The sequence below is a fragment of the Haliotis asinina genome, chromosome 6 (genome assembly GCF_037392515.1).
Source record: "Haliotis asinina isolate JCU_RB_2024 chromosome 6, JCU_Hal_asi_v2, whole genome shotgun sequence".
NCBI lineage: Eukaryota > Metazoa > Mollusca > Gastropoda > Lepetellida > Haliotidae > Haliotis > Haliotis asinina.
The window spans coordinates 27,387,199-27,665,503 of record NC_090285.1 but is presented as its reverse complement, the minus strand read 5'-3'; the positions used below and the strand labels follow the sequence as shown (position 1 = coordinate 27,665,503).

General features: G+C 42.2%; 4 protein-coding genes and 1 non-coding gene across 5 annotated transcripts; 3 read left to right on the top strand and 2 right to left on the bottom strand.

Moving 5' to 3' along the window:
- Nucleotides 1-106,305: 106,305 nt before the first annotated feature.
- Nucleotides 106,306-190,586, bottom strand: LOC137287023 (splicing factor 3A subunit 3-like). The gene is made up of 17 exons (XM_067819119.1): nt 190,383-190,586; nt 187,100-187,147; nt 186,469-186,521; nt 184,613-184,718; nt 183,261-183,333; nt 177,801-177,892; nt 169,632-169,714; nt 158,687-158,759; nt 150,246-150,311; nt 148,723-148,791; nt 147,180-147,247; nt 144,295-144,405; nt 126,211-126,442; nt 120,286-120,396; nt 114,703-114,793; nt 107,259-107,314; nt 106,306-106,786 (listed from the first exon to the last, which is right to left on the bottom strand). Exons 1-17 carry the CDS (start codon nt 190,476-190,478, stop codon nt 106,709-106,711), a joined length of 1,506 nt encoding a protein of 501 aa, XP_067675220.1. The 5' UTR covers nt 190,479-190,586; the 3' UTR covers nt 106,306-106,708.
- A 212-nt stretch (nt 190,587-190,798) lies between these two features.
- Trnaw-cca (transfer RNA tryptophan (anticodon CCA)) lies at nt 190,799-190,870 on the top strand. The gene has a single exon. It is a non-coding gene; the product is annotated as a tRNA-Trp (tRNA).
- Nucleotides 190,871-198,067: 7,197 nt separating this feature from the next.
- LOC137287029 (adrenodoxin-like) lies at nt 198,068-224,398 on the bottom strand. The gene is made up of 4 exons (XM_067819131.1): nt 224,126-224,398; nt 214,098-214,210; nt 213,641-213,773; nt 198,068-198,650 (listed from the first exon to the last, which is right to left on the bottom strand). The coding sequence occupies exons 1-4, from the start codon at nt 224,287-224,289 to the stop codon at nt 198,554-198,556; spliced, it is 507 nt and encodes a 168-aa protein (XP_067675232.1). The 5' UTR covers nt 224,290-224,398; the 3' UTR covers nt 198,068-198,553.
- A 15,854-nt stretch (nt 224,399-240,252) lies between these two features.
- On the top strand, nt 240,253-260,580 carry LOC137286969 (radial spoke head protein 3 homolog B-like). Its single transcript, XM_067819028.1, has 7 exons — nt 240,253-240,488; nt 243,301-243,388; nt 249,674-249,961; nt 252,820-253,023; nt 254,023-254,185; nt 254,721-254,959; nt 259,724-260,580. The coding sequence occupies exons 1-7, from the start codon at nt 240,382-240,384 to the stop codon at nt 259,853-259,855; spliced, it is 1,221 nt and encodes a 406-aa protein (XP_067675129.1). The 5' UTR covers nt 240,253-240,381; the 3' UTR covers nt 259,856-260,580.
- An 11,618-nt stretch (nt 260,581-272,198) lies between these two features.
- LOC137287782 (PR domain zinc finger protein 13-like) lies at nt 272,199-278,069 on the top strand. Its single transcript, XM_067820169.1, has 3 exons — nt 272,199-272,381; nt 276,492-276,732; nt 276,850-278,069. Exons 1-3 carry the CDS (start codon nt 272,199-272,201, stop codon nt 278,067-278,069), a joined length of 1,644 nt encoding a protein of 547 aa, XP_067676270.1.
- The last annotated feature ends 236 nt before the right edge of the window (nt 278,070-278,305 follow it).

The window sequence follows — 278,305 nt, the reverse complement described above, 5'->3', positions numbered from 1 at the left end:
TGACCATTTGCAATTTCAAATTAACACCTAACGGGCTTGCAAGTCATAAACAAAGAGCCGGCTAAGTGTATCAGCAAGTGAACTAGTGGCCAAAGAAAAAGCCCCGTTACACTTGACTGCACACCCAGGAGCACTGACTGGGTTCAGTATTGCTGCTGCTTCGTTTCGAGGCAGGTAAACCCAAGCACAAAATATTGCACTTTTGATTTGCAATTATATGCTTATAATTCTGCTTACTTGTTTTTTCACAATCATTAATGCAGGTAAACCCAAGCACAAAATATTGCACTTTTGATTTGCAATTATATGCTTATAATTCTGTTTACTTGTTTTTTCACAATCATTAATGCATTTTATATATCATGAACAAGCAATAACTGTGATTTAATTATGTTTGATTTTTTGACTGCTATCACCTCAAGTGACAGCACTAATCTGAGAAGCATCTACTGCCGAACAAGATATGCCAAATCATTCATGCCGGACACAGCCAATCTCTGGAATTCACTGCCTCTCGAGGTTAGAAATAGCATGTCTCTACCTGATTTCAATACCTTTATCAAACAGCAAGATAAATGTAATGTTAACTTTCATGTATATTACGGCAGTAGAAACTGTCGGATAATTCACAGTCAACTGAGAGTAGGATGCAGAGATCTTAATCCTCTCAATGCTCCCGTCGAACACATTCGACAGGAGTTCAGGATAATGACATCTCCAAATAAAACTTGCAATAATTATTCAACGAGTCGGATTTACGTGTCATGTGAATTATGTATGGAATGCTCTAATTCTCAGCTTAAACGAAATGCCTGCGAATTAAAAATGTGATCGCAAAATTTCTCGGCAGGCAGTCGAAAATAACGGCCATTGTTGACTTTCAAGCACACTACGTCGAGTGGTACCCACTCAAATATTTTCTTCAAAATGAAATATTTTTTGATAGTTTAATCAATATTTTTGTTCTTTGACGAGGAGAAAGCTCACAGGTTTCCTATTTTCTAAAAATTGGTAATTTTCGGCTTAAATAATTACAAACAAAACCAATCTCAATGTTACATCATCGATTGGACGAACAGGAACGATCATGGCAACGGCGGTAAACAAACAAGTCCACATGCATCGTGATGCCGAAGAAAATGTGCCATCCTGTTGATATATCCAACTATTTTATCTGGAATTAATTACATGGTGTGAATAGGTAAATGTCATTGTCTCTGCACAGAAATTACCATATTTAGCGAGTTTTATTTCATTTTGTTTGATAAACCTTCCAACATTCACAATGATGACAGCCGTAGGTGACCCGAAAGGGCGTGGCCAACCTTGCGGTTTTTCTAAGTGACAAGACACGAAGGATGTTTGAAAATACGCGTTCTTATATAAGCTGAATCTGAACTCATATACATTGACAGTAAAAGACTCAATACCTATATAATGCAGATCATGAAACAATATCACAATATTTGTAATCGTACAGTGGGTAAGGGTATTCCGGATCACTGCCACGTACATTAACCCCTGGAAACTGTAAATCTCGATGGATTTCTTCACTCAATCTCTCATTTTAAAGCCGAGACATTGCTCTTCAAGGTGATATATTTTGTTTTACTTGATTTGAACTAGAAGTTTATTTGCGCGCCCTGTAACGAGGATACCTATCATCGCGTAATTTGTCGTTGGCACGTCAAAAAAGGTAACTCATTCGAAATGGCCCGTCTCAAATACGACTAGAATCAAGCTGCTTCAGGTTAACACTCCATTGCATGCATATACTTTTCACCTGTGAAAAGCTACAAAAATCTTCTCTACATCTGCCATATTTTTTTAGAAATGAGCAATTTATCGAACCACATGTTTAAGTCGGTTCCGGTTCACCAGAAAATAGAGATCACCTCAAGACTGCCAACCGTCGAAAAATGGTAATTGCTGTTGAAATAAAGTAATTAGTTTCACGATCTTACTTTGGTTGCCTTTATTTAAAATATATACTCACTCAAGGGTCTGTCTTAGATGTTCTTTGCACAGAGTAGATACATAAAACGTTTTGGTCTTCATTTCGCCAAATCGTAATATGCGGTACAGAACTGTCTGTCAGGTAAAAGGTTATGAATATTGGAAATAACCAACTTGACAATGTTTTTGGGTTGAAATTGTTTTGTTTTGTTTTGTTTTCAAGTCATGTCATTCTTTATTTTTAAATAACTTGATGCATTTTAGTAAGGTACGACTCACTACAAGTGTCAAGCAGTCTTGCAGGGTCATCCAGGCAAATTCTTTATGTAGGTTGCAATGTGTTTGCTGAGCCAGCTGGAGAACCTGTTCCACGTTTTCTCCATTGGCCTGCTGCACCGGCAGAGAAAGGAGGAGGCATGGTCATACTATGTCATTACGTTATTAACCACAGCAACAGAAAGTGAACTTTTATGACAACCAAAAATATCCTGTTACTTATGCCAGAGGCGGAAGCAATGAGGTTGGAGTAGACTAGAGCTATAGTTAAAATTTGTTTCATTTTTAAACACAAGAAGATACACGTACACCCATAAAGAGTTCTAATAGGCTGGTATTAATAGTGAGTGAGTTTAGTTTTACGCCGCACTCAGCAATATTACAGCTATATGGCGGCCGTCTGTAAATAATCGAGTCTGGACCAGACAATCCAGTGATCAACAACATGAGCATCGATCTGCGCAATTGGGAACCGATGACACGCGTCAACCAAGTCAGCGAGCCTGACCACCCGATCCCGTTAGTCGCCTCTTACGACAAGCTGAGTCGCCTTTTACGGCAAGCATGGGTTGCTGAAGGCCAATTCTACCCCGAGGCCTTCACGGTTAAAGTCGCATGTAAAAGTCACGACAAAATACTGTATATCAATACTGAAGAGATCAGTACCATAAACCACTTAAGTATTAACCCCAAGAAAATATTTTCAGCCCACACTGGTACCTGGAATCATCTGGCGTGTGTTGTTATGAGCAGCAAGAGCTAAAACTATCTACCGAGTGTATGTTGTTATTAACTGCAATGTTTGTTAATTATTCGTTTATCAAACATAAATATTGTTAACGCATCTATTTAATTAAACGCGTGTTACTGTTTGACACAGACCCCTGTTGCCCCAAACGAGCACCAATAACCGAACACTGCCTCGTTATGTCACGTGATCCGGAATACCCTGAAATGATTCGGAACTGCCGTAACGGCGGAGCGTTTCTTATGCGATATTTCTAAAGTCAATCAGGACCGAATTAATTTCATATTTTGGTGTAAGCAACATGAAACATTGCTCAGTCAGAAATTGCCCTTAGGTGCTTCAGATATATTTTTGCGGAGGCGCATGCAGTTGGTTTTTCGTTAGTGATCCGGAGCTGCCCTACGCACTGTACCCACCCTTGATGAAACCGGAAGCGCGTACACGGCATGTCACTCGTGGAGGTAAAATATAAACGAGTTGGAAAACGACCATTGATACATTTTCTAAATTGATTCAAATTCCCGTAAGATCCATACTATACACCAAAATTACCTTTCAGTCATCCTCAATTATTTACTGTTAGTTGTGTTCAATAGCAGTTGTCATTTGTTGCTAGTGTTGCAGTATTTCTCCTCAAGTTAGCCGTCGATGTGTTGATGTTCAGTTTAGCAAATCCGAAGTCGATGATTTTCGCGGTCTATTTTTTACAAAGAATGTTCTGACACGTGGAGGCTTATACATTGCCAGTGTGTTGTAACAATGACATTATATTGTTCTGTGTATATCGTCACAAGAAGTACAATTTTGATGATTGAAGGTGTCAGGAATAAAATCATTTTTCCTTTCACAGAAACGAACGAAACCAGAGCAAGTGTGAGAATGTAACGTAAATGGAATTCATAAAAAATAATGACTGCTTAGAAAACAACTGTCATCGTCTTTGTGAATCAGTATTTATTTCAGACATTAAAACAGCTAAACATCACATCTTTTGTTCACGAAATTGGAGCAAAATTGAAATTATTTTGTTACTCCAAACAACAGAACTTTCGGAGTTAATTTTACCTAGTATAATGCAGGTAATGTTTCAGATCAAAGTGTTTGACATGTGTGCATATTTGTATAAAAAAGAGTCATGTCATGTGCCTCAGTCCGTGGCTCCATACAGCTTTTTGATACTGCACTAGTGCAATCTGAACTGCAAAATCTACCTCATGCTTATGACCATACTTTTTACCTACTTGCATACTGTCTATGTTCATATTTTACTGTTAAAACAGACTTCATCTGGGAAACAGACTTATGATCAAAACTCTTCCTCTTACTCTTACCCCAGAGGCAGTGACGACTGCCAAAAAGTCGTTTTCTGCCCCCAGGATGATGATGTCCATGGTGCTGAGAGTAAAGACAATGAGAAGTTTAATGTTTGAAATAAGTGATGTTAATTGATGTCTACTTGCCTTTATTGTCTTCTGTCAGCTTCGTGGCAGTCGTCCTTCGTCCCTCCCTCCTGGGTCCACTTCTTTCCATTGAGTGTGTTCTTGGCAGTCGTCACTGCCTCTGGGGGACTTCACAGTCCTTTTCTGCCCCCAGGACGATGATGTCCATGGTGCTGAGAGTAAAGATAATGAGAAGTTTAATGTTTGAAATAAGTGATGTTAATTGATGTCTACTTGCCTTTATGGTCCTCTGTCAGCTTCGTGGCAGTCGTGCTTCGTCCCTCCCTCCTGGATCCACTTCTGTCCATTGAGTGTGTTCTTGGCAGTCGTCACTGCCTCTGGGGGACTTCACGTTCCTTTTCTGCCCCCAGGATGATGATGTCCATGGTGCTGAGAGTAAAGATAATGAGAAGTTTAATGTTTGAAACAAGTGATGTTAATTGATGTCTACTTGCCTTTATGGTCCTCTGTCAGCTTCGTGGCAGTCGTCCTTCGTCCCTCCCTCCTGGGTCCACTTCTGTCCATTGAGTGTGTTCTTGGCAGTCGTCACTGCCTCTGGGGGACTTCACGGTCCTTTTCTTCCCCCAGGATGATGATGTCCATGGTGCTGAGAGTAAAGACAATGAGAAGTTTAATGTTTGAAATAAGTGATGTTTATTGATGTCTACTTGCCTTTATGGTCCTCTGTCAGCTTTGTGGCAGTCGTCCTTCGTTCTTACCTCCTGGGTCCACTTCTGTCCATTGAGTGTGTTCTTGGCAGTCGTCACTGCCTCTGGGGGACTTCACGGTCCTTTTCTTCCCCCAGGAAGATGATGTCCATGGTGCTGAGAGTAAAGATAATGAGAAGTTTAATGTTTGAAATAAGTGATGTTAATTGATGTCTACTTGCCTTTATGGTCCTCTGTCAGCTTGTGGCAGTCGTCCTTCGTCCCTCCCTCCTGGGTCCACTTCTGTCCATTGGGTGTCCTCTTTGCTGTCGTCACTGCCTCTGGGGGACTTCACGGTCCTTTTCTGCCCCCAGGATGATGATGTCCATGGTGCTGAGAGTAAAGATAATGAGAAGTTTAATGTTTGAAATAAGTGGTGTTAATTGATGTCTACTTGCCTATATGGTCCTGTGTCAGCTTCGTGGCAGTCGTCCTTCGTCTTCCTCCTGGGTCCACTTCTGTCCATTGAGTGTGTTCTTGGCAGTCGTCACTGCCTCTGGGGCACTTCACGGTCCTTTTCTTCCCCCAGGATGATGATGTCCATGGTGCTGAGAGTAAAGATAATGAGAAGTTTAATGTTTGAAATAAGTGATGTTAATTGATGTCTACTTGCCTATATGGTCCTCTGTCAGCTTCGTGGAAGTCGTCCTTCGTCCCTCCCTCCTGGGTCCACTTCTATCCATTGGGTGTCCTCTTTGCTATCGTCACTGCCTCTGGGGGACTTCACGGTCCTTTTCTGCCCCCAGGATGATGATGTCCATGGTGCTGAGAGTAAAGATAATGAGAAGTTTAATGTTTGAAATAAGTGATGTTAATTGATGTCTACTTGCCTTTATGGTCCTCTGTCAGCTTGTGGCAGTCGTCCTTCGTCCCTCCCTCCTGGGTCCACTTCTGTCCATTGGGTGTCCTCTTTGCTGTCGTCACTGCCTCTGGGGGACTTCACGGTCCTTTTCTTCCCCCAGGATGATGATGTCCATGGTGCTGAGAGTAAAGATAATGAGAAGTTTAATGTTTGAAATAAGTGGTGTTAATTGATGTCTACTTGCCGTTATGGTCCTCTGTCAGCTTCGTGGCAGTCGTCCTTCGTCTTCCTCCTGGGTCCACTTCTGTCCATTGAGTGTGTTCTTGTCAGTCGTCACTGCCTCTGGGGGACTTCACGGTCCTTTTCTTCCCCCAGGAAGATGATGTCCATGGTGCTGAGAGTAAAGACAATGAGAAGTTTAATGTTTGAAATAAGTGATGTTGATTGATGTCTACTTGCCTTTATGGTCCTGTGTCAGCTTCGTGGCAGTCGTCCTTCGTCCCTCCCTCCTGGGTCCACTTCTATCCATTGGGTGTCCTCTTTGCTGTCGTCACTGCCTCTGGGGGACTTCACGGTCCTTTTCTTCCCCCAGGATGATGATGTCCATGGTGCTGAGAGTAAAGATAATGAGAAGTTTAATGTTTGAAATAAGTGATGTTAATTGATGTCTACTTGCCTTTATGGTCCTCTGTTAGCCTGTGGCAGTCGTCCTTCGTCCCTCCCTCCTGGGTCCACTTCTGTCCATTGAGTGTGTTCTTGGCCATCGTCACTGCCTCTGGGGCACTTCACGGTCCTTTTCTGCCCCCAGGAAGATGATGTCCATGGTGCTGAGAGTAAAGATAATGAGAAGTTTAATGTTTGAAATAAGTGATGTTAATTGATGTCTACTTGCCTTTATGGTCCTGTGTCAGCTTCGTGGCAGTCGTCCTTCGTCCCTCCCTCCTGGGTCCACTTCTGTCCATTGTGTGTCCTCTTTGCTGTCGTCACTGCTTCTGGGGGACTTCATGGTCCTTTTCTGCCCCCAGGATGATGATGTCCATGGTGCTGAGAGTAAAGATAATGAGAAGTTTAATGTTTGAAATAAGTGATGTTAATAGCGTGTCTACTTCCCTTTATGGTCCTATGTCAGCTTCGTGGCAGTCGTTCTTCGTCCCTCCCTCCTGGGTCCACTTCTGTCCATTGAGTGTGTTCTTGGCAGTCGTCACTGCCTCTGGGGGACTTCACGGTCCTTTTCTTCCCCCAGGATGATGATGTATATGGTGCTGAGAGTAAAGACAATGAGAAGTTTAATGTTTGAAATAAGTGATGTTTATTGATGTCTACTTGCCTTTATGGTCCTCTGTCAGCTTTGTGGCAGTCGTCCTTCGTTCTTACCTCCTGGGTCCACTTCTGTCCATTGAGTGTGTTCTTGGCAGTCGTCACTGCCTCTGGGGGACTTCACGGTCCTTTTCTTCCCCCAGGAAGATGATGTCCATGGTGCTGAGAGTAAAGATAATGAGAAGTTTAATGTTTGAAATAAGTGATGTTAATTGATGTCTACTTGCCTTTATGGTCCTCTGTCAGCTTGTGGCAGTCGTCCTTCGTCCCTCCCTCATGGGTCCACTTCTGTCCATTGACTGTGTTCTTGGCAGTCGTCACTGCCTCTGGGGGACTTCACGGTCCTTTTCTTCCCCCAGGATGATGATGTCCATGGTGCTGAGAGTAAAGATAATGAGAAGTTTAATGTTTGAAATAAGTGATGTTAATTGATGTCTACTTGCCTTTATGGTCCTCTGTAAGCTTCGTGGCAGTCGTCCTTCGTCCCTCCCTCCTGGGTCCACTTCTGTCCATTGAGTGTGTTCTTGTCAGTCGTCACTGCCTCTGGGGCACTTCACGGTCCTTTTCTGCCCCCAGGATGATGATGTATATGGTGCTGAGAGTAAAGATAATGAGAAGTTTAATGTTTGAAATAAGTGATGTTAATTGATGTCTACTTGCCTTTATGGTCCTGTGTCAGCTTCGTGGCAGTCGTCCTTCGTCCCTCCCTCCTGGGTCCACTTCTGTCCATTGGGTGTCCTCTTTGCTGTCGTCACTGCCTCTGGGGGACTTCACGGTCCTTTTCTGCCCCCAGGATGATGATGTCCATGGTGCTGAGAGTAAAGATAATGAGAAGTTTAATGTTTGAAATAAGTGGTGTTAATTGATGTCTACTTGCCTATATGGTCCTGTGTCAGCTTCGTGGCAGTCGTCCTTCGTCTTCCTCCTGGGTCCACTTCTGTCCATTGAGTGTGTTCTTGGCAGTCGTCACTGCCTCTGGGGCACTTCACGGTCCTTTTCTTCCCCCAGGATGATGATGTCCATGGTGCTGAGAGTAAAGATAATGAGAAGTTTAATGTTTGAAATAAGTGATGTTAATTGATGTCTACTTGCCTATATGGTCCTCTGTCAGCTTCGTGGAAGTCGTCCTTCGTCCCTCCCTCCTGGGTCCACTTCTATCCATTGGGTGTCCTCTTTGCTATCGTCACTGCCTCTGGGGGACTTCACGGTCCTTTTCTGCCCCCAGGATGATGATGTCCATGGTGCTGAGAGTAAAGATAATGAGAAGTTTAATGTTTGAAATAAGTGATGTTAATTGATGTCTACTTGCCTTTATGGTCCTCTGTCAGCTTGTGGCAGTCGTCCTTCGTCCCTCCCTCCTGGGTCCACTTCTGTCCATTGGGTGTCCTCTTTGCTGTCGTCACTGCCTCTGGGGGACTTCACGGTCCTTTTCTTCCCCCAGGATGATGATGTCCATGGTGCTGAGAGTAAAGATAATGAGAAGTTTAATGTTTGAAATAAGTGGTGTTAATTGATGTCTACTTGCCTTTATGGTCCTCTGTCAGCTTCGTGGCAGTCGTCCTTCGTCTTCCTCCTGGGTCCACTTCTGTCCATTGAGTGTGTTCTTGTCAGTCGTCACTGCCTATGGGGGACTTCACGGTCCTTTTCTTCCCCCAGGAAGATGATGTCCATGGTGCTGAGAGTAAAGACAATGAGAAGTTTAATGTTTGAAATAAGTGATGTTGATTGATGTCTACTTGCCTTTATGGTCCTGTGTCAGCTTCGTGGCAGTCGTCCTTCGTCCCTCCCTCCTGGGTCCACTTCTATCCATTGGGTGTCCTCTTTGCTGTCGTCACTGCCTCTGGGGGACTTCACGGTCCTTTTCTTCCCCCAGGATGATGATGTCCATGGTGCTGAGAGTAAAGATAATGAGAAGTTTAATGTTTGAAATAAGTGATGTTAATTGATGTCTACTTGCCTTTATGGTCCTCTGTTAGCCTGTGGCAGTCGTCCTTCGTCCCTCCCTCCTGGGTCCACTTCTGTCCATTGAGTGTGTTCTTGGCCATCGTCACTGCCTCTGGGGCACTTCACGGTCCTTTTCTGCCCCCAGGATGATGATGTCCATGGTGCTGAGAGTAAAGATAATGAGAAGTTTAATGTTTGAAATAAGTGATGTTAATTGATGTCTACTTGCCTTTATGGTCCTGTGTCAGCTTCGTGGCAGTCGTCCTTCGTCCCTCCCTCCTGGGTCCACTTCTGTCCATTGTGTGTCCTCTTTGCTGTCGTCACTGCTTCTGGGGGACTTCATGGTCCTTTTCTGCCCCCAGGATGATGATGTCCATGGTGCTGAGAGTAAAGATAATGAGAAGTTTAATGTTTGAAATAAGTGATGTTAATAGCGTGTCTACTTCCCTTTATGGTCCTATGTCAGCTTCGTGGCAGTCGTTCTTCGTCCCTCCCTCCTGGGTCCACTTCTGTCCATTGAGTGTGTTCTTGGCAGTCGTCACTGCCTCTGGGGGACTTCACGGTCCTTTTCTTCCCCCAGGATGATGATGTATATGGTGCTGAGAGTAAAGACAATGAGAAGTTTAATGTTTGAAATAAGTGATGTTTATTGATGTCTACTTGCCTTTATGGTCCTCTGTCAGCTTTGTGGCAGTCGTCCTTCGTTCTTACCTCCTGGGTCCACTTCTGTCCATTGAGTGTGTTCTTGGCAGTCGTCACTGCCTCTGGGGGACTTCACGGTCCTTTTCTTCCCCCAGGAAGATGATGTCCATGGTGCTGAGAGTAAAGATAATGAGAAGTTTAATGTTTGAAATAAGTGATGTTAATTGATGTCTACTTGCCTTTATGGTCCTCTGTCAGCTTGTGGCAGTCGTCCTTCGTCCCTCCCTCATGGGTCCACTTCTGTCCATTGACTGTGTTCTTGGCAGTCGTCACTGCCTCTGGGGGACTTCACGGTCCTTTTCTTCCCCCAGGATGATGATGTCCATGGTGCTGAGAGTAAAGATAATGAGAAGTTTAATGTTTGAAATAAGTGATGTTAATTGATGTCTACTTGCCTTTATGGTCCTCTGTCAGCTTCGTGGCAGTCGTCCTTCGTCCCTCCCTCCTGGGTCCACTTCTGTCCATTGAGTGTGTTCTTGTCAGTCGTCACTGCCTCTGGGGCACTTCACGGTCCTTTTCTGCCCCCAGGAAGATGATGTATATGGTGCTGAGAGTAAAGATAATGAGAAGTTTAATGTTTGAAATAAGTGATGTTAATTGATGTCTACTTGCCTTTATGGTCCTGTGTCAGCTTCGTGGCAGTCGTCCTTCGTCCCTCCCTCCTGGGTCCACTTCTGTCCATTGGGTGTCCTCTTTGCTGTCGTCACTGCCTCTGGGGGACTTCACGGTCCTTTTCTTCCCCCAGGATGATGATGTCCATGGTGCTGAGAGTAAAGATAATGAGAAGTTTAATGTTTGAAATAAGTGGTGTTAATTGATGTCTACTTGCCTTTATGGTCCTGTGTCAGCTTCGTGGCAGTCGTCCTTCGTCTTCCTCCTGGATCCACTTCTGTCCATTGAGTGTGTTCTTGGCAGTCGTCACTGCCTATGGGGGACTTCACGGTCCTTTTCTTCCCCCAGGAAGATGGTGTCCATGGTGCTGAGAGTAAAGATAATGAGAAGTTTAATGTTTGAAATAAGTGATGTTAATTGATGTCTACTTGCCTTTATGGTCCTGTGTCAGCTTCGTGGCAGTCGTCCTTCGTCCCTCCCTCCTGGGTCCACTTCTGTCCATTGGGTGTCCTCTTTGCTGTCGTCACTGCCTCTGGGGGACTTCACGGTCCTTTTCTGCCCCCAGGATGATGATGTCCATGGTGCTGAGAGTAAAGATAATGAGAAGTTTAATGTTTGAAATAAGTGATGTTAATTGATGTCTACTTGCCTTTATGGTCCTCTGTCAGCTTGTGGCAGTCGTCCTTCGTCCCTCCCTCCTGGGTCCACTTCTGTCCATTGACTGTGTTCTTGGCAGTTGTCACTGCCTCTGGGGGACTTCACGGTCCTTTTCTGCCCCCAGGATGATGATGTCCATGGTGCTGAGAGTAAAGATAATGAGAAGTTTAATGTTTGAAATAAGTGATGTTAATTGATGTCTACTTGCCTTTATGGTCCTCTGTCAGCTTGTGGCAGTCGTCCTTCGTCCCTCCCTCCTGGGTCCACTTCTGTCCATTGACTGTGTTCTTGGCAGTCGTCACTGCCTCTGGGGGACTTCACGGTCCTTTTCTGCCCCCAGGATGATGATGTCCATGGTGCTGAGAGTAAAGATAATGAGAAGTTTAATGTTTGAAATGAGTGATGTTAATTGATGTCTACTTGCCTATATGGTCCTGTGTCAGCTTCGTGGCAGTCGTCCTTTGTCCCTCCCTCCTGGGTCCACTTCTGTCCATTGGGTGTCCTCTTTGCTGTCGTCACTGCCTCTGGGGGACTTCACGGTCCTTTTCTTCCCCCAGGATGATGATGTCCATGGTGCTGAGAGTAAAGATAATGAGAAGTTTAATGTTTGAAATAAGTGGTGTTAATTGATGTCTACTTGCCTTTATGGTCCTGTGTCAGCTTCGTGGCAGTCGTCCTTCGTCTTCCTCCTGGGTCCACTTCTGTCCATTGAGTGTGTTCTTGGCAGTCGTCACTGCCTCTGGGGCACTTCACGGTCCTTTTCTGCCCCCAGGATGATGATGTCCATGGTGCTGAGAGTAAAGATAATGAGAAGTTTAATGTTTGAAATAAGTGATGTTAATTGATGTCTACTTGCCTTTATGGTCCTCTGTCAGCTTGTGGCAGTCGTCCTTCGTCCCTCCCTCCTGGGTCCACTTCTGTCCATTGGGTGTCCTCTTTGCTGTCGTCACTGCCTCTGGGGGACTTCACGGTCCTTTTCTGCCCCCAGGATGATGATGTCCATGGTGCTGAGAGTAAAGATAATGAGAAGTTTAATGTTTGAAATAAGTGATGTTAATTGATGTCTACTTGCCTTTATGGTCCTGTGTCAGCTTGTGGCAGTCGTCCTTCGTCCCTCCCTCCTGGGTCCACTTCTGTCCATTGACTGTGTTCTTGGCAGTCGTCACTGCCTCTGGGGGACTTCACGGTCCTTTTCTTCCCCCAGGATGATGATGTCCATGATGCTGAGAGTAAAGATAATGAGAAGTTTAATGTTTGAAATAAGTGATGTTAATTGTGTGTGTACTTGCCTTTATGGTCCTCTGTCAGCTTGTGGCAGCCGTCCTTCGTCCCTCCCTCCTGGGTCCACTTCTGTCCATTGAGTGTGTTCTTGGCAGTCGTCACTGCCTCTGGGGGACTTCACGGTCCTTTTCTGCCCCCAGGATGATGATGTCCATGGTGCTGAGAGTAAAGATAATGAGAAGTTTAATGTTTGAAATAAGTGATGTTAATTGATGTCTACTTGCCTTTATGGTCCTCTGTCAGCTTCGTGGCAGTCGTCCTTCGTCCCTCCCTCCTGGGTCCACTTCTGTCCATTGAGTGTGTTCTTGGCAGTCGTCACTGCCTCTGGGGCACTTCACGGTCCTTTTCTGCCCCCAGGAAGATGATGTATATGGTGCTGAGAGTAAAAATAATGAGAAGTTTAATGTTTGAAATAAGTGATGTTAATTGATGTCTACTTGCCTATATGGTCCTGTGTCAGCTTCGTGGCAGTCGTCCTTCGTCCCTCCCTCCTGGGTCCACTTCTGTCCATTGGGTGTCCTCTTTGCTGTCGTCACTGCCTCTGGGGGACTTCACGGTCCTTTTCTTCCCCCAGGATGATGATGTCCATGGTGCTGAGAGTAAAGATAATGAGAAGTTTAATGTTTGAAATAAGTGGTGTTAATTGATGTCTACTTGCCTTTATGGTCCTCTGTCAGCTTCGTGGCAGTTGTCCTTCGTCTTCCTCCTGGGTCCACTTCTGTCCATTGAGTGTGTTCTTTGCAGTCGTCACTGCCTATGGGGGACTTCACGGTCCTTTTCTTCCCCCAGGAAGATGATGTCCATGGTGCTGAGAGTAAAGATAATGAGAAGTTTAATGTTTGAAATAAGTGATGTTAATTGATGTCTACTTGCCTTTATGGTCCTGTGTCAGCTTCGTGGCAGTCGTCCTTCGTCCCTCCCTCCTGGGTCCAATTCTATCCATTGGGTGTCCTCTTTGCTGTCGTCACTGCCTCTGGGGGACTTCACGGTCTTTTTCTGCCCCCAGGATGATGATGTCCTTGGTGCTGAGGGTAAAGATAATGAGAAGTTTAATGTTTGAAATAAGTGATGTTTATTGATGTCTACTTGCCTTTATGGTCCTCTGTCAGCTTGTGGCAGTCGTCCTTCGTCCCTCCCTCCTGGGTCCACTTCTGTCCATTGGGTGTCCTCTTTGCTGTCTTCACTGCCTCTGGGGCACTTCACGGTCCTTTTCTTCCCCCAGGATGATGATGTCCATGGTGCTGAGAGTAAAGATAATGAGAAGTTTAATGTTTGAAATAAGTGATGTTAATTGATGTCTACTTGCCTTTATGGTCCTGTGTCAGCTTCGTGGCAGTCGTCCTTCGTCCCTCCCTCCTGGGTCCACTTCTGTCCATTGAGTGTGTTCTTGGCAGTCGTCACTGCCTCTGGGGGACTTCACGGTCCTTTTCTGCCCCCAGGATGATGATGTCCATGGTGCTGAGAGTAAAGATAATGAGAAGTTTAATGTTTGAAATAAGTGATGTTAATTGATGTCTACTTGCCTTTATGGTCCTCTGTCAGCTTGTGGCAGTCGTCCTTCGTCCCTCCCTCCTGGGTCCACTTCTGTCCATTGAGTGTGTTCTTGGCAGTCGTCACTGCCTCTGGGGGACTTCACAGTCCTTTTCTGCCCCCAGGATGATGATGTGTATGGTGCTGAGAGTAAAGATAATGAGAAGTTTAATGTTTGAAATAAGTGATGTTAATTGATGTCTACATGCCTATATGGTCCTCTGTCAGCTTTGTGGTAGTCGTCCTTCGTCCCTCCCTCCTGGGTCCACTTCTGTCCATTGAGTGTGTTCTTGGCAGTCGTCACTGCCTCTGGGGGACTTCACGGTCCTTTTCTGCCCCCAGGATGATGATGTATATGGTGCTGAGAGTAAAGATAATGAGAAGTTTAATGTTTGAAATAAGTGATGTTAATTGATGTCTACATGCCTTTATGGTCCTCTGTCATCTTCGTGGCAGTCGTGCTTCGTCCTTCACTGCTGGCTCCAATTCTGTCCATTGAGTGTCCTGTTGGCCGTTGTCACTGCCTCTGGGGGACTTTACGGTCCTTTTTCTGCTCCCAGGATGATGATGTCCATGGTGCTGAGAGTAAAGATAATGAGAAGTTTAATGTTTGAAATAAGTGATGATAACTGATGTCTACTTGCCTTTATGGTCCTCTGTCAGGTTCGTGGCAGTTGTCCTTCGTCCCTCCCTCCTGGGTCCACTTCTCTTCACTGGGTGTCCTCTTGGCCATCATCACTGCCTCTGGGGGACTTCACGGTCCTCTTCTGCTCCCAGGATGATGATGTCCATGGTGCTGAGGGTAAAGATAATGAGAAGTTTAATGTTTGAAATAAGTGATGTTAATTGATGTCTACTTGCCTTTATGGTCCTGTGTCAGCTTCGTGGCAGTCGTCCTTCGTCCCTCCCTCCTGGGTCCACTTCTGTCCATTGAGTGTGTTCTTGGCAGTCGTCACTGCCTCTGGGGGACTTCACGGTCCTTTTCTGCCCCCAGGATGATGATGTCCATGGTGCTGAGAGTAAAGATAATGAGAAGTTTAATGTTTGAAATAAGTGATGTTAATTGATGTCTACTTGCCTATATGGTCCTGTGTCAGCTTCGTGGCAGTCGTCCTTCGTCCCTCCCTCCTGGGTCCACTTCTGTCCATTGGGTGTCCTCTTTGCTGTCGTCACTGCCTCTGGGGGACTTCACGGTCCTTTTCTTCCCCCAGGATGATGATGTCCATGGTGCTGAGAGTAAAGATAATGAGAAGTTTAATGTTTGAAATAAGTGGTGTTAATTGATGTCTACTTGCCTTTATGGTCCTCTGTCAGCTTCGTGGCAGTCGTCCTTCGTCCCTCCCTCCTGGGTCCACTTCTGTCCATTGACTGTGTTCTTGGCAGTCGTCACTGCCTCTGGGGGACTTCACGGTCCTTTTCTTCCCCCAGGATGATGATGTCCATGATGCTGAGAGTAAAGATAATGAGAAGTTTAATGTTTGAAATAAGTGATGTTAATTGTGTGTGTACTTGCCTTTATGGTCCTCTGTCAGCTTGTGGCAGCCGTCCTTCGTCCCTCCCTCCTGGGTCCACTTCTGTCCATTGAGTGTGTTCTTGGCAGTCGTCACTGCCTCTGGGGGACTTCACGGTCCTTTTCTGCCCCCAGGATGATGATGTCCATGGTGCTGAGAGTAAAGATAATGAGAAGTTTAATGTTTGAAATAAGTGATGTTAATTGATGTCTACTTGCCTTTATGGTCCTCTGTCAGCTTCGTGGCAGTCGTCCTTCGTCCCTCCCTCCTGGGTCCACTTCTGTCCATTGAGTGTGTTCTTGGCAGTCGTCACTGCCTCTGGGGCACTTCACGGTCCTTTTCTGCCCCCAGGAAGATGATGTATATGGTGCTGAGAGTAAAAATAATGAGAAGTTTAATGTTTGAAATAAGTGATGTTAATTGATGTCTACTTGCCTATATGGTCCTGTGTCAGCTTCGTGGCAGTCGTCCTTCGTCCCTCCCTCCTGGGTCCACTTCTGTCCATTGGGTGTCCTCTTTGCTGTCGTCACTGCCTCTGGGGGACTTCACGGTCCTTTTCTTCCCCCAGGATGATGATGTCCATGGTGCTGAGAGTAAAGATAATGAGAAGTTTAATGTTTGAAATAAGTGGTGTTAATTGATGTCTACTTGCCTTTATGGTCCTCTGTCAGCTTCGTGGCAGTTGTCCTTCGTCTTCCTCCTGGGTCCACTTCTGTCCATTGAGTGTGTTCTTTGCAGTCGTCACTGCCTATGGGGGACTTCACGGTCCTTTTCTTCCCCCAGGAAGATGATGTCCATGGTGCTGAGAGTAAAGATAATGAGAAGTTTAATGTTTGAAATAAGTGATGTTAATTGATGTCTACTTGCCTTTATGGTCCTGTGTCAGCTTCGTGGCAGTCGTCCTTCGTCCCTCCCTCCTGGGTCCAATTCTATCCATTGGGTGTCCTCTTTGCTGTCGTCACTGCCTCTGGGGGACTTCACGGTCTTTTTCTGCCCCCAGGATGATGATGTCCTTGGTGCTGAGGGTAAAGATAATGAGAAGTTTAATGTTTGAAATAAGTGATGTTTATTGATGTCTACTTGCCTTTATGGTCCTCTGTCAGCTTGTGGCAGTCGTCCTTCGTCCCTCCCTCCTGGGTCCACTTCTGTCCATTGGGTGTCCTCTTTGCTGTCTTCACTGCCTCTGGGGCACTTCACGGTCCTTTTCTTCCCCCAGGATGATGATGTCCATGGTGCTGAGAGTAAAGATAATGAGAAGTTTAATGTTTGAAATAAGTGATGTTAATTGATGTCTACTTGCCTTTATGGTCCTGTGTCAGCTTCGTGGCAGTCGTCCTTCGTCCCTCCCTCCTGGGTCCACTTCTGTCCATTGAGTGTGTTCTTGGCAGTCGTCACTGCCTCTGGGGGACTTCACGGTCCTTTTCTGCCCCCAGGATGATGATGTCCATGGTGCTGAGAGTAAAGATAATGAGAAGTTTAATGTTTGAAATAAGTGATGTTAATTGATGTCTACTTGCCTTTATGGTCCTCTGTCAGCTTGTGGCAGTCGTCCTTCGTCCCTCCCTCCTGGGTCCACTTCTGTCCATTGAGTGTGTTCTTGGCAGTCGTCACTGCCTCTGGGGGACTTCACAGTCCTTTTCTGCCCCCAGGATGATGATGTGTATGGTGCTGAGAGTAAAGATAATGAGAAGTTTAATGTTTGAAATAAGTGATGTTAATTGATGTCTACATGCCTATATGGTCCTCTGTCAGCTTTGTGGTAGTCGTCCTTCGTCCCTCCCTCCTGGGTCCACTTCTGTCCATTGAGTGTGTTCTTGGCAGTCGTCACTGCCTCTGGGGGACTTCACGGTCCTTTTCTGCCCCCAGGATGATGATGTATATGGTGCTGAGAGTAAAGATAATGAGAAGTTTAATGTTTGAAATAAGTGATGTTAATTGATGTCTACATGCCTTTATGGTCCTCTGTCAGCTTCGTGGCAGTCGTGCTTCGTCCTTCACTGCTGGCTCCAATTCTGTCCATTGAGTGTCCTGTTGGCCGTTGTCACTGCCTCTGGGGGACTTTACGGTCCTTTTTCTGCTCCCAGGATGATGATGTCCATGGTGCTGAGAGTAAAGATAATGAGAAGTTTAATGTTTGAAATAAGTGATGATAACTGATGTCTACTTGCCTTTATGGTCCTCTGTCAGGTTCGTGGCAGTTGTCCTTCGTCCCTCCCTCCTGGGTCCACTTCTCTTCACTGGGTGTCCTCTTGGCCATCATCACTGCCTCTGGGGGACTTGACGGTCCTCTTCTGCTCCCAGGATGATGATGTCCATGGTGCTGAGGGTAAAGATAATGAGAAGTTTAATGTTTGAAATAAGTGATGTTAATTGATGTCTACTTGCCTTTATGGTCCTGTGTCAGCTTCGTGGCAGTCGTCCTTCGTCCCTCCCTCCTGGGTCCACTTCTGTCCATTGAGTGTGTTCTTGGCAGTCGTCACTGCCTCTGGGGGACTTCACGGTCCTTTTCTGCCCCCAGGATGATGATGTCCATGGTGCTGAGAGTAAAGATAATGAGAAGTTTAATGTTTGAAATAAGTGATGTTAATTGATGTCTACTTGCCTTTATGGTCCTCTGTCAGCTTCGTGGCAGTCGTCCTTCGTCCCTCCCTCCTGGGTCCACTTCTGTCCATTGAGTGTGTTCTTGGCAGTCGTCACTGCCTCTGGGGCACTTCACGGTCCTTTTCTGCCCCCAGGAAGATGATGTATATGGTGCTGAGAGTAAAAATAATGAGAAGTTTAATGTTTGAAATAAGTGATGTTAATTGATGTCTACTTGCCTATATGGTCCTGTGTCAGCTTCGTGGCAGTCGTCCTTCGTCCCTCCCTCCTGGGTCCACTTCTGTCCATTGGGTGTCCTCTTTGCTGTCGTCACTGCCTCTGGGGGACTTCACGGTCCTTTTCTGCCCCCAGGATGATGATGTCCATGGTGCTGAGAGTAAAGATAATGAGAAGTTTAATGTTTGAAATAAGTGGTGTTAATTGATGTCTACTTGCCTTTATGGTCCTCTGTCAGCTTCGTGGCAGTTGTCCTTCGTCTTCCTCCTGGGTCCACTTCTGTCCATTGAGTGTGTTCTTGGCAGTCGTCACTGCCTATGGGGGACTTCACGGTCCTTTTCTTCCCCCAGGAAGATGATGTCCATGGTGCTGAGAGTAAAGATAATGAGAAGTTTAATGTTTGAAATAAGTGATGTTAATTGATGTCTACTTGCCTTTATGGTCCTGTGTCAGCTTCGTGGCAGTCGTCCTTCGTCCCTCCCTCCTGGGTCCAATTCTATCCATTGGGTGTCCTCTTTGCTGTCATCACTGCCTCTGGGGGACTTCACGGTCTTTTTCTGCCCCCAGGATGATGATGTCCATGGTGCTGAGAGTAAAGATAATGAGAAGTTTAATGTTTGAAATAAGTGATGTTTATTGATGTCTACTTGCCTTTATGGTCCTCTGTCAGCTTGTGGCAGTCGTCCTTCGTCCCTCCCTCCTGGGTCCACTTCTGTCCATTGAGTGTGTTCTTGGCAGTCGTCACTGCCTCTGGGGCACTTCACGGTCCTTTTCTGCCCCCAGGAAGATGATGTCCATGGTGCTGAGAGTAAAGATAATGAGAAGTTTAATGTTTGAAATAAGTGATGTTAATTGATGTCTACTTGCCTTTATGGTCCTGTGTCAGCTTCGTGGCAGTCGTCCTTCGTCCCTCCCTCCTGGGTCCACTTCTGTCCATTGAGTGTGTTCTTGGCAGTCGTCACTGCCTCTGGGGGACTTCACGGTCCTTTTCTGCCCCCAGGATGATGATGTCCATGGTGCTGAGAGTAAAGATAATGAGAAGTTTAATGTTTGAAATAAGTGATGTTAATTGATGTCTACTTGCCTTTATGGTCCTCTGTCAGCTTGTGGCAGTCGTCCTTCGTCCCTCCCTCCTGGGTCCACTTCTGTCCATTGAGTGTGTTCTTGGCAGTCGTCACTGCCTCTGGGGGACTTCACAGTCCTTTTCTGCCCCCAGGATGATGATGTGTATGGTGCTGAGAGTAAAGATAATGAGAAGTTTAATGTTTGAAATAAGTGATGTTAATTGATGTCTACATGCCTATATGGTCCTCTGTCAGCTTTGTGGTAGTCGTCCTTCGTCCCTCCCTCCTGGGTCCACTTCTGTCCATTGAGTGTGTTCTTGGCAGTCGTCACTGCCTCTGGGGGACTTCACGGTCCTTTTCTGCCCCCAGGATGATGATGTATATGGTGCTGAGAGTAAAGATAATGAGAAGTTTAATGTTTGAAACAAGTGATGTTAATTGATGTCCACATGCCTTTATGGTCCTCTGTCAGCTTCGTGGCAGTCGTGCTTCGTCCTTCACTACTGGCTCCAATTCTGTCCATTGAGTGTCCTGTTGGCCGTTGTCACTGCCTCTGGGGGACTTTACGGTCCTTTTTCTGCTCCCAGGATGATGATGTCCATGGTGCTGAGAGTAAAGATAATGAGAAGTTTAATGTTTGAAATAAGTGATGATAACTGATGTCTACTTGCCTTTATGGTCCTCTGTCAGGTTCGTGGCAGTTGTCCTTCGTCCCTCCCTCCTGGGTCCACTTCTCTTCACTGGGTGTCCTCTTGGCCATCATCACTGCCTCTGGGTAACTTCACGGTCCTCTTCTGCTCCCAGGATGATGATGTCCATGGTGCTGAGGGTAAAGATAATGAGAAGTTTAATGTTTGAAATAAGTGATGTTAATTGATGTCTACTTGCCTTTATGGTCCTCTGTCAGCTTCGTGGCAGTCGTCCTTCGTCCCTCCCTCCTGGGTCCACTTCTGTCCATTGAGTGTGTTCTTGGCAGTCGTCACTGCCTCTGGGGGACTTCACGGTCCTTTTCTGCCCCCAGGATGATGATGTCCATGGTGCTGAGAGTAAAGATAATGAGAAGTTTAATGTTTGAAATAAGTGATGTTAATTGATGTCTACTTGCCTTTATGGTCCTGTGTCAGCTTGTGGCAGTCGTCCTTCGTCCCTCCCTCCTGGGTCCACTTCTGTCCATTGAGTATGTTCTTGGCAGTCGTCACTGCCTCTGGGTAACTTCACAGTCCTTCTCTGCCCCCAGGATGATGATGTGTATGGTGCTGAGAGTAAAGATAATGAGAAGTTTAATGTTTGAAATAAGTGATGTTAATTGATGTCTACATGCCTATATGGTCCTCTGTCAGCTTTGTGGTAGTCGTCCTTCGTCCCTCCCTCCTGGGTCCACTTCTGTCCATTGAGTGTGTTCTTGGCAGTCGTCACTGCCTCTGGGGGACTTCACGGTCCTTTTCTGCCCCCAGGATGATGATGTATATGGTGCTGAGAGTGAAGATAATGAGAAGTTTAATGTTTGAAATAAGTGATGTTAATTGATGTCTACTTGCCTTTATGGTCCTCTGTCAGCTTCGTGGCAGTTGTGCTTCGTCCTTCACTGCTGGCTCCAATTCTGTCCATTGAGTGTCCTGTTGGCCGTTGTCACTGCCTCTGGGGGACTTTACGGTCCTTTTTCTGCTCCCAGGATGATGATGTCCATGGTGCTGAGAGTTAAGATAATGAGAAGTTTAATGTTTGAAATAAGTGATGATAACTGATGTCTACTTGCCTTTATGGTCCTCTGTCAGCTTCGTGGCAGTTGTCCTTCGTCCCTCCCTCCTGGGTCCACTTCTCTTCACTGGGTGTCCTCTTGGCCATCATCACTGCCTCTGGGGGACTTCACGGTCCTCTTCTGCTCCCAGGATGATGATGTCCATGGTGCTGAGGGTAAAGATAATGAGAAGTTTAATGTTTGAAATAAGTGATGTTAATTGATGTCTACTTGCCTATATGGTCCTGTGTCAGCTTCGTGGCAGTCGTCCTTCGTCCCTCCCTCCTGGGTCCACTTCTGTCCATTGGGTGTCCTCTTTGCTGTCGTCACTGCCTCTGGGGGACTTCACGGTCCTTTTCTTCAACCAGGATGATGATGTCCATGGTGCTGAGAGTAAAGATAATGAGAAGTTTAATGTTTGAAATAAGTGGTGTTAATTGATGTCTACTTGCCTTTATGGTCCTCTGTCAGCTTCGTGGCAGTTGTCCTTCGTCTTCCTCCTGGGTCCACTTCTGTCCATTGAGTGTGTTCTTGGCAGTCGTCACTGCCTATGGGGGACTTCACGGTCCTTTTCTTCCCCCAGGAAGATGATGTCCATGGTGCTGAGAGTAAAGATAATGAGAAGTTTGATGTTTGAAATAAGTGATGTTAATTGATGTCTACTTGCCTTTATGGTCCTGTGTCAGCTTCGTGGCAGTCGTCCTTCGTCCCTCCCTCCTGGGTCCAATTCTATCCATTGGGTGTCCTCTTTGCTGTCGTCACTGCCTCTGGGGGACTTCACGGTCTTTTTCTGCCCCCAGGATGATGATGTCCATGGTGCTGAGAGTAAAGATAATGAGAAGTTTAATGTTTGAAATAAGTGATGTTTATTGATGTCTACTTGCCTTTATGGTCCTCTGTCAGCTTGTGGCAGTCGTCCTTCGTCCCTCCCTCCTGGGTCCACTTCTCTTCACTGGGTGTCCTCTTGGCCATCATCACTGCCTCTGGGGGACTTCACGGTCCTCTTCTGCTCCCAGGATGATGATGTCCATGGTGCTGAGGGTAAAGATAATGAGAAGTTTAATGTTTGAAATAAGTGATGTTAATTGATGTCTACTTGCCTTTATGGTCCTCTGTCAGCTTCGTGGCAGTCGTCCTTCGTCCCTCCCTCCTGGGTCCACTTCTGTCCATTGAGTGTGTTCTTGGCAGTCGTCACTGCCTCTGGGGGACTTCACGGTCCTTTTCTGCCCCCAGGATGATGATGTCCATGGTGCTGAGAGTAAAGATAATGAGAAGTTTAATGTTTGAAATAAGTGATGTTAATTGATGTCTACTTGCCTTTATGGTCCTCTGTCAGCTTGTGGCAGTCGTCCTTCGTCCCTCCCTCCTGGGTCCACTTCTGTCCATTGAGTGTGTTCTTGGCAGTCGTCACTGCCTCTGGGTAACTTCACAGTCCTTCTCTGCCCCCAGGATGATGATGTGTATGGTGCTGAGAGTAAAGATAATGAGAAGTTTAATGTTTGAAATAAGTGATGTTAATTGATGTCTACATGCCTATATGGTCCTCTGTCAGCTTTGTGGTAGTCGTCCTTCGTCCCTCCCTCCTGGGTCCACTTCTGTCCATTGAGTGTGTTCTTGGCAGTCGTCACTGCCTCTGGGGGACTTCACGGTCCTTTTCTGCCCCCAGGATGATGATGTATATGGTGCTGAGAGTGAAGATAATGAGAAGTTTAATGTTTGAAATAAGTGATGTTAATTGATGTCTACTTGCCTTTATGGTCCTCTGTCAGCTTCGTGGCAGTTGTGCTTCGTCCTTCACTGCTGGCTCCAATTCTGTCCATTGAGTGTCCTGTTGGCCGTTGTCACTGCCTCTGGGGGACTTTACGGTCCTTTTTCTGCTCCCAGGATGATGATGTCCATGGTGCTGAGAGTTAAGATAATGAGAAGTTTAATGTTTGAAATAAGTGATGATAACTGATGTCTACTTGCCTTTATGGTCCTCTGTCAGCTTCGTGGCAGTTGTCCTTCGTCCCTCCCTCCTGGGTCCACTTCTCTTCACTGGGTGTCCTCTTGGCCATCATCACTGCCTCTGGGGGACTTCACGGTCCTCTTCTGCTCCCAGGATGATGATGTCCATGGTGCTGAGGGTAAAGATAATGAGAAGTTTAATGTTTGAAATAAGTGATGTTAATTGATGTCTACTTGCCTTTATGGTCCTCTGTCAGCTTCGTGGCAGTCGTCCTTCGTCCCTCCCTCCTGGGTCCACTTCTGTCCATTGAGTGTGTTCTTGGCAGTCGTCACTGCCTCTGGGGCACTTCACAGTCCTTTTCTGCCCCCAGGAAGATGATGTATATGGTGCTGAGAGTAAAGATAATGAGAAGTTTAATGTTTGAAATAAGTGATGTTAATTGATGTCTACTTGCCTATATGGTCCTGTGTCAGCTTCGTGGCAGTCGTCCTTCGTCCCTCCCTCCTGGATCCACTTCTGTCCATTGAGTGTGTTCTTGGCAGTCGTCACTGCCTATGGGGGACTTCACGGTCCTTTTCTTCCCCCAGGATGATGATGTCCATGGTGCTGAGAGTAAAGATAATGAGAAGTTTAATGTTTGAAATAAGTGATGTTAATTGATGTCTACATGCCTATATGGTCCTCTGTCAGCTTTGTGGTAGTCGTCCTTCGTCCCTCCCTCCTGGGTCCACTTCTGTCCATTGAGTGTGTTCTTGGCAGTCGTCACTGCCTCTGGGGGACTTCACGGTCCTTTTCTGCCCCCAGGATGATGATGTATATGGTGCTGAGAGTAAAGATAATGAGAAGTTTAATGTTTGAAATAAGTGATGTTAATTGATGTCTACTTGCCTTTATGGTCCTCTGTCAGCTTCGTGGCAGTCGTGCTTCGTCCTTCACTGCTGGCTCCAATTCTGTCCATTGAGTGTCCTGTTGGCCGTTGTCACTGCCTCTGGGGGACTTTACGGTCCTTTTTCTGCTCCCAGGATGATGATGTCCATGGTGCTGAGAGTAAAGATAATGAGAAGTTTAATGTTTGAAATAAGTGATGTTAATTGATGTCTACTTGCCTTTATGGTCCTCTGTCAGCTTCGTGGCAGTCGTCCTTCGTCCCTCCCTCCTGGGTCCACTTCTGTCCATTGAGTGTGTTCTTGGCAGTCGTCACTGCCTCTGGGGCACTTCACAGTCCTTTTCTGCCCCCAGGAAGATGATGTATATGGTGCTGAGAGTAAAGATAATGAGAAGTTTAATGTTTGAAATAAGTGATGTTAATTGATGTCTACTTGCCTATATGGTCCTGTGTCAGCTTCGTGGCAGTCGTCCTTCGTCCCTCCCTCCTGGATCCACTTCTGTCCATTGAGTGTGTTCTTGGCAGTCGTCACTGCCTATGGGGGACTTCACGGTCCTTTTCTTCCCCCAGGATGATGATGTCCATGGTGCTGAGAGTAAAGATAATGAGAAGTTTAATGTTTGAAATAAGTGATGTTAATTGATGTCTACATGCCTATATGGTCCTCTGTCAGCTTTGTGGTAGTCGTCCTTCGTCCCTCCCTCCTGGGTCCACTTCTGTCCATTGAGTGTGTTCTTGGCAGTCGTCACTGCCTCTGGGGGACTTCACGGTCCTTTTCTGCCCCCAGGATGATGATGTATATGGTGCTGAGAGTAAAGATAATGAGAAGTTTAATGTTTGAAATAAGTGATGTTAATTGATGTCTACTTGCCTTTATGGTCCTCTGTCAGCTTCGTGGCAGTCGTGCTTCGTCCTTCACTGCTGGCTCCAATTCTGTCCATTGAGTGTCCTGTTGGCCGTTGTCACTGCCTCTGGGGGACTTTACGGTCCTTTTTCTGCTCCCAGGATGATGATGTCCATGGTGCTGAGAGTAAAGATAATGAGAAGTTTAATGTTTGAAATAAGTGATGATAACTGATGTCTACTTGCCTTTATGGTCCTCTGTCAGCTTCGTGGCAGTTGTCCTTCGTCCCTCCCTCCTGGGTCCACTTCTCTTCACTGGGTGTCCTCTTGGCCATCATCACTGCCTCTGGGGGACTTCACGGTCCTCTTCTGCTCCCAGGATGATGATGTCCATGGTGCTGAGGGTAAAGATAATGAGAAGTTTAATGTTTGAAATAAGTGATGTTAATTGATGTCTACTTGCCTTTATGGTCCTGTGTCAGCTTCGTGGCAGTCGTCCTTCGTCCCTCCCTCCTGGGTCCACTTCTGTCCATTGAGTGTGTTCTTGGCAGTCGTCACTGCCTCTGGGGGACTTCACGGTCCTTTTCTGACCCCAGGATGATGATGTCCATGGTGCTGAGAGTAAAGATAATGAGAAGTTTAATGTTTGAAATAAGTGATGTTAATTGATGTCTACTTGCCTTTATGGTCCTGTGTCAGCTTGTGGCAGTCGTCCTTCGTCCCTCCCTCCTGGGTCCACTTCTGTCCATTGAGTGTGTTCTTGGCAGTCGTCACTGCCTCTGGGTAACTTCACAGTCCTTTTCTGCCCCCAGGATGATGATGTGTATGGTGCTGAGAGTAAAGATAATGAGAAGTTTAATGTTTGAAATAAGTGATGATAACTGATGTCTACTTGCCTTTATGGTCCTCTGTCAGCTTCGTGGCAGTTGTCCTTCGTCCCTCCCTCCTGGGTCCACTTCTCTTCACTGGGTGTCCTCTTGGCCATCATCACTGCCTCTGGGGGACTTCACGGTCCTCTTCTGCTCCCAGGATGATGATGTCCATGGTGCTGAGGGTAAAGATAATGAGAAGTTTAATGTTTGAAATAAGTGATGTTAATTGATGTCTACTTGCCTTTATGGTCCTGTGTCAGCTTCGTGGCAGTCGTCCTTCGTCCCTCCCTCCTGGGTCCACTTCTGTCCATTGAGTGTGTTCTTGGCAGTCGTCACTGCCTCTGGGGGACTTCACGGTCCTTTTCTGACCCCAGGATGATGATGTCCATGGTGCTGAGAGTAAAGATAATGAGAAGTTTAATGTTTGAAATAAGTGATGTTAATTGATGTCTACTTGCCTTTATGGTCCTGTGTCAGCTTGTGGCAGTCGTCCTTCGTCCCTCCCTCCTGGGTCCACTTCTGTCCATTGAGTGTGTTCTTGGCAGTCGTCACTGCCTCTGGGTAACTTCACAGTCCTTTTCTGCCCCCAGGATGATGATGTGTATGGTGCTGAGAGTAAAGATAATGAGAAGTTTAATGTTTGAAATAAGTGATGTTAATTGATGTCTACATGCCTATATGGTCCTCTGTCAGCTTTGGGGTAGTCGTCCTTCGTCCCTCCCTCCTGGGTCCACTTCTGTCCATTGAGTGTGTTCTTGGCAGTCGTCACTGCCTCTGGGGGACTTCACGGTCCTTTTCTGCCCCCAGGATGATGATGTATATGGTGCTGAGAGTGAAGATAATGAGAAGTTTAATGTTTGAAATAAGTGATGTTAATTGATGTCTACTTGCCTTTATGGTCCTCTGTCAGCTTCGTGGCAGTTGTGCTTCGTCCTTCACTGCTGGCTCCAATTCTGTCCATTGAGTGTCCTGTTGGCCGTTGTCACTGCCTCTGGGGGACTTTACGGTCCTTTTTCTGCTCCCAGGATGATGATGTCCATGGTGCTGAGAGTAAAGATAATGAGAAGTTTAATGTTTGAAATAAGTGATGATAACTGATGTCTACTTGCCTTTATGGTCCTCTGTCAGCTTCGTGGCAGTTGTCCTTCGTCCCTCCCTCCTGGGTCCACTTCTCTTCACTGGGTGTCCTCTTGGCCATCATCACTGCCTCTGGGGGACTTCACGGTCCTTTTCTGCCCCCAGGAAGATGATGTATATGGTGCTGAGAGTAAAGATAATGAGAAGTTTAATGTTTGAAATAAGTGATGTTAATTGATGTCTACTTGCCTATATGGTCCTGTGTCAGCTTCGTGGCAGTCGTCCTTCGTCCCTCCCTCCTGGATCCACTTCTGTCCATTGAGTGTGTTCTTGGCAGTCGTCACTGCCTATGGGGGACTTCACGGTCCTTTTCTTCCCCCAGGATGATGATGTCCATGGTGCTGAGAGTAAAGATAATGAGAAGTTTAATGTTTGAAATGAGTGGTGTTAATTGATGTCTACTTGCCTTTATGGTCCTCTGTCAGCTTCGTGGCAGTCGTCCTTCGTCCCTCCCTCCTGGGTCCAATTCTGTCCATTGGGTGTCCTCTTTACTGTCGTCACTGCCTCTGGGGGACTTCACGGTCTTTTTCTGGCCCCAGGATGATGATGTCCATGGTGCTGAGAGTAAAGATAATGAGAAGTTTAATGTTTGAAATAAGTGATGTTAATTGATGTCTACTTGCCTTTATGGTCCTCTGTCAGCTTGTGGCAGTCGTCCTTCGTCCCTCCCTCCTGGGTCCACTTCTGTCCATTGAGTGTGTTCTTGTCAGTCGTCACTGCCTCTGGGGCACTTCACGGTCCTTTTCTGCCCCCAGGAAGATGATGTATATGGTGCTGAGAGTAAAGATAATGAGAAGTTTAATGTTTGAAATAAGTGATGTTAATTGATGTCTACATGCCTTTATGGTCCTCTGTCAGCTTGTGGCAGTCGTCCTTCGTCCCTCCCTCCTGGGTCCACTTCTGTCCATTGAGTGTGTTCTTGTCAGTCGTCACTGCCTCTGGGGCACTTCACGGTCCTTTTCTGCCCCCAGGAAGATGATGTATATGGTGCTGAGAGTAAAGATAATGAGAAGTTTAATGTTTGAAATAAGTGATGTTAATTGATGTCTACTTGCCTTTATGGTCCTGTGTCAGCTTCGTGGCAGTCGTCCTTCGTCCCTCCCTCCTGGGTCCACTTCTGTCCATTGGGTGTCCTCTTTGCTGTCGTCACTGCCTCTGGGGGACTTCACGGTCCTTTTCTTCCCCCAGGATGATGATGTCCATGGTGCTGAGAGTAAAGATAATGAGAAGTTTAATGTTTGAAATAAGTGATGATAACTGATGTCTACTTGCCTTTATGGTCCTCTGTCAGCTTCGTGGCAGTCGTGCTTCGTTCTTCACTGCTGGCTCCAATTCTGTCCATTGAGTGTCCTGTTGGCCGTTGTCACTGCCTCTGGGGGACTTTACGGTCCTTTTTCTGCTCCCAGGATGATGATGTCCATGGTGCTGAGAGTAAAGATAATGAGAAGTTTAATGTTTGAAATAAGTGATGATAACTGATGTCTACTTGCCTTTATGGTCCTCTGTCAGCTTCGTGGCAGTTGTCCTTCGTCCCTCCCTCCTGGGTCCACTTCTCTTCACTGGGTGTCCTCTTGGCCATCATCACTGCCTCTGGGGGACTTCACGGTCCTCTTCTGCTCCCAGGATGATGATGTCCATGGTGCTGAGGGTAAAGATAATGAGAAGTTTAATGTTTGAAATAAGTGATGTTAATTGATGTCTACTTGCCTTTATGGTCCTCTGTCAGCTTCGTGGCAGTCGTCCTTCGTCCCTCCCTCCTGGGTCCACTTCTGTCCATTGAGTGTGTTCTTGGCAGTCGTCACTGCCTCTGGGGCACTTCACAGTCCTTTTCTGCCCCCAGGAAGATGATGTATATGGTGCTGAGAGTAAAGATAATGAGAAGTTTAATGTTTGAAATAAGTGATGTTAATTGATGTCTACTTGCCTATATGGTCCTGTGTCAGCTTCGTGGCAGTCGTCCTTCGTCCCTCCCTCCTGGATCCACTTCTGTCCATTGAGTGTGTTCTTGGCAGTCGTCACTGCCTATGGGGGACTTCACGGTCCTTTTCTTCCCCCAGGATGATGATGTCCATGGTGCTGAGAGTAAAGATAATGAGAAGTTTAATGTTTGAAATAAGTGATGTTAATTGATGTCTACATGCCTATATGGTCCTCTGTCAGCTTTGTGGTAGTCGTCCTTCGTCCCTCCCTCCTGGGTCCACTTCTGTCCATTGAGTGTGTTCTTGGCAGTCGTCACTGCCTCTGGGGGACTTCACGGTCCTTTTCTGCCCCCAGGATGATGATGTATATGGTGCTGAGAGTGAAGATAATGAGAAGTTTAATGTTTGAAATAAGTGATGTTAATTGATGTCTACTTGCCTTTATGGTCCTCTGTCAGCTTCGTGGCAGTTGTGCTTCGTCCTTCACTGCTGGCTCCAATTCTGTCCATTGAGTGTCCTGTTGGCCGTTGTCACTGCCTCTGGGGGACTTTACGGTCCTTTTTCTGCTCCCAGGATGATGATGTCCATGGTGCTGAGAGTAAAGATAATGAGAAGTTTAATGTTTGAAATAAGTGATGTTAATTGATGTCTACTTGCCTTTATGGTCCTCTGTCAGCTTCGTGGCAGTCGTCCTTCGTCCCTCCCTCCTGGGTCCACTTCTGTCCATTGAGTGTGTTCTTGGGAGTCGTCACTGCCTCTGGGGCACTTCACAGTCCTTTTCTGCCCCCAGGAAGATGATGTATATGGTGCTGAGAGTAAAGATAATGAGAAGTTTAATGTTTGAAATAAGTGATGTTAATTGATGTCTACTTGCCTATATGGTCCTGTGTCAGCTTCGTAGCAGTCGTCCTTCGTCCCTCCCTCCTGGATCCACTTCTGTCCATTGAGTGTGTTCTTGGCAGTCGTCACTGCCTATGGGGGACTTCACGGTCCTTTTCTTCCCCCAGGATGATGATGTCCATGGTGCTGAGAGTAAAGATAATGAGAAGTTTAATGTTTGAAATAAGTGGTGTTAATTGATGTCTACTTGCCTTTATGGTCCTCTGTCAGCTTCGTGGCAGTCGTCCTTCGTCCCTCCCTCCTGGGTCCACTTCTGTCCATTGGGTGTCCTCTTTGCTGTCGTCACTGCCTCTGGGGGACTTCACGGTCCTTTTCTTCCCCCAGGATGATGATGTCCATGGTGCTGAGAGTAAAGATAATGAGAAGTTTAATGTTTGAAATAAGTGATGTTAATTGATGTCTACATGCCTATATGGTCCTCTGTCAGCTTTGTGGTAGTCGTCCTTCGTCCCTCCCTCCTGGGTCCACTTCTGTCCATTGAGTGTGTTCTTGGCAGTCGTCACTGCCTCTGGGGGACTTCACGGTCCTTTTCTGCCCCCAGGATGATGATGTATATGGTGCTGAGAGTGAAGATAATGAGAAGTTTAATGTTTGAAATAAGTGATGTTAATTGATGTCTACTTGCCTTTATGGTCCTCTGTCAGCTTCGTGGCAGTTGTGCTTCGTCCTTCACTGCTGGCTCCAATTCTGTCCATTGAGTGTCCTGTTGGCCGTTGTCACTGCCTCTGGGGGACTTTACGGTCCTTTTTCTGCTCCCAGGATGATGATGTCCATGGTGCTGAGAGTAAAGATAATGAGAAGTTTAATGTTTGAAATAAGTGATGATAACTGATGTCTACTTGCCTTTATGGTCCTCTGTCAGCTTCGTGGCAGTTGTCCTTCGTCCCTCCCTCCTGGGTCCACTTCTCTTCACTGGGTGTCCTCTTGGCCATCATCACTGCCTCTGGGGGACTTCACGGTCCTCTTCTGCTCCCAGGATGATGATGTCCATGGTGCTGAGGGTAAAGATAATGAGAAGTTTAATGTTTGAAATAAGTGATGTTAATTGATGTCTACTTGCCTTTATGGTCCTCTGTCAGCTTCGTGGCAGTCGTCCTTCGTCCCTCCCTCCTGGGTCCACTTCTGTCCATTGAGTGTGTTCTTGGGAGTCGTCACTGCCTCTGGGGCACTTCACAGTCCTTTTCTGCCCCCAGGAAGATGATGTATATGGTGCTGAGAGTAAAGATAATGAGAAGTTTAATGTTTGAAATAAGTGGTGTTAATTGATGTCTACTTGCCTATATGGTCCTCTGTCAGCTTCGTGGCAGTCGTCCTTCGTCCCTCCCTCCTGGGTCCAATTCTGTCCATTGGGTGTCCTCTTTACTGTCGTCACTGCCTCTGGGGGACTTCACGGTCTTTTTCTGCCCCCAGGATGATGATGTCCATGGTGCTGAGAGTAAAGATAATGAGAAGTTTAATGTTTGAAATAAGTGATGTTAATTGATGTCTACTTGCCTTTATGGTCCTCTGTCAGCTTCGTGGCAGTCGTCCTTCGTCCCTCCCTCCTGGGTCCACTTCTGTCCATTGAGTGTGTTCTTGGCAGTCGTCACTGCCTCTGGGGCACTTCACGGTCCTTTTCTGCCCCCAGGAAGATGATGTATATGGTGCTGAGAGTAAAGATAATGAGAAGTTTAATGTTTGAAATAAGTGATGTTAATTGATGTCTACTTGCCTTTATGGTCCTGTGTCAGCTTCGTGGCAGTCGTCCTTCGTCCCTCCCTCCTGGGTCCACTTCTGTCCATTGGGTGTCCTCTTTGCTGTCGTCACTGCCTCTGGGGGACTTCACGGTCCTTTTCTTCCCCCAGGATGATGATGTCCATGGTGCTGAGAGTAAAGATAATGAGAAGTTTAATGTTTGAAATAAGTGATGTTAATTGATGTCTACTTGCCTTTATGGTCCTCTGTCAGCTTCGTGGCAGTCGTGCTTCGTCCTTCACTGCTGGCTCCAATTCTGTCCATTGAGTGTCCTGTTGGCCGTTGTCACTGCCTCTGGGGGACTTTACGGTCCTTTTTCTGCTCCCAGGATGATGATGTCCATGGTGCTGAGAGTAAAGATAATGAGAAGTTTAATGTTTGAAATAAGTGATGATAACTGATGTCTACTTGCCTTTATGGTCCTCTGTCAGCTTCGTGGCAGTTGTCCTTCGTCCCTCCCTCCTGGGTCCACTTCTGTCCATTGAGTGTGTTCTTGGCAGTCGTCACTGCCTCTGGGGCACTTCACAGTCCTTTTCTGCCCCCAGGAAGATGATGTATATGGTGCTGAGAGTAAAGATAATGAGAAGTTTAATGTTTGAAATAAGTGATGTTAATTGATGTCTACTTGCCTTTATGGTCCTGTGTCAGCTTCGTGGCAGTCGTCCTTCGTCCCTCCCTCCTGGATCCACTTCTGTCCATTGAGTGTGTTCTTGGCAGTCGTCACTGCCTCTGGGGCACTTCACGGTCCTTTTCTGCCCCCAGGAAGATGATGTATATGGTGCTGAGAGTAAAGATAATGAGAAGTTTAATGTTTGAAATAAGTGATGTTAATTGATGTCTACTTGCCTTTATGGTCCTGTGTCAGCTTCGTGGCAGTCGTCCTTCGTCCCTCCCTCCTGGGTCCACTTCTGTCCATTGGGTGTCCTCTTTGCTGTCGTCACTGCCTCTGGGGGACTTCACGGTCCTTTTCTTCCCCCAGGATGATGATGTCCATGGTGCTGAGAGTAAAGATAATGAGAAGTTTAATGTTTGAAATAAGTGATGTTAATTGATGTCTACTTGCCTTTATGGTCCTCTGTCAGCTTCGTGGCAGTCGTGCTTCGTCCTTCACTGCTGGCTCCAATTCTGTCCATTGAGTGTCCTGTTGGCCGTTGTCACTGCCTCTGGGGGACTTTACGGTCCTTTTTCTGCTCCCAGGATGATGATGTCCATGGTGCTGAGAGTAAAGATAATGAGAAGTTTAATGTTTGAAATAAGTGATGATAACTGATGTCTACTTGCCTTTATGGTCCTCTGTCAGCTTCGTGGCAGTTGTCCTTCGTCCCTCCCTCCTGGGTCCACTTCTGTCCATTGAGTGTGTTCTTGGCAGTCGTCACTGCCTCTGGGGCACTTCACAGTCCTTTTCTGCCCCCAGGAAGATGATGTATATGGTGCTCAGAGTAAAGATAATGAGAAGTTTAATGTTTGAAATAAGTGATGTTAATTGATGTCTACTTGCCTTTATGGTCCTGTGTCAGCTTCGTGGCAGTCGTCCTTCGTCCCTCCCTCCTGGATCCACTTCTGTCCATTGAGTGTGTTCTTGGCAGTCGTCACTGCCTATGGGGGACTTCACGGTCCTTTTCTTCCCCCAGGATGATGATGTCCATGGTGCTGAGAGTAAAGATAATGAGAAGTTTAATGTTTGAAATAAGTGATGTTAATTGATGTCTACTTGCCTTTATGGTCCTCTGTCAGCTTGTGGCAGTCGTCCTTCGTCCCTCCCTCCTGGGTCCACTTCTGTCCATTGAGTGTGTTCTTGTCAGTCGTCACTGCCTCTGGGGCACTTCACGGTCCTTTTCTGCCCCCAGGAAGATGATGTATATGGTGCTGAGAGTAAAGATAATGAGAAGTTTAATGTTTGAAATAAGTGATGTTAATTGATGTCTACTTGCCTTTATGGTCCTGTGTCAGCTTCGTGGCAGTCGTCCTTCGTCCCTCCCTCCTGGGTCCACTTCTGTCCATTGGGTGTCCTCTTTGCTGTCGTCACTGCCTCTGGGGGACTTCACGGTCCTTTTCTTCCCCCAGGATGATGATGTCCATGGTGCTGAGAGTAAAGATAATGAGAAGTTTAATGTTTGAAATAAGTGATGATAACTGATGTCTACTTGCCTTTATGGTCCTCTGTCAGCTTCGTGGCAGTCGTGCTTCGTTCTTCACTGCTGGCTCCAATTCTGTCCATTGAGTGTCCTGTTGGCCGTTGTCACTGCCTCTGGGGGACTTTACGGTCCTTTTTCTGCTCCCAGGATGATGATGTCCATGGTGCTGAGAGTAAAGATAATGAGAAGTTTAATGTTTGAAATAAGTGATGATAACTGATATCTACTTGCCTTTATGGTCCTCTGTCAGCTTCGTGGCAGTTGTCCTTCGTCCCTCCCTCCTGGGTCCACTTCTCTTCACTGGGTGTCCTCTTGGCCATCATCACTGCCTCTGGGGGACTTCACGGTCCTCTTCTGCTCCCAGGATGATGATGTCCATGGTGCTGAGGGTAAAGATAATGAGAAGTTTAATGTTTGAAATAAGTGATGTTAATTGATGTCTACTTGCCTTTATGGTCCTCTGTCAGCTTCGTGGCAGTCGTCCTTCGTCCCTCCCTCCTGGGTCCACTTCTGTCCATTGAGTGTGTTCTTGGCAGTCGTCACTGCCTCTGGGGCACTTCACAGTCCTTTTCTGCCCCCAGGAAGATGATGTATATGGTGCTGAGAGTAAAGATAATGAGAAGTTTAATGTTTGAAATAAGTGATGTTAATTGATGTCTACTTGCCTATATGGTCCTGTGTCAGCTTCGTGGCAGTCGTCCTTCGTCCCTCCCTCCTGGATCCACTTCTGTCCATTGAGTGTGTTCTTGGCAGTCGTCACTGCCTATGGGGGACTTCACGGTCCTTTTCTTCCCCCAGGATGATGATGTCCATGGTGCTGAGAGTAAAGATAATGAGAAGTTTAATGTTTGAAATAAGTGATGTTAATTGATGTCTACTTGCCTTTATGGTCCTCTGTCAGCTTGTGGCAGTCGTCCTTCGTCCCTCCCTCCTGGGTCCACTTCTGTCCATTGAGTGTGTTCTTGTCAGTCGTCACTGCCTCTGGGGCACTTCACGGTCCTTTTCTGCCCCCAGGAAGATGATGTATATGGTGCTGAGAGTAAAGATAATGAGAAGTTTAATGTTTGAAATAAGTGATGTTAATTGATGTCTACTTGCCTTTATGGTCCTGTGTCAGCTTCGTGGCAGTCGTCCTTCGTCCCTCCCTCCTGGGTCCACTTCTGTCTATTGGGTGTCCTCTTTGCTGTCGTCACTGCCTCTGGGGGACTTCACGGTCCTTTTCTTCCCCCAGGATGATGATGTCCATGGTGCTGAGAGTAAAGATAATGAGAAGTTTAATGTTTGAAATAAGTGATGATAACTGATGTCTACTTGCCTTTATGGTCCTCTGTCAGCTTCGTGGCAGTCGTGCTTCGTTCTTCACTGCTGGCTCCAATTCTGTCCATTGAGTGTCCTGTTGGCCGTTGTCACTGCCTCTGGGGGACTTTACGGTCCTTTTTCTGCTCCCAGGATGATGATGTCCATGGTGCTGAGAGTAAAGATAATGAGAAGTTTAATGTTTGAAATAAGTGATGATAACTGATGTCTACTTGCCTTTATGGTCCTCTGTCAGCTTCGTGGCAGTTGTCCTTCGTCCCTCCCTCCTGGGTCCACTTCTCTTCACTGGGTGTCCTCTTGGCCATCATCACTGCCTCTGGGGGACTTCACGGTCCTCTTCTGCTCCCAGGATGATGATGTCCATGGTGCTGAGGGTAAAGATAATGAGAAGTTTAATGTTTGAAATAAGTGATGTTAATTGATGTCTACTTGCCTTTATGGTCCTCTGTCAGCTTCGTGGCAGTCGTCCTTCGTCCCTCCCTCCTGGGTCCACTTCTGTCCATTGAGTGTGTTCTTGGCAGTCGTCACTGCCTCTGGGGCACTTCACGGTCCTTTTCTTCCCCCAGGATGATGATGTCCATGGTGCTGAGAGTAAAGATAATGAGAAGTTTAATGTTTGAAATAAGTGATGTTAATTGATGTCTACTTGCCTTTATGGTCCTCTGTCAGCTTCGTGGCAGTTGTGCTTCGTCCTTCACTGCTGGCTCCAATTCTGTCCATTGAGTGTCCTGTTGGCCGTTGTCACTGCCTCTGGGGGACTTTACGGTCCTTTTTCTGCTCCCAGGATGATGATGTCCATGGTGCTGAGAGTAAAGATAATGAGAAGTTTAATGTTTGAAATAAGTGATGATAACTGATGTCTACTTGCCTTTATGGTCCTCTGTCAGCTTCGTGGCAGTTGTCCTTCGTCCCTCCCTCCTGGGTCCACTTCTCTTCACTGGGTGTCCTCTTGGCCATCATCACTGCCTCTGGGGGACTTCACGGTCCTCTTCTGCTCCCAGGATGATGATGTCCATGGTGCTGAGGGTAAAGATAATGAGAAGTTTAATGTTTGAAATAAGTGATGTTAATTGATGTCTACTTGCCTTTATGGTCCTCTGTCAGCTTCGTGGCAGTCGTCCTTCGTCCCTCCCTCCTGGGTCCACTTCTGTCCATTGAGTGTGTTCTTGGCAGTCGTCACTGCCTCTGGGGCACTTCACAGTCCTTTTCTGCCCCCAGGAAGATGATGTATATGGTGCTGAGAGTAAAGATAATGAGAAGTTTAATGTTTGAAATAAGTGGTGTTAATTGATGTCTACTTGCCTATATGGTCCTCTGTCAGCTTCGTGGCAGTCGTCCTTCGTCCCTCCCTCCTGGGTCCAATTCTGTCCATTGGGTGTCCTCTTTACTGTCGTCACTGCCTCTGGGGGACTTCACGGTCTTTTTCTGCCCCCAGGATGATGATGTCCATGGTGCTGAGAGTAAAGATAATGAGAAGTTTAATGTTTGAAATAAGTGATGTTAATTGATGTCTACTTGCCTTTATGGTCCTCTGTCAGCTTGTGGCAGTCGTCCTTCGTCCCTCCCTCCTGGGTCCACTTCTGTCCATTGAGTGTGTTCTTGTCAGTCGTCACTGCCTCTGGGGCACTTCACGGTCCTTTTCTGCCCCCAGGAAGATGATGTATATGGTGCTGAGAGTAAAGATAATGAGAAGTTTAATGTTTGAAATAAGTGATGTTAATTGATGTCTACTTGCCTTTATGGTCCTGTGTCAGCTTCGTGGCAGTCGTCCTTCGTCCCTCCCTCCTGGGTCCACTTCTGTCCATTGGGTGTCCTCTTTGCTGTCGTCACTGCCTCTGGGGGACTTCACGGTCCTTTTCTTCCCCCAGGATGATGATGTCCATGGTGCTGAGAGTAAAGATAATGAGAAGTTTAATGTTTGAAATAAGTGATGTTAATTGATGTCTACTTGCCTTTATGGTCCTCTGTCAGCTTCGTGGCAGTCGTGCTTCGTCCTTCACTGCTGGCTCCAATTCTGTCCATTGAGTGTCCTGTTGGCCGTTGTCACTGCCTCTGGGGGACTTTACGGTCCTTTTTCTGCTCCCAGGATGATGATGTCCATGGTGCTGAGAGTAAAGATAATGAGAAGTTTAATGTTTGAAATAAGTGATGATAACTGATGTCTACTTGCCTTTATGGTCCTCTGTCAGCTTCGTGGCAGTTGTCCTTCGTCCCTCCCTCCTGGGTCCACTTCTGTCCATTGAGTGTGTTCTTGGCAGTCGTCACTGCCTCTGGGGCACTTCACAGTCCTTTTCTGCCCCCAGGAAGATGATGTATATGGTGCTGAGAGTAAAGATAATGAGAAGTTTAATGTTTGAAATAAGTGATGTTAATTGATGTCTACTTGCCTATATGGTCCTGTGTCAGCTTCGTGGCAGTCGTCCTTCGTCCCTCCCTCCTGGATCCACTTCTGTCCATTGAGTGTGTTCTTGGCAGTCGTCACTGCCTATGGGGGACTTCACGGTCCTTTTCTTCCCCCAGGATGATGATGTCCATGGTGCTGAGAGTAAAGATAATGAGAAGTTTAATGTTTGAAATAAGTGATGTTAATTGATGTCTACTTGCCTTTATGGTCCTCTGTCAGCTTGTGGCAGTCGTCCTTCGTCCCTCCCTCCTGGGTCCACTTCTGTCCATTGAGTGTGTTCTTGTCAGTCGTCACTGCCTCTGGGGCACTTCACGGTCCTTTTCTGCCCCCAGGAAGATGATGTATATGGTGCTGAGAGTAAAGATAATGAGAAGTTTAATGTTTGAAATAAGTGATGTTAATTGATGTCTACTTGCCTTTATGGTCCTGTGTCAGCTTCGTGGCAGTCGTCCTTCGTCCCTCCCTCCTGGGTCCACTTCTGTCCATTGGGTGTCCTCTTTGCTGTCGTCACTGCCTCTGGGGGACTTCACGGTCCTTTTCTTCCCCCAGGATGATGATGTCCATGGTGCTGAGAGTAAAGATAATGAGAAGTTTAATGTTTGAAATAAGTGATGATAACTGATGTCTACTTGCCTTTATGGTCCTCTGTCAGCTTCGTGGCAGTCGTGCTTCGTTCTTCACTGCTGGCTCCAATTCTGTCCATTGAGTGTCCTGTTGGCCGTTGTCACTGCCTCTGGGGGACTTCACGGTCCTTTTTCTGCTCCCAGGATGATGATGTCCATGGTGCTGAGAGTAAAGATAATGAGAAGTTTAATGTTTGAAATAAGTGATGATAACTGATGTCTACTTGCCTTTATGGTCCTCTGTCAGCTTCGTGGCAGTTGTCCTTCGTCCCTCCCTCCTGGGTCCACTTCTCTTCACTGGGTGTCCTCTTGGCCATCATCACTGCCTCTGGGGGACTTCACGGTCCTCTTCTGCTCCCAGGATGATGATGTCCATGGTGCTGAGGGTAAAGATAATGAGAAGTTTAATGTTTGAAATAAGTGATGTTAATTGATGTCTACTTGCCTTTATGGTCCTCTGTCAGCTTCGTGGCAGTCGTCCTTCGTCCCTCCCTCCTGGGTCCACTTCTGTCCATTGAGTGTGTTCTTGGCAGTCGTCACTGCCTCTGGGGCACTTCACAGTCCTTTTCTGCCCCCAGGAAGATGATGTATATGGTGCTGAGAGTAAAGATAATGAGAAGTTTAATGTTTGAAATAAGTGATGTTAATTGATGTCTACTTGCCTATATGGTCCTGTGTCAGCTTCGTGGCAGTCGTCCTTCGTCCCTCCCTCCTGGATCCACTTCTGTCCATTGAGTGTGTTCTTGGCAGTCGTCACTGCCTATGGGGGACTTCACGGTCCTTTTCTTCCCCCAGGATGATGATGTCCATGGTGCTGAGAGTAAAGATAATGAGAAGTTTAATGTTTGAAATAAGTGATGTTAATTGATGTCTACTTGCCTTTATGGTCCTCTGTCAGCTTGTGGCAGTCGTCCTTCGTCCCTCCCTCCTGGGTCCACTTCTGTCCATTGAGTGTGTTCTTGTCAGTCGCCACTGCCTCTGGGGCACTTCACGGTCCTTTTCTGCCCCCAGGAAGATGATGTATATGGTGCTGAGAGTAAAGATAATGAGAAGTTTAATGTTTGAAATAAGTGATGTTAATTGATGTCTACTTGCCTTTATGGTCCTGTGTCAGCTTCGTGGCAGTCGTCCTTCGTCCCTCCCTCCTGGGTCCACTTCTGTCTATTGGGTGTCCTCTTTGCTGTCGTCACTGCCTCTGGGGGACTTCACGGTCCTTTTCTTCCCCCAGGATGATGATGTCCATGGTGCTGAGAGTAAAGATAATGAGAAGTTTAATGTTTGAAATAAGTGATGATAACTGATGTCTACTTGCCTTTATGGTCCTCTGTCAGCTTCGTGGCAGTCGTGCTTCGTTCTTCACTGCTGGCTCCAATTCTGTCCATTGAGTGTCCTGTTGGCCGTTGTCACTGCCTCTGGGGGACTTTACGGTCCTTTTTCTGCTCCCAGGATGATGATGTCCATGGTGCTGAGAGTAAAGATAATGAGAAGTTTAATGTTTGAAATAAGTGATGATAACTGATGTCTACTTGCCTTTATGGTCCTCTGTCAGCTTCGTGGCAGTTGTCCTTCGTCCCTCCCTCCTGGGTCCACTTCTCTTCACTGGGTGTCCTCTTGGCCATCATCACTGCCTCTGGGGGACTTCACGGTCCTCTTCTGCTCCCAGGATGATGATGTCCATGGTGCTGAGGGTAAAGATAATGAGAAGTTTAATGTTTGAAATAAGTGATGTTAATTGATGTCTACTTGCCTTTATGGTCCTCTGTCAGCTTCGTGGCAGTCGTCCTTCGTCCCTCCCTCCTGGGTCCACTTCTGTCCATTGAGTGTGTTCTTGGCAGTCGTCACTGCCTCTGGGGGACTTCACGGTCCTTTTCTTCCCCCAGGATGATGATGTCCATGGTGCTGAGAGTAAAGATAATGAGAAGTTTAATGTTTGAAATAAGTGATGTTAATTGATGTCTACTTGCCTTTATGGTCCTCTGTCAGCTTGTGGCAGTCGTCCTTCGTCCCTCCCTCCTGGGTCCACTTCTGTCCATTGAGTGTGTTCTTGTCAGTCGTCACTGCCTCTGGGGCACTTCACGGTCCTTTTCTGCCCCCAGGAAGATGATGTATATGGTGCTGAGAGTAAAGATAATGAGAAGTTTAATGTTTGAAATAAGTGATGTTAATTGATGTCTACTTGCCTTTATGGTCCTGTGTCAGCTTCGTGGCAGTCGTCCTTCGTCCCTCCCTCCTGGGTCCACTTCTGTCTATTGGGTGTCCTCTTTGCTGTCGTCACTGCCTCTGGGGGACTTCACGGTCCTTTTCTTCCCCCAGGATGATGATGTCCATGGTGCTGAGAGTAAAGATAATGAGAAGTTTAATGTTTGAAATAAGTGATGATAACTGATGTCTACTTGCCTTTATGGTCCTCTGTCAGCTTCGTGGCAGTCGTGCTTCGTTCTTCACTGCTGGCTCCAATTCTGTCCATTGAGTGTCCTGTTGGCCGTTGTCACTGCCTCTGGGGGACTTTACGGTCCTTTTTCTGCTCCCAGGATGATGATGTCCATGGTGCTGAGAGTAAAGATAATGAGAAGTTTAATGTTTGAAATAAGTGATGATAACTGATGTCTACTTGCCTTTATGGTCCTCTGTCAGCTTCGTGGCAGTTGTCCTTCGTCCCTCCCTCCTGGGTCCACTTCTCTTCACTGGGTGTCCTCTTGGCCATCATCACTGCCTCTGGGGGACTTCACGGTCCTCTTCTGCTCCCAGGATGATGATGTCCATGGTGCTGAGGGTAAAGATAATGAGAAGTTTAATGTTTGAAATAAGTGATGTTAATTGATGTCTACTTGCCTTTATGGTCCTCTGTCAGCTTCGTGGCAGTCGTCCTTCGTCCCTCCCTCCTGGGTCCACTTCTGTCCATTGAGTGTGTTCTTGGCAGTCGTCACTGCCTCTGGGGCACTTCACGGTCCTTTTCTTCCCCCAGGATGATGATGTCCATGGTGCTGAGAGTAAAGATAATGAGAAGTTTAATGTTTGAAACAAGTGGTGTTAATTGATGTCTACTTGCCTTTATGGTCCTCTGTCAGCTTCGTGGCAGTCGTCCTTCGTCCCTCCCTCCTGGGTCCACTTCTGTCCATTGGGTGTCCTCTTTGCTGTCGTCACTGCCTCTGGGGGACTTCACGGTCCTTTTCTGCCCCCAGGATGATGATGTCCATGGTGCTGAGAGTAAAGATAATGAGAAGTTTAATGTTTGAAATAAGTGATGTTAATTGATGTCTACTTGCCTTTATGGTCCTCTGTCAGCTTGTGGCAGTCGTCCTTCGTCCCTCCCTCCTGGGTCCACTTCTGTCCATTGACTGTGTTCTTGGCAGTCGTCACTGCCTCTGGGGGACTTCACGGTCCTTTTCTTCCCCCAGGATGATGATGTCCATGGTGCTGAGAGTAAAGATAATGAGAAGTTTAATGTTTGAAATAAGTGATGTTAATTGATGTCTACTTGCCTTTATGGTCCTCTGTCAGCTTGTGGCAGTCGTCCTTCGTCCCTCCCTCCTGGGTCCACTTCTGTCCATTGACTGTGTTCTTGGCAGTCGTCACTGCCTCTGGGGGACTTCACGGTCCTTTTCTGCCCCCAGGATGATGATGTCCATGGTGCTGAGAGTAAAGATAATGAGAAGTTTAATGTTTGAAATAAGTGATGTTAATTGATGTCTACTTGCCTTTATGGTCCTCTGTAAGCTTCGTGGCAGTCGTCCTTCGTCCCTCCCTCCTGGGTCCACTTCTGTCCATTGAGTGTGTTCTTGGCAGTCGTCACTGCCTCTGGGGCACTTCACGGTCCTTTTCTGCCCCCAGGAAGATGATGTATATGGTGCTGAGAGTAAAGATAATGAGAAGTTTAATGTTTGAAATAAGTGATGTTAATTGATGTCTACTTGCCTATATGGTCCTGTGTCAGCTTCGTGGCAGTCGTCCTTCGTCCCTCCCTCCTGGGTCCACTTCTGTCCATTGGGTGTCCTCTTTGCTGTCGTCACTGCCTCTGGGGGACTTCACGGTCCTTTTCTTCCCCCAGGATGATGATGTCCATGGTGCTGAGAGTAAAGATAATGAGAAGTTTAATGTTTGAAATAAGTGGTGTTAATTGATGTCTACTTGCCTTTATGGTCCTGTGTCAGCTTCGTGGCAGTCGTCCTTCGTCTTCCTCCTGGATCCACTTCTGTCCATTGAGTGTGTTCTTGTCAGTCGTCACTGCCTATGGGGGACTTCACGGTCCTTTTCTTCCCCCAGGAAGATGATGTCCATGGTGCTGAGAGTAAAGACAATGAGAAGTTTAATGTTTGAAATAAGTGGTGTTAATTGATGTCTACTTGCCTTTATGGTCCTGTGTCAGCTTCGTGGCAGTCGTCCTTCGTCTTCCTCCTGGATCCACTTCTGTCCATTGAGTGTGTTCTTGTCAGTCGTCACTGCCTATGGGGGACTTCACGGTCCTTTTCTTCCCCCAGGAAGATGATGTCCATGGTGCTGAGAGTAAAGACAATGAGAAGTTTAATGTTTGAAATAAGTGATGTTAATTGATGTCTACTTGCCTTTATGGTCCTGTGTCAGCTTCGTGGCAGTCGTCCTTCGTCCCTCCCTCCTGGGTCCACTTCTATCCATTGGGTGTCCTCTTTTCTGTCGTCACTGCCTCTGGGGGACTTCACGGTCCTTTTCTGCCCCCAGGATGATGATGTCCATGGTGCTGAGAGTAAAGATAATGAGAAGTTTAATGTTTGAAATAAGTGATGTTAATTGATGTCTACTTGCCTTTATGGTCCTCTGTCAGCTTGTGGCAGTCGTCCTTCGTCCCTCCCTCCTGGGTCCACTTCTGTCCATTGACTGTGTTCTTGGCAGTCGTCACTGCCTCTGGGGGACTTCACGGTCCTTTTCTTCCCCCAGGATGATGATGTCCATGGTGCTGAGAGTAAAGATAATGAGAAGTTTAATGTTTGAAATAAGTGATGTTAATTGATGTCTACTTGCCTTTATGGTCCTCTGTCAGCTTCTGGCAGTCGTCCTTCGTCCCTCCCTCCTGGGTCCACTTCTGTCCATTGACTGTGTTCTTGGCAGTCGTCACTGCCTCTGGGGGACTTCACGGTCCTTTTCTGACCCCAGGATGATGATGTCCATGGTGCTGAGAGTAAAGATAATGAGAAGTTTAATGTTTGAAATAAGTGGTGTTAATTGATGTCTACTTGCCTTTATGGTCCTGTGTCAGCTTCGTGGCAGTCGTCCTTCGTCTTCCTCCTGGATCCACTTCTGTCCATTGAGTGTGTTCTTGGCAGTCGTCACTGCCTATGGGGGACTTCACGGTCCTTTTCTTCCCCCAGGAAGATGATGTCCATGGTGCTGAGAGTAAAGATAATGAGAAGTTTAATGTTTGAAATAAGTGATGTTAATTGATGTCTACTTGCCTTTATGGTCCTGTGTCAGCTTCGTGGCAGTCGTCCTTCGTCCCTCCCTCCTGGGTCCACTTCTGTCCATTGGGTGTCCTCTTTGCTGTCGTCACTGCCTCTGGGGGACTTCACGGTCCTTTTCTGCCCCCAGGATGATGATGTCCATGGTGCTGAGAGTAAAGATAATGAGAAGTTTAATGTTTGAAATAAGTGATGTTAATTGATGTCTACTTGCCTTTATGGTCCTCTGTCAGCTTGTGGCAGTCGTCCTTCGTCCCTCCCTCCTGGGTCCACTTCTGTCCATTGACTGTGTTCTTGGCAGTCGTCACTGCCTCTGGGGGACTTCACGGTCCTTTTCTGCCCCCAGGATGATGATGTCCATGGTGCTGAGAGTAAAGATAATGAGAAGTTTAATGTTTGAAATAAGTGATGTTAATTGATGTCTACTTGCCTTTGTGGTCCTCTGTCAGCTTGTGGCAGTCGTCCTTCGTCCCTCCCTCCTGGGTCCACTTCTGTCCATTGGGTGTCCTCTTTGCTGTCGTCACTGCCTCTGGGGGACTTCACGGTCCTTTTCTTCCCCCAGGATGATGATGTCCATGGTGCTGAGAGTAAACATAATGAGAAGTTTAATGTTTGAAATAAGTGATGTTAATTGATGTCTACTTGCCTTTATGGTCCTGTGTCAGCTTCGTGGCAGTCGTCCTTCGTCCCTCCCTCCTGGGTCCACTTCTATCCATTGGGTGTCCTCTTTGCTGTCGTCACTGCCTCTGGGGGACTTCACGGTCCTTTTCTGCCCCCCGGACGATGATGTCCATGGTGCTGAGAGTAAAGATAATGAGAAGTTTAATGTTTGAAATAAGTGATGTTAATTGATGTCTACTTGCCTTTATGGTCCTCTGTCAGCTTGTGGCAGCCGTCCTTCGTCCCTCCCTCCTGGGTCCACTTCTGTCCATTGAGTGTGTTCTTGGCAGTCGTCACTGCCTCTGGGGGACTTCACGGTCCTTTTCTGCCCCCAGGATGATGATGTATATGGTGCTGAGAGTAAAAATAATGAGAAGTTTAATGTTTGAAATAAGTGATGTTAATTGATGTCTACTTGCCTTTATGGTCCTCTGTCAGCTTGTGGCAGTCGTCCTTCGTCCCTCCCTCCTGGGTCCACTTCTGTCCATTGGGTGTCCTCTTTGCTGTCGTCACTGCCTCTGGGGGACTTCACGGTCCTTTTCTTCCCCCAGGATGATGATGTCCATGGTGCTGAGAGTAAACATAATGAGAAGTTTAATGTTTGAAATAAGTGATGTTAATTGATGTCTACTTGCCTTTATGGTCCTGTGTCAGCTTCGTGGCAGTCGTCCTTCGTCCCTCCCTCCTGGGTCCACTTCTATCCATTGGGTGTCCTCTTTGCTGTCGTCACTGCCTCTGGGGGACTTCACGGTCCTTTTCTGCCCCCCGGACGATGATGTCCATGGTGCTGAGAGTAAAGATAATGAGAAGTTTAATGTTTGAAATAAGTGATGTTAATTGATGTCTACTTGCCTTTATGGTCCTCTGTCAGCTTGTGGCAGCCGTCCTTCGTCCCTCCCTCCTGGGTCCACTTCTGTCCATTGAGTGTGTTCTTGGCAGTCGTCACTGCCTCTGGGGGACTTCACGGTCCTTTTCTGCCCCCAGGATGATGATGTCCATGGTGCTGAGAGTAAAGATAATGAGAAGTTTAATGTTTGAAATAAGTGATGTTAATTGATGTCTACTTGCCTTTGTGGTCCTCTGTCAGCTTCGTGGCAGTCGTCCTTCGTCCCTCCCTCCTGGGTCCACTTCTGTCCATTGAGTGTGTTCTTGGCAGTCGTCACTGCCTCTGGGGCACTTCACGGTCCTTTTCTGCCCCCAGGAAGATGATGTATATGGTGCTGAGAGTAAAAATAATGAGAAGTTTAATGTTTGAAATAAGTGATGTTAATTGATGTCTACTTGCCTATATGGTCCTGTGTCAGCTTCGTGGCAGTCGTCCTTCGTCCCTCCCTCCTGGGTCCACTTCTGTCCATTGGGTGTCCTCTTTGCTGTCGTCACTGCCTCTGGGGGACTTCACGGTCCTTTTCTTCCCCCAGGATGATGATGTCCATGGTGCTGAGAGTAAAGATAATGAGAAGTTTAATGTTTGAAATAAGTGGTGTTAATTGATGTCTACTTGCCTTTATGGTCCTCTGTCAGCTTCGTGGCAGTCGTCCTTCGTCTTCCTCCTGGGTCCACTTCTGTCCATTGAGTGTGTTCTTTGCAGTCGTCACTGCCTATAGGGGACTTCACGGTCCTTTTCTTCCCCCAGGAAGATGATGTCCATGGTGCTGAGATTAAAGATAATGAGAAGTTTAATGTTTGAAATAAGTGATGTTAATTGATGTCTACTTGCCTTTATGGTCCTGTGTCAGCTTCGTGGCAGTCGTCCTTCGTCCCTCCCTCCTGGGTCCAATTCTATCCATTGGGTGTCCTCTTTGCTGTCGTCACTGCCTCTGGGGGACTTCACGGTCTTTTTCTGCCCCCAGGATGATGATGTCCATGGTGCTGAGAGTAAAGATAATGAGAAGTTTAATGTTTGAAATAAGTGATGTTTATTGATGTCTACTTGCCTTTATGGTCCTCTGTCAGCTTGTGGCAGTCGTCCTTCGTCCCTCCCTCCTGGGTCCACTTCTGTCCATTGAGTGTGTTCTTTGCAGTCGTCACTGCCTCTGGGGGACTTCACGGTCCTTTTTCTGCCCCCAGGAAGATGATGTATGTGGTGCTGAGAGTAAAGATAATGAGAAGTTTAATGTTTGAAATAAGTGATGTTAATTGATGTCTACTTGCCTTTATGGTCCTGTGTCAGCTTCGTGGCAGTCGTCCTTCGTCCCTCCCTCCTGGGTCCACTTCTGTCCATTGGGTGTCCTCTTTGCTGTCGTCACTGCCTCTGGGGCACTTCACGGTCCTTTTCTTCCCCCAGGATGATGATGTCCATGGTGCTGAGAGTGAAGATAATGAGAAGTTTAATGTTTGAAATAAGTGGTGTTAATTGATGTCTACTTGCCTTTATGGTCCTCTGTCAGCTTCGTGGCAGTCGTCCTTCGTCTTCCTCCTGGGTCCACTTCTGTCCATTGAGTGTGTTCTTGGCAGTCGTCACTGCCTCTGGGGCACTTCACGGTCCTTTTCTGCCCCCAGGATGATGATGTCCATGGTGCTGAGAGTAAAGATAATGAGAAGTTTAATGTTTGAAATAAGTGATGTTAATTGATGTCTACTTGCCTTTATGGTCCTGTGTCAGCTTCGTGGCAGTCGTCCTTCGTCCCTCCCTCCTGGGTCCACTTCTGTCCATTGAGTGTGTTCTTGGCAGTCGTCACTGCCTCTGGGGGACTTCACGGTCCTTTTCTGCCCCCAGGATGATGATGTCCATGGTGCTGAGAGTAAAGATAATGAGAAGTTTAATGTTTGAAATAAGTGATGTTAATTGATGTCTACTTGCCTTTATGGTCCTGTGTCAGCTTCGTGGCAGTCGTCCTTCGTCCCTCCCTCCTGGGTCCACTTCTGTCCATTGGGTGTCCTCTTTGCTGTCGTCACTGCCTCTGGGGGACTTCACGGTCCTTTTCTTCCCCCAGGATGATGATGTCCATGGTGCTGAGAGTAAACATAATGAGAAGTTTAATGTTTGAAATAAGTGATGTTAATTGATGTCTACTTGCCTTTATGGTCCTGTGTCAGCTTCGTGGCAGTCGTCCTTCGTCCCTCCCTCCTGGGTCCACTTCTATCCATTGGGTGTCCTCTTTGCTGTCGTCACTGCCTCTGGGGGACTTCACGGTCCTTTTCTGCCCCCAGGAAGATGATGTATATGGTGCTGAGAGTAAAAATAATGAGAAGTTTAATGTTTGAAATAAGTGATGTTAATTGATGTCTACTTGCCTTTATGGTCCTGTGTCAGCTTCGTGGCAGTCGTCCTTCGTCCCTCCCTCCTGGGTCCACTTCTGTCCATTGGGTGTCCTCTTTGCTGTCGTCACTGCCTCTGGGGGACTTCACGGTCCTTTTCTTCCCCCAGGATGATGATGTCCATGGTGCTGAGAGTAAAGATAATGAGAAGTTTAATGTTTGAAATAAGTGGTGTTAATTGATGTCTACTTGCCTTTATGGTCCTCTGTCAGCTTGTGGCAGCCGTCCTTCGTCCCTCCCGCCTGGGTCCACTTCTGTCCATTGAGTGTGTTCTTGGCAGTCGTCACTGCCTCTGGGGGACTTCACGGTCCTTTTCTGCCCCCAGGATGATGATGTCCATGGTGCTGAGAGTAAAGATAATGAGAAGTTTAATGTTTGAAATAAGTGATGTTAATTGATGTCTACTTGCCTTTGTGGTCCTCTGTCAGCTTCGTGGCAGTCGTCCTTCGTCCCTCCCTCCTGGGTCCACTTCTGTCCATTGAGTGTGTTCTTGGCAGTCGTCACTGCCTCTGGGGCACTTCACGGTCCTTTTCTGCCCCCAGGAAGATGATGTATATGGTGCTGAGAGTAAAAATAATGAGAAGTTTAATGTTTGAAATAAGTGATGTTAATTGATGTCTACTTGCCTTTATGGTCCTGTGTCAGCTTCGTGGCAGTCGTCCTTCGTCCCTCCCTCCTGGGTCCACTTCTGTCCATTGGGTGTCCTCTTTGCTGTCGTCACTGCCTCTGGGGGACTTCACGGTCCTTTTCTTCCCCCAGGATGATGATGTCCATGGTGCTGAGAGTAAAGATAATGAGAAGTTTAATGTTTGAAATAAGTGGTGTTAATTGATGTCTACTTGCCTTTATGGTCCTCTGTCAGCTTCGTGGCAGTCGTCCTTCGTCTTCCTCCTGGGTCCACTTCTGTCCATTGAGTGTGTTCTTTGCAGTCGTCACTGCCTATAGGGGACTTCACGGTCCTTTTCTTCCCCCAGGAAGATGATGTCCATGGTGCTGAGATTAAAGATAATGAGAAGTTTAATGTTTGAAATAAGTGATGTTAATTGATGTCTACTTGCCTTTATGGTCCTGTGTCAGCTTCGTGGCAGTCGTCCTTCGTCCCTCCCTCCTGGGTCCAATTCTATCCATTGGGTGTCCTCTTTGCTGTCGTCACTGCCTCTGGGGGACTTCACGGTCTTTTTCTGCCCCCAGGATGATGATGTCCATGGTGCTGAGAGTAAAGATAATGAGAAGTTTAATGTTTGAAATAAGTGATGTTTATTGATGTCTACTTGCCTTTATGGTCCTCTGTCAGCTTGTGGCAGTCGTCCTTCGTCCCTCCCTCCTGGGTCCACTTCTGTCCATTGAGTGTGTTCTTTGCAGTCGTCACTGCCTCTGGGGGACTTCACGGTCCTTTTTCTGCCCCCAGGAAGATGATGTATGTGGTGCTGAGAGTAAAGATAATGAGAAGTTTAATGTTTGAAATAAGTGGTGTTAATTGATGTCTACTTGCCTTTATGGTCCTGTGTCAGCTTCGTGGCAGTCGTCCTTCGTCCCTCCCTCCTGGGTCCACTTCTGTCCATTGGGTGTCCTCTTTGCTGTCGTCACTGCCTCTGGGGCACTTCACGGTCCTTTTCTTCCCCCAGGATGATGATGTCCATGGTGCTGAGAGTGAAGATAATGAGAAGTTTAATGTTTGAAATAAGTGGTGTTAATTGATGTCTACTTGCCTTTATGGTCCTCTGTCAGCTTCGTGGCAGTCGTCCTTCGTCTTCCTCCTGGGTCCACTTCTGTCCATTGAGTGTGTTCTTGGCAGTCGTCACTGCCTCTGGGGCACTTCACGGTCCTTTTCTGCCCCCAGGATGATGATGTCCATGGTGCTGAGAGTAAAGATAATGAGAAGTTTAATGTTTGAAATAAGTGATGTTAATTGATGTCTACTTGCCTTTATGGTCCTCTGTCAGCTTCGTGGCAGTCGTCCTTCGTCCCTCCCTCCTGGGTCCACTTCTGTCCATTGAGTGTGTTCTTGGCAGTCGTCACTGCCTCTGGGGGACTTCACGGTCCTTTTCTGCTCCCAGGATGATGATGTCCATGGTGCTGAGAGTAAAGATAATGAGAAGTTTAATGTTTGAAATAAGTGATGTTAATTGATGTCTACTTGCCTTTATGGTCCTGTTTCAGCTTGTGGCAGTCGTCCTTCGTCCCTCCCTCCTGGGTCCACTTCTGTCCATTGAGTGTGTTCTTGGCAGTCGTCACTGCCTCTGGGGGACTTCACAGTCCTTTTCTACCCCCAGGATGATGATGTGTATGGTGCTGAGAGTAAAGATAATGAGAAGTTTAATGTTTGAAATAAGTGATGTTAATTGATGTCTACATGCCTATATGGTCCTCTGTCAGCTTTGTGGTAGTCGTCCTTCGTCCCTCCCTCCTGGGTCCACTTCTGTCCATTGAGTGTGTTCTTGGCAGTCGTCACTGCCTCTGGGGGACTTCACGGTCCTTTTCTGCCCCCAGGATGATGATGTATATGGTGCTGAGAGTAAAGATAATGAGAAGTTTAATGTTTGAAATAAGTGATGTTAATTGATGTCTACTTGCCTTTATGGTCCTCTGTCAGCTTCGTGGCAGTCGTCCTTCGTCCTTCACTGCTGGCTCCAATTCTGTCCATTGAGTGTCCTGTTGGCCGTTGTCACTGCCTCTGGGGGACTTTACGGTCCTTTTTCTGCTCCCAGGATGATGATGTCCATGGTGCTGAGAGTAAAGATAATGAGAAGTTTAATGTTTGAAATAAGTGATGATAACTGATGTCTACTTGCCTTTATGGTCCTCTGTCAGCTTCGTGGCAGTTGTCCTTCGTCCCTCCCTCCTGGGTCCACTTCTCTTCACTGGGTGTCCTCTTGGCCATCATCACTGCCTCTGGGGGACTTCACGGTCCTCTTCTGCTCCCAGGATGATGATGTCCATGGTGCTGAGGGTAAAGATAATGAGAAGTTTAATGTTTGAAATAAGTGATGTTAATTGATGTCTACTTGCCTTTATGGTCCTCTGTCAGCTTCGTGGCAGTCGTCCTTCGTCCCTCCCTCCTGGGTCCACTTCTGTCCATTGAGTGTGTTCTTGGCAGTCGTCACTGCCTCTGGGGCACTTCACAGTCCTTTTCTGCCCCCAGGATGATGATGTCCATGGTGCTGAGAGTAAAGATAATGAGAAGTTTAATGTTTGAAATAAGTGATGTTAATTGATGTCTACTTGCCTTTATGGTCCTCTGTCAGCTTCGTGGCAGTCGTCCTTCGTCCCTCCCTCCTGGGTCCAATTCTGTCCATTGGGTGTCCTCTTTACTGTCGTCACTGCCTCTGGGGGACTTCACGGTCTTTTTCTTCCCCCAGGATGATGATGTCCATGGTGCTGAGAGTAAAGATAATGAGAAGTTTAATGTTTGAAATAAGTGATGTTAATTGATGTCTACTTGCCTTTATGGTCCTCTGTCAGCTTGTGGCAGTCGTCCTTCGTCCCTCCCTCCTGGGTCCACTTCTGTCCATTGAGTGTGTTCTTTGCAGTCGTCACTGCCTCTGGGGGACTTCACGGTCCTTTTTCTGCCCCCAGGAAGATGATGTATGTGGTGCTGAGAGTAAAGATAATGAGAAGTTTAATGTTTGAAATAAGTGATGTTAATTGATGTCTACTTGCCTTTATGGTCCTGTGTCAGCTTCGTGGCAGTCGTCCTTCGTCCCTCCCTCCTGGGTCCACTTCTGTCCATTGGGTGTCCTCTTTGCTGTCGTCACTGCCTCTGGGGCACTTCACGGTCCTTTTCTTCCCCCAGGATGATGATGTCCATGGTGCTGAGAGTAAAGATAATGAGAAGTTTAATGTTTGAAATAAGTGGTGTTAATTGATGTCTACTTGCCTTTATGGTCCTCTGTCAGCTTCGTGGCAGTCGTCCTTCGTCTTCCTCATGGGTCCACTTCTGTCCATTGAGTGTGTTCTTGGCAGTCGTCACTGCCTCTGGGGCACTTCACGGTCCTTTTCTGCCCCCAGGATGATGATGTCCATGGTGCTGAGAGTAAAGATAATGAGAAGTTTAATGTTTGAAATAAGTGATGTTAATTGATGTCTACTTGCCTTTATGGTCCTGTGTCAGCTTCGTGGCAGTCGTCCTTCGTCCCTCCCTCCTGGGTCCACTTCTGTCCATTGAGTGTGTTCTTGGCAGTCGTCACTGGCTATGGGGGACTTCACGGTGCTTTTCTGCCCCCAGGATGATGATGTCCATGGTGCTGAGAGTAAAGATAATGAGAAGTTTAATGTTTGAAATAAGTGGTGTTAATTGATGTCTACTTGCCTTTATGGTCCTCTGTCAGCTTCGTGGCAGTCGTCCTTCGTCTTCCTCCTGGGTCCACTTCTGTCCATTGAGTGTGTTCTTGGCAGTCGTCACTGCCTATGGGGGACTTCACGGTCCTTTTCTTCCCCCAGGAAGATGATGTCCATGGTGCTGAGAGTAAAGATAATGAGAAGTTTAATGTTTGAAATAAGTGATGTTAATTGATGTCTACTTGCCTTTATGGTCCTGTGTCAGCTTCGTGGCAGTCGTCCTTCGTCCCTCCCTCCTGGGTCCAATTCTATCCATTGGGTGTCCTCTTTGCTGTCGTCACTGCCTCTGGGGGACTTCACGGTCTTTTTCTGCCCCCAGGATGATGATGTCCATGGTGCTGAGAGTAAAGATAATGAGAAGTTTAATGCTTGAAATAAGTGATGTTAATTGATGTCTACTTGCCTTTATGGTCCTGTGTCAGCTTCGTGGCAGTCGTCCTTCGTCCCTCCCTCCTGGGTCCACTTCTGTCCATTGGGTGTCCTCTTTGCTGTCGTCACTGCCTCTGGGGCACTTCACGGTCCTTTTCTTCCCCCAGGATGATGATGTCCATGGTGCTGAGAGTAAAGATAATGAGAAGTTTAATGTTTGAAATAAGTGGTGTTAATTGATGTCTACTTGCCTTTATGGTCCTCTGTCAGCTTCGTGGCAGTCGTCCTTCGTCTTCCTCCTGGATCCACTTCTGTCCATTGAGTGTGTTCTTGGCAGTCGTCACTGCCTATGGGGGACTTCACGGTCCTTTTCTTCCCCCAGGAAGATGATGTCCATGGTGCTGAGAGTAAAGATAATGAGAAGTTTAATGTTTGAAATAAGTGATGTTAATTGATGTCTACTTGCCTTTATGGTCCTTTGTCAGCTTCGTGGCAGTCGTCCTTCGTCCCTCCCTCCTGGGTCCACTTCTATCCATTGGGTGTCCTCTTTGCTGTCGTCACTGCCTCTGGGGGACTTCACGGTCCTTTTCTGCCCCCAGGATGATGATGTCCATGGTGCTGAGAGTAAAGATAATGAGAAGTTTAATGTTTGAAATAAGTGATGTTAATTGATGTCTACTTGCCTTTATGGTCCTCTGTCAGCTTGTGGCAGTCGTCCTTCGTCCCTCCCTCCTGGGTCCACTTCTGTCCATTGAGTGTGTTCTTGGCAGTCGTCACTGCCTCTGGGGGACTTCACGGTCCTTTTCTTCCCCCAGGATGATGATGTCCATGGTGCTGAGAGTAAAGATAATGAGAAGTTTAATGTTTGAAATAAGTGGTGTTAATTGATGTCTACTTGCCTTTATGGTCCTGTGTCAGCTTCGTGGCAGTCGTCCTTCGTCTTCCTCCTGGATCCACTTCTGTCCATTGAGTGTGTTCTTGGCAGTCGTCACTGCCTATGGGGGACTTCACGGTCCTTTTCTTCCCCCAGGAAGATGATGTCCATGGTGCTGAGAGTAAAGATAATGAGAAGTTTCATGTTTGAAATAAGTGATGTTAATTGATGTCTACTTGCCTTTATGGTCCTGTGTCAGCTTCGTGGCAGTCGTCCTTCGTCCCTCCCTCCTGGGTCCACTTCTATCCATTGGGTGTCCTCTTTGCTGTCGTCACTGCCTCTGGGGGACTTCACGGTCCTTTTCTGCCCCCAGGAAGATGATGTCCATGGTGCTGAGAGTAAAGATAATGAGAAGTTTAATGTTTGAAATAAGTGGTGTTAATTGATGTCTACTTGCCTTTATGGTCCTCTGTCAGCTTCGTGGCAGTCGTCCTTCGTCCCTCCCTCCTGGGTCCACTTTTGTCCATTGAGTGTGTTCTTGGCAGTCGTCACTGCCTCTGGGGGACTTCACGGTCCTTTTCTGCCCCCAGGATGATGATGTCCATGGTGCAGTCGTCCTTCGTCCCTCCCTCCTGGGTCCACTTCTGTCCATTGAGTGTGTTCTTGGCAGTCGTCACTGCCTCTGGGGGACTTCACGGTCCTTTTCTTCCCCCAGGATGATGATGTCCATGGTGCTGAGAGTAAAGATAATGAGAAGTTTAATGTTTGAAATAAGTGGTGTTAATTGATGTCTACTTGCCTTTATGGTCCTGTGTCAGCTTCGTGGCAGTCGTCCTTCGTCTTCCTCCTGGATCCACTTCTGTCCATTGAGTGTGTTCTTGGCAGTCGTCACTGCCTATGGGGGACTTCACGGTCCTTTTCTTCCCCCAGGAAGATGATGTCCATGGTGCTGAGAGTAAAGATAATGAGAAGTTTAATGTTTGAAATAAGTGATGTTAATTGATGTCTACTTGCCTTTATGGTCCTGTGTCAGCTTCGTGGCAGTCGTCCTTCGTCCCTCCCTCCTGGGTCCAATTCTATCCATTGGGTGTCCTCTTTGCTGTCGTCACTGCCTCTGGGGGACTTCACGGTCTTTTTCTGCCCCCAGGATGATGATGTCCATGGTTAAGTTTAATGCTTGAAATAAGTGATGTTAATTGATGTCTACTTGCGTTTATGGTCCTCTGTCAGCTTGTGGCAGTCGTCCTTCGTCCCTCCCTCCTGGGTCCACTTCTGTCCATTGAGTGTGTTCTTTGCAGTCGTCACTGCCTCTGGGGGACTTCACGGTCCTTTTCTGCCCCCAGGATGATGATGTCCATGGTGCTGAGAGTAAAGATAATGAGAAGTTTAATGTTTGAAATAAGTGATGTTAATTGATGTCTACTTGCCTTTATGGTCCTCTGTCAGCTTGTGGCAGTCGTCCTTCGTCCCTCCCTCCTGGGTCCACTTCTGTCCATTGAGTGTGTTCTTGGCAGTCGTCACTGCCTCTGGGGGACTTCACGGTCCTTTTCTGCCCCCAGGATGATGATGTCCATGGTGCTGAGAGTAAAGATAATGAGAAGTTTAATGTTTGAAATAAGTTATGTTAATTGATGTCTACTTGCCTTTATGGTCCTCTGTCAGCTTCGTGGCAGTCGTCCTTCGTCCCTCCCTCCTGGGTCCACTTCTGTCCATTGAGTGTGTTCTTGGCAGTCGTCACTGCCTCTGGGGCACTTCACGGTCCTTTTCTGCCCCCAGGAAGATGATGTATATGGTGCTGAGAGTAAAGATAATGAGAAGTTTAATGTTTGAAATAAGTGATGTTAATTGATGTGTACTTGCCTATATGGTCCTGTGTCAGCTTCGTGGCAGTCGTCCTTCGTCCCTCCCTCCTGGGTCCACTTCTGTCCATTGGGTGTCCTCTTTGCTGTCGTCACTGCCTCTGGGGGAGTTCACGGTCCTTTTCTTCCCCCAGGATGATGATGTCCATGGTGCTGAGAGTAAAGATAATGAGAAGTTTAATGTTTGAAATAAGTGGTGTTAATTGATGTCTACTTGCCTTTATGGTCCTGTGTCAGCTTCGTGGCAGTCGTCCTTCGTCTTCCTCCTGGGTCCACTTCTGTCCATTGAGTGTGTTCTTGGCAGTCGTCACTGCCTATGGGGGACTTCACGGTCCTTTTCTTCCCCCAGGAAGATGATGTCCATGGTGCTGAGAGTAAAGATAATGAGAAGTTTAATGTTTGAAATAAGTGATGTTAATTGATGTCTACTTGCCTTTATGGTCCTGTGTCAGCTTCGTGGCAGTCGTCCTTCGTCCCTCCCTCCTGGGTCCAATTCTAACCATTGGGTGTCCTCTTTGCTGTCGTCACTGCCTCTGGGGGACTTCACGGTCTTTTTCTGCCCCCAGGATGATGATGTCCATGGTTAAGTTTAATGCTTGAAATAAGTGATGTTAATTGATGTCTACTTGCCTTTATGGTCCTCTGTCAGCTTGTGGCAGTCGTCCTTCGTCCCTCCCTCCTGGGTCCACTTCTGTCCATTGAGTGTGTTCTTTGCAGTCGTCACTGCCTCTGGGGGACTTCACGGTCCTTTTTCTGCCCCCAGGAAGATGATGTATGTGGTGCTGAGAGTAAAGATAATGAGAAGTTTAATGTTTGAAATAAGTGATGTTAATTGATGTGTACTTGCCTATATGGTCCTGTGTCAGCTTCGTGGCAGTCGTCCTTCGTCCCTCCCTCCTGGGTCCACTTCTGTCCATTGGGTGTCCTCTTTGCTGTCGTCACTGCCTCTGGGGCACTTCACGGTCCTTTTCTTCCCCCAGGATGATGATGTCCATGGTGCTGAGAGTAAAGATAATGAGAAGTTTAATGTTTGAAATAAGTGGTGTTAATTGATGTCTACTTGCCTTTATGGTCCTCTGTCAGCTTCGTGGCAGTCGTCCTTCGTCTTCCTCCTGGATCCACTTCTGTCCATTGAGTGTGTTCTTGGCAGTCGTCACTGCCTATGGGGGACTTCACGGTCCTTTTCTTCCCCCAGGATGATGATGTCCATGGTGCTGAGAGTAAAGATAATGAGAAGTTTAATGTTTGAAATAAGTGATGTTAATTGATGTCTACTTGCCTTTATGGTCCTGTGTCAGCTTCGTGGCAGTCGTCCTTCGTCCCTCCCTCCTGGGTCCACTTCTGTCCATTGAGTGTGTTCTTGGCAGTCGTCACTGCCTATGGGGGACTTCACGGTGCTTTTCTGCCCCCAGGATGATGATGTCCATGGTGCTGAGAGTAAAGATAATGAGAAGTTTAATGTTTGAAATAAGTGATGTTAATTGATGTCTACTTGCCTTTATGGTCCTCTGTCAGCTTGTGGCAGTCGTCCTTCGTCCCTCCCTCCTGGGTCCACTTCTGTCCATTGAGTGTGTTCTTGGCAGTCGTCACTGCCTCTGGGGGACTTCACAGTCCTTTTCTGCCCCCAGGATGATGATGTGTATGGTGCTGAGAGTAAAGATAATGAGAAGTTTAATGTTTGAAATAAGTGATGTTAATTGATGTCTACATGCCTATATGGTCCTCTGTCAGCTTCGTGGCAGTCGTCCTTCGTCTTCCTCCTGGATCCACTTCTGTCCATTGAGTGTGTTCTTGGCAGTCGTCACTGCCTCTGGGGGACTTCACAGTCCTTTTCTGCCCCCAGGATGATGATGTGTATGGTGCTGAGAGTAAAGATAATGAGAAGTTTAATGTTTGAAATAAGTGATGTTAATTGATGTCTACTTGCCTTTATGGTCCTCTGTCAGCTTCGTGGCAGTCGTCCTTCGTCCTTCACTGCTGGCTCCATTTCTGTCCATTGAGTGTCCTGTTGGCCGTTGTCACTGCCTCTGGGGGACTTCACGGTCCTTTTTCTGTTCCCAGGATGATGATGTCCATGGTGCTGAGAGTAAAGATAATGAGAAGTTTAATGTTTGAAATAAGTGATGTTAACTGATGTCTACTTGCCTTTATGGTCCTCTGTCAGCTTCGTGGCAGTTGTCCTTCGTCCCTCCCTCCTGGGTCCACTTCTCTTCACTGGGTGTCCTCTTGGCCATCATCACTGCCTCTGGGGGACTTCACGGTCCTCTTCTGCTCCCAGGATGATGATGTCCATGGTGCTGAGGGTAAAGATAATGAGAAGTTTAATGTTTGAAATAACTGATGTTAATTGATGTCTACTTGCCTTTATGGTCCTCTGTCAGCTTCGTGGCAGTCGTTCTTCGTCCCTCCCTCCTGGGTCCACTTCTTGCCATTGAGTGTGTTCTTGGCAGTCGTCACTGCCTCTGGGGGACTTCATGGTCCTTTTCTGCCCAAAGGATGATGATGTCCATGGTGCTGAGAGTAAAGATAATGAGAAGTTTAATGTTTGAAATAAGTGATGTTAATTGATGTCTACTTGCCTTTATGGTCCTCTGTCAGCTTGTGGAAGTCGTCCTTCGTCTTCCTCCTGGGTCCACTTCTGTCCATTGAGTGTGTTCTTGGCAGTCGTCACTGCCTCTGGGGCACTTCACGGTCCTTTTCTTCCCCCAGGATGATGATGTCCATGGTGCTGAGAGTAAAGATAATGAGAAGTTTAATGTTTGAAATAAGTGATGTTAATTGATGTCTACTTGCCTTTATGGTCCTGTGTCAGCTTTGTGACAGTCGTCCTTCGTCTTCCTCCTGGGTCCACTTTTGTCCATTGAGTGTGTTGTTGGCAGTCGTCACTGCCTCTGGGGCACTTCACGGTCCTTTTCTTCCCCCAGGAAGATGATGTCCATGGTGCTGAGAGTAAAGATAATGAGAAGTTTAATGTTTGAAATAAGTGATGTTAATTGATGTCTACTTGCCTTTATGGTCCTCTGTCAGCTTCGTGGCAGTTGTCCTTCGTCCCTCCCTCCTGGGTCCACTTCTCTTCACTGGGTGTCCTCTTGGCCATCGTCACTGCCTCTGGGGGACTTCACGGTCCTCTTCTGCTCCCAGGATGATGATGTCCATGGTGCTGAGGGTAAAGATAATGAGAAGTTTAATGTTTGAAATAACTGATGTTAATTGATGTCTACTTGCCTTTGTGGTCCTCTGTCAGCTTCGTGGCAGTCGTCCTTCGTCCCTCCCTCCTGGGTCCAATTCTGTCCAGTCATCACTGCCTCTGGGGGACTTCACGGTCCTTTTCTGCCCCCAGGATGATGATGTCCATGGTGCTGAGAGTAAAGATAATGAGAAGTTTAATGTTTGAAATAAGTGATGTTAATTGATGTCTACTTGCCTTTATGGTCCTGTGTCAGCTTCGTGGCAGTCGTCCTTCGTCCCTCCCTCCTGGGTCCACTTCTATCCATTGGGTGTCCTCTTTGCTGTCGTCACTGCCTCTGGGGGACTTCACGGTCTTTTTCTGCCCCCAGGATGATGATGTCCATGGTTAAGTTTAATGCTTCAAATAAGTGATGTTAATTGATGTCTACTTGCCTTTATGGTCCTCTGTCAGCTTGTGGCAGTCGTCCTTCGTCCCTCCCTCCTGGGTCCACTTCCGTCCATTGAGTGTGTTCCTTGCAGTCGTCACTGCCTCTGGGGGACTTCACGGTCCTTTTTCTGCCCCCAGGAAGATGATGTATGTGGTGCTGAGAGTAAAGATAATGAGAAGTTTAATGTTTGAAATAAGTGATGTTAATTGATGTGTACTTGCCTATATGGTCCTGTGTCAGCTTCGTGGCAGTCGTCCTTCGTCTTCCTCCTGGATCCACTTCTGTCCATTGAGTGTGTTCTTGGCAGTCGTCACTGCCTCTGGGGGACTTCACGGTCCTTTTCTTCCCCCAGGATGATGATGTCCATGGTGCTGAGAGTAAAGATAATGAGAAGTTTAATGTTTGAAATAAGTGATGTTAATTGATGTCTACTTGCCTTTATGGTCCTGTGTCAGCTTCGTGGCAGTCGTCCTTCGTCCCTCCCTCCTGGGTCCACTTCTGTCCATTGAGTGTGTTCTTGGCAGTCGTCACTGCCTATGGGGGACTTCACGGTGCTTTTCTGCCCCCAGGATGATGATGTCCATGGTGCTGAGAGTAAAGATAATGAGAAGTTTAATGTTTGAAATAAGTGATGTTAATTGATGTCTACTTGCCTTTATGGTCCTCTGTCAGCTTGTGGCAGTCGTCCTTCGTCCCTCCCTCCTGGGTCCACTTCTGTCCATTGAGTGTGTTCTTGGCAGTCGTCACTGCCTCTGGGGGACTTCACAGTCCTTTTCTGCCCCCAGGATGATGATGTGTATGGTGCTGAGAGTAAAGATAATGAGAAGTTTAATGTTTGAAATAAGTGATGTTAATTGATGTCTACTTGCCTTTATGGTCCTCTGTCAGCTTCGTGGCAGTCGTCCTTCGTCCTTCACTGCTGGCTCCATTTCTGTCCATTGAGTGTCCTGTTGGCCGTTGTCACTGCCTCTGGGGGACTTCACGGTCCTTTTTCTGTTCCCAGGATGATGATGTCCATGGTGCTGAGAGTAAAGATAATGAGAAGTTTAATGTTTGAAATAAGTGATGTTAACTGATGTCTACTTGCCTTTATGGTCCTCTGTCAGCTTCGTGGCAGTTGTCCTTCGTCCCTCCCTCCTGGGTCCACTTCTCTTCACTGGGTGTCCTCTTGGCCATCATCACTGCCTCTGGGGGACTTCACGGTCCTCTTCTGCTCCCAGGATGATGATGTCCATGGTGCTGAGGGTAAAGATAATGAGAAGTTTAATGTTTGAAATAACTGATGTTAATTGATGTCTACTTGCCTTTATGGTCCTCTGTCAGCTTCGTGGCAGTCGTTCTTCGTCCCTCCCTCCTGGGTCCACTTCTGTCCATTGAGTGTGTTCTTGGCAGTCGTCACTGCCTCTGGGGGACTTCACGGTCCTTTTCTGCCCCCAGGATGATGATGTCCATGGTGCTGAGAGTAAAGATAATGAGAAGTTTAATGTTTGAAATAAGTGATGTTAATTGATGTCTACTTGCCTTTATGGTCCTCTGTCAGCTTGTGGAAGTCGTCCTTCGTCTTCCTCCTGGGTCCACTTCTGTCCATTGAGTGTGTTCTTGGCAGTCGTCACTGCCTCTGGGGCACTTCACGGTCCTTTTCTTCCCCCAGGATGATGATGTCCATGGTGCTGAGAGTAAAGATAATGAGAAGTTTAATGTTTGAAATAAGTGATGTTAATTGATGTCTACTTGCCTTTATGGTCCTGTGTCAGCTTTGTGACAGTCGTCCTTCGTCTTCCTCCTGGGTCCACTTTTGTCCATTGAGTGTGTTGTTGGCAGTCGTCACTGCCTCTGGGGCACTTCACGGTCCTTTTCTTCCCCCAGGAAGATGATGTCCATGGTGCTGAGAGTAAAGATAATGAGAAGTTTAATGTTTGAAATAAGTGATGTTAATTGATGTCTACTTGCCTTTATGGTCCTCTGTCAGCTTCGTGGCAGTTGTCCTTCGTCCCTCCCTCCTGGGTCCACTTCTCTTCACTGGGTGTCCTCTTGGCCATCGTCACTGCCTCTGGGGGACTTCACGGTCCTCTTCTGCTCCCAGGATGATGATGTCCATGGTGCTGAGGGTAAAGATAATGAGAAGTTTAATGTTTGAAATAACTGATGTTAATTGATGTCTACTTGCCTTTATGGTCCTCTGTCAGCTTCGTGGCAGTCGTCCTTCGTCCCTCCCTCCTGGGTCCAATTCTGTCCAGTCATCACTGCCTCTGGGGGACTTCACGGTCCTTTTCTGCCCCCAGGATGATGATGTCCATGGTGCTGAGAGTAAAGATAATGAGAAGTTTAATGTTTGAAATAAGTGATGTTAATTGATGTCTACTTGCCTTTATGGTCCTGTGTCAGCTTCGTGGCAGTCGTCCTTCGTCCCTCCCTCCTGGGTCCAATCCTAACCATTGGGTGTCCTCTTTGCTGTCGTCACTGCCTCTGGGGGACTTCACGGTCTTTTTCTGCCCCCAGGATGATGATGTCCATGGTTAAGTTTAATGCTTGAAATAAGTGATGTTAATTGATGTCTACTTGCCTTTATGGTCCTCTGTCAGCTTGTGGCAGTCGTCCTTCGTCCCTCCCTCCTGGGTCCACTTCTGTCCATTGAGTGTGTTCCTTGCAGTCGTCACTGCCTCTGGGGGACTTCACGGTCCTTTTTCTTCCCCCAGGAAGATGATGTATGTGGTGCTGAGAGTAAAGATAATGAGAAGTTTAATGTTTGAAATAAGTGATGTTAATTGATGTGTACTTGCCTATATGGTCCTGTGTCAGCTTCGTGGCAGTCGTCCTTCGTCCCTCCCTCCTGGGTCCACTTCTGTCCATTGGGTGTCCTCTTTGCTGTCGTCATTGCCTCTGGGGCACTTGACGGTCCTTCTCTTCCCCCAGGATGATGATGTCCATGGTGCTGAGAGTAAAGATAATGAGAAGTTTAATGTTTGAAATAAGTGGTGTTAATTGATGTCTACTTGCCTTTATGGTCCTCTGTCAGCTTCGTGGCAGTCGTCCTTCGTCTTCCTCCTGGATCCACTTCTGTCCATTGAGTGTGTTCTTGGCAGTCGTCACTGCCTCTGGGGGACTTCACGGTCCTTTTCTTCCCCCAGGATGATGATGTCCATGGTGCTGAGAGTAAAGATAATGAGAAGTTTAATGTTTGAAATAAGTGATGTTAATTGATGTCTACTTGCCTTTATGGTCCTGTGTCAGCTTCGTGGCAGTCGTCCTTCGTCCCTCCCTCCTGGGTCCACTTCTGTCCATTGAGTGTGTTCTTGGCAGTCGTCACTGCCTATGGGGGACTTCACGGTGCTTTTCTGCCCCCAGGATGATGATGTCCATGGTGCTGAGAGTAAAGATAATGAGAAGTTTAATGTTTGAAATAAGTGATGTTAATTGATGTCTACTTGCCTTTATGGTCCTCTGTCAGCTTGTGGCAGTCGTCCTTCGTCCCTCCCTCCTGGGTCCACTTCTGTCCATTGAGTGTGTTCTTGGCAGTCGTCACTGCCTCTGGGGGACTTCACAGTCCTTTTCTGCCCCCAGGATGATGATGTGTATGGTGCTGAGAGTAAAGATAATGAGAAGTTTAATGTTTGAAATAAGTGATGTTAATTGATGTCTACATGCCTATATGGTCCTCTGTCAGCTTCGTGGCAGTCGTCCTTCGTCTTCCTCCTGGATCCACTTCTGTCCATTGAGTGTGTTCTTGGCAGTCGTCACTGCCTCTGGGGGACTTCACAGTCCTTTTCTGCCCCCAGGATGATGATGTGTATGGTGCTGAGAGTAAAGATAATGAGAAGTTTAATGTTTGAAATAAGTGATGTTAATTGATGTCTACTTGCCTTTATGGTCCTCTGTCAGCTTCGTGGCAGTCGTCCTTCGTCCTTCACTGCTGGCTCCATTTCTGTCCATTGAGTGTCCTGTTGGCCGTTGTCACTGCCTCTGGGGGACTTCACGGTCCTTTTTCTGTTCCCAGGATGATGATGTCCATGGTGCTGAGAGTAAAGATAATGAGAAGTTTAATGTTTGAAATAAGTGATGTTAACTGATGTCTACTTGCCTTTATGGTCCTCTGTCAGCTTCGTGGCAGTTGTCCTTCGTCCCTCCCTCCTGGGTCCACTTCTCTTCACTGGGTGTCCTCTTGGCCATCATCACTGCCTCTGGGGGACTTCACGGTCCTTTTTCTGTTAACAGGATGATGATGTCCATGGTGCTGAGGGTAAAGATAATGAGAAGTTTAATGTTTGAAATAACTGATGTTAATTGATGTCTACTTGCCTTTATGGTCCTCTGTCAGCTTCGTGGCAGTCGTTCTTCGTCCCTCCCTCCTGGGTCCACTTCTTGCCATTGAGTGTGTTCTTGGCAGTCGTCACTGCCTCTGGGGGACTTCATGGTCCTTTTCTGCCCCCAGGATGATGATGTCCATGGTGCTGAGAGTAAAGATAATGAGAAGTTTAATGTTTGAAATAAGTGATGTTAATTGATGTCTACTTGCCTTTATGGTCCTCTGTCAGCTTGTGGAAGTCGTCCTTCGTCTTCCTCCTGGGTCCACTTCTGTCCATTGAGTGTGTTCTTGGCAGTCGTCACTGCCTCTGGGGCACTTCACGGTCCTTTTCTTCCCCCAGGATGATGATGTCCATGGTGCTGAGAGTAAAGATAATGAGAAGTTTAATGTTTGAAATAAGTGATGTTAATTGATGTCTACTTGCCTTTATGGTCCTGTGTCAGCTTTGTGACAGTCGTCCTTCGTCTTCCTCCTGGGTCCACTTTTGTCCACTGAGTGTGTTGTTGGCAGTCGTCACTGCCTCTGGGGCACTTCACGGTCCTTTTCTTCCCCCAGGAAGATGATGTCCATGGTGCTGAGAGTAAAGATAATGAGAAGTTTAATGTTTGAAATAAGTGATGTTAATTGATGTCTACTTGCCTTTATGGTCCTCTGTCAGCTTCGTGGCAGTCGTCCTTCGTCCCTCCCTCCTGGGTCCAATTCTGTCCAGTCATCACTGCCTCTGGGGGACTTCACGGTCCTTTTCTGCCCCCAGGATGATGATGTCCATGGTGCTGAGAGTAAAGATAATGAGAAGTTTAATGTTTGAAATAAGTGATGTTAATTGATGTCTACTTGCCTTTATGGTCCTGTGTCAGCTTCGTGGCAGTCGTCCTTCGTCCCTCCCTCCTGGGTCCAATCCTAACCATTGGGTGTCCTCTTTGCTGTCGTCACTGCCTCTGGGGGACTTCACGGTCTTTTTCTGCCCCCAGGATGATGATGTCCATGGTTAAGTTTAATGCTTGAAATAAGTGATGTTAATTGATGTCTACTTGCCTTTATGGTCCTCTGTCAGCTTGTGGCAGTCGTCCTTCGTCCCTCCCTCCTGGGTCCACTTCTGTCCATTGAGTGTGTTCCTTGCAGTCGTCACTGCCTCTGGGGGACTTCACGGTCCTTTTTCTGCCCCCAGGAAGATGATGTATGTGGTGCTGAGAGTAAAGATAATGAGAAGTTTAATGTTTGAAATAAGTGATGTTAATTGATGTGTACTTGCCTATATGGTCCTGTGTCAGCTTCGTGGCAGTCGTCCTTCGTCCCTCCCTCCTGGGTCCACTTTTGTCCATTGGGTGTCCTCTTTGCTGTCGTCACTGCCTCTGGGGCACTTCACGGTCCTTTTCTTCCCCCAGGATGATGATGTCCATGGTGCTGAGAGTAAAGATAATGAGAAGTTTAATGTTTGAAATAAGTGGTGTTAATTGATGTCTACTTGCCTTTATGGTCCTCTGTCAGCTTCGTGGCAGTCGTCCTTCGTCTTCCTCCTGGATCCACTTCTGTCCATTGAGTGTGTTCTTGGCAGTCGTCACTGCCTCTGGGGGACTTCACGGTCCTTTTCTTCCCCCAGGATGATGATGTCCATGGTGCTGAGAGTAAAGATAATGAGAAGTTTAATGTTTGAAATAAGTGATGTTAATTGATGTCTACTTGCCTTTATGGTCCTGTGTCAGCTTCGTGGCAGTCGTCCTTCGTCCCTCCCTCCTGGGTCCACTTCTGTCCATTGAGTGTGTTCTTGGCAGTCGTCACTGCCTATGGGGGACTTCACGGTGCTTTTCTGCCCCCAGGATGATGATGTCCATGGTGCTGAGAGTAAAGATAATGAGAAGTTTAATGTTTGAAATAAGTGATGTTAATTGATGTCTACTTGCCTTTATGGTCCTCTGTCAGCTTGTGGCAGTCGTCCTTCGTCCCTCCCTCCTGGGTCCACTTCTGTCCATTGAGTGTGTTCTTGGCAGTCGTCACTGCCTCTGGGGGACTTCAGAGTCCTTTTCTGCCCCCAGGATGATGATGTGTATGGTGCTGAGAGTAAAGATAATGAGAAGTTTAATGTTTGAAATAAGTGATGTTAATTGATGTCTACATGCCTATATGGTCCTCTGTCAGCTTCGTGGCAGTCGTCCTTCGTCTTCCTCCTGGATCCACTTCTGTCCATTGAGTGTGTTCTTGGCAGTCGTCACTGCCTCTGGGGGACTTCACGGTCCTTTTTCTGTTCCCAGGATGATGATGTCCATGGTGCTGAGAGTAAAGATAATGAGAAGTTTAATGTTTGAAATAAGTGATGTTAACTGATGTCTACTTGCCTTTATGGTCCTCTGTCAGCTTCGTGGCAGTTGTCCTTCGTCCCTCCCTCCTGGGTCCACTTCTCTTCACTGGGTGTCCTCTTGGCCATCATCACTGCCTCTGGGGGACTTCACGGTCCTCTTCTGCTCCCAGGATGATGATGTCCATGGTGCTGAGGGTAAAGATAATGAGAAGTTTAATGTTTGAAATAACTGATGTTAATTGATGTCTACTTGCCTTTATGGTCCTCTGTCAGCTTCGTGGCAGTCGTTCTTCGTCCCTCCCTCCTGGGTCCACTTCTTGCCATTGAGTGTGTTCTTGGCAGTCGTCACTGCCTCTGGGGGACTTCATGGTCCTTTTCTGCCCCCAGGATGATGATGTCCATGGTGCTGAGAGTAAAGATAATGAGAAGTTTAATGTTTGAAATAAGTGATGTTAATTGATGTCTACTTGCCTTTATGGTCCTCTGTCAGCTTGTGGAAGTCGTCCTTCGTCTTCCTCCTGGGTCCACTTCTGTCCATTGAGTGTGTTCTTGGCAGTCGTCACTGCCTCTGGGGCACTTCACGGTCCTTTTCTTCCCCCAGGATGATGATGTCCATGGTGCTGAGAGTAAAGATAATGAGAAGTTTAATGTTTGAAATAAGTGATGTTAATTGATGTCTACTTGCCTTTATGGTCCTCTGTCAGCTTTGTGACAGTCGTCCTTCGTCTTCCTCCTGGGTCCACTTTTGTCCATTGAGTGTGTTGTTGGCAGTCGTCACTGCCTCTGGGGCACTTCACGGTCCTTTTCTTCCCCCAGGAAGATGATGTCCATGGTGCTGAGAGTAAAGATAATGAGAAGTTTAATGTTTGAAATAAGTGATGTTAATTGATGTCTACTTGCCTTTATGGTCCTCTGTCAGCTTCGTGGCAGTTGTCCTTCGTCCCTCCCTCCTGGGTCCACTTCTCTTCACTGGGTGTCCTCTTGGCCATCGTCACTGCCTCTGGGGGACTTCACGGTCCTCTTCTGCTCCCAGGATGATGATGTCCATGGTGCTGAGGGTAAAGATAATGAGAAGTTTAATGTTTGAAATAAGTGATGTTAATTGATGTCTACTTGCCTTTATGGTCCTCTGTCAGCTTCGTGGCAGTCGTCCTTCGTCCCTCCCTCCTGGGTCCAATTCTGTCCAGTCATCACTGCCTCTGGGGGACTTCACGGTCCTTTTCTGCCCCCAGGATGATGATGTCCATGGTGCTGAGAGTAAAGATAATGAGAAGTTTAATGTTTGAAATAAGTGATGTTAATTGATGTCTACTTGCCTTTATGGTCCTCTGTCAGCTTTGTGGTAGTCGTCCTTCGTCCCTCCCTCCTGGGTCCACTTCTGTCCATTGAGTGTGTTCTTGGCAGTCGTCACTGCATCTGGGGCACTTCACGGTCCTTTTCTGCCCCCAGGATGATGATGTCCATGGTGCTGAGAGTAAAGATAATGAGAAGTTTAATGTTTGAAATAAGTGATGTTTATTGATGTCTACTTGCCTTTATGGTCCTCTGTCAGCTTCGTGGCAGTCGTCCTTCGTCCCTCCCTCCTGGGTCCACTTCTGTCCATTGAGTGTGTTCTTGGCAGTCGTCACTGCCTCTGGGGGACTTCACGGTCCTTTTCTGCCCCCAGGATGATGATGTATATGGTGCTGAGAGTAAAGATAATGAGAAGTTTAATGTTTGAAATAAGTGATGTTAATTGATGTCTACTTGCCTTTATGGTCCTCTGTCAGCTTCGTGGCAGTTGTCCTTCGTCCCTCCCTCCTGGGTCCACTTCTCTTCACTGGGTGTCCTCTTGGCCATCGTCACTGCCTCTGGGGGACTTCACGGTCCTCTTCTGCTCCCAGGATGATGATGTCCATGGTGCTGAGGGTAAAGATAATGAGAAGTTTAATGTTTGAAATAAGTGATGTTAATTGATGTCTACTTGCCTTTATGGTCCTCTGTCAGCTTCGTGGCAGTCGTCCTTCGTCCCTCCCTCCTGGGTCCAATTCTGTCCAGTCATCACTGCCTCTGGGGGACTTCACGGTCCTTTTCTGCCCCCAGGATGATGATGTCCATGGTGCTGAGAGTAAAGATAATGAGAAGTTTAATGTTTGAAATAAGTGATGTTAATTGATGTCTACTTGCCTTTATGGTCCTCTGTCAGCTTTGTGGCAGTCGTTCTTCGTCCCTCCCTCCTGGGTCCACTTCTTGCCATTGAGTGTGTTCTTGGCCGTCGTCACTGCCTCTGGGGGACTTCACGGTCCTTTTCTGCCCCCAGGATGATGATGTCCATGGTGCTGAGAGTAAAGATAATGAGAAGTTTAATGTTTGAAATAAGTGATGTTAATTGATGTCTACTTGCCTTTATGGTCCTCTGTCAGCTTCGTGGCAGTCGTCCTTCGTCTTCCTCCTGGGTCCACTTCTGTCCATTGAGTGTGTTCTTGGCAGTCGTCACTGCCTCTGGGGCACTTCACGGACCTTTTCTTCCCCCAGGAAGATGACGTCCATGGTGCTGAGAGTAAAGATAATGAGAAGTTTAATGTTTGAAATAAGTGATGTTAATTGATGTCTACTTGCCTTTATGGTCCTGTGTCAGCTTTGTGGCAGTCGTCGTTCGTCTTCCTCCTGGGTCCACTTTTGTCCATTGAGTGTGTTCTTGGCAGTCGTCACTGCCTCTGGGGCACTTCACGGTCCTTTTCTTCCCCCAGGAAGATGATATCCATGGTGCTGAGAGTAAAGATAATGAGAAGTTTAATGTTTGAAATAAGTGATGTTAATTGATGTCTACTTGCCTTTATGGTCCTGTGTCAGCTTTGTGACAGTCGTCCTTCGTCTTCCTCCTGGGTCCACTTTTGTCCATTGAGTGTGTTCTTGGCAGTCGTCACTGCCTCTGGGGCACTTCACGGTCCTTTTCTTCCCCCAGGAAGATGATGTCCATGGTGCTGAGAGTAAAGATAATGAGAAGTTTAATGTTTGAAATAAGTGATGTTAATTGATGTCTACTTGCCTTTATGGTCCTCTGTCAGCTTCGTGGCAGTCGTCCTTCGTCCTTCCCTGCTGGCTCCATTTCTGTCCATTGAGTTCTTCTCGGCAGTCGTCACTGCCTCTGGGGGACTTCATGGTCCTTTTCTGCCCCCAGGATGATGATGTCCATGGTGCTGAGAGTAAAGATGATGAGAAGTTTAATGTTTGAAATAAGTGGTGTTAATTGATGTCTACTTGCCTTTATGGTCCTCTGTCAGCTTCGTGGCAGTCGTCCTTCGTCTTCCTCCTGGGTCCACTTCTGTGCATTGAGTGTGTTCTTGGCAGTCGTCACTGCCTCTGGGGGACTTCACGGTCCTTTTCTGCACCCAGGAAGATGATGTCCATGGTGCTGAGATTAAAGATAATGAGAAGTTTAATGTTTGAAATAAGTGATGTTAACTGATGTCTACTTGCCTTTATGGTCCTCTGTCAGCTTCGTGGCAGTCGTCCTTCGTCCCTCCCTCCTGGGTCCACTTCTCTTCACTGGGTGTCCTCTTGGCCATCGTCACTGCCTCTGGGGGACTTCACGGTCCTCTTCTGCTCCCAGGATGATGATGTCCATGGTGCTGAGGGTAAAGATAATGAGAAGTTTAATGTTTGAAATAAGTGATGTTAATTGATGTCTACTTGCCTTTATGGTCCTCTGTCAGCTTCGTGGCAGTCGTCCTTCGTCCCTCCCTCCTGGGTCCAATTCTGTCCAGTCATCACTGCCTCTGGGGGACTTCACGGTCCTTTTCTGCCCCCAGGATGATGATGTCCATGGTGCTGAGAGTAAAGATAATGAGAAGTTTAATGTTTGAAATAAGTGATGTTAATTGATGTCTACTTGCCTTTATGGTCCTCTGTCAGCTTCGTGGCAGTCGTCCTTCGTCCCTCCCTCCTGGGTCCACTTCTGTCCATTGACTGTGTTCTTGGCAGTCGTCACTGCCTCTGGGGCACTTCACGGTCCTTTTTCTGCCCCCAGGAAGATGATGTATATGGTGCTGAGAGTAAAGATAATGAGAAGTTTAATGTTTGAAATAAGTGATGTTAATTGATGTCTACTTGCCTATATGGTCCTGTGTCAGCTTCGTTGCAGTCGTCCTTCGTCCCTCCCTCCTGGGTCCACTTCTTTCCATTGGGTGTCCTCTTTGCTGTCGTCACTGCCTCTGGGGGACTTCACGGTCCTTTTCTTCCCCCAGGATGATGATGTCCATGTTGCTGAGAGTAAAGATAATGAGAAGTTTAATGTTTGAAATAAGTGGTGTTAATTGATGTCTACTTGCCTTTATGGTCCTCTGTCAGCTTTGTGGTAGTCGTCCTTCGTCCCTCCCTCCTGGGTCCACTTCTGTCCATTGAGTGTGTTCTTGGCAGTCGTCACTGCCTCTGGGGCACTTCACGGTCCTTTTCTGCCCCCAGGATGATGATGTCCATGGTGCTGAGAGTAAAGATAATGAGAAGTTTAATGTTTGAAATAAGTGATGTTTATTGATGTCTACTTGCCTTTATGGTCCTCTGTCAGCTTCGTGGCAGTCGTCCTTCGTCCCTCCCTCCTGGGTCCACTTCTGTCCATTGAGTGTGTTCTTGGCAGTCGTCACTGCCTCTGGGGGACTTCACGGTCCTTTTCTGCCCCCAGGATGATGATGTATATGGTGCTGAGAGTAAAGATAATGAGAAGTTTAATGTTTGAAATAAGTGATGTTAATTGATGTCTACTTGCCTTTATGGTCCTCTGTCAGCTTGTGGCAGTTGTCCTTCGTCCCTCCCTCCTGGGTCCAATTCTGTCCAGTCATCACTGCCTCTGGGGGACTTCACGGTCCTTTTCTGCCCCCAGGATGATGATGTCCATGGTGCTGAGAGTAAAGATAATGAGAAGTTTAATGTTTGAAATAAGTGATGTTAATTGATGTCTACTTGCCTTTATGGTCCTCTGTCAGCTTTGTGGCAGTCGTTCTTCGTCCCTCCCTCCTGGGTCCACTTCTTGCCATTGAGTGTGTTCTTGGCCGTCGTCACTGCCTCTGGGGGACTTCATGGTCCTTTTCTGCCCCCAGGATGATGATGTCCATGGTGCTGAGAGTAAAGATAATGAGAAGTTTAATGTTTGAAATAAGTGATGTTAATTGATGTCTACTTGCCTTTATGGTCCTCTGTCAGCTTTGTGGCAGTCGTCGTTCGTCTTCCTCCTGGGTCCACTTTTGTCCATTGAGTGTGTTCTTGGCAGTCGTCACTGCCTCTGGGGCACTTCACGGTCCTTTTCTTCCCCCAGGAAGATGATGTCCATGGTGCTGAGAGTAAAGATAATGAGAAGTTTAATGTTTGAAATAAGTGATGTTAATTGATGTCTACTTGCCTTTATGGTCCTCTGTCAGCTTTGTGGCAGTCGTTCTTCGTCCCTCCCTCCTGGGTCCACTTCTTGCCATTGAGGGTGTTCTTGGCAGTCGTCACTGCCTCTGGGGGACTTCATGGTCCTTTTCTGCCCCCAGGATGATGATGTCCATGGTGCTCAGAGTAAAGATAATGAGAAGTTTAATGTTTGAAATAAGTGATGTTAATTGATGTCTACTTGCCTTTATGGTCCTCTGTCAGCTTGTGGAAGTCGTCCTTCGTCTTCCTCCTGGGTCCACTTCTGTCCATTGAGTGTGTTCTTGGCAGTCGTCACTGCCTCTGGGGCACTTCACGGTCCTTTTCTTCCCCCAGGATGATGATGTCCATGGTGCTGAGAGTAAAGATAATGAGAAGTTTAATGTTTGAAATAAGTGATGTTAATTGATGTCTACTTGCCTTTATGGTCCTCTGTCAGCTTTGTGACAGTCGTCCTTCGTCTTCCTCCTGGGTCCACTTTTGTCCATTGAGTGTGTTCTTGGCAGTCGTCACTGCCTCTGGGGCACTTTACGGTCCTTTTCTTCCCCCAGGAAGATGATGTCCATGGTGCTGAGAGTAAAGATAATGAGAAGTTTAATGTTTGAAATAAGTGATGTTAATTGATGTCTACTTGCCTTTATGGTCCTCTGTCAGCTTCGTGGCAGTCGTCCTTCGTCCTTCCCTGCTGGCTCCATTTCTGTCCATTGAGTTCTTCTCGGCAGTCGTCACTGCCTCTGGGGGACTTCATGGTCCATTTCTGCCGCAGGATGATGATGTCCATGGTGCTGAGAGTAAAGATGATGAGAAGTTTAATGTTTGAAATATGTGGTGTTAATTGATGTCTACTTGCCTTTATGGTCCTCTGTCAGCTTCGTGGCAGTCGTCCTTCGTCTTCCTCCTGGGTCCACTTCTGTGCATTGAGTGTGTTCTTGGCAGTCGTCACTGCCTCTGGGGGACTTCACGGTCCTTTTCTGCACCCTGGAAGATGATGTCCATGGTGCTGAGATTAAAGATAATGAGAAGTTTAATGTTTGAAATAAGTGATGTTAACTGATGTCTACTTGCCTTTATGGTCCTCTGTCAGCTTCGTGGCAGTCGTCCTTCGTCCCTCCCTCCTGGGTCCACTTCTCTTCACTGGGTGTCCTCTTGGCCATCGTCACTGCCTCTGGGGGACTTCACGGTCCTCTTCTGCTCCCAGGATGATGATGTCCATGGTGCTGAGGGTAAAGATAATGAGAAGTTTAATGTTTGAAATAAGTGATGTTAATTGATGTCTACTTGCCTTTATGGTCCTCTGTCAGCTTCGTGGCAGTCGTCCTTCGTCCCTCCCTCCTGGGTCCAATTCTGTCCAGTCATCACTGCCTCTGGGGGACTTCACGGTCCTTTTCTGCCCCCAGGATGGTGATGTCCATGGTGCTGAGAGTAAAGATAATGAGAAGTTTAATGTTTGAAATAAGTGATGTTAATTGATGTCTACTTGCCTTTATGGTCCTCTGTCAGCTTGTGGAAGTCGTCCTTCGTCTTCCTCCTGGGTCCACTTCTGTCCATTGAGTGTGTTCTTGGCAGTCGTCACTGCCTCTGGGGCACTTCACGGTCCTTTTCTTCCCCCAGGATGATGATGTCCATGGTTCTGAGAGTAAAGATAATGAGAAGTTTAATGTTTGAAATAAGTGATGTTAATTGATGTCTACTTGCCTTTATGGTCCTGTGTCAGCTTCGTGGCAGTCGTCCTTCGTCCCTCCCTCCTGGGTCCACTTCTGTCCATTGGGTGTCCTCTTTGCTGTCGTCACTGCCTCTGGTGGACTTCACGGTCCATTTCTGCCCCCAGGATGATGATGTCCATGGTGCTGAGAGTAAAGATAATGAGAAGTTTAATGTTTGAAAAAAGTGATGTTAATTGATGTCTACTTGCCTTTATGGCCCTGTGTCAGCTTCGTGGCAGTCGTCCTTCGTCCCTCCCTCCTGGGTCCACTTCTGTCCATTGAGTGTGTTCTTGGCAATCGTCACTCCCTCTGGGGGACTTCACAGTCCTTTTCTGCCCCCAGGATGATGATGTCCATGGTGCTGAGAGTAAAGATAATGAGAAGTTTAATGTTTGAAAAAAGTGATGTTAATTGATGTCTACTTGCCTTTATGGTCCTGAGTCAGCTTCGTGGCAGTCGTCCTTCGTTCCTCCCTCCTGGGTCCACTTCTGTCCATTGAGTGTGTTCTTGGCAATCGTCACTCCCTCTGGGGGACTTCACAGTCCTTTTCTGCCCCCAGGATGATGATGTCCATGGTGCTGAGAGTAAAGATAATGAGAAGTTTAATGTTTGAAATAAGTGATGTTAATTGATGTCTACTTGCCTTTATGGTCCTTTGTCAGCTTCGTGGCAGTCGTCCTTCGTCCTTCCCTCCTGGGTCCAATTCTGTCCATTCAGTGTGTTCTTGGCCGTCGTCACTGCCTCTGGGGGACTTCACGGTCCTTTTCTGCCCCCAGGATGATGATGTCCATGGTGCTGAGAGTAAAGATAATGAGAAGTTTAATGTTTGAAATAAGTGATGTTAATTGATGTCTACTTGCCTTTATGGTCCTCTGTCAGCTTCGTGGCAGTCGTCCTTCGTCCCTCCCTCCTGGGTCCACTTCTGTCCATTGAGTGTGTTCTTGGCCATTGTCACTGCCTCTGGGGGACTTCAAAGTCGTTTTCTGCCCCAAGGATGATGATGTCCATGGTGATGAGAGTAAAGATAATGAGAAGTTTAATGTTTGAAATAAGTGATGTTAATTGATGTCTACTTGCCTTTATGGTCCTCTGTCAGCTTTGTGGCAGTCGTCCTTCGTTCCTCCTTCCTGGGTCCACTTCTGTCCATGGATTTCTTCTCGGCAGTCGTCACTGCCTCTGGGGGACTTCATGGTCCATTTCTGCCGCAGGATGATGATGTCCATGGTGCTGAGAGCAAAGATAATGAGAAGTTTAATGTTTGAAATAAGTGATGTTAATTGATGTCTACTTGCCTTTATGGTCCTCTGTCAACTTCGTGGCAGTTGTCCTTCGTCCCTCCCTCCTGGGTCCACTTCTGTCCATTGAGTGTGTTCTTGGCAATCGTCACTCCCTCTGGGGGACTTCACAGTCCTTTTCTGCCCCCAGGATGATGATGTCCATGGTGCTGAGAGTAAAGATAATGAGAAGTTTAATGTTTGAAATAAGTGATGTTAATTGATGTCTACTTGCCTTTATGGTCCTCTGTCAGCTTTGTGGCAGTCGTCCTTCGTCCTTCCCTACTGGGTCCAATTCTGTCCATTGAGTGTCCTCTTGGCCGTCGTCACTGCCTCTGGGGGACATCACGGTCCTTTTCTGCCCCCAGGATGATGATGTCCATGATGCTGAGAGTAAAGATAATGAGAAGTTTAATGTTTGAAACAAGTGATGTTAATTGATGTCTACTTGCCTTTATGGTCCTCTGTCAGCTTGTGGCAGTCGTCCTTCGTCCCTCCCTCCTGGGTCCACTTCTGTCCATTGTGTGTGTTCTTGGCCGTTGTCACTGCCTCTGGGGGACTTCAAAGTCGTTTTCTGCCCCAAGGATGATGATGTCCATGGTGATGAGAGTAAAGATAATGAGAAGTTTAATGTTTGAAATAAGTGATGTTAATTGATGTCTACTTGCCTTTATGGTCCTCTGTCAGCTTTGTGGCAGTCGTCCTTCGTTCCTCCTTCCTGGGTCCACTTCTGTCCATGGAGTTCTTCTCGGCAGTCGTCACTGCCTCTGGGGGACTTCATGGTCCATTTCTGCCGCAGGATGATGATGTCCATGGTGCTGAGAACAAAGATAATGAGAAGTTTAATGTTTGAAATAAGTGATGTTAATTGATGTCTACTTGCCTTTATGGTCCTCTGTCAATTTCCTGGCAGTTGTCCTTCGTCCCTCCCTCCTGGGTCCACTTCTGTGCATTGAGTGTGTTCTTGGCAGTCGTCACTCCCTCTGGGGGACTTCACAGTCCTTTTCTGCCCCCAGGATGATGATGTCCATGGTGCTGAGAGTAAAGATAATGAGAAGTTTAATGTTTGAAATAAGTGATGTTAATTGATGTCTACTTGCCTTTATGGTCCTCTGTCAGCTTCGTGGCAGTCGTCCTTCGTCCCTCCCTCCTGGGTCCACTTCTGTCCATTGAGTGTGTTCTTGGCAGTCGTCACTGCCTCTGGGGGACTTCACAGTACTTATCTGTTCCCAGGATGATGATGTCCATGGTGCTGAGAGTAAAGATAATGAGAAGTTTAATGTTTGAAATAAGTGATGTTAATTGATGTCTACTTGCCTTTATGGTCCTCTGTCAGCTTGTGGCAGTCGTCCTTCGTCCCTCCCTCCTGGGTCCACTTCTGTCCATTGAGTGTGTTCTTGGCAATCGTCACTCCCTCTGGGGGACTTCACAGTCCTTTTCTGCCCCCAGGATGATGATGTCCATGGTTCTGAGAGTAAAGATAATGAGAAGTTTAATGTTTGAAATAAGTGATGTTAATTGATGTCTACTTGCCTTTATGGTCCTCTGTCAGCTTCGTGGCAGTTGTCCTTCGTCCCTCCCTCCTGGGTCCACTTCTGTCCATTGAGTGTGTTCTTGGCAGTCGTCACTGCCTCTGGGGGACTTCACAGTCTTTTTCTGTCCCGAGGATGATGATGTCCATGGTGCTGAGAGTAAAGATAATGAGAAGTTTAATGTTTGAAATAAATGATGTTAATTGATGTGTACTTGCCTTTGTGAACCTCTGTCAGCTTCGTGGCAGTCGTCCTTCGTCCCTCCCTCCTGGGTCCAATTCTGTCCATTGAGTGTGTTCTTGGCAGTCGGCACTGCCTCTGGTGGACTTCACGGTCCTTTTCTGCCCCCAGGATGATGATGTCCATGGTGCTGAGAGTAAAGATAATGAGAAGTTTAATGTTTGAAATAAGTGATGTTAATTGATGTCTACTTGCCTTTATGGTCCTCTGTCAGCTTCGTGGAAGTGGTCCTTCGTCCCTCCTGGGTCCACTTCTGTCCATTGAGTGTGTTCTTGGCAGTCGTCACTGCCTCTGGGGGACTTCACGGTCCTTTTCTGCCCCCAGGATGATGATGTCCATGGTGCTGAGAGTAAAGATAATGAGAAGTTTAATGTTTGAAATAAGTGATGTTAATTGATGTCTACTTGCCTTTATGGTCCTCTGTCAGCTTCATGGCAGTCGTCCTTCGTCCCTCCCTCCTGGGTCCACTTCTGTCCATTGAGTGTCCTCTTGGCAGTCGGCACTGCCTCTGGTGGACTTCATGGTCCTTTTCTGCCCCCAGGATGATGATGTCCATGGTGCTGAGAGTAAAGATAATGAGAAGTTTAATGTTTGAAATAAGTGATGTTAATTGATGTCTACTTGCCTTTATGGTCCTCTGTCAGCTTCGTGGAAGTGGTCCTTCGTCCCTCCCTCCTGGGTCCACTTCTGTCCATTGAGTGTGTTCTTGGCAGTCGTCACTGCCTCTGGGGGACTTCACGGTCCTTTTCTGCCCCCAGGATGATGATGTCCATGGTGCTGAGAGTAAAGATAATGAGAAGTTTAATGTTTGAAATAAGTGATGTTAATTGATGTCTACTTGCCTTTATGGTCCTCTGTCAGCTTCGTGGAAGTGGTCCTTCGTCCCTCCCTCCTGGGTCCACTTCTGTCCATTGAGTGTGTTCTTGGCAGTCGTCACTGCCTCTGGGGGACTTCACGGTCCTTTTCTGCCCCCAGGATGATGATGTCCATGGTGCTGAGAGTAAAGATAATGAGAAGTTTAATGTTTGAAATAAGTGATGTTAATTGATGTCTACTTGCCTTTATGGTCCTCTGTCAGCTTCATGGCAGTCGTCCTTCGTCCCTCCCTCCTGGGTCCACTTCTGTTCATTGAGTGTCCTCTTGGCAGTCGTCACTGCCTCTGGGGGACTTCACAGTCCTTTTCTGCCCCCAGGATGATGATGTCCATGGTGCTGAGAGTAAAGATAATGAGAAGTTTAATGTTTGAAATAAGTGATGTTAATTGATGTCTACTTGCCTTTATGGTCCTCTGTCAGCTTCGTGGAAGTGGTCCTTCGTCCCTCCCTCCTGGGTCTACTTCACGGTCCATTTTTGCCCCCAGGATGATGATGTCCATGGTCCTAATTGTATATATAAAGAATAAATTAATGTTTGAAATCATTGATATTGTTTACATAGGTAGTGAATGCCAAAAATATGTATATACATGTATACAGAATTATGGAAAAATTTGTATCCTGAAATGCATGTTGTAACGGGCACATGACGTCATGGTGAACATGGAAAGATTGAAACACTTGCCTTCCTGGTCCTCTGTCAGCTTCGTAGCACTCGTCCTCCCTGCCTCCTGGGTTCACTTTTGTCCATGGAGCGTCTACTTGGTAGTCGTCACTGCCTCTGATGGACTTTGTGGTCCATTTCTGTCCCCAGGATGATGATGTCCACGGTCCTAATTGTATATATAAAGAATAATTTAATGTTTAAAATCATTGATTCTTACTATATAGTTAATGAATGGTAAAAGTATGTATATACATGTATACGGAATTGTGGAAAAATCTGTATCCTGAAATGCACGTTGTAACGGGCACATGATGTCAAAAGATTGAAACACTTGCCTCGCTGGTTCTCTGTCGGTTTCGTGGCACTCGTCCTCCATCACTCGGCACTTGGTTCACTTCTGTCCATGGAGTGTCTTGTTTTTAGTCGTCACTGCCTCTGGGGGACTTCATGGTTCATTTCTACCCCTGGATAATGATGTCCATGGTCCTAATAGAAAAGATAACTTGAACTTTAATGTTTAAAATCACTGACGCTCACTACATATATAATGAATGGCAAATGTATTTGTTTATGTCTGTACGGCGGTCCTACTCATAAAGGTAAAGATCGTTTATATCGTTCATACTTATCACAGATGTTATGGCTGCATGAATGTAGTTTTACGCTGCTTTTAGCAATATTACATGGTTGCCACAATTTGGAACAACAACTATAAAATGATGTTAACAAAGATGTTAAATGCAAAACAAATATGTTGGGTCGTGAAAAACACGATTTAACGTGAATATCAACCTGAAATATTGCAATACTTTATCCGGTGGTGGCTAGTACACTGCCCCCAAAGAGACCATATGGGACTTGCTGTGTCTGGGAACTACCTATTGATTGAATTAAGGGTGGGTAAGCACTAAATCATGCCATCTCTATGACAGCATCATGCAGGGCATGCATGTGGAGGCCCTATCGACCTAACCAGTCAAGTGCAGCCATCACTGGGGGCACAGAGTGTACCAACCCTAACTTGCTACAACAACCATCCTGACTGGACAGTCAGGCCCTAACACCGAACCTACTCCATAGTTTCATCGGCTGGAGCGGAGACACTGTAGAGCCATCATCAGACATGAACTCCTCCCATCGGTGTCTCGGAGAAGCAGTGTACTGAAGTCAGAGTAGAACCGGGTGTGGAGGGACCAAAACAAAATCCAAAATGTGCCAGGGTTCCTGGGTCTGAAAGAAACCGGTCATGGAATCACATTTTAACGTATGTAGATTTGTTTAATAACAGTGTGTAAGTGTGGTTTCTGCCTTTTTTATCAATTTTCCAACGGGTCGTCATTGTTTAGGAATATCACTGCAGTACTCATGTTCTCTCAATCACAAGCGAGTACTTGCGGGGTTCGGGGGATATATTTGTGTAAATGGTAGTCCAGATTTGTTCTATGACATACATAATTCAATCATAAATATCATGGCACTGCACAAACACAATGTAACCATATTATTTATAACACTTTCAAAATTTACAATACATTTGTATATCCTTCACAAATCCCTTTTGATAAATCATATTACCCTTTATATAAAGAGCATGCACATAGATATATTACCTACTCAAAGGGACGCAGGCTGGATTAACACACGATATAAGTTTATGATAAAGCTTATGGAACACTAGCATGTACAGATTATGTTATACACTTTCGGAAATAATATACATACATGATATACAAGATACTTCTAACCCGTTTACACATACACAATGTAAATTTATATCCTGTGCAATACACGTTGTCTACACCTCTATCAAGTACACAGGTAAGTTGAATAAACACTACCATACAACATAATACACTACTTACTAAAATGCTACATATATAGCAAGGCTTAAAATACATAATGGTCAACCTAAGATTCCAGATAAAGTAATACATGAACTTACCCTATGTTCCCTCGCGCAGAACATGTGCTCACTAAAAGAAGGGAGAAATAGTCTGCTGATGAGCCAAACGTCTGAAGTTTGACCTCACATGACTAAAACGATCACGTGACCCCAGAGAACAATAAACCCCAATCACAGACCAAGCCCGTGACTGCCCAAGTGACAATACCCAGGAACCTATATACAATAAAGAGGCTACACTATCCAAGTGCTGGAGTTAACACAGGTATTTAAGGAAATTAAATGTTACATGCTTCTACCATCCTACCTCTATGATACTTCCGTTTCCCAAATTTACTTTCATCTATTTCTACCGTCAAGCCAGCCCCACCAATTCTGTCCGAACCATTCTTTTCAACCATCGCAGAGCATACCTCTCTACAATACATGAAATAGTCCGATACTGTTTCTCTGGAGGTTTCTAGGACTTTCCCATCACCATCACAATCAATACTCGTTTCTCTAAATTGTGTCCGCGTATGACATTTTATGAGCAAAGCAGTAGGTGAGCAAAACGGTTTTTCTCAGTGATAAATTGGACTCAGAAAACCACGTACCCCTCCGTGCTGGAACTTGATTTTTGTTACTTTTTTTACATACCTTGCGGTTAGACTGGAAACGATAGTCAGGAACCTTACCCTTGCGATTAACTGTGTAAGTGCGAGTTAGTACTTGCTGACAGTTAGGACAAGTAGCTTGGGTTGGTAACACCCCGTACCGCTGGCAGAAAGAAACAGTGCCCTCAGTGCTACCTAGATGTGAAATTAGAAAGAAAAGATTCATAGGAGGGTTTTTTTTAGCACTAGAACGTGTAACAACCCGAGGTGCTGGAGGAGGTGTCGGGGAGATGTTACGAGGGGATGTGGTGTGAGCCACTGCATCAACAGCTGAAGGTGTGGGAGAGCGTGGAGGTGAGACAGACTGGAAGGGGTCGGCAGGAGTTAGGTGCAGGGTTTTTTTTTACACTTACGGGGACGGCTTGTGTCAGATGGTTTAGCAGGGTTTTCGGGTGAAGAAGTTACAAAGCGAGCGGGACGTTTAATAATGCGTTTTGGACGTGCAGGAACGGTAGGAGAAGACGTACTTGGGTGTGCAACAGGAGGGAAGGGAGCAGGGTTAATACTGTTACTGCTGGAGTTAATATTTTGAGTCAGTAAAAAAGATAAACCTGTGCTGGACAACGAAGAATTGCCGCGCTGACTGTCACTCGTTCGTCGCCCAGTCGATCCGTCACTAACGCTAGACATCCCCGGTGAATGCACGTTCATGTCGTCAATCGGTCTCTGACCTGGGTCGATCTCACCCTCAGATGATGATGAGAAAAAATCCATAAATGGACCGGCTGAACTCGATTCTTCACGATTACATGTCTTGTTGGGGGGAAAATCCGATTCAGATGATGTCGACATTTTGTCTTTTTTTGGGGTGGGCTTACACAACAACGTCTACCAGACTCAGTCAGCTGGGATATAGCATGGGAATGATGACAGCGTCTAGGTTTTATTCAAAAAGCATTAAGGCATGTGACGTGTTTAGATACAAGCATCTCGTGCCTAAATCATCATATGCACGGGAAAAGCACACCAGGTGATATCTCATACAAATTTCGCATCCACCAACAGAGTACGACAACACAATTCCTTTAACATAAGCAGTTGTTACGTCAATATTACCTCCATGTGTCAACACGCTCTTGGAAAAAATACAAGGGTACGGGGTACGATAGTCGCACCTACCATCAAAGTAACACAACATCATTCCTTTAATATATTTATTTATTACATCACTATTACCTCCATATGTCAACACGATAACGAAAGAAAAAATATAATTGGGAACGGGGTTCGATCACATGAATTCGCCATCCTTTTGTCATAGTGTGTGTCCACTGTACCTCGGAGCCACCGAAACTTCTGAAATGCACTTGTCAATTAATACAATACAACCCTCGCCGAAGCCTAAAAACTAGCGTCTAAATACAATAAGTTCCGCTCTGTCGGTCACCAATCTCAGTAGCAATGAGGTAAGACGGAGGACTCTCGGCCAGATGACCCGGGTTCGGTTCCCAGAAGCGACGTCGTTTCTTTCCGACTTAGTTAGATTCTTAGTAAAGTTAGATTAGTTAGATATGTAGTTCACTTGAATGCTTACACCACTATCATTAGACGTATGAAAGTAGTATGATAAATCACAGGAAGTTGCCGGTGATGAGAAGAGACGGGCAGAGCAAAGACAGGTGAAGAAACAAGGACACAAAGTAGAAGGACAAGAAGGCGATTTATTTTTTTATCACCGCCCCTTCCCCCCACTTTTTGAATATTACCCCCAAACTTCTAAACCCCCATTAAACGCTTTAACCCCCCAAAAATTTATACCAGCGCCCCTTTTTGAAATATTGCATCGGGGAATAAATCCCCCGGGCTGCATTTCTTACTGAAAAAAGAGGGGGGGTACGGGCGGAACTCTTTCCTTTATGTCATTAAATATTTTGGTTTAGGTTATTAATTTACTTCATATAAGTGTACTATGATGATGATGATGATGATGATGATGATGATTTAAAATCTAACAATGTACAACTTACAAACATACTGCTACATGAATGCGAAAAGCATATGCTGGATTGTAAAAATAAACCTGTAACAGGATGTCTTGGTCGTCCGTTGCCCTCGGAATTTGTCACGTAGCCCTTTAAACCTGGTTGAGAAAGTAAGTGCATGATTTGGAAAGCTATGGGTAGTTTTATGCTGTTTGTGTTTCTCTGTGATCTCAAATGTCTTGCTAATCAGTATCCATGGTCTGATAGTAAGACAAGAGCGTGAGAGGATGACCAATCAGCCACCCGTGTACTCCTGAGACATGCTATTGTTACTCAGACAATCAGTGCACCAACTTCATTGTCTGCCAGCCAGTATGTGAAGGGGAAATAAGAAAAAGAGGTTGTAGATTTGGACGGAAAGTGAACAATCTATGTAGTCTATGCGACTAACCACGAACGCTTACAAAACAAAACCAGTAATAGTTCCAACTGTTTACTCAATGCTGTCTTCTGGTATGTTCAGTTTTCCAAAAAAAATCCACAGTTATAACTGACTTGCTTATGGAATATGACATTGATGTTTTATTCTTAACTGAAACTTAGCTTCAAGAGGCAGGGGATGAAGCATGTCTCTCGAGAAGGAAGAGGAGATTTAGTCACAAGGACTGTCTTGTTGAGCGGATCAAACCAAAGGCATCCTTTTCCTCATTTGAAAACTTGGAAGCAACTTTTACATCCTTTGACATAACACTTAAGGTAGTCTATATACAGGCCGACACCTTCATCTAAAAATAAACTTTGTGTTTTGGCGCTGCATCCCACACAAGAACTATGTATGTTTTACTTGTTTATGTTGCCCAATCGTTGATTGATGTTTATGTTTGTGATAAAGCAAAAGAACCAGACAGGTAACTCTATAAACTTTATGAATCATTTGTCTTGTGGGGTGTGTGGTCCATTCTACAAACAAACACCTTATAATATATACCTAGATATCAGAACTGCTCTTGTTATGCTGAAGTGATTCTTTACCGTTCAGTTCAAAACAATAAGGAATCAGCCACAGATATGGGATCGTTTTCAGGAAACTGAATATAAAAGGAAATCGCCCTAAATGTTTTACACCATGTTTACACATGGGAGAGAAACGCAGTTTATGTGTGACTGCTGACAAACCCTCCAAACTGTTTCTATATTTTGGGAGATAGCCTAGCCCATTTCTGGTAATATTGCTGAAATTGCTTAAAACCACTGTAAATCCATACTCTCCTACTTTCATCTGTTCAGTCATACTGTACGATTTAAATAACTGGGTGATTTGTTTCCTAGTCAGTACCTTAGTCAGTATTCCTTAGTCAAGTCTGAAGTTTGAAGGCCGAAAGTTGAGGCTAACACTATTTCTGGCGACTGGGGACAGGAATGTATGACAGTAGAGTGCTACTACAGTATACTGGGAAATCAGGGATGAGTGATATTTTGAACAAATGTCAGTAGAGCCAGACTCACCAATGATCAGGCCGTCGTTCCTTACCACCGCCCACCACGTAGAGAAGCCAGTGTCGTCGCAGCGGAGGGACAAAGGATAGCGGAGGGACAGGTTCTAGCCTTTTCTGTTGACCAGATCAGCCACATGCTTCACCTCAGATCGGCCTAACAACCACCGGATCACTGAACTTGCCATGTCAGCTACACATATTCTCACATGTACTCTCTCGATTGCAGGACAGATACTGCGCATGAATATGGTCAGTCTCGGGTGTAGATGGAGCAGAGAAGGCTGGGTCACACGTCAGAAACAGTGCTTCAATGAAACGTGTCTGCACTGTCTCTCAAGACGCCTGATATTGAAAGTATGTAAGCCTACGTTACTTATGTTGGTAATAGTTTGTTTTCTTCAAATTTTGGTTACGATTTATAGGTTTACGGAAACGTCCTCTTGGTTATTAAGATATTAATCAATGTTCTAATATTCCTTACTTTACATTTCGATATTGTTCGTCAGTCGAAAGTGAATGCTAACATTTCCTAAATTAGGACCTATATGATATACATACTTATTGTGCAAGGTTCAGTTTTTTTAAAAAATTGTAATTGTGGTTTAATATCTTGTCTTTCAACCCCTGAAGTCGAAAACGAAAGTAAAGTATCCTGAAATATCACACATTTACATGTGTCTGGATCACGAAGAAAACCGCGTTGTAGTGGTTCGCCTTTCAGCATTCGTTTACAAGGTATGTACCTTTCTTGAAAGTGTTATGACATAGAGTCAAATGTGATGTTATGGGTAATTTTTTCCAGTTAGTACAAATTATGCATGCAAATAGATCAGTTGTGTCTATAAATTAAAAGTGTTACGATGCCGAAAATTGACGATACGATACATATTCCGATATCCTGGAAAGATATGCTTCGATTCGATCCACATCACGGTATGCAATCGTTAGTTATTTTCTTTCAAAATGTATATTTTATGTCAAGTAACCATGTAAATATTGACATAAAATTCAATTTCTAGTGAAAATTAACAGTTTAAAGGTTAAAGATACGCATCACGATACGAAAAAGTATCGATTCATTTATCGTCGGATAAAGTATCACTATTATCGATACTACGATATATCGTCGGAATAGCTCTCTTCCTTTAAAGCGGGCCACCCCAATCATTTGGTTATATTTGTATCAGGTAAATATCGAAAATGAGATGGTAGACAATAATAAATACTTAAATTCAGTAGATGAAAGAACCTTTGAGATTAGCAATCAAATATTTATCATAGAGTGCATCTGAAGTCATATTTGTCTTTGAAGAAAATCTAGAAAAATCATAATGTCCCTTTGGACTGTTTACTTCATTCACGCTTTTGACCTAATGATATGAAGGCCTCCGAATATTAGAACAAACTGACGAACAAAAGAAAGTACACAGGTTGTGTTTCTTCCAATAAAATAAAAAGTAATAAAAACTTTTGATGAAAGTTTGACGTTGAAATACACTGCAATACACGCGTGTTTTATCAGCAAATGACACTGTAACAATAAACAGCGATGTAGTAATGGTCACAGTAGAAGGTGTTCCTACGATGTCGAAATGTGAAGGCCAATTCCACGCAGTGGTGGCTGGGCCCATATTCAACCAACACAACGCTGCAGCTTTCGACATAATCGCCGGTCCGGAGGCCTAGCGCCGATTGTTACTGCATCGGGCCGGCAGTTTGAAATATGTGCACGCCCTTGAAGCCCTCAGTATATTATCTGTCGTTTTCTTGAAAAAAAAACACTGACTTTGAGAACCATCCACGAGTGAGTGAGTTAATATTTAACGTCACATCGGCATTATTGCAGCCATATCGTGACGAGAACGATTAATTATAAAAATACAAATAAATTAATAGCATATACATTGTGAAAACCTGTCAACGAAGGACAGTAAAACTAACTAGTATATCACAGAGTAAAGCTTAAAACTAGTGATTAGACCTAAAACAATGTATCTGTAGAGGACAATACAATATAAAAATGAACTATAGGTTGCCAAGAACTGAAGATAGATCACCATACTAAGGACCATGGGGACTTACAGTACATTTGCTTCCTGCATGAACACTAGTTGGATTTACATCATCCCTTCAGCTGTTAGCAATTTAGACAAATCTAGCCATACAATAAAAGAAACACTTATTCTACGATTAAAAACCTGAGAAACGTAAATTTACATCAAATGTTTTGGGACTTAAATACCCTCTCAGGAGGACAGTGTTTTTACAGTACTTCAACCCCTTTTGAAGGTACAGCCACTGACGATTTGAGTTACTAATTTAATCTTCCAATCATAAAATAATTTATGTATTTACAATTCATTCAACAAATCTAATTCCTTTAAAAATGCAATAATTAAACGAGGGCTAACATTGGTAAAAAGATCCTTCATGGTTCGTGAATTAAAATACTGATCCCTTGTGATGGAATACTCAACACAGTCAAGCGGGATATGGTTGACTGTGATTCTTTCATCACATGGGATGCAGAACGGAGGATCCTCGCCTTTCAATAGGTATTCATGGGTATATCTCGTATGGCCAATGCGACATCGCCGCAAAATGACCTCTTCAAATCTGGACTGACAACCTAAGTGGGTATACCCAATATAAGGTTTTATTGCATGTAATTTATTTCCACCTACTTGGGTGTCCCACTTCTTTTGCATCAGATCACGGATATACGATCTAATTGTAGCTTTATAATCAGAGTATAGAATACGTGGTGTCACAGATTTGTTGAGTGCTGCCTTCGCAGCAAGATCAGCCATTGTGTTACCAGAAATGCCTACGTGACTTGGTAACCAACAAAACACGATGTCGTATTGACTATTAGCAAGATCATTACACAATTCTATAATTTCTATTAAAAGTGGATGTTTACATGACAGGTTTTTAATTGCCTGGAGGTAAGAAAGAGAGTCTGAATAGGTTATATACCGTTTATGTCGAGGATGTCTTTCAATATATTTAAGAGCCGTTAATATAGCGTTTGCTTCCGCTGTGAAAATAGAACGGTTATCCGGTAATCTGAAATGACAGTGGATCCAATGACAGTGGCACAAGCAAATGCGCCACCATCCTTGGGCGTAAATAAAGATTTGCATGTACTATAGTTAATTTTTAATTGATCATATTATTGCTTATATTGTAATTCACTTGTTTCCGTTTTTTAAACCTCCCCAGTGTCAACTTCGGGTCTAACTAGCTGCCAAGGAGGAGACGAAAGAAGACAGGAAGACGGGAAGGAGATATACTGGCTAGCTCAATGCCGCCAGCAGAAAGAAAACGTTTCACTCTTTGTCCCAGAGGCGAAACAAGAGAAGACTTTTTATTGTATAGATCCTCATAAAGAGGATTGAAACACAGTTAAATGCAGCATTGGCCTCATTAGAATATACTAGTAGTTTTGTTATATGCTGTAAGGAGAGTTTTATACGTCCTTGAGTAAGAGATGGTTCATCGACCTCGACGTAAAGACTGTCAATAGGAGAAGTTCTAAATGACCCAAGACAAAGTCTTAGACATTGATGGTGGATAGAATCAAGTATTTTGATGTTGCTTTTACAGGCTCCACCATAAACGATGGAGCCATAATCAAGTTTCGAACGGATGAGAGATCTGTATATATGGAGTAGTGCACTTTGGTCTCCTCCCCACTTAGAACTGGAAACAACTTTTAACAGATCAAGTGCCTTCAGGCATTTAGTTTTAAGGGATTTAATGTGGGGTAGAAAAGTTAGACGTGAGTCGAAAATAAGACCCAAGAACTTGGCCTCCTTTACTACTTTGATTGGAGTGCCATTTAAGAATAATACTGGATCTTTATGCGGTTTATACTTTCTGCAGAAATGCAAACAATTTGTTTTTTGTTATAGAAAATTTAAACTCGTTTTCAAGTGACCATTTTTCAATTTTATTGAGACAAATTTGTATTTGCCGCTCTGTTGTATGCATATTTCTACCTCTACAAGAAACAATAAAATCATCCACAAATAGTGATCCATCTATTGAATCACTTAAAATCCTAGAAAGACTATTGATTTTAATACTAAATAAAGTCACAGACAAAATACTGCCTTCTGGAACACCCTGATCTTGATGAAAGTAGTCTGAGAGGGTTGATCCCACACGTATGTGGTGCATTTAAGGGCACAACACACGTACTTGAAACTGTCTGTCAGTTAAGAAATTAGATATAAACTGAGCCAAGCGACCTCTCAACCCCAAAGAATGTAAATCTTTAAAAATACCATGCTTCCGAGTAGTATCATATGCGTTTTCAAAATATAAAAAGATTGATACTGCATGTTGTTTTTTAATGAAAGAATTGTTAACAAATGATTCCAAACGAACCAAGTAGTCAATTCTGCTTCGGTCTTTGTGCTTCGGTCTTTACGCAAACTACATTGTATATCAGTGATCAGACTGTTGGTTTCCCAAAACCAAACGAAGCTATTATTTACCATTCGCTCCACGGTTTTGCAAACGCAACTAGTTAAGGAAATAGGTCGATAATTTGATGGATCTGTATGATCCCTGAAGGGCATTGCAGTCGGAACAAATATGGCTTTTCGCCATGAAGGGGGAAAATGTTGCGTTATCTAAATATGGTAAAAAATGCCAAGTAACGTTTCGAGACAGGATTCAGGCAAGTGTTTTAAGAGTTGGTAATGGGTATCATCAGGTCCTGTTGCAGTATCGTGAGCCTGTGATAGCGCAGCATGAAGTTCATGTTATGGAAATACCTCATTATAATCTTCACCATTATCAAATTTGAAATTCGCTGTTTTCTTTTCTTGGTGTGTTTGTCTGGAATTTTGGATGATAATTTAAGGAGGGCGAATGTTTAGCCAAAGTTTCCCCCAACTTGTTTGCAATATCAGATTTTTCAGTTAGTATGTTATTAACATTTTTGAGATGCCGAATACTACTGCATTTGGAACCCTTGCCTTTAAATTTTTGAATCATGTTCCATACGCTTGACGTAGGAATACGGCAATTTATTTTGGAAATGGTCTTTTCCAAGTATGACGTTTAATGTGTTGAAACGTTCGTTGAGCCTTAGCGTAACTGATTTTTACATTATTTAAGTTATGTACAGTGGGATGAAGGCGAAAATATTTCTCTGCTTTCTTCCTCTTTTTCCGAGCCTGTTTGCCTTCATCATTAAGCCATGGTTTACGGGTGTGCGGGTTTACAGAGGACTTAGGAATAGTTTCATAAGCTATATGTTCTAGTTTGTCCGAGAACATTTTAATTGGATCAGGTACATCCATGAAAAGGTCTGACGTAAGTTCTTCAAGGCAGGTGGCCTGAAATAAGGACCAAATGGCCTTTGAAAAATTCCATCTTGTTACAGGCGGATCATCGGAAGGGTTATTTGCTGTAAGTACTGTTGGGAAATGGTCACTGCCACAAAGATCATTATGAACTGACCATTCAAATTCATTATAAACGTTTGAATCAGTGAGTGACAGGTCTAAGGAAGAATATGTTCCCGTTGCAGGATGTAAATATGTGTCAGAGCCATCACTGAATGTACATAAATTATTATTAGATATAATAAATTATTATTAGATATAGGTGAAAAAGAATGATAAGAATTTACGCTATTCAAACTTTTGTTTCAAGTACGTTTCTTGAAAACTAAATGCTGACGGTGTAAAGCCCTGTGCTAGTAATTGTACTTCATTAAAATTGGTCCTAAGTCCTCTGCAATTCCATTGGATTAAGGAGTTATTGTTCATTTAATAGCAGGGAGTAGTACTGGGGACAGACTTTTCCCCTTTCGAGGCGAACTGCTTCTATTTCGCGCACGGGGATGAGGAGAGGCGTCCATGTCTTCTAAAAGTTTAAACTTGTTGTGGATTTGTACAGGATCACGTGATCCCTTTTGTACTCGATCAGATTTTTGTCTGTAATCTACTTTTTGGCATTTTTCACAACAGGAGATATTGTTTACGAGCAACAACTGCAGAATATGGTACACCTTACATTTATTAAACGTTTTGCCATATGATACCTGGAGGTGCAGGATGGGCAATGTGACCAAACTTTTGACACTTGTAGCAACGAAGTGGGTTTGGAATAAACTGTTCCACTGCGATGTTACAATATCCAGTCTCCGACTGGCAGCATCAAGGATACTGAAATGGTATACTCCAGCAGAAGATTAATAGAAAATTAATCGATCCATCAGATTGGCCCATGAGCCACCGCCTTCTGGGCATAAGACTCTAAGCAAAGTTCATAAAATCAGTTTTCAAATCCAAAAGTGTTATGTGAGTGAAAAGCCAAGACCAAAATTGAAACAATGCAAAGTCAAATTTGTGCAATTACATGAATAATCCACGCACAGGGCTTGGGATGTCCAACCGATTGGTCGAACCGGGCCCATTCGACCACCCGCCTAGGTGAAAGGTTTCTCAGATAGCACGTTCATGGGTCATGTAACCTTCAGATACAGATTCACTTTGTCACCTTCCATAAAATACATTTCTTCATGTAATTTATCTTATATACATACGAGCATTAATCCAGCCCCATCCAGTGAATGTGTATATTTGATAAAAAAAAACAACAACAATAAAATAAACTGAAATGTATATTTGGTAAGATTTACTACTAATCTGAAATTAATGCACTGATAAGGGTATGTAAGCAATCTTGTAAATATGGTCATATGACCTATAGAGTCGACTATTGACATCGTGGTTGGTGTCCAAGCTAGTCAATTTTGCCTCAGGACGACCTTGAGACATGCACGCCAATAACTTACCATCGTGTATTTTTAAACGCTTAGGTCTTGTAATGTCAAAAAATATTAAAACAACAATAAGCCTTGCTCATAAATATTTTCATATGATTTCAAACATAAAATAATGAACTATTCCGGGGATCGCATTCATGTCCACAAGAAATATTTCCAAATTTCACTTCAACACTATCATTTGACATTCCTTCAACTATTTTGACAGACAAATAGATGGTTCGTTATATTACATCAAATTTGTTTTAATTAGGCATTCCTTTTGGAGAGACTAAAAATGTACAAAGTAAATTTACTGAAATCAATTGAAGAAAACCCCAATAAATGGATAATATGCACAGGTAAAAGCAGAACAAAAGGTTGGCAGAGCATCTATGAGTTACACGGTTGGCACTGCCACGATGACGGCATCCTGGAGGCACACGTGGTGCAATTTACAAGTCGACATGGACGTCGTTTTGTCTTTTTGGACCACAATGGAAGAAAAGTGAGTAAGCATGGTTTTACTCAGCTTTCAACACTCTCCGAGCAACATCACTGCAGTGTACACCAGGAATTGGCTCATGTTGGGAAACGAACCCAGATCTTCGGCATGACGAGCTAACGCTTCAACTGCTGCGCTATCTTAACGCTCCCACATTGGAAGAACACGTATGACTCGTTTTGTTATTGAGTACCTCCAAGAGGAGAACATAACCACCTAGAATTAGCTCTACACTGCAGGAAGAATGGGATGGAATAAACTATTGAGTATGTCTCTGCATTGTCTTGAGAAAAGGAGCTCATTCACGCGATGTTAGTTTTTGGACCACGCCCTAAAATTAAAACCGGGTGCAATCAGATTCTGGTGTGTTTGATTCCAGCCCTTACCTCTGAATATGTAACTGCTGTTGACCATTGTTTCGGAAATAGACTTCATCCATCCAGGACATAGGTGCAGTCTGCAAATACATTTTTCACCCATCGAATGGATAACTTTACAGAATAACTTTCAATCTGCAAAACCTAAGGGCCCTTACCTCTGAATATGTAACTGCTGTTGACCATTGTTTCGGAAATAGACTTCATCCATCCAGGACATAGGTGCAGTCTGCAAATACATTTTTCACCCATCGAATGGATAACTTTACAGAATAACTTTCAATCTGCAAAACTTAAGGGTGATCTTGGACTTGTAGCTTCATTGGTTCAGTATACTGGAACGTTACAAGTAGTCATGCTGACACTGCAAAAAATGACTTCGTTTCCAGACACCGGAAACCTAACTGAAACAAAATGGAAACTTAAATTTCACTTAGGTTTCCGGATCGTTTCTTTACGTTTCCATCAAGTTTGAGGAAAATGGAAACTCACAAGTTACCCACTATCTGGTAGGGCTGCAGTTAGTTTCCCTTACCCAGATTCCAGTATGGGCTCCAGTGCGTTTGCATTACCCAGATTCCACAGCTACTGCAAGTTAAGTCCATCATATATTCTAGGGAGCGGTGCTTGGTCTAATTAGATAATGACACGTTACGGTGATGGGTAATGACTTGAGATAAGAAAAGTTATTTTATTACAGTTATGTTGTGATGTGGCAATACGCAGCAAATATGTCAGAAAAATGACTCTGGGTGTTTCAAACCCTGGTGTCAGGTAATGTATATAAACTGGTACAAGTGGTATTAAGTAGTCCAATTTCGGGAACTTACAGATTCTTTCTTTTGTTTTAGCATCTCCCGTTTGATTTCCATTCTTTCCTGCCTTCTGTCATGTTGATGGTCCCTCTTGCTCCTCCATATTCCCCTGAAGAAAAGCATATGCATTCATTTTGATTTTTCCAAAAATCAATTATTACAATCCCACAACCCTTATTTTGATTAGATTTTGATGTGTCAAACAAAGTAATAAGTAACTATGGTATATGCATTATTAAAAGGGTAACGTAAGTTTTCTATTAGCATTAACATGATCAACATGATCAAGTAGAAATTATGAGCCACGCAAAGCCTTAGTGTGCTACGTCAATTCAACTAGATACTATGGTTGCATCATAAGAAATGATGAAACATCAAAGCTAAAGTTATCAATGATAATGAATATAAACTGGAACAATATGCTGATGATACTGAACTGTTTCTTGATGGGACTGAGGAGACATTGTATTCTGCTACTGACAACCTTTTACAAAATATCAGGTTTGAAAATTTAGATAAATTGAAAGCAACCTGGATTGGATCAAAAGCTAGGTATATTGATCAGTCCGAGACGTAACGTGTACGCGAGACGGCCTATCGTCTCTGTGTTCGTGAGACGGTGCGCTCCGCGGTACTAACTGAAGCGCTTCCCCCTAATTAATTCAATCACCGTGGAACCACCTCGACTGGGTGCGAACACGATGCAGGGTAATTAAAGCGTCCCTTAAAATCCCCAAGGGTGGTGGGGTACTTGACTGTCGTGAATGAACAGGTTTTTCGATCTCGGATGCCACGCTTTCGTCATTTGCACTCAGTGGATAACAACGTGCAGAATACAAGTTGTTTGTCCGACAAAATATGCACAATCATCCTAGGTTGATGCATACTGGACCTCTCTATTTTTCGATTTTTTCGGCATGTGAAAACATCGGGAAAGCAGAAATACCACGCCCAGGTTCGGCTGTTTACATATGCAAACAACAATTACACAAAAAACAATTCATCGCTCATGAAAAGGTGATTTATTTCATTTGAATGTATTACTGGTGAAAATGTTAACGTATTCATCTTGCAGAAAGTTACGGAATATTTGGAAACTAATACGACCCCTACCGCATCTTGCATCTTGCATCTTGCATGAATCAAAACTTAGCCAACTTAGTCGAAAGTAATCCTGCGGAAACCATTAGGTCATTTGCATATTTTCCGGAAGTGACGTACGTCCATTGTGTAACTCCACACATCACACTGAAAAGAGGGCTAAGTACTAATCAAACTTAGTGTTAAATTAGAATACTTGCTACGATATTTCATTCCAGCTTATGGTCTTGACATGTCGATATCGTATCATTCAGAGTACATATCAGTTTATGCCCGCATTAACCGTGTATGCGGTTTTACAGAATACTAGTATACAGTCCCTGTAAGCGTGGGCGACTGTTTCATCAAATGAAGCGTGAACTCCTCGTATGTGAGGTGATATCGAAAGTGAGCATGCAGTTTCATCGGTATACACACTGACTTTGTAAACACATCTCAAAAATGTGCATATCTTTCTGAATATGTCCACGGGTATGAATCTGCAATACTTCATTGTCAAGACGATTATAGCAAACAGACTTGTAGTCCTAGCTTGTGTTCACCATTAGAACCCATCCAAATGCAAACGTTTCTGAACCTCTTAAAAGAGAAACGGATGTTTCTTATGAGACCACCGTAAATAGATGTGCATTGTGTAAAATGACAGAAGTTGGAAAGAAAACAAACTAATTAGACGCTAACTGTTATAAGGTTTCTGGAGAGCCGCTCAAACGGCTCACTGATCACGTGTTTGCTTATTGCAAATTGAGGATGGTGTTTCTCTGTACGGTCCAGCTTGCGAATGATGACTTGTTGATAATGAATATGCATATAAGTAAGTTGAACCTAATTTATGCCTTCGGAAATTGTGATGATTTGAAAAAGGCATTTAAACAAAAGAAACTTTGTGACAAATTTCTAAATGAAAAAAGTACGAGAATACAAATTTAAATAAGCAACCTTAACGCCCCCTGCAGGTTGTAATATCTTTCGCCCCCACTTTCGATCAAACTCCAAATGACATGGCGGATACATCACGCATTCGGTAAGCTCATGTTAACTCTACAAATCATCATTTTCTGAAGAATTGTGTATCATGTCGGCGATTTGCTTAACACCCCCAATCCTGGAAGACACCATTCCCCAGCCCCTTAAGTGTGCACAGTATATTAAGGTGAGAATGTGTTGTTTCACTTACCCTGTACCCATACAGGTAACTTCGATTAGATCGAATACATACGTATATGCATACATACCTTTTCTTAATTTTAAACTTTAATTGCACCGTCATTCTCTACTTCATGTCGAGGTTGAGGCAGCATACCTTAACTATGGAATCACAGATTGCCCCTGTCTGATGAGGTCGTAAAACGATTTACAATGCATCTGGCGCACTGGTTAAACCAGTTATGTGTTGTTTTGCGCTTATTGAGCGTAGTTCTGTAACGAACAATGAGGTTGATGTAATATTAGTTCCGTCAGAGACCGCTAAACTTTTCTAGCGGCAGAGCCTCGTTTTGATATTTCTACGATTTCCTGGTTTCTGTTTATCAGAGCTCGCTGTACGACATAGCATGCCGTACGACGTATTTACTAGGATTAGAAGGAGCTTAGTGTTGCAACATACAACTGCGTAGACTTATCAAATCACACTGATTAATATTTATGCATCCAGTTAAATGACATAGTCTAAAAATACTGGACTGGTTATCGCATTAAGCTGCGCAATAGGACAGAACCAAGTAAACAGGAAACGAGACTGTTCTGAAATCAATGTTTTGACATGCATAGCAACTAACGAACAGCATCACAGACATACATCCATGTTATTCCTAAGTGAGTGAAGGAGTGAGTGATTTGTTCCAAGAAATTTGATTTAATACCAGTTAATTGTTAATTCTCTGGGGACCATATTTTCACGTTTGTGTGACATTAATAATAATCATCTGTCCATTTATATAGCTCAACACTGCACACCAGAAATACTCACAGCGCTAACAATAAACACCAAAACACATTATTGCCCTGGACAACCCAAACTGCCAGCGATGCGATAGAATGGCAATAGTATTGTGACCTATTCCATCGGGAACGCATTTCCTGTTGGGTGAACAGAGGCAATTTTGAACAAATTCACTTGCCTAAGGTGTGACCTTATGTATCGTACATGATTCTTTGTGTCAGTACTATGTGTTGCCTTGATATCACCAACTTTATGTTTTCTAAATTTAACCAAGACCCAGTCAGTCACTATTCATGGGGCCTTGTCCTCACCTGTCTTATAATACTCCAACAGAAGTCGTTGCCGGAGTCCTCGGAACAGAACATGCAACAAACGAAATCACGAAATTCAGTCGCCCTCTTTCAACAAGCAGTTGTCATAAATATGTTTCCCATATGAGGAGCAGGTAATCCAGGCCATTCTCATACATACTACTAAAACATGATATACGGTCATTTCTGGCCTGCATCCAGACGGTGTTACATCCCCAGAAACCGATCCGACTGATCATTCGATATTGAAATCCAACACGATTGTTAATCCTTGGATGATCAGAACAATGTATCATGAAAGACGAGTAACCATCCTTTACCCACTCCATCTGTCACCATGATGTATGTCACCTGGTACGTGGTGTAAGAATGATAACATCTACCCCAAGAGATAACATAATTATGGTGTGTTTGTCTTCGTTTGGACCAGTGATTCCTTATTTGATTAAGTTAATACTAAGAATGCCCTTTTAAGTGTGTATAATGTTTTCATAAATGAAAGCAGAACCTAATACTGGTCAATAAAATGCTAGACCTAGAGAGCTTGGGTTACCACTTGAACCATGGTATATTTAATGCTCTGACACGCCACGCACATATGAAGATGATCATATATAATGCTCTGACACGCCAAGTACATAGGTAGATGATCTTATAATAATGCTCTGACACGCCAAGTACATAGGTAGATGATCTTATATAATGCTCTGACACGCCACGCACATATGAAGATGATCATATGTAATGCTCTGACACGCCAAGTACATAGGTAGATGATCTTATAATAATGCTCTGACACGCCAAGTACATAGGTAGATGATCTTATATAATGCTCTGACACGCCACGCACATATGAAGATGATCATATGTAATGCTCTGACACGCCAAGTACATAGGTAGATGATCTTATAATAATACTTTGACACGCCAAGTGCATAGGTAGATGATCTTATATAATGCTCTGACACGCCATATGCAAGCATAGATGGTCATATGTAAAGCTGAAAATCTTAGGCTATGAGTTCCATACTGTAAACCCACGATGTGGTGACATATTTAGCCCACGTCTATGTACTACACGTATTACATATGTGTTGCCGTAGACTTGCTGACGGTACATTTAGTGTTGATACATGACTAGCGATGCTTAGAAAACGCTTCCTGATGTGTTGTTTCAAATCACACATTCTGATACGACATTGTCTTAGTAACTAAATGACGGGGTATCCATGACGCCTCGTATCACTAACTTTGAGACTGACGTGCAGATAAAAATATCTATGTTGAGTGGACAACAAGTTACTCATCTGTATTCACAAACGTCAGTATATATCGCATGTAACCTCGAACACTTCCCCTTCTGCTACCTCGTTTAATACTCAATAAAAATAAAAATGAAAATCAATGACTTTTAAAGTTTAATTTGAGAGTAACCGAGTACATTATAAAGCTTCAGTTTGATGGGAAAAAACAACCAGTCTATTCTTGTCTATGTGTGTACTAACATGACCCACATCCCTATCATAGTACCAGTCTGTACTTGTATATATGTGCAATAACATGACCCACACCCCTAATATAGCACCAGTCTATACTGGAGTACATGTATATGTGTAATAACATGATCCCCATCTCTGACACAGTACCAGGCAGTATCCCGCACCGTCCAAGACTAAATACCTAGGTAACCAGCCGCCATGCCCAAGTCATGATATAAACATACTGAGTACCAATGAAAAATACACGGGGCAGGATGGTGAATCAACTGAAAAACCGCACATATGGGGTGGAAGATACAAACACGTGTAATATGAAACATCGTACTTTGATGGACACATTAATTCAGGAATAATATGTGTCTCTATTTTGAATTGTGGTCAAACGGACGAATCGTCAAAACTAATTGAACTGAAATATTACTTTACAGATTTGGAAAGGAACCCCTTATTTCTCCCACCAACACTAATTACATACCATTAAGCGGCTATCATCACGTCATTGTAGAAAAAAAAACTGTCGCCAACAAGTAACAAGTTAGAGAATACTGTTTAACTAAGATAAAGCATGTATAATATTTATCGAATGGTCGCCAGAATTACATTCCTGTCAACTGGTTTCAGTGAAAACCATTGAAATCGTGGGTATAGGCTTTCCTCCATGTCTGAAGTTGACACTCTTATCAGCATTTGTGAGAAACAAATTAAGGAAATCGAACTTAAATCTTTGAATTGATATGTCTGATAGGAGGTAATGAGTTAGCAGGACGTGGCAGTTGGAGTGACGTAGCTACGAATGGTGCAGGCGGTGAACCCAGTGACACACCAGTACTGCGGGCAGAATCACCCCAGGCACGCCGACTGTCAGAGGTGTTCTGAAATTAACACAAGACATGATATGAAGTTGATAACGGTGGATGAAATGAATATATTCACTTCACATACTCATTGACACTACAGGTTGCTTGGTCCTAATGTCATGAATGACATCACTAAATAGTCATACTATGTGTTTTGATAGTTTCTGGTATCACTGTGTGTGACAGACCAACCGGTATGTGATGAAAGGGCGCGTCCACGTCTGTAACCTGGGCACTCTCATCTTCAACCTTGTTCTGAAATATCAGCAAAACCGTATTCATGAATTTACAGGTGAGAGCATATTTAACTTCCCGTTTCATATTGACTATAAACGAGGAGACATTTATGTTAATATTTACTTATTAATCTTATATAATTGCAATAAACAGGTTGCACTGTGTGAATACGAGGGGATGTTTTTGAGCCTTGAGCATTTTTCATACCCAGGTGTCACAGCCTATGGTACGACATTGAACCTTGGAGTGTAGCTGATGTGATATATAAGTTTTGGTATCCTACTCTCAGAAGTTATTGAACAGCTCACACTGACAGAAAGAGACCTCACCCCCACCTACGCACCCCGCCTCGCGGCAGTGAAAATAAATAAAATTGAGTATAGAGCAGTAATTGAGTTTTTAGTTCTTGAAGGAAACTCGGCGAAGAACATTGAAGAAAGGCTTTCAGCAGTTTATGGGAAGTCTTCCCCTTCATCTGCTACCATCAAACGATGGGTCAATGAATTTGGGCATGATAGAGAGAGTCTTGAAGATGACCCCCGTCCAGGTCGCCCAACAACAAGCACTAGTCAGGAAAACATTGACAGAGTGCATAGACTTGTGCTGGAAAATCGTCGAATCACACTCCACGAGTTAGAGGAGGCCACAGGCATTTCACACGGATCCATCGAGACAATTCTTCATGAACATCTCGTCAGGTGTGCGCAAGATGGGTGCCAAGAATGCTTACAGATGAAATGAAGCAAACAAGGGTCACCATAAGCAACTCCATGCTAACCACGATACAAGAAGAATCCAGAAGATTTTCACTTTAGGCTAGTAACCTGTGATGAAACCTGGATCCATCACTATGATGCTGACAGCAAACAAGAATCCATGGAATGGAAACATGTCACTTCTCCCAGGACCAAAAAGTTCAAAGCCTCCAGATCAGTGCAGAAGGTAATGGCGACAGTCTTCTGGGATAGCAAAGGCGTCATCCACATAGATTACTTACCAAAAGGAAGAACAATGAATGGGGTTTGAGGACCAAATGGCGCCTTCTACAGAGATGGCATCAACGCCAGGCAGAAAAGATGGAACAAGTGTCTTGACTCACAAGGGGACTATGTTGAAAAATAAATGTGGCTCATACCAATATTTTGTGTTTTTCTATGCAAGGCTCAAAACTTATTGACATCCCCTCGTATGTTAAAGGACCACTAAACTCAGTTTTTTGGTACTCTTTTTATCACTGTATATGAAAGACTTTTGGTTAGTCATAAACGAAACACCATTTTTTTTTTTAAAAAACCAAACTCTTGTAGTTAATTAATACCAAGCGCTTAAAAGTTCTGCTTCTCTCTCGCCCGCAAACGAAACCGCAGACAGGTTACGTAACTCTGTCGCCAGAGCCCTACACTGACGTCATAGAAGGAACGGTTTCCAGTTAAATGTATAGAAAATGTGTAGGAAGTTCGTCATTGTGCTGATTTCTCGACGTCACCAAAGACATGCTGAATTGTTGTGTTGCCGTCAATTGTTCCTTGGGGTCGGGTGATGGTGTCACTATGCACAGATTTCCACCCGACTCCGTAGTTTGTGCTTAAATTGGTTGTTAGTGTGTGCGAAGTGAGCTTTGTGGAAGCCTGTGGTGTATACTAAATCGGATGGTTCGCCCCCTACCACGCTTCCAGGATAGAAAATGGAGTTTAAGTTTCATCGAGTTAATAAAATTAAGACTGCTTATTACACATTGCTGACCAAAAGGATTTTGCATGGATATAACGCTTTCTTCCTCGGAAACGAGGTTGTGGTCGAAGTGATTATCGTAAGTAATCTTATATTGACCCCTTATATTGACCGATTCCAAGAGTGAAATTTTTATGTTATAAGCAATGTCATGTAAAATCCTAATGTCCATCAATAAAATACACATTTTACTACCAGTAGAAAGTAATTTTGATTTTGTAAGTCGGTGAAAACAAACTTAAATAGCATTCATCCTCAGACAGGGCGCCGCCATTTTTGAAAATCCTGAAGTCACGGGCGAAAGTCCGTTAGAATTATTGAGATTATGATTTGTTCTCATCAAGTTAGAAAATCAAAACTACTTTTTACTGGTAGTTAAATATGCATTTGAATCATGGCCAAAAGGATTTTGCATGACACAACTTTTAACATAAGGACTTCCAAGGAAGCAAGGGTGGGGGTCAAAGTGACATTTATATTGCAAGCAATGGTATATTGACCTCCACCTCACTCCCAAGAGTGAAATTGTTTTGTTATAAGCAATGTCATGCAAAATCCTATTGTCCATCACTAAAATACATATTTTACTACCAGTAGAAAGTAATTGTCCTTTTGTAAGTCGGTGAAAACAAACTTAAATAGCATTCATCCCAAGACAGGGCGCCGCCATTTTTGAAAATCGTGAAGTCAAATCCATTTGAATTAATGAGATTATGTATGGTTTGTTCTCATTACGTTAGAAAATCAAAACTACATAAATATGTATTTGAATCATTACCAAAAGGAGTTTGCATGACACAACCTGTAACATAAACGAAGCGAGGTCGGGGTCGAAATGAAAATACTGCGCGATAAATTTCTTCACTTGCTAAATTTACTTGATTTGTAACGTTCACTCACCAGTATGTAGACACTCACAATATACGTCTTTATACTTGATTTGTAACGTTCACTCACCAGTATGTAGACACTCACAATATACGTCTTTATACTTGGTTTCATAATCCTAATTACTTTATAATCATACTTGTATGCATTTTGAAACCTAATAAAAGGAACATGTAGACATTTCATAGTTTGCCTATATGAATCATAATTCGCACCCACTTCCTGGTGTATGTCGTCTGCATCATTACACTTAACGACAAAAACAATGATTCTGTTGAAAGCTACAACTTATTAAAAACAAAAATGCAAATATTAAAATTAAAGTTATGGGAGCAATTTCATGCTATTACCTTCTTCGATGAATGTATCCATCAATATCCACAAAAACAAGTGATATATAATTCATTAGCAGATTTCCTAAGTGATGTGTCTTTTAACAGTCTAATATACGAAAACGTGATGTATCGTTTCATGTTTTTCATATGGCTGTATAGTTTCATTGGTCAACCAAGATAGCACACATGGCAACTAATTGCATAAAGTGCTTCATTCTTTTTAAAAAGTTATTTAGTTAGCCAATATTGAGCAATCAATGTATTGGCAGTTAATCCTTTGAAAGAAGGGTGTTGTTTTACACAGACACGACAGAGTGTATTCAGTATAGATTAGTAAATGTACATACCTAAACACCACCTTTTGACAAATCCCCCATTTAAATCCCCATAAAACTAATTAATCAATCAGCGTGTTATCGGTTAATCCTTTGATCGATCCAGACAAAAGAAATGCCAAATGGGAGCCTTTGTCAGTGAATCTAAGTAGCGTTACCACTACTTATACCTGTTATAAATTCATTAACTGAGTATCAAGTGAATGATAACAAATAACGTGTAGGTTTATACCAGCTAACACGGATTACAACCTAGCGACACCAAGTGATTTTGACAGAATCGTCTATGAAAACAAGGGCTGTAACTCGAAAACTAGGCAAAGCAGGAGACAAAACTAAATGATAGTAGATTGTGAGAACATATAGCTTTCATTTTTCTCAACAACTTTCGCGATTTCAGGTTTGTACAAACCTGTAAACGAAATAGTTTAACCCCTGAAATGTAGATGAATACAGCACAGACCCTCATTTCTATACCCACTATTACGTCACGGAGAATCGCGCCGCTCTGATTGGTTGAAATTTCGTTTTTGGCTGAGAATTGTGCACTGTTGACAAAAAGGTCGATTTAAGGTAATTAAAGATCGAAATGAGCAGTTTTAATGACGGGGTTTCATTTATAATGATGTCAGCAAGTGATTTTACATTTGTACCCTTTTAGAGTATATGTGACCTTTAATGACAAGAGTCACGGAGTATCGGTCACTGGAGTATCCCTTGACTGTCCACAGTCTAAGCTTGTCTTTGTTGAACGCGAATGTCCTAATTATAATATGATCAGAGCTTCATTACAGAACAATATCGTATTAAAGACTGACGATTCAAACAATTCTCTATAGGAATATTTCATGCACGATATAACAGTCTATATATTATTCGAAAGGCACCGGATATTTAGTGTCTTTAATGAGATAAATAGTAAAACAGTGGAACATCGACCTGATGTTGGCATTTGTCGTTGACAGTGAAATGACCATGGATGCTATTAAAATGATTGGTCTACCCAACCTACTGTCCATCGCATCATTTACCATGAACTGTTAAACTAATGATTATTATTAGTAGTAATATAATAATATGTTCCCAAGACAATCGTGAATATGACTAGGAAAACTCCTAATCAAACGCTCCAAGTCATCATGGTTCATGTCAGGGCATTCTTACTGCAGGCCAGCTCCAGGATCGTTGAGAATGTATTTTTGAATGTATCACTGGCGGAGACGAACGCGCCGACAGGTCTGGACTGGGTGCAGGACATGGTAACATGTTGATGTTCCTCTGGTGGGGGTAATCAGTAGCAACGTGAGCCCCGCCCAACGTCGCTTCGTCAACCTTAAACAGGCACGACGTTCACGTCGGCGTCCCAATATCACAGTGTGTGTCTCCAGCATGTACTCTTGGTAGAACTGTCCAGTGACATGGCGATGAATAACATGTAATGGTTTTCTGTTAGCCACAGAGATTTCACCCCACACCATTACTGAGCCAAAACGGTCGTTCTGTTCAACGTTAGGGCATGAAAACGTTCGTCTTGTCTACGCTACACTCTGTGGCTCTCAAACAAGTAAAAACAAGCCTTACTTTATCCAAAACAAAATACTCCTACTCCGACTCGTTCTTGACACGAACGACGTTTTCCATTAGTGTAATGGTCTGTCAATCGTGGGATGGTAGGCTCCACCTTGAAAGCCGAGTACGAACCGTGTCCACTCGCTCTAACGCTTGTAGCTCAGTAAAGGTCATCTCCAATCGGAGACGGCAATGGCCAAGATCTTGTGCGCCTGCTATGGCCATTGGTCGACTAGATCAACGTATGCTATCGAAGTTGACATCGTGGTTGTAATATGTCAATTAATGACTGTGAACATTAAGACCTCGTCACAACACCACAAATGAAAGTTGCCACTCCTAGAGTGAGAGACGCCCCATGTCATGGTTGGTTCAGTCTCATCTGGGATTCGAACCCACACCATCAGAGTCAGGCACCTAATCGCCAGCACACGATCATAAGGTGCCTCACCTGATGTGACTCGACCCAACAGAAGTGGTAGAATCAGTACTTCGCTAAGAAACTGTTATCCCAAATATAACATGTTACAATTAACCACTTTCTAAATGGCATTGTGTGAACACTGTTGTATATTTCGTTTGCTTCTTTGCCATCCACCACCGTCTTCTGATGACATGCATCCATCATTCATCACAGCAAAATGTTTTATCGTTTTATTTTAAGCCCTTTGTCAGAATTTCCATGAATGTATGGTCCTCATACACACACAACTATTTACACGCTTGCCATTTGTTTATATGTATGTTTATGGAAAGAACATTTTTAAGTTGGAAATGTTTGCCTCATCCATTTGACCCTTTGATATTAATTAATATTATAAAAACAAAATTGAGGGGTGAGAGAGTGGTAATGTTTTAGTAATACACAATGCATCCTGACGTGCACTGGGGTAGGGCATGACATGTTTTCGTTTTAATGTAATCACCGTTTTGTGGCACTTCTTGTATATAGCAAAAGAGATCGCAGATAGACAAAGCACTGCAACGAGCCCTCCGACGACACCTCCGATGATCGCTGAAAATATATGGTGCATGATGTAAAATGACAAAAGGTACTATGTCATAATCAGGTAAAAAATGAAGGATTTTTCTTGGATGATGGGATTCCAACCTAAATATTACCGTCACCTATAGCAGACATAATTAAAGTGTAGAGAAAGTTTGAAGCTTGTTTGCACATAACTCAAGCACAATGACTTCATCAAGGTTATAAACATGTGCCATGACGACGCTGAACCTAATACTCTAACCAGTCGTACTAAATTTACTAGATGGTCATTTAGATGTGAAAATGCATGACAGGAAATATTCCCGTCGTTGACAGACTGTGCCCAGTAAAGAATGTGCGACAGTATGTATGTATTACCACGCTGTTGGGATGACATATGGTATGTGTCGTTATGAACCTCCAGTAACGTCGAATTGTGAATGTCCGGGGTGGAATAGGCCTTCAGCAACTCATATTTGCCATAAAAGGCGACATTGCTTGCCGTTAGAGGCGACTAACGGGATTGGGTGGGAGGCTCGTTGACTTGGTTGACACATGACACATTGATCAGATCGATGCTAATGCTGTTGATCACTGTATTGTCGGGTCCAAACTCTGTTATTTACAGACCGCCGCGATATAGGCAAAACATTGCTTGCTGAGGCATAAAACTAAACTCACTCACTCCAGTGACACTACTCTATAGTCTCGCCAAGTTCTCCTTTTACCCAGTTCACCTTAACAAGCAATGCGCGGGCATTTCCCAGGAATAGTCCTGGACGTTGAATTATTTTACTTTAACGAGTTTTGAAGACTGGAGTAAGTTTGTCTTGCTATTATTGAACTTCACGGTAATGTATCACATGTTTGAAAACTTCCAGTATTTTGTGCCGATGTCTGGCACCGACCCAACAATACATCGCTAGCTGCTAGCTTCCTGGTTATATCCACTAGGCCATGAAAAATCGCCGTGAAAGATGTGACCCGTCGTCAGTGTGAACCGTGCGTTTCTCGCAAGATGGGTAGTGCAGGCAGCACTCCTGGAGGACACGGGTAGTGCGCACAGAGCACATGTATTGCCCTCCAAGGCAAGGCATCAACTACCAGTCGCTTCCCGGTTGATTTCAAAAGTAAATACAAAATATTGAAATTGAGTGTCAAATATATCTTCAGTCGGTTTATAAGTTGGACAAAAACCTTCTCCTGAGTTTTGTTTGAAAAGGTGAGACCTTGGCCTCATAAAATTGTGTCAATCCTGTGGGCTCTGCTAAATTTCCCTTGATGCAGGCTTACATTTTCAAACAAAACTTCGCAGTCAGTTTTGATCCTGCACTAAACATATATTAGATATCAATATATGTAAATGATTATGGTGATTTATGATCCTGATAACGTGTGTTAGACTCTGTTGTCAGTAGTATCATTGTCACTGACGGGGTCCCTTTCACGCGTGTTGTGCCGGGAGTAGATGTGTCTGATGTGTCTGGTACAGCAGTCATCACTGATGGGACCAGTGGGGTCGTAGTTGTAACCTTCGGCTAATAATGAGTCACGTCTGATGGAATTTTCGATCCACATGCCACAAACACAAGTCCTTTATTAGCCGAAACTGAAAATACAGCACCGTACCCATTCAAGCATGCTCATTTCTGCATCATGAAGTGCAGTCGATTGAATATCGAATAAGCAATGCAAATGTAATGGCTACCACACATGTGCCACCAGTTGTATGTCAATAAATGTTCCCCCATACATATATATCACAAGATGATTACACGTACACACCCCTTAGTTTGTCATAGATCGAAACAGATCATATCACACCAGACAACTTTGATGAATTCTGAATTCCGACTATGGTGAATGAAAACCAGTTGTTTCAATTACATGTCTAAAGGATACAATACCTGTCACAAGAATCCACAGCAGTCCACTGGTACTCGTGCCAACGCTTGCAGCCTTGTTCAGGGTAATGTCTATCTTGCTCGTATTACTTTGAAATAATATGTTGATAAAGGTGTCGTTACTCTTGAAAATGGTGCGATTTCCGCCTTCCTCCGAAAAGACGAGGGTGCAAGAGGATGAGTTCACGGTGTTGCCAACAAGTTTAACGGTAATGCTTGACTGACATGTATATGCAACATAATGAGAGTTTGTATCAGAATGGATTGTCTGGTTGTGGAGTAAGAACACCTGTGAGTCTTTGAGCGTGGAGTCCCCGGTGAAACTCAAAATTTTATCATCTGAAAATGATTCGAAACTCTACAGAATGTCTGTTGTGTGTAAATAAACCTATCATGCACTACTTCCAATCGGTTCAAACTGTCTGCGCGTGTTGCAGTCACGGTCAGCAATAACATGAAACAGATTTGAGTGGGTGAGTTTACTTTTACGCCGCACTCAGCTATATTCCAACTATACCGCAGCCGTCTGTGATTAATCAGACTTACTTCACTCAAATGTCGATTGTATATGCGGTTTTGCGTGCGCTTTCTTTAATCGAAAATGTTTAAGTACTACACAATTAATTTCATACTTATTTGCTCTTGTGGGCACCAAATCGAGAATTCATATCATTATTTCTTTACTCTGGCTTCCTAATTCTCTATTGTAGTAAACAAACATCATCTAAATTGTATATATCCTTATGCTGTTTATCACTTGCTTGACAACAGTATTAGAACCTAAACAGAAATGTCCCTCTCATAGCATTAAAGTTGTTCATCCATATATTGTCATCCTTCTTTGTCAGCTCACATGACTTTCAGCTATATTTACACTTATTAAAGGGTTATTTGTGAGGCAGACATATATTTGATAAGATTGGACAATGCCATTTAGGAAGTGGTCATATGTAACATATGCCATATTTGGGATTGACTTTCATAGTAAAGTACAAATTCTAGTACTTTTTTTCAGTTGAGCCTCATCAAGGATTCAAACCCACACCCTCAGAGTCAGGCTGGTAATCGCCAGCACACAAAGTCTAACCTAACCTGCTCAACCACCGCGACTTCCAGCTGACTTTGTGTGCTGACAATTAGGTGTCTGACTCTGAGAGTATAGGTTTGAATCCCAGATGGGACTACTTTACTAAGAAAGTGTAATCCCAAATATAGCATATGTTATACATTTGATATGTTTGAGACATAAAAACCGCCCATGTCAACCTAATTATGCTGTTATAATAAATGCTTCTTGCCCTCAGGGAAAGGATGGAAGAGGGCTGCCGACATAAGTTTCTGCTAAATTTTTGTGTGATCAGTCACATGACATTTGACAGATGGCCTGGTTTTGAATAGAAGTAACATTTACAGTAGTAGTAGAGATCAGTACAGTACTTGTGTACCCAGATACATGCCGGAATGTCGTGGAGGCAATCCTCAGGCTTTGCTATTTGCAGATTGGGCTTGTTTGGGCATTAATTATGTCCTAGTTAGGACTGCCAATTGTAAGGATGTATGACTTGTCAGTTATACTCTATCCAAGAAAAGTATTGCATATTAAAACATAACAAATAATGAAATACAAAAAATACAGATTATTTAAATTCTGTGTCACATTTGGTTTATTTTGACCACACAGAGATATGTAAACTCATATCAAACCATTTCATGCACGACTTTCAATATCTCGTTAAAAAAATTGTGCATGACACAAGTCAAATTAGTTATCTCCTTGAGCTACCAATCAATAGAATCCTTTGATGTAACTGTTTTCAGACTTAAAAATTACGTAGAATCACTCTCATTCAGATTTTTCATTTTCACTTAAAAAACCCTCCCCTTCCCTCCCCTCCCCTCCTATGTAACAATTAACTACAACAGCAAATGTGTTGTTGGTACATGGTTGTCTCATCAAATATCTTCAGGACTTGTGCACAATGCAAATGTTCTCCATGATGGGTACAGACACTGATGGTATGTACATATGATGGCAGCACCAACTCCTGGCTATAACAGCCCCTGTCTCTTCAAGTCTTCAAAGGTCTTCTTGTTCACGACATTGCCCTGGGAGTCTTCATACTCTTCCTGAAGAAGTGTGAAGATAGTTAAATCACACGACACACATCAAACACAGTAAGTCACTCTTTAACAGGACAGTAATATTCAGAGTAAGTGAAGCTATCTGGGTGTTATCTACTGGGACTAACAAGTAATAGGAATGTAGTAATATCACTTTTGTCATAAAGAGATAGTCGAGCAGACGATTTCAGGCTAACATTGTTTCATCTGGCACAGGAGCCACCATCAGGGATAGCAGGTGACAAATGACTTAGTGATCTGACAAGATCAGGATAGTGAAGTTGTCAAAGGAAGTGTGTTGGGTTCAATGCACTAGGACCAGTTGTATCAATAATATGAAGGGAGCCAGGACCACTAGTACTTTGTCAAGTATGTACAGAAACTTTGATAAAGGTGGTGACTTTCTGTAATCAAATGCAGTGCACATCAAAATAGGTTTATGTTGGACTGAGTACCAAGAGCCACTGGTTTAGTTTACCTCTGTGTCTGGTCTCCATCGGTCCGATTCCTTCCCAGACTTTATCTTCTGCCACACTACAACATAGCAAGTTATAACACTGGACATCATGCATGGATTATTGGAAAACTGCTGCAGTCATCAAAACAACAAGTACTTCAGAATATTTTTTTAAACTTCTGCTGACTCCTACATAATTGCTTATCTCTCTATGCCAAAATGTAGTGGTAACTGTGCTGTGATCCTCAATCACTTTAACCAAATTCACCTCTGCCCAATGCTGGCATGATGGCACCACATGAGCAATCCAGCTGACTGGTCAGTTTCATATTTCAAGGGTCAGAAATATCACAATTTAGTGGATTGGGTATGGTAGAGTGGGTAGTTTAGCCTCTGAATCAGGATAAGAATAATTGAATACATTTACTCTAAAAATATACATATTTTGTTATCCTGACGCATACTAATAGCTTGAATCTGACAGTAAGTGGTGATCTCCGTAAAACTGTGTCATTCACAATCTGTCATGAAAACCCAGCTGGAACATGAACTCTTTGTTCTAATGTGGGGTGCCACGTTCTGTTTGTTGAAAAAGAAGTAAATATTTTGTGATTATGTTGATTGGATCAGACTTGCTGATCTAAAGTACTCATATATTAGGACAGAACATAAACATCTTGAAATCGTACCACTCATGCACTGAATTGAACAGTAAACTGTTAGTTGTTATGGTGTGGTCCCAGTGGTGATCCGGTGAAGTCGACTGACTTGACCTCACAAACTACTCAACTTATCTCAACCTGGTGGTTATCTTGACCTGAGTCCACCTCACAACGACCTCAGTTTGATTTCAGTCCAGCTTCTCAACCTATCTCAACTTGACCAGGTTGATAAGACTTATATTCAACCTATACTCGACCAGCTCAACCTGTACATTGACCAACTTTTGACCTCATCTCAAGTTAATCTTGTCTCCACTGCTCTGACCTCTACGTGACCTGTGCTTGACTGGTGCAACTGGTTCTCGATATAATTTCCATTTTCCTGCTGAGTATAGCCTTGGTTTGCAAAGTGTATAAATTTTGGGGGCAATTTTCACCAGGTACTCATTCAGTTTGAGGTCTGCAAAGAAGTAACTTCACCACTGTGAACCTTGACGTAAACCTGGTGAGCCCCTAGAAGTGAAGACTGCTTAACACCTGCTTCAAATGGTCGTTGAACTGGAGAATGCCTACACTCCTAAGCAGCTGCAGCCACAGCCGTACGGATCAATCATCATTGACCACCTTCTGAGTATCTGTCAGAGGAAAGTGCTTTGGGGAAAGAGACAATTTTCATATTGCTTCTGTGTGTTTGATTGAAGCACATCCTTCTTGCTGATGCCGACTGTAGGTCAACATTGTTGCTGAGGGATCAGCATCAGACCCCCATATCTTTGACCATTCACAGTTACAAGATCTGACCGAGGACAATGACCTTGTGTTCCCATGTCAAGTGCCATACTTCATTTTCAGCAACAATGCTTTTCTGCTCCACCTCTTGATGATGAACATCGTCAGATGGACCCCAACTTGGGCCCGACGAGTGGTGGAGAATACCTTCAGGATTCTGGGGAGGAGGTTCCAGAACACACACAAGATGGTGTCTGGATAATCACCCAATGTAGGCTGTCAACAAAACTGATGACATTGGTTGCAATGTTTTATGGAATACTGCATTAACATAAGCGAAAAGTGGACTAAGTGTTGTGGTCATAAGATCAAGGTTACCCAAATCGGCTGGTGTTTGCACAATCCCCTAATGTAGACTTACCAAATGTAGGCTGTCACCAAATTTGAAGACATCAAATAAAATAGTTCATGAGGTAAGTTAAAGAGTGTGAAAAGAGTTCAAAGTGTCGTAGTGACCTTGATGCTTAAGGTCACTAAAACTGACTGGTGTCTGCATAATCCCCCAATGTAGGCTGTCACCAAATTTGAACACATTTGGCACAACTGTTCATGAGATACTGTGCGTTGCAGCAGGGACTATAAAAATGCCAAAAATCTGGAAATAGGAAAAGGCAACACCTTAGGTGCTGTTTGATATGTGTGCCAATTTTGTTTGAAAAATATTTAATGGTTTTCGAGTCATGTGGCAGACACAAATTGATCATGGCCAGCCAGCCGGACAGACAAGGCATCAACTAAATCCCCCCACATTATATCTTTTGATATCTTTCAACAAAACTTGGTACCGTAGTTATATCAAACATAAACTAAAGTGGACTTTTTTTGCTATTTGCAGTTTTTTGTCATTTCTATTTTTCTTGGTTTCCATGGAAACAATTCTTAGTCTAAAAATGGAGGGATGGGCTTCATTTCTGGGGTAAAACCATTTGACATCTTTCAACAGATCTGGGCAGATATGGAAGTAGGGCCTTTTGCTGTTTACAGATTTTGGTGATGCATCATTTTCCCAGTTTCCATGGAAATGATACTGATGAAAGTGAAATCCCAAATATGACATATGTTGCATTTGACCACTTTCTAAATGGCATCGTGTAATCATAGCTTTCGGCCGTGGGAGCCGTGCCAATTTACACTCATCAGAGGGGTACACAAAGTACGCAGTCTAGACTACCAGTTGTCCGACTTTCATTTTTGTGGAAGTCGCGGTGGCTGAGTGGGCTAGGCGGCTGACTTTGTGTGCTGGCGATTAGGTGCCTGACTCTGAGGGTGCGGGTTCGAATCCCGGATGGGACTCAACCGAAAAAAGTACTAGAATTTGTACTTTACTAAGAAAGTGAAATCCCAAATATGACATATATTGATACTGATGTAGTCTCAAAAGTGAGGGATGGGCTTCATTTCTGGAGCACAACTCAGAAACTTCTTAAAAACAACTCAAAAAAAGAAATGCATAGGTACTATTTTTCCATGTAAATTTTCGAATTTGAATCATTGGACAACTCACCAAAACGCACCAAAATCTGTTTTCCTCAATAAATGCAATAAATTGTGAACGGGAAGAAATTCATGCGTTTCCTTTTGCACACACATTCCATTCAATGTGTCAATGCTCTTGCGACAGGTGACGACCTTAAATTCGGTGTGTAAGTCATGCCTAGATTTACTGAGGCTCAGCGCAACAATGTGACTGGACATTTGGAGGCTGGGGAGTCTCAGTCTGCGATTGCAAGGCTACTGAATGTGTCACAGAGTACCATAGCAAAACTTGCAAGGGTCAATATGTAATCGCCCCATGTCAGGTCGACACTGTGTGGACCATGACCACTCAGGACAGGTTAATTCAGCTTCAACATTTGCCGAACAGGTTCACCACAGCATCTTCCACAACATCGGTTGTGCCAGGACTCAGAACAATTTCTGATCAGACTGTGAGGAACCGCTTACGTGAGGCTCGTATTTGTTCCAGAGGACCTTTGCAAGGACCTGTTCTTACATGTCAACATCGGCAAACAACGCAGACAGTGGTGTTGACAACATCTCCCATGGCCACTGCAAAGGTGAAGAACTGTTATCTTCAGGGGATGAGTCACGTTACATGCTATGACGTCCAGACATTAGAACACATGTATATCAACGTCGTAACAAACGCTTCACTGCAAACTGAGTACAGGATGTGGACAGATTCGGGGGTGGAAGTGTCATGGTTTGGGCCAACATCTCATACAATGGCAGGACAGACCTCATTCAGGTCCAGGGCAATTTGACAGCTCACCGTTACAGTGAAGAAATCATTAGGTCTCGTGTCCTTCCTTTCATGAACTTCCAGAATGTCACTTTTGACATGATAGCATGATAACGCTCGGCCGCATACAGCAAGAACAACCAGGGATTTCCTTCAATGTTCAGGTTTTTGACTGGCCCTCACAATCACCAGATCTTAACCCAATTGAACATCTGTGGGACGAATTGGATCGTTGTGTGCAAAGCGTGACACTCCGCCACAGACGTTACCGGTTCTGTTTGTGGACTTGAGGGAAGAGTACCAACTTATTCCCAGGCACTTCATCCAGCATCTGGTTCAGTCTACGGGACGCCAATGCCAAGCACAACCACTGATGTTAACGGTGGCACACAAGATACTGACTGCTCTGCGACCTTGACCTTGACCTTGGGACACGTCATTTGTGACGTATGGTTTCTTGCAGCATTGGACTGTTAATGTTCATTCAGGTTTTCTTCATTTACTGAACCTTAAGAGTATAAACAGATAACAATTTTCAGTTATGCGTTTCTTTGTTTAAGTACTATATCTTTCAGTAAAACTTCACAGATATGTGAGATAGACGCCAAAGTGGTGCCTTTTGCTATTTACAGACTTTTGACATTTTCATTTTCACGGTTTCCATGAAAACGATTCAGACTTAGTCCTAATAGGGAGGGATGGGCTTCGTTTCCGGAGCACAACTTGAAAGCCACTTCATATCTTTCAACAGATCTTGGCAAATATACTGATGGTAAAATTTGAAGCAACATCTGAATTGATATGATAAAAGTAGAAACAGTGTAATATACACAATGTTATAGTAGCAGTCTGACATGGACTGGTAATTTGTCTATCTCAGGGAATAAGCCATATGCACATGCATTGAGTGGTTTTCACGTACATGCTGAGAAAATGCGTGTTAATGTTTGCCATAGCATTGTTAATGTTTGCCATAGCATTGTAAGCAGGTAAGCAGGTTAAAAAACACCATACAACCGGTGAAGTCCAGGTCACCGCTGGAAGAGGTCGTGTCAAAAAGACCAATTTGAGGGATGATAGACATTTACTTCGTACTTCAGGAACCCTTCTGGTCAGCCAGTCGACTCCGTCAGTGGTGGCAGCAAACAACAGGAGTAAAAATGTTGCGTGAGTTGGTTAACAAACGTCTTGTAGCTGCTGGTTTACGAGCTTGTCGTCCCTTGAAACAACCCCGACTGACCAATAATCACATGTGTCTTCGTCTGGTTTGGGCACAGGCACGACCATACTGGAATTTGCGCACATGGCGATGTGTCATTTGGTCTGAGTCGAAGTTCAATCTGTACGCTGCTGACGGCCGCTTACGGGTCAGACGTCTTCCCAACACAGCTCTTAACGCTCAAAACATACTGACAACAGTAGCTGGAGGTGGTGGGTCAGTCTTGGTGTGGGCAGCCTTCTGTCATGACCAGAAAGTAGACATCAAAGTCATCCAAGGCATGATGAATGCAGAGAAGTATGGTCGTGACATCATTGCGAACACTCTCCTGCTGTTTTTGCATGTCAATCCTCATGTTGATTACCTCTAACAGGATGACAATGCCTGCCCCCATCGTGCTGGGATGATCACTGTCCTCAAAAGGCAGGACACAATCGGATCCCTTGACTGGCCAAGTGTCAGTCCAGATCTTAATCCAATAGAGCACGTCTGGGATGCCGTTGGGAGGAGCATTTCCTCGAGAGATTGGCCCCTGACCAATGTTCGCAACCTCAGACAGGTTGGCGTAGACGAATGGAACAATCTGCCACTGCAGTTCCTGCGTAATCTGGTGGTATCAATGAGAGGGCGTTGTCGAGAGGTGGTTCAGGCTTGTGGTGGATACACCCACTACTGACGCTAAAGATACACTCACTAGAAACGTTACCAGTGGATTTCATTACAGGATATGATGGACTTCCATGTGACATGATGGAATTGGCAAAGTGCTGACATTTCTTTAACAAAATGTGCATACTTTTTAGATGTTATCTTTCTAAAATGGAATAGATGATCTTGATTATTTTCCACACACATTTTTGTCACTGAAGTAGGGCACACCATGTATTGGGAAATCATTTTAGACTAGTACATGTTAATTGTCATACTTATAGAAACATGTAGAAATAGGCCTTGTCTCAAAATACGAGTGTTGCTTCAAATTTTACCATGAGTTTATATGAGACAGATATTGAAGTGGTGGCTTTTGCATGTTTACAGATATATGCCATTTATATTTTTCATGATTTCCATGAAAACGATTCAAACTTAGTCTAAAAGAAATGTGGGGGCTGGGCGGATACATCATCTTCTGATGACTCTTGTTGCTAAGTTCTGCAGACTCCATGCTGATCTGTGGATGATTTTTTATCTAGAGTTTGCAGCCTTCGTCTGGCAGCATGTACACATCTCCCACCCTAGGATGAACCCTGTGATGGAGAGAGTGAAAAGAAAGTTCCTACTTAACTTCCTTTCCATTTGTCTCTCTCTTCCTGTGGAGAATGGATTGCTATGTACTCGCTAATGCCTGTACATTTTTTTCAGTTGTGTATGAAGATGGTGAAGATAACTGCACTGACATGCCTGTTTTGGGCCAAATATTCTTTTTGTACAGCAAAGAGATATTCTGCAAATTGGCAGATGATGGCACAAACCTACATTTTCCTTCTACTGTTTAGGGACACAAGCTGAGGAGATGGAGGTGTGGGGGTCATGTTCTAACGTGTTTAAAATCTGAATATATCTTAATGCTGAATAAGGATGGGTGTAATGCTGACAATTTTGATGAGATGGCTTAGTTTGCAGCAGAGACAAATATTTCCCCACCAATCTGGCAGGGCAAACATGAGGAGAGTTGCAATCGGACTGGTCATGTAGTTCTGTATGGCAGAACTGTTTGTGAAGATGCTTTCCTGTTAATGGTGAACTGAGGAACATTTCAACAGAATAAGAGATGAGCAATTAGGTATGATGCTGGATTTCAACAGGAGTTCAGTATGTATGAAAAGAACTATGACAAATGACATTGGCTTGGACATTATCAGATACAACAAATTAGTGACTGATACAACAGGAAATCTCCACGCTCTTATCAATCATGTCACTGACCCCTAGATCCAACCCATGCAAGCGACGCCTTAATTGTGATTTATAAATAGCACAGTGTGAGTATGTGAACTCACAGAACGGAAAACTTTAAGGGTATCATTCCAGGGAAAACCATTAAGACAATGCTGCCCTTGAAAAAGTAAGTGATTATTTTCTTGGAGTCATTATAACTTATCAGACATGTGATAAAGATTGTGGAAAGTGTTTGGAGTTTAGTGCGATTCTTTACATTCCTTCACACCACAGAAACTGGTCCCACAAAGATACAAATTTAAAAACATTCCGAAAATTGACTTTCATATATTGTAGGAAATATCTATTAGCTATTGGCTATTGGCTAAATCTGACCTTCAGTCAGGTCCTTGATTCTTAACGTCTCACTTATTTTTGCTGCAACTTGGTCACTTGGTCAGTGAGAGTGACTAAATCTGTCATATGTGGACAAAATGCCCAGCTTTTAATGTTATCTTACACACAACCTGAGAAGTTCAAATGCCCTACCAGTTACAGAATATGTACCAAATTTAGCTGCTAAACACAAGCTGCTGTTTATTAAGTTATTACCAATGTGAAACGGATGACAAAAGTCAAACCACCTGAACTAGTGAAAGGAAACAGCACACTCACAAGCAAGGGCATCTTCTATCAGTGTGACATTAGCAAAGTGAGCTGTGTTAGGGATGCCTAAACACCTCATCCCATGGGCATGCCTCCACTCCTGAAACACAACAAGAAGGGTTCATGATACTTTATACTTATCTTGCATCATGCATATGATGCTTATCTCACACTATCTGAATGATAGAGTTTCAATGGTCATTTAACAAAAGTTCAGAACAAAACAAAATGGGGAGGGCGGTGTGGGGCATCCCTCCTCTGTATGCGCCTATGCACTTGAATCCCTTGTAGTCCCCCTGTGGAGGACATAAAAGTTCACTCACCCACAAGTTGACTCCCTTGAAACCTTTCCTGCCAAAACAGTCCCATGACTTGCCATGCATCTCACTGTCTCCTTATTAAACCCTAGGTCCTAGGTTTGCTGGGAAACCTGAAGTTTCGTCTGCAGGGGCCTGACATTTTGAGTCAGGATATATATAGAATGGCAATTTTACTTAAAACATAACATATTTTCACTTATCCTGAGTCATGCTTATTATGCTTCCAGAATCTGATAGAAACGGTGGTAGATTAGGCCACTTCCTTGATTCATCAGCTGTCCTTAGATACATCCTGTATCATCACCCCTCTGCCCAACCCACCCATGGGAACTCCATAATGGCATTTCCTGGATCCTGTTCTTCCAACTTCTGTTCAACTCAGGGGACCGCACTTTGACATCTTCTCTAAGACAAGTGAATATCATAGATTCATGTGGATTTTAGATATACCAGTATCTTCTTCTAACTAGTTATCTATAATAACCAATAGATTACAATAAGATCTTTATCATAATTGAGTTGCAACCGCTTCTTTACTTAGATCTTTACTCATACAGAGTGACAGGTAGTGGTTGGCAAACATTGTGTCTCATTTCCAAAAGCAGCTCTCCATTATAGATGATATCGAGCAGTTTCCGTGCAGCACAAGTGTGAGCATGAGTGCTCTGACTTGATGGGTTGGAAGCTCTTGGAGGTTCAAGTCCTGCTGCTTTGTAGGTCTAAGGTAGATGACAAGTATCTCTGATAATCGAGCTGCCATGGCTAGCACGTGGACAAACAGAGTTTTCTTTGTGAGAAACTCGAAGTTTGACTGCTCTAGTGGTTCACAGACATCTTTGGTGAGATGTTGTAGAACTATGTTCAGATCCCTGGTTATTGTTCAGATCTCTGAATTTCTTCTGATCTTCCAGCTTGACACATTGTAAAGCAAGTAGTTCTGGCAGTTTCACCAGCTTGATGCCCATCATCATGAAGACTGATAGCTGCAAGGTATGTACATAGTGTGGAACCCTTCAATCGCTCCATATATCTTAGCTGACATAGATATTCTGCTACTTGAGGATGAGTTGCCTTAATTGCCGTGGAAGCCTTTTCATACTGCATACTGTTCAAACCACTGCCACTTGTCATTGTACAAGTTGAAGTTGATCTGCGTAGAGCTATGGCTACTGCTTTCTCTGCTCTTGCAGAGTATCCTCTTTTCTTTAAGCAAGTCTTGATAGAGTCTATACGTGTAGCTATAAGGTTAGTCTTCTGAGTTCCTGCATAAGACCTTGGGACCAGACCGTCACTGGCCAGTTGGGCACGACCAAAGTTGTAGCACCTGGGTCTGCTTGATCTTAAATAGTAGTTGAGGTATCAGAACCAAAGTGGGGAATGTGTAAGCATTTAGTCCTTTCCATTATATGCTCAGTGTGTCTGTTGCCCAGGCTTGAGGATCTGCTACTAGTGAGACGAATGTCTGAAGTTGTTGAACTTTGTGGCAAACAGGTCTATGAAGGGAGATCCTATTTTCATTATGACGAGCTGGAAAACCTCTGAGTGGAGCATCCATTCCCTGGGTGACAGATGAAGTGAGCAAGACAGTGTGTCTGCTAGTATGTTCTTTGTTCCGAATGTGATGGGCCTTTATCCAAATGTTTAACTTGTTTGTTTCAACCACTTATTCTGATGCCACTTCGTTGTTGAGATGTGCTCCCCATCCTTGTAGTGAAGTCCCTCCTCACACTTGTCAGTGCACCATAACAGATCCTCCTTGAGACTGTCTGGTAGAGACATCATGTCCATGCTGTCCTGGTGTCTTGCCAGGAAATGCTGCAGTGGATGTAATTGTGGTTAGCTCCTGCACTGAGGGGAGTAGACCGAGAAGACATTGCCATTTTCATTGTGGTAACAGAGAGATGGAATCATGCCTTGGATCTTGACCCAATGACCTTCTGGAACCACAATACGTGATGAACCTTATTCCCAGGAAGTGAAGATCTTGCTTTGGTTTACTAGCCATCCCAGTTGTGTGATCAGTTTGATGGTGAAGTCTAGCTGCTGTCTGAGTGGGCTGGCTTCTTGATTAACTTGCATCCCATTATCCAGATAAAAGGCACTACATAAACATTGACAATGTAAATATGTGACAATGGACTTGGTCACTCATGTAAATAACCACAGGGCTGTCGAAATTCCACAGGGCAGGTCGCTCCACTGGAAGTGTTGACCTCTGAACAGGAATCTCAGGTAATTTCTTGACTCCTGATGAATTTGGACATGTAGGCATGTGCCTTGTAGGTCTATGCTGGCCGTGAAATTTGTTGGACATATGAGTTGTCCGAGTTGAGGCAGGTGGATCATGTTGAATTTTCCTGGCTTGAGGAGATAGTCTGGGTTGAACCTCTTCATGTTGTAAATAAAGCTGAACTTCTCCCTCTGGACTCCAACAAAAAAGTTGTTCAAGAAAGTATCATTGAAAACACAAAAGTTGTTATCTATCGCAGCAGAACTGCCAGTCATGGCAGGGGACATCTCAAAATCCATTCCAGGAGACCTGTCGGTTCCTCGTCTGTCATAGTGTCATAGTCACGAATTAAAGGGATGACAAGTTATGCCACAGCCTGTTGTAAACCCTCCCGAGACCAGTAACCTGGTTCAATGATGTTAGATACCTTGTTGACACAGTTTTGCAAAGTTGCAGTGATGATTTTGTTATGGGATTCTTTAACCATGAAGCCTTATCACCCCCATAAGTTATCCACTCACTACTGTCAGTGTGCGAGGCACTGACCCAGGTCTTGTCCTAGTACACTCGCTCGAACTCTTCCTCGCGCTTCTTCTTTATTACCCTGAGAAAATTATTTCTCAAGAGAACGATATCAGGGCATTCACAGAGTACTGACCTATTCCCCCCTGAAATCTTCTTATAACGATACCTGAAAGAGTGTAAGAGTCGCTTTGATACTCTGAGGTTGTGCTTTTTCAAAATTTTCAGTGACGTGTATTTGTTTTCAGAATAGAGCCTTGCAAGGTTCTTTTGAAAGTTGTCCAAATGTTTTAATTTGTGTGATTCTGACACGACCAATACCTGATTCGCATCACCCTCACAGTGTTTGTGTTCCAGATCATTTGTCAGTAACCTTGCTGATACTCCTAAAGCTTTTGATGCCCGCTTACGGAATTTATTCATTGCATAAAATGTTTTGCCCCTTTCAGCTTCAATACAAAAGAAATTATACACTTTATTCATCAACTGTTTCACGTCAGCATTCAACTTAATTTTTCATCAGGCAGGTGTATCCCGTGCAGGACAAAATAGTGGCTGTTCCATTTCTGCAGTTTCATCCTGACGCAACAGATAACAACTTTTTAACGATACTTTCTTAAACAACTTTTTTGGTGGGGTCCAGAAAATGTTCAAATATCACAAAACTTTGGGTATTAGTAAATGATAAACATGTGTACTATTTATATTTATGTGGCGATTTTGTACAATGATAAAATTTGCGATTCATCGGTCCATTTCTGACTCAAAGGGACTGCAGCTTTTCTGCCTGGTTGTCTCCATAGTTGAAGATTAACAGGTTAAGGATCAGTGGTGGTGTGGTCTTCAGCTGTAGCCTTCTCGATGTACTTGAGACATAGTCATTCTCCAATATTCCCCAATTTTCCCAGTTCCATTGTAGAGGTCCACACACTGTTGGTTGTACAGGAACAGAGAAAAGAAATCTTCCTGCCTCAGGAGCTGTAGTATTTCTTCTCCCTCACCTTCTGAACTCTGAAGAACTTTGACTTGTTGCTGTACCTCTGTGATGTTTGACTGATGACGTTGGCCAGTGTGTTGATGGACTTGATCATCATGACTTCTCTGGAATCATGTGTGACTTCTTCAGCAACTCCGTCGATCTCCCTGACGAAGATAGTAGATGCCTCCCAAGGACCTCTTAGTAGTGGTCTGGTGAACATGTCATTCCAGGATCATGCAGAGGGAACTTCTTAGTGTCATGTTGATTCTGGTACCAGGTAGCTTTCTCGAACGCTGTACAGCATTTGTATGTGAATGCTGCATTTGATTCCTTGGAGGGGACACCAAGTCCATGATGTGACCTCTGCTTCCAAGAAGATTCAGTCACCCTCTCCTTCTGTGTATATTCCCTCAGATGGTTCTGGGTCTGGCAAACTGTGCCTCCTTAGACGAACCTTCCTTCTGTGAACATTCCTCTTGTCAACCTTCATTTCGTGAACCCTCCCTTCTGCAGTGTTCCTCCTTCTCTGAATGTCTGTGAGTTGCAGGATTCTGATGTGGATCTGAAAGTGAACTGCTTTGACATTCTTGAATACTGAGGTTCACAGACATCCTAGATGAAGAGGATTTCTTCTATGCCGCAGACAATGAGGACTTGTTCCTCTTGCTCTCCGATGGTGTCAACTCTGTCGCAACAGACCTCTTCTTGGACATGGTTAAGTCCTGACAAGCGACAGATGACTGCCCCTGTGACGTACTCAGCAAATCAGCTGAGTTATAGATTTCAGCAGTAGTTAACAACGAAAGCTAGAAGACCATGGATTACTGCATGACTGGCACTGGGGATGAAGATCAGCCGCTGATAACCGGTACCTACAATCACTTGCAAGAATTCATTAAACAAAATAGGAAAACACTGCGATGAATAAATGTCACAAAATATGTATAATTTTTTTTCTTCAAAATTTTGGCTTATGATGCAAGCTAAATATAACCAAAAACCACACACAGCTAAATTTGGATACAAGGTAAAAATATAAAATGATATTAATGCCCTATACCTGACTTCACTGCTCGCCAAACTATCTGTATGGGCGATGAAGGAGAGTGTGACAAGCATGGCAGTCATGTGACTGTTTTGGCGGGAAAGGTTCAAGGGAGGCAACTAGAAGGTGAGTGAACTTTAGTATCTTCTTCAAGGGAACTTCAAGGGAACTACAAGGGATGCAAGCTTTCTATTATCATTTGCATAGAAGAAATAGATAAGCATAAGTTTGGATAAGGAAAAAATAAATATTTTCTGTGTCTCAATAATAAATATTAAGCTTTATTGAAAATAATTTAGCTTAAATAGTTCTAGGGGCTTTCAAGTAGCTTTCAAACCTGCACCAGCCAAACAATTCTTCATAATGAGTTTTGACAGAAAGAGTAGATGTGCACAAGGTTTTGGGGATAATTCATTTTCCATGCATTATACTCAGTCTGTCCCGTTAATACAGAGGATCACATGGCTCAAGGGAGAAAAGTGGGTGTGCAACTCACGGCAAAGTGTCTCTGGTACGCCTTGGGTCCTCTGTAGGGAAAGTTGCCACAGATTTCACAGGTGTAGCTGATGTTCAGGCCATGAAGCTTGTACAACCAGTATGGAATTGGCTGCAAGGACAGAGAGAGATCAGCCATTGCTTTATACAAGGACAGGAGCAGATGCCTAACAACAAGCTGAGATATCCTAATCAACATTTGCTAACAACTCTATCATTGACAAAAATAAACACTATTTGGTCTTTAGAAAATGTTCAGTTATATATTATGAGAAAATTATTTAATACAATCAAAACCATTTAACAATACAAATCCATCTGCTTTTGCATCTTTCAGGAGCATGCAGGAATACATATTGACATATGTTGACTTGTGAAGGACAGATATCTGTGACACATGGAATCAGTTCAGTGGCAATAATGTTGGCATTAATAAACTATCATGAATTAAATTATACTGGAAATTTTACCTAAATATTGTGTATTTATATACCTATCCCATCTCATGACTTGCAGTGCTCTCTCTTGCTTCAATGCTGAGTGGAATAATTCAGAACTTTCCCTGTAGGCCTCTGTTGTCCATATGCCCATGTTCCCCAGGCTGCTCTCCTTATAGGACAGGTCCCTAGTCCCATACTGAGCATGCAGCACGCTCCCATTACTACACACGTGACTACCTCAGAGTGATCATTCTGTTCTTGAAGCCAATGACAGTAGCAACCGTAACCGGAGTAATCTTAGTAGCGGGGATATGGGAATACATTGCGTGAGATAGGATAAGTATAAAAACATACAATTCATAGTTAAAATTTCCAAAGTTTGATCCTTATCCTATCTCACAACTTGCACAGTTGGACAGCGGGGCATAGATTATCCTAGGTTAAAAAGCAATGATAGTATTTACTGTACAGGCCAATGACAACACTGTACTCATTTGTGTTGATGGGCCAACCATGGCTGCTGTGCTAAGGCAAGGGGTCCAAACTGGTGCAAACCTTGGATGTCAGTGACTGATAAGTCTCTCAGATAATGTGCTGAAAACACTGTATCCAAGTACTATAAACCCTCCATGATGGCCATCAGGGAACAGTTACTGTGTAAAGCCACTGTAGAGGCTAACACTCGGGTCTCCGGCGGATTGGATGCTGCTGAGGGTGGCAACCCAGGAAAGGTATACGTCCTCAGTACAGTAGCACGCATCCAAATGGACAAATATGGCCATATCGCATTGTGCTCCCTCGCCTGCAGATTTGGAATTGGGGACACAAACCACGTAAGCTGATAACTGTCCTAAGTAGAATATATCTTTGAATAGATCTGCGTCTGGTTGAGATACTGAGTAGACCACTGACTGGAATATCAGAGGTAGTAACTTCCATTCTGTTGGTTTTGACGTTCCTCACCCCGTGAATATGTCAGATTTTGGCAATAATTTTGAGGGAATTGATCAGATGATAAAATCTAAATGTCAACCGAGGAGATTGTTGTACCATACTACTGTCAAGTTGTCTTGTTGAATCAATAGATGTCTATGAACATGTGATGAGCTGGTGTAAGGGGCACCATAGAGACCCTGGTGCAAACATTCTGCTTGTCAAGCCATCAACCAAGAACTGGTCGTAGGTGTATGAGAAGATGAATCAACTCCCTGGGATTGTCATTCCAGTTGTACTGGCACAAGAACTTCTGGAGAAGGTGAAGTTGCAGTTGGCCCCTGAAAGCCAGTGCTTGTGCTGATGTCAAGAACCCTAGAACGCTTGCCACATGGGTTCAATGCTGAAGGTATAATGCACTGAACTTTGTACCATCTGTCTTGAGGTACAAAGAACTTTGCTTGTTATGTGTCAAATAATGCCCCTATGAATTGTAATCTCCGAGTCAGTATTTACACCGACTTCTTGTAGTTCAGGAGCCACCCTAATTGCATTAGCAGCTTGACAGGGAACTGCCTCTGGAGATCAAGGACAACTGGATGCTGCTGAGCTTGACCACAGTCACTGATATAGCTTTCAAAAGTGAATGCCTGACAAAGCAGGTAGCTTGTTATCAGTTTGGTTACCAGAGTATAAATCAGAGAGGCCGTAAATACTCCAAACAACAGTAGCATCCGCTATGATTACACAAAGCCATTTAGAAAGTGGCCAAATGCAACATGTGTCGTATTTGGGATTACACGTTCTTAGTAAAGTACAAATTCTTGTACTTTTTTTAGTTGAGTCACATTCGGGATTCGAACCCGCACCCTCAGCGTCAGGCACCTAAATGCCAGCACACAAAACTGCTGCGTCTTCCACAAAAATAGAAGTCAGACAACTGGTAGTCTAGACTGTGTACTTTGTGTACCCCTCTGATGAGTGTAAATTGGCATGGGTCCCATGTCTTAAAGCTATGATCACACACAACTATCAGTTGAACTAGAATTTTTACTTTACTAAGAAAGTGTAATCCCAAATATGACATATAGTACCATCCACTGGTAATGTCCTTGGAATGTGAACCAAAGATCCTTTCAGTGGACCAGATGTATTGGTATGTGAAGATCGTCTTGCAGGTCAAGGGAAATGGAATAATCCCCTTTCTTCAAGATGGTGCATAGAAGCTTGACTGACACCATCCAAAAGTGTGGTGGTGGAGATAGAAATCGGGCATTGAACTGTTTCATGTAGAATATCAAATGAAGTTTGCTTGAATTCCTTTTCAGCACCAGAAAAATGGGTGAGTGGAACGCCGCAGTAGCTTTGAGTGGGTTGAGTTGATCTATTGCATGCTGGTCCGCAAGTGTGTCTATGGTACCCTGAAGAATCAATTTGATCTGGAGGATAAATGTGTTGTGTGACTGTGAGAGGTGGATTCCCAAGAAGTGTCATTTGATATCAGTGAGTGTCTGTCTGTCTGTCATGAAAACAATCCTTAAACTGGTTGGAAACAACCATGGTGTTCTGCATTGAGGGAATTCTGAAACTGAGTAACTGAACAGAACCCTGAAAATGAGTCTCCTGATGCACCTTGGTAGAAACCTCTCAAATATTGCCACCAAAAAGCATATCTAAGGACCAGGGCTGTCTAAACAATTTAGCTTTGAATCGTTCATCCCAGGATAAAATGTTGAGGGGATCTCTCCTTTACACCGCAAGTGCGTAACCAAACAAGAGTCATCAGAAGATAACATATCCCCAGAAAAGGAAAACTCTGAAAGGAAAAATCATCTGACAGTTTGAATCGTTTCCATGGAAATCAGGAAAAATATAAATGCTATACATCTATAAACAGCAAAAGGCACCACTTCAAGATCTGTCTCACATATCTGCCAAGATCTGTTGAAAGATATCAAATGGATTTCAAGTTGTGCTCATCCCTCCATTTTAAGATTAAGTCCAAATTGTTTCCATGGAAACTGGGAAAAACAAATATGACAAAAATCTGAAAATCGCAAAGGCACCACTTTGAGATCTGCCTCACACATATGACAAGTACTGCTGAAACACATCAAGAAGTTTTCGAGTTGTGTTCTAGAAACAAAACACACCCCTCCCTTTTGAGACTAAGTCTGGAACGTTTCCATGGAAACTGAGAAAATAATAAATCTCAAAAACTAAACAGCAAAATGGACAACCATAGATTCGGCTTATTATACCTACTAATTTTGGTCTGAAAATATTGAATGTTTTTTGAGTTATGCTCCGGAAAGAAAATCATTACAGATGGATGGATGGTCGGGCAGGCGGACAGACAGTCGGACTGACAATGTGTCGACTATATACATGCCGGGTGGATAAGAAATGGTATAGTTGGTCTGGAACGATCTTAAACTGGTTTAGAACCAATGACATCCATCCCCTTATATAAGCATCTTGGTCAGTATAGGCACAGTCAACAGCTGCAGCAACGGCGTTCACTGCCGAAATAGCACAATTGATAAAGGGTAGTGTACGACGAACAGTCAAATCCATATGTGCCCATTCTCTGTCTTCCACAAAGAAATGTGACACAGCACACTTGCCACACAAGGCAAATATCCTAATCAACCAAGGGTGATGAAGCAAATACAGAAAAACCATGACAGTGAGGTGAACTTGGGTGAAGACAAACCATCCTTAACATATTTCAATTTCCTAAATGCATCATCCATCCAAATTATTTGGAGAGCGAGAAGAAGACTGATGAGACACACCAGAGGAAGACATGTTGCCAGTTGACGCAACGGGAACTGAATTCGAGGCAGTCGAAGATTGATTCCATGCTACCGTAATAGCTCAAAGTACTGTATTTAAATCTGGCCCCTGAGAGGAATCCTGGGTAGGGTTCCACAATTCAGGTAAAGTTGTAACTGCTCCACCAGTTGTCACCCCAGTAGTATGCACCGAAGAATCAGGATATTGACAATCCAAGGAACCATACTGGCGCCTATGCAGGGAACAAATAAGTGAAATCAATCCAACTATAGTATGCTGTCTTGTTAGGGGGGCAGAATAATGGGATGATCAAACTTGATCTGGAGATCTAGATCTATCAGAAGAGCCCGGCACACCTTCCCGATGGGATGACCTGGAGCGGACAGGTGAATATGAATGTCTGGGTGATTCAGTCTGGGAAGACCTCCCAATCTGGTGGAGCAGTTACATGAACTGGGATGACTTGGAGAAAAGGATTCTTTCAGCAACGCAGGTGGTGCAGCTTGATGAACCAAAGCAACTGTTGTCACTGAGGTGAACCAGAGGCCCCAGAACCCAAAAGTGTAGAGCACAGGTCAGGAGAGCCTGTAGACACTAGAGGTTTATCAACCATAGCTACCCTTGGACAGCCCTGATATGTTGAACCACGTGAAGGACGCATCCCAAAAAGTTTCTTTACATCTTCCAAGAGATATGAATCCGACGATGCATCCAAAAATCCTCTGCCTTGGAGGGTGGTGATTTCAAACAACGAACCATGAGGGTGGGTTTCTTGGTTGGAGTGTGGCCTTGGTCAACAAGAGTGTTCCTAGCCCTGTCTGCAATTCTACGAGCACAGACATGTTTATAAGCCTTGAAATTCTCAGCAGATAACCATGTGCATTTCTCACACCGTTTCTCCCATGATCATTGCCTAACACAATCAACACACGAGATGTGTGGGTCCAAATACCGTTTTAAACAGTGGACAAAATTTACATTTTCTATTTGGAGGATATGATTTCCCCATGACATAAAAGCAACTCAACTCTATGACAAAGCCATAACTCATCCACCTTGTTGTGTGACAAAAGAAGAACAATCACGCTGAGGTAGTCACGTGGGTAGACAGGGAAGCGTGTTGCATGCTCAGCATGGGACTGGGGACCTGTCCTAAAAGGAGAGCAGCCTTGGGAACACGGGCATATGGACAAGAGAGGTCTACAGGGAAAGTTCTCATTCATTCCACTCAGCATGGAAGCAAGAGAGAGAAGTGCAAGTCATGAGATAGGATAACTTTATAAATTATAGACGTTTCAAAACCAGTAAGATATTCCACATAACAGAGGCGCAATCTTCATTATAATAATCTTAACAATACATCATTAAAACCTTCATGTAACACTATATATGACAGACCTGATTACCCTTAACTTGCTAACAAGTGGAACAATCAGTGGTTGTGAAATGTTCAGCTGGGAATAAGTCTGTAAGTTACCTTCTAACAGTGAAATTATTCACCAGCATCACTGTCACGGGACTGTGGCTCTTTTTCAGGAACAGGATTCAGGAGGTAGTCCCGAAGTCAAAGAAAGCTGCCTATAGTGTAGTAGCAACTGACAAGAGGGTAGCAGTGGAGAACAACTCAGTTTTCTGACTGAGGTATAAGAAATACTACATCTCATCCTGAGCTACAGTTACTGCCCAGATGAATAGAAGGCTTACCAAAAATTATTGAGTAGAGTTTTCAAACAACACACTCCAAACAGCCTTACCTTGCCATCCCATCCAAGGGGAAGGTTTTTAGGGTTGTAGGGAATATCTTCCTCATCATCATCAGAATCATCAGAGAACTCCTCTTCATCTGACTCCTCCCTTTCCTCCCCTGTACGGGCCTGCTTGCGCTGCACATTGTCCCGTGTGGCTGCCCGTTGCTCACTAAGTATCTCGGCAAAGCGGTACACCTGGGCCTCCAAGGCAGCTATCTCTCTCTGCCGCTCAGAGTCCCTACAACGCCAGCAACAACTGTGTCAGTTGTATTGCATATGATCATCATTTGTATCTGAAACAACTGGTTCACATTGCTATTTTGTTCCTAAGAGTATGTTAAGACCAAGACAGGATCTGACTCAGACCTGGCTGCGACTACAGATCGCACTAGTTGCGTACTTTTTGGTGACGGATCACATCTTTGTGTATGTACTGAACAGGATGTGTGATTTGATTATGACCAAAAGTTTTTACTTAAGTTAGAGCTTTTAAACAAGTTTGAGAAAACGAAGGGGAATGCATTTCCCAGAATAAACTGAAATTGATATTACGCCCACACACAGACTGTTTGAGTTTGGTGGATAGATTACTTTTCTTGTTTTAGCTTTCTCATCTTAGAAATGCAGTTGAGTTAAAAAGTCAGCTTTTTCAAATTGTCAGCTCAGTTTGAAATTTGAGCAAAAACTTAAAATTGTTTTGAGAAATGGGAGCCAGAGCGAGACCACAGCAGCTACATCTTGTGACTTGAGACTGTTTTCGTGACTTGTTGCAATCATTTTAACTCCATGTGAGTTCAACTCCATTCTGACGCCAGTGCGGCAATGAAGATCTTTTGGAAGAAAGCATTGAGACCTATGTACCTTTTCAAAGAGGTTAATTGAGAGTTTTAGTGAATGTGCTCCCAAAATCATATAAATATGACTGGGACTGCCTGCAGTCTTGTCATTTGTCAATAATGTGGTTCAAGGACTGTGAGGCAGACCTTTGGAAATTGCTGGGTTTGGATGAAGGTCCCACCTTAGTCTGTCTTACAGTCCCTAAACCACATTATTGTGCCAACTGCCAAGCCTTCTCTGCGGTGCTAAAGCCTTACTTAAATGAAGCAAGTCCAGATTTCCTCAGGTTCAGTAAGATAAGAGAGAGAGCGAGCATGAGAGTTTCAAGACATAGGTAGTGAGTGCAGAGTGAGAGGTAAGATAGACTGTGAAGCTACTCCAGGTGTTTCACTATACAGAAACTCACAGAATATAAAATTGGACTGGGTACCCTCTTGTATGATATGTTGTTAGAACCACACAACTTGATCGCATGTAGGATTATTGTGTGAAACTGTTGCAGTTTGATAATCTCACTATATCAAACTGCTCAACAGTAAAACTCAGTGTCAATATATGGCCTATTTCCACACAGGTCACATTCATATCATACAAATGGAAACTTTTGAATTTTGAGACAAGTTTAAATCCTAAATAATTTTGTTGGTGTTTCGATCCTTGGCCATCCAGTCACCAAGTGAGTAGTATAGGGAATGATAGTCCGAAAACACTTTTCAAAAACCCCTCTAAAAAGCCTCATTTACTAAATGAGGCTTTGGTGGGACCCTTAGCTCTTGCTATTATTGCCCCTACCACAAAGCCACGCCATCACGTTTACCGTGACTTGGCAGGCGGTAACACTGTGCCGTACGGTACGATCAATAATTCTTCTCTTACAAAACCCCTACCCGGCCCATCCCTCAAGTAGTACAAGTTAGGTTCGTCGGCTTTTATATCCACTTTATCTATGTTGTAAGTTTTGACTGACCATATAGGATCGGTGGCTCGCTTACGGCTATGTTATGTTTATATCGAGGAAACAGTTTAACGTGAACCGCCTACGATCTCTTTGGTGTTCATAATAAAGGCTTGTTGGGCTTTTTGTATCCCCTGTTCTATGTACTTTTTTTTCTCGTCCTCGCTGATAGCAGACGTACGAGACTTGGATCGAATATCTTGTTTCATTCCGTTATATTTTTTGAGTTCAGAGAGGATTGAACGAAACTCCTCTTCTGAGATCTTACTGTCAGAGAGTGCCGTGGAAATTCGCTCACTCACTGTGTTCAGCTTTGCTTCGGCCAGAACCCTGATCTCGTCGTGTTTCAATGCCTTACGATTAAGTCTGCGTGATACTAACTTAAGCGCCAACCCTACCAACCCTGTCACCCCAGCCGTTATTTCAATACCTAACACTATAGGTGCAGCCACGATGGTGGTTAACAACCCAACGCCTGCCGCCCCTAGTCCCATGCTGGTTGCCATAAGGGTAGTGTCAGCCCCATCCACGATATTGAAAGCTCTATTGTACTTTTTACATAGAGCTTTCCGCGTGTCACGGTCTTGTTCTAGTTGGCGTTTCACATCACATAACTGCCTCAAGCGGAACCCATCTACGGTTTCCAACGTCTTCGCTACTTCCTCTACGACTGGGTACAGACCCATCCTATAATATATATTTTGAAAGATATTTTAATTGGGGTTCAGTTAAAAATCTATCAATGTATTTGAAGCCTATAAGTTCTAGATTAGTAGACAGGGCAATAGGTGAGAGGCTAATAAAATATCCTATTCTAATAAAAACCCCACTGAGGTTTATTAAGTGGTTTATAGGACCAGTGGTATCCTGTTGTATAACAATACGACAATAATCGTGTGTGTAATCCCAGCGTATTGACACCCCGGGTAAAATTTGGTGTACTATTGGGGGGTCTCTATCGAATGAATCCGTAAAGAAGACTTCTATGATGAGTGTGAAAGGGGGGGTTATTATTTCAGGATTACTAAATGTTAATTTATTTTCGAAGAAAGTTGATAATAACCTTTTTTTGTCGTAACCAGCAGGTTGTCTGAGTGCTAATCCCCTCTCCGAAATGAAATCCCCGGCCCAGATACCGTTGTTCCTAATCTTAGTGAGCCAATTATTTTCGTCTATTGTGATATAAGGTGAGGTGAGTGTTAAGTTGATCAACCATTTAGGTTTTTTAAAATCTGGTAACGGCACCGGTCTGTACACGTTGTCTTTGAAGTGCAGGATGTATAATTCATCTTCCTCACCAGGCTGATCGAATCCCTCCGTATCTCCCAGGTCGTTAAGTGTAGTGTTGGGATGATGACTGGTCATTATTATACTATTATGATATAATTTCCAACTGGTTTTCTGATAATAATTCAGGGGTTAACTTTATACCCATGAAGTGTATGTTGTCAGGCAGGAAGATATTGATTAGTGATATCTTGTTTTCTACGATCACGTTGACCCCCTGCAGACTGGTCTTGGAGTCGACACCCACCCGCACGTAAACGTTGCAAACTTGAAACTGGTGTCGTTTCACCCACCCGAGTTTGATCCCCTTCACGATCTCGACATCATTCCCCGATGGTTCCCCTAGGTAGACTTTGATGAACAGTGTTGAGTTTGCCGGTAGACTCTCTAGTATCTTAACCACGCCTTCGAATTCAGACACCAACTGCAATTTCACGTTTTGCATGGCCGGTTTACTCGATAGCATGTGGGCTGCTATAGTGTTGACTGGGCTGACGACTATGCTACGTCTCTGAGTTGGGACGTAAGCCACGAGCAGGGTTCCATTGTTCACGACTTTGTTTAGGTGGTTGTCTTTGTTATCCGTGAACACGTAAGGGGAGACGAGTCTAATATTGAGAAACCATTTGTTATCGGGTAACAACACCCACTTGTCATCTTCGGTGAAGACGAGCATATATGGTTTGTTTTTGACGACGGTAGTGCTCTCAACATCGTCTAAGTCGAACAGTTTACCTCCGAATGATGGGTATATTCTCCAGTTGTCATCACCGGTGTTGACGAGGGCGTACTTAGTGTTGGCTGTTGCTCCTGTGGTATCTATCATATCACTTAGGGCTCCACCGGAGGGGATTTCAACGCGTTTGTAAATGTTGTTTTTTAGTTGCAAGGCGTATGATTTACCATCTACTCCGGGAGCGTCGAAACCGCGTGTGTCTCCGAGGTCGGAGATCCCGATATTGACGCATTTTTTCACTCCGGGCCCTTGTGCGCTGGTCATGTTACGTGAAGTGTTAAGCTGAGGTATCCTATATTTACAGGATTATGATTTATATCTAACACCGATATTGTCAGTTCAGGTATGTTACCCTGGGTTAATCTCTTATACTGCCGTGGTGAAAACGACTCGGTTCTACCGTCGTTGAATTTCTCAGTTTTCACCGGCACTGCTCTCAGTATAGTGGAAGGGTGGCCTCCTTGAATGTTATACGTTGTGCTCACCTGACCGAGATGAATGTATAGCTCTCGGTACGGTACTAGTTCGGGTAACTTCGTGCCTGTGACGGTTGTTGTTGGTTTTATCTCGTCAGGAGACATACCGAGTATCCTCGCTAATGGTCGGCCGAGCCTCAAGGAGGTTCTTCCGTTGTTGATTAACACCACTGTGCCGTTTGAGTCGTTCATCTTGAGTTCGGCTCCCAGGGGTTTGAAGACCTCGTCGTTTAGCGAGCACACGCTGTAGTAGCCGTCAGTTATTTGACTGCGAGTTCCACTGACGAACAGCTTATTGTTGCTGATATTAATGTTAGTCCATTGCGGTAGGTAGGTGATATCGCAGAGTGCGACTTCGAGTTGACCTGACGTGTTATCGATCGCGTGCGTCAGCTGAACGGCCTCACCGCTAGTTATTCCTGGAAGTGTTATGTACATATTATAATATATGAATTATAAATTATAATATGGATTTAGCACACTTGAAAATCGTGGTGAATGCAGATGGTACTGGGTTTAAAACAACCTTTATTGATATCTTTGAAAAGTATGTCGTGTCCGTTAATAACGCGCAGGCGGTGGTAAACTGGAATCAAAACCCAATGCAGTTTTGGCAGAACCAACTCAACTTTGCTGTGTGGTGTGCGACGACAGGGTCGGGTGTGACACCAGACTATGGTATAGACGAACTGAGTAAGGCGGTTGTTTTGTTTCATATTTATTATCAAACGAGACGAATATTGAAGGAAATAAGTGCTCCTCTTCCCCAAGATAAAGCGTGGAGTATGACGAATAACCCCTATGATAGACGCGCTTATGAACGTATTTGTGGGGAGTTTGAGATTCCAACGAATAAAGACTTTCGCCTTCCTGGTGTGAACCATGGTCTCGGTATAGTTCTCGTGTACTTCTACAGGTCCGGAAAATATTATGCCGGTTCTAAAGATGGTTCATACAACCCAAACCGGCATACATTTACAGGCCCCACAACGAATGAAAAGATCCATGTCAGCTGTATAAAGCAAACCAGTCCTGATGCAGCCACAGCCTGGACTAAAATGATCTCAAAAACATCGAAAGGATTCACTCGTGCTGGTACAATACGCTTGAACGACTCGATTCGAACGTACGTGTGGGCGGTGTTGGGTGCGCAGTCGATGACGCGTTCTAACATCCTCGGTAAGGGAACTGCTTACGACGCTCAGACACAATTCGTTTCCAACGTTGAGGATGCTATCAATTCTCCAGTTGATCTCCCGCGGGCCATCGACCGTTACCAAAACGTGTTAGAATACGCCAGATCGAAAGTCAATTACGTGTTCGGCGTGGGGTTATACATGGCTCCGAGTGATATGCAACTGAGAATAAAAAAAGTGGTGGGTTATAACAACAAAATAGTCATAGCCACGGCGGACCAAAAGTTGGGTATCAACCCCGATATTAACACCCCACATATCCCACACATCCAACCACGTGAAACGGGTATAGTGGCGCCACCACCGGAGCCTAAAGTTCATGTGGAGGTACCCCCGGGGGGTGTGGGGGTTTCCACCACCTATCAGCAGCATATTGATAATAAAACAGCCTTAGTGATTGGTGGGGTAACTTTGGGACTTATTTGGTTAAAGATTTCTTAGCCGCTACGTACACCAGACCCGCCACGGCGACGATGGCTGCCCATAGGTTTTGACTGAGCCACATGGCAGTTTTAGATAGAGCGCTCAACAACCACGAGACGATGCTACCCAGTATGCCGGGAAGGGCTTCGGCGGCTTTACCAGCCAGTTTAGCTAGGCCTTCCCCGAGTTTTTTGATCCAGTCTTTAACACCACCAACACCACCGCCTGGAGTTCCACCGCCGGCACTTGGGGGTGTGGGGGCACCCCCCACCAGTGACACCACCAGGGTTGATATAATGAAACCCAATGCAGTCAGAATGCTGGCGATGGTGATCCCTTGCTCCCGGAACAATATCCGAATCCTGTTGGCTAAAGTTGTATCTTCGTTCAGTATTCTATCGATTGTTTCCCGAATGCGACTGATCTGGGATCGAAGATGTTCACGATTCGAGGAAGCGGCTTCCAATCGTGTACGTCTCTCGTCTTCTAAATCACGTATTCGTTCATTGATACGATTCTTCATATCATCGTCGTCAGTTTCGGTGAGTTTGGTTTTTTCCCTAGCGATGTGCTCGTCGATTTCGTTCAGTTTCCCCATGTTGTTCATGAGTTCTCCACGCACGCGTTTCACGGCTTCGTCTAAGCCGTACAGTTCCCTTACCGGAAAGTCAAACCCCGGTAACGGTTTGTCCCAGTAGGTGCTCAACAGTTTTTCTATGCTGTCCGAGGCTTCTGTAGCACGCTCTGGCGTCATTTCATCTATAGTGGTGAGGTGGGATCTGGTAGCTTGCAGATCTTCTTTAACGGTCTTAGGTATTGCACCACCGTAATCAGGCATGTTTAGATGATCAATGATAAATTCAACACCACCATTGCGGCTGGCTAGAGTTGACAAGGCCAGTGGTTTTTTATTGATCTTGTTAAAGAGGTCAACCTTTGGGGCAGACTTAAGACGTAGAACACCCTTTTTATCAATAAAAAAATTCTTATGGTATATACCCTGTGGTTCAACGTAGTTTTTATCACTTTTTAATCCTTCGTAATAATCATTTACCGTTGTTTCTAAAAGTTGTTGGCTCAATGGTGAACTAGTAAATGAGGTCTCCTGCTCATCAGATGCCTGGGCACTAGCGCCCGGCATCTCATCCATAGGTATGTCTTCATCCATTAGTATTTAAATATATTTTATTTATATATAACAATGTACGGTAGAAAATTAGATCCTTTCAGAAAATTGAGAGAGCCATTAGGTGCCAGAGCCGTGCGACAGTCGGTGACCATCACCAACAATCCCAGCAAGATAGACCAGAACCAAACTCTGCTGGTTAGATTTCCAAACCTTGGTGAGAATGACCTCATTGTACCAGGCACTGTTCGACTGGCGTTTAATATCACGTTGACCTCCGACAACGACAAACGCGAGCTAGTGCGGAACGTGGGCCGAGCTATCATCAAGAAAACGACCGTCAAGATCAGCGGTAACGAGGTGCTGAGCATCGACGACAGCGACGTGTTTCACTGCTACAAGGATCTCTGGAAAAGCGAGAGAGAACGAGTCAATGATGTGTACCAGGGTATCAGCAAATCAACCCGGGCGCGCATAGGATACGTCTTCACGACAGACCAGCAAGACAAGCTATCGGACGGTGAAAAGGCCATCGCTCTAGCATACGGGAATCGATTCTGCGTGCCGCTCGACTTCGAGTTGCTCACGGGACACACGCCGTTTTACCAGGCCGCGCTGGGTGATAGGCTCGAATACGAGCTCACGTTTAACGACTATAGCAAAGTAGTGCGTACGCCGAACGGTGATGAGGCCAGTTATGCCATAGACAACATCTCTCTGGAGTTCGACATGGTCACTAGCCCGGAGCTGGCCAGGCAGGTTCGAAGCCAGTACTCTGGGAAGATGGCTATCCTATACGATCGCGTACTGAGGCATAGATCAGTCGTGCGAGATAAGAGCGACACTGTGTGGAATATCAACCTGAACGTGCCGGCGCGATCGATGAAAGGTATCCTGGTCGTCCCCGTGGAGGATTACGATCCATTCCGGAGGGACAGCGAGAAGTTTTTCAACCCCGAGATTGAAAAGGTGGAAGTGACCATCGAGGGCGTGCCCAACCAGCTGTTCAGTCATGGTATGAGACCACACCAGCAGTGGGATGAGATAAAAAAGCTACCAGTGGGGGATTACATAATAAAGGACCTGGACCTCGGCTCCGTGCAGATCGGTGAATACCTGACCACCAAGTACGCCCTATGGTTGGACATGCGATCCACGGATGATGATAAACTGCACGGTAGCGGGCGTCGTATAGATAACGGCAGCGAAGGGATAACCATCCAGATTAATAAGAAGGCTCAAACCGCTGGTAAGTTGAAATTATATCTGTACGTTATTATGGACGCGCAACTTAATATAGACAATGGAAGATTCGTGCAAGCCATCTACTAGTGGGGGGTACCCCCCCATACCCCCCAACAATAAACTGCCCCACCTCCCCACTGACCCACACTGCGCTATCATATGCGGGCAGACTGGCTGTGGTAAGACCGTTTTCGTGTTGGATATGTTGGAGGGTTACTACAAGGATGTGTTCGATAACATCGTTATCATGTGCCCTACTCTGAGCATGAATAAAACGTACGCGCGACCTTGGGTGATGACGGACCCGGACGTACACAAAATCGACCCTGGAACACGCCTGCAGGACTGGTTGAAAGCTCTTCACGAGAAATTTAAAGGGGAACCGACGCTGTTTATACTGGACGACTGCAGCGCTAATCGCGAGATAACAAAAAAGAGAGACATGCTATCGTACCTGGCCTTCTCCGGCCGGCATGCAAATCACAGCGTCTGGGTGCTAACGCAGAAGTTCAACTCGGTGTTGAAAGACCTCAGGGAGCAGACGCGATGGGTGGCCTTATTTCACTGCAAGGACAGGGATTCGTTTGAGGAGTGTTTGAGAGAGAACGATGTGATGAGTAAATTAGAACGGGAACGGGTAAAGAAACAGCTCGCTGAAACTAAACACGCTAAGCTCGTACTAAAGACCGACCAACCAGTAGCATATATAGTTTGCTAAGCAAAGCTAAGTAAAAGCTAAGCAAAGCTAAGCAAAGCTAAGCAAATGCTAAGCATAGCTATGATATTTGAAGTATTTGTCGTGTGCAACTTAACTTTCATTTCTCTGTGTTTTGTTTGCATCGGGTATTATATAGTTAAAACTAAATCTTACTTGTTATATTATAAGATGGAGTGTGAGGAATTGCTCGAACAATTGTCTGTGGAGGGTTCCCCAACTGGGGATTCCCCCAAGCGAGAGAAACTGGTGGCGTTGGCTGTTGGCGGCAAAGCCAAACATTACTTTGGAGACTACACCCCGGATAAAATTCACAAAATGTCAGCCGAAGAAATCGATAAGCTATACGCTAGATACGAGTCTCGGCTCGGAGCAGAAATGACAAAAACAATAGGATCGGCTATGACCCAGATATACACCGGTATTGTATCACAATTCCTTCCCATTCCACCAGAGCGCCGACTTTACCTGTGGGAGGACCTCGAGAAAGACCCTTTTATCGAACACGCCGTGAGCTCTATCAGCTGCGGGCTGTACCACAAATATGGTATGTTGTTGGCTCCAGTGACGGCGGCGATTATCACGGCAAAACATTGTCAATTTGAGAGAAAGAATAATAATAATAGTATAGATGGATGCTGCACAGGAAACCCCAGTGGAGGTACCCCCAACAGTGATGGAGGAGACCCCACCCCCAACAGTGACCCCTTCAGTGGAGGTACCTCCAACAGTAACCAGACAGAAGAATCCTAAGAGAGTAGCTGCCGGTAAAAAACGGTGGTGTAACCAACATAAAGTGACCAACCCAACCCGACTGTTGTTGGCTGTAGGCGTAACTGCTGCCGTGGTTATAACATGGTTATACACCTCCCACAGTGAGCCACAACCCAACAGTGAGGTAACCCCCAACAGTGGGGGTATGGGGGTATCCCCCATGGTAGACCCGCATATCATGTTATAATTTAAAATATTTTATATCATATACATAATGTCTGAGGGGAAAACGTTCGTCAACGACGCATACCACGCCACAGTGGTAGCTAGCCTAGCAGTAGGGTACGCTCGGTTGACTAAAATGGTGCTTAAACAACCAACTATCAAGCTAGATTTCAACCTGCAGGATATGGGTATGCTCATAATGAACCTTGGTATGGCGATGGCCACAAAAGACATCCTAGTAAAACAAGGGATCATACCTGATAATATAATGAAATAAATATAGGGATGGCCACGATAGCTATGATGGTCGGTGGGGCGTTAGTGAATGCCCTGGCATTTTCCGGGAGTAATTTCCTCTTCTCGAAACTACGAGATGATCACGCGGCTGAAATACAGGAAGAAAGGAAGCGACACGATCTCGCTACTGAGAAATTACAAAGAGCACAGGCCGAGTACGCTAAAAAACGCCTCCAGAGGCTCGATTTCATTAACGAACAACTCCAGCGTGAAAACCATGCTGTTCAAATATTCAACGATGTCGATGAAGGAATGAAAGACTACTATCTACTAACTGGTAAACGATTGGAAGCGCTCAATAAACCCACACTCGCTCAGTACTACACACCATCCAAGGGACAAATGAATCGTGAACTGGGCTTCATAGTGTTGGGTATAGCAGCTACTGCGTTGGTTGCAAAGCAATTAAACTAAAATACCTATATAAGTAAACATGAGACCCGCTCCATACCGATGCGAATATATACTTATGGGGAAGACCGAGGCTTGTGGTAGGAAATGCAGGAATCAGGGGTTCTGTTGTTTCCATATGGGAAGTCCTAACTACACGTGTTCTGTGTGTGGTATCGGGGTTAAAGGGCACTACTGTTTATGTAAAGCTCACGGAGCGAACGTAGTCAGGCATCAACTCATATACGAGAATAAAAAAGGCTACATAAAAGAACGTAGGCGACTGCTCAAGATAGACTCCAATTAGAGATTATACACACCTACGTATAGCTATGTCTGTGGAAAACATATTCAAATATGAACTGGCCTTATGGGGCAGCTTCAGATTTAAGATAATAGTGGACGTGGTATGGATTAAAGAGGGTGTTAAGTATACTCACCCCTTCGAATGGGAGCGGGATATCGCGTCTCAATACCATATAGAACGTTTTTCGAGTATAAGTGAATACAAGGAATACTATAACCAAGGTGAGTACTGGATTGAAACAGCCACACTATATATTTTACCAGGTACGTGGGACGATTTGACAGAATGTCTAGAATTGTACCCGGCCACCAGAAAATATTTTTTAAGAGTTACTGCCGACCAATTAGACATTGATTCTCTTAGGTGTAAACACTATGGCTACTGTGCGCGAGCTCAAGCGGGCCGCAAAGCAGAGAGGTGTTATCGGGTATTCTAGAATGCGGAAGCCAGCATTGTTGAGATTACTAGGTTTAGAAGTCCCTCCTACGGTAAAACAGTTAAAAGCTCAAGCGAAACAGCTTGGATACACGGGTTATTCAAAACTGGGGAAAGCCGGGTTAACCGCATTGTTATCACATACCCCTGTACCCACTGTAAAACAACTGAAAGCCGAGGCACACGATTTGGGTTTAGGCGGGTATTCTCGTATGAGAAAACCACAGCTTGTAGAATTATTACGACAGAATAGAGCTATTGACCTACAGTTCGTGCGCACTGAGCACGCCGTAGGCAATTATTTGAGAGGTTGGCGCATGCACATTGATAGAAACATAGACATTACAGATATTAAGCCTCTGATAGCTGATAAGGTCAACCAGGAACTAAATAATCTAGGAAGTATCAAGTTTCAGATCACAGTGAAAATGTCACTCGATAAGCAGGTTGGGAGTACCACTGAGTATGTTCAACCTTACTTCCGAGGCAAACAAGAGGTCGTCACACATGTAGAGACCATTGACACATCAATCGATAATAGTTTTCAGCAGATACGAGAATACCTAGAACGCTACACACACATGGGGTCCGGGTGGGCTGTAGATAAAATCGATAATGTCTATCTAGATATAGCTAAATACGTGCCGTTCAGAGGTGGGTCATACCTAGCCTTGCCTCCCTACTATAAGAACAAACAAGCCATAGTAAACGTTAAGAATAGAGGAAACGATTGCTTGAGGTTATCTATCAGGTCAGCCTTATTTCCAGCTGCCACTAATCCGAACAGGCCTTCTAATTATCCACAGGACGATGGGCTCAACTGGGATGGTATAGATGAACCCACCCCAATATCCCAGATCACTAAAGTAGAAAAACAGAATAATCTGGCTATAAATGTCTTTGGACACGAAGGTAATACAACAATAATACACAGGGTCAGCCCGGTGAAGGATTGTCAAGTTATTAATTTATTCATGATTCAAAAAGGTGAAACGTATCACTACACGTGGATAAAACATCTCAGCCGGTTGTTGCACGACCAGTCGAAACACGTTGGGGAAAAACACTTTTGTGTACGATGCCTACACTGTTTCAGTCGGGCCGATTTATTAGAATCCCACCTGGAGGATTGCCAAGGTGTTGGGCAGACGGCCATACGAGTCGACATGCCTAAGGAAGGTGAAAATATCCTAAAATTCGACAATCACAAGAATCAAATGTCTGTGCCTTATATTATATACGCCGACTTCGAAGCCTTAATTGTAGGGGAATCATCCACTAGTGGGAGTTTCACACACAAAACACAAGAGCATAAAGCCTGTTCGTTTGGATACATTGTCGTCCGTTGTGATGGGGAAACGAAAGCTCCGGTAGTGTATAGGGGTCCTGACGCGGCTGAAAGGTTTCTAAAGTGCTTGCAGGAGGAAGAAAAAATTATTAGGAATGCATTGTATAAAATCGCTCCAATGCGTATGACCAGAGCCGACATGCTAGCTCACGCCAGTAGCACTAACTGTCACGTGTGCGACTCGCCACTTAACGGTGATTCGGTGAGAGATCACTGTCACATAACTGGTAAGTATAGAGGCGCCGCTCATAACGCGTGCAACCTCAAGCTTAAAATCAACCCTAAGACAATAAACATCCCCGTTGTCTTTCACAACTTGAGAGGGTACGACTCACACTTGATCATGCAGGCCATTGCGAAAATCGATGGTAATATATCGTGCATCCCAAACAACATGGAGAGATACATCTCCTTCAGCTTAAACGGACTTAGGTTCATTGACTCGTTTCAATTCCTCCTGTTGTCACTCGACAGTCTGGTCAAGGCCAACAATACCTTCCCTATCACAGATCGATACACAGACGCCGAGACTAGACACCTGCTCATGAGGAAGGGCGTATACCCATATGAGTACATGGATAGTTGGGCTAAGTTCACAGAGACCAGACTACCTCCTATCGACTGCTTTTATAGCAAGCTGAATGAGGCGTCCGTCTCACGAGACGATTACTCGCACGCGATTAACGTATGGAATAAACTGGGTTGTAAGAACCTTGGCGATTATCACGATCTGTACTTGAGGACAGATGTACTGCTGTTAGCCGACGTGTTCGAGACGTTTCGGCAAACATGTTTCAAGCAGTATAAACTCGACCCCGCATGGTATTACACCAGCCCAGGTCTGTCGTGGGACGCCTTGCTTAAAAAGACAGGAGTTAATTTAGAATTGCTTACAGATTACGACATGCACTTATTCATTGAGAAAGGCTTGCGAGGTGGGATTTCCATGGCATCCAAACGATACGCTAAAGCAAATAATCAATACGTGAAAGGTTACGATCCTAACAAACCAACCAATCACATTCTCTACCTCGACGCAAATAACCTGTACGGCTGGGCCATGAGCCAGTATCTACCTACAGGAGGATTCGAATGGGTACCAAACATTGATATTATGAGCATTGCACCAGATTCGAACAAAGGGTATATCCTCGAAGTTGACTTAGAGTATCCCAAGGAATTACACACATCGCACAACAGCTATCCCCTTGCACCCGAACGTATGAAGGTTAACACAGACTGGATGTCTGAGTACCAACATAACTTGTCAGGTGGTCGTGTGGCGGACGTTGAAAAACTCGTGCCTAACTTAATGAATAAGACCAAGTACATCGTTCACTATCGCAACCTACAGCTGTACCTGTCGTTGGGTATGAGGCTGGCCAAAATACACAGGGTGCTCATGTTTGACCAGAGCCCATGGATGGAGCCCTACATCAGAATGAACACAGACCTACGGAAAAAAGCCACCAGTGATTTTGAAAAAAATCTCTACAAACTCATGAACAACTCGGTGTTTGGTAAGACTATGGAAAACCTGAGGAAACGCGTAACCGTGAAACTGGTTAGATCTAGTGAGGAAGACAAGCTCAGGAAATTGATAGCCAGTCCGGCATTCAACCGTAATAAAATATTCACAGATGACCTAGTTGCCATACACATGAAGAAAAGTCACATAAAATTCAACCGACCTGTTTACGTTGGGATGAGTATCCTCGATTTATCCAAACACCTGATGTACGACTTTTACTACAACGAGCTCAAGAAACAGTACGGCGACAGGTGCGAAGTGTTGTACACTGACACGGATTCCCTGCTGATGGAGATTCAAACCGAGGACGTGTACGAGGACATGAAAAAACACATCGATTTATACGACACCAGCGACTTTCCTAAGACCCATACTATACACAACACGGTAAATAAAAAGGTCCTAGGTAAGATGAAGGACGAGTGTGCTGGCACGCCAATAGCTGAGTACATAGGTTTGAGACCTAAGATGTACTCCATATTGAAAGCCGACAATAGTGAGATCCGAAAAGCTAAAGGGGTTAAGAAGTATGTGGTGAAACAACACATCAAACACACCAGATTCAAGGAGGCTCTGTTCAAGACCCGTACTTTTAGGCATAAGATGAACACGCTTAGAAGTGATGGACATAAGATATACGGACTGACTATAAACAAGACGTCCCTATCGCCTATGGACACGAAACGTTGGATAGCTATTGATGGTATAAACACATACGCGTATGGACATGAAAAAATTTGAGGCTATTTATTACAGCCCGCGTGGATATTGGAAAGGAGCTAGCGCAGTAGATAAGCTATCTAAAATGACACGAGTATCACCAGAGAAAGCCAAAGCGTGGCTTGAAAAACAAGCCCTGTGGCAGATCTATTTGCCGGCGCCACGCTACGTACCTAGAAGGAGTTTCGGAATTAACATACCTAATAGCATTCACCAGGCAGACCTACTATTCCTACCTCATGATAAGAGGTACAAGTATGCCTTAACCGTAGTGGACGTAGCCAGTCGTTACAAGGAAGCCGAACCCTTGACCACGAAAGATTCGGCCAAAGTAGCCAAAGGATTAGAACGTATATACAAACGCAGCCCGCTGACTTGGCCAACAGAGCTGCAAGTTGATCCCGGACGGGAGTTCATGGGTGCCGTTTCACAACTGCTAGCCAAACACGATACAAAGGTCAGACGTGGCACGGCCGGAGCCCATCGCAGCCAAGCCATAGTTGAGAGATTTAATAGGACTTTGGCTGAGCGCTTGTTCGGTCATCAATATGCTAGGGAAATGACAACCACTGGAAAACGATCGACCGAATGGGTAGCGAGGTTACCCGAGGTGGTGTCGGCAATCAACCATGAAGTAACCCGGCTCACTGGTAAGAAACCAGCAGACGCTATCAAACTAAAATCAATAGTTGCAGAGTCGGCCGCTCCATTGCGTGGAAAGGAGAAACAGATACCAGATAGGGCCTTAGTTAGGTATCTATACCAGCCGGGGGAACACGAGGGTGATAGCCGTAAGCGAGCCACCGATCCTATATGGTCAGTCAAAACTTACAACATAGATAAAGTGGATATAAAAGCCGACGAACCTAACTTGTACTACTTGAGGGATGGGCCGGGTAGGGGTTTTGTAAGAGAAGAATTATTGATCGTACCGTACGGCACAGTGTTACCGCCTGCCAAGTCACGGTAAACGTGATGGCGTGGCTTTGTGGTAGGGGCAATAATAGCAAGAGCTAAGGGTCCCACCAAAGCCTCATTTAGTAAATGAGGCTTTTTAGAGGGGTTTTTGAAAAGTGTTTTCGGACTATCATTCCCTATACTACTAAGTGACATTGTTGGCTGCAAGTTTCCAAACTGTAACTGTTAGGCAGTAGGGGGGAACTTTACTGGACCGCATGAGGTGATGACAGCAGGGAGAACGGTTAGGACTTAACATAAGGGCCAATAAATATGTCTGTCACTTATGCTGTTATCTGATGGTTGTATGATGTGACTTGTAATTAGTAATGATCGCAGCACGTGCAGCCCCAATGCAGATGCTCTTAGTCTCTGAGTCTCCCTGGGGCTCCTTTTCAATTGAACCAGTGTCTATTCTAAAACTGAAAATCTAGGGGGGATTTGTCGCCCCCTTACAAAAAAAAGGAGGGGGATTTGGAAAATGTAGGGGGGAATACCTGTATTACCATCTTTAAAAAATAGTATGGATGTACGAAAGTTATTGCAGCCACCACCAGTGAAACTATTGCTCATATTATTTTGGGTACAATAGTCACATATCATAGCACCAAGCTCATTTTGAGAGAGCAATGGCCATTCTTGCAACCATTTTTTTCTGAAAAACACTTGGTTTGGGTTTTTTTTAGAGTCGGAGGGGCCGTGGTCAGTCTCGGGGTTTTGCTCGCCTTTCAATTCATACTTCTCCTCGGTCTGTGGAGACATGGCGCACACTGTTGCTTTCTCAGTGGTATTTTGTGCAAAAAGTCAGTTATTTTCATTCTTTTGTGTGGCATTATTCACGCCAACTTACCACAAACCGTTGTAAACAAGAATTTCGTATTCATTTGTTGTCTGCAGCTTCAAGTGATAATATTTTCTGATTTCTAGGACAAAGCTAAAACGAACTGATGTTCAAAAAAAGATCGATGAAACTGTGTTTTGCAAGTGCTGCACACAAGCACTATGTTTAGAGTTCATAGACTAACGTTGTCAATTAATTAATTAACCAAATCATAACTTAATTAACCAAAAAATGTTATCTATTTTTTCATACTGAATGGAATTTCGTTTCCCCAGTGCCGATAGTGGTTTTAACCAAGGGAGGTTACTCTGTTATGTTTACATGTTGTCACTTGAACATGACTGTTTTTATGAGGTGCAATTTGATCATTATTAGCACAAATTGTGCAATTGCGCGTCCTAGAATAGACACTGTAAACTGGGTTTGTTTGATACTATCAAAATCACACATATTCAGAGACCAAGCCTTAGTCTAGTCCCACCTATTCTACAGACAAAGAGGCTAAAGAATTTATTATGTGTAGCAATGAAACAATTTTATAAGTTATTATTTCTTAACTGAAAAGTTCTTTTCTGTTTTCTGTGATGGTACAACAGATGTAAGTACAAGTGAACAAGGAATGATGTTTATTCGCCATGTTCATAATAGCAAACCAAAATCAGTGTTTGCATGAGTTTCATCAGTAGCTCAGCCCGATGCTAGGTGAGATCATCAGGGCAAACAATATGTGTTTTGTGCAACCTAGCTAATCATTATGGTTGCACAAGGTGCAGTCTATTTAACAAAAAAAAAAACCCCTGAGGTGGAGAATCATTCACTACACTTGCCAAGCCTAACATAACCGGTGGAGAGTGATGGCGATTTAGTGATGGTGATTAGGCAATGCTTTCAGCAATAGTATAGACCCAAGTGAGACCCCACCACTACCTCAGTGTGACTTCAACAAGGGTTTTTGTTTTTAGTCATAGATCGATCCTATACCTTGTGTAAACATGGTATAAGTTAAAGAAAAAGATATTTTGGTGGTAAGAATTTATAATTTGTACTCAAACGAGAAGCATATATAGGTATCTGATATCAACCTTGTATTATATAAAATGACATGAATGTTATATGTAGTGAAAACTTTACCCATCACGTAAGGTGAATTTGGTTGATAAATGTAATGTATTCTGTTTCATGATAGGTTACAGAGCAATATCAATGACATTTCAAGTGTATTGAGCAGCTCTTGAATGCATGCCCCAACAAGCATGGGCTCTCCAAAGTGTTCAGACATAAACATAATTCATACAGCAGCATTTGATGACCATTTATTCTATATTGTACCTGTTCTTTCCAGCTTTCCCTGGCTTGGATTTGGCAAATAATGAAGGGTCAAGGTCTTCAAGGTTCTTGCCCTTTGTATTAAACAACCGTTGTGCTCGTTCCTCCAGTGTACTGCAACATACATAGATGACCCTAACCATCACTATACATCAACAAGAGTCATCAGAAGATGACATATTCCCCCAGCCCCCACATATCTGAAAGGAAAAATCATCTGAAAGCTTCTTGATGTATTTTTAGACTATGGAAATCATGAAAAATATAAATGCCAAATATCAGTAAACAGCAAAAGGCACCACTTCAACATCTGCCTCATATATCTGTTGAAAGATATCAAACAAGTTTTCAAGTTGTGGTCTCTCCCTCTGGAGACTAGGTCCCAATCATTTCCGTGGAAAACGGGAAAAATATGAAACAAAATCTGTAAATAGCAAGACCTGTCTAATATATCTCGCAAGTTTTCAAGTTGTGCCCTAGAAACAAAACACACCTCTCCCTTTTGAGACTAAGTCTGGAATGTTTAAATGGGATATAATAAATCATAAAAACCTGTATATAGCAAAAGGCACCACTGTAGGTTCTGACTGATATATCTACCACGCTTTCGCAGAAAAATATTGAACATTTTTTGAGTTATGCTCTGGAAATGAAGCCCACCACTCCCAATAGAATATGACCAAAACGTTTCCATGGAAGTCACCCAAAATATAAATGCCAACAGTCTGTAAACAGCAAAAGACACAACCTTAGGTTCGGGTTAATATACCTACCAATTTTGGTCTAAAAATAATGCTCTGGAAATGAAATGATTCTGGACTGACAGACGTACAGACAGACAAGGCATCGACTATATCTCCCTGCATTACATGCTGTGGGGAAAAAGACAAATTTTCAATAATTCCTAAATAGTAAAAGATACCACTTCAGCCCTTGGTTAATACATGTACCCAATTTCGATGAAGAATCTTACATAGTGCTCAAGAAACTAAATCCACCCCTTCCTATTGAGAAGCCCAAATTATTCTTACAGAAATCAAGAAAAATATAAATGCCAAAAAAAAAGGCACCACTTCGGGGTCTGTTTGATATATCTGCCAAGTTTTGTTGACAGATATTGAGCATTTGTTTCAGCTATAATCTGAAAATAAAATCTACCCCTTTTAAAGACCAAGTCCAAATTGTTTCCACAGAAATCAAGAAAAATAAAAATTCCATGAATCTGTAAATAGCAAAAGGTACAACTTTAGGTTCTGCCTGATATATCAACCACTTTTTGTTGAAAAACAGCTCTTGACTTACATTTTTTAAACAAGAGTCACCAGAAGATGACACATTCCCCCTGCCCCAACACATTTGAAAGAGCAAATCATCTGATAGTTACTTAAAGTCCAGCTTGATGTTTTTTCAGACTAATTCCAAATCATTTCCATGGAAATCATGAAATATATAAATGCTAAAAATCTGTAAAATCTGTAAAAGGCACCACTTCAAGTTCTGCTGAAAGATACTGACTGGTTTTCAAGTTGTGCTCCAGAAACTAAGCCCACCCCTCCCTTTTCAGGTTAAGTCCAAATCTGTTCCATGGAAACTGGGAAAAATAAAAATGAACAAAATCTGCAAATAGCAAAAGGAACCACTGTAGGTTCTGTGTCATATATCTACCAATTTCTGTTGAAAGATACTGAATGGTTTTCAAGTTGTGATCTGGGCAAAGGCCACTCCTATCATTAGAGACAAAGTCTGAATTGTTTCCATGGAAACTGAAATAAATAGAAATGACAAAAATCTGTAAATAGCAAAAGCTATCACTTTGGGATATGCCGCACATCTGCCAAAATGTTCCTAAAGCTATTAGGGAGTTTTCCTTTTTCAGACTAAATTTGAATTGTTTCCATGGAAACTAGGAAAGCCACCATCTTGGGATCTGCCTCACATATTTTTGGTGAAAGATATTGAGAAGTCTGTAAGTTGTGCTCCAAAAATGAAGGCCACCTCTCCCTTTTGAGACTAAGTCTGAATCGATTTAATGGAAACCAAGAAATATAAAAATCTATAAATAGCAAAAGGCACCACTTTAGGTTAGTTTTTAAATATCTACCAAGTTTCGCATAAAATATTGAACATTTTTTGAGTAATGCTCCAGAAACAAAATGATTATGGACAGATGGACGGACAGACAGATAAGGCAAAGTGTTGAGTACATCACCCTGCATTACATGACAGGGGAATAACAAGGAAGATAAGTGGTTTAAACGGCGAAGGGTGTGCAAATACTAGTACACAACCAACTTAATAGTTACAAACAAGAAAACAAGACCCCATTGTAGCCACTATGCACAAAGTAAAACAAGAAAACATAACTTTAAGAATACCCAAATATCAAACTGTACAAATTCATCATGTGATTGATACATATGCAAAGATTCATAAAAACATATGACAAAGTTCCATATTCATGCTCCATATTCATGCTCCAGAATATTTGAATCCAGTCCACTTTATTTTCAAAGAGAGAATAATTTTTTCAGAAATACCAAAACATCAAAGACTCCAGTTCAGCATTTGTTTCATACATATGCAAAATTTCATGATATAACACACAACAGTTTCCAAGTTCCAGCGTGTTCCAGAAATAAAATGTAACAGGCAGTACCCTGTCCCACGTCAGCATATGGACAATAAGTGACCACTGGTGATACTGATCCAACATTCAACAAGTACCAGGCAGTGCAACAGATGGTTCATAAGTGTACATAGTCCTTTGTCATGGAGGTGAACATGAGTCCAGATATTATAACAAGACCTAACAAGCATTCAGCTGGTTTCTCACTACCTAGCACATCCTTCATAACTGGTCTGTTACACAACAGGGCCATACTACTAACCCTCCACACTTGAGACCTAGGGCCATCAAAGCAGACTTGAGTCGATCCAATCCCAGTGATGCCAATTCCTGCAACAAACAACTCACAGTTGAACCTTTGAGTTATGGCTTAGAGTGTAGCTCCTAAAACTGAAGCCTCTGAGGTATTAGGATGCGCAGCATGTAACATGGTTTAAACAATACTTATGTCAGAAAGAAATGGGATTGCTCAGCAGGTAACTTCTGTACTCAAGGAATGACAAAAGAATGTCAAACCATGGTTAGGCTGGTGTGAATTCTGTTCTCAGTTGTGTATCATCATTTCTAAACAAGTCATCAGAAGATGACAGATCCACCCTGTTCCCTATAAAGTTGAAAGAACAAATCAACTGACAGTTACTTAAAGTCAAACTTGACTAGGTCCAAATGGAAATCATGAAATTTAAAAGTGCAAAAAATATGCAAATAGTAAAAGGCACTACTTCAAGATCTTTCTCACAAATCTGCCAACTGTTGTTGAAAGACAATGTACGCTTTTCGAGCTGTGATCCAGAGACAAAGCCACAACGTCCTTTTGGGACTAAGGCACAACGTTTACAAGGAAACCGAGAAAATAATAAATCACAAAAAAGTGCAAATAGCGAAAGGCACCACCTTAGGTTCTGTTTGTTATGTCTAACAACGTTTGCTGAAAAATACAGAATGTTTTTTTAGTTATGCTTCGAAAACAAAATGATTATGGACGGACGGACGAACAAACAAGGCATTGACTATATCATCCCGTGTTACATTTCGGGGGGTGGGGGGGGGGGAGGGGTGTGTGTGGCTAAAATTCCAAAGATGAAAGGTATACATCAATATTCCTGTCCAATCTGTGGACACTGCATCTAGCACACACAAGGAATTGGAGTAGTTTGACTGCACGCAAGGGGTCAGTGGAAAGATACCATCTACAGCCAAACTAATAATGGAAAATTAACAAAGAAGTGATCTTGAAGACAGCCACAATATAAGATTTACATAACAGATGTACTTAAGGTTTGGAGTGAGTGAGTGAGTGAGTGAGTGAGTGAGTGCGTGAGGGAGTGAGGGAGTGAGGGAGTTTAGTAATATTCCTGCAATATCACAGCAGGGGACTCCAGGAATGGGCTTCACACCTTGAACTCATATGGGGAAACGAACACATGTTCATAATATACACATGGACAAATGTATCCCAACACCTAAGACTTTTAATGCCCATACAGACATTTAAGGTTTTGGTAAGCACCATCTGGGTTCCCCGTTCTTTCAATGAATCCTCCCTTCCTGGCCTGAAACCCAGTGAATTACTAATGCTAATTGATATGCGGGATAATTAATAAGGTGCCAGCAAGACGTCAGACAGCATTTCACTTCAATATGAAAGGCAAAACATGCCACAAGGAATGCCAACATAAGGGAACTTTTGACAGAGATGTGAATTATTGAGTGCCAAGTCATGAAAGGGTTCAACTGTTATGTAAATCTGTAATCAAAGAACTCAACTTCAGAGGGGTTTCTACAACTCCATCCTCTAAACATACCTCCCATGATGAAAATGCTGACAGGTCAAGATGCGCTCCTGAATGGGTGAGTGCTCCTGTTGCTTCTTTCTGTCAAACAAATTCATCTTCAATATTACTATGTCCATCTTTACACATTGTATACCCTATCTGGAAATATTCTTTTGTGTAAAGCATGTACGAACATCATATCTCGTTTTGCATCTCTTCAAGGAATTATTCACATGGTAAAATAGTCCTTTCATGTTGTGTCTAACCAGTTTTACAACTTTTTCATACAATGAATGAAAATTTGTTAAGGAGTAAATTGATAGCATGTCAGTGTTTACTTTCTCCCACATTGCCAAAGACACAGGAACAAGAAACTATGTCAAACTTATCAGTTATCATATATTCTGCATTATATTACACTTGATGACTTCATCAGTACAGTGAGAGACTCAATTAATAACTAGGCAACATAAATTAAATAAAACATGCACTGGGCATGTAAAAACTACTTCACATGTTAGATTGGGCCAAGTAAATGTATTTCTCTGTAACTTTCGTTCTTATTATTGGAAAGATGACATAAAATTAAGATAAGATAGGAAATGTTTTGTCACGTATTGGAAATTTGTCTTGCACTCAAAGAACCAATAAAATACTTATCACAACAAGTAATTCAATGTGTGTATATACATGTGGGGATAGAGATTGCGATCTGAGATTGAATATGTATTACAGAAATGGGCTGACCAGCATGGACAAGGTGTAGTTTGTGTAATAATGCATTATAGAAATAAATCAACCAGCATGGACAAGGTGTAGTTTATGAACTGATGTATTACACAAGAGTCATCAGAAGATGACATATCCCCCCGACACTCACATGTTTGAAACGACAAATAATCTGAGAGTTTGAATTGTTTCCACGGAATTCATGAAAATTATAAATGCCATATATCTGTAATCAGCAAAGTCACAATTTCAAGATCTGTCTCATATATCTGCCAAGATCTGTTGAAAGACATGAAATGGTTTTCGAGTTGAGCTTTGGGAACGAAGCCCACCCCTCCATTTTGAGACTAAGTCCGAAACGTTTCCATGGAAACCAAGAAAATAATAAATCACAAAAACCTTTAAAAACCAAAAGGCACCACTTTGGGGTCTGCCACACATATCTAGAAAGTTTTACTAACAGATATTAAGAAGTTTTTGAAATGAAACACACCTCTCACTTTTCAGACTAGGTCCAAAACGTTTCCATGGAAACCGAGAAAATAATAAATCACAACAACCTGTACATTGCAAAAGGCACCACTTCAGCTTCTGACTGATATATCTACCAAGTTTTTCAGGAAAATATTGAACTTCTTTTGAGTTTTGCTCCGGAAATGAAACACACCTCGCACTTTTCAGACTATGTCCAAAATGTTTCCACGGAAACCGAGAAAATAATAAATCACAACAACAGATGGACGGACAGATGAGGCGTCGACTAATAAATGGGTCGACCAATTAGAAAAGACTCAGACTGGATACCAAAGCAACAAGAAACTGACCGGCCAGCCTGGAAACATCCCATCTGACCATATCTTCTCAAACTCCTTCTGGACGCCATCAACCTCCTGCAAAGATACAACAGTACATGTGACCTGACGATCTGTATAAACATGGTAAACAGATAAATCTGTCTGATCTTACGCTGAACTGTATGTATTCAATGTTCTCTAGGTACCACCCCATATCACAGCAGTCTGATCCAATGCTAAACTGTATGTCTTCAATGTTCTCTAGGCATCACCCCATATCACAGCAGTCTGATCCAATGCTAAACTGTATGTCTTCAATGTTCTCTAGGTATCACTCTATATCACAGCAGTCTAAGTATAACAGGAGTCGATTTCACTAATTTATAAACTGCACCAGTGCATGACTACAGGACACGTTTTAGGGATAACAACTTCTTTTCATTCTTGACACAACATTTCAATTCTTGCTAATTCTTGCTCCTTGATCAGGTGATGCTGAGTAGGTTGGTTAGTATCTTGGTTTTTACGACCCCTTATAGAAGAGTTAATTTGGGGGTGGGGGTGGCTCCATGCTAGCTGATAGTGAGAGTATGAAAAAAAGATAGATAGTGATATAGGCAAGGTTAACAGAAAACGACCCTCCAAAAAGGGAGGGCTTTCTGGGCAGGGGTAAGAAGTGGAATGATTTTGTTTGCTAGCATGAGGCGATGGAGTTGGTGTTGCTGCTGGACTGAGGCTGGTTTGCTTTTGGACATTTGGACAGTTGGTGGAGATGGGAGACTTCAGGGTATTTGGCATAAGGCTTTTACACAATTAAAATGGTTAGCAACTTGAATTTTGGCTTTGCGTACGGAAATACGCTTGTGTGACTATTTATGGTGTGCTGGTTAGAGTAGTTTTATAAGGTTTGTTTTTGTGATGTTATTTATGATTGCTTTTTGTATTTTTGGGGTGTTGTGTCGGGGATAGGAGACTGTGGATGTTTTTTGTGTATTTTGTGTTGAGTGTGTTAATGTAGTTCTGGATTCTGTAAGTTGAGTAGAGTGTGCATGTGTAGAATAAGTGTTGGACGGTTTGCGGGACTTGAAATGTGGAACAGAGCCCACTGGAGTGGCAATAGTTAAATTTTGAGGTGCCAACATATTGTCTATTAAGTGCAGACTGTATCTGTCGTGAGTCGCTAAAGAGGTTAACTGAAGAGATTTGTTTGTGGATTGTTTTATATGTCCACATGGCAGGGGAAATAGGCAGTTGTTTGAAGTTTTCCCATGCTATTAGTTTTTTGACAATATATTTGTATTCTTGTTTGCTGTAAGTTAGTGGGTAGTTATTGTGTGTGTTGTTTATCACTTGTTTGACTCATTTGATCCCAATGTGTGAGGGTAACCTTACTATTTTGATTTGTTTATTTTGGTTTGTTAGTGGTTTGTTTGCAGTATTTGATGTAGGAGATTAGGTCGGTTTGTGTAATTTGTATTTCTAACAGATTGTATTGCACAGAGTGATGATTAGGAGTTTGTTGTGATTTGATGTTTTTGCCATTTTGAAGGCTAGATACACTGCCATCTTTTCTGTGGTATATATGGACAGATTGTTTGGGATGTGTGCTGATGTTGTAGATATGCCTGGTTGTGGTGTGTGTATTGCAAAGGCTACTGTGTGGTTATATTGGTTGTGTGACCTGTCTGTGTAGATGTGTGTCCAGTCTGGCCAGTGTTCATGTATGTAATCCACTACCTGTAGTTTTTGCTGACTTTTGTTTGCTGTTATTTTTGTGATATTTGTTAGAGCAGTGTCCATGTATGGAGGTCGGAGATGATAAGTGTAGTGTGTATGACTGGAGTGAATTTTATGTTTCTAAGCTTGTATGCTTTTACAAGGTTGTTTAGTTGAATGGTTTATGGGAGTCATCGTCTTTTTTCAGTCAGCTTGACTTTCTGATGTGGTGGTAGGTTTTCAGTTGTGGTTATGAAACTGTTAAGTAATGGGTTTGTACATGCAGTCGCCCAATAGTTGGGTGCAACTTGTTGGCTATTGATGGGTAGGGTTATTTCTCCAGAGAGCTTTAGGAGAGATTAAGGGCCTGATGCAGTGCCGAGCGCGATTGTTAGTGATTTGTATTGTATCAAGTCTAGTTTCTTAAGAGTCTTTTTGTGTCAGTGCATTGTATGCAGGCATGGCGTATTCCAGTTTTGGTCATATGGTGGTCAGAGTGGTTTTTAAACAGTTAGTAGCATTAGTTGGTCTGTTCCCCAGCTTGTCCTTCATATGTGGAGCAGGGCATGGAGTCATCCCACAGATGACATCTTTACCTTGTCAGCTGGCTAGCTGGGTTAACCTCTTTGGTCATGTAACAAAGTATCACTTAGTGCTTGTTGGATGTGTTCCTGGGCTGTGCCTAATGTCTTATGTGAGGTCCAATGGGATGCCCCGATCCTATAGGTCACCTCTTATGACAAGCATAATCACCTTTTATGGCGAGCATTGGTTGCTGAAGGCCTATTCTACCCTGGACCTTCACGGGTCTCATATGATTAAAATGTGTTGGAGATAAGACACTAGAGTGAGGTGTACCATATTAGATGTGATGTGTGTCTGAGAATGCATTGTTTACTTTTACAGTTATGGTGCAGTTGTTTAGGAAGTTGTATAAAGTGTGGCATACTTCTCTTTATATTTTTGATGCATCAATTTTGTTATTAGTCCGTCATTCCAAATCATGTCGAAAGGTTTTGAAAAGTCGATAAATATGGCGAGAAAATTGTTTTTGGTTGCCTGGGCTACACTGATATCATGCTCTATTCTGATGATGTGATCTATGGTTGCTCTGTTTGGTGTGGACAAGCTCTGGTCTGCATGGTTGTTTGTTTTTATGTGATGGTGAAGTCTTTTACTTTTATTATCGTTTCCATGTTTTGCATATGTTCAGTGTGAGTGATATGGGTCTGTATGATTCTGGATTTTGGGGAGGTTAGCTTGGTTTCCTTATTGGAATGACAAGCGCTTGTTTCAATGTAGTCGGAATATGTGATTTGTACCAGATTGTGTTAAGCAGCTTTAGCAATAGCGTTTTGCTGCGTAAGGTGAACTGTTTTAGCAGCATTAAGTCATGTCAACTCCTCCTAGAGCAGACGTGGGCTTGCTTGTGTGTACTGTTTTGGAGTTGTATTGGGGGAGTTCATGGGGTTTGGTTTTTTGGCGTCTAAATGCTTGTTTGCTTTGTCTTCTTGCCCGTTTGATTTCTGCGTTCCACCAGGGAACCCTACTGCATTAGGGAGTTAGGATTTCTTTTGGGGAATGCACTTAGTAGCTATGGTAATAATTACTTTAGTGAAATTGTTGAAACAAGCTTCAGGGTTTGGACTGGTAATTTGTGAATGATCAATCTGGTTGATCAAGGTTTGATAGTTTCTCCCATCTGCTTTAGTGCAGTTGAATTTTGGATCTTGGTTGGTTTCTTCAGGTATAAAATTGGGACCAGTATTGATGTTTATTGAGATGGGAAAGTGGTTGCTTCCCCAGGGGTCGTCAAATACTTCCCAAGCTGATTTACATGTCAGATTGGGGGTACTGATGGTTTAGTCTTTTGCGAGGGATTTTTTATGTTGGCTGTATCTGGTTGGTGATTTATCATTTAAGATTATTAGATTGTTTTGCTGTGCCCACTCGTATAACAAATGCCCAAATTTGTCTGAGTCCCTTTTTTGTGGACCAGTTATGGTGATGGGCATATAAATCTCCCCAAAGATTGTGTGTTTAGAGATGTGTTGAGATTTGGCCAGGACATTGAAGATTAGCTTTGTCCATAGGGTTTGTAGTTTGGTGATATATGCTGACTAGTGTTATGTTAGTTATTATCTGTTGTGATTACATATGCTTCTGTTTCCAAGTGGGGTGTGTTTATTGGTATTTCTTTGTGACTGAGTGAGTCATGTATGAATAATGAAAGGCCACCACGAGTGACATTTGCATTGTTTAATGTTCGGTGTTTACTGAGTGTGGAGAAGTTGGGTATGGAGAATTGTTTATTTTTTCGTATTTTGGATTCTTGAATGGCTATTATTTGCAGATTTAGCTTATTCAGTTTTATGTGTGATTTTATTTCATTGGCTTTGGGTATGAATTGCATTAACTGTATTACATGCATTGTGAGTACTGGTAACAGTGCAAGTAAAAGCATGTGTAGTTTATCTTGGGCATGTGTGTTGTATCTCATGTTAGACGGTTTTAACGTTGTGATGAAATTGTGCTAATGGGAGGGTGTAGAGTGAGTTTTGAAGAAGATATTCGTGAATTGTTTCTATTGAGTTTTTGGGAGAGGGAGTTTATGCTGCACATTTTGTAGCTGCATACTTGTGACTTGTGATGTGTGTTGTGGGTGTGGAGTTGAGTTAGATCTTTGGGATTTGTGGGGAGCAAATGCAGGTTGCAATATGTTAGCTGGGGTGCCTGTAACAGCTGGGGCAGCAGCTTTGTTTTTATGCTGTGTAGTCCTAAAACCACAAGAAAATGCCAGAATAGCTGAGCAACTAGAGCAAGGTGCTTTTGACTTGAGCACTACAACCTGGCAACAGCATGAGGGCTTTGATGGTGGAAGTGCATCATCATTGTTGTGATTGTCATCATCGTCTGAAGGTGTGTACAATTCGGGTTGATCGTACAAGCTGCATAATTTGGAGTTTAAGGGCTTGGCAGGGGTGGGTAGGTCAGATGCTACAAGGTGTTTATTTATCAATAGGTTTGGTTTTGATGAAAAGGGCAGGCGTTTGAAAAAGTGGTATGATGGTACTGATCACAATTAATACAATGCTGCTGTTGAGTGCACTCTGGACTATTATGAAATTCGGAGCTGTCTAGATTTTGCAATTTGACTGAGCATGTCCAAAAAGGTGACAGCTAGTACATTGAATTGGATTTTTTTGGTTTTGTGTACTCTAAAAGTGACTTATCCAAAAATAACTTTGTCAGCAAGTCTGCTGCCTTTGAATGTAGGGATGACAGTGGAAGTGTTTGTTGGAGGGATGTGTGTTTTTTTTTTCTAGTGATCTAGAGTAGGTTGGTGATTTGAGGCTGGGTTGGGAGTTTGTTCAACATATGTCTGTAGGTTGTGCTCAGACTCCTCTGGGTTGGTGTGTATGACCACTTCGGTTTGGGATAGCCATCGGGGTGTTTGCCAGAATAGGTTGAGGCCATCTATTGAAGTATTTTTCATTGCCATATTGAGCGCGCCTTGATGCTGACAGTCTATTTGAAAGCCCTGCAACAATTGTTTAGAAATCTGAAGTAGAAGTGGATGAAGTGGAAGAGAATAGCTTATAGTCTTTCCTTGAGGCACCTTTTCCTTTCCTTTATCTTTTTGCTGATCAAGAGATGGTGTCGAAGTTGATCCTTGGGGTGTGGAAGGAGGCTGGTCATTTTGCTTGTGCTGGTGGTCAAGTGACAAAACCTGACTTCGACTGGATGCCATGTTGTGTTGGAGCGAGTGGCCTGCTGCAGGTGGATTTCACCAGGGGCCAAGCAAATATCCAGAGCTGACCCAATGATCGGTGGGGAATACAGATGACTCATAAAAGGGTTATTATCCACGGACCTGCTTTCTCCTATCTGGAGTCTGAAGATGATCATTTCCTCTGTTTTGACTGATTTTCACATCTGGATGTATGATACAGGTGATGCATATTTATTTACCTTTAATATAACAGGATGAATAATGGATTTTATATAGCACCTGGTATCCAAACCAGGCCTACTCAACGGCACTTAGTTGGAGAAAGTTTTTGTAAAGAGATACGTTTTCAGCAGTCAGGTGAAAGATGAATCAGTTGCTCAAATTTGAGAGGCAGAGAATTCCAGAGCTTTGGTGCAATACCTGAGAAAGCATTATCAGCTAATATTGAGTTTGTAGATGGCACTGAGAGCTGGAGCTGGGCTGATGATTTAAGAGATCTAGGGGGTTGGTACAGAGAAAGTAAGTCCTTCAGGTACTGTGGAGGAAAGTCATCTTTGAGTGTGGAGAAGGTGAGAAGGAGCTGTCTGAAGACTATGTTTATCTTTTACAGGAAGCCAGTGGAGGTGGCATGAGACTGGACTGATGTGCCCTGAAGGCTTTGTGCGGGGTGATCATGTGATTCTGCACGCACTGGAGATGCTGAATGACAGTGGAGCCTTGGCGGAGAAAATTACAGTAGTCTATTCAAGAAGTAACATATGAGTTGATCAGAGTTTTGCAGGTCTCAGAGTCAATATATCTGCGTATCTTTCCAATGCTGGAGAGGTGAAAACTAGCTAATCCTGTTGTGTTCAAGGTTTGACTTCTAGATGGCATTGATCTGTCCATAACAACACTGAGATTTTTCCTTTGGACTAAACGGTTTAACAAGTGCCTTGTCAACAGAAATGTTGATGTTTGGAATCTTTGCAAGTTGTTGATATGTGCCGAACATTATAAAATCAGTCTTGTCACCTTCCATTGATGCATGCTTCCACTGATGGTATTTCAGGTATTACACATATTGATTTGACAGATATATACAATTGCTGATTATCACCATAAGCTTGGAGTGATTCCTAATAACACTGCCAAAGGGTTGAAGATATAGCGAAAACAGCATGGGGCCCAACACAGAGCCCAGTGGCACACCATGTTTGTTAGTTCTTGAAGAAGATGTGATTCTATCCACTTGCACACACACTGACCTATTCCATAGGTAGGAGTCAATCCAGGAGAGGACAGCATCACTGATACCAAATGTGTGATGTAGGTGTCAGAGCAAGACTGATAGAGTCGAATGCAGCTGAGAGATCTAACATAACCAGCAGCACAAATTCCCTCTTGTCCATTCATCATAATAAGTCTTTATGAACACACACTGGTGCTGCCTCTGTGTCTCTTCATGTACACAGACTGATAGGTCTAAGACAGCCATAATTCAGTAACGTGACTCTGCAGTTGTGACACAATGACCTTCTCCATTACCTTAGGTAGGAAGGGTAGGTTCTACACTGTGTGAAAGTTGCTGAAGACAGTGGGATCTAAATCTTCTTTCTTCTGTACAGGTGTGATGATGGCTTGTTTGAAGTAGTCTGGTACATGACCACACTTCAGTGAGAGGTTTATCACAGCATGTACTGCTGGTACAATGACAGATAAGAATTTCTTTAGGAGCCATGTTGAAACGGGATCTAAAGAACATGTTTTGTTGGCAGCTGCCTGAAACACTGTTTTTACCTTGTCCACTGAAACAGGTTTGTATGTCACATTCCCGAGGATCGTGACCAGGGTGCACAGGTTCTATGTCCTCAACAATTTTGTCAATCTTCTCAATGCAGAAGTCTGCCAGAGACTCAGCCTGCTCTTTGGACTGGACTTCAAGTGGAAGAAGTCTTAGTGATTGACTTGAAGATGGAGAACAGTTGTATTGCATTTCCCTTACTGTCAGTGACTTTCTGCTCAATGTGGGCCTGGCCTGTTTCAGCATATAAATGACCTCACTGTGGCATTGTTTGAAGATCTGCCTAAGGATTTCTAATTTTCTAGTTCTCCAAGCCTTTTCCACTCTGCTACGCTTATGCTTCAGCCTCATGATGTTGCAGTTAATACACAAAGAATTTGGCCTAACAACTACGAGGTGTTTTCTGAGGAGCATGAGAGTCCAACGTTTGCAGTAGAGCATTGTTCAGGGAAACAAAGCCGGTATCAATGATTACATTGCCCAAAATAGCAATGTCTTCAGACATGTCATAGCTGATGATTTTCAGCACAAAAGATATAGCAGGTCAAACAGTCCAACCATATTTTGCATTCTAGAATAAACCTATTTCATTTGTTCCTCAGTTGCCAGCAGTATTTCACATTGACCTGGTTTCTGCAAGTGGGAGACTTGACCATCTCTGCAATACTGACTTACTGTCACTGTTGATTTACCTTTTCGTGTGCCGCCAGTATGGTTAACTAAACAGTCTTCAATTATCTTTAGCTCCTGTAGAACAACTGCTTCCTTTCGCTGTACAGCTGCCAGTAACACTCCATACTAAACAGATTTCTCCTATACGGAGAATGACTGAGGATCATTTTTGCGGTTTTGAATGACTTCACTTTTGTTGGTATGTTATACCGCAGGTAACCTATTCACCTATTTGCAGAGGGTATAGCAAGTCAAACAGCCCACAGCCATATGATATTTAGTCTTCCAGTACAATAGAAACACAGCATGTACTACTCACTGATAATGTTAACAGGCCTCCTGATAAATTCTTCGAAACTGTATACTTGTATAATCATGCACTTGGCAACATTCCTGCTACATGACAGGCCTGGATATAATCAGGTCTGTACAGGACAAGAAAGAATCTTAAATGTGAACAATTTTTACATGTTTTAATATATGACTCACACAAAAGTGAATTGTCATTACTAAACACAATAATTACTGTATGATAGGGCTACCAATGCAACATAAGAACCAACTCACCTCATTGAGGTCGAGGAGTGGCCTCACTCTTGTGGTGTAGTCAGCCATGTAGTCCAACAAAAACACCAGGTACCTGCAACAGCACTCTGTCAATTTTAGTATCCATAGTGACAGTCAATAGGTGTCAGCTCATGACATAAACTTTTGGATTTTTTGTTATATGGCTCATGATGTCAACAAGCAGTAGCTTTTAAGTTTGGGAACCCGTGAAGGTCCCGGGGTAGAATAGGAATTCAGCAACCCATGCTTGCCATAAAAGGCGACTCAGCTTGTCGTAAGAGGCGACAAACGGGATCGGGTGGTCAGACTCGCTGACTTGGTTGACGCATGTCATCGGTTCCCAATTGTGCAGATCGATGCTCATGTTGTTGATCACTGGATTGTCTGGTCCAGACTCGATTATTTACAGACTGCCGCCGTATAGCTGTAATATTGCTGAGTGCGGCGTAAAACTTAACTCACTCACTCACTCACTTTAAGTTTGGGTGTTAGTTTAGCACATGGCTAATCTCATGTGACATGTTGTTAAATTTGTTGGCAGTTGATGGAAACGAACACATCCGAATGTCGAACAATCGCTAACTGAGAAAAACCTCTAATAATTAAAATAATCGTTAATATATGTTATCACATCATGTCTTGGGAAATACAGGGTTTTATCAGTCGTGAGTAAGGCTGTATCTGGCTCCAGGAATACAACCTTATGAGGGACTGATAAAACCCTGTATTTCCAGAGACATGATGTGATAATACATTTATATAGCCGAATGTTTTTACTAAATCAAAAGAAAACAATACAAAGACTTGTTTTCTTTATGTGAGATGCCTTGGCTGATCGACTGGTGCAAATTACTAAAGGCATGGAGATGCACGCTCTTCTCCCTTTGCGTTGTCATTGAGGCATGGCAGGACAATATAACTTTTCTACTCCCTGCTTGCGGATCATGACAGGTGTACATGGTATTTCATCAGTCATGCGAACTAATCGAAACTTGATATTCTTACATAAGGCTGGACAAGACTATTTAAGAAGTGAGCACATCATAAGCAACATACAACATAAGTCATATTTGGGATTTCACTTCCTTAGTAAAGTACAAATTCTGGTACTTTTTTGGTTGAGTCCCATCCAGGATTCGAACCCGCACTCTCAGGTACCTATTCGAGTCAGACGCCTAATTGCCAGCACACAAAGTGAGTCGCCTAGCCTGCTCAGCCACAGAGACTTTTACTGGCATCTTGTAATCATGAGCACATCATAATCAAGTAAATATGATGAATATATTTAACCACATGGGGATATGTAATGATATGTAACATGATAGTATACATTTGATTTTAAAAACCGCTCAATTTGAACATAAGTTTGATCCTAAACAGAGCTCCAGATAAAGCCTGTATATGTGTATTTTACTCCATAATAATCACAATTACTCAATTATTACAAATCTGGGAGTACAAAACAACACACAAGAATTACTTAAAACCCAACAGGTCTATAATACCTTGCGTACTTTACTCAATGAACTAAACTGGCTTCCGTATGGTAATTTGTCATGGAGCCCAAACTCTGAAGCAGTGTTAGCACATGTTAAGTCAAAAGACACTCTGTCTAAAATTACTCAATACTTTAAACTAGTGGCAGTATACAAAATGCTAGTTACTCCTAAAAAATGCAATTACTCATACATAAACAGACATAGGAGTAAACAGTCAGTTGCTTGAAAAAGTATCTGGAGCTCTGCCACATCTCGAGGTGGTCGTTATTGACGTGTTGCTGGACTCAAACATAGACTCAACAAAAGGAAATGATAATGGAGAGACAATGCAATTCAGCAGTGTCAACTGTGAATGACACTGTCACCATGGAAACATGACCACACACGTCCAAACGTCCAAATCAACATTAAGGCAAACTTTTTTGCAATGTTTCATAGGATAAATCCTGCTGGAATCATGCAATAATATAATGACTGATTTGTTGACCTATTACTTTACATAGACACATATGTAAGATCGAAATTCTGTTTGGTTTTAGGTGAAGGAATCCTTGGAGAAGCTGAAGGTGAAAGCATCATCAAGCTTCACCCCGATGCAGTTCCTCTATGAAGAAGACCTTATGTCGGAGATCAAAAACAACCCATGCAGAAATGAGACACCAGCTTCAATATGGACATACATACCTTATCTATTTGTATAAATATGTAAATTAGTGTACATGTTTTGTAAAATCTAGTAGTATTTTGTAGTATTGTGTAATGCAACTATTATTTATTTATGTAAAATTTATAATATGTAAAGCAAGTGATCTGAGACTGAAATATGGAATTTTCTGAATAAAACTGATATTTTATACTTATCCTGACTCATACTTAATTGCTTATCCCCTCTTCCTGGAGAAGATAGTGGAACACCTGAATTCCCTTGAAGTTCCCTTCTAAAAGAAGCAAACATAAAATTCACACTCACCCATGTATTTCCTCCCTTCCTATGCACATGGTCAGCTGATCGGCCATGATACTTCGTTCTCTCCTATAATCTCCCGACATGAGAATACAAAAAATCTGCGTGTCTGTGAAGGGCGGCTGGGAGGGCTTTCGTCATGAGTCAGGATAAGTGTAAAATATCAATTTTAGTCAGAAAATTACATATTTCTCCTTAACCTGACTCATGCTTAATTGCTTACAGAATCCGACAGAAATGGCGGTGGGTCAGACCATGCTGGATTCTGCTGGCTGTTCCAAATTAGGTCCAATAATTCCCCCCTAACGGGAACTTGAAACGGTGATAACGGTGTCCTATTCTTCTCATATTCAGTGTAGATTTTGGGGGGAATCACATCCAGTCGAACTTCCATAGAAGGCTTCGTTGACTGCCATGTGATGACATCGAAAGTGACTAGTGTCCTGCTAGTTTCTGATGCAACTAAATGTCAAGATATAACGATCGAGACTAGTTGCAACCTTTCTTCATGTACAAATATCTTCAATATGAATAATCCTAGGTCCTAATCACTCATGCTCATCTATTCAAGACGTGCACATGGACTTTCCACCAATATACTCTGCAGAGTGTCTGGCTTCCACATGTCATGTGATGAAACGGGTGAGTTAAATCAGCGCCTTTGGGGAACTGTTAGTTGCTGAGGAACGACAAGTGGCCCAAACTGATGAATGCTAGAGACGTCCTCCGTGGCTATGTATTGCAGGTAATAGTTGGCAAACACCATGTTTGACTTCCAAAAACAGTCTTCCATAACAGTAGATAGCGAAGAATGGACATAACGATAAATCTTGTGTATCACGAGATCCCAAGATTACAGTCAAAGCCGGTATACAGAACGGTCTATCCGGTTGACCTGGTAGTTGATTCTTTGCTATGATTAAGAAATACAGTTCATTCTACCACCATGCATGGTGTAATAAAGCACACTTTCGCCCTGAACTATTATAGTAAAAGCATTAGGATGCTCGCGTCCGAGTGCTTTAACGTTATAATAGTTCAGGGCAAAAGTGTGCTTTATTACACTATACATGGTGGTAGAGCGAACTGTATTTCTTTTCTAAGATGCCGTATTCAGTAACTTCTAAGCCTAATTTCGATTAATCTATGGCAGAAAACAAACGGCGGTGTCTGTGACCTAAATTTAGAACACTGTTCTTTTGATGTGTCAGCCCCCTACGTTAAGACAAAGGTTACTAGAAAAACAAATGATGAACAGTTTGATGATGGTTTTTGTTCGGGTTAAATATCTTCTCTAGATCATTTTAATTACATTTGTGATTCTTTTAAACCATACAAGGCAATATGACCGCCTCATTTCTACTACAAACGAAAGTCTAGATCAGTACATTCAGAGGAAGCTGACAAGTCAAGCATTCCACAATTGCATTATGGGAATGTAAACATTGCCAACATTACCGTGTCTCTGTAAGATTTTGAGTCGAACTATGAGACATTTTATCCGTCAGAGAACATAAATGTAATATTTCCACAGTGATGTTGGCTGTGTGGTGCAACTGCAAACCAAGAAACGGGATGCGACGAAGCAGTTTACTGTGGGAGGCTGTACGAGGCGATGGCAACTGACATCCATCGTGACGTCGGTTACATTGTGACGTAATGCAAAAAAGTTTGATTACGAGGGGGTAGACTGGAATGGCGCAGCGACGTCAACACATTGTGACATAATGCAAAAAGTGCACATTATCGTCTGATAAAGTACTATCGGCGCCTTTGATCTTTCATCGAAGCATCTTAGAAAATATGATCTTGAACCCAAATGAACTGTTTCTTGGTGACTTGTATCAAACCTCGTTCGATTAAAGTCTAGAGCATGAATTTCAGACATTCTTGCAGCTGTAGCCAAGGCAAGTAAAAATAGCGTCTTTTGAGTCAACAATTGAAGTCCAATCAAGTGGTTCATATGCATCACTTGTAAGATGTTGGAGTACAACATTTAGGTCCCACGCTGGAGCTCTAAATCTGTTGTTGATCTTTTAACTTGAACGAACATAGTAAGGCAAGAAGCTCTGGTATTTTAGTCAACTTGGTCCCTGTTCCCATGGTGACGAATGAGCTGAGAGCTGCTAAGTATGTAGATAAAGTAGAACCTTTCAGACCCTTAGAATGACATAAATAGCATAAACAATCTGCTATTTGAGGATGTGTTGCCTTGTTCGCCGAAAATCCCTATTTCCTGGTGTATGCCTTAAAATGTTTCTACTTGTCGTTATAAAGTGTGCGAGTGGTTTTCCGTAAGGCTAAGGTGACTGCTTTCGGTGCTCTCGCTGAATATCCTCTGTGTTTCAAACAAGTCTTGATACGGTCCGTACGTGAAGACTAAATACCAATGGTTGGCCGTGCATTTGCTTTGTGTGGGGGTGGATGAGAAGATTCTTCCACTCTGGTAATTGTAGTGTTGGTTGTCCTAGATCTTCTATAAGTGTTGGAAACCAATCTCTCGTTGGCCAGTAGGGCGCAACCAAAATCAGTTGTAACCTCTTTGTTTGTCTGATTTTCTTGATGACTTTCGGTAACAATACTGGAGGGGGAAACGCATACATGTTACGTCCTTCCCATGCAATGCTGAGTGTCCATTGCCCCAGCTAAGGGATCTGGTACTGGCGACACAAAAGTTGTTGTCTGTTTTTTTAACCTTGTTGCAAATAGGTCTATTTGCAATGATCCGAAGGCTTGACTGATTAGTTGAAACTCTTCCTGATGCAGCATCCATTCTGTTGGAGATGGACAAAGAGGACGAGATAGGACGTCTGCCATGATGTTGCAGGCTCCTGGTCTGTTCCTCTACGTTCCAAATTCCTGCTGCTACCTTGTTTCCTAGATGAGCTCCCCATCCATGCAGAGATGCGTCTACATAGAGGTGGTTGTTGAATACCGGCTCTAACATATAGGTTCCTGCGCCGACATTCGATCGGCGGGTCCTTCACATCAGAAAAGGCTTCAGGCTGTCTGGGAGCAGAATCTGTCCTCTGTTGTTGAGATGAAGATTCAAAAAGCATTGTAAGGGACACAACTGCAGTCTTCCTCTTCTGGTCATATCTTGCACTGACGTGAGAAGACCTAGTAGACAATGCCATTGTCGAAGTGTTAACTGAGAGAGTAGAGCTTGCATTATCATTTCTTGAATCTTGACCCCTCTGTCCTCTGGAACTACAATCTGATTCAACGTAGTGATGAAATAAATCCCGAGGAATTTGATATCTTGTTGAGGTTCCGACTTTAGATGATTTACTTACCAACCCAGTTGTGTTAGTAGCCTGATTGTAAAGTTAAACTGTAGTCTGAGTGGTCTTTTCCATTGATGCGCTTCCATTTCCAGATAAAAAGCACTGTGTAGCCCCCTGAGGTGTAGATAATTGACAATGGGTTTGGTTACCCGAGTAAATAGCCATGGGGCGGAAGATATTTCAAATGGTAGAACCGTTGAAAAGGAAGCGCAGATTATTACCTGGATTCTCAATGAATCGGGATATGCAGATACGCATCTTGTAGATCTATGCTGGCTAAATAGTATGCCGGTCAGATGAGGAGTCTTAGTTGAGGAATATGTAACATCTTGCAATGTTCTGGCTTCCTGTAGAAACTTTTTGTTGAATTCCTTCATGTTGTAAATGAGTCGGAATTTCTCTGGAATTCTTCTTCGGTACTAAGAAAATTGGGCAGTAAAAGCGGGGCGTTAGACTCTGTGGCTGTGTTACTGCTCTCTTCTGCAACAGTGTTGATATAGCATCGGTCAACTTGTCTAGTTGATTGTCTGTGTAGATGATGGGAGTTGGTAATTTTGTGAGCAGCGGTGTATAATCCAGCGGAATCCTGTAGCCGTTTTGCAGAATATTCATGACATAGTTGTCGTTGACGATTCCCCAATTTTGCCAGTAGAGTTGAAGACATCCACCCATTTGAGACGGTTGTACGGGAACGCCTGGGGATGGAAGACTCCAGTCATTCCGAACCTGATCTGTGTTTATTTCCTCCACCGCCTCTAGCCTTCCTGACGTCTGAGAGCATTCATTTCCTCCATAGGGGCAATGAAAAGAAGAAGACGATTTTTTCCTTGAATCGTTGAATTTCTTGCCCCTCGCTCCTTGAACCCTGGAGAACTTGGACTTGCTAGTGTAATGCTGATTTGTCGGTTTAAGGACAGTAGTCAAAGTGTCGATCGATTTGATCATCATGACTTCGCTTGAATCTTGTGTAACCGATCTTGCTACCTCTTCAGTCCTCCCTCCAAACACAGTAGGTGCAGACCATGGGGCTTGATACAAAGACTTTGTGAAGTTCCCACTCCATGATGCGGCGGACAGGAGCCCTTGTCTCTGAAGTAGATTAAGACCCGCAGTAGTAGAGGCTAGATGTTCACACATAAACTGTTGATCTCTCTGTGTGATTAGCCCAGACAGGATCATCCTCTCTTCCTCCAAGCCAGGAATGCTGAATTTTGTAATGAGAGTCTCATCGATGGCTCTAGATTGAGCTAATCCGAAGAAAGTTTGTCTCGTAGTAGTGTTAAGTTGTGCCAGTCTCTTGTTTTCTCCTTTGTAAAATCTGCTGCAAGCTGAGTTGATAACTTTATAACCTTTGTCTACATCAGGTGCACGGATGAATGGTTCCATGTGATGAAGAAGGAAATGACATGCATTAAATGGTGGCACATGTTGCTGTTAAAACATGGTTGCTGACCTAAACACTGTAAACAAAGTCTCAGGAATCGTAGATACAGGAGCTATCAGTGGGAACGTTAACGTATCAATGTCATCATTGCCAGCCATCCGTGATCCATGATGTGACTTCTGAATCCGAGAAGAGGGCTTCTTCCGGTGAGAACTCTCGGTGGTGTATAAATTCGTTCTTCATGGAGAAAGACAGAATTCATAGATCGCCGACAATCCCAAGTGTGTGAGTCTGAAGGGGAGGATGACTGCATACGGCGCCTTCTATGGACAGGGGAAACTGAAGGAGACCTTCTCCGTTGACGAGTCAATCCACAAGTGCACCCACGGGAGCATGTGACGTCACTCGCCCGAGTATAACTACTCGTGCGAGTGCACTCACTCTGCGTGGGTGCATCCTTCTCTGTGCTGCGACCCAATGACCGGTACCTGGATCTTCTGGAGTGCATGCGTGCATGCGCCTCTTCTTCATCATGAGACGTGAGTGCCGGTCTAGATGAATGCTCTTGCTGATTCACAGTTGATATCGCTGATGAGTGCAGTCGTCTTTCTTCTTCCAACTGTCGCTCCGTAAGATTCATCATCTGCATTGTAAATTGTTGCATGAAGGCATCAGTGTCGAATGCCTGCGATGCGTGCAGTGACGACTGTGTTGAGTTGTCTACGATGCCCATGGTTGCAGTCGACATCTGCGATGTCTGCTATAGATCAAAAGGATTCTGAGGCGTTGATGATGCTGTCGATGTCGATGTAGTTGCTGACGCCTGTTGGTTACGTTGATTGATGTCTTCACTCTGTATCACCAACGGAGCCTTGACAAAACATTGCTGTTCTTCTAACGATTTCTTCGCCGAATGATTTCTTCAAAGAAGGATGATTCTGCGATGATTTTGAAGCCAAGGACTTCAACTTCGACAACTTAGATTTCTTGGCCTGAGATGGCCCTGCCTCAGACGGTCTCTTCTGAGTCTTGGGAGACCACTCAACCGACCCTGGACACAACCTCAGAGATACGGCAGGCATATCACTGGAATGAATCTCAGCATCTCAGTTGATGAAATACGTATTAGAAAAAGAAGCAATAATCACAATTTTGTATAATAATAACATATATGTATATATATATACAAGCCAGATACCGCATACAACACAAATTTAGTTTGAAAAACCAAAAGAATGAAAGACTTATCACTGTATACAGGACCCCAGGTGCCTCCAGCAACCCCCATCGGACGATAGGGAGAGAGTGAAGTATCATGACCGATCAGCTGACCATGTGCATAGGAAGGGAGGTAATACATGGGTGAGTGTGAATTTTATGTCCACTTCTTTTAGAAGGGAACTTCAAGGGATTTCATGTGTTACACTACCTTTGCCAGGAAGAGAATTAACCACAAGTCAGGATAAGGAAAAATAACACACCATCTTTAGACACATATTTTAGTAGTAATTTTTACTTGTTTTCTCATTAGGTATGCTCTCATCCCCATAATCTGGACTATCCTCTTCTAATAACACATAGACCCATCATTGTCTATATAATCCAATGTTAACTGCAAAAATGTTGAAATCCACAGGATGTAAACCTATTTTCTTCACTCTTCCATGATAATTTGACCCACAGGCAAAGTGTAGCGCAAAATGGGTTGCGCAGCAGAATGAAACTGACCAGTCTTCGTATATGCGAGCGAAGCGAGCAAAGGTTGGCGACAAACTTCCCTCGCTTCGGTCCGAAAAATATTTTTCATGTCAAAATAAAATATCGCCACCATCAAATATAGACACACATTTACTCACAGGATTGTGCTCTCAGATTTCCAACCTCATACTTAACAATTACTCACATGAAATATATTTTAATCAACGTTTTAAGCACCGCTGGTGCTCTCACAGGGCGTTCTTCGCCTCCATTACCCCTGCCAGCTTCCGGTTCAGCGGAATGAAGGAACAGGTTAGGTAACTCTGAAAACACTTGTCGAGTCGCATGTCCTCCGCAAAGTTCACAGATGACAGTCGTCGTGCAGATTAACCATGAATGAGGAGCAAAGGAACTGCATTGCTGTTGCTGAGGCAGGCCACAATCTCCTTATAACAGGACAATGTGGGACAGGAAAGACATTTACTTTGAGGTATGGATGTTTTGTTTTTAAATTTCAAGTCATCAAGTGGATTTGTCGTGAGGTGTCACGGTTTTCGTTTACAGTGAAAACGATCTTTTGCTTTGTAATAGAACTATTTTGTATTGATAAGAATTGATCAAGAAATGAAAAGAATAGCTTTTCGTCAAATCGGTACTTAGATCACATGGAACACTTTTTCTTAACAAGAAAAGAAATAAGTTTAATTTTACTTCATATTACGTACCAGCTGACGGCATCTGTCCCAGCGTATGGCCACATTTTACTGTGTTTGTATTTCCCGCAAAAATAACTACTTGCGCAATTACCTCCCTTGCATTCATCCACTCGCTACGTCAGGAGTGAGCCTTTTTCAGAATAACTGTTACTAAAATTCTAACAATAACCACAACATATCAAATAAATAATCTGGAACAGTTTAATGAGAAATTTGGGCAATATGATGTGTCCTCATAATTTCTGCTTATTCTTGCTCCTTCATTCCGCTGAACCGGAAGCTGGCAGGGGTAATGGAGGCGAAGAACGCCCTGTGAGGGCACCAGCGGCGCTTAAAACGTTGATTAAAATATATGTCACGTGAGTGATTGTTAAGTATGAGGTTGGAAATCTGAGAGCACAACGCTGTGAGTAAATGTGTGTCTATATTTGATGGTGGCGATATTTTATTTTGACATGAAAAATATTTTTCGGACCGAAGCGAGGGAAGTTTGTTGCCAACCTTTGCTCGCTTCGCTCGCATATACGAAGACTGGTCAGTTTCGTTCTGCTGCGCAACCCATTTTGCGCTACACTTTGCCTGTGTTTGACCAAATGTCGACATCCTGAGCCCTAACCAGTCAATAGCAGCATTCCTTTAATAAATGTGTTCTAGAGGTGTTCTTCGACAATAACAAAAGAAGCAAAACAACATGAATCCACTTTCAAATGACAAAACTTCCCATAAGTCGGATTTGTATGCCATTGAGAGTGGCTTGATCATCAGCATGTCAAAAGCATGATTCAGGGATACACTGATATCTCCAAAGTACTTCTGATTTTCAGTCAACAAAATTGAGAAAGTCACATTTAATTCCTACTTATCCTTTTCCTTATTTAAATTGCATATGCAATTAGGTTGTGTTTTGTTTTCATTTTAAGTAATTTAACATGTTCAGATACTTCTAAGTGTTTTTTCAAATGAGACCCGTGAAGGTCCCGGGGTAAAATAGGCCTTCAGCAACCCATGCTTGGCATGAAAGGCGACTATGCTTGTCGTAAGGGGCGACAAACGGTATCGGGTGGTCAGACTTGCTGACTTGGTTGACATATATCATCAGTTCCCAATTGCGCAGAAGGATGCTCATGTTGTTGATCACTGGATTGTCTGGTCCAGACTCGATTATTTACAGACCACCGCCATACAGCTGGAATATTGTTGAGTGTGGCGTAAAAGTAAACTCACTCACTCACTCTTTCAAATGACAAACTTTAATATCCAATTTGAAAACAGCAGGTTTATCTCCCAGTGATATCAACTGTGCTAGTATACCATGACACATCTACAACTTCAAATCAAAGTACATGTTCTGGATAGGCTATTGCGTTATGACTGTTAAATATTCCTGGCAAACTCACTCTTTGTAGGCAGCATTCTTCTTGTCCTTGGTAACATCAAATAGTCTGTCAAATATGGTTAGGTATGTGATGTAGTCAATTTTCTGAAAAAACAATTAATACACATTTACTGATAACATGTTAGTGAACACTTCTGGTTATGATCACAGCAGCCTACATTATTTTGCTAATCACTTTATAGCCTAAAAATAATCAAGTGTGGATACAGACACATATATGCATGTGCTCACGTGGCACTTGCCTCAATACCTTTGAGGTTGAGTTATGTCTCATAACACTTATGCAGGTCACACATAGACACTTTCTAAGATGAAAGGTGAAAGATCAAAGACACCAAAAGAACTTCATCTGACGATAATGTGCACTTTTTGCATAATGTCAAAAAGTGTTACCATCAATGCGCCATTCTAATCTGCCCCCTTGTAACCAACACTTTTGCATTACGCAACAATGTATACAACACCATGATGCATGTTAGTTGTCATCACCTCATTGCCTGGTACAGCCTCCCACAGAAACTACTCCATTGCATCCCTTTTCTTGGTTTGCAGTTGTGTCACTCAGCTAACATCACTCATGGAAACATTGTTTATGTTTTCCTACAGATAAAATGTCTCATAGTTGACTCACAATTTTACAGCGACATGGTAATGTTCTCATGTTTACATTCCCAAAATGCAATCATGACTAGTCGGCTTCATCTGGAGGCACTAATCTAAACTTATGTTGATAGTAGAAGGGCGATTTCACGTAGCCCCATATGGTTAATCACGGATGTACAGAACTTCAGATAAGATTCAGCCAACGAGTACTATATATTTTGGAGTGAATATTATTAATATTGAGTAGGCATTACACTTTCCTTTACCCACTGCTATCAAATAGGTGGGTATTTCAATTAACTTACTCATCTAAGTATATGTCACTGAGTAAGTTTATTAAAAAGATATATACTGCCTTATGTCATACCAAATCAAAACCAACTTAAGTACAATGGAAATGATTTCATAAAAAAATGATGCCTCTCATATGGACAGTACAACACTAGTCCTACACTAACAGTACAACTTGATAGCAATCAATGTCTTTCTCATTATGCAAACAATGTCTTTCTCATTTCATAAATATATTCCATGCTCATGTTTTAAACTTTTTGCATATGTAACATTTTCAATGTTCAGTTATTTTTCAGTGCGTAATTAGGAGATAAACATCATGTGTTGGCCAATTTCCGGGTGTTATTGAGTATTTGAAGCATGGGAATACATTTGGAACCGATGGAGTCAGACGGAGGTTTCAAATAAAATATTCCCGTGCTTCAAATACTCAATAACACCCGGGAATTGGCCAACACATGATGTTTATCGACATTGTAAACAAAAAAGTAAACCAAAGGGTTTTACTGTCTGCACTCGTTTACATCGAGTACAGGTACAACGGTGAAGTGTCATCAGCTGGCCGTTTCAGCTGGTTCCCATCGTAGCATCTGGAGCTGCTCACTTGTGACGTCATTCTGACTATACATCACAATATGATTTGAATGACATCACCACTGTTAATGACGCAACAGAACAATTGTTTGCTCTGTTTCTACATGTCAATAAAGAGTGAATAGTCTTGCAGTTTCCAGGAATCAAATACCATATGATTATGTTTTTCAACCAATCAGATTACACAACACAGTGACTTTTGGTTTACAATTGGAAATTTTCGATGCATATTTTATCTCGATACACACCTTATCTGGGCCCCGGGATGTAAGTAAAATAACTTAGGAAAGATATTTAACCTGAACGTAAACTGTTCTCAAACTACTTATCATTTGGGTTTTTTTTTTTAAATATTCGTTTTAACATAGGGGGAGCAGGCACGTAAAAAAAACAATGTGTAAGTTAGCCTTGTGCAAGGATTCTTAATTCAGGCCACTTACACCGATGTTTGTTTTCTGCCTTAGATTAATTGAAATTATCCTTAGAAAGTATTAAATTTGCCATGTTAGAAAATATATTAAGTTCAAGTATAGTTTCAAATTGTTATTGTTGGGTTGTATTACAAGGGGTTAAGCACAGTAGTTGGAACTGTGAAACAAATATATGAGTGGCACATGACAAGCTTTAACTTACTTAAAGCTTACTTGTTTTCAGTGTTTTCATTAAAGATCACATACATTCTAGCGAGTGCAAATACATAAACCACTCATTGGCATCGATATAAATGAAACCCGTCATTAACCTTGTTGACAACAGAGCAAAATTCTCAGCCACAAACGAAATTTCAACCAATCAGAGCAGCGCATCTCCATGATGTAATATGAGGTATAGATATGACAGCCAATGTAGTATTCATCTCCATTTCAGGGGGTAAAATATTTCGTTTACAGGTTTCTACAAACCTGAAATCCCGACATTTGTTGTGAGAAATGAAAGCTACATGTACTACCATCTACTATCATTTAGTTTTGTCTCCTGCTTTGCCTAGTTTCCATGTAACAACTTGTTTTAATAAACAATTCTGTCAAATTCACTTAATGTTTCTAGGCCTAGCAATTGTGAAAACAATGATCAGCCTCACTCATCACGATTACAGTTAATTTCTTCAACCCTAACAGTGCTACATTAAGAAGGGTGGATGCCCATCAGAAGCATTCGTTTGGAAATATCCCCAGTAGTTCTTGTCTGATTGTAATAAAGTATCAACAAATGCAATGTGGGTTTATTCAGGTTTTTCCATGCCGGGGGAATATAGTCCGTCCGTCCGTCCACCATCCATCCGTAATCATTTTGTTTCCAGAGCATAACTCAGAAACCGTTAAATGTTTTTACACCAAACTTGATAGATATAGTAATCTCAGCCTATGGTTGTGCCTTTTGCTGTTTACAGATTTTTGGCATTTATAATTTTTTTGTTTTTTCATGGAACATTTTGGTGTTAGGCTAATGGTGGGGTGGGCTTTTTGAGCAGAACTCAAAAACTGTTCAATATTTTTCTGCAAAACTTGGCAGATATATCAGTCAGAACCTAAAGTGGTGCCTTTTGCTATTTCCAGGTTTTGGTGATTTATTATTTTCTCAGTTTCCATGGAAATGTTTCAGACTTTGTCTCAAAAGTGAGAGGTGTGTTTCGTTCCGGAGCAGAACTCAAAAACTTCTTAATATCTGTCAGTGTTACTTGGTAGATATGTGTGGCAGACCATAAAGTGGTGCCTTTTGCTATTTACAGGTTTTTGTGATTTATTATTTTCTAAGTTTCCATGGAAACGTTTCGGACATAGTCTCAAAATGAAAGGGTGGGCTTCATTTCCAGAGCAGAACTCAAAAACCGTTCAATATCTTTCTGCAAAACTTGGTAGATGTATCAATCAGAACCTAAAGTGGTGCCTTTTGCTATTTCCAGGTTTTGGTGATTTATTATTTTCTCAGTGTCCATGGAAACGTTTTTGACTTACTCCCAAAAGTGAGAGGTGTGTTTCGTTTCCGGAGCAGAACTCAAAAACTTCTTCATATCTGTTGATAAAACTTCGCAGATATGTGTTGCAGACAACAACGTGCTGCCTTTTGCTATTTACAGGTTTTTGTGATTTATCATTTTCTCTGTTTCCATGGAAACGTTTCGGACTTAGTCTCAAAATGGAGGGATGGGCTTCGTTTCCGGAGCACAACTCAAAAACTTGAAAATATCTTTCTGCAAATCCTGGCAGATTTGTAGGGGAGACCCTAAAGTGGTGCCTTTTGCTATTTACAACTTTTTGTGATTTATCGTTTTCCCAGTTTCCATGGAAACGATTCTGACTCAATATAAAGCCTCAATATAAAGGCATTGGCTTCGTTTCCGGAGCACAACTCTAAAACTATTCAGTATCTTACAGCAAAACTTGGCAGATATATGAAGCAGACCACAAAGTGGTGCCTTTTTCTATTTACAATGTTTTGGCATTTTTATTTTTCTTGGTTTCCATGGATACAATTCTGACTTAGTCTCAAAATGGAGGGATAGGCTTCGTTTCCAGAGCACAACTCGAAAACCATTTGATATCTTTCAACAGATCTTGGCAGATTTATGAGACAGATCTTGAAGTGGTGCATTTTGCTGTTTACAGATATATGGCATTTATATTTCTCATGACTTGCATGGAAACTTACTCTAAGAAAACATCAAGAAACTGTCAGATGATTTTTCCTTTCAAATTTGTGGGGCCAGGGGGATATGTCATCAACAGATGACTCTTGTTTCAGGTTTCTAATGAATGGATGGCATAATGACTGATAAAAACTGATCCCATTTCTTTGGGTTTTTTTTACCTCAATATTTAATGTCATGTAAAAATATTACCTGTTACTTATGATCACAAAAATTGACATTTATATCATTTGTAACTGTGAACTATATAACCCTACTTTGACATGGCTAGAAGAATCTGAAAATTTACTTAGGCAAATATAGAAAAATATATAGGTACATACAGTTCTAGCACACGGCAAATACTGTGTCAAACACACTGTTGTCGTATACCATTGTCAAACAAAATCATATACACTATAGAAGAAGTTGTTATCCATAAAGGATGCATATAGAGATATTGGGTTTTGTATATACATGTTCTCTGAATCTGCATTCGATCCAACAAAAAATCATCTTAGTAGAGATGGTGGACTACTGCGTGGCTGGAAACTGTCATTTGTCCAAGTACAAAGCAGGACTTGAAACTGACGAGAGTTTGCACCATTTTCCATCAGATCTACTCATCTGAGAAAAATGGATGTAGTTTGTTTGCAACCCACAGACATAAAAACATGTCATGTATACAAGTATCATACCTGCCTAATTACGAAATGTGGCAGAGACATGACTCGGGTGCACAAGTGATAAATCAATTTATCTTATTTATGGTGTATAGCTTGATAGGTGTTAAGTTCAAATTGCATGTGGTCAATGATTGAAACAGTGTATTACATATTGTCTTTAGCAGACAGGCAGACAGACATATAGGTGTCAGTAAACCAGACATTGAGCTTTCTGTGTGACCGAGGCAGCTTACCACAATCAACCCTATTTTCTTGTTTGTGTACACAACCCAGATTAGACTGCTGCTCATGGCCTCATACTCAAGGCATGCATACTGCTTCAAGCTCCGCGAACCTATTCGCTGTGCAGGCATTATGGGCAGGGCACAGAACAGCTGTTGAAACCACTTTTTCCCCCAGCACTGGGAAAACTTTAGTGAATCGTTTAACTCCAGTTTTGCGGGCTTTTTTTTCATCGCGTTTTTTTTTAAACTTTATAGGTTGAATTGGCATTTTTGATGATTTGTTTTGGTAAGTGCATACTGAAAGGTATCAGAATCTGCAAAGTTGTGTTTTACACTGCATGTGACCTTTAAGTTTTCATAGCATTCAACAGTATCAGTGTTTTCGTCGTGAAGTGTAATGATACAGACTACATACACTAAGGCTTGCATGCAAATGATGAAGTATCAGGAGATCATTTCTTTACATTAAGTTTCAAAATGCATACAAGTATGATTATAAAGTAATTAGGAATACTAGGCCAAGAATAAAGACGTACAATTACTAGTGTCTACATACTGGTGGGTGAACGTTCATATTAATCATAAGCCAAGTGAATTTAGCAAATGAAGAAATTTGTCGTCAATTGTATTGTTACTTCAACCCCCACCTCGCTTCTGTGTTACAAGTTGTGTCATGCAAACTCCTTTTGGCCATGATTCAAATTCATATGTAACTACTAGCAGAAAGTAGTTTTGATTTTCTAACTTGATGAAAATAATCTCAATAATTCTAAGGGACTTTAGCCCCTGACAATTTTCAAAAATGGCGGCACCCTTTCTGAGGATAAATGCTATTTAACTTTCACCGACTTACAAAATCAAAATTACTTTCTACTGATAGCAACATATGCATCTTTTTGGTCAGCAATGACTAGTAAGTAGTCTAGATTGTATAACTTGATGAAAACAAATAGCAATAGCATTTTCTATCCTGGAACCGAGGTGGGGGAGAAGCATCCAATTTAGTATATACCACAGGTTTCAACAATGCTTGCTTCGCACTCACAAACAACCCATTTAGCACAAACTGCGGAGTCTGAGGAAATCTGTGCATAGTGACACCATCACCCAATCCCAAGAAGCAACTGACGGCAACACAACATTTCTATACAACTAACTGAAAATCATTCCTCACTTGACGTCACTGCAGGGCTCTGGTGACAGAGTTACATAATCTGTCTGTGGTTTGGCTGGCCACGGGAATGAAGCTGACAGCTGTTTTCCAACTTTTCATCGCTCATTATCAATTAAAAACAAGGTTTTTCAGAATGAGTTTCGTGTTCTGCTTAAGATCATCCACAAGTCTTTCATATGTAATGGTTAAAAGTGTACAAAAAATTTGAGTTTATTCATTCTTTAATGTGCATACCCCCTAAAGATACAAACAAATAAAGTGATTTGAAACTATGATCATTTGTTAAACAACTTTTATCCTATGTTGAATACAATTCTGAGGTTTGAATGTTCAATTTTCATGGTAAAATTATGAAGATTCGCAAGCAATCTCAATTTCACTTCATTCAATTTAATGAATTAATTTAATGTTTCAATGCAAACAGATTATATATATTTATAACGATTTGACTGGATAACCAATGATCTCTCAATTGTGACGGAACTATGTTTCCGATCATAAACAAACGTGAATTCATTCATTCTACAACCAATATGCATTGTGGGAATGTAAACATTGTGTACGTACCCATGTCACTGTTTAATTGTGAGTCAAACTGTGACATTATATCCGTTGAAAAACAAATATATGCAATATTTCCACCAGTAACGTTAGCAGAGTGAAGCAACTGCAACGGGATGCTATGGAATAGTTTTGGAGGGTTTTTTTCTCTTTTTTTGCCTTAACATATAAGTGTTTGTTCTTTTCCCATCCAAGACAGAAAACTGATACTGCCTGATTTACATGTGTCATGTTCATATGTACAAACATCTATGATCAACATCAAACCTTACACTTAAATTGGAATGTCTATGGAAAGGACATACATTTAAAATGGGACTATGTCAGTCATACGCACCGTTAATATACTCCCCCATCCCCTAACGAGCACCTGTTAATCATGCCAGATTTCACATATTATATAGGGCGTTGTGGCGCCAGATGCTACAGAATAGTTTACTGTGGGGAGGATGTAAGAGGCCATGACAACTGACATGCATCGTGACTTTTGGTGTCGTCAGTCACCAAGGGGACAGGCATATTAGCATCATTACAGTGTGATGACATACAAAAAGTGCGCAACAGTAGGACATTCTTATGCAACAGCTTGCTGAAACCGGTTTCGGTTTGAAACCATAAAAATAACCAAAATAATTACATTAACTAGTGACCTTCTTATGGTATCTGACCAAGTGATAGCGAGATCAGATACCATAGCAAGGACACTCGTTTCACATAATTCGTATGTAATGAGACCTCGTGTAGTATTCTCTATGTATGTAACACCGATGCAGGTCACATACACATACAGATACATATATTGTAAGCTGTTCACTGGTCACAAGAGTCACCACAAACAAACATCAAGGGTACATCAACCCATGGCCCTGAGGGACCAGTGAACAATATATTTACAAAACACTTCAATCTTAATTTTGAACTGTTTGAGGCATGGGCATCGGATGGTACACTTCAGCCAACTCGTGTGAATCTTGCACCTTGCTGTTTATACTGCAAGTAGTGTCTTAGTAAAGTTGCAGTAGTGTAATTCCCCTTCTTAAAATTCAAAGGGACAACATTTGAACATTTTCTGAAAATATATTTCTTGGAATGTGAGGCCAATATTTTCGTAGCCATCGCTAGATTTTGCAAACGACACAAGAAATGTAGAGTTATCTCCCTTCCATCGATTTGCATTTGCGAAAATATTGATCATTCCCATGCATCTTGTGTGATTCAATGTTATTCAAGATAAAGAAGTACTACCATGAAGTACCAAATGAGTTGCCATTGGCATCGGGTCACATTGAAATGTACTTTGCTTGTAAGCAGGGTACACTGCAAATAACAGAAGAGCACTCAAACAATCAGAAAACAACATTTATGTGTAAGGTAAGATAAAAAATGCAGATGTTAATGTCGCACTTACCTCAATACCTTTGAGGTTGAGGTACCTCTCATAACACTGATGGAGGTCCAGGTAACGACCATATCCTTCCTCATCAGTGAACTCAACTGCATCTATAATACATGTTGCATGACATAATCACAGTCGATTAAAAAAACTGTTGAGTAAAGGGAACACAGACATTGATTCGATTAAAAAAGACAACTGTGTCAGTGACAGTTGTACAAACTCATGACTGTGGATTTCACTGGATGACTAAACAATGCCACTCTAACTCACCTAGGCTTGAAGACAAGTCAACAAGAGAAGCCTTTAAAAGATGCAGCATTGCTACACCTATGTTCATCCGTCATTTGGTATTCCCCAAATACAAACAGACTAAGTGTCATTGGCTGAAAGTTCATTTTGAATATATATAAATAGAGAAATTTCACCAAAGAAACAAAGTCAGAGGTCTGATTAAGAGACTGGAGATGTTTGCACCCAACCAATAACAACTGCAACTCAAGACTGTTACTATGTATGCATAAACTTATACAAACCTACAGAGGTTATGAATTCTTTGAAGAAAGTCCTCATAGGGGAACATTTAAGCATTAAAAAGTTCATTTTAAATCCTATAACAGTTGTAACTATATTTTTCAATAAAATATTTACAAAACAAAAAACTTCTTTTGTCTAGTGAGACCACCCCTACAGGGCCTCATCGTGCCCCCTACAGCCAACAAAAGGGCAAGCCTCCCAGTGAATCCAAGGATTTGGGCATGGTGCCCTGTTCACAGTGAAAATGTCTAGTGGTACAGGCAATTCAAATCCTGGCTTGTGTGATTGGACACCAACCTGACTGGTGTCAATTCCAGCACACTGGTGTGCAGGATGTGACTTTGTTGTCAAGAGACTGAAGGTCTCCCAGAAAAATTGCCCAAACTCGGAAGGGATGTATCTGGCTGAACTGAGAGTGATGGTGTCTCCATGGGTCACCCCTTGTAAAAGACACCCGACGTCTGTCTACAAATACAAACGAGGAATCAACGACTCTGGCGTAACGGGAAAAATCTTGTAGCTTTCAGAGTGGAACTCCAGCTGCATGGGTCTCATCCTCCCACTCACATTGCCTCAAAAAATAGACCAGATACTGATTCAAGACGAAGACTGACTTTAGGAGATTGACAATTCAGCCCAGTTTCATACAAGTGACCAACTGTGAGTGTGAGGTTCCCAGACTCAAATTTATTCTAAAATCCTGATGGTCCAGTCACCTAGGAAAAGGTGAGAACACCAGCACTGCAATCTGGGTGTCTGAGCTGTTAAAACCTCAATTTTGTGAATGCCCTTGGCACCATAATGTAGAAAAGAAGAGCACAATGAAACAGGTCCTGTCAAAGAAGAATCAGGGTGCAGTGGAAGAAGGAGGAATGTGACCTCAAGGTCAACTGAATGCACCAATCCCCAGTCTTGAAAGATGAGACGACCAAACGCTGTGTCTCCATCTTGAAGGATGGTACCTTTACTAATCTCTTCAGCTCTCAGATAAGAATAGGTGTGAATAGAGTATTTTAGTGGTCTCCCATGAAGCCAATAATGGTGTGCACCTCACTTCGACCGGGGTTTGCAGCAGAATACAGTAAATCCCTGCAGTTAGCAACATAATGTTTACCAGTGACTGGACGCATGAGGGATTAATCAGAAGCTCAACAGACTTCCTCAAAACAGTCCACAACACATGTTGTGACTGACACAGCTTCAATGCAGTCCCTTGCCAGATAAGAGCTGACCTCCGTCAGATGCCTTCCAGAGTCACTGATGAAGAATCAGCGGTGCTCTTTCCTCCAGCAGAGATGCGCCAAATGGAGCATACAGCGTTGAGCTATTAAGGGGAAAGAACAGTAGACTGATGATAGAATGTGAGGCTTGTTTTGGATGCCTTGCTAGAAGCAGGCTTCCCCCTGGGAGGCGAACTCTAACGGTTCAGTATCTCAGGTGGACAACACTCTCACCTGCCGATGAAACCAAAGGCAAGTTACATAACCCTGTTGCCAAAGCAGTGTATATTCATGACAGGGTGCCACCACTTTTTAAAATCATGGCATCACAGTCTTAAGTCTGTTCGAGACTAAATTAGATGATGGTTTGTTTCCATCACGATAAAAGATCAAAACTACTTCCTACTCGTAGTTAAATATGTTTTTGAATCATGACCAAAAGGATTTTGCATGACACAGCTTGTAACAGAAAGGTGTATGACCCCCATTATGACAAGCAATTTTGACAGAATCATCTATGAAAACAAGTCGTATCTCGGACAATAAGCAAAGCAGGTGACAAGATTAAATGGCATTAGATTGTGAAAACATAAAGCTTTAATTTTTCAAAACAATTGTCATGATTACTGGTTTTGACGAACCTAGAAATGTTGGTCTGATCAGTTGAAATATTGTAAGGGGGAAGAATTGAGCATGGTTGTCAAAAATGTCGAAATGAGTAGTTTTAATGAAGGGGTTTCATTCATAACAATGTAAATACAGTCAGGACGCATTAGTCCGGACCCTGACAATCCGATTCCTGCGATATCCGAACAATAACTAGCTGTAACCAATCTTGTTCACTATGAAAACTCATTACCTGTTTTTGAATGTCATTTAGAAGTGTAAATACATAAGAATGAAGATTTTATGGATATCAACTTCTTTATGAGAGAACACAACGTTTCGGAGTTAATGCTTACTCCTTCATCAGGTGTTCATCATCTGATGAAGGAGTAAGCATTAACTCCGAAACGTTGTGTTCTCTCATAAAGAAGTTGATATCCATAAAATCTTCATTCTCATTACCTGTTGATTCCTTAATCTGAAGCTTCACTCTCTGTATCCGGACGTTAATCAGCGGTGACAGATTAGCTAATTACACATAGTTTTGCTTCATTAATCCGGCAGTACATCAAAAAGGTTTGAATAATCCCTTCACACCATGAGCCCCATTCAGTGGTAATTATTAAGTGACACTTCCGAGTTGAAGATGTCGTTAGTTTGTGATTTTGATCAATTAGTAGGTCTCACTTTTGGTTAGTTGGAGTAATATCTGTCATGCTTACTTCCTGTATAAAACACTGATCGTGTCAAAATGAGATTAGCTGATGCTTGTCAGTTATAATGGCAAGTCCCGCCCCTAGGCGTAAAAGATGTGCCGCACAAAAAAAGAGAAATTTGTAGATACAAAGGGAAAACTTTAAAGCCAGTTTTGATCTTATGTGTAAACATTTTGGTCAAAAATTCTATCGGCAAGAGCACAATTTCGGACATTGGATATGCTTTGTTATTAGCTACGATCATTTGACAGGACAGATGCAATCACATGGTTGACATGTGATCTTACTTTGTGACAATGCTGCCAGTCACAAGTGTGCCAATGTCACACTGACCAACGTGAAAGTGCATTTCTTGCTTCCAAACACCACATCGCACATTCAGCCAATGGATGCTGGCATCATGAGAACTTTCAAAGCCTACTACAAGAAATATCTTGCATTTCATTCAGTGTGCCGACCAGCCACAGACCTTTAATCTCCAAGAAGCACTGAGAAAACTGACTGGTCCAAAGTAAAAAGCTCCACCATTCAGAACTGTTATCGTCATGTAGATTTCTTTCACAAGTGAGTTTTGTTACGTGTATGTATAATCTATCCAGACATGATTGTATGCATTGATTGGTTATTATATGAATATTCAAGTTATGTCTACAAACTGTAATAAAGTCTTTTGAAACGTGTATACGTTCGTATGTTTTTGTATTGCCATGTCAAAGGGAAGTAAGTCTACTCTAGTTGTGTTTATAAAAGTTTGTTTCAGTAGTCCGTACATTTCACTATCCGAACGTTTTTGATGAAAAACAGAAGCGTCCAGATTAACAAGGCCTGACTGTAAATGATTCAAGCATTTGTATCCCCTAGAGTATATGTGGTCTTAAACATTCTCTGCTGAAATCCCCGGTGCCTAAACACCTGGGAGTAACCTGAAAATGTAGGGTTCCTGTGATCTACACGGGTAGACCTTGCTGCATCAAGGTGATCGGTAGCTCCATCACACTCAACAGCCTATTAGCCAGGATGTCAATAGATACCACGCCAACACCTCAGCTACCAGCGCTGTGGATCTGTGCCATACTGAAGCTGAAGCATGGGTTGGTGCTAGACCCCAGATTCAGAGAGTCTGAATCGCAGTGCCGAGACACATGGGTGTAGCCTGGCAATGCAGGGTTCCCCTGGTGTACATGGGTAGACCTCAGAGTGAGCAGGGCATCAACAGACATCAGGCCAAGACCTGAATTACCGGAGCCGAGGATCTGCATCATACAGGGGTCAAAGCCTGGGTCAGTGCTAGTCTCCTGGATGGGACATCCCCTGAGCCGAAGCTCATGTCAGGACCTCCCTTTAAAAGATGCATCGGTATAATCTCTACCCACAGACCAAGTACCAATTGCCTCTCTAAGTCTGGAAATCACATCTGAGATAACGACACTCTGCGCTACTGCTATGAGTAAGATATCAATCGATAGTGTAGCAACATTGTTTGTGGGAGAGGCATAGGTGGGGAAAATGACAATGGGATTTCTTTAGAAATCTTTCATCAAACATCATACCCCACCTGAAGCAGGTTAGTGTCAAATTGAGTGATACGAAACAAACATGCTATAAGAATTACTCAACAAAGACTTACCACAAATTTGCTGAAAAGAGAGAATTTATTCAAGCCTACCATATAATCAGCAAACATTATCTATGAACTCCTTACTGCAAACTACCAAGAGCATAGGAGCGGTCTCCCAAAATAAAAAGGGTTTTGTTTTGTTTTGTAAATATTCTCTTCAAAAAGAAAGTTACAGTGAGCTGAGTGAGTGAGTGAGTTTAGTTTTATGCCACACTCACTAATATCCCAGATATATGGCAGCGGTCTGTAAGTAATTGAGTCTGGACCAGACAATCCAGTGATCAACGTGAGCATTGATCTACACAATTAGGAACCGATGATGTGTCAATCAAGTCAGCTAGTCTGACCAGCTGATCCCGTTAGTCACCTCTTATGACAGGCATAGTCGAGAAAGTTACAACTGTCAAAGGATTTAAAATGGACATTATCATGCTTATATGTACCCAAAGGAGGACTTCTTCTGAAAAAGAATAGAGACTATCAGGTCTACAGGACAAATATGTAGAAAATGTAATACTTTCAACTATTTTTCTTTCTCTAGAACCTTGACGGTAAGGTAAAGATGCCGAATAAATGTTGTTGGAAAATCCTGCAGCTTGTGCATTCCACACAGCTGGGTTCACTCTTCCATCCTAATGTGGATCTTTTTATGAAGGACATTAAATATTCACATACTCCACAGTTATACATGTAGTAGATAGAATATACAAAGTTGAAACAATATAGATGAACAACTCATCATAGTATATAGCTCATTATTATTGAATTGAAGACATACTCTGTGTTTCCTCAGTCGGATTCTCCCTTTGTTTTGCCAATTCCTCAAACTCAACAGACATTGGGACACTGATCTGAAACAATAACATAAGGTTTAATCATTAAACCTTTACTGCTTTAAGAGTGAGTGAGTCTAATTTTACACTGGTATCAATTTCCCAGCAATATCATTGCAGGGGACACCAGAAATGGGCTTTACACAATGTACCCATGTGGGGAATCAAACCCAGGTCCTCAGCACAAAAACTGAATGCTTTAACCACTAGGCTACCCCACTGCTCAAAGAAATCAGGGGTAAAGGTAATAGCAAGCAATTTTTTTCTGAGTAATCTGTCAAGTTTTATGGAATATCAACTTCATTTTATGCAATGTCAGTGGATATGACAGGTTTCTGTGAATGTTGGCACTGTTATCCAGCAAGTGCTGGGTATGATGTCATATTTTTTCACTACCTTCACCAAGAGCAATGAAGTGATTTAACCAGGCTGTAATCTGTATGTAGCAAAACTGATCCCGGATTCACAACATCATGCTCAAGGAGAATATATACACAAAGGATAATTGTGTTTCTGCAATTGAGGATCACAATTATGGTAGCTTTCTTCCAAAGATACGAAAGCTAGTTGTATTCAAAATATACCAATAGTACGCCGATGTGATGGCTAGTCTCTTGGGTTGACGGTGGTCTTGATCATTAATATAAGGATGGCTGAATACTGATTAAAGTATTAAAGTTCTAACTCAGGTTCACTTCACATCTAACCAACCACCCCTTATAAGTTAAGAGGGGAATAATCACTAGACAAGCCATCAGCACCACAACCCTTGCCCTTCAAGACAAGTTCAAGAGCACTTGTGGTTTCTTTACCAAGTGTTTGGAAACACTGTTTGAGAGCATCGAGGTGAAGTGAGACTTGGGATGGTTACAGGCTCTGAAGTACATCTAGATAATTCTCATCAGTAGAAAGCATGTAACTGCAGTTACAGCAGGAAGAGATAGAAAAGCTTCTCCAGTTGTTTCGGCTGCCTCCTTCTTCAAGGTTCAACACCTGGCATCCCCCTTGCACATGCAATCTCTGCATTTTGTAGCATGTGGGATGTTTAAGGAAGAAGCTTGTTGTGACCTAAGGATGTACAAAGTGACAAAGACAAGAAGTAATGATTCAGAAGTACAGTAGAAAAACCTTCAGGTAAACTACTGGATTTGTGGCAATGATGTGACACAGGTTTGTATTCACAATGTCTGGGCTTGTTCTACCTGTGTGTTGCAACAATACAACCACTGCAAGCGATATTTTAGTGAAAATAACAAATATCTCATGGTAGTGGAATCCTGTTAAGAATGAACAATACCTCATTTGGATGCTGGGAATGGAAGCGATCGATGGCTGCTAGGCGAGCCCTGAATTCTGCATACTCGTTGGGTCCTGCAAGAGCCTGAATCTCATCCTTACGTAACCTGAAAGTGACAATATGAAATCCTCACTTTAAAAAATGGTAACTAAAATATGACACCTACAGACATCATTCCCCAAATCTTGAACTTCTTTCAGGCAGCAGTTATCATATTGTGGCAACAGTGAGTATCCAAGTATAATTCACAACACTGTCCAGGAGCAAATATGACATATGCTGCATCTGACCAATTTCTAAATGTCATCGTGTAATCATTGCTTTCGGCCGTGGGAGCCATGCCAATTACACTCATCAGAGGGGTACATAAAGTACGCAGTCTAGACTACCAGTTGTAGTTTCATTTTTGTGGAAGTCGCGGTGGCTGAGGGGCTAGGTTGCTGACTTTGTGTGCTGGCAATTAGGTGCCTGACTCTGAGGGTGCAGGTTCGAATCCCGGATGGGACTCAACCAAAAAAGTACTAGAATTTGTACTTTACTAAGACAATGAAATCCCAAATATGACATATGGTGCATTTGACCACTTTCTAAATGGCATCATGTAATCATGTTGCTATTTCTCTTCATAATTATACAATAAAGGTGAAAAAAAAGCTCTTTCCTATTACCATATTATTAGAACTGTACGGTACAGCAAAAGGAGGACGTGGTATGCCTTGTATTCTTTTCACATTTCTTGTAAAAACATAGTTAACAGTTTAAATTCTGTCATCACAATATACTATTTTGGTAAATATTAAGTGATTATATTTAGGAAAGAAGAAAAGTATATCATTAAACATTTGTGACAAACGCACACCTGGAGAATCATAAGACATAATTTTACAGACCTTAAAACAACATAAAAATATTCCATGATCAAGAAGATTTCACCAAAATATGTGTGCATACAAACACAACAAGTGTCATCAGAAGATGACATATCCCCATGGTCCCCACATATTTGAAAGAACATATCATCTGACAGTTACTTGATGTATTTTTACTTTATGGTCGAATCGTTTCTCTAGAAATCAGGAAAAATGTAAATGCTATATATCTGTAAACAGCAAAAGGCACCATTTCAAAATCTGTCTCATATATTTGCCAAGATCTGTTGAAAGATATCAAATGGTTTCTGAGGTGAGCTCCGGAAACAAAGTCCAGCCCTCCCTTTTGAGATTAAGCCCAAATTGTTTCCATGGAAACTGGGAAAATGTAATTTTCTGAATAAAATTGTTATTTTATACTTATCCTGACTCATGCTTATTGCTTATCTCCTCTTCCCTTGCGAAGGTAGTGGAACACCTGAAATCCCTTGAAGTTAACTTCTAAAAGAAGCGGATGTAAAATACACTCACCCACATGTAGCCTCCCCTTTTTCCCGAGCAAACTGTCATGTGACCTGCCATGCTCTTTACTCTCTCCTTGTACATCGCCCGACACGAGAATTACACTTATTTATATTGAGGTTGTATTATTTGAATAATATGATACTTATCAACAGTTTGATTCGACATTAAAAGTTTAAATGGTGTAGCAATGATGTTTCATGAGCTGACACTTTCCTTGATAAACTGAAACTTCTATCTTATTATATGGCTATGTTTCTCATGTTCCAGTTTTTTTTTCATTGTTTTGTTAATCGCACTACGCATCACAATACAGAAGAGTGCATCCCAATATGAAACTGAAAGTGGAGGCAATATACTGCCCTAGCTGTACCACATAATTATGATAATGGTGCTCTGGTTTTATGTTCCCTATAAACAAAAATTATTCGAAGTCTGTGTTACAAGTTTCCCCTTTTCACTTACCCATCCTTGTCTTCATAGAGCTCCTTCAACTCACTGGTGCAATCCATATAACGCTGACAAATATAGAAAAATATGGATGAAAATCCCATACACATTAGGTTTGTGAGTTTACTTTACTATTTGTTTACAAAGCAGCAGAAATGTTTCGAGCCAGTACCTGTTTAAGACAATATGAATGTATTCAGTGATCCCTATAACAGTTGAGCACTGACTACTGCTGATGGAGCTACTGGTAAACAAAAAAAAAAAGAGAACAGCATAATTCTAATATATGGCTGTTTTAAACATCACATCATTTGAACTGGGCTCAATACAAAACTTGGTTGTAAGCTGAATGGATGCCTTTTGAGACCTTTCGCTTCTTTCTGTTTAGCAAGATATTCATAATAATGAATTCAGACATCAATTTGAACATTCAGAATACCAGTAAATTCAATGTAGTACCTCAATGTGCAAACTGAAAATAGCAAATGGCCATAAACAGCTACACTAAGCTTTAGCATGTTACAGCCATTCACCTTTTTCATTTGAGCTTGAAATTTCAAGATAAATCAGTTTAAAATTTCTGGGATTAACACGGTAAAACATTCCATCCAACACTGATGATTTACTGATGAATAAATCTACTTACATCAATAAGTTGTTTCAGGCGCTGGTCTGAATTTATTTGCTCCCTCAGCTGTAACAGAAACAATAACAAAAAATTATGCGTATGATTATGATGACAAAAAATTAACTTTATAAACCGGGAAGAGTTCCGGGGAAATTTGAAACTGATCACACTCTACAAGAGGAGAAGTAGAGGTCTAGGATAACCACTATAACTGCTGACTGAACAAGGGTCATCAGAAAATGACATATCCCCATAGCCCCCACATACTTGAAAGAACATATCATCTGACAGTTACTTATGTATTTTTACTTTAACTACTAGTTTTAGACGATGATCAAATCGTTTCCAACGAAATCATGAAAAATATAAATGAAATATATAATAAACAGCAAAAGGCACCACTTAAAAAATCTGTCTCATATATCTGCCAAGATCTGCTGAAAGATATCAAATGGTTATCGAGTTGTGCTCAGGAAATGAAGCCCATCCCTCCTTTTAGAGACTAAGTTTGAATCATTTCCATGGAAACAGAGAGAAAGAAAACTGCCAAAAATTTGTAAATAATGAAAGGCACCACTTTGGGGTATAGCTCACAAATCTGCCAAGCTTTGCAGAAAGGTATTAAGAAGTTTTCCAGTTGTGCTCCAAAAATGGAGACCATCTCTCCCTTTTGAAACTAAGTATGAATCGTTGCCATGGAAACCAAGAAAAATAAAAATGTCTGAAACTGTAAACATGGTAAATAGCAAAAGGCGCCACTTCAAGATGTCTCATACATATACCAAGATCTACTGAAAGATATCAAGAAGTTTTCGAGGTGCGGTCCAGACATGAAGTCCATCCTTCCCTTCTGAATTCTTTCCATGAAAACTCAGAAAATGATATACCACAACAAGAGTCATCAGAAGATGACATATCCCCCTGGCCCCCACATATTTGAAAGGACAAATCATCTGACTGTTACTTATTGTGTTTTTAGGCCATGTCCGAATTGTTTCCATGGAATTCATGAAAAATATATACGCCATATATCTGTAATCAGAAAAAGTCACCATTTCCACATCTGTCTCATATATCTACCAAGATCTTTTGAAAGATATGACATGGTTTTCGAGTTGTGCTCCTGAAACGAAGTCAGCAATGTGTTCATGGAACCAAGAAAATGATAAATCACAAAAGAACTGTAAATACCAAAAGGCACTGCTTTGGGGTCCGCCACACATACCTACCAAGTTTCACTGACAGATATTAGGAAGTTTTTGAGTTCTGCTCCGGAAACGAAACACACCTCTCACTTCAGAGACAAATTCTGAATCGTTTCCATGGAAACTGAGAAACTAGGAAATCACAAAAACCTGTAACTAGCAAAAGGCACCACTTCAGGTTCTGACTGATATATCTACCAAGTTTTGCTGAAAAAAAATTGAACGTTTTTTGAGTTCTGCTCCGGAAGCGAAGCCCATACCTCCATTTAGAGACTAAGTCCAAAATGTTTCCATGGAAACTGAGGAAATAATATATAACAAAAATCTGTAAGTACCAAAAGACATCACGTTAGGTTCTGACTGATGTATGTAACAAGTTTTGCAGAAAAATATTGAACAGTTTTTGAGCTATGCTCTGGAAACAAAGCCCATCTCTCCATTTTGAGACTAAGTCCGAAACCGAGAAAAATTAAATCACAAGATCCTGTACATAGCAAAAGGCACCACTGTAGGTTCTGTTTGATATATCTACTAAGTTTTGCTGAAAAATATTGAACGGTTTTTGAGTTCTGCTCCGGAAACGAAACACACCTCTCATTTTTGAGACTAAGTCTGAAACATTTCCATGGATACCAAGAAAATAATAAATCACAAAAACCTGTAAATACCAAAAGGCACCACTATATGTTCACACTGATATATCTACTAAGTTTTGCAGAAAAATATTGAGCCATTTCTGAGTTATGCTCCAGAAACAAAATCATTACGGACGGACGGACAGACAGGCAGACGGACGAGGCATCGACCATATCCCCCCAGCATGTAATAAAAACCTGTAAGTAGCAAAAGGAATCTGCCTCACATATCTGTCAAGTTTTGCTGAAAGATATGAAGTTTTCAAGTTGTGCTCCTGAAACAAAGTCCATCCATCCTCTTTGAGACCTAGTCCAAATCATTTCCATAGAAACCAGGAAAAATAAAAATGACAAAAATCTGCAAATGGCAAAAGACACCACTTTGAGGTTTGTCTCACACATCCACCAAGTTTTGCTGAAAGATGTTAAGAAGTTTTCGAGTTGCGCTTCGGAAACGAAACACACCTCTCATTTTTGAGACTAAGTCCAAAGCGTTTCCATGTAAATCGAGAAAATCATATATTACAAAAACCTGTAAATAGCAAAAGGCACCATTTTTAGGTTCTGATTGATATATCTACCAAGTTTTGCAGAAAATATCTAGCAGTTTTTCAGTTATGCTCTAAAAACAAAGCCCAACCTAGAAAACAAACCAAAATATAATAAAAATGCCCAAAATCTGTAAATAGCAAAATGTACAACCATAAGTTCAGTTTATTTTATCTACTAATATTGGTCTGAAACGTTTTTTGAGCTATGCTCAGGAAACGAAATGATTATGGACGGATGAATAGACAGGTGTCAACGATATCCCCCTGAATTACATGTCCGAGTAATAAAAGGTTACTGTTAGCGCCAAGTTTCTCAAATGTCATAGTATGTCATTCATATATGTCAATATGTCTGAATGTCTGAAACCTCATTCATATTTTTGTGTGAAAAAAATGAGGTTGAGTACTTTCTCCTTTAGATGCTTTAGGAGCACCTTTAGAATACAACACCACAAACTAGTTGGTGGAAATGCAACTCCTAGCTTTGGTGTGTGAAATTTGATTGATCTCAAAGGTTTATCCTCAGGTTCACGTACTCATCTGTACATGCAAGCCAAGAATTTGAATCCAACCATGTCAGTTTGCTTCATTTAACCCTCATTCATTAATAATGTTATCAAAACATCCGCTTTACAAAATTTCTCCTCCCTACAATATTACATCAGAAGAAACTGCACTCAGTTAAATGTTTTCAAGTATCTGTTCTTTCAGGGATTAAGGTCCATGTTAGATGCAAGAATGAAATCACTGGCAAGACAGATAACTGGAATTGAGAAAGACAGGTTGAAGTGATCAGAGTCCGATATCCGTAAGTACCGCGAGAATAGGAGACGCCTGTATATATAGATAGCACAGGTATGCTGTTGATTCATTGTCCAATAAGACAGGGTGGATCGGTGTTTAGACCTACCACTTTCTTTGGATGCAGCATCTCCTTCGTCATTGCATCCATCAATCTTTCTCTTTCTTCATGATATCGTCTTTGTTGTTCCAGTAAAGATTCCATGATCAAAACAATACGTTAACAGTACAAACGTGAGTGGATGGATGCTTACTCTCGACACCACGGAAGTACGATTCAGTCAGCATGTATGTGCTTTTGAGCGCGAACTATGGTCGATGCAAGGAAAATACGCTGTAAAATAAGCAGAGCTGTGATTGACAAATGAATTTAGTTTCGTATTCTTTTCGCGGCTAATATTCATTTAATAAGTTAGCCTAACATTTCAATCTACATATTCAAACATTACATTTGAAACCAACATTGAGCCCATGAAATTATTAAATTGCTAATTTTATGTTCTAAATTCCCAGCGACTGCACGGAGACCTCGTGGCGCAACGGTAGCGCGTCTGACTCCAGATCAGAAGGTTGCGTGTTCAAATCACGTCGAGGTCAGCGTTTGTTTTGTAACCTTTGTATTTTAGGGGATGTGTTTTCGATTACGCTCTTAATAATGCATACACTGTGTCAGAAGAAATTACACAATCAAAGACACATAATCAGAGACCATATTTGTATGTGAGAAAGTGTGTTCGTACCATTATATCAAACTGGTCTGGCCGCCCTATCGTTACATGCTACTATAATCATGGTCTCGCCGTCCCAGCGTTACATCCTACTGTGATCATGGTCTGGCCGTCCGAGCGTTACATCCTACTATGATCATGGTCTGACCGTCCTAGCGTTACATCCTACTATGATCATGGTCTGACCGTCCTAGCGTTACATCCTACTATGATCATGGTCTGACCGTCCTAGCGTTACATCTTACTATGATCATGGTCTGACCATCCTAGCGTTACATCTTACTACGATCATGGTCTGACCGTCCTAGCGTTACATCCTACTACGATCATGGTCTGACATCCTACTGTGATCATGGTCTGACCGTCCTAGCGTTACATCCTACTATGATCATGGTCTGACCGTCCTAGCGTTACATCCTACTATGATCATGGTCTGACCATCCTAGCGTTACATCCTACTATGATCATGGTCTGACCATCCTAGCGTTACATCCTACTATGATCATGGTCTGACCATCCTAGCGTTACATCCTACTATGTACTATGATCATGGTCTGACCATCCTAGCGTTACATCCTACTATGATCATGGTCTGGCCGTCCTAGCGTTACATCTTACTATGATCATGGTCTGGCCGTCCTAGCGTTACATCCTACTATGATCATGGTCTGGCCGTCCTAGCGTTACATCCTCCTTTAATAATGATCATGGTCTGGTCATCCCAGCGTTACATCCTCCTTTAATAATGATCATGGTCTGACCGTCCTAGCGTTACATCCTACTATGATCATGGTCTGGCCGTACTCGCGTTACATTCTCCTTTAATAATGACCATGGTCTGGCTGTCCCAGCGTTACATTCTCCTTTAATAATGATCATGGTCTGGTCATCCCAGCGTTACATCCTCCTTTACTAATGGCCATGGTCTGACCGTCCCAGCATTACATCCTCCTTTAATTATGATCCTGGTCTTACCGTCCTAGCGTTACATCCTACTATGATCATGGTCTGGCCGTACTCGCGTTACATTCTCCTTTAATAATGGCCATGGTCTGGCTGTCCCAGCATTCTATCCTACTATGATCATGGTCTGGCCGTCCTTGCGTTACATTCTCCTTTACTAATGACCATGGTTTGGCCGTCCCACCGTTACATAATACTATGATCATGGTCTGGCCGTCCTTGCGTTACATTCTCCTTTACTAATGATCATGGTCTGACCGTCCCACCGTTACATAATACTATGATCATGGTCTGGACGTCCTAGCGTTACATCCTCCTTTAATAATAACCATGGTCTGGCCGTCCCACCGTTACATCATCCTTTAATTATGATCATGGTCTGGCCGTCCCAGCGTTACATCCCCCTTTAATAATGACCATGGTCTGGCCGTCCCAGCGTTCCTACTACAATCATGGTATGGCTGAGTGAGTGAGTTAATATTTAACGTCCCATCGGCAATATTTCAGCCATATCATGACGAAAACAGATTTGAAATTGAAATGGGATATGTGTGTATTGAAAAAACTGTCGTCAGAGGACAGTAAAACAACTAGAATATCACAGTTACGGTTAAAACTAGAGTAAAACGGTAAAACAGCACTATTTGAACAAAACAATATAAAACAGGGGCTATATACATCACCAACAACTATAAACTAGATCACGATGCGAGGGTCCATGGGGACATACATTTCTTTTACTATCTGCATGGACTCTAGCTGGATTTACACCATCCCTTCAGACACTGGCGATAATAGGAAGATTTAGCCAGAATTTAAAAGAACAAAAATACCACGACTAACAAGTATGGTTGAGCAAAATTGACTTTGAATGTTGTTGGGACTTACGTACCCTCCCAGGAAGACAATAATTTTACGCTACTTCAACCCCCTTTGAGGGTACAGCCACTGACGAGCTAATTTACACTACCATGCTTAAAATACATATTATCTATGAACAAAACATATTCAAAATTTATGTAGTGGCAATTCCATTTCCTTTAAAAATTCAATTATTAAATTATGATTAACATAATGAAAAGATCCTCTACTGTTTTCACATTGAAATATTTATCCTTTGTGGTGGCAAAATCAACACAGTCAAGCAGGACATGCTTGACCGTGATTCTTTCATCACAAGGAATACAGAACGGAGGATCGTCACCTTTTAACAAGTATCCGTGAGTAGATCGCATATAAAAAATGCTACATCGTCGCATAATGACCTCTTCAAATCTGGACTGACAACCCATGTATGTATAACCGATATTGGGCTTTATTCTATGTAATTTATTGATGCCTATTTGGGTGTCCCACTTCTTTTGCATTAGATCTCTGACATATGGTCTTGTGACCTCAGAATAAGGGATGAGATGTCACAGGTTTGTCGAGTGCTGCCTTGACAGCAAGATCGACTATAGTGTTACCAGAGATTCCAACATGGCTGGGTAACCAACAAAAGACGATGTCGGATTGGCCAGTAGCAAGATCGTTATACAATTCAATGATGTCAGTTGAGAGTGGATGCTGAGAAGATACATTTTTAATATCCTGGATACTTGAAAGAGAGTACTTGAAAGAATAAATGATATTTTGTGTATATTTAGGGTGTTTTTTAATATAGTTTAGGGCTGTTTATATCTGTTTATAGCTTCTGTAAAAATGGAAATATAATGCCCTCTGCAGTAAGGTACTCCATGATCTTGAACGTGGTGAACAGCAGGATGTTGTTGTTGAGGCGGTACAGGAACTGGTCCCCTCCATGGGTCTGGTCCCACTTGCCTTCCAGGACGATATCTGGTCTGGACGCGGGCAGTCGAGGGACAGTGGTACGTGTCTGCCTGTACATGATAGTTCTCATAGACTGGAATGACGGCAGGCCCGCAGAAAATCATCCGACGAACGCTGACGTCGAGACTGTAGGAATAGGGGGTGGGGACTGATCTGTCTTCGCTCTCTAAATTACTGTAGACTTAAAGATGCTAGCTTCAGACTCAAACGAAATGACAGGGTGTGTGTGATTCTGATCGTCTACTGCAAATAATTTTCCATCCTGGGTAGAAATCCGTGCAGTGTGCGAGGAAACGGCACAGTTCCACTACTTCTTATTGCCGCGACTGCTGAGACAACGGTATCTGTGGCCATCAAAGAAAACATTGTGGCCACCTCTCACAGTCTCGACTGTTATTTGCGCTTTCACGTTAGCCATAATGGTGATTCAAGTTTGAAATGCAAAAGGTTTTATATGGCCGTTTACTTAACTCACTATCAGTGTGGTACAGTTGTGTGTATATATAGTGATTATTAATGTATACAAGATGGACATGCATCTTATACATCAGCAGAGATCAGTCAGTGTAGCACTGTAGAAGGTGTCGTCTTATTTGGTAGATGTATAAGGAAAACTTTAAAATAATTGTTTCCCTTGTCTCTCGATCAACATTATCATTAAAGACAGATTCACCTCCACATAGAAAAGAGAGCATATCGAGTTCATCCTGTGATTCAAAGGTAACATAGTTTCCACATGTCAGTCATAAACGCAAAAAGTTGTTTCTCTCAATGTGAATTCGAAGTCGTTTGCAATGTGGGAGTATATGAAAATCATAGTCTCATGTATATCTGTTACATAGGTTGCATTCTTTAGATATTTTGTCACGTGGTGAGATTTTAATACATATTTGGAGGGCAGATTTATAAATTGGATGTTGGTATGCTAGTTGCCATAGTATAACTTGCAGTGCACCAGTGCATAAAGCGTCATGCTTGCATTAACTGAGGTGTGCATAATCCATCTGTATTCTTCACAGCTATGTACAGATGTATTTACAATTTTTCGCCATTGGTACTTTGAAGGGAATGCACCTTCTTTTATATAATTTTCAATGTGAACATGTAAGTTATAGTTGTGGAGCACTGATAGTAGATATTAGACTCGGGACAATGACTTATAATGGGTTAGTTATTACTATGTATTCTTATGCTATTGTAATGTATGAAGCGCTTCATGTAAACAAATCTGGCAGATTAATATTATGTCTCAACATGTCACATATACTCTCTCTCTCTCTCTCTCTCTCTCTCTCTGTGTGTGTGTGTGTGTGTGTGTGTGTGTGTGTGTGTGTGTGTGTGTAAGAAATACCATATTTGATCCTTTGTGTGGTTTTGTTGATTTGGTAGTAAATTGTATTGTTTATCACTGAACTGATAATAGTTTAGATGAAATATTTACATATGTAAATAGTACTCATGGTAAGTTTTATATCATGAACAGGTTGATACAAGATCCTTTTGGTCATAGGGAATCATAGGGTATATATGTTTATATCTATTTGTACAGTATCCATTATACATATCTTTATACATATTCTTTATGGCATAAAACACATTCCAACTAATTGAGTATAATATCATGCACGTGAATTGCATGTGTAACTGGTAACTGCAGTGATTATGATATGCTAAGCTTATATAAAGTTTGTATTACCTATGATTATGTAAAGTGTTGCTTTTATATGTCAGCTTGTGAGAACTATACTCTTACTATCCCATTTATTGTTGCAGGGTGTCAGTTTGTTATCTGTATCACTTCATTCGACAAATAAACAGTTATCACACCCAAGCCTGCCTGTGTCATCGTGAATACCTTCACAAGACACCTTACATCAACTGATTTGCCTTTAAAATTTTAGACATGCTTGAGTAGGATGGAGACTTTTATGGATAGACAACTTTCTTGCGAGTGGATGCGACCGAAACTAACACCGTTATTGCTTGATTACATAGCAGTATCATCTCTCATATTTGGGATGTCACTTTTTCAGTAAAATACAATTTCTAGTACTTTTTTGGTTCAGTCCCATCGGGGATTCGAACCTGTACCCTCAAAGTCAGGCACCTAATCACCAGTACACTAGTCCAACGCCTAGCCTGCTCAGCCACAGTGACTTCCTTTAAAGGAAGGATGTTTTTACACCTTCACTTTACCACAGGGTGTAGGCAGTATAGATTAGTAAATCTACACATAGACACTACCTTCTGACAGATTCGCTGAGGAAGCTAAAAGTAATTAAACATTGCACATGTTATCGTTAATCCCTTGATTGAGGTTTGTTTTAGTAACTCGGATGATAATTCCTCTCACGGCATGTATATGCACTCACTACAGTCCGTTTGACTCCATTTGAGACCGATGAATTGCTCACTAACACAAAATCTAATAATTGCAACAAAACCAAATTTTGCACAGCCACATGAAATCGACAGACCAACTCTGATGATGTGTCTGATAATTTGGGACACCTGAATAAAAAGGTTGTTTAACAAATGATCATCATTTTCTTGTCACCTTTCGCTATTTTGTACAAAGGGGATCTCTTGCTGGTAATCAATTTCACACGTGCACCTTGCCCACCTGGTTGTTCTACCAGCAAGTGCAATTTGTTGCAATTATTACATTTTGTGTTAGTGCCCAATTCAACGGTCTCAAATGGAATCAAACGGACTGTACATAACATGTAGTACATTTGCCACATCAGATCTTGATTTATAATGTTGAGTATTTACTCCAGACAAGAAAAATGCCAAATGGGAACCTTTGTCATGTAATTGAATGGTGTTACCACTAATTACACCTGTCATAAATTCATGAACTGACCATTAAGTGAATGATGATTGATAACACATAGCTTTGTACCACCAAGCACAGATTATAGCAAGGGAGAAGTAATCGCTGTATTGCATGCAATCTTAATTCACCTAAAAACACTTCTGGGACTACACTGTTTTGAGGATATGAACGGTACTTCATGGTTACATAAGAAATACATATATATGTATTTGCTGTGTATTTAAGTACATAGGTATAATTAGTTTTTACCCAAAAAATTCCAACAAGGCAAATTCGCTACCATGTGTTCGTGAGTTTAATATGGAGATTTATCATGTGTCCATGTTCAATATCAAACTTGAATTGCATTCTCGTTGTTATTACACAGTTCTAGTTGAAAAGTTGTGTAACATAATATCATTAAAATATTGACCCAGTTCACTTAAACAGGGAGGTGTACACAGAAACGGACAGCCCCAAGTGCAGACAAAGTCACTGATCCATCTACCAGTGCTATCTCCATCCTTTCTTGCACATCTTGGTGTACCTTTCTCTGCACTCATCCGTCGTAGCATATAGTTAACTGTGTCAATATTTGAATGTTAGTTTGTTAAACAACTTTTTTTTATTGTTAGGACATAAATTCTGCAGAAACATCAGAATTGGTCTTATGTTTTCACTAGGATAAGCGTTCCATGGAGTATTTTATGTTTATTAGTTTTCGAGTTAGATTGTGATTTATCAGTACACTTTTGAGCCAAATGGACTGTAGCACTCTGTCCATTATTCCTGGTCTGTTTCGATGGGGTTTAGAGCAACTGGCATACAGAGGAACATGTTAGCCACCACTAGGAAACAGTTGTAACCAATTTTACTAGGCATAGACATTTGTAATAAGAAACTGAAGAGCATTTGGTAAACCAGATTCTCAAAGGACCCGTGAAGATCTGGATTAGAATATTTGCCTTCAGTAACCGATGCTTGTCATAAGGCAACTAATAGGATTGGGTGACTCAGCTGACACGTCATTAGTTCCCAAATGTACAGACTGATGCTCATGCTGCAGATCACAGGACTGTATGGTCCAGACACAATTATTTACAGATCACTGCCTTGTATCCAATGTAACGTAATTCCCATTATAAACAGTCACAGGGACCACATTTGAAGTTTTGTCAAAATGTATGTACTGGAAAGAGAGTAGAATGTTTTTGTAGCCATCTCTGGACTTTGCGAACAACCCAAGAAAAACAGGTTTAGAGTTATCTTCCTTTCATCGATTTCCATTTGCAAAACACTGGCAATTTCCATGCATGAAGTATCATTTAATGTTATTCGAGGTAAAAAAAGTAACTACTACGTAGTACCGAATGAGTTGCTACTGGCAGCAGAGTGTTTAGCAATGCATCTTGCTTTTACATGGAGTACATTGAAAATAATAGAAGAGCACTCAGCTAATCAGACAGCGACATTTATGTGAGGTAAATATATATATATATATATGAATGACAGAAACAGAAAAGCTAACACAGTAAATTATGTAAAGTATTTAGTTATTACTTGCTCCTGAGAGTGTTCCATCATGGACATTGCCTGTGATCACGTAGCCAACAGGCCTCACAAACTGATCAAGGATGACAGTTGAGTAAATCTGTTTGACATCAAGTTTTTAAACATATGTTTGAAAATATTAATTTTGGTTTACAGACAGTGGTAGCATGAAGAAAGGTGGCAGACCTGGTATTCTCTCAATCAGCAGGTAAACACTATCTGTATCATGAGGTCCAATAAATTTGACTTATACTGATTCAGTGTATCACTAATTAAATACTCACATGTAGATGAATAGTATTTATATTGAGTTTTTACAACACTTTAATAGCACATTTAAATCTTCTAGCTACATTCTACTGTCGCCTTCCTGGTGAGAGATGGTTATGTCTAGGATGGACCTCTTGCATCTGACACCTCAGATGGCACTTCCACTTCCAGCCCATCCATATCCTTTGACACAAGTATTTGACACCCAAGACGAGATCTGAAACACAATGAAAGTAGGGCTGTATTTCAGTTGCTACTACTAGTATTAGCCTCTGTAGTCTGAACTGGTTTAAAAGACATCAAAATATGAATGACAAGGGGTTGTCAATTCTTTGAAGGGAGTCCCTGGGATACATATGCATTTTCTGCCTCTGAAACTGTCTCTTGACTGTTGTAATAATGTTAAAATCAAAATTTTGTACAAATAAAATATATCAAATAAATTGATCTTTTATACTTATCCTGACTTATGCTTAATTGCTTATCTCGTCTTAGAAGGGTAAGAGGGTAGTGGTAGTGGAACACATGAAATCCTGTGAAGTTCCCTTCTAAAAAAAGCGGACGTAAAATTCACTCTCACCCATATATTATCTCCCTTCCCATGCACATGGTCAGCTGATCGGCAATGATACTTCACTCTCCTCAGCGTGTCTGTGAGGGCTTTTGTCATGAGTCAGGATAAGTATAAAATATCAATTTTATTCAGAAAATTACATATTTCTCCTTATCCTGACTCATGCTTATTTGCTTACAGAATCGGAAAACGGCGGTGGGTCAGACCACACTGGATTCTGCTGGCCATTCAAAATTGCGTCTAATAATTTCCTCCACTAACGGGAACTTGTAATGGCGATAATTCGGTTCTGTCCCTTCTAATATTCATTGCAGATTCTGGGGGGATCACATCCAGTCAAACTTGTCTTCCGTAGACGACTTCGTTGACTGGCACGTGGCGACATCAAAAGTAACTAGCGTCCTGCTAGTTTCTGATGCAATTAAATGTCAAGATACAGCAATTGAGACTAGTTGTGACCCCTCTTCATGTACAAGTATCTTCATTACGAGTACAGGGTCCTAATCACTCATGCTAGTCTGTTTAAGACGTGTGCATGGACTTTCCACCATTATACTCCGCAGAGCGTCTGGCTTCCCCAAGTCACGCGATAAAACGGGTGAGTGAACTAAGCGTCTTTGGGGAAATGTTAGTTGCTGAGCAACGACAAGTGGCCCAAACTGATGAATGCCAGAGACGTCCTCCGTGGCTATGTCTTGTAGGTAGTGGTTGGCAAACACTGTGTTTGACTTCCAAAAGCAGCCCTCCATTATAGTTGAGAGCGAGCAATTCCCATGTGGGCTCTAATGTAGAGGCCAAGGCTCCGACTTCATGTGGGTTGGAGGCTTGCGGATGATCCAATCCTGCTGCTTTAAAAGGCTCTCAATATAACAGCTCTGATCCACGCTGAGATAGTGTTGTGGGATAATTCCGGAACATAGGGCTAAATAGGTGCTTGAAACGTTGCCTTCTAGACTTGCAATGTATATCTTCAATGCTCTGACTGGACATAATGATAAATCTTGAGTATCATGGGGTCATGATTGAAGATCGTGCCGGTATGTGGAATTGTCTATCCGGTTGACTTGGCAGTTGATTTTTTGCAATAAAATCCCATCGTCGACCCAGATGAGCCGTCTGCTGATGCCATGGATCAAAGCTCCTGTGGTTGAATTGTAGACCATGAATTTCTGACATTCGTGCAGCTGTAGCCAAGTCAATTAAAAACAGAGTCTTCTGACTGGTCTGATCAAGCGGCTCGTACACATCACTTGTGAGATGTTGAAGTATGATGTTTAGATCCCATGCTGGACCTCTAAATCTGCGCTGTTGATCTTCCAACTTGAAGGAGTGTAGCAAGGCAAGTAACTCAGGTACTTTTGTCAGCCTGGTCCCTGTTTCCATGGTGACAACTGAGCTGAGAACTGCCAAGTATGTAGATAATGTAGAACCTTTCAGACCTCTGGACTGTCGTAGTTGACTTAGATATTCTGCTATCTGCGGATATGTGGCCTTCATCTCCGTGAAACCTTCTTCCTGGCGTATGTCTCAAACTGCTTCCATTTGTCATCAAAAAGGGTGCGAGTAGATTTCCATAAGGCTGCTTTCGCTGCTCTTGCCGAGTATCCTCTGTGTTTTAAACAGTTTTTAATACATTCCACATGAGTCGGATTACAGATTTTCGTGCGCTTGTTTCGTGTGTGGGTGGACGAGAAGATTTTTCCAATCTGGTAGTTGTAGTACTGGTTGTCCTAACTCTTCTATGAGTGTTGGAAACCAATGTCTCGTTAGCCAATAAGGCGCAACCAAAGTCAGTTGTAGCCTTTTGGTTGCTTTTATTTTCTTGATGACTTTTGGAAGCAGCTCTGGAGGGGGAAATGTGAATGCGTTTAGTCCATCCCATGGGATGCTGAGAACATCTGTTGCCCAGGCTAACGGATCCGGTACTGGTGATACAAACGCTGTTGTCTGTTTGTCAAACCATGTTGCAAATAAGTCTATTTGCGGAGATCCGAATGTCTGGCTGATTAGTTGAAACGCCTCCCGATGCAGCATCCACTCTGTTGGAGATGGACGAAGAGGACGAGACAAGGCACCTGCCATAATGTTGCAAGCTCCTGGTATGTGACATGCTTTTATTTGGAGATTCACACTGTTGACTAGGTCGAAGAGTTGAAATGTCAGGTGTAGAAGAGATGGTGATCTCATTGACCTGTTTGTTTATGTGAAAGGCCACTGTTGAGTTGTCTGTGTGTATCATCAGTAGTTTGTCTTTCAACACTGTCGACCAGGGATGGATCGCATGAATGACCGCTTTCATCTCCGACTGGTTGATGTGAAGAGCTTGCTCTCCTTTGGTCCACATCCCTGCTACTACTTCGTTGTTTAGATGGGCTCCCCATCTTTGCATCGATGCATCTACATAGAGATGGTTGATATATGCCGGCTCTATCATATAAGTCCCCACGCAAACGTTCGATCAGTGCTGGTTGTCTGGTAGCGGAATCTGATCTCTGATGTTGAGATGAAAATTCAAGAATTGTTGTAACGGACGCAGCTGTAGTCTTCCTCTTCTGGTCATGTCTTGTGCTGACGTGAGGAGACCCAATAGACACTGCCATTGTCGAAGTGTCTGTGGAGAGAGTAGAGCTTGCTTTATCATGTCTTGAATCTTGACCCATTGGTCCTTTGGGACGATAATCTGATACGATGTTGTGATGAAACAAATCCCGAGGAAATTTAGATCTCGTTGAGGTTCTAACTCCGACTTCATGTGGTTTACTAACCACCCCAGTTGTGTTAGTAGCCTGATGGTGAAATCTAACTGTACTCTGAGTTGATTTTTCTCTTGATGCGTTTGTATGCTGTCATCCAGGTAAAACACATTGTGTAACCCCCTCAGGTGTAGATAGTTCACTATGGGCTTGGTTACCCGTGTAAACAGCCACGGAGCCGAAGTTATTCCAAACGGTAGGACCTTCCATTGGTAGTATTGACACTGACTGTTGAAAAGGAAGCGCAGACATTTCCTGGACTCTCGATGTATGCATCTTGTAAATCGATACTGGCGATATAATATCCTTGACGAATAAGGAGTCTTAGTTGAGGCAGATGTACCATCTTGAAACGCTCTGGTTTTTGAAGGATGTTCTTGTTGAATACCTTCACGTTGTATATAAGTCGAAATTACTCTTTGAAATTCTTCTTGGGTACAAGGAATATTGGGGAATAGAAACCGGGCGTCAGACTCTGTGGCTCTATAACTTTTACTGCTCCTTTCTTTAACAATGTTGCTATGGCGTCTGTCAACTTGTCCAGTTGATGCGTAGCATAGATAAAAGGAGTTGGTGTTTTTGTGAGCAGTGGAATGGTTCCCAGCGAGATCTTGTAGCCCTCTCTCAGAATTTTCATGACATAGCCGTCTTTGAGGATTCTTCAACTTTACCAGTAAAGTTGAAGATGTCCACCCACTTGAGATGGTTGTACGGGAACGGCTGGTGGAAGACTCCAGTCATTCTGAACCTGATCTTCAATAACGTCCTCCTCTCCCACCCCTAGACACACTGCTGGATGTCCATGGGAGCGATGAAACAAAGGTGTCCTCTCTTCATGCATATTGAACTTTTTAGCTCTTGCTCTTTGAACCCTGGAGAACTTGGACTTAAGGGTGTAATGTTGATTAGTCTGCTTAAGTACTGATGTCAGAGTGTCCATAGACTTGATCATCATAACTTCTCTCAAGTCTTGAGCAACCGTCCTAGCTACGTCTTCAATCTTCCCATCGAAGAGAGTAGGTGTTGACCATGGAACTTGATACAAAGGTTTGGTAAAGTTCTCACCCCATGACACTGTAGATATCAGACCTTGTCAACAAAGTAAATTCAATCCCGTGTAGTAGACGCTAGGTGATTGGACATAAATTGCTGATCCTTCTTCTGAGTTACCAATGCTGACAGGATCAGTCTTCCCTCCTCATTATCTGGATTACTGAAATTTGCAAAGAGAGTTTCGTTGATGGCTCTCGAAGGAGCCAGTCCAAAGAAAGTACGCCTCGTAGTGGTGTCGAGCTGTGCAAGTCTCTTGTCATCTACCTTGTAAGATATATTGCAGGCTGGACTGAAGATCTTATAAGCTTCATCCATGTCCGGTGCTCTGACGAATGGCTCCATTCCATTAAGATGTAGAGGGAAGTGACGCGCGTTGAATGAAGGCACATGTTGTTGTTGAAACTTAGTTGCTGACTTAAATGCCGTAGATAACATCTCAGGAATTGTAGAACGGGAACGTAAGTGCCTCAATGTCGTCATCCTTCATCATATAGGTATTAGCTTCATTAGCGTCCTTGGATGGTGAAGCTAAGTTAAGTCCATTCGTGATCCATGATGTAACTTCAGTGTTCAAAAATAGGGCTTCCTCTGATGATGATGCTCGATAATCTTGCATCCCTCCATGAGTGTGAAACATTCATTCCGTGTTGACGATCCCTCCTACAAGAGTCCTAGGGAGGTGATGATTGTTGACAGTGCCTTCGATGAACTGGGGAGAGTGACAAAGACCTTCTGCATTGATGAGTGAGTGAATCCTCACTGGTGCAAGTACACCCATGCAAGCGCGAATCCTCCCTCCTGCCAGTGCACTCACTCAGCGTGGCTGGGTCTTTCTCTCGACTGCGATGTGAAGAGGGGAATGCTGATGACGATCTTCCTCGAGTGTGTGCATACACGTCCTCTTCATCCTCCAGCGTGAGTGCCGCTCTAGGTGAGTGCTCATGCCGAGCTGTAGTCAACGATGATGACAAGTGCAGTCGTCTCTCCTCTTCTAAACGTTGCTCCATCAGATTCATCATTTGTGTTGTAAGCTGTTGCATGAAGGTGCCTGGGTCGAATTGCTGCAAAGTTTGTAGCGACGGTTGTAGCTGTAAAGTTGTCTACTGTTGACAAAGTCTGCCTTGTCTGACGATTTTCCTCCGGTTTGAGAGGTGTAGAAGATGCCGTCGGGGTAGATCTAGATGATGTCATCCGATGACTGTGTTGGTTGTTATCTACCTCTTCGTGTAGAATCAACGGTGGTTTGTTGAAGATAAGTCCTTCATGTAGAGGAACGATTTCTTCTCCAAATGATTTCTGCGATGATTTCGTCTTCGATGACCTAGACTTCTTCGGTTGAGACAGCCCTGCTTCTGAGGATGATCTCTTCTAAGGTACAGGGATGACATGCCCCGGACATAGCCCCAGAGAAACGCCAGACATTTCATTGGAATGAATCTCAGCAGACGTACTTAACAAATAACCTGAATTTAAATCACTTGTTTTAGACATGACTAATGTAAGCTGCCATTGCTTGTCCCTAGCATGTCTGTAAACAGACCTTGCATAGAGAGTAAATTCTGAATCAGACAATTCTATGCATAATTTAGAACGATTATTAGAAGAACATATGGGTTTGCACGTCGGGCAAATTAAATGAGGATCAACTGCCGAAAGCCGCAATCTACAAAGTAGACACGATTTCATCAACTGGGACTAAGTCTCAATTGAAGAAATACATGCTTAATATGCCATAATTATGGATTTGGAGGACCAGCAAGGTTTTCTGTGTTTCTGCTGAATAACATCATGTTGACAACCACAGCCTAAGTCAGGTGAGCTTATACCTGATAAAGTACAGTTGGCAAAGGAGGACTACACACTGAGATAAAACCAGAGCCACCTTTTGCCTTGAGAGTAGACTACTTAAGTCAGTAGAGGTATGCTCCATGGATTGCCACACTAATATACAGACATGCATTCCAGAATCACTCCTTCAAGCTGTGGTTGGCTGCATGCAGAGGGATTCCCGACTGAATAAGTCAGAACCTGCTGAACCTTGTTGAACAGTCGACTGGGCAGAAGCCCCCATATTAGAGAGACTGACGTAAACATACACTGATTCACCACCGGCATCAGGAAGAGCTTATTGTCCCCATCTGGCAGTGTTTGACTGACTCACAAAGTAAAATGGGCTCTGACTGCCTGAAAGATGGAGGTAAATAACAATAGGAGAAAGCAGAGCTGAGTCTGGAAGCTTTGACAAGGAGCAAAAGTCTCCTCTAGAAGACAGAATTCAACCTAGTCCTGGATCACTATTGGCACTGCAGCCAGAATATGCTAACAAACCTCCTTGTGCACTGAGTGGAACTGGAACATAGCCTTAGAATCCTATACCTTCCTCATCCCCATCACCTCCATCAACTCATGTGCAGAGTCCATGCCTGTGTTGAAGCTCTTATTAGAGAAACCACTGGAAAAACCCCTAGTCTTGAGACTCAAGAGTGGGCACTGCCAGATCTGGCAGCTCTATCAAACACATCAAGATCGACCACTCCTCAACAGGTGCCAAACCCAATAGCATCAGGCCAACAGAAACATTATGCTCAATGGACCCAGATAGAGCTGGGGTCCCCACAGAAGACAAATGACCAAAGCCATATGCTGCTGTAAAAGGCGATATCAAGAGTGGGCCAGTGAGAAGCAGCTGGGCTAGATGCCTTAGAACCCTTCTTAGATACCATATATACCCGCATATAATGCAAGTTTTTCGTACCTAGAATGATGGGGTCAGGAAGGGGGGTCGCAAAATACACAGGGTATAGGACCTTACGTTTTTCCCAGCTGTTTCACTTTCAGTTTCCACTGACGATGTCAAATGGCGTTTGATAGCCATCCCAGCACTTCACTTAATATCCGAAATAAAGACCATTTGCATCTTGTTTCCTTGTTTTTAACATATATTCCCTGTAAATAAAGTTGAAATGACCATCGATCCAGATTTACAAGCCAGCTGACACGGTAAACAGACATGAGAATGACAAATTGTAAAAAAACACTGAAAATTCAAGCTAGGTCAAGGGGGCGCAATTTCCAGCTAATTCCCAATGAAATTTGTTCTATACAGACGAGTCAAGGTCTTTTAGACGATTGTCATTTTGACCTCGCTTGATAATGGTAGCCATTTTCCCGCGAAATCCAGTTTACCTCGGATGCAGAGTACGGCAATTCACACCTTGTACATTACCACTAGAATAGGTTACCGATTGTGCCGTATACTAAGAACTGGGGTTCAGAAACTCGACACATTGTGCTGGTTTCGCTGGTTGGCTCTCCGTGTTAGAAATATAAACACCGCACACAGTTAGCAAACACTTCCGTGTTTCACGAGTGGGATCCTAGCGACTGTTTTGGAGTTACACACTTGACAAAGCTTCATAGAAAAAACAACGCAAGAAAAACATGTATTTACTGGATGTGTGCTCGTAATGTGCTTCATTCTAGGTTGTTTTGGAGTAATACGCTCCACAAAGCTTCGTATAAAAACAATAACAATTTTCATTGGCGCCGGTGATGTGCTTCACCCGTGGTTGCATCATACACAGGGTATATGATTTATCCTCAATTTTGAAGGGGTGTAGAGGGGGGTTGCATTATACGTGGGGGTCGCATTATACTCTGGTATACACAGTACTGCTTTCATATGCCTAGAAGGGGAACTCCTCTTCAGTATTTGAAGTGACACAATGTAACGTCACATGTTCACTATTTAAGTGACAGCAGAAGGAATGATGAGATCGGGCAGGGGAGGTGGTGGTGGTGGTGGTGGTGGACAGCTGTATAACAGATAAAAATTGAAAATTGTAACATAAATTGTATATTTATATACATATCCTTGTATGGTATGAACTTCTCTCTCTTGATCCCACACCAAGTGGAACGATGTACTCTGTTTTCTCTAGGCCTCTCTTGTCCATCCGGTCAAACACTCCAGATGTTACCCACATTATAAGACAGCTTTCTAAATGTATGTGACAAGCACCACTAGCAACCCACCTGACCATCTCCGAATCATCATTCTCATTCTTGAAGCCACTGGAAAATCAATCTTGGGGAATCTGCATAGTGTGGAATATGGTCAGTAATCCGTTGTGCCACATAGGATAAGCGTATAGATATACAATTTATATTAAATTTCAAATTTTTTAAAACTTATCCCATCTCACGGTATGCACTTATCCTATGGTCAGATGGTTTGACAAAGCTACCCTGTGTCTTGTCAGTATGAACAGTAGAACTGTATAGACTGGAAACAGCAAAGTGATGCACAAGGGAGGCCTCTTATGACTAGTTGAACTCCTAAGCTTGTGTCAAATTCCACTGAACTCCTTGACTATCTTAGCACAACATCTGAAAAAATAGGTTGGTGCTCCCGAGCCATGTTCATCCGCAACCTCTGATGAAGGATGCAGCTCAGCAAGAAAAAGCTGTCTTTTCACCACGATTTCAAGGTACCACAATAAATAAAAGTCAGAGGCAGGTGAAAGAGAAGCACAACTTGGAAACACACAGTTTTAACGTTAAGTTCCAGACAACATCAAATTGACCTTCACTCATTTACATGAGCTTATTCAAAGGATGAGCCTGGCAACTGTCCCCTATCTGCGTTGTTGGACCGTAGGCAGCTGTTGTGTGTGAAAACAAGGGGACCAAACTGGTACAAGCCTTGGATGTCCTTGACCAAGAAGTCCCCGAGGTAGTGGGTAGAAGCGACTAATTCTGACCGCCAAAATCATCCCTCCATAAGTGTGAACAGTTGCTTCGGAGAGACATTGCAGATGCTAACACCTGTGTCTCATGGGGATTGGGCGCTGTTGGGGGCGGTAACCCAGCGACGGCATAGGCCTATAGGATGGTGGCTCTCATCCAGAAGGATAATGTGGTGCAAGACATTTCTGCCCTGGATAAGGAGGACAATGACATGGATTGGCATTTGCAAAGAAAAATCTTAAAAGTCTGAAGTGGGCAAAGATGCAAGTCTTCAGTGTCATGCAGCCCAAGGATCGTGGACAATAGTGGGATGGTAAAAGTATGATTGGGTTGTCCTGGCAACTGATCCACAAAAGGATTGTCTAATATGGTCCAGTTGGGAAAAAACCTCACTAATCCCCTGCAAACTAGATAGCTGTAAATAGGGATGACTTGAGGCAGGAGTTCTCAGTCATGTTTTGTCTCAATGAGTCACTGCTTGGAAGCTCCACTCCAAACCCCAGGGTCATACTTCGGAGGATGTTGGGAGGAGGTGCCATGGGAGAACCTGCTAAGTCTAACTCTGAATGAATGGTCATGAAAACCTTTATTCATTTCGGAATGAAATCACACAAACCGTAGAGCCCTTCTCTGTGTCATGGAAGCTGGCATTTGGGACTTCTGAAGTTTCAAAAATTCCACCGAAACTTGAAACTGAGTGTCCCGATCCATATTCACCACGTCTGCAATCATGCCATTAAACAAAGACTCTGCAGATTACACTTGACAGAAGAGTTCAGCCTTAAACCTGTCACCATTCTACAGGCTGGAAAACCGGTCAAGACGTCACCAGTCCCCTGCCATCATAGGTCAGAAAACCTGACAGACAGCAGTCACATCAGGTTTATGCTGGACTCAGCAATATTCCACCTATATGGCGGCGCTCTGTAAATAATCGAGTCTGGACCAGACAATCTAGTGATCAACAGCAAGAGCATCGATCTGCGCAACTGGGAACCGATGACATGTGTCAACAGAGGCAGCAAGTCTGACAACCCGATCCTGTTAGTCGCCTCTTACGACAAGCATAGTTGCCTTTTATGGCAAACATGGTTGCTGATGGCCTATTCTACCTAGGACCTTCACAGGTCCACGATTTTAGGAACCTAACATATGATTCATTTATCACATCTATCACTTATCATATGCCTCAAAGCACTTATTACATTTCAAATGGCCATATATTATCTGCAGGATTAAAATATTGAACTATTTTTCACACTGTTAATGAAAAAAAAATGATTCCCCGACACATCCTTCAGCAACGAGTCCACATCAGAGTTCTCAATTAGCAAATTATCAATGTTTCGAGGACACAATTAAACAAATCAAATAAACTAAAGAATAAAATCAACAACAGTACTCATAAAAGTTGTCAAACGAATATTACTAATTACTATTTCCATCTTCATCGTACTATCATGTAGTGTAATTCAAGTTACATCTTTGCTTTTGTCGCTTGGACCCAATGTTTAATGCTAAAATATATACATAAACTTTTCTCATCACAGGTCATAACCTAGCACGATACGTCCTCTAAGTTCCATAATGTACGTGTAGGTGGTCATTTTTGTGTAATACGTTCAGAATAGCATGATTTTACCAACACTTTTGTCTGATTCTACAGGTTTTCATCCAAGAGGACAGTACCCATTGCTGTTATCTGATTAGCTGACTTAGGTCATAAGTCTGATTTTGTCCAATCACAGTCCTTATAGCAGATTGAGGTAAATAAGGGTCATAAGAAACCAGTTTTTATCCAATAAAATTGCTACTTAGAACAGTGAAAATACTCTTTCTAACGTGTATACACCTGCCATCAAATGAATCGCATATCATTTTAGTCATATGAAGCTTTGAAAACAGAGGTATTTCATGCAGCTGTATCACATTACTTTGCAGAATGCCACTGATATTGGAAAATAGATGACCAGCAATCTTTCTCAGAAATCTTTTTATAATAATTTACCAATTACATAGAAATAAAAAGAAAAAAGAAAAAGGGAAGGGGGTGTCATAACATGTTACAAATAGACACATCACAAAGTCAGCAATAGTATTGTAAAGTTTTACAGTTCTGCTCCGGAAAAGAACACTACCACCATATTTAGTCAAGGTAGAAATTGTTGCCATGGAAATGCAAAAAATATAATTCACACACTGGTGTAACCCCCAAAAGGCACATCTAGGGACCACAGTGAACATGGTGAACATGTGTACCAAGATTGATAAAGCTAACTTTTGGGGGATCTGCTCCAGAAAAGATGACATCCGGAAAGTCACAGCGTAAGTCATGTTTCCATGGAAATCGTGGAAAAATATAATTCTTATCTGGGTCTAATCCATAAAAGGCACATCTAGGGATCATGTTTGACTCATGTACAAACTTTGATGAAGCTAGCATGTACATCCTCATCATCAGTCACTGTCACTTCCTGAGTAATGTTTCCATAGAAAATGCAAAAAAATAAAACTCATATCTGTGTCTAATCCCCAAAAGGCAGATCTATGTATCATGCTTGATATGTGTACCAGGTTTGATGAAGTTCGCACTCATAGTTCAGGAGATCTGCCTCCAACATTGTGACTTCCTCATAGTCACAGTCTAAGTTTCCATGGAAACCACAAAAAACAAAATTTATATCTGGCTCTAACCTCTAAAAAGCACACCTAGGGATCATGCTTGACATGTATACCAAGTTGGGTTAAAGGTCACATGCAACGCAAAACACAACTTTGCTGATTCTGATACCTTTTGGTCTGGACTTACAGAAACAAATCATCATAATTGCAAATGGAATACAGCCTGCGAAATCAGATTTCAAACAGTTTTATTGACGTCTATGTGTCTGCCACCCTGTCTGCTAATGCCAATATACAATACACAACTTCAACCACTGACCACATGCAATTTGGACTTAATACCTATCAGGCTATACACCATAAAAGAATACATTGACTTATGGCTTGAGTACCTCGGTTCTGTCTCTGTCACATGTAATTTCACAGAGGGAGGTGTGATACTTATACACATGACATGTTACTTCCATCTTGCGACTGCAAACAAACTGCATCCATTTTTCCCAGATGACTGGATCGAAAGGTAACTGGTGCACACTCAGATTGTCAGTTTCAAATTCTGAATGGTACTTGGAAGAACGACAGTTACTTCAATTATTTGAAAAAAAAAAGTAACTTTCATACTTATGAACAGTAGGATTAGACCTATCAAATAGTGTATGATAAGTAGATGTAACAATGATTTATGAACCGATATTTTCCTTGATAAACTTTGGCTTCAACTATAACCTCAGAGTCTCTTGTAACTCCGTGTAATGGCAGTATATGCCTCTGGTTGACTGGTGTTGAAAGAGTTAAGTGGGCAGTGACGTTGAACTGCCAGGGGATATCCTATGAAACCGGTCCAAGATAAGGGACATACAGCCCATGATGTAAGCATCCTGGTCAGTGAATGAGTGTTCCACAGAAGCCACAACCATGCCTACCACTGAGATGATGCAAATTAAAGATCGACACATAGCTGTGTCCAAATGAGAAAGTTCTCCATCCTCATAAGAAAGCTGAACAAGACCCCTTCCCACAAAATGTTTGGACATCCTCATCCGTCAAATGAGCAATGGACAGCTGGAATCCATGGGCGTGAGCTGCTGCCAGGGAGAATCTAGGCAGACAAGGCACCCTTAATCCTCTTAAGGCTTTTAAAGGTATGATCAAAGGCCATAGTTAGAGCAATAGAAGGGACACAAACTCTCATAGACTCATAAAGAAAGGAAGTGGTAAGTCCTCCTGCGTCTGTGACATTTTTTTAGGTTCGTCGACAAAATCCAAACTTCCCTCTGGGAAGTCCACAACCAAATGTGTTGGAGATGCAGGATCTGGGGAATACCAGCATTAGGTGCCACAACAGGTGGTCTGAGAGGAGCACTCCTTGACGAATGAGCAGGCTGTTGCTGATTCCAAGGAGTAGTAATAGCACACAACATCAAAGCCATATCTGGGGAGGAGTAGTTTCCTTGAGTCCAGGAATCAGGTAGAATGCGAGTAGACAGGTGCAGGGAAGCAGAAGCCCAGTCAAAAGTCGTAGCATGCTGAGATCTATAATCTCCAGTCTGCAGAACTATATCTACGTGTGGCGGGAGATGAACCTGGAGAGGACACATGAATGGAGAACCACTGAGGGAGTTTGGGATCGCAGAGGGGAAGCATCACAACAAGAACAATGATCCCTGGACCTTGAAAAATAGGCAGCTGTCGATCATGTAGGAGATCTAGGTTGGCGAGTCAAGTGTGTAGAAGAGGAAGTCCCATGGTGACAAGACGAAGATCAAGGAACTGACGTCAAACGAAGAGCTGATCATAACAAAGCTTACTTGAATGTGAAGGAGTTGAAGAATGGCGTCTCAGCGGTGAAGAAGACCTACCAGGTCTATCCGGTGAACAAATCCTAAGAATAGCAGAAGACTTGTCCAAACGACTTAGTGAAAGTTGCATCTGGGCTCACAAGACTTGACTTCAGGAACCAGGAGTTTGGGGAAGCATTCTGATCATCAGGAGAAGGGTGTTCATCTGAATGCCGCTTGGAAGAAAGCCAGTTTGGCAAAAGTTGATTTGCCATTCCCAACGCTGGTGAAAGCTGCTGTTACAGTGAAAATTGCTGTTTCGGCGAACTGTGTTTCGAGGAAACGTTTCGTGTTTCGTATGGGGGAAATCTATTTGGAAGATGACCAGTCCATTGAATGCTAAAGCGAAGACCGCCATTTCGAAAAAGATTGGTTTGGCAAGTAGTGTTTCATACAGTGTCGTTCTAACTGTTTCAATGAGTGATGAAAAGATGTGAAAGATGAGGTGGACGGGTGCAAAAAGGCGAAGTGTGATCCGGTGAACTGTGATTTGCAAAGTAGAAGACCCAGACGGCTGAACACAAGAAAAGTAACTGCTAACCAGTGTCGAGGCGAAATACACTGGTTCCTGTCACTGCTGGATAAACGTTGGGAGCAAGAACAGCTATGCACATGGACTCCGTGCAGTCATGAGCAGAGACTTACTGATTCTTGTCATAAGTAGATAAGTCAGGTTGCCGAGACAAGTGGTCCATGGAGTGAGAGACACAGAGTGTAGATCAAAACTAACATGGAGTGCTTTTTGGGCGGATGGCCAAGAGAAGACTAGGGAAAAAGTTTCCATTCAGTGTCGAATCAAGAGAGAGATGTGCATACCAAGGTAAGTTTGAAAGTACAAGGTTTTTTTTCTATTTGGACAATATTTACTTAAAAACATTGTTACAACTGTCCTGGACATTTTCAGAAGTGGAAAGTGAATATATGTACCCCTAAGGAAGAACAAACTTTCTTAACATGACAACATGTAGACTTAAAGAAAATACACAATACAGAATGTTACTGGCATGCACAATACAGGGATGTGCTGTTGCAACATTGTTGCAAATTTAAACATTAGCAGTCCCAATTATTGACTTGTGAGGAAGCTTGTGGCCTGCAACCAACATGGAATAAAAGGATTGTCCATGACCAGAATAAATGAATGAGTTTAGTTTCATGGTGCTCTTAGCAATATTCTACCAATATCAAAGCAGGGGACACCAGAAATGGGTTTCACACACTTTACCCATGTGCAGAGTTGAACCCAGATCTTCGAAGTATCTAACAGCTATACCACTGACCCTGCATGACTCTGAGACTAAAAACAAGACAGATATAAAACCAAGAATGACTTTGTTGCATGTGTAGCAAGGATGAGTTTAGTGTGTGTAATTTATGGAGTAATTTGGTGTGTGTGCAGCATGAGGGTAGTGTTTAAGTGTGTAAAGCTGCCCGATGCAGGTTAGGATGGAGGATGTGGCTTAGGGAAGAGGTGGAGATGCTTGTCTTTGTACAATGATGCCTTGAACTGAAGGAGGACAGTGCTGAGTATTGGTTGGTATGATGGTCATGTACTGAAGGGTCTTCATAGTATCCTGGCAGTTGGTGACAGTCAATAAGATCTGTCTCCGTCACTCACGTGTCAGACAAGCCATAAGCCAAGTCTAGCATGTCAAGCTCCTCATCTGTGGGTTTCTCAGGCAGCTTGTCATAATCTGCTTTCTTAAAGATGAGGTGACAGGTGGAGCACGCCAGGGTTCCCTCACAAGCACCTGCAGCACAATAGCACCTGCATGATGACAGCTAAAACTTACAGAGCTGCCAGCCTATCAGGACTGTCATATAGACAATGAAAACCAAAAAACTGAGACTCATTTCAAGCACTACTGGTTCATTGTTAAATCAAGATCAAATATAAAATTAGATTGGTAACAACAGTCACATTTGATTCATACAAACGTTTAACATCCCTAATGTAAGACACAAGAAAATGGACAGACAAGTTATTATGAGCTGAGAAAATGAAATTACAAATCAACATATAAGAGCGACATTGCTACTTAAATTAAGACAAATGAACTGCAAAAGCCACTAACCAAAGCCATCAATGTCAATATCATTCTCTATAATAACATCCAAGAGATTGTCACCAACTTTAGCCTTGGTTTGGATGCGATTCCCTTCTCTCCCAATGAAGTTTATGGTAACTCTGGAATGATAAGATGATTGGAATAAACCACAGATAGACATTTTGCTCTCTACCTTCAAGCTCTACTTCATTTTCTATTGCAACAAGTAACAGTGGCCTGCATGCCACCATTCCAGCAATCTGGATCCAGCCTGCCACCTCCCCTGTCTAGAAAACATGTAGTCAATCTGAAACAGACAAACACTACTCTCACCAATGTAGAAACCAAAACAAAATTCTTTGTTTTCAAATAAACACACAAAATCTTTCAACTTGTTTGCTAGGAGAAGTTACCACATTTTCATGAGGGGTAGGTGCTGCATATGACAAACAAGAGTCATCAGAAGATGACATATCCTCCCGGCCCCCACATATTTGAAAGGACAAATCATCCGACAGTTACTTATTGTGTTTTTAGACCAAGTCTGAATTGTTTCCATGGAATTCATGAAAAATATAAATGCCATATATCTGTAATCAGAAAAAGTCACCATTTCAAAGCCCATCCATCCATTTAGAGACTATGTCCAAAATGTTTCCATGGAAACTGAGGAAATGATATATAACAAAAATCTGTAAGTACCAAAAGACATTAGGTTCTGACTGATGTATGTAACACGTTTTGCAGAAAAATATTGAACGGTTCTTGAGTTATGCTCTGGAAACGAAGCCCATCCCTCCATTTTGAGACTCAGTCCAAACCGTTTCCATGGAAACTGAGAAAATGATAAATCACTAAAACCTGGAAATAGCAAAGGAACCACTTTAGGTTCCAACTGATATATCTACCAAGTTTTGCTGAAAAATATAGAATGGTTTTTGAGTTCAGCTCCGGAAAGTCCGAAATGTTTCCATGGAAACCAAGAAAATGATAAATCACAAAAACCTGTAAATACCAAAAGGCACCACTCAGAGGTCTGCCACACATATCTACCTAGTTTTACTGACAGATATTTAGAAGTTTTTGAGTTCTGCTCCGGAAACGAAACACACCTCTCACTTTTGAGCCTAAGTACAAAACGCTTCCATGGAAACCGAGAAACTAAGAAATCACAAAAAGCTGTAAGTAGCAAAAGACACCACTTTAGGTTCCAATTGATGTATCTACCAAGTTTTGCAGAAAAATATTGAATGGTTTTTAAGTTCTGCTCTGGAAACGAAGCACATACCTCCATTTTGAGACGAAGTCCAAAATGTTTCCATGGAAACTGAGAAAATAATAAATCACAAAAACCTGTAAATAGCAAAAGGCACCACTTTGGGGTCTGCCAAACATATCTACCAAGTAACATTGACAGATATTAAGAAGTTTTTGAGTTCTGCTCCGGAAACGAAACACACCTCTCACTTTTGAGACAAAGTCTGAATCGTTTCCATGGAAACCGAGAAACTAAGCGATCACAAATAACTGTATCTAGCAAAAGGCACCATTGCAGCTTCTGATTGGTATATCTACCAAGTTTTGCTGAAAAAAATTGAACTGTTTTTGAGTTCTGCTCCGGAAATGAAGCACATCCCTTCATTTTGAGACTAAGTCCGAAACATTTCCATGGAAAACGAGAAAATAATAAATCACAAAAACCTGTAAGTACCAAAAGGCACCACTTTGGCCTGCCACATATATCTACCAAGTTCTGCAGAAAAATATTGAATGGTTTTTGAGTTCTGCTCCAGAAATGAAGCCAGTCCCACCATTAGACTAACACCAAAATGTTCCATGGAAAAACAAAAAAATAAAAATGCCAAAACTCTGTAAATAGCAAAAGGCACAACCATAGGTTGAGATTACTATATCTGTCAAGTTTGGTCTAAAAATATTGAACGGTTTCTGAATTATGCTCCGGAAACAAAATGATTACGGACGGACGAGGCTTCGACTATATCCCCTCCTCAATACATGCCGGGGGGATAAAAATGCCAAAACTGTGTATATAGCAAGAGGCACAACTATAGGTTGAGATTATTATATCTATCAAGTTTGGTCTAAAAATATTGAACGGTTTCTGAGTTATGCTCTGGAAACAAAATGATAATGGATGGATGGACGGACGGACAGACGAGGCATCTACTATATCACTGATCTTGTTTTGTATTTTCTGTGCTGATGCCTCAAGTGCAATGTCCTCAGCTGCACTTTCCAAGTGCTGCACATGATGTAGAAGTCGTACTTCCTGGCTGGATGCGAAGTGTTTAATCTGAGTGCACATTCTCAAACCATCACTAACAGTCAGTTTAGGAAACACAGTTTCATCTTTGGTCTTCGACTTCATTCTCTTCTTCATCATCATGACACTTGCTCTCAGTCTGTTTTGCTTGAGTTATTAAATCAGTTTCAAGTTCACTCAAATCAGGGTTTTCAGTAGGTCTTTGAAATGCCTTGCTTTCATCCCAAGTACACGGTCGTCAGGCTCCCCATTGTTCTTTGTGCCCTTGGTTTAGTACCTCCTAACCTCTTGGTGCAGATCAGGAGAGTGCGCGGGTTCTCCAGAAGCACAGCCCTTCTGACACTCTGGGTAATGCAGAAGGGTTTGCTGTTGGGGAGTTTACATATTCTCCAGAAAGTGGATTCTACTAGGAAGTGTTTTGCTGGGAGAAGTCCCATTTGCTGTCTGGGCTGTATGTAGAGCTGGCAAGTGCCCTGAGCTGATGATCACCTGAACCCTCTGCCAGAGAAAGTGATGTTGGGGAAGCAAGGATCAACTTCTTGTACAAAAAATTATTTTGGAAGAGGCTAAAACGTATCACCACAGAGAGTTACCTGCCCTTGGATGGCGTGAGCAGTGTTTGCTGAGAGGAGAAAGATATTTCTTCAAAATACTTTCATACCGTTCCGAAATTGACCCGATTTGGTCATATTATGACTACAAGTGAAAAAAACGGACGTTCCTGCTGCAAAAATGATACCGATCGATGTATACAGAGCCAGGATTGGATTATTCAAGCATCTGAGGGGTACCCGGCAAATGAATATACACACAGACTGTGCGTACTATCCATTCACTACCGGATCTGATATACACTTCAGAATGCTCATTTGCTCCCTAATTTTAGGGATACATCTCTCGTTTTACACAATCAAACTTTGAGAAAACTTTGATTTAGACGATTATATGTCAAATGAAAGGACATTCTTTTGTGTGCCGTGTGACGCTCCCATTGAAAGTGACCTTGTTTGGTCAACCATGTCAATGCATGCTTCACATGCACGGGAGTCATGTTTTTCCGGGGGTGGCGTGCCACCCTCTGGCATGATCACACGGGTACTCATGTGTTCAAATGATGTAGAAACCAACCCTGGACCGATCACTCTTGAAGAGGTAAGAGACACGATCATGAATGAACTATGTGACGTTAAATGTGAGCTTAGTTCGCAAATATCAGACCTTAGAAGCAAAGTTAAGCAATCAGTTAAAAATGTGATGATTTGGACAGAAGGGTTACAGAAATGAGATCTGAGGTTATCGATGTGAAAGATAACCATGACTTTATGTATAGTGATATTGATGCCCTTGCAGAGAAAGTTGACCATGTGTTTTCTGGGCTTTCAAGTATTCATGATGAACTGGACAAGTTAGAATCATTCAGCAGACGTGATAATATTATTCTCTACAGTGTACCAGAATCCGATGATGAGAAATCCATGCTGTGCAAGGAGAAAGTGATCACAATATTTAATGAAAATTTGAAATTTAAAACTCGGCAGCCAGGTGACATTCATCGTGCACATCATCTTGGAATGAAGTACCAAAATGCCAACAAACCTCGTATTGTCATAGTCAAATTGATGGTATCAGATGACAAAGTCAGAGCCCAAAGCCAGACCAGCACTTAAGGAAAGGGTTTTTGGAATATCCTGTGACTTTATCCAGTGACTTAAACGACAGGTCAATGACAAATACTTCAAACACTAAAGGGTACCAACCAGTTCGGCTTCTTTATATATGGCAAGTTGATAACGAAACCTCGTTTAGCTGCAGAATCCGCAACTTCGACATCACAGAAAACCAGTCAAAAGAGACTGCGCATTGTAACATCAAGTACAGATACCAAACCTGCGTCACTGATAGTGTCTAAATAGGAAGTCAGCCGAAGCGCGGATCATATTTCACACGGTACCTGTGACTGTGACACCGGTATAGATAAATATTGCGAGCTCTCTGATGATTATGAATATCGGTGTTGTGATGGAACTATTAATGTTTTCTTTAGGATGTGAATGGTTTATATTCCAAAATCTATGAAAATGACTTTTTGAATAATTTGTGCCATTTCAAAATTGTATGTCTTACAGAAACATTTGTTGACAATATTTCTGATGATTGGTTGTATGACTACGATATCTTTTATAGCCCAGCAATCAAACTGTCCGAGTATGGTCGACTCTCTTGCGGTGTCTGTGCAGGCGTTCATAAGTCTCTAAGCAAATCGTGTGAGTTATTGAAATCTAATTTTGACAATTTTATATGTATAAAATTCAGTAAGTTGATATTTGCAACTGATAAAGATATTATCCTGATATGCACATACATCCCACCAGCAGGTTCATCATACTTTAAGACTGACGCAAGATGTAGCCTCGATAATGTAGATCAGTGTTTAAGATCTAATTTGTCCGAGTTTAGAGATTCCCATGATGTACTGTGCTGCAACATGAACATGCGTACTGGGGAGAGTAACAACCCCCAAGTGACATGTGGTGATGATAGAAACGTCACTAACATACTTGATGAGGAGGAGGATATCCCTGTTGGGGATTGTAAATCACATGATAAAGTCATAAATAGATTCGGAATACTGCTGGACATGTGTTATGCATTTCAGTTATTTATTGTCAGTGGTAGAGTGTTTTGAGATGAACAAAGTGAATATACTTTTGTCGGATGGCATGGCTGTAGTGTTAATGACTATTTCCTCTGTTCTCCTGATCGCTTTGAATATATAAGTATGTTCAATATAGGTGACTGATTAGATTCCGATCATCTGCCTTTAGAGCTCAAATGCCAATTTCCTAATAGGAAACAAATTAAAGGTAAATCAACAGCGGTGACATCCACTAATGAAAAAACTGTGTGGCATGAATCCTTATGTAAGACATTTTCAGAAAATCTTCAAGAGATGACCACAGCTTATTTTCAATCGGTGTTTAATGAACTTGACAGTAATATAGAAGATGCTATTGATGATTTTGTAAGTATGGTTTTAGATTCTGCAAGCTATATGAAGAAACGTGTATCGTTCACACCATCGAGAAACAATTCATCCTGGAATAATGAGTGTAAGGTCGTACGGCGGGTTGCACGAAAATCTTTAAAGACGTTTAGACGTAAACGTACTGATACCAATAGAAAACTATATTGTAAAGAACGAAATATATACAGAAACTGCTGTAGAAGATTTAAATCGGACCAGAGTAAGCGAAATGTCGATAAACTAACAAAGGCAACAAAAAACCCAACTTCATTTTGGAAACAGATCAGATATTTAAAAAGTCGACCATCATGAAAGAATGTAATTCCGAAAGTGCAATGGCTTAATCATTTTAAAAATATATTTCATAAGGATTTTGTTTTTAATGATTCTTTTGATGATTGTCTTTTGCTGGTTGATGTAACACCAGACATTTAACTGCAGATATGTCAGACATCAAATCACTTGCATTAGACTCACCAATAACAGTTAATGAAATATCATTATTGCATTTGAAAAAATTTGAAAAATGGAAAATCAGCTTGTCTTGACCTCGTCGTGGTGGAAATTGTACCCTTACATAAGAAAGGTGATGTCACCAATCCAGATAATTATAGAGGAATTTCCCTCATGAGTATTTTAGGTAAAGTCTTTACATCTGTTCTAAATAACAGGCTCACCAAATGGTCAAAGCAGGCTTTAGAAAGAATTATTCAACTTCTGATCATATCTTTACACTATTTGCACTAGCCCAGAAATGTCTATCCCGTCGCAAGCGTAAACTATATGTAACTTTTGTTGATTTCCGTAAAGCATTGGATTCTGTCATTCATTCTAAATTGTGGTATTCTTTAAGTAATGTTGGTCTGAAAGGTAGAATGTATTCAATTTTAAAAGCAATGTATACTAATGTGAAAGCTTGTGTACGTTGTGATGATGATAAGACTGATTTTTTCGACTGCCCCGTTGGTTTAAGACAAGGGTGTGTTGTGAGTCCAATTCTATTTTCCCTGTTTATCAACGAATTGTACTACGATATTATGGCAAATGCTAAGCATGGCATTCAAATATTTCCAGATCTCTTAGAACTTTTTATTCTTTTATTTGCTGATGACATAATTCTTTTATGAGAATCTGTAGTTGGACTACAAACCCAGTTAAATATTTTGGAACGATATACTAAAACATGGGATTTATCTGTTAATCTAGATAAAACTAATATTGTTATATTTAGAAAAGGTGGCTGGATATCTTCTAAAGAACGGTGGTCCATTAATGACCAACCTGTAATTGTCTCTGATCACTACACTTACCTTGGTATTAAGTTTACATCTTCTAACGAACTGAAAAACATCTGTTACTGAATTATCATTGAAAGCTAAGAAAGCATTGATAAGTGTTTCAGCTGCTTTGTGTAAAATTGGGAGTGTTGACGCCCAGTATTTACTTTAAAATATTTGATTGTCAAATTCAGCCTATACGTTTGTATGGATCTGAGATTTGGGGATTCCAGAGGTATGAACGTATAGAAAAAATACATCTGATGACCTGTAAGAAATTTTTAAATGTAGGATCTACCACACCATATTGTATGGTTTACAGTGAATGTGGGAGGTACCCCCTGTGATAAAGGGCAAAGTGACGTGGGCATCTCATGTAAGAAATCTCCTATTTGCACATGGTTATAGTTTAGTACGGTTAAGTCAGTCAGTTGGTGATGCAAGTTTGTTCTTAACTCAGTTTCGAGAGAAAAGTCTTAATACGTTTAATCAGCAATGGTCTTCAGTACTAGATAATAGTTCGCGGTACGACTCTTACAGAATATACATATCACTACTGCAGTCGGAGAAATATCTGTCGTCTTTAACATCAAAGAAATTAAGAAATTCATTTATACGTTTTAGGTTAGGTTTGATCAACATCATGGTAAACAAAGGAAGACACTTTTATATTGAATGATGCAAAAGATTGTGCCCATTGTGTAATATAGATGTGGAAAATGAATTCCATTTTCTACTCGTATGTCCTTTGTATAAAGATCTGCATATTAAAAATATATCGGAATACTATCTACATAAGCCACCTACATTATCATTTAAACTACTTCTTTCATCAACTGACCAGCATGTAATAATAAAGCTGTCGTATTATATCAATTCTGCTCTTATTAAACATAACAGTCTGATAAAACGTTTGTATGTCCATCACATTTCACTACTTGTACACAATCTACTGCCTATATCGTGGTTTGCTGTTTAGATCACATATCACTAAACTCATTGCATTATATATATGTTGTATGTGTGTAACTCCACTGTATATGTGCCGGAGGCCTTTTGTACTATAAACATCTTGGACATCAAACAGGCATATGACTCTGTCCCTCATGAATGGATTCTGAAGTCTCTTCAGTGTATTGACCTCTCTGAGCAATCACTTAATTTACCCAGGTCTTTCATGAGTTGCAGGTGAACTCAACTTTGAGATGTACTTGCAAGGACAGGTGCAAATTTTGCAATTTATTTGAATCAGACAAGGAATATTACAGGTGGACTCCTTTAGTCCTTTGCCTTTTTGCCTGTCTTTCAATTCTCAAGAGGTTTCCACTTTATAGGGAGGAGGGTTACCATCCCAGACCTAAGCACAGATCCCCAACACTGCTTACTCATCACCTCTACATGGATGACATTGTGCTCCTTGCCAAAGGAGATACCAATTTGAAAGAGCTGGCTCTCCTTGGCAAGTCCTATTCTGATGACACTGGCATGACATTTGGACTTGACAAATACAATACTCTTCATTTGAAACATGGCGAGGTAACTAATGATGGAGCGGTCCAGTTACAAGGGAGGGGAGTTACTGAGCATTTTGTGGAAGATCAGGCCTACACCTATCTTGGAATGCAAGTTCAGGGCAAGCTCCAGAATACAAACTTCGGGCTGAGTATATATCTCGCTTAAAGACAATGTGGAGCTCAGAGCTTAATGCTTGAAACAACGTCAAACCTACCAATACTTTTGCTCTGCTAATCCTCTCTTATCCATTTTAGAGAAGTTGATTTTACAAAACAAGATATCCAGAGTCCTTAATGCCTGACCAGAAGGATCATGTCTGATAACAGAGCCCACCACCCTCATTCCTCTCTAAATTATGTATATATGCCAATCACTTCTCATCAATGTGGTAGCTCTTCATGATAGAATTCCATTGTGTACTTCTGGACATATTTATTTATCGGATGATCCTCTGATGATGAAAGCAAGTAATTTGAGAGCTATTTTAAGCAAGCCAAGATTGTGCTACAGGATCTGAAATTTGAGATTGATTTTGTTGATGGCGATGTAGTGCCTGTGGCTTTGACTCTGATAACGATCCATGGTACGGCCTGGAACATGTACAGGGCTTTATCTTAAACATTCTATGGAACAGGCCCAAATACAGTCTCAGAAGAATTCCAGCCAACAAACCTGATCTTGTGCTTTTGATAAAGCCAATTGAATTTTCTGTCCTTTTTGACATCAATGTGATTGGCAAGATTCAGGAAAAGCATGCCAGATATGTGGAACTTGCCTTTGAGATGTCTCGCTTGCATCCCAAGTACACAGTAGTCAGGCTCTCCATTGTTCTTGATGTGCTCTTGGTTTGGTAATACTCATCTTTTGAGCAAATCAGGAGACTCCCTGGGTTCTCCACTGGGAGTACAGCCCTTCTGACACTCTGGGTAATGCAGATGGTGGCAGTCTTGGGGTGCCTTCACAAGTTCTTGGTGGGATTGACATGCCAGTGTCTCCTTGGGGAAGTCCCATTCACTGTCTCAGCAGCATAGAGGGTTTATCAAGATATGTACAGTGCCAAGAATTCCTTTCACATGTCGGCCAAAGGGATTGTGGAAACACAAGTAAGTTCATGGTAAGACTTCCGCCCGTATCCCCCACTAAATTTAAACTGAGTGAAAATTTCTTTGAGTGGCATTTTTAGATGTTGAATGTGTGTTGACATCTTGCTTTCATCGATGAATTACAAAGGCACCCAGGCTCTGGTTAAACATTGCTGGACCATTACATTCAAACTGATGAAACACATGTACAGCCTGACACTTCAGTTACAGATAAGAAAAGAGTTAATCATTTTGCTGTCTTTGCATACCTCTAAGAAGAAGAAATAAGAAGGTTAGTGATGTGTCCATGCAATCTCTACAAAGCTATATGTAACTGCAGTAACTCAACAATATGCCTTTTAATCTTGTTAAGATACAATAAAAACAACATGATAAAACTCTTGCTTGTCAGATGAGGGATTATATATTCTGACTAGAAAGAAACTGAAGTGGGGATATGGGTAGAAGTCTTTCCAAGTTGATAAATGTGATGCCATTAGATAAATAGTATGCAGAGCAGTGATGCCTGTCAAATTTTACCACATTCTATCAAAAACTCACTAGATGAAAATTATTTATGCTACACTGATATAACATGAAAGTTTTGGGCAATAACGTTAAGTGGCCCAATATATAACTGGCACAGGTCTATCAGTATAGTATTGTCAGTCTAGACAAAGTTCACCTGTATTGTCTCTCTGTTTTGATACCTGTGTATCATGCATATTCAAATCCACAGACTGCATTCACTTGTTTGCTCAGCTAGTTTAGCACTGAATGAAATAAGGTCACCTGTTGAGCAGCTACACAGCTATCTCCATAACACACATACAGTATCCTACAGTGACCTGCTGACATATAGGCCCACTCACGTTTCTTTCTGTGTCTTTGGTACGGATGATGAAAATCTTTTCTTCTGATCATGGCCTCTATTATATTTACAAAGAACACCCGGCACTGTCAAAGACGACGGGTGATTAGTGAAGGCAAACTTTGGGATGATACATCGGACAACCCTTGCTGTCAGCCCTGCCATCTTTTCGTACTTGAAACATTGGACTTGAGACTCCGCAGCTAGTGATTAAAAAAGTTGGAATATCGTTTGCACATGAAACATGTATTGAGACGCAACACGTGCGGAGACTGGTGCATTATGTACTTAGTTTACGCATGTTTCTTCACTTCATTTTGGCCATACATTCATTGATTATGGATCATACTGATTTTTAAAACTATTTTACTAACTGTTACGAACCCATTTCGTTTTTATTTTAGTGTTCATTTCAATCGGAACTGTTTTGTCTGTTCGTAATATCCTCTGAATGAACATGTCCCTGTTCAAAACTACTTCTTCACTAGACATTTTAAACCTACTTCTCTGGACATCAGGTCTTCCGCACCTGTGTAGTAGAAATAGTCATCGTACCGAAAAGACGAGAGACGGGCACGAATGATCTCGTATCGGCTTGTGGCAAGAAACGGTTGTTGAGATGCGGTAATAATCCACACGACCGATAAAATGGAATAACTTAATTTTGTGTTAGACGTACCCATTTTGCTACAATGAAACAAAACGAAATTATAGACACACCCCTGTCTAAGTCAAAGTTAGCGTATATTACAAGGAAACCGAGGCACTGTTTTGAAATAGAACAGACTGAAACAGTACACAAAATGATCGCGATAAGGACACGATATGACTAAAACGGCAACATATACATCCAGCGAAAAGAGAGCGTACGTTTAGAAAGTGTAGGTATCAATCGTGTTTTCTTTTTCAAACGTATCATATGAACTGAAGAGATTATTCTACTTTTTGTTATTTTTCAAATGAAATATGATTAAAACGGTACCTTGTATGAATGAGTGCTGTAATTTCTTTTACTGTCCACTTAAAAGGTGTCTTTCAAGATCTAAGAAATCGGCGAGCAAGCATCAGTAAATCGATCTTATAGCAGGACTGTTGGTAGCAGGAATAAGGCCTCCATGCAGAACAAGTGCAAGTATGACCTATTAGATTCTATACTCTAATAATAATACATACGTTGGACACATTCAAGAAATGACGCTTGCTCTGTCACCTGGTGTATAGTTCACATGGTGGTACACCATAACGTGTTAAGTTTCAACGATGTTGAATCTGCTACAAACCTTAAATTGTGCTATATTACCGGTGTTATAAGTTCACCTTCGCTGCAGTCAATGGAGTTTCGTCCAACTATATAATTTTTGTCATTATTCTTCGAGCATCGTTAAACCAAATGCATCTTCATTTAATCAGTTATACTCTACAACAGGGTTAGGTCACTCGCTTGCTTTCTCTACCAGAACCAGAGACCATATTATAGATAGACATAATAGATTTAATAATAATTATGTGGTCTCTGTTTGTACTAATTAACGCGTGACTCGTCATGCTCCAACGCACACAGTGACTTGGCTCGTTCCCATCGCAACTTCAGCTGTGTTCAACAAAACTTCAGCCAGTTTGTTGTATCAGTCGGATTTTTACAATGAATGAATGAATGAATTATAGTAGAATTAAGAGCAAGACTTATATGTGAATGAATGAAAGAAAGAAAGAAAAAGAATATTAGAAAGAATTCAGTACATGTGTGAATAAATGAAAGAATAAATGATACACCGTGGCCTTCCCTTCCAAAACATGTTAAAGAACGCAAAAGTATCGCGAGAACACGTGTTAGATCAACAAGAAAAAAAGAAGTTCTGGAACTATAACCCCCAAGCATCACAAGCATCAATATCGGATGAAATCAGATCGACGATATGTCATATTTTTCACACACATCACACACAGCCTAACATTTTGTTGTGATTATGAAGCTACCACATTTGAATGCAAACACATTTCATCTGTATATTCCCCTCATAAGAACTGTGTATGTGAACGATGTTTTTGAAGCAATAACTAGGAACACTCAAACAAAGGCGAGTAGTATTTCAATGGTGGATCAGAACAGATATGTCATATTTTTCACACACCTCAAATACACCCTAGCAAGTTTCTAAAGTCATAAAACTATCGCTATTACTTGCAAATACCTTTCAACAAAAACCATGTTTCCCTTCTAAAAATTAAACGAATGTGTGAAGTTTTTATCGTCTGTCTTCGCGGTGAATCGGGAATGGAAGCCAGTGAGCTATAACATACGGACTTGAAACCTTACTACAAATCTACTGTCCTAATACTGACAATAATACCAATTATTTGACTTGACCGAAGTGACAATAAATAGTTAATTTATCTTCTACATGTAGGATTTCCGTTGTCACAACACTCGGAGAATTTTATCAGCTGTTGAAAATAAACCGGGCCCAATCTTAAAACCTAAGCTGCCGTCGCATTGGCTACACTGGTTACGTAACGACCCGAGGTATACGTTCAGGTGTTTTTCGAGGAGTTTCTTCTCCTTCTCTATATAGTCTCCCTGATCTAATGCATCTTTATTTAGCACGACCAATTCAACCATTTACCAATTTACCAAGCATGAAAGAGAATCACCAACGTCCAATCGATATATAGTAGTCTGGTCACGGAATCAAGCACGAGTGACCTTAGATCAAAATGAAAGGTTAATCACAGATCATCCACAAGATGTGTTTCACGTCACATTATGGAATTGTCCAAGCCTTCAGTAGCGTGTGTGTCGACCCCTTGAATCGGGTGAAGTCGGTGGAGGACGGGATCCTGGTGGTTGAGGGCAGTAGGAGACTGAACCATTTTGCTCCTATTGCTCAAAACACCACTTCGGCCCTTACTTCACCTAGACGGGTGGTAGAATCGGCCCGATTCTATCAATCGGCTGGTCACGCCATGCCCTTTGCATAGAAAGTATTTTTGCACATTTGATTTATTAGGCATTGGTCATTTTTGATGTCTAGTGTGTAATACCTTTTCGCTATATCTACTTGCCTAGAGTCCTATGCCAGAAGGCGGTGGCCCATGGGCCAATCTGGTGATGTCGACCTCTGTGTTCTATATGTCTCCAATTTCTTGTTAGTAGCCGCACCAACCTAGCATTTGAATTGGTAGACAAATGTAGATACTCATGTCGTATTTACTGGAGTATACCACTCCTCATCCTCGATATCTCCAGGGTATACGTTCCGATAAGTCTCCACTATACCCTGGACGCATCTACGGCTCTGCCCGAAAATTTATTACCTCCCTTTGCTGACTCCGCCTTCTCACAGTAGCCAATCAGCTAGGCCGCCGTTACAACTGATCTTGCCAGTGTAGCGGTCGCAACTGCAAAGGTTTGCTCGCAGTGCGTCCCAGATTTTAGGGAAATCATACAAACAAATTGACAGGTCCGAAACTTTAAAACAACATGTGCAAGAAAGCCTTCTACCTCTTCCAGAGAACCTCTGCATGGTTTCTGTTGACAAGTTTCATAGGTTAGATAATTCAAAAAACGAAAGTGAGTTGTGATTGGTTCGCTCAACTTCCCAGCGTAGACACCTGACTGGATCAAATGACAGTCAAGGGAGGTAATAAATTTATCGGGCAGAGCCGTAGATGCATCCAGGGTATAGTGGAGACTTATCGGAACGTATACCCTGGAGATATCGAGGATGACCACTCCTGTATCCCTAGTGTTTGCAGGCTGGATTTCCACTGCAGTACAACACTGTCCTCGTTGACACTCGGTGGCGGATGGGGAGCGGGAGTGCTGAATCTATTATCATGACCATGTCAATCACACTTTCTGGTTCCACGAGAAACGACAAAAAAAGACGTTTAGAGGCTGATCATCTTTCTTGTAATGAAGATGTTTCAGGTACAACACACCAAGAACCTTGGCCAAAATTCATAGTTATTAAATCTACCAACGGTGAACCACTCAAGATCAATCCATTTCTAGTATCAAAGACAATACAATCTATTTGTGGAGAGGTTAAGAACGTTTCACGTCTCAGAGGAGGTACACTTCTTGTTGAGTGTGCGCGACGACAGCAATCCATAAATTTATTGCAACAACATCAATTTGCCAACGTCAATGTTGCTGTCTCAGCTCATAGAACTCTGAACTCAAGTAGAGGCGATGATTACACGATGCCATTTAGAAAGTGGTCAAATGCAACATATGTCATATTTGGGATTTCACTTTCTTAGTAAAGTACAAATTCTAGTACTTTTTTCGGTTGAGTCCCATCCGGGATTCGAACCCGCACCCTCAGAGTCAGGCACCTAATCGCCAGCACACAAAGTCAGCCGCCTAGCCCGCTCAGCCACCGCGACTTCCACAAAAATGAAAGTCGGACAACTGGTAGTCTAGACTGCGTACTTTGTGTACCCCTCTGACGAGTGTAAATTGGCACGGCTCCCACGGCCGAAAGCTATGATTACACGATGCCATTTAGAAAGTGGTCAAATGCAACATATGTCATATTTGGGATTTCACCTTCTTAGTAAATCCAGGGTGCGGGTTCGAATCCCGGATGGGACTCAACCGAAAAAAGTACTAGAATTTGTACTTTACTAAGAAAGTGAAATCCCAAATATGACATATGTCAAGTAGAGGCATTGTTAGGGATAGAGCCCATTGTCTGGCGGACATGTCCGAGGATGTAATAGTGGCTGAACTTAAGGATCAGAATATAACTTCCGTGAAACGCTTTCCTGTTAAGAAGCAGGATGGTAGCATTGTACCTGGCCACACTTACATGTTTACCTTTTCATCGTGCACTGTGCCAAAATCAATCAAAGCCGACTATTTCAATATCGGAGTGGAGGTGTATATCCCCACTCCACTCCGCTGCTATTCCTGTCAGAAGTTTGGACACGGGTCTAAGTCCTGTCGAAACACTCCTCGTTGTCATCGTTGTAGTGAACATCATCAGGACTCAGACTGCAGCAATGATATTAAATGTGCCAATTGTGGAAGCAATCGTCTTTCATCTTCTAAATGTTGTCCTGAATGACAAATGCAATCTAAGATACTTGAATTAAAGTATGAAACAAATATTTCCTTCATGGAGGCTAAAAACAAAGTCCTTAGCCAGAATCAACATAATCCCTCTCCCACTGTGACATACTCTGCAGCTGTCTCACGACGACCAGAAACAATCTCTACTTCGTGTCAAACGGATTTGACCTGGATGGCTTCTGAGAAACCTGTTCATGTGAATAGTACTTCTGGCAGTCAGGGCTTTTTTACAGCGTCTGCCTCTCAGACTATTAGTCACGTATCAGGTGAAGTTGTTCAAACAGCTATAGATGTTGATACGTCAAAGGGTGAAATGTCAAAATCGCAAAGAAAACGTCTAAATCGTAGATCAAAGAAATCTCCTGCTGATACTCCTGTAGAGGTTCACAATTTGTTTGAGCCTTTGGAGATGGATGATACGCCATCTTCACAAAACCGAAATAACGGTACACCCTCCTCTCGTACACGTGAGAGGTCTCCAATAGAACCGCCATGAGTAACGCTACAAATGTAGTACAGTGGAATTGCAGAGGGCTTAGGAATAATTTTCACGAAGTCCAATTATTAGCTCAAGATTTAAAACCATCAGCATTTAGTCTACAGGAAACATTTCTCAAACGTGATGATAAGTTTGAAATGCGTCAGTACAACTCGTATCACTGTTTTTCACCTCCGGGGGATAAAGCAGCCGGGGGCGCTTCGATTTTGGTGAGACAGGGTATCATTCACAGCCCTGTTCGTCTTAAAACTAAACGTCAGGCTGTTGCTGTCCGACTAACTTTACACGTCACGATCACACTGGTACATACCACCATCCTCGCCTCTTCAGCTATCAGAACTTCAGGATTTATATTCCCAATTGCCTGGACCCTGTGTTATAACGGGAGATCTCAACGGACATAATCCTCTGTGGGGAAGCAACGATACGAACAATAAAGGTAAAATTCTTGAAGATTTTGTTTCTAATAATGACTTGTGCATATTTAACGACGGTTCGAACATATATCTACATCCAGCAACGGGTACATATTCAGTACTAGATTTGGCAATCACAGATCCAACCATACTTAATGAATTTTCATGGTCAGTCCACGGTGACCTGTGTGGTAGTGACCATTTTCCGACAGTAATCACTGCTATAAACCCAACTGATGATCTGTCGACGTCAAGATGGATTTTTTCTAAAGCTAATTGGTCTTTATTTCAGACTAGTTGTACTAAAAACTTAAAACCAGAATTTTTCATGGACGCTCATGATGCAATCTAGTCATTTTCGTAGACACTGAAACAAATTGCTGATGATACTATTCCTAAGTCCTCTGTAAATCCACACATTCGTAAGCCACGGTTTGATAACGAATGTAAACAGTCCAGGAAAAGTAGGAAGAAAGCAGAAGACTATTTTCGCCGACACCCTACTGTTCACAATTTAGATAAGTTAAAATTTTAAATGGCAAGGCTCGACGCACATTTAAGTAGAATAAACGTCAGACTTGGAGAAAATATGTTTGCAAGATCAATTCACGCACACCTATTTCAAAGGTGTCGAATATGATACAAAGAATAAAGGGCAAAGGTTCCAAATCTACCGTTCAACATTTAAAGGATGGTGATAATTTATCAACGGATAAGGCTGACATTGCCAATAAGCTTGGTGAAACTCTCGCCAGGCACTCATCTTCATCCAATTGTGTCCCTGAATTTCAAAAACACCAGAAACAACAGGAGAAGAAAACAATCAATTTTACCTCGGACAATGGTGAAGATTATAATGAATTATTTTCACTGCATGAGCTCTATACCGAACTTGAACAGGCTCATGATACAGCTACAGGGGCTGATGGTATCCATTATCAGCTCCTGAAGCATTTGCCCAAAACAGGTTTGGAAACGCTGCTCAATATATTTGATAATATCTGGACTACAGGCAATTTTCCAACTTCCTGGCGTAATGCCATTGTAGTCCCAATACCAAAGCCTTCACTTATATAGATCACTTGTCCGCTCTAAACTTGACTATGGCTCAATTGTATATAGTGGAGCCTGCAAAAGTAACCTTAAACTTTTAGATTCAGTCCACCATCAAGGTCTAAGACTTCTCCTTGGCTCCTTTCGAACGTCATTGAGAGCCTCTACGTCGATTCTGATCAGCCATCCCTTGATCAACGCCATATAAAATTAGCCTTACAGTACGTGACAAAACTACATTCCAATCAGTCAAACCCTGCCTATAACTGCATCTTTAATCCCCTTTTTGAGGAACTGTACAACAGAAAAACTTCTCTTGTTCCGCCTTTAGGCCACAGAATTAAACCGTTTATTTCTGCTGCCGGCATTAACCCCCTGGATGCCACAGGGACATATATGTCCTTCCTCTACATACGTCACTTGGAAGTCCAATAAAATTCTAAATATACCACGCATATATAAATACTTCACAGTTTTGAATTCTGCGGAAAAGTCCCAGTTTCTTGATACCATCCACTATTACCTCAGACCAAGCTAAAGTGCTTAAACTCGCCTTTCAAAATAGGCTTCATCGTAAATGTCGCCATTTTTCAAACTGTACAAAATCGAGATTCACAGCGTTATTAGCAGTATGTTTTGAAATGTGAAAATCGGATAATTACTGGAAGTAATGAATTTCAAAAATAGCATATTAATGATCACTGATATCAAGTTTTCATGTAACCAGGAATGATAATTCTGAAACGTCACCGATGTACCCAGAATCGGTTGGGATGTTTTCGAAAATACACTTACACGAACGCCGAAGTGCGCTTTCCGCCATATTGGATAGTGTTTACAAAATCACGTTTCGAGAAGGCCGGTATTGAGAAGCCTATTATATCATGTATACTTCATAGTTAGCTACGACAAATGTATCACTGAACTCCCCATGCATCTTAGAATCAAATTACAAATGGTCTTTGTCACCAGTACCAACTGTCTAGACAAAACGAAACGAAATATGCTTTGTTTGAAAACGAACGCTGTGCTCGAAAGACAGCGCTTGACTGAAATGTAAACAAAGAAAAATTCCAATTTTACACTGCGTAGCATTTTCGGAAATTTTCCAACATCCAGCTCTCTAATCATTGCTTACAATGGCTCAATACGCTTAGTATATTCAGGGGAAGAGTATCGTGGCAAAAAAATAGCAAATTGAAAATAGAAACAATGAAATAATTCGGTAATTCATAAGAAACTGTCAAACTTTTAGTGCAGCGTGACGCCATGACTGACGCAAAATCACGCAGAACGACAACAGTACTTATCGGCATTTCTGGCTTCTTCCGTCATTTACAATGTAAACGATAAGAACATATAACAATACACAGATAGTCAGAATAATTCTGATTACTTACATCTCACATTTATATACAAAAGATCCCTGAATCAAGCAAAAAGTCGTCGCAAAATCCTGTGTACCCTTCTCAGCGAAGCCGCCATTTTGAAAGAAATCGGTCATCGGTAGTGATGTCACACGTCAACATTGTTGCACATATTAGGCAATTTCTTTGAGGTGAAGGTCGGTTGAACAAGAGTAAACACAATGCCCATACCATTCCGATTGCACTTTTAGTATTGTGATGTATATTTTGCGCATCGTTCAGATATTTTTTCATGAAATTGAATTCAGTATCTACATATATCCATGTTCAACACCATATCATGTGTGGATATAAGGTATCCGTTTTTATTCTTTGAAAGCTTTGGATTGTTTGAATAATATTTACATGGGAAATTGACTCAGTAAGTGTATTACACCACATTTTAAGCCTCTACACAAGTGTTGGAAGATCACACGTAGCCATTACTGCAACATATGCTTTAGTTCCCGTCATGTGCAATATTCAATACGTTGGGACAAATATTGCAGTTTCATATGAACAGGTTAATAAACAGCGATTTACTTCCAACTTATAAGTAAAACGGATAATATTAATGAAAATGATTTGTACATTTTATCAAATGTAGGGCCACACATACTACTATTTAAAGGAATTGTCTTGTTCATTGTATTGGTTTGTGTCGTTTTTATAGACAAAACTAATGTGAATATTAATTGACCAGGTGCGAGTTTGTCAAAACGTTTCATGATTCATTATCATTGTTTTTCGATAATAAAGTCAATTCAAATGCGATTAAAATATATCTGATGGCAGAATGTCTAACTCAAACTCGGAAATTGTTAAAAATATATAAATCAGGTCAAGTCTTAATTTGGACAAGCCTTACGTCCATTTTCTAATACTTCTTTACTGAAAAAGCGGTCTCTTTGTACTTTTTATTGCATACTTATGAAGGGAATTGATTTCATAATCATGAGAAGAAAAGTCTTTTTCCTAAATGAATACTCAATGAATATTCAGGTGTTGTGAAATTTTCATTTACGTTAAATTGATGCTAGACAGGTGCGCGTGTTGCTCACAATAAGATATGTAGTAAAACCGTGTAATTGTTGATATAATCAGGACACTATTTCAGTGATAAAACCATTCATTTCATATTTTGGCTAAAAAGTGTTGAATTCTGACACAGAAGCCGAGATCTTTTACACATTGAGTAGAAATTAGGTTAGATATATAATAATCAGCAACCAGGGTAGTCTTTTTCCGACGTCACAAAATGCACAAAACATGCCGTGACGTCAACTAAAATGTCGCATTATCTTCAGTTATTTCATTACGTTTGAATATGTGGCTGTTACTCCGTTAATAATGATGGAAAATTAATAAAAATACATATACACAAACAGGAGAATATGGGAATCTAAGAACTAAAATATGTATCGGATAGGGACATCCAAATCGCTATTGCCTGCTTTTTTATGTAGTACACTTGCATCTTTTCTTACAAATTGTGAAACTACCAAAAGGTATCCTCTCACATTGGGAAAATTTGTATTGGAATAGTTTGGTTCACTGTGAACAAAACATAACGAAAATATACTGTCCATATCCACAGCAAATTCTCTCCATGTGATCGGAGTTACATTGACCTAATGTAAACCATAGCTGAGTTATGCCCCCTTACCTTTATACGTGCATGACCTCTCTGTCGACGTTTGACGTCATAGTAGAAAATCGATTTTTGACATTTATTGCAGGTCATTTTTGATTTTGTGAGTAGGACGTTATGCATTGGCACATACATCCATTTCATATACACTTATGTCGTTCAGATATCAAGCTGTATTTTCTTCGCTCACACTTTGGGTAAAGATGCCAAATTAAAAAAATCGTAGCAGAGTGCTTTTATTGGTGTACGATAAAAAACTGAGAAATTTACTGTTTTTGAACACACACAAAAGTTTTGAACAACTTTTAGCAGTGTCTATTTCTCAAACCCCTGAGGTAGTCGCAATTATATTTATACCAACGGATAGGAAATTAAATATTCTACATGTCTGTGCAATTTCATAGCCGTACGCAAATCCAGGACCACGCGAGCGCAAATCTCGCACAACGTTCACTTTTCAAACCTTATGAAAATGTGCGCCTGAAAAAAAACTCGGCATCCAGGGGGTTAAGCTGGACAATATAGCGCCTTCCCATCTTCTTTCTTCTCCCCCTTGGCAATTGGTTAGGCCACAAGTCGACCTAACATTAACCACATTTAAAAAATCAGAAACGAATGAATTACAATACAAACAAGAATATAATCAATTAAAACATAAGTATAGCAATTATAAAGCCTTATTTACAGATGGGTCCAAGGACGGTGGTGCAGTGGCTTGCGCCACTGTCACTGGATCCAGAACAATATCTTCTAGATTACCATATAACAGCTCTATTTTTACTGCAGAAGCACACGCCATATTATCGGCTCTCAAATACATTCAAAGACACACTAAACATAAACAATATACAATTTATTCAGATTCTCATTCTTGCCTTCAGGCTATTAAAAACCTATCTTGTAAACATCCACTTTTAATAGAAATTATTGAATTGTATAATAATCTTGCTACTGGCCAATACAACATCGTCTTTTGCTGGTTACCCAATCACGTAGGCATTTCTGGTAACGCAATGGCCGATCTTGCTGCTAAGGCAGCACTCAACAAATCTGTGACACCACTTCTTATTCCCTACACTGATTACAAAGCTACCATTAGATCGTATATCCGTGATCTGATGCAGAAAAAGTGGGACACCCAAGTGGGTGTAAATAAATTACATGCAATGAAACCTTATATTGGGTATACCCACTTGGGTTGTCAGTCCAGATTTGAAGAGGCCATTTTGCGGCGATGTCGCATTGGCCATACACGATATACTCATAAATATCTTTCGAAAGGTGAGGATCCTCCGTTCTGCATCCCTTGTGAGGAAAGAATCACAGTCAAGCATATCCTGCTTGACTGTGTAGAGTATTCCATCACAAGGGATCAGTATTTTAGTTCACGAACTATGAAGGATCTTTTTACTCATACCAGCTCTCATTTAATTATTGCATTTTTAAAAGAATTAGATTTGTTATCAGAATTGTAAATAGATAAATACTTTATTATTGGTAGTCTAGATTAATAACTGAGATTGTTAGTGGCTGTGCCCTCGAGGGGGGTTGAAGTATTGTAAAATTATTGTCCTCCTGAGAGGGTACGTAAGTCCAAAACATTCCATGTAAATTTAGTACGACCAAACTTTTAATCGTAGTATATTTGTTGTTTTTAATAATGGCTAGTATAATCGCCAACGGCTGAGGGGATGGTGTAAATCCATCTGGGGACCACGCAGGTAGCAAAGGTACTGTAAGTCACCATGGTCCCAAGTATGGTGATCTACCTTCAGTTGTTGGCGATCTACAGCCCGTATTTTATGTTGTATTGTCCGAAAAGTGGTATTTGTTTTAACTCTCCACACTAGTTTTAATTGTAAATGTGATGCTCTAGTGGTTTTACTGTCCTTTGACGACAGGTTTTTATAATGTATACGTATTTCATTTCAGTATCAAAATGTTCTCGTCACGATATGGCTGAAATATTGCCAATGTGACGTTAAATATTAACTCACTCACTCACTCACTCACTTGAATCGGCACGTACGTACGTGCCAAAACACGTCTCCTCGTTAGTCGGCGGGGTCCCGTTTCACAAAGCTCTCGTAAGCTTAAGATCTCGTAACTGTTCTCGTGTTATTGGTCATTGGTATCTCCTATGTTACAGTATAGGAGGTAGGGATAGTACGAGTTACTTCCGAGATCTTAAGCTTACGATAGATGCCGTCAGCAGGAATTCTGTGCCACCAACCTAAGAGAACTTGTTCGAGCTGCTGTCGATTTGCAGGTGGAGGTTGCCGTTGTCTCAAATGGCTATGGAGATGATCATAGAGATGCTCTTTCGGATTCATATCCTGGGATCGTGCTGGTCAGGGCAATATGTTGATCTTCACGATGTCGAGGTAGTCTTGTACGAGCCTGACAGTATGCGGACGTGCATCAAACACCTCTGCTGTTGACCCACAAATGGTAACTCCACTTGTCTCAAGACGTCTCTGTACCTTTGAGCATTCAAATTTTCCACGAAGGATGACAAGTCGTATTCTCTGCTGACCACAAATCCCACCATATACCATGGCACCGCATACAACGTTTGGAGCCGGTCGCTCACCTCAACGTCTGTGAACACTGACTCGCCCAGCATTTTGGATCATGTTGAAACGACTCTCGTCTCTAAACAGGTCAATATCCTAATCACGTCGCCGTCACCAACGTACATTTCGAGCACATGGCCATTCCACGAAAAGGGTGGTGAGCTCTGATGCCAGCCATACAGAATCGCTCGTTTGCTAATGAGGTGTCCCAAGGCTGTCGCTGCCGTTGACGTCGCCGTGACGAATCTGTTCCGTAGGTGTATTATCCGGACGTAGATGACTTCAGCTGGCGTGGAAACCATTGGTTTACACCCATTTGGACGGTCTTGCGTCTGGCATGTCGGTTGGTAACGGCTCGGCATGTTGTCGATGGTTGCTTGGCTGCAACTGAAGATTCTTGCAATGTGACGTTGTGAGGCCCCTATTTCTACCATACCAATGGATCTCTCACGTTCGGCTTCTAAACGCATTGTCATTTCTGTGATGTTTGTTTTGATACTGCAGGGATGCAATGTTCCACGTTTGCAACATTTGGGATTTCACTTTCTTAGTAAAGTACAAATTCTAGTACCTTTTTGGTTGAATCCCATCAGGGATTCACACCCGCACCCTCAGAGACAGACACTCTAAGTGGCATTGTGTAATCATGTTCCACGTTTGTATTTATGCAATTATTTTTGTGCACGGGTATTTTCAACAAGGTCCATTTATGCTGTTTTTGGAATTTTTCATGCTAGCACTAAATTCAGTTAATGGTTTATGCCTTGGTACGCAACCACAGAATGTGTTTAGGCGAGTGCGTTTTGAAAACATTTCAGCTTCAGTATCTGTTATTGCGACATCGCTAATTTGAAAGTGATAGGTTTCCGATAGTGTATGTATGATCTATATTAACTACGCTGTTTAAGTAATTGTGTGGCAGTTCAGTTTTCCCTTAAGTTAGGAGAAAAGCATCACATGCCCCGGAGATAAAATAGATCCAAACAAGTGCAAAGGAATTTCATTGATCAGCCTCACGTGCAAGATTCAATACTAGTCAATAGTTGATAATAGGTTGAAACAAAAGGTGTGACAATAATAAAGTTACAGAGGTTCAAGCTGGATTCAGACATGATTATACAACAACATACCATATTCTCAGCCTGCAAGCTATGGTTACTAAATATCTGTCAAAGAAATTGACTTTTCGACCCTATCAATCACACATTACGTTTCGAGAATTTGATAAAAAAGGGTGTAAATAGAGAAAGTTTCATGAATCAACGTGTGTTCTACACTCTGTGATACACCGTCTGCTTGTGTAAAAACCGATCGAATGTAATAGAGGTACCCGCGACCCGACCAATGTTCATTTTGTTGTTTGTTGTTGGTGTATGGGTATGTAATGTTATCCTTGCATGGTGTGTACAGGAGAAGAACTGTTTCAAGCTTATCGCCCTATTTCAAATGTAATATAGGTTCCCGCCACTGATCTTGAGTTAAAATGTACCTTCAGTAACCCTTGATTGTCGTACCGGGTGGTCAGGCTCGCTGACTCAGTTGACACATGTCATCGGTTCCCAACTGCACAGATTGATGCTCATGAAGTTGATCTCTGGATTGTCTAGCCTAAACTCGAATATTTACAGACCGCCGCCATATAGCTGGACTATTGCTGAGTGTATCGTATGACTAAACTCACTCACTTTTAGATCGGTGAAGTACTGTTGCAGCCTGATTCAGCTACAACACCATAGAATTCCTTGTGAAGGCCATGAAACCTGCCAAATGCTCAAATCTCTTGACAAAAATCTACCTGGGCATCTTTTTCTGTATGGTTTTGGATTTTTATGGATTTCGCAAGAAATTGGCTGCAGTAAAACATAAAGAAGACAAACGTGTTTCACCAACTGTCAGACTCAGCCTCTACCAATTGAAACGTTTAATTTACTGTGACAACATTAATTTTACACACACACGCGCGCGCGCGCGCAGAGATCCGTGTTGTGTAATTATTTCAGAAACTACTTGTGTTATATATATAACATACCTTGAGTACACGCTGAGAACAAGACACTTTGAATACACACTGATAGTGAGACATTGTGAATATACACTGACAGTGAGACACAGTGAATACACGCTGACAGTGTGACACAGTGAATACACACTGAGAGCAAGGCACTGGGAATACACACTGATAGTGAGACACTCTGAATATACACTGACAGTAAGACACAGTGCATACACACTGACAGTGTGACACAGTGAATATATACGCAGAGCAAGACACTGGGAATACACACTGAGTGAGACACTGTGAATATACACTGACAGATAGACACAGTGAATACTCACTGACAGTGTGACACAGTGAATACACACTGACAGTGAAACACTGTGATTACATTCTCACAGTGAGACACTGTGACTACACACTGGAGGTGAGACACGGTGAATACACACCATGAGTTAGACACTGTGTTTACTGGGTATCAAATAAAATAGAAATGGAAACATCCGTAAGTCTTTTACAATCACTATTTCGACCACGTGTGCTTACGTGAGTTATTTCTGGCATTTTTAGTTATTTAAGGCATATAGAGAGACTCTAGATTTACAAAAATGTCTACGAAGGGAATTGTCATAAAGAACACTATATATATATATTTCAGTTTCACTCATCGATTGACATTGTGAATATGGACTATGAAAACTGGATGAATTTACTCATGTGTATGTATGTATGTATGTATGTGTGTGTGTGTGTGTGTGTGTGTGTGTGTGTGTGTGTGTGCATGTGTTAATACATGTGTGTATACATATAACTCTGTTTATGCTAATAATTGTCTTCGCCAGAGGTCATATCTATTATTATCTCTGTCTACGCCAACTCTAGAATTTCGAAGCGATCAGCCGTTTGGCAGTCACATTCCATCTGAGGGCAAGGTTACTTGTACGACCCGTGTAGGATGTCACGTGTCAGATTTGACTGGGTGTACTGTTCGTACACCCTGGCAAATCTGCTGACATGGCTTCGTATGCTTGGCTATTAACCAATCAAAACTCGACAAATTTATCTTAACGGTAATAAATATATTGATTTCATACCAATTGGTGTATACTACTGCCAGTTTATCCAAAGGAACTTTATCAGATATTGCCACTACATACAGACACGCACGCTTGCATACAGTTTGTTTAGAAATTATTCGATTTACCATTTTGCATAGTCCGTTTCGGGTCGTTGCTGACAACCAGGTAAGTTTATGTTATTCGGAATATGCCGAGACATTCCGAATGGCCCAATGAATATTACGCAGAAAATAAAACAGCACTCATTACTCCTGTCGTTTTAATCTAGTGATGGCCTATTTCAAAATTACACCATAATTGTTTGTATTATACATACATGTGAAAAGTTTATAAGACATTGCTTCTCTGATTAATAGGCATAGATTTACTGCGAGGCTGCTGTTGCTCGGCAACAACGACATCAATATTTTGCGTGGGCTCAAGATATATTCAAGGTGTAGAGTCGTATTCAAGGTTGTGTATCCCTTGCAGCAAGAGTCGGAGAAGAAATTATCAACCAAAATGACTACTGTTCTCCCACAGAAAGCTGAAGGGACTTACACCTTCGCCAGTCAACCAAGAGCAGTACAACAGAGGAAGAAATACAGAGACCCCTTGCTCAGCCAACAGTGAGTAGACCACTGCTATAGCTGCAATGACCATGCCTTCCAGCTTCTTAAAGATCCACTTTTGAAGTTGTATGCGTACATTTACATCGAATACTGAACCTGTTCGATAACAACTTGTTTCCAATAAGATTGATACGTTATTTGAAGGAATGATTCACCCTTATCACACATTGACAGTCCAGTATCCCAGTGTTATGGGTTTTCGACGGTATAAGACAAAAACGTAATTTTAATCTTTAATATAATTTTAAGTTTTGATTTTGCTAACCTTGTGTGAGAAGGGTATGTTCACCTATTTTACAAAAAAATATCATGTGTTTCCAACAAAAATAGCGTTTATAAGATCGTATCGGCGAAACTGCAGTCGCTTGTCACATCCGGGTAATTTTGTATGTGTTTTCGACGGTGAGCCATACTTTTCCCTCCGCACTGCGAGAGAGTGTTTTGATCATGTGCTTCCTGTTTCATACATAACCAGTCACTAGCAGACGACTGATCTTGTTGAATTTTGCTCGCTATTTTTTGATATACAGGCAATTGATTTTGCATCTGAAGTGGTATTAACAATCGAGGGTAAATAATATTGTTGTTTATTTGCTCTTTATGTAACTTAATTTCTTGATTTCAATTGTCAATAAAACGTCTCACGACAGGAACTGGGCATCCGCCCTACCGATGAAACTGTTTGTGCACTCCGATCGCGCACATACTTACGCATACGCGCACATATAGCGCTAGCAATGCAATCGTCGGAATCACCAGAACGTTGAATTCAGCTGGCTTTGGGATATAACTGAAAGGGGGAGTATACACAAAGAACTCATTAAGTCTTGTTATCTTATGTGAACCAACATGGATTTCTTTATTTAATTTTAATGTATTTCTATATTTAATTTTAGTGTTTGAAAATTTTTTGTGATTTGCTGAATGTCAATGATATTCTTAAAATGATGATTTTAGAAATGATCACATATAGGGCTGTCTCCTATTCTTGCGGTAAACACATTTTCTGCCAATGTCGCCGATGTGTGATACTTAGCGGTTGTTTACATCATTGATCAGTAACTAGGAAGTGGCCCAAGTCTCATCCTCGATATGTCCAGGGTATACATTCTGATAAGTCTCCACTATACCCTGGAGGCATCTACGGGTCGGCCCGATAATTTTATTACCTCCCTTTGCTGGCTCCACATTCTCACAGTAGCCATTCAGCTAGGCCGCCGCTATAACCGAGCTTGCCAGTGTCAACAAAGGCAGCAGTCGCAACTGAGAAGGTTTGCTCGCCATGCGACTCACAATTTGGGGAAATCATACAGACAAATTTATAGGTCCAAAACTTTTTAAATATATATTCAAGAACCCCATCTACCTCTTTCAGAGAACCTCTGCATGGTTTGTTTGCCAAGTTTAAACGGTTAGATAATTTGAAAAGCGAAAGTGAGTTGTAATTGGTTCGCTCAACTTCCCAGCGTAGACACCTGATTGGATAAAAAGCCAGTCAAGGGAGGTAATAAATTTATCGGGCAGAGCCGTAGATGCATCCAGGGTATAGTGGAGACTTTTCGGAATGTATACCCTGGAGGTATCGAGGATGCCCAAGTCTGTGAATTATCAAAATTATGTAGTGTAACAAATATTTGTGAGTTTTAACCAACTTGGAAAAATCGTAACTTTTCCCCGCCCTTCCCAATAAGATTCCCCGTCCTTACACGTAATAACATTACTTTCTCGTTGTACCGCGAGAATAGGAGACGCCTCGAAAAGTCAGCGGTGGACAACCATATTTTTCATCAAGCTCAAATGAGATAATACACTTGATGGATCAAACAGTTGATAGATGCAGATGTTAGAGGGGGAGTCTCTTCATTTAAAAACAACAAGCACACATACAAAAAGAACTGTTTATATTATTTTTTCAGCTGATATTCATAAGTACCGCGAGAATAGGAGACGCCAGTATAATTGATTTAAGTGCTGTGGATTATATTTGAGAAAACACAACAATCATTCCATGCATTCTGGTTTGATTGCCTTGTTTCTGCACATAACATGGTTAATAAGTGGATGAATCTCCATACACATTGTTTCGCAGTCATTGATAAAACTTGTTTGGGTCAATTATCTTTAAGAATGCAATTAGGAGATAAACATCATGTGTTGGCCAATTTCTGGGTGTTATTGAGTATTTGAAGCACGGGAATGCCTTTGGATCAGACGGCGTCAGCCGGAGGTTTCAAATGAAATATTCGGCCATTTCAGCTGGCCGTTTCAGCTGGTTCCCATGGTACCATCTGGAGTTGCTCATGTGTGACGTCATTCTAACTTTATGTCACAATATGATTTGAATGACATCACCACTGTTGATGACACAACAAAACAATTGTTTATGTGTAAATACGCAGTGAATAGTCTTGCAGTTTCCGGGAATCTAATACCATTTGATCATGTTTTTCAACCAATCAGATTACAGAACACAGTGACTTTTGGTTTACAATGTATTTTCTAAACAATATGCATGGAACATGGACTTTGATGTTTTTAAGGCGTTACTATCTTGTCTTCCAAATTAACAACAAAGTGTATGATATTCATGATAATGACTAGTGCACAATGCTTGGAATAATGTCAGTGCTTGGAACATCATCCCTGGGCAGCTGGTCATTTGAAATATCTCAGCCTCATAATACTAGGGCTAAGTTTTGATGCTATTCCATGCTGTATTTATGATGATTCTGAAAGTGTGTGTAAAATGACATTTATTGAGTGATTATCATTATAAATCATTCTTGTACTGAATAACTGTTTCTTTCAGGAATGAACAATCAGCACAATATGGCAACATTATGTATGACAGAAGGATTGTCCGTGGAAACACATATGCCCAACACACTCTACCTGCTGTGAGTAGAATCATGTCATACTCTGTTGGTCAAGGTAGATCAATAATGATTTATATCTGTAAAAATGGTCAGTGTTTAGTATGTCACATTTATGGTAAAAATTGCTTTAATTTGATTTGATTGCTGTTTCATGCCACACTTAGTAATACTCCAGCTATATGTTGGCTGTCTGTAAATAATCCAGTCTGGACCAGACAATTTAGTGATCAATGACCTGAGCACTGATTTGTGCGTATGAAATACAGTGCTACGTGTAAACTAAGTCAGTAAGTCCTGATCTTCCTGTTAGTTGCCTCTTACGACAAACATTGGTTACTGAAAACCATTTTTAACCACGGATCTTGTGGACAGTCAAAGAGGAGTAGTTATACTAAATACTTTCCAACGTAGCAGTTTTCTATTTGACATGTTATGAAAGTGCTAATGAAAATATTTGTAACATTCAGACTCTTTCATGTGATATGTCTCATTATTTTTCCTTATCCTGACTCATGCTAATTGCTCATCTCCTCTTCCCTGGCAAAGGTAGTGGAACACCTGAAATCCTGAAGTTCCCTTCTAGAAAGAAATGGACATAAAATACACTCACCCAAGTGTAACCTCCCTTTTCCCGCACCCTAGGCCACGTGACCGGCCATGCCTGTCACTCTTTCTCCTTATCACCCGATGTGGGCGGCTGGAGGTACCTGAGGGTCCCGATACAGCGATAAGTTCCTTCTTTATTTTGGTCTTTAGACTAAATTCTGCTCATATACGGTATTTGGATTTGTATATGCATTCTATGTTATCAAATTTGTCATAATTATGTCAATATTAAGCATGTATTTCTTCAATTGAGACTTAGTCCCAATTGATGAAATCGTGTCTACTTTGTAGATTGCTGCTGTTGGCGGTTGATCCTCATTTAATTTGCCCGACGAGCAAATTCATACGTTCTTCTAATAATCGTTGTAAATTTTGCATAGAATTGTCTGATTCAGAATTTACACAGGGACAAGCAATGGCAGCTTACATTAGTCATGTCTAAAACAAGTGATTTAAATTCAGGTTATTTGTTAAGTACGTCTGCTGAGATTCATCCGGCGTTTCTCCGGGGCTATGTCTTTGGTCCGGTGTGTCGTCCCCTGTATCTTAGAAGAGATCTTCCTCAGATGCAGGGCCATCTCAACCGAAGAAGTCTAGTTCATCGAAGACGAAACCATCTTCTTCGAAATCATCGCAGAAATCGTTGGAGAAGAAATCGTCCCTCTACATGAACGACTTATCTTCAACGAACCACCGTTGATTCTACACAACGAGGTAGATATCAACCAATACAGTCATCTGTTGACATCATCTAGATCTACCCCGACAGCATCTTCCACACCTCTCAACTCGGAGGAAAATCGTCAGACAACGCAGAATCATCAGACAAGACAGACTTCGTCAACAGTAGACAACTTTACTGCTCAACCGTCACTACAAACTGTGCAGCAATTCGACCCAGGTGCCTTCATGCAAGATGGAGCTACGTTTAGAAGAGGAGAGATGACTGCACTCGTCATCACCGTTGAATACATATCGGCATGAGCACTCACCTAGAGCAGCAGTCATACTGGATGATGAAGAGGACGTGTATGCACACACTTGAGAAAGATTGTCATCAGCGTCCTCCTCTTCACGTCGCAGTCGAGAGAGAGACCCAACCACGCCGAGTGTGTGCACTCGCGGGAGTGAGGATTCGCGCTTACGTGGGTGCACTCGCACTAGTGAGGAGTCACTCTTGCATGAGTGCACTCGCTGGTTCACTCATCAACGCAGAAGGTCTTTGTCACTCTCCTGTGTTCATCGAAGGCACTGTCGACAATCATCACCCCCCTTAGCCTTGGACTCTTATAGGAAAGAGAATCAACACAGAATGAATATTTCACACTCATGGAGGGATGAAGATTATCGAGTGTCATCATCAGAGGAAGCCCTATTTCCAGACACTTAAGTTACATCATGGATCACGAATGGACATGACGAAGATCATCAGTCCAGCCCGCAATAAATCTTACAAGGTAGATGACAAGAGGCTTGCATAGCTCGACACCACTACGAGGCGTACTTTCCTTGGACTGGCTCATTTGAGAGCCATCAACGAAACTCTCATTGCAAAGTTCAGTAATCCGGATAATGAGGAGGGAAGACTGATCCTGTCAGCATTGGTAACTCAGAAGAAGGATCAGCAATTTATGGCCGATCACCTAGCGTCTACTACGATGGGATTGAATTTACGTTGTTGACAAGGTCTCCTATCTACAGTGTCATGGGGTGAGAACTTTACCAAACCTTTGCGTCAAGTCCCATGGTCAGCACCTACTCTTTTTGATGGGAAGATTGAAGAGGTAGCTAGGACGGTTGCTCAAGTTATGATGATCAAGTGTCTCAACACTCTGACATCAGTACCAATCAACGTTACACCCTTAAGTCCAAGTTCTCCAGGGTGCAAAGAGCAAGAGATAAAAAGTTCAATACACTTGAAGAGAGGACATCTTCCTTACATCGCTCCTGTCGAGGAAACAAATGCCCCAGACTTCCAGCAGTGCGTCTAGGGGTGGGAGAAGAGGGCGTTATTGAAGATCAGGTTCGGAATGACTGGTGTCTTCCACCCCCAGCCGTTCACGTACAACCATCTCAAGTGGGTGGACGTCTTCAACTCTACTGGAGAAGTGGGAGAATTCTCAACAATGAATATGTCACGATGATTCTTCGAGACGACTGCAACATACCACTGCAAACTACACCTCCGATCACAAGAGATGACGGTATTATCGTCGGTGGAGAAATTCCAGCACATCTACCTGGAAGACAATTTGTCTACATCAGCTTCAAGCTGCAGAAGCTTTTTTTTGCGCGCTGTACTCATCTAGACACATGATCACCGAACAGCATGGTTATGGACAAGCCTAAATGCTAGCAAGGGTATCACCGTTTGAACAAGATTTCACGATGATCTGTTGTCTGTCTGTCTACACTCTGATTGCTCCCCGAGAGACAAGGCCCTGCAAACAAAGCCGGTGACATTACATCTATAATCTGATTGGTCCCTGAGAGACAACGCCCTGCGCAGAATATGATTTTATTATTCCAGTGTCAAGAAGTCGTCTACTTTCGACTTACAGTTTTTTCAACGAGGGAAAGATGTTGTCACACACTAGATTAGCAGTCTACAGTGTCATTTGATTTTTCAGGCGACAGAGATCTTGCAGCAGACTCAACGCTGCCTATCAGCAGACTTCCAGCAATGAATGACAGTTTGTGATCGGACAGACAGCTATAAATAGACTTCCTTGAAATGTCAACTTGTTCATAATGAACAGCGTGGATGATCTGAAGACGAAGAATGACGTAGCTTCACGGCATACAAGCTCATCATGAGAGAAGTCAACTCAGTCTACAGTTGGACTTCACTATCAGGCTACAAACTCAGCTCGAAAGACTTGAGAATCTAAATTCCTCGGGCTTTGATTCATCATTATGTTGAATGATGATTAGAACAAGTTCTACTCTCTCCATTATCACTATGTCAGTGACAATATCTACTTGATCTAATCACGTCACCCCAGGATATGACCAGATGAAGACGCCTAATACTGCGTCTATGACAGCGGTTCCTGAGTTAGTTTCACATCCTGTCCAGTTTACGATGCTGGACATCTTGAGAGCATAGTCGTTATGGTAGACTTGCCAGTCAATACCTGTGCAGGAACTTACATGTTAGAGCCAGCATTCAATAACCATCTCTACATAGATGCATCGATGCAAGGATGGGGAGCCCATCTAGCAGCAAGTAGCAGCAGGGATGTGGACCAAAGGAGAGCAAGCTCTTCATATCAACCAGTTGGAGATGAAAGCGGTCATTCATGCGATCCATCACTGGTCGACAATGTTGAAAGACAAGTTACTGATGATACACACAGACAACACAACATTGGCCTTTTACATAAACAAACAGGGGTCAACGAGATTGCCATCTCCTCTACACCTGACATTTCAACTCTTTGATCTAGTTGACACTGTGAATCTCCAAATAAAAGCATGTCACATACCAGGAGCCTGCAACATTATGGCGGATGGCTTGTCCTGTCCTCTTCGTCCATCACCAACAGAGTGGATGTTGCATCGGGAGGTGTTTCAACTAATCAGCCAGACATTCGGATCGCCGCAAATAGACTTATTTGCAACAAGGTTCAACAAACAGACAACAGCGTTTGTATCACCAGTACCGGATCCGTTAGCCTGGGCAACAGATGCTCTCAGCATCCCTTGGGAAGGACTACACACATTCGCTTTTCCCCATCCAGTGCTGCTACCAAAAGTCATTGAGAAAATTAAAATCTGTTTAAAACACAGAGGATATTTGGCGAGAGCAGCGAAAGCAGTTACTTTAGCCTTACGGAAATCTACTCGCACCCTTTATGATGACAAATGGAAGCGGTTTGAGACATACGCCAAGAAGAAAGGTTGTACGGAGATGAAGGCCACATATCCACAGATAGCAGAATATCTATGTCACCTACGACATTCCAGAGGTCTGAAAGGTTCTACATATTTGGCAGCTCACAGCTCAGTTGTCACCATGGAAACAGGAACCAAGTTGACTAAAGTACCTGAGTTACTTGCCTTACTATGCTCTTTCAAGTTGTAAGATCAACACCGTAGATTTAGAGCTCCAGCATGGGATCTAAACATCGTACTTCAACATCACGCAAGTGATGCGTACGAGCCGCTTGATCGGACCTTAATTGAACTGCTAACTCAGAGGACGCTGTTTTTTATTTTTTGCCGTGGCTACAGCTGCATGAATGTCAGAAATTCATGCTCAAGACTTTAACATCACAAGTTTTGATGCAAATCATCAACAGACAGCCCATCGGGGCCTATGATGGGATTTTATTGCAAAAAATCAACTGCCAGGTCAACCGAATAGGCAGTTTCATATACCAGCATTATCTTCAATCTTAGGACCGCAGGATACTTAAGATTTATCGTTATGTCCAATCAGAGTATTGAAGATATACATTGCACGTACTAAGTCTAGAAGGCAACGTTTCAAATGTCTGTTTATCCCTATATCCACTGAGACACCTACGGAAATATCCCGCAACACTATCTCAGTGTGGATCAGAGCTATTATATTGAGAGCTTATAAAGCAGCAGGATTGGATCCTCTGCGAGCTTCCAATCCACACGAAGTTAGAGCCTTGGCCCCTACACTAGTACTACATGGAAATTGCTCGCTATCAACTATAATGGAGGGCTGCTTTTGGAAGTCAAACACGGTGTTTGCCAACCATTATCTACAAGACATAGCCACGGAGGACGTCTCTGGCATTCATCAGTTTGGGCCACTTGTTGTTGCTCAGCAACCTACAGTTCCCCGAAGGCATTGAGTTCACTCACCTGTTTTATCCCGTGACTTGTGGAAGCCAGACGCTCTGCGGAGTATAATGGTGGAAAGTCCATGCACGCATCCAGCAGAATTCAGGATGGCCTGAACCACCGCCGTTTCCGTCGGATTCTGTAAGCAATTAGCATGAGTCAGGATAAGGAAAAATATGTAATTTTCTGAATAAAATTGATGTTTTATACTTATCCTGACTCATGACAAAAGCCCTCCCAGCCGCCCCGCTCAGGCACACTGAATTCCTATATTCGCGGGTCTGGCGATATACAAGGAAAGAGTAACAAGCATGGCAGGTCACATGGCCTAGGGCACGGGAAAAGGGAAGCTACACATGGGTGAGTGTATTTTACGTCCGCTTCTTTCTAGAAGGGAACTTCAAGGGATTTCAGGTGTTCCACTACCTTTGCCAGGGAAGAGGAGATGAGCAATTAGCATGAGTCAGGATAAGTATAAAATATCAATTTTATTCAGAAAATTACATATTTTTTGTATTTCTCAAATGTGTTACATTGGTATGTGTGTACTCAGCATTGGACCTATGAAAGAACTGGCATATATATTCCCAATATATTCATAAAACAGTTTAGAGGAAGATTGGCCATATACAGGTATCCTAGTGATGTCACTAGGAGGAAATGTGGCATTGTATCCATGCAGCGTGTGCAATTGGCATTATAATCAGGGAAAAGTGACTTTTGTTCCAAAATAATTAGCAGAAGGTGTCGTATCCAGTTTGGCATTATAACTGGGGCACTACAAGGGCAGGAAAAAACATGGCATTATGTCCAGAGTGGCATAACCAGGGGCATTTTAACCAGGGTGCACTATATTACTAGTTCCTTTTGTATTTGCAGAGTGCACAGCCTGACCCAATTGAGATTCAAAGGCAGCAGGAAAACAAGCGGAGGTTGATAGCCAGGAAAAGAGCAAAAGATCAACTGCGTCCACGATCTCCAGAGGCAGTGGAGGGTCGGAAACACATGGATGTCCAGACAGAGTTATACTTAGAAGAGCTTAGTGATCGTGTTGAGGAGGCAGACGTGGAGTGCCAGACAGATGCCTTCTTAGACAGACCTCCATCTCCTCTCTTCATACCAGCCAAGACAGGAGTTGATATAGCTACACAGATTCTGGATGGAGATGTAAGCAGACAAAACAGATGCTAAACAGTTGTCACATAATTAAGAGATAAACATACTGTGTTGGAAGATCAGAGGTATATAACAAAATTATAATAGTTCAACATTTGATTTAAAACCGAATATGTAGTGTGAAGTTTTAAATACAAAATATAGAGATGTTAGAATTTTGTTATATACCTCTGATATTCCATCATATTACGTTTATCTCCATTCTACCTTATTGCATTATTAAGATTTTAAACAAATACATAATGTGTTGGAAAATCAGAGGTATATAATGTGATTATATACTGTAAACGTATTATATATTGCGCAGGTTTTATTTTCGTGCTTTTCGCACAAAATATTTTGCCGCGAAAAATTGTACACCGCGAATAAACCTTTCGTTTGTTAACTGTACACATGCTTGCCTCTGAGTTGTTGCCATTACACATCAAGTTTGACGACCGGAATGTTAAAATGGCTACTGGAAAAGAATCAAACTTACTAGTAACTGTCGCTATAATGGATTTCCCATATGGTCACCGAAAATAATTAATGAGCCCATTCCTATAGCAGGCATTTTCTGGTGTCCCCTGCCGTGATATTGCTGGAATATTGCTAAAAGCGGCGTAAAACCAAACTCACTCACTCCTATAGCAGAATTACGAATTATAGCGAAACCAGTAATGTGTGTTGAGGCTGCCATTGAAATTGGTAATGTGCTCTATTTGACCAATCATAGAGAGAGATGGTTTGATACAAAACGGATTACCATGAAACAAAAAGAAAAGAAATAATACAGCAGCATTTTATTTATTCATTAAAATTGTATAGAAGTTCATTAGTACTCGTAATTGATAGTCAATAGCACATTCTCAACAACCCGGATGTTTGAAATCACAACTTCATACACTATAGCAGTTCATTTACCTGTAATTGATAGTCAATTAACTCATCACTTTTACAGCAATCCAGCTTGTCTGAACCCGCTCCGAATGAGGTCCTTTCTCTTAGACATAATGTCAAATGCCTTGATAACCCATTGTCCATGAAGGGACTTGATGACGCTGGTCCTGGTATCAACTGAAATTGCAGACACTGCATCATCATTGCCTGCATCCTCTTGTTCATCAAGTTGGCGCACAACTTCACTGGAATACCATTCGTGGAAGCACTGTTTGATTTCATCTTTGAAATTCTTGTTGAGAGCTGGGTCAAGTGGTTGTAGCTTGTCAGTACAGGTGGCTGGGACATAGAGGAAACAAATGTTCCTCTCTTGAAGAAGTTCACGTAAACTGTCCGTACGATGAGCACGATAGACATCGAAGATACACAAAGCCTTCTGGTCGGGACCTAATCCCAGCTGTTTATGTGTTTCTACAACATAGGGTCAATGATTTTGTCCACAAATCTGAGCATGGATTCTTCTGTGCTCCAATGCGATTCTGTGTGTGTGATGTCCCAGTCTGCTGGAAAGTTGATAGATGGGTGGCATCGGTCAGATTTTTAGATCAGCTGAAGGGGCAACAAATCACCGGACTTGGTCATTGAAAGTAGATCTGTGATCTTTTTTTACACCTTTTGTTCCCTTGCGTTTCACAAAGTCCATGTGTCGTAAAATCGATCTCGCCCAGGAATCCGTCAGCTCAACATGTCCACCGAATTCTTTCAACACAGATTTATGACGTTTTCTCATGATTCCATCAGTCGCTGTAAGCAATGTTCTTGTGTTAACGTCACCAGACAATCTCATTTTTTTCACCCAGTTCTTAATTTGATCTTTGTATTGACCCAGCTTTGGCCTCTGACCTCGAATGGCCTTAACCAATCGGCGTGGAGATTCCGCTGTTTTACTGCTGCTTTGCTGTTTCAGGAAACTTGCTTTCATACTGTGGACAGTAGATTCATACACTTTCTTCTTCAATTCACAAGAGAACTTACAGGCTGCCTTCATAACACCATGTTCAATCGCATACACAGCAATTTTCACCCGTACTTCGGGATCGTAATTGCTGTATTCTCCACATTTTCTTTTACGGCATGATGGGTTACTTGACACATCATTTGTCGCCATTTCATCTTGGAGTTGATCTACGGCAGCATTTGCAGTGATTAAGACTTTGGCCTCAGTCTCATCTTTGCAATCATTTGGATCTAGAAGTCCAGGTGTCTTGGGGGTAGGGGCTTTCTTTAGCCACATGCATCAAATCGTCAGAATTCGGAACATAACACTGATGTGTTTTTCAGCGCTTTATATAGTATACCATCACAATGTGTCACTTCCCAAGTTCTTAGTACTTCCGTGAGTAACCATATTACTGTATATATTGGGCAGGAAGGGATTTCCTCTGACTTAGCAATCCATTCTGCATGTCAGGTTAAGCCCCTCTGATTGTTTTTATTGCTGTTAGAGACGCGAAACAGACAGCTGGCAGTTCCGGCAATTAATGATTCTGTGAATAATTACCCGCGCAATGTAGTCTAAACTGTCAACTCCGCGAAATTTGCACCAAGCGAATATATGTACATTTACAGTACCTCTGAATGACTTTGATTAACCAGTCACAATCCACTATTTACTGATATGACCAAGCCCCGTTCCTGAAAGTGATTGCAGTACCAAGATAATCATAACTCCCATACTTTAAAATAGACTTATGACTGTCATTGTGCTATGATCGCTTTGCGGAACAGGGCCCATGTCATATTATTACATTCTTAACTATTTCATTGACTTCATTAGAGCGTTCAGTTAGCACATACCAATTCCAATTTGTTCATGTCTGCTAAAGACAGGAATATATCTGAGGAGTTGTAAAGTAGCTAAAAGCTTAGGTTCTTATTCACTTGTACCACACATATTACATGTGTTGTAGCTATTTGACTTTGATGTGGAGGCAAGGCCTATCCTGGAGGTACTTGTGGGGAAGACGGTGGAACAAGCTCTGTTGGAGGTCATGGAAGAGGAGGAACTTGCCAACTTACGAAAGCAGCAGCGGGCATTTGAGGAACTTCGCAATGCAGAGCTGGTGGAACAACAGCGACTGGAAGAACAGGAAAGGAGACACAGAGAGGAGAAGGTTTGTCAGAGTAGAAATCAAAAGGAGATTATTTACTGTTACATTGTTGCAGTGTTTCATCAAGACAAATGAGTTGCTGCTGATGGCCTAGTAACCTTGCTTCACTCTCACAACATTCACCATTTTTCTTCAACATCAACCAAGGATCACAACATTTAGTGATAGACATGAAGACTTATATAGATTTGAAATATATTTCAAATATCTTTCAAAGTGGATGTGCAGAAGTAATTCACTCTAATAATTCTACATTCATTTGCGTATAAGATAATTTTCTTAATCATTGCCATAAAACTCTTCTATAAGCTTGTTTTTCACAATGGCAGTGGAGATGTCAACTAATAGTGCTGAATGCCTTCAAATTGACAGACAGTTATTTGTAGTCAACCAAGTAGATGTAAGATGATGCCTTAGGTAACAGCTATGGGCCCTTTGGAACTGATGTAGAATGTTACATGCCAAAGGTTCTAAATGTGCAAAATCAGTTCACAGGAGTCAGATGATCCATCATTCCTTGTTACTGTTGGGTTATTTGTTACATTACATATTTTCATGTGTTTCTTGCCGTAAATGTTGAAAAATTATAATTCCTACTTATTATATTCCTATAAGTTGTTTCAAAGGCATTTAGAAGTTGGAGGAATCAAACTAAAAGTGCTTTATGGTTCAACTTCTTTATTATACAAGGTCACAACGTTTCGAGACAGATTCTAGTCTCTTCTTCAGATTCTAGTCTCTTCTTCACCTCACCTGAAGAAGAGACTAGAATCTGTCTCGAAATGTTGTGACCTTGTATAATAAAGAAGTTGAACCATAAAGCACTTTTAGTTTTATTTTATTCCTGGAAAGTAATCACTTAAATCTTAGTGATGTCATGATCAGTGGATGACATAATCTTCAGTTATTTGTTCATGTGACATATGATTGCTATGGGCTTGTTTACAAACAATGACAAGAAGTAAATAAATTTCCTTCTGCTCAGTGACAAATTTGTTGTAGGAAAGGCGCATGAAGCAGCAGAGAGAAGTATTACGGAAAGAGAAGGAGACTGCAGAGAAGATTGCTGCACGTGTGTTTGCACAGAGCTACCTTGCAGACCTTGTGCCATCAGTGTTTGGAACACTCTCAGACAATGGATACTTCTATGATCCTGTAGAGAGAGGTAAAATGAGTTTACCTTACCAGTTTCTTGGAAAGATAAAGGACTTGATAAAATAACTTTCATTACTGTTATTGTTTTTATGTGAAATATATGGGTATGTTTGTGAAACTTAAAGCAGCTAATTATTCTGGTCCTTATTTTGTTTGGTAATAGTTTAAGATGGCAGTTAGTATCAATGAAAAGGGGTGGTTTAACAGAGCCTTTTCATTTGTACATCTCTGGCTTCTATGCCTTTCCCCATTGTCTACCCACTGACGTCATCACCTCAATGCTCACCCTGTTGTGTTAATTACCTTGTTATCTTGTTTTCTTTGCTACTCTCAGTATTTTTACTTTGCCACCACTTTATGCTACATTCCTGCTTGTCAGCGGTACAAGAATTTGGATCAAAATGTTGCACTCTCATAATAAATAAGTTGTTATCCATTGAGTTTGTCAATTTTGTACTTCATAGCTTATAAAATGCCACTCAAAGTTGTTCCAAAACCTTGTGTAGAGCACATCAGCAACATCTCTCTCCTCATATTTTTGTCAGATGTGGAGCAAGGATTCTTGCCATGGCTGATGGAAAGAGTGTCTGAGCAGCTTGAGAAGTGTGAGTTGGGCAGACTGGTGCTGGACGGCATGCTGAGAGAGGTGGTGCTGAAACGCATGGATCTGTACAGTCGTCTGGACACAGCCATGCACACCCAGCAGGCCACAGAGGCCCTGAATGCTGCTTCAGAAGAAACTGGTGGGACTGACCAGACAGCTGCTCCAGCTACAACCACAGAGGTGATATTCGCATCATTATATGAAGCACTCATAAAAGCTTTTCTGCTTGATGTCAGGACTGGATGCATTGGTTCATAATTGTTTCCATATATTTGACAAAAATGTCAGCTGAGCTTTTGCAATGCTTGGCATCCGAGGTCCTGCCATCCCATCATTTGTTCATGATTTTTATATCTCATCATACATGATTTATTGAAACTGGTCCAATCATGGATTTTCAAGTCTGTCAGTGACCACTGTTATGTTGTCTCAAGTTGTTTTTCAATCCCTATTTGACTACTGTTTTTCATTAGGTAACATCACTAATTTTATCCACTGAATAACGTGAATAATGTTAAAGCCATGCTGTTATCATGGTGGACCATGCATGTTATGTCTTTTTGGAATAATTGTCAACTGTGCGTGTAACATGGAGTATGTGTTGCCTGTCATTGTCATCACATGATAACAAAGACTGTGATGAATTCAGTGGGAAATGAAAACGCTTCTGCTGGCTAAATGAGTTGGGCTGTTACTCAGAGTTAACAATACATTTGGACCTATGTTGCTTGCAGTTTAGACACTTCTCAACAAACAAAAATGGTTTAGAATCTCTATCCATGTCAAGCTGCACAGATATAGCAGAAAGTGCTAGTTAAAGAGTGTAATGAAGTGACCCCTTCTTCACAGCACAACTGCCTTCCTGATTATGAACATATCTCATCACTGAAACAGTTTCCAAAACTTAGTCAAGGACAATAACAGCTACTTAGTACCACAGCATATTTTGGGTTTATTCTTATGACAATGTGGTTTGAGATTAATGGTTAGGGGTGAAAGGTGAGTGGAGTTTTGTGAACTGAATGGGCAGTTCACGTGTGGCCAGTTCATGGTCCATAATGGATCTAAGGCAAATGACCCGTTTCAGATTCTCACCACTTAATTATATACAAGAGGTGGAGTTCTCAGGCTTGTCATTCACACCCAGCAGCTCTTTCTTTTACTGCAAATAAGATTGATACTGGTAGGAAGAATTATACTTTATTTATGTCAGATACATAATACTTATATTTATATTTACAATCAAATCAAACTAAAAACAAAACAAACAAGCCTTCTGCTTGTCCCTGAGTGTAAATGTTATCTGTCTCAATACATTAATCCAGACAGCCATTAATTGAAAACGAAAAATATTCTGAAATGTTTTTTTGCTTGTATTTACTGAGACTGAGTCATGATTATGTAATACCTAATTCTAACCCTCCTATTTCTAATTTGTTTTAAGCTTTCTGTACTTACTGACTGTTGCATCCATTGTCTGAAATTCTTTTTCCAATGTTAGTCAAATGCTGCTTTTCTGAATACAATTCAAAGGCAAACTGCCAATACAGAGGTGTAACAATAAGTTTACAGGAATTTAGAAAAGTGAAAAAGGATCTTTTCCAAAATTGTTTGTCAAAGCTTTGCATTGTCTTACCATAATCAGAGTGTTTACTAGTGTGTCAAGTAGTTACACACACCTCCACACAAACATACACCTCAAACCCATCTCCAGCCCAAAAACTCAACAGTGGCCCCTATTCCCCTCACTGGATGTGTTCAGACGTTAGTCCGAGGTAGCAGACTCATTCTTATTGTTATGTTTTCAGTACTGTAAGCATACATCAACATTCATATCTCACTGGGCAGGCCTGTTATTGACAGGAGGTTTTTTAACAGTGTGTTATGATACATTGCACTATTACTTTACTGTGTTTTATTGTTGTCCCAGCTTTAGCTGTTGTCCTAGTCTCACCTTTGTCTACCCACACTCAACAATACGCCACAGATTTATTGGCCTGGCAAAAGTTACTTTTCTCTAATTTTCCTTGCAAGCAATCACCTATTTTGTGGAGCCATCATAAGAAATGTTTAACGTCAGTAGGCCATAGTTTGGGTGTGTGCGTGAGGGTGGCCCCTGGTGTGGAGCCTGGGAACCCCTCAGCTGCCAGCGCACAGAAACTGCTGCCTGATTCATTCCCCTCACAGCCCTTCCCAGCCCTCCGTCACACAGGACGGGCTCTATTTAGCATGTGACAGAGAGTGATTCGGACACACGCCTGCTAGTTAGTTTGGCCCAGCTCAGCTGGTTTGATCTCATTGTCTGAACACAAAAACACAAATCTGCATTTGTCACTCATTTTGATGATGAAAAGTCTCTCTTTGGGTGTCTGCTCTGTGGGTCAGAGGATTGAAGAGGTTGGGAAAAGGGAGGTAGAGGAGGGGAAGGGAGGTTAAAGGTTGTAAAACATGTCAACAGGTCTGAGGAGCATGTGATCAATGATGAAAACTGTAGAGGCTGAATTTCCAGATTAATTTTACAATCTGTGGTCTTCATTGCTTGAAAAGTGTGATGATGGGTTGAAAAAAAAACAACAGTGACTAGGCTTCTTCACTGCAGGGCAGAGAACACAGTGTTATCTTCAAACAGTGTATAGTGTAGGTGTTGCTCCATACAATAGGTGCATAGCTGGGCCATTGAAAACAGACGATCATGAACAAGCTGAACCACAAGCTACAGTTAGGATGCCTGACAGTGAACGTCTGACATCACAACATTGGCTCTGACATGACCGTACCCTAGCAGTAACCTTGAGGCACATTTGGGATGATGTGTACAATCAGTTGGATGAAAACTCAACCAAACCAGTCCTTGTCCTGCTCCAACTGATGAGCAAATTACTTACGGAGATGATGTTCAAAATCATTGTTTTACTTCCTTGTTTAAATGCACAGGCAAATCAAATCACCTGACTGTGATAGTATGATTACGAAGTTGTTAGATGCACAGAAAAGAAAAAGAGGAATTTGTTTAAAAAATAAACCTGATAACTACTTTGGAATGTTGACTACCAAGGAATGATAAGGTATTTTAATGGACAACTTCCTTATTACAACTGTTAATATATTCTGTAATGACTCGCCACTCTATTTTACGCCTATCGAATCAACTGTTAAAACACCTTATCATACCTATAAAATATGTCCATGAAAGTGAAGCTCTACATCACTTACTATGGAAATAAAGAAGTTATTCATCCCTATACTTTTCATCCACCTACAGTTACCTAAGAAACAATATATTGAATGCTATTACTTTTAAGTAAATGAGTAGATAAGCAAGGAACAGATTTCTATGAACAGAATATCATTGAGTTCATCCACCTATATTTAAATATTCCATCCACTCATACATGTATAATGGGGCCTGTACTTCTGTGTTTCAAAGAGGTTTTCGTGCATATTTGGGACCCATACATGTAATAATACTAATATTTTGAGCACCCATACATGGCCTCTATTGATTGTGCTGGGTGAGGTGTAATTAAACAGACTGTGGAAACATTATAGTCCATACATATCTAATGTGTTGAGATTTAAATCTGTGGGCATTCATATTGGATACGAGGTGTTGTTATTATTCCCATCACCTGTGACACTTGACAATGAGGCTGTTTGTTGATTGCGGAGTCAGATTGATGAGATTTCACTACTGACAATGGACGCCACTCAACTGTGTTGGCTCAAATGTTCATTTCTTAAGAGCTCATTTAATAGTTTGGATACATAATATTTGACATGGGTCCTGATGTCTAGTAGCTGAGAAAGTGGGCAATAAACGGAGAACCCTTCAATGAATCAGACCAACTGGTTGTTCCCAAGTAGTCTGCCAAAATGGGCGTGTTTTGCATAGCCATCTAGTTGACATTCATTGGCTGTTTGCTTCAGGATAGCTGTTTTGTTCCATGGTATTGAGTGATATTAGACAACCATACCATTTGCCACAGTTGGACAAGCTACACGCTTCAAGGACAATAATGCAGGATTTATGTATGTCTCTCTTTAAAGAAGGATCAAAGCCATGTAGGGAATTAACACATGCCACTGTAAGTGTATTGCTATGTTCACAATCAGTTTGTTTAGGATCTCTGATTATTCTGTGTTTTCTTCTGTTTTCCTCTTCATAATATTCCAGCCATATTCCCCAGCTGTACTATTGCTAGAATACTGCTAAAAGCAGTGTAAAAATAAAGTCACTCAAAACATCTCCCAATATCGTTGTGTAAAAATCCATTTTAGTTTTCCTCAAAGCAAAAAGAGAGTTTACAAGAGTTAATCATATTTTTATTACATTAGGTGATCAGTTGAGTGGAACAACACAGACAATGAATGACAACTTATTATGGAGATAGAGAGGTTTTATTAACTTTCAACAGTTTCAACTAAAGCTGCACATCAGATATTGATTTACGTTAAGAGGCAGTAAAAGAACAACTGGACTGTTGAGGTGTATCCATGAAGCTGTCTAGGGGTCTTTGTTTTAGTGTTGTTCCCAGGACTTGTAATGCACATCAGTGTGTATGATCATTGGACTACTTCTCTTTATTCATCTAAGTACAGTTGGGCGTGGTAGTGGGAGTGACGACAGGTCACAGACCACAGCAGTTCTCCACACAAGTCATTTACTTGTAGCATTGTTTACCATCTTAAGACTGAACTTACTGAATCATGGCCAATGTTATGGTCTATTCCTGTGAAACTTCATCCCAGTGATTGACAATGGCATCTTTATCCCATGACGTTATCAAATACAAAGTCATTATGTGCGGTTGTGCCTGAAGTTGAAGCAGACCTGAACAGCTGATGGAAGCATTAGTCTGACAGTGGATAAGAAACAATTACACCCATACAGCTTGTATTGATCATTTCTGAGTTGAAGTACATGTATAGGTTTTTACCTTTCAGGGTGATGCTATAGACCGTCCTTCAGAGCCTGCCCCAGAACCCAGCCAGGAGCCCCCATCTCAGGATGACGACACGAAGGAAGGGGGTGAGGAAGGTGGAGAGCAAGAAGAGGATCAGACCACAGAGGACTGAAAACATCCACAACATACTCAATATTATTCATGTCTAATTCCTTTTAATCATTATGCAAATCAACTGATGTAAGTTGACCCATTGTTTTAATAGTTTACAAACATGCCATCCATCGATATATATTTATTATTATTATTATTTGTCATAAATGTCACTGTAAATCATTGTGAATGCCCTTTTGTGTGAATATAAAAGTTTGGAGGAAGAAAACAAGCAATAGTTGAAGATTGAAATAGTAAGTTCACTGGAACTGGTGAACATTTGGCTTCTGAAGATTTTAAAATATAGTACAAAAGTTAACAGGATAGTAAGATATGTTCTGTATTTATGAAATCTTGTTATATAAGTGTTACATATTTACAATGTGTGAGTTTGTATTTTGTAATGATAGCACCCAGCATGATCATTCACGTGCATGTCATTATATATCGACCTCATTCTATTCTGGTCATATAAGTATGCGACTGTACAGTTATATAGTGTCTGTCATTGGCCACATAATGCATGTAAATAGCAGTGTGTTGTCTGCCAGGATAACCTATCTAGCATTCCTCTCCAGATTTGTCTGGTTGGATGTGAAAGATGATGCACAAGGCCCTAGCAGTGGTATGCTTCAGTCTAGTACGCTGAACACCATGTACATAAAACTCCTGAAACGTCTTTTCTTACCTGATTCTGATGAATAATATGTTTTTATCAATAAACTTCCATCTTTCTTTAAATCTGTGTTTTTGTGGAAAGATTTCTATTATTAATGAAATGAATTAGAAAATGAACAGCAGGACTCGGCTATGAACAGCAGGGACATACAATAAAACTTCAAGTAGATATCCAGGAAATCCATGCAAGCTTCAGAATGATATCTTTAACAATCTTATGCCACATTATGTTTGTTATCTATGCTGCATACAACATATGTTAAGATATATAATAATGAGTGGAAATCAATTATTTGATAGGACTTTCAAGTTAGTCTCCAAGAATCAGTTTCTAAAGAGACATTTACTGAGTAGATGAATGTCAAGCAAATATTGTGTGTGTGTGTGTGTGTGCGTGTGTGTGTGTGTGTGTGAGGGAGAGAGACACAGGTGTATCATCTATAACTCCATATATTTCTTCTTGCAAAGACTCCTTCATATCTGCACAAGACTATTTACCATTCAACCCTCATGAGGTGTACAATGAAAAATAAGCATTGTCACAGGTGACACACAACTGTAATAGCTATGTTGTCACCATGAGTCTGACATTACAGTTAGGGACAACAGCAGGAGACATAAAACATTGCCATGGGTGATAGTAAGGTTATGTTTATGACGTCATCATGTTTTTGGGGTCATAGTTAGAAACAGTAGTGGTGAACATGTATGCATGATGGTTTCAGTGCATAAATACATAGAGTTACATTGAGAAGGTTGCAAAATTATACTTTTGAATTGAGCTTTGGTTTAAACAGCTTTAGGAACACTTGATGTTTGTTCATTCATAATTGTTTATCATTGTTAAACAATTGATAAAACGAAATGATAGTAAACTGGCCATTCTCGCATTCATTAATGTGTTTGCTTACATCTGTACACTGCACAATAGGATCTTGAATTTGCTGTCTGTACAGTGACACATTCCTTTAGTTGCATTCCAGTTTCTCAAATATAATGTTCACCACATCCCGCACATGTTGAAATATATATCTCATTTATCTGTAGCAGTTCATGTTGGTTTCACAGTAAACATTTTGTCTTCACAACATGTAAATTTGCATTCTTCAGTTATGATGAACAAGTTCCTCATTTAGGTGTGTGAGATTTTGTTACACTGAGAGTGTTTGTATCTTGTGAATATTTGGACGGACAAAGGATTTTGTTTTAGATTTTTAAGTTGCTTAGTCCTACATATAAATTTAGTCTTGGATAAACCTATTTTCATAGTACCACTTTTATACAAAATTGGAAGGTTTGCTTTATAATGGGCATAATTGTACAATTATTAGGATTGTAAGTACAAATGGATGGAAGAATGTCCATCTCTGTATTTGTTTCTTATGTTTTCCAAAGTATCTCTCTTGGACTTTTTACTTTTATGAACATCTTCAACTACCCCACGTGGATATCCTAGTAGTTGAAGATATGTCTTCAGTTCTTCTAATCTTACATTTCACTGAAGTCTGAAGATCCTTAGCAGAGATACAATTTCTTCAATTCAATTCAATATAAATAGTGATTCGTTTATACAACAAATGAGAGTGTAATGCCCATAAAACGTCTACTGAAGGTGTGAACGTCTTTAACAAACTATGGATCAAGTTTTCAGCTTTTGCTAGGTTCAAGCATGTGATATGATATCTTTACTCCACTTGTGTCAGATGAGATAGTGTTGGTTGAGATAGTGTTGGTTGAGGTTGCACACTCCGTTTTGTTTCTCTATATATTACTATTTTGATTATTGATGAGTAAGAGGTTGACTGGTTGAAGAGTGTTCTCATTGCTATTTCTACCAATATATTTGTATGAGGGGTGGCGTAGCTAGTCACACCACTTCCCTCGCCTGGGTATTGTAATGTTCTCCCGACCTTGGCCATCGCCTCACGCCGTCAGGACCAGGTTACAAAGCGATCAGCACTCATGCCTTTGTCCACGTTTAATGATCTGAGCGGGAAAGTTATGTTTTAATCTCCCTAGTCAATAGGCGCCAGGCCGGGATGTCTTGAAGCTTCTTTCCAGGAGTCAAAGGGGAACATCTCATTCTCCTGCAACAATAAGAAAACTTGGACCATTTGACAAGCAGCCTCTGTCATTACTGCACTCGTGACTGTCACGTGCCGTATCAGTTTGTGTCAAAGATAGTAACGAACTGCACGTGAATCATTTATGTGGTATTGTTGACCACTGTACATGGAGGCGATGAACTATTTCCCCTCACACTCGTGAAATACATCTACTTCAACGTTGGAGGCTGACGGACCTGCTGCCAACTGCCTTACCACGTTATCTATGTGGCGTTTTAATATGCCTCCTCAGTCCTTAATGTCCATCTCTTGACTCTCCAGATGGAAAACGTGTGTTCAAACAAGAACAGCGTCTCAAAGACTGAAAAGAATCAGCATAAAATCCTCGGTAATTTACGTACATAATGAAACACTTTCTCTGCTACAGTTTCCTTTCACGCTTGAGTGTAGAATGGGTTTACCTCCGTTAAGTGTGGTGGTGGATACGAACGAAAGTGTTTGTGTACATACATACCGGCGTTGGGAAGCAACACTCCCCACCTCGCGGCATGACTCGCACTTTAGTGGACTGCAGGGTATCTGTGCAAACTTGAGGGATTTTCATCTCCTACAGATACATGCATGTTGGTGTAAATTATATTTGTCTCCATTTATTCACAGCTTTCACATTTGATTTTTTTATTTTCAAAGAGCACCTAAATGAAGTTTATTGAAAGATACAGGTGCTAGAACTGGAGTAACGACGGTTGTGATTAGAGGTACCCGCGGTAGTCGATCATGTCTTGACACTCTATCTAACATCTTTCTACATGCATCATGTATCAATACGTGTGTCCTACCAACACATACATAATGCATCAACACGTGTGTCCTACCAACACATGCATAATATATCAATACGTGTGTTCTACCAACACATGCATCATGCATCAACACGTGTGTCCTACCAACACATACATAATGCATCAATACGTGTGTCCTACCAACACATGCATCATGAATCAATACGTGTGTCCTACCAACACATGCATCATGCATCAACACGTGTGTCCTACCAACACATACATAATGCATCAATACGTGTGTCCTACCAACACATGCATAATGTATCAATACGTGTGTCCTACCAACACATACATCATGTATCAATACGTGTGTCCCACCAACACATACATAATGCATCAACACGTGTGTCCTACCAACACATGCATAATATATCAATATGTGTGTCCTACCAACACATGCATCATGCATCAACACGTGTGTCCCACCAACACATACATAATGCATCAACACGTGTGTCCTACCAACACATGCATCATGCATCAACACGTGTGTCCCACCAACACATACATAATGCATCAATACGTGTGTCCTACCAACACATACATCATGTATCAATACGTGTGTCCTACCAACACATACATCATGCATCAACACGTGTGTCCCACCAACACATACATAATGCATCAACACGTGTGTCCTACCAACACATGCATCATGTATCAATACGTGTGTCCTACCAACACATGCATCATGTATCAATACGTGTGTCCTACCAACACATACATCATGTATCAACACGTGTGTCCTACCAACACATACATCATGTATCAATACGTGTGTTCTACCAACACATACATCATGTATCAATACGTGTGTCCTACCAACACATATATCATGTATCAATACGTGTGTCCTACCAACACATACATAGTATATCAATACGTGTGTCCCACCAACACATACGTAATATATCAACACGTGTGTCCCACCAACACATACATAATATATCAACACGTGTGTCCTACCAACACATGCATCATATATCAATACGTGTGTCCTACCAACACATGCATCATGTATCAATACGTGTGTCCTACCAACACATACATCATGTATCAATACGTGTGTCCTACCAACACATACATAGTATATCAATATGTGTGTCCTACCAACACATACATCATGTATCAATACGTGTGTCCTACCAACACATACATAGTATATCAATACGTGTGTCCAACCAACACATACGTAATATATCAACACGTGTGTCCCACCAACACATACGTAATATATCAACACGTGTGTCCTACCAACACATGCATAATATATCAATACGTGTGTCCTACCAACACATGCATCATGTATCAACACGTGTGTCCCACCAACACATGCATCATGTATCAATACGTGTGTCCTACCAACACATGCATCATGTATCAATACGTGTGTCCTACCAACACATACATCATGTATCAACACGTGTGTCCTACCAACACATACATAGTATATCAATACGTGTGTCCCACCAACACATACATCATGTATCAATACGTGTGTCCTACCAACACATACATCATGTATCAACACGTTTGTCCTACCAACACATACATCATGTATCAATACGTGTGTCCCACCAACACATACATAGTATATCAATACGTGTGTCCTACCAACACATACATCATGTATCAATACGTGTGTCCTACCAACACATACATCATGTATCAACACGTGTGTCCTACCAACACATGCATCATGTATCAATACATGTATTGTACGACAATGTATAATGCATCCACATGTTCATCAATGAATGGAAAGTGTTGGAAAATGCGAGCGACGAAACACAACCTTAAAATTATTGATCCTTGTTAGTTCTTCTTGACGCGTGAAACCGTTTTGATAAAAGTGCTACGTCTTTGGGTATCAAGGTGCATAATGCGGAACAATCTCTCTTGATAGTGATGCAGGTTTTAAAGGAAATGTTCAAGAATTTCCAGTGATAGAAACGGTGCAGTGTGTCATTCTCAGTGCCGTATAAGCTCTGTTCCACTGCAGTCTGTAGGTCGCAGGCACATTCAGGTATATACTTTACGCCATCTCGTCCTATCTTGACCTTAAACAATACACTCGTGTCACAAAAATTGTAACCTGTAGCCCTTTAGCATCATCCTGGAATATTCGGGAAGTACTGTCGATAAGCAATGGTCGATGAAGTTCAACAATAATTCAGTAATTAGACAGAGGTTTATCATATGAAGCACGCAACACGCCAAAATAGTCCAGTCAATCTACGATTTAACCTCAAACTATGCACTGCACCCTGCCTATTAACAAAGAAGCCACCAGAAATCAGTCCATTAAATGACTGTAAAGTTGTTGGTTAAACATTTGATGTGATCGTTTTCCAAGTTCAAGAGATGTAATTTGTGATACGTCTTGATATGGAGGGCCATTCCCAAATTTAAAATCCAAGAATTTAAATGTGTTCAAGTTGTTAAACAAATGCTTTCTTGTTTTCAAAATATATAAGTTGACGCAACTCCTTCAGGGAATAAGGGACCAAAGTTGCACATCACCTCTATTTTTTCAAATTTGGAAACATTACGACCAGTGGTCTTCGAGTTATAGTTTGAACAAATGTTCAAATGTTTAATTGCAGCAATTCTTGAATATTTTTGTTTATTATGTTAGTGTTGAGGGGATTCAAAATAACACAGAGAAGGAGTTCACTAGCTACGGCACCACAGACAACATGATAACAATGATGTCCCAAAGCTGGTAACATAAAAAACAATGATGTCCCAAAGCTGGTAACATAAAAAACAATGATGTCCCAAAGCTGGTAACATATTAACAATGATGTCCCAAAGCTGGTAACATAAAAAACAATGATGTCCCAAAGCTGGTAACATAAACGCAAAGATATCCCAACGCTGGTAACATGAAAACAATGATGTCACAACACCAGTAACATGAAAACAATGATGTCTCAAAGCTGGCAACATGAAAACAGTGATTTCCAAACACTGGTAACATAAAAGCAACGATATCCCAACCCTGTTAACATGAAAACAATGACGTCCCAACAATAGTAACATGACAATGACGCCCCAACACTGGTAACGTCAAAACATACTGACAGGTGAAAACATACTGACAGGTGTTCAGTGTACGTTTCATGAGCAGCGCTAGTAATACAGGCAGGTATGCAGAAGTTCTGCACAGGACTTGCTGGTGATATTTAATCAAGGAAATGCAAAAACGAAACATATCAGACTGAATGTTGAAAGGAATTAGGCTTCCATTGTTCAATGGAAATATGCTGACTATGGAGTTTACTTACAGCCGAATAACACTGCTATGGACGGGGTTTCGTGTTAGATAATTGCACATGTTGCTACATGATGGTAACATGGTAACTGTCAGAAATGATGGTATTTTTCTCCTCCCCCCTCTCTCTCTCTCTCTCTCTCTCTCTCTGTGTGTGTGTGTGCGTATGTGTTACATGACACAAATAAACTTATTTATGGGTTATCTCTGGGAAAATCTAACCTGTGACATTTGTTGCATCAGATGCATAAAAGTTATCAGAATTGCAAGCAGTCATGCGGGTTGTTCATTTAGAATTATTCCCACAGTGCTATCCCTGACAGATCCCGGGAGGCTACTGTGTGAGTAGTACGCGAGAACGGGAGGGCTGTGCCAGGGACATGGTAGGGGTTCTTTTATGGACTTTACTTCTCATAGTTTTCCTTTCCATCTACAAGCTTGTTCCGATTCACTGTATTTGTGGGGTCACGTGGTAAGAAGGCGTTACATGTGCTCCCCCACTCACGTCATATGGGCCTGTCTCTGCCCCGCCACACGCTTCTCTGCGCTACATCAGGCTCGCGTCACACGGGACGGTGCTTGCACGTGAACCGCACGCGACTCCATCTCATTCGTCCATTAACACGCACTTTAACTTCTATTGGACACTCTCCTGCCTCACGCTCGGAGTTTCCTGGATAGCCAACACACTGCTGCTTCACGGGAGAAGATTCCTCCAAGTAACACCAGCCTAGCGACACTGGCTGGGTGATGTTATCTTATGTGTAGCTTGTTCCAAGAAACAGTTCCACACCACCATGTTTACTGGGCGAATTCTGTTGCCATCAGACCATCAATGCAGTGTAGCGGCAAAGGAACGAGGTGGTCGGGGGTGAACGAGGGGCCAGCCAGCCAGCCAGGCAGGCAGCCGGGTAGAGTTTAACATGTGGTGTATGGGCAGGCCGGTTCTCACACTGGCACACCCAGCGGCCTCGCTTTCTCGACCCCCTGCACGCGACATCAGCCACCCTCTATCATTTCGGCCTGAATTCATTCGCACTGACTATCAGATAACAAAAAAATTACGGGTTTCATTCTTTATATCTTAAACCACTACCTAGGGCAAAACTTTTTCAATAAACTGATTAACAGGGCTTTCATTATAAGCCGTTTTTAGTGTTGAGGAAATCTGAGTTGTTGAGCGCAGAGTTGCACCTCCGAGAGCCGGCGGCGTGACAGCATGACCCGCATAAAGAGTCGCCTCTAAGAGCCAGTAGTTAGGTCTTGTCTATCATCATCTTACACAGGGTGGTTAAACATACAGCTAAGGAAGTTGATGTTTTAGGGCGGCGGGGTGTACCTGTGGAGAGGGGACAGCGACTCGAGACAGTCGTTAGGGGCGGAGAGCGGTGGGAAAACACAACCGTTGAAGAAACAGAGTGCCGCCTGTCGGTGTACGTATGGGCGTAAGGCTTATGACCTTGCTCATCCAATACAACGTAGTAATTGTGCGCGCTGATAAAAACTGTATAGTTACGTATCAGATTTGGGCAACAACACAAGAGTTTGACATGATACCAACATTGTGTAGTGTTATATCGGTAACCCATTTTGACTTTGTCCAAGATACAACAAAGTAATTTTGATGAAACGCGCGCGCACAAACAGGCACGCATTTCAAATGTGAACATATCATGCCTTTCTTTAAATAAATATACACAGGGCATAAGTGTTTTATGTTTAAGGTCGGTACACAACCCAAGTGTTCCTAACTTAACATATGCACAAAGGGTACATTTTCTTTCCACAACATATGTGCATTGTATAACTGTTCCTTATTTGATGTAGCATATGTGCTCAGTATATAACATAAACATACAGTGCATGTCTTCCTTATGCACACGTCACACTTTTTCCCTACATGCATGTCTTCCTTATGCACACATCACACTTTTTCCGTACATTCACACAACACAAATGTTCCTAACATGCACACAAGTTTCTTACTAGATAAAAGTGGAAAGTACATACATACATACATACATACATACATACATACATACATACATACATACATACATACATACATACATACATACGTTCATCATACATTGGAGGGTTCATCATACATTGGAGGGTTCATCATACATTGGAGGGTTCATCATACATTGGAGGGTACATCATACATTGGAGGGTTCATCATAAATTGGAGGGTACATCATACATTGGAGGGTACATCATACATTGGAGGGTTCATCATACATTGGAGGGTACATCATACATTGGAGGGTACATCATACATTGGAGGGTTCATCATACATTGGAGGGTACATCATACATTGGAGGGTTCATCATACATTGGAGGGTACATCATACATTGGAGGGTACATCATACATTGGAGGGTTCATCATACATTGGAGGGTACATCATACATTGGAGGGTTCATCATACATTGGAGGGTACATCATACATTGGAGGGTTCATCATACATTGGATTGTTCACCATACATTGGAAGGTTCATCATACATCGGAGGGTACATCATACATTGGAGGGTTCATCATACATTGGAGGGTTCATCATACATTGGAGGGTACATCATACATTGGAGGGTACATCATACATCGGAGGGTTCATCATACATTGGAGGGTACATCATACATTGGAGGGTTCATCATACATTGGAGGGTACATCATACATTGGAGGGTTCATCATACATTGGAGGGTACTTCATACATTGGAGGGTTCATCATACATTGGAGGGTACATCATACATTGGAGGGTCCATCATGCTTTTATTGTTCTTCTGGTAGAACTGAAGACGAATGTCAACTAGCATTAGTCTGTGAGACTTTCTCGGGCAGCCTTAATAGGTATTTCAAATGCTCTCATGATGTCCCTCAAACGATATGTAGTGCACTTAATTCTAATAATGATAATATTAGTCAATCTGTTGCCAAAACTTATTAAGTCCATCCGTAAATGACACTTAAAACCGCGATTTCATGTCACGTGACCAATAGGTGTAATTGAGCAGCGTGTACGCTGGGCCACTGGGACTTGACTACTGAATAAAACCTGACTGTCTGTTCACGCACACGATACAAGTGTTCTGTACACCCACACAACACACTAGTTCCGTACACCCACACAACACAAGTGTTCCGTACATCCACACAACACAAGTGTTCCGTACATGCACACAACACACTAGTTCCGTACATCCACACAACACAAGTGATCCGTACATGTAGACAAGACAAGTGCCCCGTACATGCCCACAACCAATGTGTTTTGTACATATACACAGCACACAGCAGACATGTTTCGTACATCCACACAGTGTCGTGTATATTTTAAACGCCTACACAAAAAAGAAATCGTTTTAAATGCATAAACAAACTCCACGCAAACGCATCGGAAACAATTAATGGCAGTTAAGCCTTACTGTTCAGTTCAGCTCAACCTGATGAGGAGGCTAGGATAAGCCCAGAAACGTCGTGAAAATAAACCCAAGAAGTTGCTACCCATAAAAAAATTGTCCCGAATTAATGATGATGTTCGTGCTTTGGAGATGATAATTCGACACATTTTACAAATGTTAACTGATGATAAATGCGTTGGTTATTGGTTATTTGATTCGTAGATGCATAGTGACCGTGTCTACCGACTACTGAACTCATGCCACGCAACAGAAATAACCTATCTTACTGTCCAGAGTGCTACCAGCTTCGGATTTGTGACAAGAAAAACTTCTGTCATTTAGTGTAATGAAACAGGTTTGATTGAAAATGCAATTTGCACAAAATTTGGAGCACAGTTAATGAAACACTTTCTTGTCCTTGGGGTAATAAGACTATTTGAAAAAAGGATATGGCGCCAGATGCACACTTGTTGTAAAGACACTTCTTGATGAGGTTTGTCCAGTTTCGTATTTGTTTGTTGAGTCAAGACTATATTTCTAATTTCAAGTGTGACAGGCTAATATTGTTACGATGCATCCCTGTAATACATAGTGCTGAAACATATTGCTTTTTAATTCCACCCAGTTAGAACTTTTTCCTTTAGATTGTTTTTTTTGTGTATGAGTCAGTGTTTTTATTAGTAACAGCTGGTAGAGATTTCTGAGAATTTTGCTATGTGTCCAAATGCTTCTTTCATTCTCTCTTTCACAACGTTAATAAACACGATGATCTACAAGTATCAACCTATCATAACGTTCTTGTTTTTCAAATGAAACTGCTATAGATATTGCAGCTGAACAATGATATCTTAATGTATACATATTAAATCAAAATATTCTACTGCATTAGAAATCTGCACTGTGAGTGAAGTGCATTGGAAACTTACTACAATGTTGGGGAACGACATTAGAAACTTAGCACAATGTTTATGAACGGCACTAGACTTACTATAATGTAACGGTACGACACTAGAAGCTTACTATAATATTGGGGAACGACACTAGAAGCTTACTATAATGTTGGGGAACGACACTAGAAACTTACTATAATGTTGGGGAACGATGTTGGGGAACGACTCTAGAAACTTACGATATTGTTGGGGAACGACACTAGAAAAGCATTAAAATGTTGGGGAACGGCATTAGATATTTACTATAATATTAAGGAACGACACTAGAAGCTTACTATAACGTCGGGGATCGACACTAGATACTTACTACAATGGTGGGGAACGGCACAAGAAACTTACCACGCTATATTCGAAAAAAAAACGGAACCGTTTCGGAAATAATTATCACGCATTTACTGCCTGTTACCTGTGTCAGTTTTTCTTGGATGAGTAATTCCTACAATAAATTAGCATTGGTCTTTTAACTACGAGTGTATAAGTGGAGGACTCACAACAGCCTGTACATGTTGGGCACCATATACACTGTACTATATACCTGTAAATGACATAGTTAGCCCCATGCCTGGCTGGGGAAATCCCGGCTGATCACCATTAAACCTGCTGAAGCTTAACGATATGTTCTGGCTAGTAACAAGTGTTCTTATTCTCACATTATGTGGTAATTTATTCTAGACTAGCAAATGCCTGTTTGCTTTCTGACTTTTAAACATTTCCAATAATTTGTGCAATATTTGTGAAGCAAGACACATAAAGGAGATAAAAATCTATGAAAATTAATCACTTTACATAGTCAGCGAAGCGAGAAGTCGAAAGAGATTTTTGGCTAGGTAGCCGCCTCATGTTGATCATATTGTTGAGGTGAACGATCACTATGATTAATTAATCACACCGCCCACTCTACGCTATTGGTTAGAGGGGCGGGCTCTTTGCCAGTCAGCGCATGCGTGCACGAGTCAGTCGCGCGCGAGTCCCGAGTATCCGTTAAGCTCGACAAAAGTTAATGTTATTAAAAGAATTCATGAGAAGATTCCCAGCTGTAGGACGCAAAACTTTCACATACATGCATGTGCAGCCTGCGTATACTAGCGACTTAAAACGGAACAGGCTCCGCTGTACGCATCATTTGGAAACTGGCCGCAGCAATGTCGTCAGAAGAAGTTTCAGAGAGCGGTGCCGTTCCGGTGTACCCCGGTTCCTACAGGGGCAATATTACCGTGTTTGCTGGGACAGATATCCCCTCCCACACCAACGCAGGTCCCTACCCCACGGAGGCTGTTATAGGGCTGCATACCATGGATTCTCAAACTATTGGGCATGTTCTGGAGGTAAGGTCAAAGGACTTTACTACTGAGTTCTTTAAATATATTGTTCTACGTAAAATTATCACTTACATTCTGGAATTTTCTCTTTTACACAGGGAGTTACAAATCAAATATTTATGTGATATGCACATTCGATTTTGTTAAACCATTCTTGTACATGCTGTTGCAATGCCACCTAAAGCCAATCATGTTTCTATGTTTCCTATCATTTTGAATAAGAGCTCAAATCCTAGAATACATTTGATAAACATCAGTAAAAATGATCTTTATATGTACTGCAGTTTAAACGCGCTGACACAGGACAAAGCCGGCCCTTCCTAAGTTTGGTAGTATTGTCTCGGATTTTGTTTCAAACCCAACATGCAATTAGTCGGTGCCTATTGTCGTACAATTTGTCATCTTTCTTATTTTATATGAAACATCTATAAATGGGCACTACAATTACCAACTTTCTTATTTTTACATTAGACATCTATAAATGGGCATCAACTGTCGACTTTCTTATTTTATATTACATATCTATAAATGTGCATCCTTTGCCGACTTTCTTTTATTAACATCACACATCTATAAATGGGCACCACAATTGCCGACTTTCTTATGTTTACATTACATATCTATAAATGTGCATCCTTTGCCGACTTTCTTTTATTAACATCACACATCTATAAATGGGCGCCACAATTACCGACTTTCTTATTTTTACATTAGACATCAATAAATGTGCTTCTATTTCCGACTTTCATATTTTTATATTACACATCTAGAAATGTGCATCAATTGCCGATTTTCTTATGTTTACATTACACATCTATAAATGTGCATCAATTGCCGACTTTCTTATGTTTACATTACACATCTATAAATGTGCATCCATTGCCGACTTTGTTATGTTTACATTACACATCTATAAATGTGCATCCATTGCCGACTTTCTTATTTTTATATTAAATATCCGATTCGATAAGTGTTCATCTATTGCCGACTTTACTATTTTATATTAATCATCGATAATTGTGCATCTAATTTCCAACGTTTCTAGTTATATATCACATATCGATAATTGTGCGTCTATTGCCGAATTTTCTAACTTTATATTACACATCTACAAATATGCATCTATTGTCGAGTTTACTATTTTAATATTAAACAACGATAATTTTGCGTCTGTGGCAAGCTTTCCCATTTATATATTACACATCTATAAATGTGAATCTATTGTCGAGTTTTCTATGTTTGTATTACGCATCGATAATTGTGCATCTATTGCCGGCAATTCTGACAGGATATAACACATAAACAATGTTCTACTTTGGTGGACCACTTACATATATGCTTGAAGTTAAATGAATGACACAGGAAGTCCCAGAAACATTCTGGAATTGAAGGGCGATTGCTCTAGCAGCGGGATGTATCAGAAACTCTCGTGTTTCTGATTTTGCCAACATTTTACTTCAGAGTGGGCAACGGTGTTTTTATGCCCCAAATGATCTTATGACATTCTCTTGACTGTGGGGTGTAATCGAAGTAGTCGGTATTGATATACAGTACTATAGAAATGTAATACTTACCACAATAGTCAGACCCTCTTCAGAAACGTTTCTCATTCCAGTTCAGTTAATACTATGCTACTAAGCCATCACTTTTGTTGTATCATATCTTGTTCAAGAGGCCAGTTTGTTTGTGAATAAATTAGTTGTTTTCCCTCTACAGCACATATTAATGTGAGTACATTATCCCTTAAATAGACGGTACATACGCACCAGAAGTGTGAAAACTTCTTACACAACAAAAATTTCAAATTTATTTCTTTCATATGAAATGAATATTGTGCGCCTGTTTCAGAATTGTCTGGCTGTGTATCTTGCATTGACATATATCATACATTTTAATCATGCATGGTCATACATGGTCATACACCCAGCTGAAGTTATTGCCGTCTCTCCCTGCTTGAATAAGCACGCATCTTCGAATATCCAATTGCACCTTTGTCAGCCCTTCCTGGCTGAGTAATCATACATCGACATATATCCAGCTGTACTCCCCGGTTCAGTAATGATACATTGACATATATCCAGTTGCACCTATAGCCAACCTTCCCTGACTGAATAGTCATACACCAACAAATATCCAGTTGCACCTACAGCGAACCTTCCCTGACTGAGTAGTCATACACCAACATATATCCAGTTGCACCTACAGCGAACCTTCCCTGACTGAGTAGTCATACACCAACATATATCCAGTTGCACCTATAGCCAACCTTCCCTGACTGAATAGTCATACACCAACATATATCCAGTTGCACCTACAGCGAACCTTCCCTGATTGAGTAATCATACACCAACATATATCCAGTTGCACCTACAGCGAACCTTCCCTGACTGAGTAGTCATACACCAACATATATCCAGTTGCACCTATAGCCAACCTTCCCTGACTGAATAGTCATACACCAACATATATCCAGTTGCACCTACAGCTATTGTCGAATCTCGTGGCTGTGTGTCATTCATGAACCTGACTGTCTCCAGGTTTTAGAACGTCTTATATAGATTTCCAAAACCCGTGAAAAGTCGGAAATGGTCCTTCCCCGTTCATATTAAGATATTTAAACTGTTGGGATTTATAAGTGTTTTGTCTTCTGACTTTATCAGATTGTGTGGACGTGATAAATAACGAAGTGTTAACATTGTAAAGAACGTAAAAGAACGCCAACGGACATTTTTTCATCGTTGGCAATATGAGCGTCGACAATGACGGTTGAGTCTGCTGTGGCAGATGGGGACACCACTTGGACTACACCTACACAGGTAGCAAGCCCTTCACAAGTCCACACCGCATAGCACAACCATCACCACAATGGCCGCTGAGTACCTCTCCACTCTCACAATCAGGGTTGGGCATTGTTCACAAGTCGACAACTAGTAGGAGACATATGACTTTAAAAGCATGAAGTTGTTTGAGTGTACTAAATCAGCTTGATTGCAAGATGGTCAAGTTTGTATCGGTTGGACAGAGGAACTGGACCACCTGTTGTCTAGGTGATGGGAGGCTTTGGCCTTTGAGTGGCACGTGGCCGCTCTAATGACATGTACACCAGAACAGCTCTTCTGTTCAACTGAGTGGATGTGTTTAATCCTGCGCGTGTGGGCCCAGATACACATGTAGGGCTCACAACAAAGATAACGCCCATACCGACTGTTGTAGAGGCCGACTTTACTTACATCCTAGTGGTCAGTAAACACTCGGTACGGTCGGTTAGGTCACTCAGCTGACGAGAACAACACTGGACACAAACACACTATAACAACAACACGTGGCATTCTTGTTAGGGGTTAATTCAAGAGTATAACATAGTCACTTATTGGCTATTGTCTGGGGAAGTTACTCAACATCTCACGTTGTTCGGATGTTTTGAACAAGCGCATAGTATTTGCCATAGTGATCAGGTTAATGTCATTAAGTAGAAATGTGGAAAATAGGAGTCATCTTTGATTTAACTTCGCAGAATGAGCTTGGATAAATCATTCAACATGGGACGTGAGGTACCCCAGTTCTTTAATGCACTCTTTAAATGAAACTGCTAGCTATTATATATTGAACTTAAGAGTGAAAAACTCAGTTTTTGAGTTTTGCTCTGCGACGTGTGTGCCTCTTGCAGGGTATGGCTGATGTAACCGCGAACACCCCCTGACACTTGTTCGGGTACACTTACGTGGCACAGACCCCATTAATGGCAGACTCAGGCGTGCTGTAGTGTACCACAGGTCTAATTGAAACTACTTGCAGTGTTTGGTATTTAGCTTGACATTTACAACCATACAGAGACCTGTCATGTGCTGTCTGGCACTACTACACAAGTGCCGCTTTGAAATACTCACTTGTCTCTCTAGATATACGTTATTTCGAATATTTACTCTTCATTGAGGTAGGTTGTGTCCAGTAATTAGCTGTTTACGGAGTTTACGAAACCACCACAACGAGTTTCTACCAACTGTTGCTGCTTCAAACGTATAGGCTGACATAATTTGGCTAAAAAAGAAACCACGAATGCTTTACTGTCATAGTCTTGTGAAAGATTTATTAGTACGGTGGACTTCCCTGTTTCAGGTTGTATATAAAGATGGCCGAGTGATGTTGCCGAACCACGCCACCGACACTTGGTTGCTACATGTGCAACCAGCACGTGACAGGCACGAGCAGAACGTTGAAACGTACCGAGATGTTAAAGGACACCTTTTCTTGCGTTTTCTTCGACACATCAATAAAGGGGAGCAACTCTTGGTATGGTACAGCGACGATTTGGCTCGGCAGAGCGGTATCCCAATCCTGTCTCCAGACAATATCAGAGGTGAGTTTTTACAAGACTAGTCGCAGCTCTGTTATATGGTCCTTCTGTACCAAACTGACAGTCAATTGTCCCGTTTATATTCTGTCAAACATCATGTGTGTGTGTATCTATTGCCAGGTAACCAGCAATATATGTGCACTGAGTGTCAGAAGATATTCAAGTATCCCAACAGTCTTAAAGCTCACATTCGCTTCCGATGTATTGAGAAGAAGCCTGGGGTTACAGACAGATTACATGCACCTCCTGTGTTCACCGTTAGATCCATGCTTAACCTGCCATTGACTGGGGATGCTCCACAAAGTGCCTCACTCCCTTCAGTGGGGGCCTTCCTCACAAGCAGAAGTAAATCTGGTTCTTCAAAAGATTCCCTAGAAAACTGGTTATTGACAAGGGCCACCACACAGCTGCAACTGCCGACTACTGAGCTGTCTGCCTTCAGACCCCACTATAAGGTAGCGGATGACCCGGGTGAGCCAGATCGACTGGAAGCCACTAACACTGACCAGGGTGTCCTCAATCTGTCTGTGAGGGAAGCGCCAAAACATCCCCTCCCACAGCAAACTCAGACTTCAATGACTGGCGTGTCTCAGCCAATACAGATATTCAACCATATACACCCTCCGGCTTTCCCAATTGCTATTGACCACAGTGCCCTTCGGCTGTACTACCCCTATCTGAACCCCATGCACGAACAAACTAGACTGTGTTGTGGATCTTTACCAACCCACACATCCCTAACAGAGCAAAGGGAAGCGTGCGTGTCACAGTACGGTCGCCATCTTCTCAGGGCTACGTCTAACGCCAAGCACGCACGGCAGGCTATAAGCCCACAATGCTACCAAAGCCACATGGCAGAACCTTCTACAGAGAAATCCAGTGCGTCCTCTATGCCATTCCCCTTCCCAATGCCGTCAGAAACAGAAGGAGAACCCCTCGACCTGATCCCGAGATCTCTCTTCACTAGTAAATCAAGAAAAGGCCACTTGTGTATTTACTGTGGGAAACTCTACTCCAGGAAATACGGGCTGAAGATTCATCTGCGCACACACACTGGGTACAAGCCATTGAAGTGTAAGGTGTGTCTGAGACCGTTTGGGGATCCAAGCAATCTCAACAAACATGTTCGACTTCATGCAGAAGGAGAGACACCATACAGATGCGAGTTCTGCGGCAAGGTACTGGTAAGACGGCGAGACCTGGAACGACACATAAGGTCTCGCCACCCAGATAAAGCAGAGAAGCAGCTGGAGGATAAGGTGCTTAGCGACGGAGAGCATGCCGATACCACAACTGCAGACACTGATGATACCTTAGACAGGGAAATTGTGGTTACATGAAAATATGGATATTTTTTATTGAAGAAAAAAATTGCAATTAAATCCGAATCTAGTCAACTTGTTCATAAGCTAATCACGGCGATGCTAGAGGTATTAACCACACTGTGATACTTAAGTCCGAGTTCTCCCTTTTCCCACAGTAAACTGTCGGGAAGTGATATCTTTCTCGATATTTCTTATTTGTAGTATTGAAAGTAAATGATTTTTTTAATCTAACGAGTTCTGTCTTTCTTGTC

Excerpts from the sequence above, each read along its gene's own strand:
- LOC137287023 (XM_067819119.1), bottom strand. The coding sequence starts at position 190,478 with ATGGAATCTTTACTGGAACAACAAAGACGATATCATGAAGAAAGAGAA. Across the intron at positions 177,893-183,260 it reads TCCGACTGAGGAAACACAGA|ATGCAGTTGAGTTCACTGAT; the intron begins GTATGTCTTCAA and ends CATGTATTATAG. Across the intron at positions 144,406-147,179 it reads CTAGGTCTCAAGTGTGGAGG|TACACTGGAGGAACGAGCAC; the intron begins GTTAGTAGTATG and ends TGTATGTTGCAG.
- LOC137287029 (XM_067819131.1), bottom strand. The coding sequence starts at position 224,289 with ATGGCAGGGCTGACAGCAAGGGTTGTCCGATGTATCATCCCAAAGTTT. Across the intron at positions 214,211-224,125 it reads CCAAAGACACAGAAAGAAAC|AGTTACCATAAACTTCATTG; the intron begins GTGAGTGGGCCT and ends TTATCATTCCAG. Across the intron at positions 213,774-214,097 it reads TATTGACATTGATGGCTTTG|GTGCTTGTGAGGGAACCCTG; the intron begins GTTAGTGGCTTT and ends ATTGTGCTGCAG.
- LOC137286969 (XM_067819028.1), top strand. The coding sequence starts at position 240,382 with ATGACTACTGTTCTCCCACAGAAAGCTGAAGGGACTTACACCTTCGCC. Across the intron at positions 240,489-243,300 it reads GACCCCTTGCTCAGCCAACA|GAATGAACAATCAGCACAAT; the intron begins GTGAGTAGACCA and ends TGTTTCTTTCAG. Across the intron at positions 253,024-254,022 it reads GGAGACACAGAGAGGAGAAG|GAAAGGCGCATGAAGCAGCA; the intron begins GTTTGTCAGAGT and ends AATTTGTTGTAG.
- LOC137287782 (XM_067820169.1), top strand. The coding sequence starts at position 272,199 with ATGTCGTCAGAAGAAGTTTCAGAGAGCGGTGCCGTTCCGGTGTACCCC. Across the intron at positions 272,382-276,491 it reads CTATTGGGCATGTTCTGGAG|GTTGTATATAAAGATGGCCG; the intron begins GTAAGGTCAAAG and ends TCCCTGTTTCAG. Across the intron at positions 276,733-276,849 it reads GTCTCCAGACAATATCAGAG|GTAACCAGCAATATATGTGC; the intron begins GTGAGTTTTTAC and ends ATCTATTGCCAG.